Raw genomic sequence first — 288358 nt, 5'->3', positions numbered from 1 at the left:
CTTAAGGCAGTTTTTACCACGTGGTCATCTGGTTTTCGTTGAATGTGGCCATACCGTAGTGTTCACTCTGATGTATCATTTTTTATGTATTTTGTTCTAATTGATTACGATAAGCAGTTAACTTTGGACAGACCGAGGCCTTTCAGAGTTTTAATATTATCTCTATTAACCACTGTGTTGTCTTTGCTGTATTACTAATATATATTGTAGTGTTTTTCTTTTTGTATGTTTTACATCTGTACAGTATGATAGTAATACGTGCATGACATGTTTTTCCTTTACACACATATATATATATGTATATATATGTTCAGCTTGAACATAGGAAGGGTCCTTTAGTAAGAAAGTGCTACGTGCCTATTTCTGGCGTTAAACAGTAGCGAGTGCTGGTTGCCGGAGATTATTTTCTGTTGAATACTAAGACCGCCCTTTCTCGGTTCCATAGAACGGGTTATGAAAGATGTATTGACCAGGAACTGCAGCATGAGCTTTTCTATCTGAACTACGGCGCCGGTCGCAGTCGCATCAGGCGCCGCGGATAAAGTTTGTATAATATGAAAAGGAAAATTAAAAATAGTATAATATATAGATAAGAAATAAGTATATATAATTTAAAGCTAATGTTAATGTTATGCTTGGGCCTCATAGGAAGGCATAAGGTTATCCGGAAAACAATGGAGAGGGCTATGCTCGGAGTTTTGCTGCGAGAAATGAAAAAGCCTAATAAATCACTGGGTTACTTAAAATCAATTCTGCTGTACGTGGCAAGCTGTACTGCAGAACGTAACTAAGTAAAGGTTTCGAATCTTAAACAATCTTATCGGTATTAATTTTAAACTAAGAGTACTAAAAACATCTTATTCGTTTTCATTCTTTCTGGTTTCTTAATCATGGCGCATTTAAACCGGAACACAGTAACTTTTGCACTCTACTTTTTTAGTTTCACTTATTTATATCAAATTAATTCACTTTTTAATTGAGTTAAGGTTTATTTTATAAAATTAACATTTTTCTTCTCCTTTTTAATCGATGGACGCCCATTGGTTCCAAGTTGGATTCCAACTTACCCTAAAGACAGCCACGATGACTGGTCTTTCGTTGCAGGCATCCCAGCGATTTCTCTCGAACCGAACTTGCTAGAGGATCTATCCTCGCCGCGGCCACCTACTCGAGAACCTTTCTATCCTAACGACCATCGGTTGCACAAGCGATGTGCCCCGCTCACTGTCCCCCCGACGAACAATTCGTCACACTTCGTTGGTGACCTTTGTTCTTCCACGGATCTCCTTATTTATGATTCTATGTAAGAAAAGGACCAATATATAGCTACTTCCGCCATGTAGCAGTAGTCGTGCAATAAAACGCACCGCCGTCAGCCCGCTGATAAATGCGCGTGCGGCAAACAATGCGAATTACACAACTACCACCGTTAAATCACTCAACACGTGTTTCATCCCTCCACGGTGCATTATCAGGAGTAATGTTACACCGATTAGTGCCAAACACAGAGTCATTTTATTGCACGACTACTGCTGCATGGCGGAAGTAGCTATATATTGGTCCTTTTCTTACTTAGGATGGACTTCCGCAAAATAACGCCTGCCTAGTCATACCGTACCTAGTCTAGCCATAAGCTCTGTTACAAATAAAATATCCAATGACTTGTAAAAACATAATTTTGTTTCAAAAAGTTTTATAAGTGATTATGTAGAGCGAAAAAGATATGTTAACGTACTATACTAGTCATTCAAAGTGTCCACCCTTAATTTTAACGCACGCTTTTAAACGGTCGGGCCATGCGTCTATGTATTTACGAACGGTTTCTATTGAACAATTGGTCATTGCTGTCTTCAAAGATTTCTTGAGTGACTCAATATTTAGGTGACGCTTAAACAAGTCCATGTCCTCTAGCACTGAACACAATTTATAGTCCAAAGGGTTTAAGTCCGGACTAGCCGAAGGCCAATCGTCGGCCTTTATGAAGACTGGAACATTTTGCTTAAGCCTAATTTGGTTAGTGTGCGACCCGGGGCTAAATCCTGTTGAAATTTTTACTTTGAGGTTGAGATTTAATTATTGCTTCCAATACGGTATCTTGATACAGTTTGGCTGAAATTTTCACTCCATTTTCGAAAAAATGCAGTTTTGGAATCCCTTGGTAAGAGACACCCGACCAAGCCTTGAAGTATGCTGGATTATAGGCCTCGCTGAACTATGGCCACTACCTCGGAAGCTTCTTTAGAGCCTTGCATACACACGATCATTTTGTTTGTTTTAGTGCTTCTCGATTGTAAAATTTTTTTCACCGGCAAAGAGAATTTTTCTGTGTTTTTGTCCGCGTATCGAAGTAACAGTTGTTTTGATCTTTGGACTCTCTTTTGTTTTAGTGCCTGATTTAATGTATGTCCTGTGTATCTCCGGTAAGCCCTTAGACCTAAGTCTTGTTTGATAATCAGAGAAAGTGTCCTCGGTGGGATTCTCACTTCTCTGGAAAGGATATTCTGCTTCCTCATGGGATTTCGACGAATTCCTTGATTGCATTAACGGCCTCGTTTGCTTGAATAGAACGCCGTGGGCCTGATCTCTCACGGTCATCAACAGATGTGGTTTCAGTGTAACTTTCGATGGTATGATACACAAACATTCGGCTAATCCCTTGCTGTTTCAATGTATCAAAATGTCGGCTGGCTTCTTACCTACTTTGTACAGTGTAGTTACTACAATCTTAACAATTATATAAGATAATACAAACAAATAATTTCTAAGCAAAAAATATACAGTAATGGCGGGAAAGAAGTCTATTTTTTTATTGTAGAAGCTAAAATTCGAAAATCAAATTGATTTTTTTTTAAATATATGTAAACAGCCAGTAACAGAATTTATGGCTAGACTAGGTATTGTTTTGTTTAGTTTAAAGGGCTGGTTTTCGAAACTAAGCGATAGCGGGCTCATTGCGTCAGGGTTGGCTTTAGTCTAACTCAATCAAATCCGTTCCATATCGTTGATGTTGATCTCCTGATCTCATGCAGATCTCCATCTAACGTAGTACGTGAGTAGCAGTCTCCTCATCTTTCAGGCATGCCCCGAATAGAATACAGCCCATAATTCCTAAAGTGGACAGATGTTTCTTGAGAAGCAAATGACCGGAATTCCATATTTACTTAAAATAAAACTTAATTTTAAAGGATTGTGGACGCTTATAGTGCCTTGCGACGACCACAGTTACGGCCATGGCTGAAGCAGTCGACGTCCATATATAGTAGTTAATACGTGATTTCTTTAAGCTTGTTAACTATTATATAATATGATCAAATATAATATATAATATAATAAATTGTATGTATAATATAATAAATTATATGTATAATATAATAAATTATATATATAATATAAAAATATTGTATAATAAAATGCGTCATATTTATTGAATATTTTTTCAACAAATTTATTATTTACGATCATAATTTTTTTACAACTTTGCCTTTTTTCTTATTCCCTACACAGCCTCGCAATACGTTTTCATCCGTCAAATGGCTTACTCGATATCCATCCGATCAGTTTCCGTGGGTTAACCCTTAGGTCTTAAATACACTATCGACTTTGATAATCTATTTTTATTATTTAACAGCTATTTTTCGTAGCTATAAAACTCCTGCTGTCAAAATTCATAACCTATAAAAAAACTTCCTTATCCATGTTACCATGATTTTAACAGGAACGTTGAATAAAAACCAAATATACAATATTATTAAATTTACACTGAACAAGTAATAATAATTAGTTTTACTACTTGTTCTTATAAAGAAAAACAACATTTTGTCATTGTACGTAACGTTTATTACCATTATAGCTAGTTATTTTAATAAGTTAATATAAAATCATTAAAAATATATAAAGGTTATTCGAAGTGGTCACCATTGGCTGCAAAAGATTCCATTAAATGTTGAGGCAAGATATCAATATAAGCACACAATATTTCTATGGGAAAATTCTTAACTGCCAATCGTATAGATTATTTTACTGAATCCAAATTATCATGGCGTGTAGAGCAAGCCTCACTCTCTAAAACTTACCCTAAATCAGGACGTAGTGGATCAAGATCAGTACTAGATTATGGCGAGTATTCAACTCTGATGAAGTCTGGAACGTTTGTTTCTAACCAAGATCGAGTAGATTGAGCTTTCTGACACGTTACCTAATATTGTTTAAAGGGTCATTATTCTTTATTAAACCGATTATCTTCGCAAGAAATGTATTTTGATACACTTGGGCCGATGTATTGACAACGTTTTTTTTTTTACAAAAAATAGCATTCACTCCTTTATACCTAACACCCCAATTAATCATTACTAAAGTATTTTTAGATAATTTCTAAAAATATTGCTCAATGTCAAAAATTTCCTTTTCCGTAAATAAAATTTTTCTGTACCTTTGAATACCGTACAAGTAGTCGAATGTCAATTTAGAACAGCTTGGCCAGAATGGATTTAACCCGAGACACTAGGACCCTCTATTATACCACCCTATTCTTTTTAAAATTATCAGGTAACAAATAACCATTTAATATCATATAGATTTTAAATTCTATGTCATCTTTAAAAATACGCGACTTGTTTTTAGGTGCTATCATCATCTCTCGAGAGAAAATCTTTTGATTTCGTACATGATTTCCTTCTCTTACTACTTTGATCGCCTTTTTCGTAAGACTACTTGGATGGCTAGATCTTTTTCTGTCCCAAACAGAGTAGGTTCACCATACCTGTCAGTAGCCCCGTAAATAAACATTAGACTAATACTAATCGTATGGAGGATGTTAAAAATTGTATTTGGGGTGCTATACCTACTTTATTAAACACGATCATAGCGATTCGGTTCTCTTTATCACCGACTACATTTTTAGGCGCGAAAGTGAGCAATTACAATGAATAGTCATACAAAAATGACATATTCCAAATTCAAAAGTAATTTTTTTTTAAATTATAACAGTATCGATTGCCAGACCAATTATATTGTGCTCAAACTGTACTCCTATATATATTGCGATTCATTTTTATTTAAAAAGGTCTATACAACACCAAGAAAGTTTAGTCTTTCTCACAGGTCGCTACAATCATGTGTAAATCATCATATAAATATTATCTGTAAAATAAACTTACATATTTGAATTGTCCCAAGTCAGCCCTTGCCCTTACGTGTCTAAGTATGTATGCGGCTTCTCGTGCTACCAAGAGTTGGCAGAACGCTATTTCTTAGCTCCTGAAGTTCATCATCATCATTTCAAGCCGTAGGATGTCCACAGCTGGGGATTTCCTTCACAAATTTCCATAAGGATCGATTGGAAGTAGCCTGCATCCACTGTCTTCCAACGAGCTAATATGAAGGTTTATTATCATATTATTAATTCTATCTTTTTCAAATATAAGATTTTAAAATAAGCTTACTACAAACTTATATAAATTTCAATCCTTTTATATATGTATTAATATAGACATTTAATATTTATTGTTAAAAAATTCAAGGTTACATATCAATCGGTGATATTAAAAAGAAATTAATCCTTTTAGTAAACAAGGAGGGCTGAAGCAATAATTTTGCATAAAATTATATGACAAATCATATAAAAAATATTGACTAATCCCGAAATAATCTGGCGTCACTGATCGCTAGTGTGTATGGGCCCTTACTTGCCCCTTGCTATACCGAGGCTGGGCGGGCCTCAGTTGCTCGAAGACAACCGCGCGGGGCGGACGTGTCCGAGCTTCGCTCATCTTTCATTCCCGCCATTCGTAACCTGTCCACATCGGCTGCAATTATAACGAACAATGGAAAACGTTTAAAGGTAATTTCATCTAATCCATCTGACATCTGTCTAATCACTCGTTTGCGGTTCTATCGTTTGATATAAATATTTAATTGGTCGTTTTCCGCGCGTTTCGTGCGGTAAAACGCTGGTCGTTTTAGCGGTTATAAAACTTGGCGTTGTTTATACAAGAACCGCACGCGCGTTTCGCTTTCCTCTATACGTTTACGCTACAATAATAATTTATGAAACTATAGTCCTGTGTAAATATTCTATGTGTAGCATTTTTAAGATTATCTCCGGAAAATATCACTTAGTCTTTTATAAGAACGGATAAAAATGAAAAATTGAAGTCATCTAAAACCTAACGAGTTGACACGTTATATATATTATTTAGTAATCTCATAAATTCATATAACTTATACACTTTAACATATGCAAAACTGTTTACAATTAAATACGTTACTATTTCTAATTTTAAAACTATATATTGATTACAGCTTTAAAGGTATTTAAAAAAAATGTGTAACAATAAGAGGAAAAATAATATCGTAAAAGGAAAAAATATAATAGAATTCGTGAACAAATAAGTAGGTAAAATTTGCGTGGATTCAAGAGCGACTTGTCCTTGGGTCTACCAAGGTCATATTGCGTTCGGCTTTTAAGGTTTCTTGATGTCATTATCGACTCGTAAGACAATTTTCATTACATCTATTCAATTGTATACTTATACATTATTACATACAGTTATATTTGACAACAAATATATATTTTCACATTATAAATTTCTTGTTAAATATACAGGCAATGTATGTTATTTATTTGTAAATATCATATATTGTAAATATGTAAATATATAAGTATATAAAATAACGTAATGATATTACAGTAAGAAAAAAACATGTTCAATTTTTTCGTACATATAGTCAATTAGTACCTATTATAGTTAATTATTGTTTATTATCTGTCTCTTTAGACTTTGAGTTGCCATATTGACCCATCTCATTCTAATAGAAAAATTTAAATTAATATAACAGTTGTCACTTTATACAGGGTAATAGCAAAAAGACGAAAAACTTCTTTTAAAGCTTTAATATAAATAATATATGAAAAGAATACATAACTAAAATATTTTTGAAAAATGTAGATAAAGTTGAAAGATATAAAAAGATAAATATAAGTTCTTACGAATACAAAATAATTTCAAAAGAAACATTCAGTTAATGTAACTTAAAGTAAATGCTAACAATCAAACGCCGTTAACCAAATTATCATATCGTAACGTAACAAAAAACTTTACGAATTAATCCCAGCGGTGGGCTTTCACAGAAGTGAGCATCAGATTCTCCTTTATTACTTTTATTATACAACTTTCGGTTTATCAAACCCTTTTGTAAAGCTCACGTTTAGTTGGGGGAGAATTGCCCTGCGCTTGAATTACAATAGGACAGTGCAACGGAATAGGTGACAAAGGGGCTGCCACAAGGGGCTGTTTTAGGACCCTCGATATTCTATGTTGATAACATTTAGATTTATTAGCTATTATTAACGTTTACGAAATATTCCAGATTTAATTCTAATTTCAATATCTTGGACATAATTTAATATGACGGTATGCAATCCTAATGTCATTGGTGACTTCACTAGTTATAAACTATATTACAACTCTCAGTGTACTTCTCCTTTGTTATCCAGACAGTAATATTAAAAACAACCAAACAAGTTAAGATTCAGCTCTCACGGACGCCACAGAGTCAGTCAACAGGTATTTTTGACGAGTGATAGTCCTAACCTCCCGTAAGGGTCCATGACCCTGCATCAAGGCAGCAACGTATGCCAGATTAAAAAAAATCTTGCGTAAATATTGAAATTATTAAATGATATATTCACATAAACTACATACAAAGAACTAAGAACGGGATTTAGAATATATATCATTATTATATTACATCAGTGGTGGCGTAGTGACAGAGGATTGAGACATGTGATTATAGGTCGCGGTTTTGATTCCCGGGATAGACTTAATTTACACTTTGTGCGTTGATTATATGGGATTATAACTGCTCGCAAACAAGTTTCTTAGAATGGATAGTAGAGAATGGGTAACAGCGTCCTTTGTATAGTATAATACTACACTACGACACCTAATCTGCTATCTCCTCATAGATATCGTTAGAAGAGGTTTATGCCAAGCAGTGGGCAACTGTGGGCTGAAACGACGATGGTTCAAGCCTTCAGTAGGGGTTCTAGTCGTTCTATAGAACATCCGACTAAGCGATCTAAGAGTTGACGACCTTCCAATCCAGTGATACTGTAGTATTCGACAGATTCGTCCCGAGACTCCCCAAGGAGCCCTTGGGCTTCGCTATCTTAAAATAAGTTTAAAGGCTAAGCGCTCTCTGCGGGCTATCTCTTTGAACTCGCGGAAAACCTTCTCTATGTATCTAAATAATTATTTTATATATATATATATATATATATATATATATATATATATATATATATATATATATATATATATATATGTATAAATATATATATATATATATATATAAATACACGTAAATTACCTAATAATAATGGATATTTATATACTCATGTTAATATAAATTTAGTATCATTTATACATATTTACGATTGGAGAAGAATGCTAAAAGAGCTCAATTTAATCTTTTAACTTAAAATAAATGTCAGGGGTTTTTTATAATATAACGTCATGGGCCTCGATAAGGGAGCAAAATACAAAGATTTAAATGACTGAATAAACTAAATTTTTAAGAATAGATGCAACTTTTTATATATATCGCTTTTTTTATGTTAAATACCCACGACTACATTTTTAACAAGTTTTTCTTTCTAATCAACAATATGTTCACCTTCGTTATCAACAACCTTTTCGATACCCGAGCGGTACAATTCAATCAATTTTTCTATAAAATATGTCGACAGAAACGATATTACTTTCCGGTCACCCTAATACATAAAGATGCATACATATATACTTACCATTATATCTACATTAACGTATTCTAAAAAATATGTACTAATATGTATACCATCAATTAAGCTTTTTAATGTATAAGTAATCGTCATTTTTTACATGCGCATAATTGCTTCATAGCGCGCTGAATAGATGTAAGAACAGTGACTTCGTGAATTGCGCAGTGGTATGCTAGCCGTGTTCCATTCCCTTGATACATATAATTCACACTTTGTGCATTTATTATATAGGATTGGCAATGCTCATATACTTCTTGTTAGTGGACAGCGTCCTCTGCGTGGTATAATACCACACTGTGATCATCAACCAGCCTGCCAATTGTGGCGATTATGATATATCCCCCATAGATATCTTTAGGAGAGTCCTGTATCTTGCAGTGGGTGTCTATGGGCTGATACGAGGATAAAGATTATGATAATATTAGATAATATTTAATGGAATCAGGCGTTACCTCGCGGAAGTCCATCCTAAGTAAGAAAAGGACCAATATTTAGCCACTTCCGCACATGCAGTAGTAGTCGTGCAATAAAATGTAGAGTCAGTTTTGACTCTGTGTTTGGCAGTAATCGGTGTAACATAACTCCTGAAGATGCCCCGTAGAGGGGTGAAACACGTGTTGAGTAATTTGGCGGTGGCGGTTGTGTGATTCGCATTGTTTGCCGCATACGCATTTATCAGCGGGCTGGCGGGCGGTGCATTTTATTGCACGACTACCACTGCATGTGCGGAAGTGGCTAAATATTGGTCCTTTTCTTACTTAATGTCAGAAAATTAGATAGTTAAGGAAAATTAATAAAAATTTATATATCATAGAAAGGTTGTATAGTAATTATAAGATGTAGTTTACCCTGTAGTTTATATCAAAGGTTTACAAATGCTACCGTATGCGTAATTAAATTTACCCATTATAATAAGGAATAATTAAATAATGCATAGAAATGTTACATTTAGCCCTGTTTCTACCGAAGTGTTAATAAAATCTAAATTTATAGCACAATTTTAAGTTAAATTAATTGAAACCGTTTGTTAATGATATAAATAACATGTTTGTGTCAGTTGCTAAATTGTGAGTATAAACCAAAATATATTCCGTTGATTTTACTATACGAATGTATTTTTTCGTTAGCCTGGCACAAATGGTTTTGAACGAAACATTAGTAAAGTCGTTATAAGCATTCTATTTGGATAAATTATTTTATTTAGAATTTGTAAATATGTTTCAATCTAATTTAACCTTTTTTCTGGGTTTCGGGGGAGAAATCTTCCGAAGGTTCAAGATACCCTTTGGTGGGAGGACGAGGTTATGTGGGATTTCTACCCACTAAAACCCCCCGATGATCGCTCTCTAGGCGATATCTCCCGGTTAGGGATCAGCACGCGATCTTCCCTTGTTTTGCCATTTTAGATAGCTCGTCCTGGAGTATGCGTAGTCCACACTACCCCCAAAACCTTCTTGTTCGTCCTAGGTAAATGTGGGAGCATTACGGCCTTACGGCCCCCACCCTAAAATCTAACTTGCCTATTCTAATCATTCTGATCGCACATTACATTTTGCAATATTCATTCCTTTTTTTTTAAATAAGGTTTTATATATTTTTCAATTACGTAGGACACAACTTATTGTCTTATTTATTTATCGAGGCTTAAAAAATGCATATATAAAAGCTTGGCGAACAATTAAAATGGAGAATTTTATATTAAATAACAATTTTTTGCTTGAGCCCAACTAAACGAAAGTACCCAAATATAATATTAATAAAATTTTACCCGAACGATTGAATTGAAAAATTATGTTGTTTTTTTTTTTAATTATTTTCTTGTTAATGGCACGGAGCTCTAAACAGCCAATTGACAATAATATGCTGATTTATAAGTAATCCTGAAACCAATATAGCACACAACTGTGCTGTTTTGCCAGTGACTTCAACCTGTATCCTAAGAACTAGTTCAAAGGGGTTATGGTGTATATACCATCATAGACGTCCAAGAAGCACTGAACATAAGAACTGTTAAGGAGATGTTAGTAGTAGAAAATAAATATATATAGCGACTTAGTTACCGCATTAGTAAATATCAGGTACATAAAAACTTGGTGACTGATGGTGAAGAACTTGGTATCTCCTGCTGAGGAGCTTAAAAGGTGATAAGGAGTACCTTAAACGTTATAAAGAATAAAGAACTAATCTACTTATCGTCTGAAACTGGTTGCATATAAGAACTTAGAAATAAAAATGATTATTTAATACACAAATATATATACATAAAAGAGTATGCAAATGTTATGAATGTGTCATACAGTAAAAGCATCTTATTAACGCTTCCTTTATATGCGTTTTGCGATTAAAAATTCAAACCAATATAAAAAAACAAATACGACCAAAAAAAAACTTTTTCTGAAAAATCAATGAAATTTTAATTTTTAAACATTTTGATTAATATAGAAATATAGGCGGCTAAAAATTTCTTTATTCGCGGACCTAATAAATACATACATAATAATAAAAGGATTCTAATAATAATCAAAGTGCCCAAAAATTTCACATAATTTATTTTTTATATATTTGTTTTTTTTTGTCATTTAGGAACGTATCTTTTATAATTCCATATAAATTACGATAACGTATTCACGGATTTTGTATTTGCGGCATATTTATTGAACATATACCCGCGAATAAAGAGCTTTTACTATACATTACCAGTATAAACAATATATGATTTTGATGAAAAACCTTATTATTTACATTAATATAAACCATTAAATCATTACACTATTTTCTTACAATATCTATGGGAGATTTATGTAAAAATTTGAAAATGTTTTACCTCAATTTCTTAAAGGGATAAAATCGAACAAAAGACAGTGCAAGCCGTGATCTTACACATCTAGCGACTCCACGGACATTCGTTTAAACTTTTCAGTTTTCTAATAATAAGAAATAAATATTGTAAGTACGACGTACAAAAAGTAAGCCTTTGGCGGGCGGTGCACTTTATGTGAAGTGGCTAAATATTGGTCCTTTTCTTACTTAATGTGTTATTCTATATCTACAACATGGATATTATGAAGGTGACCACAAAATGAACCCGTATGAATTTATTGTGGGTTCTTTTCAAATTCCTCAAAGCTTTAAAGGATGGGGAAAGGTGAATGCCATCTCATTCAATCAAATTGAATTCTTTTTGGTATTCTTCTCTTGACTTACACAAATGAGAAGGAGACTCTTCGAGTTAAGTTTCTGTTAAAAGAGTTGGAAAAGCGGTTTTAGTGCTGTACCTCAACCAAAGTGAAACTGTATATCAATAGGCAAATAATGTTTCTTTAATGATAAAATAATTGGCAATATTTTTCTACCACATTCGTAAATGTTATACTTGGGAGTATAGTATATATATCACGTTTTATGTTATTTAAACATCCCAGATGTGAATACGAATGAATAGATACGAGGGTCAAACTGAAAGTTCTTAGAAAATCAAAAACTAAGCATTCTAGCAAGTTATTAGTTTTATTATAACTTTTCAAAATAGCGTCCATTTACATCAATACATCGCTGCATTCGATGGAACCATTGAGAAAAGCACCTTGCCCACTCGGCCTTAGGGGTCTCTTCGACGGCGTTTTGAATCGCAGCCACTGCTTCTTCGGCGTCCATAAAATGTTTTTCTCGAAGTTTTTCGTTTATTTTCGGGAATAAATAAAAATCGCAGGGTGCGAGGTCGGGGCTATACGGCGGGTGACCCAGTAATTCCACGTCTGAGGTCGCCAAATAGTCGATCGTTTGCCTGGCGGTGTGCGACGAGGCATTGTCGTGATGAAGGAGGATCCTGCTGCGAGGTCGTTTCTCTCGAACTTTTTCCAAGACAAGTGGCAAACAGTTGTTAGTGTACCACTCTGCATTAACCGTTTTCTGATCCTCTAAGACAACTGTCGCGTAATGACCTGTCTTTCCGAAGAACGAGGCCACCATCTTTTTTCCAACACTTCGACCTCTCTTAATTTTAGTTGGCAACTCTTCGGAAGGAAACACCCACTGAGCAGACTGTCTTTTGGTTTCCGAATCATAACAGTAAATCCAGCTTTCGTCACCCGTTAGTATGTCGAACACAGCATTTGAGTCACCTCCGTTAAATTTTTGGATCATTTCTCGGCACCAATCAACACGGCGGAGTTTTTGAGCCTCGGTCAAATTATGCGGTATCCAGCGGGCACAAAGCTTCCTGACCGCTAAATGTTCATGGAGGATTTTGTGCACTTGACTCATACCTATGCCTAGACTTGTCCGAATCTGCTGATAGGTCACTCTTTTGTCAGTCTCTATCATACGCCGCACAACACTGATATTGTCTTCAGTCGTCGCTGTAGAAGGCCGTCCCTCACGCAAATCATCGGTGAGATTAGTTCGACCACGTTTGAATTCATTAAACCAGTTGTAAACTGTGGCACGAGATGGGGCTCCATCGTGAAAAGCCAATCGAAGTCTATCATAACTTTCTTGTTGACTTATATGACATAGAAAGTCATAAAAAATCATTGCACGAAAATTTTCTCGGCTTAAATTCATTCTGACGTGCACAGACAATTTTCAATTTGCCGCCAAATCGTAAAACAAATGACAAATGAATGAAATGTATACTCAATATTATTGGTAAAGAGTTCTATTTTCAAAATTTAAACTTATTTTTTTAATATAATGCTTTTAAGTTGCCAGTTCTAAAAACTTTCAGTTTGGCCCTCGTATTATGACAATCGGTAAACTTAGTTGAAATAACACACGGATTGTTAGTTTTCAATATTTTTACTCATATTTAGACGATATGAATATGCGAAATAAAATATCTAGTGATAATTATTAGAATAAATATATCATTTTTAAAATATACGTTTCGAGTTTTCTGATGGATTTTATAAATGTTATGACATTTATTAATTGAACACTTTGTACGAACATAATAAACATGTTTTGACGCTTACATCGTTTTCAGAACTTTTCTTGTAAAATCACCTTTCTAGACTATAATGATGTCATAATTACTTACGAAACACTGCAATCATGGCTGCTTGGTAGTAAAATCTAATATTGTAATAAAATAGCTAAAGTTACTTTATTAAATAAAGTCTTAGTTATTAGATAGAAACATATATGATAAGAGTGTAGATAGGCATTATTTCTGTTCAATGAAAACGTATAATTTGAAAGATTGTCGAGTGGTGACGTGACGATTGACGCGGCGTGGATAGGTCCCACTAACACCTACTGGGCACTCAGAGAGCAATGGAGAGGGCAATGTTTGGAGTGTCGCTGCGAGATAGAAACAAAAACCGACGTAGCTCGAATAATTGCTGACGTGAAGTAGCAGTGGGCGTGGAACATCTCTCGTGCAACCGATGGCTTTTGGGGTCGAACGGTTCTCGACTGGCGACCATGAGTCAATAGACCCTCCCACTAGGTAAACCGACAATATAGTAAAAGTCGCAGGAAGGTGTTAGACGCGAGTAGCGTACGACTGGTCATAGTGGCATCTATAGGCGAAGCTATGTTTCGCAGTGGGTGAATATCAGTCTAAAAGAGAAATCTATAAAATTATCAATATTCTAGTCCCGTTTAAACTCGTTAGAAAATCATTTCTTTACAATGAAACTATTTATAATTATACTTTCCTCAATTGATTAGGTTTTCAATTGTTATTAATTGTTCTCCAAGTGGAAGTCATTGATTGAAGGGCTTTAACAATAAAGAAACTATTTTCTTTGAAATAAAGTAATATTTACTGTTGTGTAATAATCATTAGTTATTTTGAATTTTCGTTGATGTTCAATTTATAGTTTTATGTTCTTAAGTTATAGATCAAGACATTGTTTCGTAGACGAAACACTGACTTTAAAACCTGATGATTGGTAGCAGGTGTATATATTTGAATGTATAGTTCATTTGCTGCCAATTAATAAATTGTACTCAGTATCCAAAAAATTGTTTGAGATATAATAAACAGCCTAGTAAATAGTAAGAAAAAGCGTTTTCAAAATTAGCATCATTGAATATTATAACTAATTATTGTTTACTATCTGTATCTGAAGATTATGTACTGGCTTGTTACATTTCAACAGAAAAAATAATTTAATTTAAAACGTTCCAGAATGATCACTCTATACAGGAAGTCTGGAAATTGGTGTGAAAGCTTTAAAACTTTTTATTGAGAAAATTTACGCCTTTAAAACTTTTATATCTATAACCAATTAACCTGTTTAAAGTAAAATATGACATTGTTATCATAAATCTATATATGTACTTACTCATCACAATATCTCTAGAATCTTAAACCTTAGAGACCTAAAACTTGTCAAGAATATTGTTTTTGCTTTATTGAAAACAGCTAAGAACGGATTTTACGAAATTATATCCGCAAATAGTCACATTAAGTTCACGAAGCGAGCAGTGAACAGCCAGTTCATGTTTGCTTGATTAAGAAAAGAAAGTTGTCGTTTAAACGACCGGAGCGTTCGGATCTCACAAGACGTTGTTACACTGTTCTTGTAATAATAAATATAGAAATAAAATCAGTGATGTCACAATTGCCAACATTATTACTCTTTTAACATAAAACTCTTTTAACATTAAAAAACATATTACACTTTTAAACAATACTGCGTTTTATTTAGTCTTTTGAGAAGATTCTAGAAGTCAAATTCGAAAAAAGAATATTTTGACGTAAATAATATGTCATCCGTCACTGTTACTTGAGAAATAAATACAGGATGTAGACAGTTATTATTTATGATAATCAGAATAACATCGTCATGATATTAATGAGCTCATTAATTTTAATTTTCGCAAACATTACATCAAACAACAAAAATAACTTTATCGGGTAATATCTAGAAAAAAACATTGTTATCTCTTGTTGTACGTAAATATAAGTTACATTCAATATCTCGTTTAACTTGTCGTAACTGATTACATACATTTTTAAATAAATCAAATAATATATTTATATTTCATTTTCCAGTTCATTTTTTTTATTTTTTATGTCTGCATGCAGTTTATTGCGGAAATAACCTTACCTAACTTGCAAGGTCATGTACCTCCAGGGCTTTGATTTAATTAGAGCAAGATTTAAATTAATTACGATTTATTTTATTTTTATTTATTTCGTACGGTTTCCTTAAATGCGATATAATTAATCAAAGGTGCAGTCACTAAGAACTAGAAGCTTTTGTAAACAATTTCCGTGTATGTACCACAAGACAAGTAACTTTTTTTAGAATGTAATGCTAACTTTTTTTGACTTTTTATACCTTTTAAGTAAGACATTAAAACGAGAAATTCATTCAGGTGATTTATTACTATTTATTACATTTTCATAAATAGTATATATAGATATTTAAACACTTGTATTATAGTTATTTTTATTAGGTATTTTTAATCCTTTTTATACCTTTTGGTTTTCTTTTCTTTCTTTTTTATGATATTTACTTATTCCACCTACATTCATTAATTTATTTCTACAACCTCCAAAAAAGGTTCTACTTTTTAGCAGATAAACTCACTGTAAGGGATAAATAGTAACTTCTCACGAAAACTAAATAGTGTCTAAATCCTCTAAATTTGCGACAGAGGTTTAATCTAATTTGGTTTAAAAAATTTGTACGCAATTATATCGATGTTATTTTTATAATTAGTTAACATTTAAGCTAATGCAGTTTGTATGTAAACAAGGAGGTCGAGGCTTGAGCGGTTGCGGATTGAAATTTGCGAGTCAATGCGTCTGCACGACGGCGGCCAATTGGGAGAGCAATTGAGTTCGCTCGAATTATCCGCTAGATCGTTACGTGCGAATACATTGCTCGTTTACATACAAATGTCCTGTGCGGACCGGTGGCCAGGTAGTTATAGTTACCGTGCATATATTACTAATTGTATATTTATCGTGTGATGCGTAATGATTAGTGGTAATGAGTTAGAGGTGTACATCGAATCACGTGCTAATAGGATTTCGAAATTTAAAAATAGAAATTATGTGAACCAAAATTATTAATGAGGTCTGTTTTCTCTGTTATTCTGAGTGACTGGCAGTTTACATGTGTCAAATTTCTTTGTTTTTTACACAATGAAATTAAAAACGATATTAGTAAATAATGTCCAGATGATTCGATCGCATCTTGATTTATTTTCCATTATTATAATAAAATAGTCAAATAAAAATGGCAAATGTTAATTAAAGACATCTAAAATAATTTAAATACTTAAAATAAGAAATGTGTGTTGATAAAAACTACACATACTAAGTTACTCTACCGTGAATGTAACTTTGCTCTATCATATATTTTGCAAATTTCCAGTCCAGATTATTTTAGAATTATATTTGCTACAGTTTCAGATCACAACGGCATATAACATATCATGTATGCCGTGTTCAATTAAATCAAAAAGTTTACGGAAACTCGTCAAAATTACTCGGAATATCTTTATTTGTTTATGTATCGATTTGTATCGAAATCAACATAAAAGATTTATAAATAAAACCAGCTGTAAAAATCTAAGTAAAAGATTGTAAAAAAAATTTTTCTCATGAAATACTATCATTGAAACAACCTTATTTTAATTTTATGTTTGTGTATAATCTCTTTGTCAACTTTTCTGCAATAATTTGCCATTGGTCGACTTTTCACCCATTTCTTCAGCTCCGCTTAACACTTATATTTTTCTTTCACGAATACGGGATTTTATCAAATACAAACCTTCATATATTAACATAAATAAATACGCAATTTTTTATTGTTACTATTTTATTTTCGTTCTCTTTTTTCATCCTTCACAATATCTATAGCTATATCCTCTTTCCTCCATCACATTTTCTTTTGTTTTTCTTTCATTCACAATCAATACACGAGTCGCTTCTCTTCCTTCGTCACATTATTTGATATAATTTTCTTTGCAATTTCAAATTTTTTATTCCTGATTTTTTTTCTTATTGTGTCCAAGCTTATATTTTTAATCTAATCTTAATATTTGTGTACAACCCCTTTGGCAGCTTTACTGCAATAATTTGCTATGGTGCCGGCGCACATTCATGTCTTTGTTTTGCGAATACGGGACCGCTAAGGCCGTCGGATGATGCTAGATGCATGCTGTTTATAGCCTGTCTAATTAGGGATTTAAGGAGGAGGTCGATGTTGAGCAGTAAATGTTCTACGACTGGAATGATGATGAAGTGTCGAAGATTGTCTCTAGAGTCAAAAAGTCATATGAACATATTTCACTCTCGCATAAAGTTGTGTTTTAAATTGCATAAAACAAGGGACATTTCGTTTTAATCATGGAAACTGGGTCATGAGTGTCATTACTGCAAGTCACTCAGTACGCTATGGTCGTTAAGGACTATCGAGCTGCGCTTCTAAAAGGAAATAATTATGCAGAATAAATATAGAGGTGTAGTTTAGAAATAGTGTCTGCATTTGCATTAGATGATTGCATTGAACAAAAACACAATCATAACTTTCGCAGATTGTCGCAAAAGTTTGATTCCATATTAAGCGACAGTGAATTAATTATAAAGCGACTTTGTTTTCCATTTTTGTATTAATTATGCAAATACATTTTAGTTTCAGAATTTGCTTGTTTTTATTGGACACAGAAATTACACATTTCTCTCTCTCTCTATATATATATATGTATATACTTATATATATATGTATGTAAATTCCTGTGAATGTTTTTCCTGTATTGGTAGGACTGCCTATGCCACTTGCTAAGTGTCTGTTTATCAAAATTTTGTGTCTCAAACACGTCAAGTTTTGATTGGTGCCAAAATGGCTAAATTTTTGGACAACAAAGCATCAAAAACTCGACTCGTGTCGTTCCGCAACCACCTTATTTGCTTGATTAGGCTTTGTGCAACTTCCGACTATTGAACAAGCGGAAAAGGCTAATACGGGGACGACGTTTGGACAAGATTAAAGTGATAAAATTCAAATCGAAGAAGGTCTTAAAAGATATATCTGACTAAGACTGGAAGTGTTGGAAAAAGTGCTTTTTATCGGACGGGGACTATTTTGAAGTAGATGAAATTGATTTGGAAGAATAAATAAATAACTTACATTTTATAAACAAATTCACCATACTTTTTGATCACAGTATTGATATCCGCTTCGTTGCCGGTTCCCCGTCTCTATCTTCCTAACATCTGCTCTGCGCTCTATGTGGCCTGACTCATGTCAGTTAAACTTGCGAATTCTCTGGACTATATCGGCTACTTGTGCTCGTCTGTCAATTTCTGCAACCATGCACGGCGTTCTCTTGATGATATCTAGGGAAAGACAGATCTTCTAGAATGTTCTACTCTCTAAATTTTCATAGATGGAGGTTCTACGGACTTTCTAGAAGCCCGTAGATTTACAGAGGGAATGAGTAGTTTGACGGCAATAATTTTTGATTCAATTATCTCATGAAATCGATCGCTCATAGCGATAAGATTGCAATTTTTATTCTAGCTATGTAGCAGTTATAGTAGTAAAGGACGGTCGCTTAAGGAACTTTAGTTTTTTTTCAATTGGATATTAAAAAGTAATTGAAAGAGATAGCCGAAATTTCCTCAGGCCGACAGTGACTGAAAAGATGAACGGCAAACCTCCAAGAGTTTGTAGACCTATCAGTTGACAAGATCAGCTCGCTTCTTGATTCAATTTCTATATACTTCACGATGGCTGAGGTACAGGTTGTGCTGTTTGCTTCAGGATTAAGATATCATCAGGTCCAGAGGATTCTGACTTCCAGAATTGAAGGCAATGATGCTGAGCAAAGAAAGAGGGTTCAAATGGGATTCGATCTAAAAAGAGCAGTTGTTAGAAATTCCACGAAATATTTTTTCTCTTAAAACTTTTACCTTCATTATTAGAAAAAGTTTTTACATTTCAGTTACTTTAAAATGGATTTTATAATGTTAAAACGTTATGCGTAACAAATGAAATGAAAATAGTTTTTAAAACAATTGTTTAGGCGATAAAAGTTTGAAACGACTCGCGTAAATATGCGTTTATAGTTGACATTAATTAGTAAATAATCGTAAATAAAGCGCGATCAAAATAAAATTTACTGAACGATAATAACCATGTGTCCGTTGTTATGTGGGTAACACTAACGGTACTGAGTTTAACATCCTTTGTACATGTACCATAGCAAACTACTTTCATTACCATTTCAGAGGTAAGGACCTCAACTATCGGACATAGGCCTTCTTCATTCACTACTACGTTAAATTCAAATCAATTAGTACGGAAGATATCTAAGCGCTAACTGAAATTAATTATTTAAAAATAATTAAAAGTACTATTTTAATTAACCTTGAAATAACCTGGAAGTGAATACTTCATATCCAGGGTGTGCTATTTTCTATGAAGCTATTTACAGTGTTGTAACCATTAGCACTTGATAACTTATGATGAACCTAATAAGAAGACTCAAGGTCACCTAGACAGCATTAAAGAGTGCTAGCTCGCAAAGTACGCAAAAGAATCAAGATCACTGACGTAGTTCCAAGAATTGCTCATATAAAGTGGTAGTGGGGGGAGCACATCGCTCGTGCGACCAGTGGCCGTTGGGGTCGAAAAATTTTTGGAGTGGTGATCTCGAGCCGGTAGACGTGGTGTGGGTAGTCGTATGCGGGCAGCATAGGACAGGCCATTGTGAAGATATTTGGGGAAAGCTTATGCCTTGCAGTGTACGTCTATTTGCTGAAAAAGAATAATAAGAACAACGGACATCTATTTTGTAAACATCTAATTTATGTAAGAAAAGGACCAATATTTAGCCACTTCCGCATATGCAGTAGTAGTCATGCAACAAAGTGCACCGCCCGCCAGCCCGCTGATAAATGCGTATGCGGCAAACAATGCGAATTACACAGAGACAAGTCAAAAAGAGTCAAATAGAGACTCTGTGTTTGGTACTAATCGGTATAACATAACTCCTGCCCCGTGGAGGGATGAAACACGTGTTGAGTGATTTGACGGTGGCAGTTGTGTAATTCGCATTATTGCACGACTACCACTGTATGTGCAGAAGTGGCTAAATATTGGTCCTTTTCTTACTTAGGATTGACTTCCGCAAGGTAACCCCTGATTCCATAAAACATTAAACATCTTATTTATAATAAGTAATTATTCATGGCGAACCTGTGAGAATTTGTTTGTTAGTGGGTATAAATCTAAAAAAAATGATCTATGGAGACGTTACGCTGTTAGTCGAATATATAATCACCGAAACTGTTTTGTTATCAACAAAATAATATTAGCGTTGATCGAGTTTCTGATCGTAATTATTTTAAAAACTCAAATTACTTAGTTTATTTTTCGAACACGGTGTGGTAGGGTACAATAAAATTATGAGAAAAAAGCATAAAATAGTTATAAACATCGTTCGTAAATTCTGGAGTATACCGGTTTTAACCGGATTTGAATATCACTGACGTAGTACTTGCTTCCTTCTATCGATTAAGGGTGTCGATAAATCAGAGTTGTGTTTACCGCACAACTCTTTGATCGTGAGAACACTCGTGATTTTGCTTTTAAACAAACCGAAGATTTACCAAACAGATCACTCTTTTAAAACGAATACGCTGTTTAATATTTCGTAAGTACTCTAAATTTTATGATTTACACTAAATAATATTACCGCACCTAAAATACAGGATAAAGGAAACATAAGCTCGGAAGGAGGGCAATAACAGCTTATATTATAACATGTACATACATTTATCCATTAAAAGTATTTACTCCTTTAACTTTTTCAAATTAACCTGTTAGTGAACAATTTACAGTCTGCAGGGAAAAATAATAAATAAATAAATTGATAATTATTTGTTTATATGTCCAATTTTGAACACTATTTTTCTTAATATGTCATCATTAAGTTAGTTATTATTTCTGATTTTTGGATAGGGCAATGTATGGTATATTGATTGACAGCTATATATACCTAATAGATTCAGGCGTTACTTTGCGGAAGTGTATCCTAAGTAAGAAAGGGACTAATATATAGCTACTTCCGCTATGCAGCAGTAGTCGTGCAATGAAGCGCACCGCCCGCCAGCCAGCTGATAAATGCGCGTGTGGCAAACAATGCGAATTACACAACTACCACCATTAATTCACTTAGTAAGTGTTTCACCGCTCCACGGGGCATCCTCAGGAGTAATGTTTGCATGAGGCAAACTACTGCTGCATAGCGGAAGTAGCTATATATTAGTCTCTTTCTTACTTAGCTATATATACCTTAAGGTTCTCCAGGAGGTACCTCGGGTTGGTGGGCTCAGCGTGGGTACTTATCCCCACTAGATGGACAACCGACATGGTTAAGGTAGTCGCTGGACGCCGGCAGCGCTAGACCGGTCTTTGTGGTGATCTTAGAGGTGGGCCTACGCCATATAGGGGGCGTCCATTGGCTGAAAAGAAGAAAAAAGCTATATATTGACTCCTTAAAAGCTTTCACACCGATAATAAACCACTTGATGGAGGTTATTGCAAAACTACAATTTATTTTGATTCCAAACATATAGATAATACATTATTAGTTTATGTATCAATACATATGAATTCGGTGGCATGATATTTTTTTCGTGATATACTGTAATTTACTCCACGGATCATTTAAAAAATATGTTTATTATTTTTTTACACACTTTATGTAATACCGGATAATTTCGTATAGGCATTCTCTACCAGTCACCCAAATTGGTGCAGAGAAAACAAGTAGGCAAATGTGTAAATGTCATAGAAAATTAGTTTAACAATATAATAGTGTGTATACATGATAAATACTATATTAAGTATCTAATTAAAAATAAACGCATACTTAATTAGGAAGACTCTTTGGAAAACTAAACAACCTACGAAATAATCACAGTTGTCAAAATGCTTTCGCTTATCTGTCAATCCATCGGCCCACGCATGCGCAAAAACTAAGGACGCGCGCCGTATGATTTGTAGGCGGTTGTCAAAACCGCGTCTCACGCCGAAAAATGTTATGACAGATAATAATGGCGAACGGCGTCAAGTTACATATGTGTTATTGTTTGCGAATTTGAATTAAATCTTTAGTGCTTGATGGAATATTGAATTAAAGACCATCTTACATTAATTTTGAATCAATGTTTAATATGTACAAATGAGTGGTGAAAGTTTTATGTAAAAATTATTTCATTCGCATGATAAATATTTTATTACGGCGTTGGTGTGTCTCAAGTTGTAAGCGGGTGACTTAAAATAAACTGTCTTTCTTTCTTTAATTTTTGTGCTATAGCTTGTTAGGTGTTGCCTCTAACATTGCCTACAAAGGCTCAAGGTCACTCAGAGAGCAATAAAGATTTAAGTTCGGAGCTTCATAGCGAGATTGAATTACAAAAAGAGATCCGCAGATGAAATAGAGACTTGTTAAAGTGTTAGTGGGGGCACATAGCTCATTCTGCCCATAGCCCTGGCGACCACGAGCCGGTAGACGTGGCGTGGGTAGAATCCCCATAAGGTAGACTGATATAAACAAGGTCGTTGGATGCGGACAGGGTAAGACCAGTCATTGTGCCGATCTTTGGGGCAGAACTAAACCTTGCAGTGGTTATCTAAGGGCTAACATGGTAAAAGAATGAATATGCGTTATAAAAAATTAAACTTACAAAGAAATCGGTCTTTTATAGGATTTTATATTAACCCTTTTAATAATTGTACATAAATTTAATTAATAGTTTAGTATATAAGTGTATTATTAAAATATCACCGACTTACGCTATTCCTTAAAAAAAAGAGGCTTAGTAACCGTTGAACCGTCAAATTTATATTCGTAAATTGTTTTAAAGCCTATGTTTCTTCAAACTATTTTATAATTTTATTTGTAATTAAACTAACTATTGGGTTATGAAAATAAGTGTCATTAAACTAAAAAAAAAAAATCTAAAAAAATTATGGTTATTGTATCAAACCAATATAAATAATGAAAAGAACAGTAAAAAAATTACAATCTTTTCGTTCTATCGCCCCTGAAAACATTTAGATTATACGAAACTACGCAATACAGGAAACCAATTCATTTAACGAAACAAAAGAAATGGCTGAAACGAAATTTATTTGCGCTCGGAATTGCCTTCAACTGTCGATAACCGCGACATTAAGTTGATAAAGCAATGGCGCCTTTTGTTATTAGAAAGCTTCCTTTTACGATTGAAGCTCTGAGATTTCGTCACATTACATTAAACAAATTTTTGTATTTGATGAACAAAATCGAATTCTCTTTACTGTAGTTTATTTGGGGATAATGTATTGTTGGAATTAGCCAAATATTAAAGTAATAGAGAGCTTTTTTCGGTGCACTTGAAATTTGATCTTTATAATCTTAGCATCGCGCAATTTACTTTGTCAGAAAGTCAGAGGTTAATTGATTATTTTGCAGTATAGCTAATCTTGCCTTCACAATTACTGTTGATTTTTGGTATAATTGTGAAGATTTGTGGTGGTCACAATAGAGTTGATGCGTAAGGGCTAAAAAAGAGGCGATATACGAAAGGAGAGGTAAGAAAAGGAATAGGGAAAAAGAGAAATGATTATAAGATATTAAGAAGGATGAGAGAGGTGCATGAAAATAACAATGGGAGAGCAAGAAAAATGTAATAAAAAAGTTTTGAAAGAGTGACTTTTGCGTCAGTATTTAATATTAAACAATTCAAATTATTCACATTACAAGTGATACTGCATTTAATTTTTGTTATAAAACTGTGAAGATTCGTTAAGTTTGAATTATACAAATTATCAGGATATAATTAATGTCAGCAATGCAATCATGTGAATTAAGATCACTGACATACTTAGCAAAGTCGACACTGAGTGTAAGAGCGGCCATTTACAATTCACGACCCAATATGAAATAATTCAACTGATTATTATTTACTCAATTATTTATATCTATCAGAAAATATTAAAAATTAATTTTTAATAATGTTGAGCAAGCAAGACCTGACTGTGGAATATCACGCCTTTATTAGGATTTCTTAAACATGATCACGTCTTTGAATTTTGAGCTAAACCCAAAGGGCTTCTTATACGTTCTCGGCATACTCGGATCTCTATTAGTGAATATAGCTATATAGTAAGCAAAACATTTTAAAGCTTTTACATTTATTTACAATCACCTCGTATAAAGTGATTTTGAGTGGTCGATGGTTTTTTGGTGAGAGGAGAATGGTCTTTGTGGCGATGTTTGGGGGAGGCCTGTGCTTTGGGCGTCTATCGGCTGAGATAAATGAATGAAAATATAATCAATTACCACATGTATTTCGTTTTTACTTACCTCCTTCATTCTCTACACATTTTTAATCTGAACCCTTAAATGCATGACTTTTATTTATACTTTAAAAAATGTATATCTCACAGATAAGTTCAGTATAATGCACGGAAAAATAGAAAAAAATATGTATAATATTTTTACACTTATAAAAAAAACCTTATGTTGTAAATATACAACACTATGCATTTACTGTAAACTATTTTATTCAAAGTTATATGTCGTAGTTTTTCATCATTATGCGTTTAAGTGTTAAAAGCCGTTTTATATCTTATTTAATAATATAATATAGGTATTTACAATCGTCAGAATTTCTACAAATTTTCTAGATAAATTATTTACTTTTCTGGCTGCATGTTGTTGTGAGACTAGTAATACATGTCAGTATCTTTTAATTGGAAACGTCGAATTATTTATTTATCCGAAATATAATTTCAGACATATTGTAGTTTTAACATTATAAAATAGTTTAAAAAAAATAATAAAATAAATATATAATAAATGACAGTTGGGTTATAAAAACAAATGAAAACTGAATTGTAAATATATTCAAGCATACATGCAAAAATGTACTAATCGTCACGCTACCGTATCGTTAGGTATAAATAATTCGAAAGCTCTTGCTTACCTTCACCGACAAAGGAATAAGGTAAGCTATATAACTAGTTCTTTGCTCTTTTGACACTACATTACGCTATTTTTTTAAATCGAATTGTTATTTTCATTATTAGATTATGTCAAACATGTTAATATAACCATGTTCTGGAATTGAAAATTTGTAAATAGAATTATGAAAACATAGCTATTAAAGAGGTAGGGTAGTTGAAATTGTGCTTTTTTATCTATAATGTTGATAGTAATGATAAAATAGTATTGACTGGCCAGGAAATCAGTATAAATAACCCGAGAGAGCTCCAAAAAATAAATTGTACCCAAAAAAAAAATTGTCATTTTAAAATATTGTGTTAAGATAACAAAAAATCATTTATTCAACATTGGAATACTCTTCTCTGCCTTGCAAGGTGTTATCAGGGGCGGCTTAACCTATAGTGCAGGGTGTGCGAAGTACACTGGCGCCGCCGTCCCAGCAACAGAGATGTGCTATAGGCATTAATACAATGAGTGTTATTCTGCCGTCATAAGAAGAAAGGCCGTAACTAATACCATACTGCAAACTATACCTACTTATAAAATAGCTTGTTGGAATATGAAAAAAAAACATTCTTGTTACTACGCCAAAGTTAATAGTTGAGCCGGGAGAGGGGGGGGGGGTAGGAGTCGCCAGGGTTTCATTGCACACGGGCGCTACACGAGCTAGAGCCACCCCTGAGTATTGTAGTTGTGGAAAAGAATCAAGGAGAAACTCCTCAACAACAGATCTTTTAATAAAGTTTAACAGTACAGATTTATACATATACACTTTGTCGGATACAGCCTAAATGAAATCTAAATATAATCAGGCGACATCTCTGCCAATGATTTTTATCATTTAAATATTCGTTTATTGAATAATCACCCATTTCCCTCAATTTACTCTTAATATGCGTTTTCAATTTTGTAAATGTAGTCAAATAATATTGATTGATTAAAACATCTGATTCCGTATGAACTAGACTTATTACAGTGTAAACTTTGGTACAGCTAGTTTATCACGATGCCTTGTAAATGCATTACGAACCTGGACTTATTTTTTTTCATTTATCGTAACTATTTTAAACGTACAGAATCTTATCATAAATATATTGTTAGTATTCTTTATTGTACACGCTAAAAAATATACATAATGTATAATATAACAGTATAATAATAAAGAACAAAGCACAATGGGCGGTCTTATCACTCGAGGTAATTTCTTTTGGACTTAAATATATATATATATATATATATATATATATATATATATATATATATGTTCATATTTATACATATATTCATAACGAATAAGGTTATATCTACATAATATTCTCTCTAGTCTTCTTCTTCTTCCTTCCCTTTTCCCTTTATTTGGGGTCGGGTCTCCTTATCAATTTTCGCCAGGCCACTCTATCCTGGGTCTCTGCATCAAGTGAAAGGGTTTGCAGTTCCTTTCCGATATTAGACCACCACGTAGCTTTTGGATGCCCTCTCCCTCTTGGGAATTCTAGGAGGCTTAAGACAGTTTTTACCACGTGGTCATCTGGTTTTCGTTGAATGTGGCCATACCATCGCAATCTATTTTCCTGTAATTTGCTGGGGATCGGAGCTACCTTAAACGAACCTCTGATATATTCGTTCCGTATTCTGTCCATTCTAGTGACGCCACCCGACCATCTAAGCATCTTCATCTCATTGACATGAAGTGTTTGCTTGTGTTTCTGACTTACAGTCCAGCATTCCGAGCCGTAGAGCATAGCTGGTCTGACAACGGCTTTGTAGACTTGATTGTGTGCGATAAATATATTGTGTTATAATTTCAGCATATATATCTTTATTGTGGTTCGTAGAGAAAGACGTAATTTATTTTAAAAGGCAATACATAATAGTTACATGAGACCTAGAATGTTTTTACCAAGGTGGTGTGAACTAGAAAGTGGAGTCATGTATGTATGTACTAGGAACAAGTTTTACAGTTCTAGGCGGCAGCAAATGAGTCGATTGGGCCTTCGTGTATCACTTTTACATCGATACCCAATTATAATCAATATCGTATAAAATAAAAAAATGGCAACAAAAAAAGTTGAAAAATGAAATAAATAATAATTTCTTCGCGGCCCAATTTACTGTTCTTAGCTCTGTCAGTAATGGGCTCGGAACAATTGTGTAATATTTTTATTATTACACTTTTGTTAATAATTGCAATTAAACTAATAATAATTCTACAAAGTGTGCAGTGGTAGCGGTAGTGGACTGAGACTTATGATAGGTCGTGGGTTCGATTTCCGGGATACAATTTTATATAATTCACATCTTTTACATTAGTGCCAAACACAGTGTGTATTAATCGGTGTAACATAACTCCTGAGGATGCCCCGTGGAGGGGTGAAACACGTGTTGAGTGATTTAACGGTGGTAGTTGTGTAATTCGCATTGTTTGCCGTATGCGCATTTATCAGCGAGCTGGTGGGCGGTGCAGTTTATTGCACTGCTGCATGGCGGAAGTAGCTATATATTGGTCCTTTCCTTACTTAGGATGGACTTTCACAAAATAACGCCTGAATTCATTAGTACTTCTATATTAATTATATAGCGTTGCTACTGCTCACTAGTTTCCAGAGGATGGTCAGCAGCATCCTCTGTGTACCATTATACCACATTTTCATGCCCACCCACCCAACCAAGCGAGGTGATCAATTTGGTGCTAGGTTTAGGCCTCACAGTGGTCATTTATGAGCTAAAACGATTACGAAACGGTTAAGTCTTGCTGAAACAACAAACAGTAAAAATAAATTTCTATTTACGGAGCTAAAATTTTTTTTTGATTTTGTGGTATATTGTTTATGAGAAAAACTCCTAATACTTTTATTCCTATTTTAATACTCATATAGGCCAACTAGTATAGTTTCCACTAGACAACTTATCACTTCATTCCCTCCACTCTCAATCCTTTTATCGGAAGTTGTCAAAAAGAGTGACGGGGTCGAGTAATCTTGCCATTTAAGAAAAATAAAACTACCTTTATAAAATGATTACATGTTAATATAATAAAATCGCTTTTGTTGTCCTGTTTCTGTTGGCTGGTTTGATTACCATTACATTTACAGACTATATAAAAACTAAAGGTTAAACATTTCTCTGTGTGTTTCAATCTCAAAAAATTAACAAAACTATTGAGTAAAATAGTACATTTATTGAAAACAAATGAAAGTACTGATGTAAAATTATATTTTTATTCTGTTCTTTATTAATTCAATAATTAATCATAAAGAAAGCTCAGGGCATGGTTAAGGATTTAAATATGGTTGATTATTTTTTATACGAACTGCTTACAACATGCGGGTCTTCACACGTGACCACAAATATCACCCTATATCTAACTTAATTTTGTTTTTTTTTTTTTTTAAAGTATATTAGTTATCACATCATAAAATATTTAACTATTTTGAGTGAGTATCTTATTTAAATTTGAAATTAAATTTAAATTAAGAACGTTTTAATTTTAAAACGTCGAGTTGAAAATTTTGTAGTGTGATACGAAATTCTAACCCGCGGGGGATTGTTTGATGTGGTTTTGAATATTTCAAGACCTCTAGGCAACACTGCCGCCTCTCTGGGATTATTCGCAAACTAGCTCGCCCAGGGAAATTAAACATTTTTTTTTATTATTTTACCGAGTGTGGTATACAGGGTGGTTGGTTCTAACTTTTAGGTGATTGTTTAATCTTTAAGATATCGTATCAAAAATTAATGGTGTCAGAAATAACAAATAACATAGTATATTTATATATAATACATTTTTAAAATTAAAAATACATATTAAATTTAAATTTTGTATACTAGACGTCCCTGTAGACTTAGTACTACAAGAAGATATTGGCCTGTTCCATTCCAATAGTTTCAGAATAATCTTTTTCTTAACAAATAAGCTAGATATACACTCTTTCAAAGCATTTATACCTACCATCAATTAAATTTCCCATAATTTTTTTTACATTTTAGAGCATTACTATATAATTACGGCTTTCAGATCACATAGCGTATAAGAAAGCAGGCCCTAGCCTTAAGGTTCTGAAGTAGACGGACTAGCAAACTTAGCTTAGGACATCTTCTCACAAGGTAGATAGTTGTCCTTGTCTGCTGGTGCTGGTCCTATTGGTAATTTATAGAGGAGGCTATATCTGGCAGTGGACGTCTTACGGCGGAAAAGATGATGCACATATATTTGTGCAGACATTTCTTTAATTTAGTTACAACGACTACAAAATGAAATACAATTTTTTCATAATTTATTTATAATCGTATTCGCAAACGTGTGCTCAACATGATTTGACGATGTCAAATATTTTTCGTGTTTAATTTTAATATGGAAAATTCTTTCGTTCGTTTTAAAGCAATACGACGTTATTCACACACAATTGTCACGAAAATTCAAAAAAAAAATACTGATGGAATTTTATATGATCGTACCGCTTGAAAACCATCTAAAAAGTTACATTTATTCTTATTTTCTATATGTACATAGCTACTGTTTGTCTACCTACATCCATCAAAACACATTTTTGTTTTGATGGATTGTGATGTGATTGTGTTAGCAATCGAATTACGAACTTTTGAATGATGAATGAATGAAAAGATTATTCATCGTCTGATTTTATGAAACGTATTTGAAACTTACAATTAATTGCAATTTAATATAGTTACAAATATTTACCATGTAAATAAATATTTTCACGATCTAAATATAATGCATAAAAATAAATTCATATCTCTGTCTACCCCGACACTGTAGTAAGGTTTATAAATATATATTCTTCTTGAAACGAGTTCAGAAAGACATTAAGAAGGAAGTACCCACATACTTATAGAACTTCCTCACTCGTCGCCCTCTGTGATTTCCTATTGTTAATTTTTTTAAGGCTATCGACAGCTATTGTTGTTGATTATCTATTGTACCACCGCGTCGAATATTACGATCAAATATTAAAATGAATATGTTGTCTTAGATTATAACCTAAAAAACTTTCTTAATGTTTTCATAAAAACTATGAAGCATTACAGGCATATAATCTCTTTCGTATATTTAAATATTAAAGGTAATTTAAGTTCTTGAAAATAATTTTTTTTAATAATCATTCGTTCATAACTAGACGGCCAGTTAGAAAAAAATAAAAAGGTAAAATTAATCTAATGTATTTAATACAATGGACGATAATTACTGTATTTGTATAATATGAAAGGTATGATTTACTTTACGATAGTTGCTAAATATATCTCGCATTTACAGCGATAAATTTTAAGGAATTAAAAATAAGAAATCAAGTTTAAATGTAAAAATTCCGTATTCAAAATACGATGTATTACATTTATTATTAATGTCAACCTGACTCTGCCATCTGTTCGGATGATAATAAAGTCTCAGAAGAACATGCAAAAGAATGCAAAAGAAACTAAGTAGTATTATAAACTTTTACATATATATTAAAAAGTTGTTGCGCATGAGCCCACAAAGGTTTCTAAGTTGGTATGACCAATTTTCGACAGATGGCCTCACTGTCAATCCAAATAAGTTCATTTATCGCTGTGACAGTTCATGATGATTTGAGTTAAAACAAAACAGCGAACGAACAATGACGTTTCGATTTGTGGATGGCATAGGAATTTATATATATTATGAAATTCATATCCGGCTCAGATAAGTAAATAAACAAAAAAGAAAAAATATTGAATTATACACACACATATATATCTGTATATATATTTATATATATATATATATATATATATATATATATAATATAATTATATAATTATAATCATTTAACATTGTATTACAAAGGTTACAAAGGTTTTTAGTACGAAAAATGTTCTTTGAAATTGTTTTTAAAATCAAGCGATGGAAGCTTTCCGAACATTATCTAGGATTTTACTACAAAAGTGTTTTGTGCATTGTACATCGAAATATTCACTAACTAAGTGAAGTCGAATCTTAAGTTAAAAAAAAATATTTTTTCTTCTAGCATTTACCATTTAATATGCATTTATTAAAACCAATATAAAACTCACAGTAAATACGAGTGTCAATAGAGCTATACAACCATACATAAATATTGAAGCCATAAAAGTTAAACTTTGACCCGATTCGAGATCGGTTGTACGTGGTTGATGCATATGCAGCGCTGCGGTTAGATGATACAAGTCATAAGCGATAGCGTTTGCATGTATAATAATTAGAGTTGATAATATCGGGTTTCGTAAACGAATTAAAAAATATATTTTTGAATCTCGACTTCATTTATTTTAAATGCATTTGTTTAATTTAAATTTAGAAATATGTTACCTTGCAACTGTGTTAAAACAACATAACTGAGTACAAAAAGGTTTTCGAAAATCATAATTTTGAGTTTGGATTGATGATTTAACCTATTATTTCAATATTTTTGAACCGTAAACACAGTTATGTTAAATTATAACGTAGTTTCAGGCCATAGATACCCATTGCAGGGCATAAGCCTCTCCCTAAAATATCTAAGGGGGGATATAATAAGCGCCACGCTTGGCAGGCGAGTTGACGAGTCTATTAAAGAGTGATCTCATTGTACGGGATAAAGATATAACTCTTTAATATGTTACTGTATTTAATATATTTGATTAGAATGCGATAGGTAAATATCTCTAGCAATACAAAGTGTGCAGGGGCAAATAATAAATAATAATTTGATTTATTTTTTAAATCACACCAAATGAACTATACATTCATTCTTTTAAAGCGATAATTATTACCAATTACTCTAGCATAATAACGTAATAATGTAGGGCATAAATAAAAGAGCAAAATCGCTAGTCTCTCGTGATTTGTATCTATTCCCAGCACTGATTACTTTTACAGATTTCAATCAACGCTGAATGCGTTGTGCTGTTCGTTGCTGTATGTTTATGTCGTTTTATAATAGAAATCACTTCTTTTCATATAATGTTTGAGATCATACGATGTCATGTGTGCATTTTTGCCTATAAATTAATTAATATTATTTTTTATCGTCATTGTTAATGATGTAATTTTTAAATTCTATGAGAAATTTTAATTTATTTGCTTTAAACTTTCGGGATCAAAATGCAAGACTTATCATTTTAATCCGTTTTCATTTATTTGTAGCCATTAAATTGTATTTCTAAGTAAATCTCTAATACTATGAAGTTGCAATCGTGTGAAAATGTGGTAACAAAGATTATATTATTTGAAATTCTAACTCAGCTAATGTGTTACCGAGCATTGTCTGGCCGAAGAAGTACAATTTGTAAATTTCGAGTGAGAAATGGTTATTGAAATCGATGACTTTTATTATTATTTTATGCTATTATCTGGCTATATTTTTAAAAAAGCCGTACTGCATAAGAAATAGCACACAATCTACAGTGCTGACATATTTTATTTTTCCAATGCTTACAGTAGATATTTATTAATTTACAATTAACTTGTCCAAAAAAATTGTGTATGTAAATAAAAGAAAGTATAACGTATGCAATAACTAAAAAAGCAAACGGATTATGTACAGGTACAAGAGGCGGCCTTATAGCTCGAGGCGATCTCTGCCAGACAACCTTTGGATGGAGATGAGAGACATGAAGCAGAGGGCAGTTTAGGGTGTACATAATAAAACTAAATCAAATGTACTATGCAATTCAGAGTATAAAACTTGCACATATATATATAAAAATACATACAAATACATTACTATATATTTTATATACACAAACAACCTGTTGCCATCTAGTAGACAAATTTTCAATGCTGGAGCGGTTTTGTGTAAAATATATCGACTGTAACGATTTTACTCTCTGGTCCCTCCAATATATACAAATACACACACATATGTACATAAAATTCATTTATAATAATTTATTTTATATTTGATTTTTTTAATGATTACAATAAAATGATATCGAAAAATAATTAGTTTGATTGTATACTCTTAAATTATCACACGAATCGCTATTGTGAATTAAAGCACAGTTGTTAACTACTATATATATTAAATTACGTACTTCTGTTAATAAATTTGTCTAAATTTCATTATTTCCAGTTTTTAGATCACTAGCTTAGTTAAATCAAATTTTAATCTAAAAAACAATCATAAGTTAAAAAATAATTAAAAAGCCAGATGTCTTTTTAATGACAGTGCAACAGAAAGGTCGATGGCCTTATTAGAAAAGGGCGTCGTAGAGATTGATATAAAGAAAGAACTTCATACGTGATCCCGCTGCATGTTTTAGGATATACACGTTCTTACAACTGTATCATTATAAATGAATATTTTTAGGATGCATATGCACTATACCTATTATATTTAAAGTATTCGTATGTAAGAAAAATAGCGATGGATATAAAGTCAGATCATGAAATAAGGATAACTTTGTTAAATATTTTTGGACTGTATAATTAGTGAGGCACCGGCCTCCCCTAAAGTCCTCCTCAAAGTCCCTCAAAGTCCCCAAAGTCCCCCAAAGTCCCCCAAAGTCCACAAAGTCCCCCAAAGTCTCCCAAAGCCCCCCAAAGTCCTCAAAGTCCCCCCCAAGGATCGCCACCATGGCCGGTCTTACGCTGCCCGTGTCCACCGACTTGCCGCGACCTTAATTATGTCGTCGACCATCCTAGTGGGTAGTATTACCTGAGTAATCATGCAATACATTTAAGATTTTACTAAATTAAAACTTCTTAAACAAAACAATTATAATGTGAAAGATTTTAAGGTTACAATAAGGCTTGGCATTCTAAAAGTGATCACTGAAAAACAGTCTTAGTTTGTAAAGAGTTCTTCTGAGAAGTTCGTTTTAAGAACCTTTGTAGCTTTACCTTAAAGGACGCTATTAGAGACGAACCATCTAATTTTATTTTCTATGAAATTTTAACAAATGTCTCAAGATTTATACGTAACGTATACGAAGTAAAAAAAAAATATGTCGTTTAGTTGTGAGAAATGATAGCTCAGCGGTAGAGGACTGAGACATACAGAAAGATACAGCCTCATATAATTTACACTCGATGTATTAATAATTAAAAAAGGATTGCCACTGTTCACAAAAAAAGACAGCAGCTTCCTTTGCGTACCATAAGACCACACTGCGATCGCCAATCTCCCAGCCAAGTGTGGCGATTATGATATATCACACTATAGATATCTTTGACGGAGGCCTATACTTTGCGGGACGTCTATGGTCTTAAGTACTTGATGCCGTAATTCTCGGATTTTTATTTGTTAGATTGATATGAATAGAGCAGTTGTAAGAAATTACGATAATAAGTCGCTGTTTAGATTTTTAAAAAAGGCAACCAACCCTCAACGTATGAATTACATCGCTATTGCTTATAAAGTAAAATTATAAGCACAGTGAACAAACCGGATAATTCACCGATTAAAATAATCTAAATTTTAAAATGTAGCTACATTTCAAAAATAAAATCATTATAAAAACTGATAAACATTGTCACTGGAAATAAAGAAATTGTTTTTATTTATAAATAATAATACTTATTTAATGTATTTATAAAATATTGCTGACAGCGAAATTAAATTTGACAGAGGAGTTGATTTTTTTAATAAAAGACATTATTTTTTTTATTTTCACAGATAACGAAATGGTGTGATGACGCAAGGCCGTGAACCACTTACAATAATGGACGGTAATCCGCCAACTTGTGATTTCTCCACCAAGACCAAACGTGGCGTATATCTCTCCAAGAGCCTTGCATTCGTTATCCTTATAATATTCGCTCTAGCTTTAGTTGCCACTGCATTCTTAGTATATAACTTCGCAGCCTGTCCAAGAACAGATCAGTTAGCTAATGTAACAAAATATGAACTCACACATTGTGACCAAACAAAACTTCTAGTCATACCATTGACTACAGAAATCAATAAAAGTTTTGTACCAGTTGAAACAACAACTGTACTATTTGAGACTACGACAGAAGAGGAGAATGTAATCACAGATGTACGTTTACCACTCAATGTAAAACCGGATAGTTACTACCTCAAACTAACTCCATACATCATCGAAGGTAACTTCACATTTGATGGCGAAATAAGCATAATAGTGACAGTTAAAAATGAAACAAAACAAATCACATTTCACGGCGTTGAACTAACTTATCACGATATAAAACTATTAAAAAAAGAAAACGGTGAAGAGATTAAAGTTATACAAAGAACCGAAGATGTTGCACGACAATTTCAAATACTGAAATTGGACGAGCCTCTGATTGCGGGTAAACAGTATTACTTGAACATATCATACACGGGAATCTTGAACGACAATCTACATGGATTCTATAGAAGTTCGTACGAAGAAAAGAAGGTTAAACGGTAAGCATTTTTCATTATTTTACTATCGTGTAGATGTACACCAATACCTCACTTTGCGTCGTGGTTACTTTCCAAAACAACACGACGCAAATTGAAACGCCGAAAAGTGAATTAAGATTTTTTATAGCAAACCATGTAAAGATCGAAGAAAGGTTCCAGGGTCACGAAAATACTACTTTTTAAAAAGAAAATTGAATAAACTAAACATTTAAAAAATAAAAATAATATAACTCTGCCAATAAATAAATTAGAATAATATTTACCTTTTTTGTAACCAGAAACAACATAAAAAATTTATATAAGTTTATTATTCTCTTTTCTTAAAATTAGCAAAGCAAAGTGAAAATAAAACTGTATTCAAATTGCGTTCATTTTTAGTTAGAAAGGGAATCCCCGAGTTTTGATGGCACGGCGCAATCAGAAACAAAAGTGTTGCCAACTTTTATAAAAAAAATAAAATTAAAAAAAAAATTAAGACTCGAACCCAAAACAACGCAACCTCGAAAATCTAACGACGCACAGTGAAAATTAGTGCTAATTAGGAAGTGTCGCAACTTCAAAAAAAACGCAAAACGAAACGACGCAAAGCGAGGTATTGGTGTACATTCTTATCTTGTTTTGCAATAACAATGCGGTGATATACAAGGTTTTATATTACAAAATATGAAATAGTATGGTTTAAGAATCAGTTACTGTTCTTATCATTATTACATTAATCACTCACTGACATAACCTAAGCAGTTCTCTACATAGGCGAGCGTATAAATGGAAAGTTTATTTAATAAACCATTACCATATTCAATAATTACACATTTATTCAGAGAAAACGGTAAGTTATATTAGCTTGATTATTTTATAATCTATGGCCTTCTTTGTAAATAAAAATGTCTTTATGAAAATATACCGTTTTAATGCTCTTATGGTTGATTGTAACTAATAAAACTATACAGATGATAATTACAGTATTTCGTGTATATTGTGACATCGATTTGTAGTTAAATAGGTGCCATCCACACTGACGCGATGTCTGTTCCTTAAGCAATAGAGTCCAAAATATCATAGATTTAAAAATACTATGCGTCCATAGTGTCTTAAATTTGACAAAGGTTTTGCTTCACCTCTCAAATCCGTACTCATTGCTAAAAGTGATCCCTTAGATAGATATAGCATGAAGCTGAGATATCTATTGTTAGACATAGGGCTAATTTATAGATTTCCTATGGGACCGCTTCAAAATTGCAACCGTACAGCGTGTTTCGTCAACTTTAATAAGCTAATCTGTCCACCTTGTGGGCATTCCAATATTCTTCTTATTCGTTTCAGCCGATGGATGCCCACTGCACGGCATAAGTTTTTCCCAAAGATCGCCACCATGACTATTCTCGCGCTGTCCACGTCCAACGATTTCCTGCGATCTTAATTATGCCTTTGGTCTACCTAGTCTGTCCACGTAGCGACAAGAACCTTTCGGTGGAACCTTTACGGTTCCAACATTGTTCATACCTTAATGAAAGTATGAAATACATATAGATCTAAATAAAGTAAAGACATGATGATACATTTTAGTAGTTTAAAATTAATGTAGAAAGAGAGAATAAAGATTGTTCCCAAGAAGGTTGAATAAGAAAATCAGCAAACCCTGAGAATACGACAAATATATCGTTTAAGTAAACAATGACCAATAAATGTTTATGTATTCCATAAGTGGAATTTCTAATAGGGTCGTTTATATTCCGGACATGTGCACTCGCGGTCTCTAGTTTGATGAATTGTCACCTACGAGGCATTGTAATAGTTTAATTACGGTTTCCTGCTTTTTATATGCAATTATATGAATCTTTGCATCGCTATGATATGTTCATGGTTCTTTAGTGAGGATTATTTTCTAAGATTTATGTTTGAGGTAAAAGTGCTATATATCTTCCATTACAGTACTTCTCATGTCAAAGGCCGTTTAGGTGTTACGTCTGTTTTCTAGTATTGGTGGAAATTATTTACTTTTGAGATATATTATTTAAAGGTCGTATTTTAGTATCATAAAAAATATTACATTATGAACACATATTAGAATCTCAAATGACCCATATTCAGTTACTGGTTCATAACCTTAAACAGGGTGAATGTATCACAGTTGATTCCAACAATGTATGGTACAACGTTCCAAAAATCTAAAAGTAAGAATACATTTTTATTTATTACTTAATTATTTGTTTTCATGACACCTGAAGAATGATCTATACATTCACTCTTTTAAATTTATTACGCTCATAATCAATTATCAATTACGTTAAAAAATTAAGATATTTGGAATTTTATGAGGCAGATAAATTAAAATTTTTACCGTAATGGTGTCTAGGTAGACCAGGTGATAGTCGATTTTTTGATCACAGAGTATACCCTGAAGCAATTCTCTATACGCAATGGTTTTTGTGTAGAATGTGTAAAAATTTTATGATGAATGTATTCCAATTAATTTTACAGATCTAACTAAATCGCCTAAATATTCGCTGGTTTTGTTGATACAAATATTTACTTATAACAAGGCATGACTACTTTTTTCTTCATCGTTTAAATTTAAGCAAACCCCATTAAGTTTTTCATATTAAAGGAACTTTTTCGTAAAAAAAAATATTAGATTGTAGATGGATATGTAGTCGAAAAAAATAATTCATGGAAATGTTCTCAATGGTCGAAATTTAAAAATAGAACGAATCATTATTACTTTTAAATAATGTAAATTTGAAAATAAATTATAACCTGCCGGCATTCTATAAATTTTTTTTTCTCAGTAATTTCTGAGTAGCCTCATATACTTCGCAATTAGAAGAAAATTTATATCTATAAGAAATTGTAAATTATCAAGCTTGAATATTTAATTGAATTAGGCGTTACCTTGCGGAAGTCCATCCTAAGTAAGAAAAGGACCAATATTTAGCCACTTCCGCACATGCAGTGGTAGTCGTGCAACAAAGTGCACCGCCCGTCAGCCCGCTGATAAATGCGTATGCGGCAAACAATGCCAATTACACAACTGCCGCCGTCAAATCACTCAACACGTGTTTCACCCCTCCACGGGGCATCTTCAGGAGTTATGTTACACCCATTAGTGCCTCTGTGTTTGGCACTTACTTATCAAGCTTGAATATATATTATTGTGATTTATTAAAGCCAGCTGGTTTAGTGGTACTAACAGGAAAAGGAAGGGGGGACTTTGTCATGTTTATAGCTATTCAACAGATGGATAGCGGTGACGCAATTCCAAGCGACGGACGCGCGACGAGCTTTCCCCTGCTGGGACGAACCCGCTCTGAAAGCTCGCTTCACCATCAGCATCGCTCGACCCTCCAACATGACCTCCGTGTCTAACATGAACATCGTCGGTAGACAGAAACAGTAAGTATTTGGTAGAATTTTCCAATAACAACTTTGTTGTTGTTGTTTTTTATATCAATACAACAAACAATTTTTATGTTAATCGATCAACTTCCACCAAATTATGCGTATATATATTTACTTACATAAATATTATGTATGTATATAGACTATATTATGAAAACTTTTATTAATTTTTGGTAAAAAGGCGAATCGATTGTATAACGTCACAGACTTAACTTGTAGTAAAGGGAGCAATCGATATAATTGATTCTGTTTAGGCTCATTCGTGAAAATAGTCTTAAAATAAGTAATCCAGTCGTATTTAATTGTATGATCGTGATAATTATTTAATATCATACGATCGTTACATTTGGTAGAAAAACATTTCATAGCGGTATTGAAACCGCTGTGTCGCACCTTAGGAAAACGAATGGGACCCCTGAAAAAAGAGAACCTATCGTATTTATCAATTTTATTTCTATTATTTTCCAATTAATCAATTATCTAAGTTAAGAAATGAGTTAATAAATCCAGATAAGGATTTATTTAATAGAATCGAAATTGTACTCACATATAACTATATTGTTTAATTAAAAATAAAAATATATGGGTTCCAAACATGTCCTGGAGTTGATGATGATAGTATTATCATGGTTGTTAAATTATTTTAAGTTATTATGAATAATGACAAACGTGGAAAAACAAACCAGGATACATAAACGATAAATATAAGTAAACATAAATAAGGGTAGTTTTTCAAAATTTTTATTTTTATAGTTTTATATCGTCTAAGAATATTGTATACGTACAGAAATTACATAGATTATATAAAATTCGTAACATAAGTAAGAAAGAATTTTTGAAAGATATGTGCAGAGCTCGAATTTATACAGAATCTAAGCCAAGACCTCACGACGACACAAATTCTAACACGCTGGTTAAGTTGCGATTTTGAAATCTTTTAAGAATCGCTATCACTTAAGCAATATCAGATACTTATCTTCTAAGTCAATAGAATAACTAATATAAGAATACTAAATGTATTTAGAAAAAAATAACGGTGTAACTAAGCGCGATGACTCCCTTAGAAAATCTGCCATGAATTGATAAATTTATTATTTCTATGGATTAGTAAGTCGCCAAGATGTTAAGTCGTTTAGGATTACGGAAAATAGAGTGATTGAGGTTCAAGGCTCGAATTAACAATAATTTATCTTTATATAATTAGTTTATTGCGATGTACTAGTCAAAATAAAAATATTTGTGTCTATGATTATTTTTTTTGCGGCCCGTATAAAGTTTATGTTTATTTGGACTAATTTTTGTGCATGAGTTTGATACCCCTGCTTTATTGTTTGTCTCATTGTTATTTGAGATTGAAGATAGAGCTTTCCATAATTTTTAAACGAATTTTTATAATTTCAGTGATTACCTCAAAGATTACATTTGGGATCACTACGCCGAATCCCTTCCGATGTCAACGTATTTAGTCGCGTTCGCTGTGACGGACTTCGGGAACATGAGCTACAACAACTTCTCAGTTTGGACGAGGAAAGAGGCGCTGCCGTCTGCGGCTTATGCTCTCGACATTGGACCGAAAATTCTAAAGTTCCTTGAAGACTATTATAAAATAGAATTCCCTCTACCGAAAATTGACATGATGGCTTTACCGGATTTCAAGGCTGGCGCCATGGAAAATTGGGGCTTGCTTACATTCAGGTTTGTTTAAAATTAGTATTATATATCACATTCATTTTTTTATCATTACTTCCACTGCTAGAGATAGGCCTCCCTCACAGATTTCTAACAGGATCAATAAAAAGCGACATGCAACCAACATCATAGCAAAGTCGTTTGAAGAATCTGAAGGATCATCATCTCATAGGTGGACATTCTGTGGCCTGTGGCCGCTACGTGGTGGGTCTCGTTACTATAAACAATATAAAATATTAATGAAATCTTAGAGTTTTCATTTATAGAACAAGCTCAGTATGTTCCGTACGTGCTTCAGAAGCTCTTGTAACTTGAAGTTGAAGGAGCCCGATCTAGTTTTTGTTGTTCATCTTATGACCAAAACAAGTGATGACTGTAAATGATTCTAAGTGGATAAATATAAATAAATGAACAACGTATCAGGAAGTTTCTTATAAAAAGAAATTACAGAAAAAATATATATACGGCTTTCACCACAGATTTCCAATAAGACCGAGCGGTCTTCATTCAGAATATTTACATACATATACAAACTATGATAATGAAGGAAACTGTGATCTAGGAATGAAGATTAGGAAAGGAAGGTAATGCATGGGAAACAATTTGAATTTGTAGAAATATAGAGATTGTGAAAGGTAAATGGAGAAAGTGAAATAAAATGAAAAAACATAAATTTCCCGAGTTGTAATATTCCTACCTCACACATAGTAGTGGAGGACGAGACGTTCCCAAAACAGAGGGCCATATAAAAACGTGTACATATAGTAAAACATTGTCTATGTATGTATAAGAGGGAGTCCCTCTAAGAAAAATGTTTTCAATAGCGATGTACTCAATGTTAGCACTGGATGGAATTATTGTTGGGTTATCTGTCTATAGGTTCCATAAAATTAAGTAACTCCTAAGTAGGAAGTTGTTTATGCGTATGTTATAAATGTTTGTACAGAAAAAAAACCTTCTAAGATTCTAAAGGATGTTTATATAATAACGCAACTTGAGAAACTGAATTCGTGAAAGTGATTACTTATTTTAAAAGAATGGCTGTGTAAAGCAGTTCAATTTTATTTTTTTTATTGAGTTTTCTATCATTATTCTCTCTAAGTCACAAATCATAAATGATACAAATTTGAAAGTGTTATGACTTAAAAAAAAGATAAAAAAAAGAAGTCGCTGGAATCGGGCAGGGCATGACGGCTCATCGTGGCCATCTTTCTTTCTCCCCCAAAGGGGAGACCTATGGTTGACAATGGGCGTCCATAGCCTGATATTATGATGATTAAAAAAAAGTTAAAACTAATACAATTTTAAATAAGGCAAGAAAAAGTGTTTCACTCATTTGAATTCTTAATGTTCGCTTATAGTTGGATAATTTAGCTTTGAATATAACGTGACGAAAATGTTAAAATGTGAATTAAAATACTTGTCTCTTCGAAAAAATATACATCGCACTATTACGTCATACAAGTTCACTATATTTAAGATACGATTGAAAACATATAAACCGGACACATTGCTTTTGATTGTGGTCAATAAAAGAACTCTCTTTTCTTATATCATTAACGATATACGCAAACAGATGAAAAAAACTGAGCCCTAACTAAAACTAATTATTTTCATTTAATTAGGAGGTTTATTTCACATTGAAATAGCCGGAAAGCCAATGCACCATCTCCATGATGTGCTATTTTCCATGAAGTTATTTACAGTATTGTAATCAATAGCACTTGGTCACTTAGAACGGGCTTTATAATAAGGTTCACTTGGTTACCCAGAGAGTAATGGACAGGGCTATGCTCGGAGTTTAGTTGACTTCGAATTAGAAATGAAGAGATCCGTAAAGGAACTAAGATCACCGACGTAGCTCGTAAAATTACTCGTCTGAAGGGACAGAGAAAAGTATCCGCTGAAAGAAGAAAGAATACCACTATCACACAAACGATCTTTGGCATTTTTTTTTTAATTTAGCCATAAAAGTTTTTAAAAACGTGTACATTGTGTATTGTGTACTTATCGGATAAATCGGTGTTGTTTTTGTGGAGATAAAATACATTTTCAAACACCTGTTGTTTATTAGATACTGAACCATTAATCCGTGGATTGTTTACGTTATAATGATCGACGAGGTCAGGAGGAGGAGGAATTGCTAGTCTTAATTGGCAGTGAGCGAGGCAAATCGCTCCTGGAATCTACTGCTGTAAGGGTTGGAAGGTACTCGACTAGCGACCACGAGCCAGTAGACGCGGCTACCTTTTTTTTTGTTTCGCTGGGGGAAATCTCCCGGTGTTCAAGATGCCCCGCCTCTGGGGGGAGGACAGGGGGTATTTGGGATCTCTACCCACTAAAACCCCCCCCGGTGGTAGCCCTCTGCGCTATACGGGGGACCGCAGTATCTCCTGGTCAGGGATCGCCACGCGGTCTTCCCTCGCGCCGTGCTATTTTTTCGATAGACCGTCCCGGGGTATGCGTATATACGCTACCCCCGAAACTCTCGTGGTGCTATCACGATGGTTCGAGACCACGTCGAACCATCGTCCGCCTCAGAGTCGCCGAAGCTAGTGGAACCCTAAACTCCCGTGACTCCGAAGGCCTAGTTTATGGTAGGGGAGCACCATGAGACGCGGTTACCTATTCCGACCTTGACTATGTCGTCAGTCAGGACGATAGTGACGATATAATCACGATCGCGGGCGAAGAAGAAGATCGCTGCATTCGTGGAGATCTTTGGAGAAAGCCTGTGCTTTTCAGTGGGTATTCCATCTTAAGCAACTTCTGCCCTATTATTCAGTGGAAGCAATGGTAAACAAGTTGTTAATAATAACAATGAATCAATTTATCTAACGACGCATAGTTTGTATGTGAAATAAATTTTATATAGCTATAGATAAAATCTATGGACGTAACAAAAGGAGCAAACGAGGCGATGGTTTACAAAGGGGGTGTTAATCGATCACAAGCGGCTATGTCATAGAACGCTTCATTGAGCTCACCGCTGGGGCCATTTATGTTTGGGGTGTCGTTTAATTTAGATCTATACTTGTTATTTTCAAACATGTGTTTACAACACTTTACTCATATCGGTAAAGATTAGTAATAATTTCTATGTAACACTTGCGTTTCAGATTTTGTATAACTATTGTTGCATTACAATTATCATTTTCACCATTATATCAGCCGTAAGATGTCAACTGCTGAACATAGGCCTCCTTCAGAGATATACAATAGGTCCTCTGCAACGCTTTTCTACTCTAGAATCTTGTGGTCTTAGTGGCCATCTGTTTTACGCACTATTTGGCCCATCCGCTGCCACTTCAATCTGCTAATTCATTCTACGCGCTATTTTGCCTATTCGTTGCCACTTTACCCTGCCAATTCACGAGCCTATGTCGTTTCTTTACATTACTATAGATCAATATGCAAAAAATATTCCCTAATGATCGCTTCATTTAATGTATTACGTACTCTGAAATAATTATATTAACTACTCCGTACTGTTGAAAGTTATTGGTCTGTTGCAATTAAATATAAAAAGTTAATAAATCATCAAGAACCGTTATTACGTTGTTCATTGATTGTACAATGTATTAATTGACCGTATATGTAAATATACTTGAATGTACGTTACGTTTAATTGTGAACAGTATATCGTAACAAAAAATAAATAAAATATAACAGGGAGTATCACACGCAGATGTGGCTAGTGTATAATTATAAGAAGCATTCTCACATGAATGCTACACATCTGTCAATTGACGGGTTTGTAACAAGCTCAGATACATGCCATTAAGCAATTTTGTAGCATTTGTAGTTTTTCTCCTTTGATCTCGTAGATGATAATAATATTCTAATGTTCTATTTGAAACTAAAGTACCCTATTCCAAGTCCACACAATACTGCCTTAATATATATTTACGGTCTGTCATATGAGTCTGTATGAACATAAATAATGTATACATTTGTTAATGAGTTGGCTTGAAAAACACTATGTGTGTATCAGGCTTTGGCTAGATTAAATCACAATACCTTGTTAATCAAGTTTTCAATTTACTCGTGCTACCTTCGAATTTGACAGCTTTGGTCTAACTTTTGGACGTACAGCAATATGTCACATTTTAAATTAACCAATGTTGTACAACAAAACACAGGGAGAACCGTATTTTTTTTATAGTTTATGGTGAGGTAACGTACAGTAAAGCACAGCGTGGGATCTCTATCCACAAGGATATTAAGTGGAGAGAGACAATATTTATTTAATTATTTATTAACATAAAATTTTTGTGTGCCCACTCTTCTTATGTTCATCTTAACATGTCCTATTCTTCTCTTTTGCTTCGCGTTATCTTTCATTCTAATTCACTTTTTTACCTTTCACTTCTCGCTTCTTTTGCTTCGCCATTCCTCGTGCTACTTTACAAATTTACAAATAATTCTAGTAATTTTCTATTACTTATGTGTATATCACAATATTATATCACTTGACTTCTTTATCACATTTTGTTACCTTCTTTTTTTTCTCGACTATTTCTGCGTTCTGTTGCCTTTTATCGCGTTGCCTGTTGCCTTCTGCAAGTAATCTAGAAAGGTCTGGCGGCTTTCTTCTTTGCTCACCAAAGAGGCCACGTTCCCTTCTTCTATTCTTTCGTGCAATAGAAGCTGGTACTTAACCCGTAACGCGCCAAATGTGGGACAACTGGTAATTAGATGAACCACGGTCTTGCCCAAAAGGTGAAAGAAATGATTCTTTCTTAACTTTATTACTTAGCTCTAGCTCTTGTGACTATTTTATGTGTATCTTAATTTTAATATTATAATTTCATCTATTGATCTAATAGAAGGCATTTAACAAGATGGTATAGTTAGTTTGTTTTTTTTGTTTCACTTTCGTTTAAACCCACCAGGTTGACAAACGATCTTGTAACTGAAGGTTGTCAAATAATGCTGGATAATAGTAGCTTCAATTCGGTCCTGTTGGAAATCTCTGGGCAAGATCTATGTTCAGCAGTGGACAACCTAGCAGAAATTATAATTATAAAGATTAATTCGTGAACAGGGAAATAGCAATGCTGTACGATGAAGGCGTATCACCAACTACTGCAAAAGCGCGTGTCGCGTCTGTCGTGGCGCACGAGATTGCTCATCAATGGTTCGGGAACTTGGTAACGCCTGCCTGGTGGTCCGATATCTGGCTCAACGAAGGCTTCGCCAGCTACGTGGAGTATGTTGCTGTTGATGCAGTGAGTATAATAAGTTCACATTTTTATATTTGATTAAGAAGCAGTTGTCATATATTTCAAACGTCCTTTCCATAAGTTAATAGAAAAATATTAAAAGAACTCAACTTGAGACTACATCAATTAAATTATATTGTAAATTTAATGACTTATTTATATTATTTTCACACTACTATTACACAAACTATTACTATTTCACAAACTAATATTAGTACTTACAAACTGCTAAATAAATGAAATTGAGCACTTGTAGCCCAGCGATATAGGACTGGGACTTTTGATCGTAGATAGCTGGTTTGATTCCCGGGATACAAGTTTATACGATTCATACTTGTGCATTAATTATATAGGATTACCACTGCTCATAAATAAGCTTTTAAGTGATGCGTAGCAGCGTCCTCTGCGTACCATGATACCGTACAGCGATCGCTAACACGCCTACCAAGCGAGGCGATTATGATATATTCAACCATAGATATCATTGGTAGAGGCCTAGCTTCTGCAGCAAGCATCTAGGCTCTGAACTAACTGCGAAGATATAAATAAATTAATTTTACCACAGGTGGAGAAGACGTGGAAGCTGATTGAAGTGTTCGTCTTGAACGAAGTGCAAAGCGTCTTCAAACTAGACGCTCTTACGTCATCGCATCAGATTTCGGTCGAAGTTGGAAACCCTGAAGAAATAGGAGCTATTTTTGATAAGATTTCTTATGGAAAAGGTACCGTTTATACTTGCTTTAGTATTTATAAATATCAATTACAGGTGAGATGGGTTGCATATACGACCACAGGTTTTTATCAATAATGTAATAAACATTTTTTTCTCGCAATTTTACAGAAACTTACATTTTCATTGGAACTAAATTATTTATAATTATTGTAATCCCCTTTTTATCTATCTTTATTCATAATCGTTGAAACCTATTTGTTAGCCTTGGATAGCTTTTATAATTTCATAACTTAGGGTTCACTATCAAACTTATTTCCTAACCTTAAGTTACTACTTAAAAACTTTTTGCGCCTCCTGGCGCGTCAGTCTGCTGCGTATTTCTCGGTGTGTTGTCATTGTCCCCACCGCTGGTCACCGCTGCTTCGCGGGTGATCTTCTTCTTCTGGCTGGCTTCTTTTCGATTTACCCTCTTGCTTGGGCGTATCACTTTGTAGGCGACTTGTTTGTGTGCCCTCCCTGGTTTATTTGGGAGGCGTCTTTTCCTTCCTTTCTGTACCCGTGCGTCTTGGACTGGTAATGCGTGGCGTGGCCTACGCTTTTTTATAGTCATGTTCGAATATTGTAATTTTTATTTATATAATCATAGCATAGATATAATCATCCAGTGTTTTGTGACAACCTCGACAAAGTGGTCTAAACGTGGATAAACATCATGCACTGTGTTTATCGGTCTGTGAAGTCAACTCCAGAACTTGAAATTTCCAGTGACCATCTGTACTTTACGATAATAACACATAACTTTTAGTACACAAGATATAATTTTGCATGTCGCAAATAGTAACCTTTATAAACAAAACGGTTTTAACTACATATAACGCTGTGATAAAAAAGTACAGTGAATTTGTTTATAAACTCTTTATTTATTCTTCCAAATCAATTTAATTCCCTTCAAAGTAATTCTCGTCCGATAAAATATATTTAGATATGTGTGTAATGTACTTTTGTCAACGCTTTTTCCAATCCTTAAAACAGTCGGAATAGTCTTTTTCCAGTATAGCCTTTAAGATCCTCTTCATATCGGTTATTATCTCCACAATGAAAACGGAGTCCTCGCATTGGCCTATTGCGCTTGCTGAATAGCCTGAAGTCGCACGGAGCCAAATTAGGATAACACGGTGGTTGTGGAACGATATTCGTCGAGTTTTTTTTGCATCCTTAGACAGAATCCAATAATATTACAACTTTTGACAAATAGACAATTGGTAAATGTTACAGACAGTACTACCAACCCAGGAAAAAATACCTGTCTTCCTAGTGCTCGGGAGTTTTAAATGATAATTTCACCTTATTTTTTGATAACAGTAGTGTACATACTAAGCAGTTGAAATACTGTGTGACAAAGAAAACACTCAACAAAACCAGGATTGTTAAAATCTAGCTCTTAAATCAAATATCCTTCGGTGTGACGTAATTTTTGATTAAAGATATTACGTATCGTAAAATTAAGGTTCTTGTTTCTTTTTATTGCTTTAATGCTTTTACTTTCCGTTCGTTGATTAATTTTTATTAATGAATGAGCTACTTTCTTTGTGGCAAATTTTCTGTATAACATTTAGTGTTTATTTATTTTAGGGTTAATATTTTTTGGTTTATTTCTCGAAAATTATAGTAGGTATCCCATGGGGCCATTAAATGACTTCAAAGTGTAGTTACCAGGCGTTTGATTTGGCACACAGAGATAATAAAATCTTTGGAAATATTATTCTTTCACGAATAAAGTAATTTTTGACTGCTCCTTGTACATACCATGTTGACAAGGCAGTGTGCGATAAAGACAACACTAGAAAAACCCTATCTATCAGAATTATCTTAAGCATTATCCTGCCTTACGTGCCATATCAAATGCCGGGTGCAATACTGTGATATAATGATAAAGTTAAAAATTACCCAATCGTAGGTAAAAGCAATGGTAGCGTAGATATCAGTGGTCACGGGTTCGATACCCAGAATACAATTAAATGTGCATTAATTATGTAGGATTGCAATTGCTCACTAACAAGTTTCCAGAAGATCCACCTGCCTAGCATGGCGATTTCGGTATCACCCCATAGTAGATATATATGGGTAGCCCTGAAAGGACAATAAGAAAGACTTGTCATCAATGAAGTCTTATAAAAATAGTGAAATTACACAAATAAAGACAATCATACAATTGGATATCGTAAAGCCGTACAAGCTTACCATATCCTGTTGTGGAAATCAAATCCTAAAGGGATATATCAGATTTCCAAAGGATACAATAAACAATAATCCACCGCGACTCGAATGGGGTTTTGATTGAAATATATTTATATATTTATATATATGTACATATATATATGTATTTCGTCTGCACTTAACAAAATATTTTCGTTGTCTTATTGCGTTACGTGCCAAATCAAAAGCCGGGGTACCATACCGTATTATCATTAAGTGATCATGATATATGTACTTGAGAATTATTTGGACGTACGTAAGAGCGGTAGCCCAGCGGTAGAGAACTGAGACTTGCGATCTTATATAATTCACTCTTTACGTATTAAATATAATATATAGGATTGCCAATGCTCACAAAAGATGGGAAGCAGAGTTCTCTGCGTACCAAAATACCCCACTGAAACCGTCAACCTGCCGGTCAAGTGTGGCGAATACTGCATATTCTTCCATAGTTATCGACTCGCGTAAATTCTTCTTGGTACTTGATTTAAATTTGTCTTATTTTCGATTCACACGTACGAAAGTCAAACTTGAAAATTTAATGCGTTGTATACCTAAAATGGCCTCTCACATAAAACCAATGTCCTTGGCGAAACGTGACTAAAATTTACTGTAACCTTTTTTCGGGTGTAACCGAGGGATATTGGATTTCATTTATTTGTATATATGGGTATTGTTTTTCTAAGAGACATTAAATTTTAATTTTAATAACCACTGATCGATTATTTATTTATGTACACTTTTATGCATTCTTTACCATAACAAGCAGGCAGGTGTAAAAATGTGGCAATGACATAGTACTTATTAGTAGTACTTATTATGTAATTAGTTATAAGATATAAAAAGAGGTTATAATATTAGGAGATATTAGGAGACCGGAAATTAATGTGGTTTCTGTCGACATATTTTACAGGAAAATCGACTGAATTTTTTTCTCCGCTCCGCTATTAAAAATTTGTATACTTGTTGACAAAAGGTTGTTGATAACGAAGGTGAATATATTGTTAATTAGAAATGAAAACTTGTTAAAAATTAAGAAAGCGACATTACTTTCCGGTACGAAACCTAAAGTTACACACACACACACACATATATATATATATATATATATCATTTACCTTCAGGATTTTAATATTGACCTTCGATCCCTTTTTCAAATGTATATATTTAATTTTATTACACTGCTTTTCTTGGAAAACATTTGACGAGAACTCTCCGAGCATATTCCGATTTAAATTTCCAGGATCAGCGATTCTCCGAATGATGAATCACTTTTTAACGGGCTCCGTGTTCAACGCGGGCATCACCGCATATCTTAACGCACGTAAGTTCTGCGACGCAGAGCAGCGGGACCTGTGGGGTGCGCTTACCAACGCCGCACGGGAGGCGAAGGCCTTCGACGCGGACGTAGCCGTGGTGATGGACTCTTGGACCCTGCAGACTGGCTTCCCTGTTCTCACAATTACAAGAGACTACAAGAGTGGCGATATCGAGTTCAAACAGGTTTTCATATGTTTTATTATTTATCCATCTAATCTTAGGAAATTCTATCTATTCTTTTAAGTACTACATATATAATTTTAGCTATATATATATTATTATCACTTTAATTTTTTTTTCTATTCTCACATTTGACGAGGATTAATTATCATCATATCAACTGTAAAGCATTCACTGCAAGACATAGGACTCCCTATAGATTTTCTATAGGAGTGGTTGGAAACGGCTTGCGTGCAGCGCCCCCCAATCGTCTCATCACCTTGTGAGTTGATGTTATATGCCGCACTTGCCAGTCTGTGGTTTCCTCTGCAAACCCTTAAGATATGGGCAGATTGTCTCGAGGTGGAATAAAATAATTTATTTATTCAACTTTATTAATTTCAGGAAAGATTTATTCTTATCAACAATACGATAGACGATCAAAAATCACCTGTTTGGTGGATTCCAGTATCCTATACAACTGCGTCTGAGAAAGACTTCGAGTCGACACGACCTAAACTATGGTTGAGAGGTGAAAGATCGATTGTGGTTAAGAACATCACCATAGATCCTAGTGATTGGATGATAGCTAACATACAGCAAACAGGTTAGTGATTTAATGTCATTTACATCACATTTTTGTTTGAGTTATCAGAAATAAATGTGATTGGCTATATTTGTAACGGACCGTCTGGGCCGAAAGGTTGTACAGTGGCGACCGAGAGCCGATGGACGATGCGGTCAAAAGAATCATCGTGGCAATCTTCATGGCAAGCCTGATGAACGGACCCTGAACATGATGATGGCGATAAAGATTTATAAAGAATGTATTACATATCGACTCAAGTGCCAAGAACACAACGATTCTCCCAATCTCAGTTTGCTTTATTTATATATCGAGACAGTCGGAAATTACAATAATATATATATACTATTGTTGTTGCATCAATTTGTTTTTATCTTTTATATATTTTTATATGAGGAATGAAAAAAACAAAACACATAATTACGAATTTTGCGTTCAACAATACAATAGTATATATATATATATATATATATATATATACATATATTATTATTATTGTATTGTTCAACGCAAAATTCCGGAACGGTTCTATCAATTTGTTATTATTTTTAAATAATCTATAAAAACATAAAAAATCGTAAACAAAGCGATAAAACTTACAAATACTTGAACTGCGTTATTCTTAAAAATTGTATTATTCCGTATTAGATATAAAATATGTACGCCGGTTTCTATGAGATGTTTTCTGATCTTGTACTATTCCGTTAAATGTATAGCTTTTAACTATAAGACTATCAAAGTTCTAACGAATGCTATTCCGTATTAATTATAATGAATTAAGTTTATTGATCCATTTGACCTTGTATCGAGAATAAAGTGACCACATTTTAACCGAGATAAACCGGGATAAATAATAAAATTCCATTTAGCTATGGACGCAGACCAATAACTAAAAAACATTTTCCTGTACGTATGATATATTTGTTTATAGATATACTCTGTGTTCAAAAAGTAAGATGAAATTTTTTTTAAAATTTCCAGAGCATTTTTTTCTTATGTTGGTAGGAATGTTTATAACATATGCCAAGTCTCTGTTGCCCAAACACAGCCCAAAACAATTTAAACGATATTTTATATCTCATACGCGTGAAGTCTATATTGGTGCCAAAATCGCTCTGTTTAAAAAAATTAACATAAAAATTAACGTAGGCACAGTATTGGTACCCGATTTAGCTAGGTTTGACTTCTAGATATTCAGCAAACAAAAAAGGCCAATACGAGAATGGCGATTTGACTCGATAAGATAAGAACTGAATCGAAGAAGGTCTTGAAGGCTATTCTGTCCCGTCTAATTGAGACGTGTGGTCTATTTAATCTATTATATTAAGAAAAGAAATTATAGAAATTTTTTGTATCGGTGTTTTATAATAGTTTTGTTTTATTTTTTATGTAATACGTATCTTTGGTTCCAGGATTCTACCGAATCAATTATGACCGTCACAACTGGGAGCTTCTTATAAAGATTCTTAATGATCGGACTCGATTCCAAGAGATTCATCCAATAAACCGAGCACAGATTATTGACGATGCAATGAACTTGGCACTCTCGGGACGTTTGGACTACAAGACGGCTCTGGACATAACCAGCTACCTGACCCACGAGAGAAGCTATGTGCCTTGGAAGGCAGGTCTGGTGGCCTTGGGTTATATCGACACAATGCTCTCTAAGGGTGCATATTATCTAGAATACAAGGTTAGTTTCTAATATAGATAATATCAAATATAAAAAGTTAATCAATTTGTTGTCTATTGTTTATATGTAGTTTATTGTATACAAGATGATTGAATGTAGATTTAAAATGGTTAAAAGAGTGAATATATAGCTCATGTCAATGTATGATACACCATATACAAAAGTTAACGGTTTCAGAAATAATGAATAGCGTAATGATAATATAATATGAAAAAGCGTTAAAAATGTTTTTATTACTATCTATACATTAAAATTAATTATTGTTTACCATTTGCCCTCTGACTTTATAGTGCATGTCGCATTACTACAGAAAAAAATGAATATGATATACTTCAGAATGGTCACTTAATAAGGTTAATTAGAAATAGGTGTAAAAGGTTTTTTTAACCCTTAAATGCATAATGATGAAAATTTGCAACATACCACTTAAACGGTATAAGCATAAGGTTTTGAAAAAAAAATTAAATAAGCATAGAATTATTATACATATATAAATATATTTTTCTCTGCATTGTAGTGTAGCTATCTGCAAAATATATATTTGTTAAAAGTATAAATAAAAGTCATGCATTTAAGGGCTAAGCGTGCTGACAAGTGGGCTGTGTACTCGTTTAACGCTGTTACACCTTTATATAATCATACTGAATAGTGATATTTATTTTTCTGGATTTTTTATGACGTTAAGTTGGCAATTCAGTAAATACATGAAATCAAAAATACGGTACACATTTCTAATTAAAGCCACGGTATGGTAAATTGCAATGGATTGATTTATTTCTTTATAAAGTTGTTGTTTACTTTTTTCTAACAATTATATATTCTGGTAATAAACTAAAGATTATCAAAAAATTTAATAGAAACAAAATCTATTTTTGTTTCTATTCGCGGCTGTTTTAGTAAGTTTTATCTAAATAATACTAGATGGCAGTACTGGTCGCACAAATCTTAATTTCGTTTGTATCACTAGATGTCACTAGTACTAGTAATTCATTATTCAGGTAAAATAAATCGATTTTAATTTATCATGTATTGATGATATAGTTAAACAATAGATGATTTGCAATTAAATTTTATCACAATTATATACAATAACTTGTTAATCATTAACCTTATGTAGATAAATATATGACACAATTTGATTAAATTCCTTTATCGATTGTTATTAGATATAAATATATCTAAAAGTACGATAAACTGTACCATTTAAAATATACCAGACATTTTTTTGGCTTATTGACACAGTTTATTTTTTTTTGTCGTTTGTAAATTACCAAATATTTTCAAATAAACGAAATTTTTTTTCGCTTTTTCGTTGCCATAGATTGACTCTACTATACTTTTATTTCTTTTTTTCCGTTCTAGTCATTTATTCATTTATCCATAAATAACCCTTTTATTAATTTTGTGAAGGCGGACTCCTTTATCTCCCTTTACCTTGAGACTGACCAACTGCTATAAAAAAGTAAATTGGTTATACAAACATATGATATCTATCTATATCCTATACTAATTATAAATAAATAAATCGTTACTTATAAACATATACTTAAATGAGAGTTTTAGAAACAAATAGAACAACTAAATATAACTATGATACAAAAAATTACTAAATAGATGACATTAAGCAGAGGTAGCTCAGCGGTAGGGGAACGAAACTTTCAATTGTAGGTCGCGGGTTCGATTCCTTGTATATAGTCTTGTATAATTATAGACACTTTGTGCATTAATTATATAGGATTGTTTCTGCTCATAAGCAAGTTTGTAGCGTTCTCTGAGTATCAAAATACCACATTGCGATCGCCAACCTGTCTGCTAATTGTGTCGATTATTGTATATCCTTCCAAAGATATCTTTAGTAAAGGCCCAAGCCTTGCATTGGGCATATATGGTCTGAATCGATTAAATATATGAAAATCGATATAAATAAGTCGAAATAATACGTCTGAAATATTATCTAGAATCGATTTATAAAATTTTTTAATATTTTAAATGAGAAAATAAAATATTTCATTTAAATATTGGTTCGTTATTTGGGCAGCAATAAAATATTTCATGCCTAAGACTCGTACTCGCACTTCTGGTCTTCGTAAGTGATCCAATATTTATAATCATGTGTTTAATTGAATACATTAATGGTCTAATCAATAAAGCCTATCAATTGTATTGTAAAAAGATTATAGCATTTCCGTACGTAATTCAATATGTTCTTTAATATTTATTAGCTATTAACTAATGTAGAATACTTTAGACATGAGCGCTGTATCCGATAAACATGAAAAACCTGACAAGCGGAACACGACTTATGCGTCTGACTACATTTCTCCGCATTTAAAACTAAATTTAAATACGGAGAAATTTTGAGTTTGTTTAATTATAATTGTACTAAAATGTAAGCAATGATGTCTTGTTTTTACAAGAGTTTTGTCATCATCTCAATTATTTTTTATAATGTAAACTTTTTTAACAAAAATTTAAATTTAAACATACAGCGTGTTTGAATTTTATAAGTCATGATATTAAAATAATTCCAACGCTGAAGATTTAGATTCCATAATACAATACCAACTCTTATTTATTGCAGATACTTTTCATTTCAAAAACAAAATATTATTTTGCTTGTGTTTCTGGAATTCTTGAGTATTTGACCCAGATATACAATGTGTATTCTTTAATTAACTACAAATGCCTTTCCGAATATTTTTTATTTATCACTGTGAGTTGCTGAATTTCTTACTTGTCATCATTATCGTTTCGGCATTAGGTCCACAGCTGGACTTGACCTTCTCCATAGATTTCCAATATCAGAAACGATAGGCATCCAGTGTCTTCAGAGGATCTTAATAAAGTTGTCTGTCCACATTGTGGGTGGACGTCTTTCGTTGCGTTTGGCGGTCTGTGACCTCTGCTTCAGAATCTAAAGGCTCCAGGGGCTATCTTTACTGCGTAGCCTACTGCCGCTAAACTAGTCAACATCATATATCATACGACGCTCATCTATCGTACGAATGTTATTTTGTACTGCTTAATGGTCTACATAAGCTTGTGTTTCTGGAAAACCAGTCATAAGACTCATAGACAGTTAATATATTTGTTCTCGTCAACATATTTTATTTTAATTATAAGTTTTAGAAGCTGGTAATTGTCTTTGTATATGGACATGACGTAGATATGCAGTTGTTGATTGTTTGATAATCTGCAAAAGTTTTCATTTTTGGAAAATTCATCACAAGAGTAATTGAGGTCTAATTTACTTATTTAATCTTAACAAGAATCTTTCTTTTCATTATTAGTTTTAGAAGCTGGTAATTGTCTTTGTATATGGACATGACGTGGATTTGCAGTTCTTGATTGTTTGATAATCTGCAAAAGTTTTCATTTCTGGAAAATTCATCACAAGAGTAATTGAGGTCTAATTTACTTATTTAATCTTAACAAGAATCTTTCTTTTCATTATAAGTTTTAGAAGCTGGTAATTGTCTTTGTATATGGACATGACGTAGATATGCAGTTGTTGATTGTTTGATAATCTGGAAAGTTTTTGTTTCTGGAAAATTCACCATGAAAGTTAAATTTAGCAAGAATCTTTCTTTTCATTATTAGTTTTAGAAGCTGGTAATTGGTTTTTGTATAAGGATATAGATCGTTGGTCTACAAAGACTTGTGTGTCCAGATGAATGGTATTAATTTATTTTGGTTCCAGCGGTACGTGCTACGTCTGGTGTCCGGCGCGGTGCAGGAGTTGGGTTGGCAAGTGGCGGACGGCGAGAGCGTGGTACGAGCGCAACATCGCGTAGATTTACTCTCCACCGCCTGTCACCTGCAGCACGTCGAATGCCTCGAGCACGCCGTGCGAATGTACACCAACTGGATGCTAAGTCCAAATCCTGACGCTTATAACGAGTAGGTCAACCAGATTTGTTAACAGATATGTAGTCATCAAAAATTTTTGAAATTATACTTCTTTTGGTATGCTATAGTAAAATTATGAGTAAGAATGATACTGACATCTTGAATGATACTACTAAATTTGATAAAAATAAGTTTCTTAATTTAAAATAGACGTCTAGACGCTAAACGTACTGTTTGTTTTTAAACGACTGGCTAAGTTTATAAAGATCCAAAGGTTTGCTGCAGTACATAATTATTTAAAAATTGTTAGATTTTTTTGTATTCCATGAGTATATAATTAGTTGTGTCATAAGCAATGTCTGTCAATCAATTAAGCATTGCAAGTATTTTTTAAGAAATATTTAAAGATATTTCTTCTTCCAAACATATTATTTTTACATTTGAAATGGCGATATGTCTAATCATACGTCGTTCGAGATAAAAAAGAAATTTTGTTCACCGACCTTACTAAGCACTGTAACAAAAAATCGTTCCTAAAACCTTCTAACTAACTTTGTTTGTTTCTGCCGTAAAACTTTCACTGACGAAGTCTACGTGTCAAATTGGAAAAATAATAAAAATATTATATAAAATATTTTCAGAATTCACGCTGATATTCGAAGTACGGTGTACTGCGTGGGCGTGCAAACAGGTGGTGCGCGCGAGTGGCGTTTCGCGTGGGATCGCTTCACCGTCGCTAGCTCACCGTCCGAAAGAGAGTTGCTTCTGTCTGTTCTGGGGTGTACTAGAGCTCCGCATTTATTGTATAGGTATGCTTGAACTACGATATTGACGAAACAAAATTTTTTATTAAACAAAAATTCTTCTAGATGGAACGATTGTGATCACAGATATTTGCTTTTGTTACCTCTTTTATGTGTACGTGACGGCCTCCATCTGACCCGTCATCTGATCTTGAGCCTTTCGAAACTATTTCAAAACCAATCGGCGAGGCCGGCGAGGATTTCTCAGGGTCGCCAACACCGGATTATATAATATAGATGCGTTGTTGACATTTTCTTCGCTACTTTTGCTCCCAGCGCTAGCGTTTTCAGAGAGCGGGATACATCGCTTGTGCAACCGATTGCCGTTGGTCGCAAAGTTCTCGCGTGACAAACACAAGTAGATAGACACGGCCTGGATAGGTTTCCATTATGAATTGATTACAAAGTTAAAGTTACGAGAGGTCGTTGGATACAGGCAGCCCAAGACCGATCATTGTGAAGATCTTTCAGGGAGGCATATGGTCTGCCGTCTTTATAAGCTGTTATGAATGAATAAATAAATTTAAAGATTTTTGTTAATAAATTCGTATAACTTAGAATTACTCAATTTTCTTTTGCAGATATTTAGATTTATCTTTACGTAATGACAGCGGTATTAGAAAGCAAGACACGGTAAGAGTGTTTTCTGCGGTCGCCAGTTCCGCAATCGGAGAACCTATCGCCTTCAACTTTGTTCGAGCTAACTGGCAGAGACTTAAGGATTAGTAAGTACTTTTACACCCACTACTTCAACTTTATAGTGTCACTTAAAAAAACAATTTGATTTAGCACTTGAAGTGTTTTGTACCTGTAAAAATTGGAAATTTAATTGAAGGAAGTTTTACAATAAGTGACGATTTACGTCCTCATTCTGAAATAAGACTTTCCAATACATTTCCAAAACAACTACTTGGAAGAGGCTTGCATCTAGCGTACTCCGATGACTTCAAAAAGGTCATCTGCCCCCCTTTTAGATGGACGTTCAAATCTGCGCTTGGCGGTCCAAGATACATACTTCGGAACCGCTAGGCATCGGCATAGCATCTGCGATTAAAAATTTAAATTATCATTTTAGCCATAGTACGTCCATTGAGACATAGGCCTCACCAAATAATTTATGAATTAAACAATCCAATAAAATCGGTTGTGATACAAAATATATATTTACATACATTTTAGGAGTCGAAAAGTTTACTATCTTAACTGATATAAAACACACGTGTGAAGTAAACCGCATAGCTGTTCCATATGTATTTGTATTTATAATATTCAATCACTTTTTAACTTTTGGGTATAAAATTATAAAGAGTTCTAACAGGCGCGCGGCTTGTCAAATGACACACTGTTTTTTTTTTAAAACTTTCGTTCGTCAAAGCGGTGTTTTGCTACTGCAATGTTCCGTCAAGTGAGTGTTGCCTTGCAGCGGTTTTCTTAAAAGCGAGTCACAAGTCAAACAAGATGATTGTTCAAAGAGAGTCGATTTTAATCAAAGCATGCCGTTATTTTGTGCGGGTGAACACTGTGGCAACTACAGTAAAATATTATACAAATATTTATACAGGGTGATTGGTCATGGTATAAAAGCTTTAAAGGGGTGATTTTGCAGATCACTTAGAAAACACATTTATGGTTATTACACATTTACAATTACCCTGTACCTTTATGTTACTTTTAATGGCTTTGAAATATGTGACATTAAATAATTGTTTGTATAGGAATGTGACAGGCAATTTCTAGTAATGCAAAAACTGAAGCGACAGACAGTCAACCATAAATAATTTTAATATATATTGTAATCCACCCCGACGCAAAATGGTTACCAAAATCAGCCCGCAGAAACAATACAAGAGATATTTGATAATAAGAATTTCAAACATATTTATTATTTCTGAAACCTTTGATTTTTGAATATGTTTTAAAATACATTTATTCACAGTAAATGAAACAAAACCTTTAAAACTTTTAACCTATAAATAATCAACCTGTAAACATTTTAATATTTACGTAAATTACGTACACGTATGTATTAAATTACGTATTTACATAAATGAAATAAATAAATATGAAATGAAATAAAATGTAACTGTAAAAGGAAGTAAGAGAATTAGAAATAAAATAATTGAAATAAAATTAAGTTGTTGCCTTATAAAAGTTTACCGTAATTTGCCGTATGCCTTTTCAAAATACTTCCTTCGCATTATTTTCATTTAGATTTTAATAAACGTTATTCTACAAAATAGCGTGCGTTGGCTTAAAACATAAAAAATGTTCAAAAGGAAAATTTTAATTCTCATGTACATATTTAATTATTCTGTTTTGTTTTGGTATATTATTTAGAAATTAGATTTTTAAACGGGATATGCCTTATCGTTTTTAGAAAGAAGAAAGAAGTTTTCTGCAAATATAATATTATTAATTAGTAAATTTTAAACGTTTACGTGCATTAATGACTAATAATTAATATTTATTATGCAAGAATAATGATTCATGACAAAGAATTAGTCGATTTCGAGGAAAAAAAGTATATGGTACGTGCAATCTGATAGATAGCGTTGTAAACTTCAAAATGTTAAGGAAATTACAATAATAAAGAAATGATTCTATAAAATTTAAACTCAACGTTACGTATTATTGATTAGTTTAACTAATTATAAAGAATTTATTATTTTACTTGACCTATTATTGACTTGAGTTATATTCCAAAAAAATTACTTCTTCCATGTATGTACATAATTGAAATATAGTGTTACCGAAACAGCGGTACCGCGCCTTAGGAAATAGCGGCGAGGTGGGGAAAAATTGCATGAGCGCTGTCGATTGACGGAACGGAGCGGCCGACACGCATACCTAAAGCCTGGTACAGAGGTTTCGGTAGCATATATATTGTATTTATTAGATATTACAGTGACTCCTCTAAACTAAGGATATTTCATATTTCATAATCGTATGTCTAATGAAAATCTATTGTTGAGCGTGGACGAATACTTATGTGTACATGTATATATATATATACATATATATATATATATATATATATATATATATATATATATAATTTTATTTATACTTTTACTATTAGTAATTTGTGTAACATTTTTTTTTATTTTTAGTGTCGGTTCCATATCTACGATGAATTCCATAGTGAAAGTTGTAACGAGAAGGTTGAACCAAATGCATGAATATGAGGAGGTAAATATATACTGTTGCATTATTATCACATGTAATATCGGTTAAGGAGCCGCTGAGCTCTTTTTGTGATTTTGGGGCCTCTCCTTAAACCACTATCAAGGTCTTTGTTTACATTTCAATTTATTAAATAATTTTAATTACTTTCCATACTTATATTTCGTCCTTCTATATCTATATATCTTTTATTTCTTTCCATACACCGAATCACTTTTTTCGCTTTAGGTCCTCAGTTCTAAAATTTGTACAGTTATTATTTTATCTTTTGTTTAACAATTATTTTATTTTTAATTCCCGTTTATTTTCTTACCATCTATGTCGTAATTGATTTACATTTTTAATATCACAGTTAATCAGTATTTTTTATTATTTTCATCATTCTTATCCTTTATTTATTTACTGCTTTTTTTTCTAATATTCAGTCTGGGGACACTCTTCTTTATTTATTAGTGAGGCATCGCCGAGCCTTTAGACTGCTTAGATAGGCGCTCTTTTGAGTGACCTGGCGTAAAAGCCTTCGGGAAAGGACCTCTTGTTTTGAATACTCAATAAGCGTTTAGCAATTCGACTCAAGGACCCTTCAGAGGATCGAACTTTGACTTCCTCGGTTTTAAGTAATTTGCTAGTATATTTATGTATAATTAATTATATTTATAATAGTTATTCACTTAATTTCAATTATTCACGTCGCTCGTAATAAATATTACATTAATACAATAATTGACCTAACTAGTATGTCAGGGTAATATGACGTGATATCTCCTTTCACAGCTGCAAAGGTTTGTAAACGAGTCGTGCTCTGAATTGGGAAGGCCAGTGCTGCAAGTGCTGGAGAGAACCGCTGCGAACGTGCAATGGATGCAGCGTAATTATCAGGACATTATCGACTGGCTGTTGGAGGTTGAAAAATCAGCGCCACCTATCTCCGATGCGTGATCTGATATAGTTTATACTACATTTGCAAAATTTAAAAAAATACACAAAAAGATTTTTCATAACCCAGTGCGATTTAAAATTATTCACCTATGATTTTAGAACGTTTTATCCACAACGGATTTCCCAAAAGGAAAAAAAAAAGAATTATCAATATTTACAATAAAATACTTATCGTATATATATAGCTGATATATCGTGTGACTTGATGATATATGATATATGAAAATGCTATGACTGAGTTGGGTTTTTGTCACGTGAAAAACATTTGAACTATATCATTGCCTTTCGACCGTGAGTATTTATCAATAAATGTTAATTGCGTATTAGCATCATCCAGAACACAGTTGATGTAAGCGAATACTCGTTATTATAACAATATTACATCACTTATTTGATTATGGAGAACTTCAACAGCTAAAAAGAATTTTATGGAATAAAACAGAAAGAAAATTAAATGTCATATTTCAAAATTCAGCTTCATAGTTACGATTGTTTCAAAATATAACAGGTGGCGCAAAAGTAATGTCATGATGTAAATGTACCTTTATTTTTACAAATGGCGCCAAATGTTACTATACTTTGACATTTATGATGTAGATTTATTGAGAATAATTTGTCAAGAAGCGTTGCAGTATATCTATATATTGACAGTGACATCGGCGCCATTTGTAAAAATAAAGGGACGTTCACAATATGACATTACGTTTGCACCACTTAATTAAATGTCGGGAGATATTTATGTATCTATCACAACTTTCAACAAGAATTCTTTTCATAAATATCAATGTGTTCTTAGAAATGTATGTACTCGTAAATAAGTTAACTCTTACACATAGTTAAGTTAAGCTAAGTAAGTTATCTATTTCAATACCACTGGCATTTCTATTTTCTCTTTCTTATACGAAAATAAGTACTATAGCTTGTTGAAAACTGTAAAATGAGTAAATCTAATTAATTTGAATGATGTTTTCGAATTGGCTTAATAAAATTTTGATGTTTTAAAATAAGTAAAGTTAATATATGTATTAAAATAAATGTACGTAGTCTACTAAAATATTTTTGTATGAGGAAAGGTAATATCGTTATTGGTAAGGTAATATCTATATTAACAATAAATTGTAATTGAACATTAGTATATTTATTCCGCATACTTAATATTTAGTACATATTTAATTGAAATAAAACTCATTTTGTATGCTTGGAAGTCTTAATTTCAAAGTAATAAATATATTCAAATATACGGACCATTATATACGTTCAGTATTTTTAATAACATCAAAATCTATTATAAAATATATAACATCAATATAAATTATAATATAAGATAATTATATCCTTGATAATTTCTATTGATAAAATTTATAGATAGCTTTTATATCAAATCCTACATTGCTTGACTGAATTATTGTTGATTATTAATATTTAATTTTTTTTACATTGAAGGTAAAAATTAACAAATCGGCGTATTAATTTTTAAATTAATGTATTCTTAATGAACTCACAGTGGAATGCAGGCTTAAGCATTTATTACTACTCTTTCAAATGTTATTTTAAATTTTTTCCATGCCTATGTGTTTAATATCGAGATTTTTAAAGAAATGCTTGTATATTTAAAGATCGAAATAAACGATTTCTGTTTTATATATAACGCTTTTTATTTTAAAATATTTTTTTTATATTCCCTCGATGAAAGAGGTTAAGTTCGAAACTATATTGCGTTGAAGTAGGAATATGAGATTACAAAAATGTAAAGTCTGTATAGGGGCGGAATGGAAATCGTGAAAAAAAAATTTTAATTTACTTAAAAAGTACACAGTTGATAAAGTTAAATTACTTCTTCTTTTAAGTTGTTTCTTCCTATTTGTAGGTAGTGTCTGTTTTGAAACGCCTTCATGAAGTCGATGATAAGACTTTTTAATATCTTCTGCTTACCTCAGGTTAATAATAATATAGAGACATTTGACTTGATCAGGCAAGTACCCTTTGTGTACTTTCCTTGTGTCTATTTTGCTTGAAATCAATAGTTCATCGAAGTTTTCTGGTTGCATTCGGATAATGTTAATACAATAACTTTAAATTATTTATTGATTATGAAATTAATCGAAATGTCCATGATTACTACACCTTCGTTATTTTATATAAACTTATTAGTTACAAACTATCGTTTTTAAGTACATTCTCACAATATAGAATAGTTCGTTGACTCGAGTCACATGTTTCTCCTTGAAGGATTATGTGTGGCTTGTGATATATGTAACCTAGTGTCACTTTAAAATTCAGTAACATTGTTTTTTTTAAAAAATTCATGCTGTTCCATATGTTATAAAATTTCTTTTTAAATTACAATTTTATTTCAATACATTCATTTGAAATACGTATTTACATGCGACTTGCGCAGAATTTTAAAATTTAAACGAATAATTATGATGGTTGGCTACACTGATCTAAACTATAAGTTTGAACCTTGGTAGCTATGAATGGTAGGCGCTATCAAAAGTCTGCTATGTACCATCCTCTTACCAAGCATCACTGAACTTAAATGAAATATAACTGCTTGAATAGTATAAGAAAATATTTTTTCAGTAACTAGATAGTTCCAAGATTGACCTTGGCCCTCACGAACTATTGCTTTAATTTGTTTATGACTGGATTCAACGAATTATTTTCTTAAGTTTATTCAAGTATTGTTAAAATTTAAGGTCTTAATAAGGCTATAAAGTATTGGCAAGTGAAAGCCACGGATTTTTTATGGCCTCCGCTATTGAAGACCTGTTTTACCCATAACTTATTTTTGGGTTAGAGACTTTTATTTCTTTCAAATAACTTTTCATATATTGCTTTTATTTCGCGCTCATAAGTCGTTACTCATATGATCTTTCATTCTTTTATTATCTTTCTATCTACAGTTCTTAAATTTCCCTTTCATCCATTTTCCTTTCATTTGACCATTCATTCTTTTTCTCATATCTTAACTATTAAAATTCTTGTTTTAATTTTATTTCTTATATTTTGTCTATTCTAGGTGTACTTTTTTCACAATATTGTTTTGTTTACTACTTAATTTATTTGTCTATTTTATTTTATTTACAATTTTTATTTTAAAATCTATACTTTTGTTTCTATTTATTACCTGTGATGACCACGGATTGGCAACACAACATGGGTCGTTAACATAGGTCGACAGATGATCTTGTTTGGATAAAGCTGGATGTATGACTGATTACAACTGGTCTTTTCGGAAATAAATGGGGGCGGGGAGGGGGGGTCTATTTATAGTCTTTCGGCTATAAAGACGATGATGAATGCTCTAATAATATATAATTATTTTTTATATTAAAATAATGCGATGCAACGTCACTCTTTAGTAATAAAACTTTTAAATTTTTCGAAATATACCGCAGTTTCAGCCATTTTGAATTTAAATTAATAAAATGACACGGAGCATCGTTCTTATTTTACGCTTTTTAAAATGTCAACTTTTCAAGGATATCAGAATCGACGAGATTGAAAGTGTGCAAGCGAAGAGCTTCAATTGCTTCTTTCTGCTTACAGAGGTTAAATGCACTTATTGTTTTGTGAATGGCCTGTAGTTTAAAGTGCTTTTTAGACTCTCACTCAGCAAAATCCCTTTGTGTGAACTACTATCAATTTTCATAAAGCATTAGCATCTTTTGCGTTTCGAATTTTATCCAATAGCGATGGAATTATTTCTCACTCGTTTTAATAATACGTTATTTTTTAATGCATTGCGCAAATATAATAATATTTATTTCTTGATGTTATGTGAGTAATGAACCATCTACAACTTTTTGTCTCAATTTATAAATTTAACATAAATGTTATACAGGATGGTTCTAGAAATAAAAAATAACGTAATGATAAAATAGTAAGAAAAAGCGTTTACAAAAATTATTTTCACATATTAAAATTAATTATTATTTACTCCATGCACTTTCTGTCTTTATAATTGCTTGATGTTGTTGACTTGTCGCATTTATTTAGAAAAAATACATAAACATTGTGATTAGAAATGGGTATGAAAGCTTTAAGGTTTTTGCTGACAAATGAGTCTAAAGAATCCATTGAGAAATAGCCCGTTCGTTTAAAAAAGAGCTTTGAAGTTAAGGGTGAACACTTTTAATAAATAGTTTAGTACGATAACATATCTTTTTCATTCTACATAATCATATATAAAACTTAAAATTTAATTATTTTATTTGAAATTTTTGGGTTATTGTTTTGTCATAAAACTTATGTCTAAACTAGGTACATTCACCTCTTTAAAGTTTGTAGGTCAATATCCGATCATCCTGTATAATATATATTTTCTCGGTGTTTCGCGACCTACGAGCTTACAACAACTTATTTTATAGTTTAAGTAATAAATAAAACTTTGTTTTGAGACATTTTAAGGAGACGACATGTTTATAAAGATAGTTAATGGTCTTTCGGCTTAATGAAATGTAAGTTGACTTTAAAAATTAGTGCTATTGTCAAATCGCCTTTGAATTCGATGTACCGCGCCTTTGGTATGTTCGCGGTGAGGTGGGGGGCCGAGGAAAATAGAAACATAAGCGCCGCCGATACATGCGTTGACGGCTGACGGAACGGTGCGGCTAAAACATTCCCGTCTCACTGCGGGCGCGGTACAGCGGTTTTGGTAGCGCTATTATACTGTAGATTATCGTTTCTGAGTACATTTTATATCTATGATATTACTAAGCGTTCAACTGCAGTACTCATGAGTACTTCGTTAATAGGTTTATTTATATTTCTTTTCAGCCGATGGAAGCCTGCTGTAAGACAAAGGCTTCCTCCAAAAATTGCTACGACGACCGATCCTGCGTGGCCTGCATTCAGCGACTTCCGGCGACTTTAACTATGTCATTATTCTACCTAGTGGCGCTCGTGGTAGCCACCGATAAACTTCCGGACCCAACGGCCATCGGTGTGCCACATCATGTGCCGCCCACTGCCACTTCAGACGAGAAATTCTTCAGAGCTACGTCGGTGATCTTTTTAATTTTAATTCGATTTCGTAGCAAAACCCCGAGCTTAGCCATCTCAATTGCACTCATCGGTCTATTTACAGATAGGTAAAAACAATGATACATGTAGGAAACGAAAATAAAATATATTTGTTTGACTTGGTCACTATAGTTCGTGTATATGATAAGAGCATTACTCATTATCTACTATCGCTACCAGATAATTAGCCAAAAGATTGATTAGTCTATCGATAGCTCTGAATGTCATTGTTGATAATGATTCAAGTATATTTCAAATAATTTTATATTAATTTAATCCAGTTACGGGAAAGGCGTCCCGTTCTAAACTCGTCGCCTGGTGATCATCTAAAGTAAGTTTATTAAATTTTAAACCAATAAAAAAAAGTTTTATAATGAATGTTATAAATTATATTAATTATATATATACGACCCTATGTCCTGTTTTCTATGCACTTATTTTTTAAACTCCATTAAAAAAAAAACTCTCTTTTTTGTTCCAAAATCAAGATAAAATGATAATATACGGAATATATTCTTAGTATATTTCTTGTTACTTCTTGTGAGAGTCCTTAAAGTGACTGTATTATAAGAAAAACAACGTTGACATTTATTCAAAAATAGAAAGATTTAAAAAAATAAATTGTTTTTATATTCTAAGTAATTTTTTATATTTTCCAAAGTTTAAATTAAATATATATAACATATATATCTAAATGATGATCGATTATAAGTGTAAAAGCTTTAAAAATGTGAATGTGTAGCTAATTTCTAAGAAAAAAAGGTTTTTTTAACCTTCATACACATTTCTAATCGCTCTGTACGAATTGATCAATGTAAAATAGGATACATTATTTTTTTCTATTGTAACGCGTCGGACAGATAGCTTCTGGTAGTACAAAGTCTGTAGGTACAAATATTAAACGATAATGAAATAATATGAGGTAATTCGAAATTGGAAATACTTTTTTCTTTCTATAATATTGTCATTTTTATTATATTATTTATTACTCCTGAAACTGTTTACTATACAACAATTGTCAGCAAATTAGCTATAAAAATTGTTTAATATTTACTAAAGAATATACATTGGTCTCTAAAATCAGAAATTGGATATTAAAACTTATGAAGTTTGTTTTCTATATGTCTGTTTGAAATATCCTTTTTAACTAATTTTAGCGGCTCGAACTTTGGATTGTCTTGAATTTTTAGTCACGTTCATACCGTTGCCTGACTGCGGCACAGTCATGAGTATTTTCTTTTGATTTGAAAGATCAATGGTGCTAAGCACGACTGTTTTATACTATAAACTATATTACTATATACTACTGTTTTATACTTTATATTTACAATATATATATAAATAATTTATAATTGCGGCAAATATTTATTGAATCCACTATTGATCCACTTTGATTATTTCTAGATATCACTCCTCTTAAGTAAAGAATGAAAGAAGAGTTGTATTGAATAAAAAAAATAAGCAAATCGATTTCCCTTTAATTGCATTCTTATACTTAAAATTAAGTTACACGTTTGGGCCCCACAAGCGCCTTAATCTAATCCCAAACTAACGAAGGCAGTGGGTTTTTCCTATGCCTTTGGACTCAGTTGACTAAAGAGCCCGTAGGTTAATTAACAACGAAAAGCTCTAAAATAGCAGACTAAACACCCTTGAGCATCGGCGTCGAGTTGCCAGCTGATCGGTTTTTGATAGGATACACTTTGGAGAGTGCTCGAAGGCTCTTTTCGAACTGTTTGAGCCATCTCCATTTCCTTATCCGACTACTAGGCGCAGACAAAAGTTTCATCCATTAGTTCTGCATGCCCAAAAGTTTGGACTAAATGGTTAGACAGCTCGTTTTTGGTGAGAGTCGCCAAGATATGGAACGACGCCTTTAAGAGTAGACTGAACAGGTTTCTTCCATTACAACTACATATATAAAAAAATACATTATTTACAGAAATTCATTCCCGAGCTTATATGCTTAACTGTTATCACTGAAAAACCTTTTAATCTTTATTGGATTATATTTATTTGTTTTTGTATTACTAACGCAAGATATATATGTATATATATATATGTCCTTTGTTAGCTTCACGAGCTTAATAATCGCCCCCTCAACCCCTCCATGCATGTGCTAATGGAAATCTATGAAGGAGTCTTACGTCCAACCGTAGACGTCTTACAGCTGAAATAATGATGACGATAAAGCATATTTTACATAATCTTTATTTATATTATTATTAATATAAACGAAGATTACAACGTTTTAAGCAAAAAATTACTTTTATTCATGTTAGCAAATTTAGTTTATTAAAGGATTATTTTGTGCTTTATTTCAATACTAGACACGTTCTGTGTTCTTAATATAGCGCGGTGTACTAATTTTGATAAGAAAAAGCGGTATTGAATGTTCTTAAAGCTAAGAATATGTTGAGTTTGAATAAATTCCTATTCACATTGATATAGATGATCCACAGAACAGTTCTCAGTAATTTGTCGTTCGTGTGTAAATTTATTATATTTTTGAAGGTCACCAAATATATTTAATCGTTGCATGACAATTACATTTATTACTGATAAAGTTGATAAGAGTCCCTTTTATACTATACCAATAATATTCTTTGACTTGTTTTAAACATATCATATATATTTACTACAGAAATGGTCTTTATGAAACAGAACAAGTTCTTTTCAAACAGTTTCATACGATTTGACAAAAGATTTGTTAGATTTAATCAAAAAATATAATGATAGCGCATTTTTAGGTCTTTCCAATAATTACCAATAATTTAGACAACATAAAATGTAGATTAGATTACTGATAAACGTAATACGTTTCAAAGTTTAAACTTAGATAAGAAGCATGGTTTCAAATCGTAAAAAATTGTTCACGCATTTGTTATAGATGGCGACTGTAAAACTATTTCTATTATTGGCATTGTGCCTCGCAGCACATGCTTTACCTCAAATTCCTCCAAGACCTTTGTCAACAATATTTGGAGATGAGAAGTTACCGGGCGAAGTATTTGAAAATATAGATAAAATTTCCGATGGACTTGCCAGGAACGATTACAACCTTTACAGACTTCCCAGAACAACAAGACCTGTACATTACAATGTTTTTTGGGCCATAGATATTACTAGATTGGCACTAGAAGGAGAAGTAAACATTAATCTTGTTGCAAATCAAGCTAATGTAAATGAAATCGTTATACATACACATGAATTATATATTGATAATGTAGTGCTGCAACAAAATAACATAGTTGTACCAACAACTCATATAGAAGAGACGCAGTATCACTTTTTAAGAGTCAGATTGAACAACACAGTGCTACAGTATAATCCAACAAACCCTGTCGTCTACACATTGAGTATATCATTTGGCGCGCCACTAAGGACGGATATGTATGGAATCTATAGAAGTTGGTTCCGGAACAATAGTACAGATGATGTCAGGTAAAGTTTATCAAATATTAACTTAGTGTTAAAATTTATTAAGAAAATTTACATTTCACGAATTGTGGAACGGCGGTTAGCGTTGAATTTGCTGAAATGAACCAGCTGGAGATTTTTAACTCACTTAGGAGCACGCCAAAGTCTTTGTTGAATCCGCTCCATGAAAAACCAAGCGCACGGTTCCCTGAACAGGATATCGGCTTTATCAGTTGCTTAACAATACTTCTACATATGGGCATAAAATATGTATAGACCTCATAAATGCTTGTGGCCACTCCCGTATGTGTGGACGGTGTGGTCATGTATTTCTCACTTACGGCATCTACGATTAGTGATTTTGGATAAAGTTAATGAAATTTTTAAGGTGGATGGCGAGCACCCAATTCCAAGCGACGTCAGCACGTTCAGCATTTCCTTGCTACGACGAACCGAGTTTTAAGGCAACATTTGACATTACTATTAGACGTCCTACTATCAACTATCGGAGCTGGTCTTGCACAAGGATCAGAGAAAGTGTACAAGTCGAAAACACGTGAGTATTATTTACGATTCAAAAGGTTTCGTTGCTACAGGTTAGAATACCAGCCCCGGTAGCCCCTGTTTGTTGTAGAAAGCGACCAAACGATGGCCGAGTTCGGCGCAGCATGAAGTCTAGTATTGCTTAAATAAACGCAAATATATTCTTATCGAATGTTTATTTGTATTCACAGGACATACACTGATGATATATACTACAGGACTCCTGTGATGTCAACTTACTTATTAGCTTTGATAGTCGCTGAATATTCGTCTTTAGAAGTGTTTGAAAATGGTAATCTTACCTATGAAGTTATTGCTAGACCTAATGCAATAGATAACAACCAAGGCGTATATGCGTTTGAAGTCGGCCAACAGTTATTAGCTGAGATGAACAATCATACTGCAATGACGTTCACATCTATGCATCCGTATCTTAAGATGACACAAGCGGCTATACCAGATTTTTCGGCTGGTGCTATGGAAAACTGGGGCTTACTTACTTATCGGTACGTAAAAAGCAAATCATATTTCTAAATCTGTTTTACTTATTTAATTCCATTAACACTATATTGCTTGTATTTTAAGGCATGGCCTATCTAAGCTAATTTAGGACCTCGATTTTCACTTGCAATTTATATATATATATATATAGTGATCGTTTTTATAAGAAGAATCCCAAAAGGGATACGGGGGAGATGGTTTAAATTTCCTCTGGGGCCAACTTGAACAATGTTCCAATTAAAGTTTCCTACGTTGTTGTTTGAATTAACAAATTTGCTTCTTAACAGCGAGGCGTATTTGATGTATGACCCTGAGCACACAAATGATTACTACAAGCAATTGATTGCTTATATACTCTCACACGAAATTGCTCACATGTGGTTCGGGAATCTGGTAACTTGCGATTGGTGGGACGTTCTGTGGCTCAACGAGGGATTTGCGAGATACTATCAATACTACCTTACGGATTGGGTGTGTAAAGTATTTAATTTTCATTTTATGTTCTGCAGTTAGTAATTTTTAAGAAATTGTCTTAAAAATATTTGCTAGAACAATAATTATTTATCCCACGATTTTTTTCTTACACTGTTTCTTCAATCCTTTTGCGGCAATTGCTATCCAAGTAAGTTTAATGTTTTGATTTATTATTGTATTTATAATAAGTGTATATGCTATATAGATCTTTTGTATATATATGTATTGTACACGTTAATCACCCTCTATTTATTATTCTGACGTTTTCGTACGATGGTTGTCTGGAAGAAATTGCCTGGTGTGATAAGACTGCCCATTACATTTTTTTCTTTACTATTAAGCAACTATGCATTTTTTAATTTATACGATAAAGAATAATAAATAAAATAAGCTTTATGATGTAGAAGTAAAGGATGACATAAATATGACTTCCTGATTTTTAGGTTTAAAGCTATGTTTCCTAACGATGTTTTTCTTCTTCATCAGTGAGCGATGTTTTATGTTTCAAATAATATTAGTGTCTTCTAGTAATTGACTTCTCGACTTAGGATTGTTAATCAGAATTCTTAAATAAGCTATACACATGCAAAATATTTACATGGTCTAGAGACAGTGATATCACTCATTGTTTTAAAATGAACGTAAACAAATTTTTGACTGTAAATTTACTACAGTTTTTTACTTTTTAATATTTATATCTGACGGGGAAAAAGTTTATTTATGTAATGATACTATTATATTTATTTAGAGTAATCTGATATAGTTTACATGATCATCATAATTTTGGCCATAGTCCACTGTTGGAGATATGCCTTCATCGTCGATTTTCTTTTGGCTTTATGGAAGCGACATTTATTTCGAGTCTTTATAGAACAAAAAAGGATTTTTAAATTTGATTTTTAACTAAAAAAAATGTTTATCAAACGCGTTTGTACTATCCTAAATGTTTTATATTTGGTTGATAGGTTTTTAAACTTGACTCGGAAAAAAATATTAGCACTAGTGTGCTAGCACTAATGTTATAGGATAATTATTGTAAACGAAACAGAATGGATATACAACAATAAATAAATATTTTTATTTACTTTCGCAATAAATAATGGATAGATCTTGTATCTAATTATATAATGGTATGAGAAGCATACCGGAGAGATTTAACATAATTATTTTTTTAAGGTTGAAGACTACATGGGTCTAGGAACAAGGTTTATTACGGAACAAGTTCACGCATCGCTTCTTAGTGACTCCGTGGATAGTTCTCATCCTCTCAATAACCCTGGTATTGGTAGTCCTGCTTCGGTTCGCACCATGTTTTCAACGATTTCATATAATAAGGGAGCAGCTGTGATTAGAATGACCGAGCACCTGCTAGGTTTCGATGTTCACAGGCAGGGTCTGAGGAACTATCTGGTTGACCGGTAAGAAAATCACTGATTGCTTTAACTCTTTTCCTCTCTGCTTTTCTCTTACTGCACTTGTTTTTTGTATAGTTGTAAATTGCATTACATTATTATTAATAAAACGAAATACTATTAAAGCAACAACAACAAATACCAGAACAATATTTAGAATAATGTAAGAATCAAAAACAAATTCTGTGTACCCAAGACTCGATATAATCGAGCAAGGAAATTTTTCTATGGACAATTTATACATGTTTCAATAGACTCCTTGATAATGTTCTTATAGCTTCTATTGCTAGATTAAAAAAATGTGTGCTTAGATTTTTTACCACACTGTAACTGACTTTATATAAGGTAGCAATCCGTGGACGTGATTGTCTCGCTGACTTTCTTTTAACTTCTGAAATTATCAGAACAGATAGTAGACACGACTTGATGCCGATAAATTCATGCAATGTATGTTAAATAAAGAATTTTTTAATTCAAATTTTGAGTATATATAACTTTTGCAGAAGTTATTTGCTTGAAATGCTAGATGTTATTATTATACGAAAAATTAAGCTTTAACTAAAATTAACATCTTAAAAAGCTTTTAATTATATAAATGATATTATTAAGTTATATAGTGTAGCGTTATTGTTCCGTATTACTGGCCACTAAGCCACATTACTTTTATTTAAATTCGAACGCCGATTTGAATTTGGACGCCATAAATTCGAACACTTATTTAAATTTGGGCGCCATCAGAAATGCAGTCGCTGCCCTTGTGTTAGGGTCGTGTAAATTGTAAATATTCTTAGTATTCGTATATATTATTTGTCAATACACTGTCTCTTTTTTGTCTACTATTTTTCTAATACGTTCTCGGTTGGTTCATATTCGTCCGCTATTCGCGTTTAAGTTATATAAATTATGCAAATTCCTACAGTTCTTTTGATACCGCTCTACCAATCCACTTATTCGAAAACTTGCAAGCAGTTGGATTATCATCGGGTTCTCTATCTGCGTACGGAACAGAATTTAATTTCATCGAATACTACAGAAGTTGGACTGATCAGGCAGGTCATCCTATTTTAACCGTAAATGTTGATCATGCTACAGGCGATATGACCATCACACAGGTAAGTTGAGATATTTATAATAAATAGTATAAAGTATTTTAAAAAGTAATATATAGTATTTTTTTATATATATACTTTGGTTTTGTATATTCTGATATGAGACATAATACTAACTTATAAGACATGTAAATTTGTCTCAGATCAGGCAAGTCTGCTTAGCGGTACACCAATACCTCGCTTTGCATCGTTTCCTTTTGCGTTTTTATCGAAGTTGCGTCGCTGCTCAATTATTACTAATTTTCACTGTGCGTCGTTAGATTTTCGAAGTTGTGTTGTTTTGGGTTCGAGTCTTTAATTTTCTTCTTTTATGAAATATTCTTTTTTTCCAAAAGATGGCATCACTTTTGTTTCTAATTGCGCCATGCCATCAAAACTTGGGGATTCCCTTTCTTACTAAAAATCAATGCAATTTTAATACAGTTTTATTTTCACTTTGTTTTGCTAATTTTGGAGTTCAGTTTCAATTACGTAGTGTGTTGTGCTTTTTTAAAAAGAGAATAATAAATTTATATAAATTTTAACGTGTTGATTCTGATTACAAATAAGGTATATATTTTTCCAATTTATTTATTGGCAGAGTTATATTATTTTTGTTTTTTTTTTAAATTTTACTTTGTTCAATTTTCTTTTTAAAATGTTGTACCCATAACCTGGAACCTATCTTCGATCTTTACATTGTTTACTATAGAAAATCTTAATTCACTTTGCGGCGTTTCAATTTGCGTCGTGTTTTTTTTGAACGTAACCACGTCGCAAAGTGAGGTATTGGTGTAAGTCTTCGACAACCTCCTGCATTTCAGGCTGTAAAAAGAATCATATTATCAAGCCAGTATTGTATAAATCTAAAATCAAATTACTTCTCAAACTGTCTACAATAAATTAAATTGTAAAGATGGATTAGATTATTAAAAGATTCAAATGCGATAGATATATAGATTTTACTAATTGAAATAAAAAATGAGAAAACTAGATATTGTTGGGGCGTCGTTAAGATAGCTTAAGAGACTTTATTTTTTAATTAAACGCTATAACATGCATAAAACGTGACCAAAAAAAGAGCGGAAATAAGAAACGTGAATATAAAACTATTACACGAACGCTAATGTCTGTGAAACATAGATTCTTATAATAAAAAATAAAACAAAAGGTGTATGCGTTATTTGTTTTTTATGTGCAAGGATATTATAATAATAATTTAATAAGGTTTCTTCTTATTAAAGTTTTAACCAAAGTACTGTACGATTGAATTTTATTTCCATCACTTTTTAATAATCAATTTTCGTATTAGTTTTATGGTTTTCCCTACAAATCTGTTACAGTGTTTTCATACGCTGTTTTTTGACAATGCAGATTTTGTCATCCGTAATTTGAAGATATGATCCACATCTTAGTAGTCCGTAATTATTTATAATGACAAATTTCTGAATATATGAATGAAACTAAATCTAGAAATTTTATCAAACTCAATCAAGGATTATATTAATACTCTTTAGTAATATCGAGTGTTGCCAGTTTATAATCAGCTAAGTTAGATTGATTTGCAATTAGACACTAAATATGACTCGTAATGAAAATGTACTATATCAAATTAGTAGAATCGAATTTTAGTTGCCATACTTGAACTGTCATTTTTTATCGCCGAACTACTAACAATTACACGAGTCCTCACTGATGTGACACACACCGGAAAGTAAAGTCGTTTCTGTCGACATATTTTACAGAAAAACCTATTGATTCATTTACCGCTCCGGCATTTAAAAATTTGTATACTAAATGGCAAAAAATTGTTGATAACGAAGGTGAATATATTGTCGATTAGAAATAAAAACTTGTTAAAAATGTAGTAGTGTGAATTAAACTTAAGAAAGCGACATTACTTTCCGGTCTCACTAATAGAAACAGAAGTGTATAAATAGTCATATAACTTTGTGAATACAAGAATTTCGTAATAATTGCTTTTGGTATGTAACATTCAAGCCGTTTACTTCACAAACGTGTTTTATTATTAATTTATTTAGCACTAGTTATGCCTGCAACTTTACCCACAAGGAAATTAATTTCCTAAACAAAAAAAAAATATTTTTATAATGTTTTTTTGTTTAATTTTTCTTAAATAAAAATGAACAATACAAGTTATGTTAAAATCGGTCCAGCCATTTCAGGTAATAGACGAAACATACAGACAGATATACATAAAATTTTTAAATGTAGTTATTGTATATGTACCATAAATATTCATTTATGCCTATGTAAATATTACAAACAGACACTCAAATTATTTTTATTTGTATATATAGAGAACTTTTTTCTACTCTTAAGGTTCTTGACTTCTGAAGTATGTTACTTTGCTCCGTTTTTCTCTTAAGCTAATTTACGTTAAGTATTAATTTTAAGTGTCAATAAATTCAACAGGCAATTATTTTGAATGCCTCATAAAACACACCTTAGTTTGTTAAAAAAAAAATAACACATAACATTAAAAGGGTTCATTAAACAAATTTTGTTTTCATTTACAGAGAAGATTCGATATAAACGTTGGTTACTCAGCAATCAATACCAACTGGATCATTCCTATAACGTTTGCAACCGCTGCTAACCCAGACTTTAACAACACCAAACCCTCGCACGTGATCCGTAACACCGTCACTGTGATCAACCGCGGTTCCATCGGCGACCATTGGGTGATATTCAACAAACAACAGACCGGTATGTTCATATCTATACTTAACGACAGCTAAATATACAGATTAATTGGTTATAGGAGTAAAAGTTTTAAATAAACTGTGATAAAGTTCATTTTTCAACAAAACATTTAAAGCAGTTATTTACACCTCTTTTCAATCACATATTAATTTATTATATGTTTTGGAATATATAAACCAAATAACTTGACACTGACTGACAGCAAAAAATCTGCAGGGATATATATATATATATATATATATATGTATATATATCCTTGCAGATTTTTCCAAAAATGCCAAAACCAAAAATGAACGATTTCGAAATTCAAATTACTGTTTTTTTTTTAATAAATATTATATATATATATATACATATATATATATAAGCAATATTTATATAAATTCACCTCATTTGCACCTCTGAACAATCTTCCTGTATAGTTTATTATATAAATCAAAACAAAACGAAGAAATTTTCTTCGATAAATATTCAATTTTTTATTACATTAAAAAGTATGAAGTTTGAGAACACGAATGCCGAAGTAAAATTTGATACAAAATTTTTGGTAATAAAAATAAAAAATCAAAATACTCTTTATTCGAATAGGCATGCGCCTTAGCATCAATAAACGTAAAATGTCAACATTCTGCCGAAAAGAGACGGCTAGAAACTCAACAGTTGCTTTTTACAAATATAGTTTTATAAAGAGAACGCGACAATAATTAGCTTCCTGAGTGAGCATCAACAACATTTAATACCATTCATTATCATCAGTATAGTATTCTTGGATAGAATAATATACTTTCTTCAATAATATATTTTTAATACTGAGTTTAAATCTCACCAGTGGTATGTTTTGATTGTGAAATTCTATTGTACACATGTATATCATGTGCCATAAATAATTTATTTAATTTAATCTAATCCGCTGTTTCTACTGACATCAGAACAGAGTTTTCACTTTGTTATAATGCAATTTAATTGAAAATTAAATTTTTCAGGTTTCTACAGAATTAATTATGATGATTACACTTGGAATTTGATAATTATGGCTTTGAGAGGACCCAACAGGGTTCAAATACACGAATTTAATAGGGCTCAGGTAAATATACAATATTTTTAAATAGACTTAATCACCATTATCATTATCATCATCATCATCTGTTGATCGACGCCCTCTACAAGATATATACCTCCATTAAAGATTAGCAAGATGATCAGTCCTGCGCTGTTCGTATCTACTTACCTTCTGGTTACAGCCGTTGGTTGCAAGTAATGTGCCTTACAAATGTTAATTTTTTCAATTTACAGATCGTAAATGATGCGTTCCAATTTGCTCGTTCCGGACTTATATCTTATACAAGAGCATTTAACATCCTCTCCTTCCTTGAGAATGAGACCGAGTATACACCATGGGTTGCTGCTATAACTGGATTCTCGTGGATTAGAAACAGACTCGCCGGTACTCCTAACTTAGCCCGTTTAGAGGTATGAATGTATTTTGTCGACTTTTTTAAATGTCTAAAGGCGTGAATATATAGCTCTTTTGTGACTAAAAACATTGCATTGGATTGCGACAGGCCAGTAACATTAACCAGTCTGCTAGGACAAATGATAAACAATAATTAATTGAAATATTGACTGATTCGAATTTCAAAAATTCGCAATAGCACTTTACGTTGAACATTGCATTAGTTGACAGAAAACGATCTATTCATTCATCCCTTTAAAGATTTTACCCGTATAATTTATCATCATGTAGAGAAATCAGAAGAAAAGTGTGACTCTGTGTTTGGCACTAATCGGTGTGGCATAACTCCTAAAGATGCCCCGTGGAGGGGTGACACACGTGTTAAGTGATTTGAAGGTGGCAGTTGTGTAATTCGCATTGCTTGTCGCTTACGCATTTATCAGCGGGCTGGCGGGCGGTGCACTTTGTTGCACGACTACCACTGCATGTGCGGAAGTGGCTAAATATTGGTATTTTTCTTACAGAAGAAAAGTGAACAATTAATAATCTTTTACCTTAAAAATAAAGAAATATGAAGGTTTTATTTAGATAAATAACAAATAATTACATAAATATTATCAAAGTTACAGGCATGGTGCAGTATTAATGAATAAGTAAAGAAATAAGATGTAAAAACATGAGATCGCTATGATAGTGATCAAGTTATTTCATGACTTAATAATAAAAAATGATTACTTTTACTCATTTTCAAATTTGTACACTGTGAGACTAGTATTGACGTGATTATATTTTCATTGTAATGAATATATGATATCTTATGTATTCTATAAAATCAATGATGTAAAGCTAATCAAATTTATGATTGATATCAAATGTTTGATACGAGAAAACCGATGTGTTGTTTTTATAATTTACCTCACAATTTAACAACTTTTTAGCCAAATTTTTCGAGTCGTCCTTAGGTTTTTAAGTAATGTCACGACGTTGGTTCAAATGGTAGACTAACACTCTGTTTGAATGAAATAATTATTGTCTAAACTTTGCATTAATTCCACGAAAAGTTCTACCATAGATCCGGTTAGTGGATTACCGTTCGTATTGTAAAACTTAAAAGATAGTATTGTCACGGATGATAGTGGTACATCTCGAAACTTGCGTTGTCGACTATGCATATAGCGATGTCGGACTTTATGAAGAAAGAATTAAAGTCCATTATCAGTTGGCATTCGGAGTTGTTTATGAAATTTAAGAGCGTCCTATCCATATTCGGTTCAACCAACGATAATAGACTCCTGCTAAAGTTTATGTAAAATGAGTAAGCATTTTGAGCTAGTTGAAAGCGTCTTTTATCCGGCACGGCGTATAAACGTTTCAGTTTAAGCATTCTATTTGTGAAAACTTTGCAAAGAATTAACATGTATTAAAATTTGTTAATGTTTTTCAGTCGCAAATAGCAAGATGGGCCAACACTTCAATATCCGAGTTAGGTTACTATCCCCCTCAAAATGAATCATTTATGAGGTCATACCTGAGATACCAGCTCGCACCAGTATTGTGCTCTATCGGTGTTCCGGAATGCAGAGAAGCAGCTCTACAGCAATTCCGTAATCTGATTAATAATGGAGTGGAGTAAGTATCATTTTAATTTTTTTATACAAAATAAATAAAAACATAGCAAGAAGCTTATAGCTATTATAACATGAACAAATAAGTGCCGCACTTAAGAGGTCGTTTATAATTAAGATTAAAAATTGCGAAAAATAAGTGAGACGTGATATTTACAATACAAAAGTGAAATGTCAGAATAGTGCTTAAAAAGCTAAGACTTGAGAGATAGAACTTCTTACACATTTGAAGCTTGCACTTAGATGGGTGGGGTGAAAGGAATTGATTTACATGGGATTTTATTGGCATTCCTATATAGCTTAGCTTATAGTTATTGAGCATATATAGACAAATAAGGCGCGTTTAATATTCTGTTTGAAGAACCATCGTGTGTTCAAATTACTGCAGAGATGCTCTGATATTGCTCGATGATTGAACTTAAACTTCGCTAGTTTTTTGCAGCCCAGACTGTCAAAGCACTAACTATCAAATATAATATCTAAATATCAAATATTAACGAGATAGTAGGACACACCAAATAAGACCGGATAAGCTGGTGAGTTTAGTATCAGCGACCTCTTTCTGCTAAAGACGTAGCTCTTTATCTGACTCGGGAAATCGTGGAGAGACCTCATAATTAATAAGAGTGTGAAATGATTTAATAGTGTAAGAAAAGGACTAATATATAGCTCCTTATACTTATGTAGTCCTTTTCTTACTTAGGATGAACTTCCGCAAAATAACGCTTGAATCTATTAGATTTAATTGTGATAACGTACTGATCCGAAATATAGTCACTTGTGTCGGGCCACATAAGTTGGGTCAAAGTAACCGAGAGAGAAATGGAGAGGGATATTTATAGAGTTTTATTGTTAGATTGAACCAGAAATAATGACATTCGCAGAAGAACCCAGATCACTGACGTAACTCGAAAAATAGCTCGTGTGAAGAGGCAAGGATTGGGCCGTTGGTGGCCGTGAGTACGCCCTTCACAAGGCGAACCGGCGATATAATTAAGTTCGCAGGCTGTGCCCATCTTTGGGAAAAGACTATACATTGCAGTATGCATCCATCGGCTGATAAGAATAAGATTTTACTTAGTCCAATATCGTTTCAATATTATTTGTGTGTATGTCTTTGTTTATTTTTCAACCTAAATGGTAATCATTGAAGACCATAGCTTAAGCAGGTCATATATCAATCTAGAATAACGCTGGGTTGGTCCCCTAACTATACAAGGAATGTTTATTTTAATTCCTCTTTTTTTAATAATTTAATGTTAATGTTGTGTGTCTAGTTTTTAATTCTACATCAATTAGTTTAATTAGTATATTTGTACATATTTAGAATACTAGCTGATCCCGCAAACGTTGTTTTGCAAAAAAAATTAAAGTTTTTAATTAACAAATGTAAGATAACGGTTGATCGTAGAGGGGTGAAAATTTAGGTTTGTATGTATTTTTGTATGCTGTATCATAATAAAATAAAAACCAAAAAAATTGTCTAAAAAATTAAAAATAAAATTTAGGGGTGGACCACCCTTATCACTTAGGGGTATGGAAAATAGATAGTAGCCGATTCTCAAACATACTGAATACGCATGTAAAATTTGGTAAAAATCGGTCAAGCCGTTTCGGAGGAGTTCAAGTTCGAACACCGTGACACGAGAATTTTATATATTAGATTTAAGTTGGTTGCGAGCATGGAACACTGCGTTTTTATTTAAAGATATGCATAATATTAATTAATAAGCTTTTAGGTGCTCAACGAGCTATGAGAGGGCTATGATTGGGATTCCTCTAAGAGTTCGAATCAGGAAGAAGTTATTCGTAGACAAACAAAAGCTACGACATAGTTAGGTAACTTAGCAAGTTAAAGTGACAGTGTGCAGGCCAAAGGGCGAGCGGAACAAATGGCAGCGAAAGAGAAAGGCGATGGAGAAAGTGCAATATAGGATGTCCAACCTTGGATAGACGATCTTGTTTAGAAAGACGTTAGATGCAAGCCACTTTAAACTAGTGCTATTTGAAATCTTTATATATTGGTTAGGTTTAGTCTCACCAATCTGTAAAAGTATCCCCAGAATAGACTTGAAATGACAGCAAAAAAATCCAATTTTTTGTTTTAATGCATAAAAATTACTAATAGATTTGATAATAAAATAATTATTTTTGTTCACAGAATCCCACCCAACAGTCGTAACTGGGTATATTGTAACGCCCTCCGCGATGGATCGGAGGCCGATTTTACATTCCTGTGGAACCGTTTCCTTAATCACAACGTATATACTGAAAAGATCCTGTTGCTCAGTGTTCTTGGTTGCACTCCGCATAGGAATTCGCTTATTACGTACGTATATGTTTTATTATCAACTTAGGCAATCGCGAAAGAAAGTGGTGCTACGAAAGTTTGACATCTTAACACGTATCGTATTTGATCTAATGTGAAGTACCTGGGACTCATCCTCGCAAAGTCGCGAGATCATGCGGCCTTGTTAAAACCTTTTTATACTTACTTTAATGACTTTAAGATATATATATATATATATATATATATATATATATATATATATATATATATATATATATATATGTATATATATGTATAAATATATATAAGATAGATAAGTAAGTAAGATAAGTTGATAGATCGATGTGGTCTCCAACCTTCGCGACGGCCAACGAGGGTTTCAGGGGAGGTATCAACATACCTTGGTATAGCTTTGACTATAAATTAGCATAGAGCGAAGAAATACTGACAAAAGCGTTTTCAATGATATTACTAGATTTCTTTACACCGCGCAGTGTAATAACTTGAAGGGTTTTGGTAAGTTAAATATCCTCAGATTTCTTTCCTCTTCCCTGAGGTAGGATTTCTAGAACCTTAGTTTATTTTTAATAGCATAAAAGATAACTTAAAGGTTGATTAAAAAATGTTATAGAAACTTTAAAGAAGTGAATGTATAGCTCATGTTCTATCAATTAATGTGTGATAAACCCATTAAAGACTCAATGGTATCATTAATTATAAATAACGTAATTATGAAACATATTGAAAATAAATATATAAAGATATAATATAATTCATCTGTTAATAAAAAATAATATAATTCATCTGTTCCTGGCCTATCGTACTCTAATAGAGACATAGAGAAGGTTGTGCCGGATCATCTCTTCGAGATCGAATCAGGAATGAGGAAATTCGCAGAAGAATCAAAGTCACATAGCTAGAAGAATTGCTTGTGAATAAGTGGCAGTGCTGAGGCCACATCGCATGTGCTGCCGATATTTGGGGTCGAAGGGTTTTCGAGTGGCCACTGCGAGTCAGTAGACGCGACGTGGGTTGGATTTTCACTAGGTAGATCGACGATTTAATTAAGTTCAAGACTTTGGATGCAGGCACCGCAATACCCGCTGTTGCGGCGATCTTTGGCGGAGCTTTACGCCTTGCAGTGTTCATCCATCGGCTGTCGTGAATCAATGAATGAATTCTGATAGAAAAAAACACATTAAAGTAACACATTTCAGAGTATTCACTTATTGACGGATTAACTATAAATTCGCCCCTTTAAAGTTTAATGCCTTTTTTCAATTATGATTATGGAGTGATTTTAATGTGAGAACTCACTCTGTGTTTGGCACTGGTCGGTGTAATATCTCCTGAGGATGCCACGTGGAGGGGTGAAACATGTTTTGAGTAGATATACGGTGGTAGTTGTTTTAGTTCAGCGGACGAGCGGGCGACGCAATTCATTGCATGACTACTGCTGCATAGCGGAAGTAGCTAGGTTCCTTTCTTAATTAGAATAGATTTCGAGGGCGAAGTAACGTCTGATTCTATTAGATGATTTTAATGTATTTTTTTGTTGACAGATTCTTGAATGCTATCGTGCAAGATAATTATATAATTCGTCCACAAGATTACACGACCGCTTTCAATTCCGCTGTGACCGGAAACGAAGGCAATGTGCAAATAGTCTTCGAATACATCAGAAATAATCTTTCGAATGTCACCGCTGCGTGAGTATATAAAGATTCAATTGTTTGCTAACTGTATTCTACTCACTTCTCGTGCTGCCTTTAGTGAATATAGTTCCAAAAATGGATTTTTTGCAATTTTCACCCTTTGAGGGGACATTGAGATTACGGGGAATTACGTTATTTCTGCGAAACTTTCTGAGACGTGCATGTTCCCCTGATATTTTCTCTTGAAATAACATAAGGCATCATATCATAATATAATAAAATTATTAAGATATATAAAAGGTATCTCAGTGAGTTTTGTGTTAGAAGAAAACTTGAGAACGTGTTCACCGACAATAAAAAGGGATTGCGTTATCTGTTCTGACAGGAACACACCTAATAACAGACGTCAGACAACTTTTTATTGTCAAACCTGCGTAAATCAGCCTGCAATCCATATTAGGGAGTGTTTTAAGCTCTCTCATACTGCACAAAATTTTAAAAAATTTAATTTTGTTTTTATCTTGCAAATATACTTTTCTCAATGTATATTCATATAATTTAAATATTATTTGAATCCGTTATTTAGTTTCAAAGCTCTATTAAAAATATCATGGTCTGTAAATGCACGTTTCTGCCATAAGAGCATGGAGTAGCTGGTAGCCAGCATCTAGAATGATCCGGAGTGAAATTATAAAAAAATATTTCTTAGCTGATCTTTACCTACTAAAACAAATAATCATATTAAATTTTAAGTCTATAAACTTTAGAGTTTTAGAGATATCGTGATGAGTAGGAGCATAGAAGAAATCTCATTATACAATAAATAACTCTTATCTATTTTAAATTTTAGATTCGGTTCTGCATCTGTACCTCTGTCGTATATTTCATCGAGACTGAGAAATGAAACTGCAATCAATGAGGTAAATATATTAAAACTGTCCGTGTTAGTAAAGTTGCGAGGAAAATTAAATATAGAATTAATAATTTAAATTTTTTTAAAAGAAATAACATAATATTACATGAAACTACTAAAGTAATTTTCTAATTTAAACTATGGACCAATTCGATTTGATACACTTAACTTTTATTATTTTCAAGTTCTCAAAAAGTAAATAAATAATTATCAGTTAACTTTTAAAATACAGTACAACACAATATTATGCTCATTTCCAATGATACCACAGAGAATAAAATTTGTTATAAAATATTGAAGTGTAAGTTTTGAACCAAAATTAATAATAACCTAAAATAATTTTAACACGAATAAAATAAAAAAAATAATATATAACAATACTATTTTGGTATGTTTAGGCCTCGATATTTTTCCTAATGAATTTTAAAAATTATAATAACGAATTAAGTGTTCGATATATTTTGTTTTGTTATTTTATTTGGGTTTTGCATGTAAAAAGTCGATTTATTGTACTCATTTAATGTATTGTATCCCACGTTAGAGGTATTTTAGTAAAAAATAGTAAAAATTGCCACCAAAATCGCAGTACCGCGCCTTAGGTATGTGCGCGGCGTGAGGGGGGAGCTAACTGGTCGTTCCGGTTCTTCAGGCTGCCGTTAACGCTTGCGACGGCAGCGTTTATGCTCCTTTTTCTTGGTCCCCACTTCACTGCTCTTATCTAAGGCGCAGTACAGTACGTTTACCACATGGTACGATCAATCTATAATAATCTGGTGTTGCGAACTTTTCTTTACTTTTACTCATGATGTAAAAAGAAAATAGCGAAACGTAAAACAATCACAGTTTAATTGAGGAGTATCAAATGGAAATTATTGAATTTTTCTAAATAAAAATAATTCAGAATATGTAATGTTTGTGTAAAAAATGACTAATCCTTCCTTGGTTTTTGTGTTAACTATTCGTCAATAAATATAATATTGTTAAGTTCTTACGTGTAAATTTTATTTTAGTTCCGAGCCTGGGCGAACCAGAACCGCGTTGAATTGGGAGACGATTATCAAGCAGTGCTGAACGGTGCCGACAACTCACTTGACAACATAAGATGGGCTGCGTCAGTTGCTGATGATTTGAATAACTACTTTGTGGCCGGTGACGCTTCCCTACAGTTGACCTCAACTACCTCGTCGCCTGTGACTCAACCAACTACGGTGACTCAACCGCCAATCGTTGAGCCGTCGACTCCGGCACTACCCGACTCTGCAGTCACAACTTTCGTCTCACTTTTCGCCCTAACTCTAGCGATCGTAGTCAACATTGTACTTTAAAATGTAACTGCGTAATTTAATAGTGCCTTAATTTAAAATTTTATGGTTATATAAGTATTATTTTTAATAAACTATTTTTGGTTACATACAGTATTTTATTTATTCTGTACCTTAACATACATGAGCATATAAATAACGAGAATAATTTAAATATATATATATATATATATATATATATATATGTATATATATAATTAACTCTAACCATATATAAATATATATATATATATATATATATATATATATATATGGTAAGAGTTAATTATGACGAACCAAAGTAATTGATTAAAACGCAGAGTGTCTTCCTACTTTTTTGGCTCCCGTTTTAGGGGATCTTTCGTACACCCCTTCCGTGTGCAAGCTAGGACATTATGTACAATTTTTTTTTTACTGAAGCTTATTATTCGCTCCTCTTTCGTCCTTTCTACGATCCTGCATTATTTTTATTGTCCTTCTCATTCTCTTTTATTTTGTTCTCTACCTTGTTACCATTCGCACATCGCCTCTCTTCCTTCGTCTTCCTTCTAAATTAATGTAAGGCTTCATAATTTTTATTTATGATGTTTATTTTAAAATTTATTCATTAAAGGTTAGTTTCGTATCCATTATATGTATTACATATATTACTTATTTCTATAACGGACAGGCATCGCTTTAGGTGTTACGGATAATCTTTTGCGTACTTGAAAGAGGAAGAGACGGCTACCCGCGTACTTTTTCAGTGTACGAAGGTAGCATCTCAAAGGGCTACCAATCTTGGAACACCAAGGTGCCTCTTTGAGACCGCCATCAACATCAAGGGCCTGCTGGGATTCCCGAGGAGTTGGGTTAGCCTTAGTAAGACCAACTCATACGAGAAATGAGCACAATTCCGTTTGGTTTCGGAATCAAGCCTGCTAAGAGACAAGGCAAGATCGGACAGAGGATGTTGGATGAGATTTACGTTCGTCGAAAGAAACTGGATACAGGCAGCTTCAAATAAAACCAGTGTCATTGTACAAACATTTTATTTTCGATTACATTCTGTTTTTACATGAATTAATTTTCAAACAAACATGGCGACTAAGGTCATCACCACCAACAGGGCCGTAGACACCACAACATTGACAGCGCCGCCTCTTTGCGCTAACTTCGCTGCAGCTAAAATAGCTTCGGCATTAGCTGCTCCCCACGCCATGTTGTTTCGAGCTGTTGTTATAGCGGCCATCGCTGTATTATACTGTAGCGAATTGCTCTGTGTATTACGAAGCCAATTTTCATACTGTAACAAATGAACATGTAAACAAAATTTAATAATAATGATAGTTTCACACACGTACAGATAATTCCGATTTATTATTACATTCTGTTCTGTGTTAATAAACGTATTTGCATATGTTGTATTATCTGTTTAAGGATGAAAAACGGTAGGTAAGTATTCGTTTTAAGTATGTAGTATATATATAAGTATCAGTACGAGAAATGAACGTTTTTAATTTGAATTTCTTTAAATAAAATTTTCACTTTTATTAACATCAGTAAAAAAATTGTGAAGCCTTGACCTTTTATCTAATGTTACCTTTATTACGGAATTGAGTGTCTTGATAAACACTGTAAGAATATAGACAATATTCAAAAATAAGCACTCAACTCACTGTGGGTCGTATACTTTTAAAGTTTATTTTATTAATATAAGGGACTTTAAAGAAGCAGATATTTTATTACAGATTGTCACTGCAGTTAGAGGCAAAGCTGAAAACGTAAAGGAATCGGCGAATTATTGTACCAAAAATTCGCAAGATGTGAAACCAATCCTCAAAGAACCTGCACGGACTTACTGAGAAAGAAAGCTTGAAATGTTAAAACAAATGTACGTTTTAATTGTGGCGTGTCTATAAAATACATTTAATATCAAAACAACAATTAAAACGCACTTCTTTTTTGACAATATTTACGAGATTATATAGAGAAGAAATATGAGGTCTAAATTCAAAGTTTAAAACTTATCAACTATCATAGGTAATGCCATAGTTTTCCCAATATTGTTTACTTGGATATTTATTAAATAATACATTCGTTTCTTTGACACAAAATCGTAGCAAAACTAGATATATCACTTTAGCATAGAGACAAAAAATGTCGTTTTAAAAAGTTAAAAAAAGACTTAAGCTTGCGTTTCGCTGTGATTAACAATGTACTTAAAAGTAATATAAAATTCATAACTAACTGTCCCTTAAATAATGATATAGTTGAATTAACCAAAACTGGCCCTTTACTCGGTAAAATACAAAAAAAAACTCATTACTAACCTCAACCAATCCAGATTCACTTAAATATGACGCAAGATTTGACAGACATGTATGAACAGGTCTGGGCGGAGCATCTTCTACGTACCTGAAACATAATCAAGATAAAAGCTAATAGCACGTTTTTAATCTAGATGGCGCTCGTATCGACTTTATAAGAGAATCAACTATCATAATTTTTTTTTAGAATTCTGTACAAATCACGATGGCACGATGTAATGTTTTAGAAATCGAAGAGAATATTAAATTAAAATGTATGTAAATAGTTTTTTTTAATATATTTAGTTGTCTTTAAGTCTTATTGAAACTGTAGTTTAAATAAATGTTGATTTGATTGATTGATCATCGTATAAAGTCATTTGAATTGAAGTAACAATAACTTACTCTACTCTGATCTTGTCAATATTGTTTTTAACAAACTCCAATACAGTTCTCGCATTTTCCGGGTTACCCTGCAATACGTAGTTGAACGAAGTGGCCTTATCATGGGATCTAACAGCCTTCGTCAATGTTAACTGTAAGTATCTGAAAAGAAACGTGTTAGATAAAAAAAACGCTTAATAAAACTTTTACAAAAACACTCCCACTAGAATGACAATGATATGACAGCTGTCAAAAACCAGGCAGCCATTTTTTTGGAAACCATGAAGTTCATATTAGTTAAGTTTTTATGCAGAATAATAATACAGTGGTAGACTAGACTTTGGATCATAGGTCAAAGGTTTGATTAAGGTATTGACACTGCTTATGAGTAAGTTTTCAAAGGATGAGCTGAAGCGTCTTCTGTTTACCACAAAACCACACTGCGATCGCCAACTCGACTGTCAAGTGTGATGAGGAATACATCCCCTGTAGATATCTTTGGAAGAGGCTTTTGCCTTGCTGTGGGCGTAAAACGAAGTCGAGGCGGAATAACAATAAAATATTTGGTTTTTCAAATGTGAAAGTAATTCAAAATTTGCTATTGAGAAATGTTACTTATATTGCTGATGCAGTGGCGTACCTAGAACTTTTGCCGCCCGGGGCGATCTCCAGTTTGCCGCCCTTTCTATTATATGTCAATCAAATAGTGGTCTTTGATTTAAAAAAAATATTGATATATCACTTCAAAGTAATCATATAAACTTTTCAAAAGAAATGACATTTATAAACTGACATCAAAAATTTTAGTTAGGTAAAATTGCCGAACAAAGTCGTAAAGATCCTTTTACGAATTCAACAAATTTTTAATGAATACAATAAAATAAAATTATTATCTCGTTCTTGAATTAGAATCCAAAATTTACACTAAAATGCATTTATATACACCAAGGAATAATATTCGAAATCATAAAGTTAATAATAATTTATATAAATCAAATATTAAACTTATAATAATTATTTATTATTCAAGAAAGAAAATAAAATTGAAATGAAAAAGTTGCTTTTTACAACTATAAGTAAATATAAAAAATGCCGCCCCTAGGTAAGTGCCGCCCGGTGCGGACCGCACCCACCGCCCCCCCTTAGGTACGCCACTGTGCTGATGATAACAATGAATATCTAATGATACGTATCTTCTTATTGGTAACGACTAATAAATTGTTTATAAGAAAGCTGTAGGTCACTTTTTCTTCATTCCCTGACAACTGTTCTTTCTCGTAACAGACAAGGTGGACAGACTACCTCGTTGAAGTCTTCGGAAGATGATGCAGGCTACTTCAAACTAGTCTTAATGGAAATCTATGATAGACTCCGATGCCATATAACTATTGATGACGACTCTAAATCTGTTTATCAGTTGTTACTAATATTTTCTATTGAGCAGCTCAATGGTATTTATCGTATTCAATGACACATATCAAAGGTTACTTTAGATCATTTTATAATACATACTGCGTTATTAATTCTGGACTCTTTACTGCGCCCAGGGCTCTCAACATCTCCAGCTGGTCGTTTGCAAAGTTGGATCTCGACATGCGGTTGAGCAGGAACTGATAGTCGCTTTGATCGCCCTCCCTAATACCAGATACGTACACGTTGCGACGTATTCTGGGATCTACCCTGGTAAAATGAAATAGCTCTAGCTTTATTAAATAAGGCTTTTATTTATAGTAAAACTGCTTGGGACTTTTGGCTTTATTCAAAGTAAAAGATAAGTGAAAATATAATGGTACTTGTACACAAAATTTATAAATAGCTTAATAATAGGTACTCGTGTACTCATTACCAACGACTAGATAATTGTTTAAATGAAACGCCATCTGTCGGTCTTGTTGTCAATGATAATAAACTAATAAAATATTATTGATTTCATTATCGAGTTGGTTTTACCGTTGTGTGATAAATTCGACACTCTTCAATATTATTATTTGTTAGTGGATATAATTTAGTAAAACAAATTGTATTACTTGAAGATCTTAGATGAATAAACAACTAATTGAACACAATAATTTGGCACTTGAATACAATTTGGGGTCTAAATTGTGCAGTAACACAATTGCATAGGAAAAGAATAATAAAAAAAGAAAATGATTATAATGAAAAAAGAAAATAGAGGTAATAAAAAAAACATTTGTCTCCAACACTTTTAAAGTAGTGAATAAATGACCGAAAAAAAAATTAACATTAACTTTTCAATTGTGCCAATGGTAAAATGGCTATGCCCAGAAAAAATCCGAAAAAAAAGGCAACAAAAAACCTTATACAACTAACCCATATATTACAAAAATAAGTCGCAGTTGCGAAGCTAGCAAGTCATGTATGCTTGACGGACATGGAAAAAACGAACACTTTAGAAAAGTAAATAAAATCAAATTCACCCATAGGTGAAAGAGTAAGAAAACCAGTACATGCTTAAAAAGAACGTTCGAGACTTATTTACGGAAGACTTGTAGTAATTTTTCTCTATTTGTGCTTTTTATACTTAAACCATGTATGTATGAGTAATTTGTGTACCTTATATTCTCCTGTTAATTTATATGTTTATTTGTAATTGGGTAATAAGTTCAGAATAGATACTATTACATTTAAATATGACATATAGTATTATACAAATATTTTTTAACATTTACACGCTTACGATGCAAGGAAGATGAGTAAAATAAACGATTGCAGATGGATAGCCAAGATTGTGATAATCGATGGAATTTTATACAAAAGAGTGAAACTAAAAATAAATACAGTTGCAATGATCTTACCAGATGTCGTTATTTTTGAGAGCAAGAAACCTTTCTCGGGATTCTTGTACACAATTGTCATGTCCAAGCGTGCATGCGAAATGCAGAACCTCTTGACGCGTGAGACTGATCGTCGGACTCTCGTTGTCTGTTACATCAAACCCTAATGTCTCGATAACATGCTCCATGTTATTTAGTATGAAATTCTGTAAAAGATATATATTATACTTCTAGATACATTGTCATTGCTACAGCTTTATGTTTGTCGTCACAATGTTTCCTTTTGATAACACAAAACCACGATATAAAGACTTTTAAAAAAAATCTATCTGTAAACACTTGAAGATTTCACCCATTGGTCAAGAAAGTGCATACTATGTAAATTGATATATATATAGTGTATTTCAAGTACATATTGATAACTACTTCAGTTTTCTCTGAAAGGAAAAGGGGACGTAGGAGTAGTAATATAATTATACTCGCCTTACCCTACATCATGTATTATTATATTATTATATTATATCAAAGAGTTTCCTTTTTGAGACACCATCAATAGGTCTTGCTGAATACCATATTCGACATTGCATTCGGAAAAAATAAATAAGCAATATATGAAAGGTAATTTTGCGAATATTTCAAATTCTATTTTTATTCAATTTATTTACGATAGAATACATATCTTGTAATAAAATTGAGTCAACCAACTATCCGAATAGCGGATGCGCAGGTTAACGAGTATATATATAATTCCCCAGGTATATATATATATATATATATATATACATACCTATATATATATATATATATATATATATATATATATATATATATATATATATATATCTGTAGTCACTTTATTAGTCCTATGATTTTTTTTAAATCTTCCAAAGGAATTATTTGGTATTCCATTGTAATAATGTATACAATGCTCAAAAAATAAATATTCCTTTCTCGATTAAATAGAGTCTTAGGTACTCAAAATGTATTTTTTATTTGTGTAATTATATTTTGTTTTACTTCATGAGATATCCAGTAATATTTTATGTACATAAAATTAAGAAATTGCTTCAGGAGAACCAAAAATCGTTTTAGCACTTACATCGAGAATGGCTTGACTTGTTGGAATATGTCTCATCATGTCCCGCAGCCAGGAAAATCCTCGGATAGCGGGATTCCAAACGTGATAGTTGACTTCTTTTCGAAGGAACCTTAGCATTTTAAAACCGAAGTTGTAGGTCATTTTACCGGATCTCATAAGAGCGAATACGTCGTCAACGACCTGAAATAAATTAGGAAATATAAATACAATCAATTATACTGCTAATCATTTTTAATTTTTGTTATATAGACACTTTTCTGGGAGAACTTTTTAAGTGATATTTTGTTGAACGTTTACTTTAATAATTTTAATAGCTGCCAATACAACTCAGAACTCATTTACTTTTGCTAGTGACGGTGTAGATAAACAAAAGAAAAAACGGACATTAATCAAATATTAAACCCACCAAAAAAAGGGTCTTTACTTAGTCAATATTTTTTTCATTGTATAACAACATCTAGAGATTATAGTAACTTATGTTGCTACATAGCTTCTTTCAGATGATACATCTACGATTTGAAAATAAGATAACAGAAAACTTAAGGATATTTTAAAAAGCGCTTTAATGTATGAAAACCTTGTAAAAAACAAAATCTATACTCTCCTGCCTTAATGTATGTAGAAATTCAGATTCCGAATTTGGACTTTCGCAAGCCTAAATAATTTTCTAAAATGTTTATCCTATTTTTGGTAATACATAGGTCGAAATCAGAATTACCTGAGCTCTATTGAGATGGTGAATGGACTCTGGGTCGTTTAATAAAGCTTCGCCAATTAAATTCCACGACTTCTCATCGTATGTTACACGGTAATGTCCTAGAAATAAAGAATGATTAAGGTCGTACTTTGAAATATATTAACAGATTAACATCTCACTAGCCATCACGAAATCTTACTGCTACCAACAATTTTTCTTTACTTAAATTCTGTTCATATATTTAAATAGCTTCATTGATAAATCATTTACTGTTGATCATACTTGATTGTGAACCGAGTCGCTTGCGCAGGTAAGAAAGACTAATCTTTGTCAGATTTCAAGAAACTAGTAAAATTTCACTACTGTACACAACACTGTAGTATTTTGTGTACTACAATGTTTAATGAGTTGTTTATTTCTGCCTGTCACTGAAAGCCTGTATATAACGTATTTTAATTGCATAGTTTATGTATCATATTACTATATATTTATTTTCTATGTAAATGTACTATAAGTATATTCTGTATCATCTACTCTGTGTTATATATTCTATATCAGGGGTGGCCAAACTGTGGCTCGCAAGACACATGCTCTATGAACGATTATTTTTGGCTGCGATTGATTGTCCAATTATTTCAATATTAAAATCTATATAACCTATGTCAGCTCCTGGGAAATATAAACAAATTACTGGTGTGAATAATAATTATTATATTCCACCATAAAACTAGCGAAATCCAAACACCTGATAATAATTAACTAATCGGCATCTTAAGTATTATAAGGAGTGCTGTCATATATGTGACATGATATTTAACTTGAATACACATATAATTTCTGTAAAAAAAATGTTAAAATTTCAAATTTCGAACAATGGTTCGAACAATCGAGGACCTTGGCCACTCCTGCTCAATATTATTAATAATCTGTGACACATATGTACATCCGTTTTAGTGCTATTTCTCAATACTAGATGGAGCTAAGGATCTCATACAAAATATACCGGTGGTCAGTACTATGCCCAGGCAATTCCTGGATAAAACATCGTACCTTATGCCTTATGAGTAATCCGTTTCACTATGTTATCCTCGATGATGCATTTGCCTTTACCACAAGTATTATATAAGAAATTGTGATCTAACTCACCGTGTTGCAGATTATTAACAATGACCCATTCTTCTCCCGGCTCCTTCTGAAGAACTGCGCGCTGTGACGTCATCATGTATATAGGCTTCAGGTGGTTGAAATAACGGGTTCTATTTGTCGAGTATGATATTGGTATGGGATAGACTTGTGTAGAAGGTAAAGCGGCACTAATGAAGAATCTTTCCTGAGAAAATTAAGTATCATTAATATTTCAGATAAGAAAATTGATAAAAGGAGGTTATATAGGTATCATAATTATTTATTTTCTACATTGAAAGTTATCAGAGAAAATATTGTTATAAATTTTTAAATTTAAATGTTGTTAAAAGCTTTATAGTGGTGAATGTATATCTCATTTGTCAGCAAAAAGTTTTTTACATTATACATCTATCTCCAAGCACCTTGTATAAAGTATTTACTCTCAAATATGTTACATTTTATGTTTTTTTTTTTGACAAGCGACCGGCCTACACTTTTTATAGTATAAAGTTTGTAGGAACATATAGTAAACAATAATTAATTCTAGTATGTAGTAATTCGAATTTTGAACACCATTTATTTTAACTTTAGAATTATTATGATGTTTAATATATATTAGTAATTATATAATCAAATGAGCTACGTATTCTCCAATTTAAAGTTTTTATATCTTTAACCCATCATCCTGTATAACAAAAATTACACATAAAATTTTATTTGGATTTTTCTAACGTTTGATAGGTTAATACTATAGCATGTTAAAAACTGTTTGAAGTATATATATTACATTTTAATTTTATATTCATAGAATCAATATCAAAATGAAAAATACTTGACTCTTTGCTTTTTACTTACTTGACTGAGAGACATTTCGCCTGTAACGTGGTTAATATTAACTGTAAGCAACGGATATCCGGGTTTATTGACCCACACATCATAGTATTCGGTGAATTTGAAGTTTTGATATTCGCTCAATGTTTCGTCCTCGGCGATCGCTTGCGCCAATGCGTTGTACAGATCGAATTGATCCGTTGCTTGGTATGCACTGTTAAGAAATAGCAATAAATGCATTATTACATTATATATATATAGCCAAGCGACTTCTGGCTATTTAGCAAACTCAAAAGGCTATGTAATTAAAAAACACTATTTTCTTTTGCTTTTTGGCGGCCAGTCGCATTGAACAGACAAACCCATGAAATAAACAATCTATCGGCTTGAGCCGTGGCATTGGAAATATATAGTCTTTTATTTAAGAGTGACTGAAGCCCTGATATCTACTGGCAAAAAGGTAATCATCATTATCATTTCAGCCATGGGACGTCCACCGCTGGGCATAGTCCTCTTCCATAGATTTTCTATAGAATCAGTACGAAGCAGCTTATTTCCAGCTTATGTCCAACCTTGTTGGTAGACATATTAAGCTGCTCTTGTCTATCCGTGATCTGTCTTAAAGAAATAATAAAATGTGCTAATAAAGTATTACATTTTATTATTTCTTTAAATATACAATTTTTAGATAAATATCTTAATATAACGGTGTCGCTTTTTAACCCGTATTTTTATACGCAATTCCAGTAATATCTTTAACTAAAAGAGAATTTGTGGATACCGAAACACAAGATGTATGAAATCTGAAATAAATTTTAATTTATCTAGTAAATCTTTTTCATCCAGTGTTTATAAATCATATTTATTTATAAAAACTATGGTGTTTAAAAAGGAAAGGTATTAAAAGAAAATGTCACACTGACGTTGGAACTGCATATTTTAGTTGAGTGTTATTGAAAAAAAAAAAATATAACGGCATTTGTTTTTTCCTTGAATCAATAACGATGTTTCATATTTTGTGTAAGAAAATGTAAAACTATACATATATAAGAATAGTAAACACGACGTTATATGTAAAGTTTTATCATAATAAATAAATGATTCATAGATAAATTGTCTTATTTATATATGTGTAGGTATATATAAACTTACTTTTTACGTAAAAAGTATTGGCACGCTTTTCTGAAAGTCTCCGGTGTGATCATATCGGCGGTCATACGAAGAAATGCTGCACCCTTGGAGTAGCTGATGGTACCAAAATGACCGGTGACTTGTTGTGGGGTATTCACCTGGTGGTTCATTGGTACAGTGGATACTCCGGAATCGAATGACAGCGATGTTTGGAGATATCGTGAGTTGAAGTGTTCATGATGCTCGTATTGTGGGAACACCTAGCACATAATTATTTTTAATATTTATTATTATTATTACACGGTGATTTATTATATGAGTGAAAGCTGTAAAGGATTGAATGAATCGCTGCCTCCACTTAAAAAAATATAAATCTGAAAATGCAACTTTTCAAGTGATATAAAAAAGTGAATATGTGTCAAAAATATTCCCTTTAATTATAATGTTTGTATAGTTTGAAATCTAATTTTAAACCGAACAGCCTCTGAATAAGTATTTGAAATAAGTAATATTAATCTTTTATTCTTGTTCATCCTATACCTTGTTTATTTAGAGAATTAAAACGATAACTATATCAATCTTCGCCATTTTTAATCAGAAAATTATGAAAAAAATTGACAAGTTGTATTGGCATTCGTAGATATGAAAAATTTAAAAATCAGATAGAAATGATGACGGCGATGGTAATTTTATTCGGTGATGGCGGCGGTATAACACATCTGTCAACAAAAATCTTTGAAGCTTTTACATCAATTTACTAACTCTCTGTATAAAATAATTAGTCAGAAATGGTGATGATGATTCATTTGAATTTTGAAAACGTTTTTTTATTAAATTATTCTTATGTTACTTATTATTTTTGAAAACACTGATTTTTGAATAGGATGTTCCATACAATAGCAAATAGCAAATGTGTTATATATTCACCTATTTAAGGCTTGTATGCCTATTTTCAGTCACCCTGTGTATAACGCATCATATTTCAAAGGATAAATAAAGACTAATTACCTGGTAAGTTGGTAAATATCCAAAGTAACTCGCGAAACCCTCATTGATCCAGGTATTACTCCACCAGTAACACGTGATGAGGTTTCCAAACCACTTATGGGCCAGTTCATGGGAAACCAAGGTGGCCGCGTAGTGTTCTGCTGACATTATCGTTTCCCTTGGGTCTAGGATCATGTGAAGCTCCCTAAGAAAGTAAATGAAAGTAAAATGTTTCATTTAAATAAATTTTTCATTTAAGTAATTTTTCTTTAAAATAATTTTTTCATTTAAATTAATTTTTCCTTTAAATAAATTTTTCATTAAAATAAATTTTTCGTTTAAGTGAAATTTTAATCCAATTTAATTTTTCATATAACTAACTTATTGTCGTTAAAACAGTCTGAATCTCTACCATAAAGTTATCGGAATAACATACTTTATTAATTTTATTTATAAAGGATATATTTTTGCACGTTTTGAGAAGGATGCCAAAAGGGCCCAATGTACGATGGTATATGTTTGCCTAGACAAAACCTATTCAAGAGAAACAAATAAGGCAAAAAGGTATTCAAGACTCCAAAGTTATAATTGACTGGAAACTAGTCGGCAGATTGTTCAACTCTATGGCAGTTCGCACTATAATTTTTTTTTTATATGGCCCCCGCTATTGGGAGCCTCTCGTACCCCCTATCTGGTGTGGGACAGGGACTTTTTATTTGCATATATTTAATTTATTCACAGACATTTTTTATTTTCTTTCTCTTATTTCACGCGTCACATTATCTTTCGTTCATTTCTTTCGTTCCACAATTGTACTATCTTTCCCTTTCGCTCTGTAACTATAAAAGTATTAGCAAAAAGCAGTAGTGGAAGAAATATCAACCGTGTACATAATCCGTTCATTTTGTTGACCGATGGAAGAAAGCAGATGGGGAAATTATTTGCAAACATTTGTCAACTGAAGGACTACGGAACCACTGACCTGTAACTAACCATACCCCAATTTTCAGTGCCAGCTGAAGCCCAATCAGGTGATGCGATGTGATCGTTATTCAAAAACGGATGTAGATCGGAGTATGGTATTCCAAAGTACTCGTCGAAGTATTTAGTCATTTGGACTGCTAACTCCAGCGCATGATCTCCCAATCCCACTGTATTTGATCTACCTATGATCCTAATCGGTGGATCGTAGCTAGTATCTTCAGCGATGACGACGAAAGACTCGCTGACGAGGAACGTGACGAGGTATGAAGACATTTTGGGGGTACCGAAGAAATTATCTCGAACCCGAATACCCAATCTAGAACAATAAAATCACCGTCAAACCTACCGCATCTCTCATCTGTTTTTGATGCCCTGTATGGTCAACGATTATACAGGGTGATTGGTTGTAAATAATTGTAAGGCTTTAAAAGAGTGTATGCTTATTTGCTGTCAATGAAAGTATTGCACACCATATTAATGGTCCCTGAGAAAATAAATAACGTAATGATAACATAATAAAAGGTTTTAAAAATTCGGGCTATTGTGTGTTATAATTAATTATTATTTACTATGTGTCCCAGCAAGAGTAAGAAGTAAATGGCCTATAGCATTACAATAGACTTTCAGAGTGATAACTTAGAAACAGAAATAAATCTAGTAATTCTGCGCAAATGTAAAATAGTTTCTTGATTATTAGACCTATTTAACAATTAAAGAGTACCATAAATTGATTGATTGGTATTGCAAGCGATTTTAATAGTATTACTGAGTACACGTGCACTTAATAATGAAATCAACTTAATTTTTAAATAAATAATATCTTACTTATCTCTAGTCTCAATACGCGTATTTGAGTATGTTCCTGAATAACTTTCCGGTCTCGAAATATGAAGTCTGAATACCGATTTGAATAGAGGTTCATCCCAGCAAGGGAACGCTTGCCTTGCGTTATATGGTTGGAAATGTGTCGCTGCGTAAATCCTGGAAAAAATATCATATTTATAACATTTGTTAGAAAATAAATTAAAAACTAAGTCTTTAGTGTTACTGAAAATATTTTAATAGGTTTTTAACATACCACTCTTACGAATAATTGACTATTTAGACATTTCAATTGAAAGGTTTCATTGTTTTGTTATGAATAAAAGCATACTTTTTAGTTTGAAAGGTTTTATTGTTTTATTTCATAACAAAATAAAAGCATACTTAGTTCGAAAGATTGCTGTTCAAACAGTTATAGTAGATTTTGTTCTTTATTCAAATTTTATAAATTGTAAAGATAAAGAATAAAATTTAAGTATTTCGTATGGTTATCGCGGTTGTTAATAAATCAAAATCTTTTTTTTTTTTGGAAATTTTAATGTACGGAAGTTTTCTTTGACAAAAGATAGTGATTATGAAACATCAGTTCCTTGTGAACAGTAATTGACATTAAGATTGTTCAGACTGTTTGGTTGCTACTTTTTGGTTTTGTAGCCATTTTTATACAAAACATACAGCCTTGAAAGTAAAATAGTATTAAATATAGGTAATTACTAAACAATGATTGTAGATTTTATTCTTGTTAAAAATTCTATTGCAGGAAGAAATATAAGATAAAATAATAACACAAGAGAAAGCAGTTGTCGTACGAGTTATCGTTTCCTAACCTGAATTTAGATTTTCAAGTTTATTTACAGCCCAATAAGTTGATACGTTATTGGGTTTTGAAGTATAGATTATATAGGACATTGGTAGATGCCCGTAGACGTAGTGGAAGATTAATCCACCCGGTGGAGAGGATTCTCCACTGGGTGGATTAATCTTCTTCTTCTTCCTTCCCTTTTCCCTTTATTTGGGGTCGGGTCTTCTTATCAACTTGCGCCAGGCCAGGTCTATCCTGGGTTGTCTCTGCATCCAGTTGAAGGGTTTTCAGTTCCTTTCTGATATTAGACCACCACGTAGCTTTTGGACGCCCTCTCCCTCTTAGGAATTCTGGGAGGCTTAGAGCAGTTTTTACCATGTGGTCATCTGGTTTTCGTTGAATGTGGCTATACCATCGCAATCTATTTTCCTGCACTGGGTGGATTAATGACATAGATAATATAATGCGTCAGGCGACGCATCTGACGTAGATTTTTTTAAATTTATTAGCTAGTGGATTTTAGATCCTGGGCCGTGAATCAGTCGATTCTTGAATCCGAAGAAACAGTAAAAGCCAGAACGGCTAACAGCGTCCAGCACCAATCGAATATAGCCAGTAGACATCTATCAGCTGATTTGATGATGATAATGATACGTTCATACTAAATAATGATGGAATATGTTTCTAACCTTTCATTACCGTTCTCATCAAGATACCATCCTCTCCAAATGCCACGTTTCATAGGTCCTTCATTCATAGTGCTTGTATATTCTATTATCAGTGTATAATTAGTTCGCGCTGTCAATGTCTGTTGTAAATTGATCTTCAGGAAATGGTAGTGAGGTTCTATTGTGAATGGCTTCGTTGGATCCATTATTACCGGTGATCCCGATGATGTGAGTAAACTAACTGCGTTCACTGAATCAACGTTGGCGTGGAGGACGATTTGTGAAACGTTTTCTTCGACTGCCTAGAAAAATAAAACAGCATTCTATATAGCTATTAATAATCTATACAAATAAATAAAATTGCACTGTCTGTTTGTAACATTAAAATAACCGTTTACTACACGCTTATGAATATACATACAGTACATATTGCAAAATTCCTCTTTTTTCTCTTTCTCTATTTGTATATAAATATATATTATATATACGGCACGTAAATAGAAATCAGATTTTTTTATATTTGTCTGACTGTTTGTTCCGGCTAATTTCTGAAATGGTTGGACCGAGTTTGCGAAGACGTATTTTAGTAGGTAAATGTTGAATTAAGACTATTTTTATTTTAGCAAAATTCTGTACCGTAGTCGCGGGCGCAGCTAGTATTATTATAAAACAGAGGTTGTTGTGACAGATTATTTTTAACTTTATATCGTTTATAGTGATATTATTCACTTATTTACGTCGAAAGATGAATACCAGAAGATTCTAATTTGATAAAATTTACTATTAAATAGAGCTCCCTCGAAACAACTTTTAACTCGGAAGTACAACTACAGGGGTTCCACACTCGCCAGTGATCTGATAATCAAAAAGAAAACTAAACCTTTTAAATTTTCATCTCTTATTTTTTTTCTGTACTAACTAACGCTGCACGCTAGTCCAATATCTTTACAAATTAATTCACTGAAATAGATGGTCTGTGTCTATGGTAGAATGTTTTGTTATGAATGGTTATCTCACTAACAGAAAATAACTTCAAATGGTCACCATACAAAAAAGTCTTGGGCTGATGTGAGTACGCAGAAAATTCCCACCAATCATTATTGGATGCTGGTGGGAGATCGTAGCGAGTTCAAAGATATATGGGAACGTAATGACATACCTTTTATTTAATAAATAAAAAATCTAGTGGTATAATTTCATTTGTTTCTTTTAAATGTTAGTTTAATGTGTAGAAAGAGGTGGATGACTGTACACGATTTCGACTCAAAGTGGACCCGCGTACCGCGAATATATTCAAGTTGTTACTGCACCTCTTTGTCGTTTGTGTATAATGTTAAAAAGGCAATACAATATACACGAAAGATCTCAGTTTGCCTGTTTGTTCTTCTCCTTTTTTTCAGCTGATCGACGCCTACTTATAGGCATAAGTCCGCCTCAAAGATCGCCACGAAGATTGGTTCTGAATTCCCGCGATCTTAAGTCGTCAGCCGTGGTCGTCACTCAAGAACCTTTTCGCCCCAACGACAGTAGGTTGCAAGAGCAAATATTTGTTTACGTCATTATAATTAAGACGTGAATAAGCATTATTGTTTTAATTAAATCGATTTGACGTATTTCTTCCGTAATCTCCTTGTATATTACGATCTCAGTGTTTGATATACATTATGCATAACCTTATCAGATAAACAACAAAAAATAGTGTGTTTATGTTATCAAATTTGAAGAACAAAGTTTGCTTGTAGCCCTTTGTAATTAAAATATTTAAAAGACAATGATAACATAATACTCTAATCTAACACATGTAAGACTCCTGCCTTTAGTATATAAGCTCACTTAAATTCCTATGTATTCACGTTTTTAATAAAACAAATTATAACCAGATATAACGCATTATACTATCTTATCATTTATAACCCCAATTGTCGTTAGTATAATTCAATAATTATGTTAAAGATATATAGTTTCGATTTCGATCTTTTATCTAATATCGGCTAAGGAGCATTTAAAATATGAGCTTTGAAGTAGCAGAAAGTCATTAAGATGTGTTAAAATGTGCTATAAAACAAGCTATTACTTTCTCAAATTAAAAAAAATATCACAGTGTAGAATATTAAAAAAAAAACTTATGAAAAGTAAGTTTTTTATTGGGTCTTTCGCGTTGCAGGGAGAGGGGCCGATTACGGTTATCGGGGCTGACGGCTCGCGAAGCAGATTTCAGGACGCCTCATTGTAAGCCATTGGCAACCATTTTCACCGTTTAGTTTTTCTCCCTAACTAATAAAATTGCAAATGATGAGTGGCATTGGACCGCTTCATAAGCTCGTTCCAGAAATGAACCGACCTTCGCTCTTGACAGTCTTAAATCCTTCATTAAATTATAAAGAAACTATTACTCTCTATACTCTATACTCTAACTGCATAAATATTCGATACCAATTGATAGGCAGTTATTTTTATTGTACCGGTTTTAACATTTGTTTACATTAGCTTTGTGGTCGAAAATAGGATCAATATACAACATATTTTGTTTTAGTTCTTCATTTAGTAATTAGAGAGAAGGCAGTGTGGATGGCAATCTGCCAAGCGATAAATAAATTGACGGATGTCGTTCTTTAAGCGTTTTGGTCTTTAGGTTTTTATCAAGTTGAAAAAGCAGCAGACGAGCCACATAAAGCTAACAAGGTCGATGGGGCCGTAAGGTCCAGAACTTTATCAGTGGTGACCACGGATCCACAAGCACACCGTGTCCTCCCAGAAGTTGAAAACATTGAAAGATGCTATATGTAAATGCCACATCTAACCGGCCCTTTTATAAATCTACGGGGACACCAATGTCTAGTAGATGTTCTAGTTGAAATGAAGTAAAGACTTGAAATAAAATATTCTCATATCTTACTTGTATTATTATATACTCTTTTCCATCATAACTGAACGGTCTGTCGTTTCGTTCGGCGAAAAATAGATCTATATAGATATCATATTCAAGTGGTTCTACGCTAATTGGTAGCCTGTATCTTTCGTTATTTCTTGATGGTACTTCATCGTCGATTATTGCAACCTCTTCATATTCACTGTACCTTGTAACTGGGTAATCACCTTTAACCAACACCAACAGCATTAATCCCAGGGGTATTGCCCGGGACATTTCTGTAATATAAAAACTATTATTATTGAAAAAGAAGTATATATAAAAAATAATAAATAGAAATTATAAAACTTTCGCTAGAATATACGAAGTTAAACTGTCTAACTCTAAGTCCATTTATTATAAAAAAAAACACTTTTTAAAACCTCTCATGTATACAATATGTATGAACACGTATAAACATAAAATATGTATACTATGTATAAACCATAGTCTTGTGGTCTGCACCTAAACTATTCTGTGTTAAGATACTTTGAAATAGCCTTTTCTATAAAATGTTCAATGTCAGCTTAGTATACTTAATTATTGAATTCCCTTATTAGAAGCATGAGAATATTTTTGAAACAATTATTATTATCTACATTTGTATGAAATCAAAAATGAGGAGATCCGAAGATCCACGAGTGATGTAGCTAGAAGAGTTGATCATCTGAAGTGGCAATGGTACATCGCTTGGGCAACCAGTGGTCATTAAGACAGAAAAGCAGGCGACCACGATCGGTCGATATACTCGGTTTGGTCTTCAATAACTGGATGGATGACATAGTCAAGGTTGCCAGAAGTATCTGAATATAGGCAGTACAAAAAAGGTCTTTGTGGCGATCTACGAAGAGTCGTATGTCTTGCAGTGGGCGCTTATCAGCTGATATGATGATGGGGGTGATGAGATATGATATAAATTTTTACTTAATGTATCATCAGTTAAGCTAGGATATTTATGTAATTACTAACGCAAGGGTCGTGTTAAAAACAGATTAACTATGTATCGTTTATATCCTACATAGAACAAAAATCACATTGAACGTATCTCTTAAACTTTTAATGACTTTGGATCTTATATCCGTACTCAGGATACTTAATCTCATACTCTTATTTTAGATTTAGCTTTATTAAAAGAATATGCTTCATACCAAATTTATTTTGACATGACATGACATCTATGCTGTCAGTAATGAATGCAGATATTGGCCTAGAAATCCAGCAAATGGTTATTTCATTAATAATTAAACAATTTACGTAGTTATCTTCATATCTATTGGATTCACATCATTCATCCTCGGGGACGTCTGATTGCTATAGTTGTCACTTTGTCAAGATGATTATCACAGATTAAATATTGTATATATTTAAAACACTTTTCAATTTTGTCGGATAAATATTAAAGATTTTTTTGTCAGTTTTTTGTGAATAAAATTATAAATACATAATAAAATAATATTTAAACTCACCTGATAAACAAAATGTCCTCTGTACAATGCACCGAACAATAAAATGAATTAATTGCGATTTAGATATTTTTTCTTAGATAATCATTGCGGGCTTTCTGTCGTATCTGATAAATATATGTATCAATAAATTAGTTATTGACCGTGTTTATGATAAAGGAAACAATACCGAAAGATTGACATAAATAAAGTGAATACATTAAATTTTTTTTAAACTAAAATTGTATGGTATTGTGTGGTTATAACGGCCGATCTTAATTGTCGACCACGAGTGGGAGAACACGCCGTGGGTACGCCCACACTTAGTACACCGACGACATTGTCTTTATAGATCTTCGGTGGAGGCCCATGTCTCGAAGAGTCTATCAGAAACACACTCTAAAAATACAGAAATTTTAGAAACAACCTCCCATATAATGGACAACCTTTACAAAAAGTTTGCAAATACTAATATTTAGGATGTTGGGTAGATAACACAGGAGATCATAGTCTAGAAATTAGATAATGTTATATACGTGTTTTTTTTTTTTTTTTTTTTATAGAGGTTTAAAAATACGTTTACGTATCATAGGGCCTGATGTTGGTGCCCCGTATGTCGGACTCGATCTAGATCAATACCGACTAAAAACAATCCTCTCTCTTCGGTATCCCTGGTCCCCACGGAATGGCCGTTAGGCATTACTTCGCGGGGGGGATTTAGCCGCAGCTTTCTCTGATAGAGTGGCTGTTCAGGCCAACTTCCTCCGCTCTTGCTCTATTTTACGCAACTCCTTTAGCACCGTCGTACAGTACGCGCTCGTAAGTTCCCAGGCCGAAGGCGAGGATAGCATTGTAGCTATCAGAGTTTCAGGATAGATTTTGCATCCTACACCTTCTTCCCAAGACCTCCTGGCTTCGTTAAATCGGGGGCAGACGAAAAAGACATGCTCTGCATCTTCAATCATTCCGACACAATTAGGACAGTCAGGGGAATCTTCGTATTTGATCCTATGGAGATACGCTCGATAACAGCCGTGGCCGGATATCATCTGAGTCAGGTAGTAGTTCAACTCTCCATGATCTCGGTTCACCCATGACTCTAGGTTTGGTATAAGCTTACGCGTCCATTTTCCTTTCGTCGACTTATCCCAGGACGATTGCCACTGTTGCAAGCTTTTCAGTCTTCCCCGAATTCTAAGTTCAGCTGAAGTTGGGTCTGATTTGCTTTTTTTGCTACGGTACAGATCAGTTCTTTCGTCTGCAAGAAGCGCAACAGGAACCATACCTGCTATCACGCATGCTGCATCCTCCGATACTGTACGAAAGGCGCTAGCTACCCGTAGAGTGCTGACTCTATAAACAGAGGCGATTTTCCGTCGGGACTCCTGTTTGCTCAGTGCGTCGGACCATATGGGTACTCCGTACATAAGCACTGACGTAGTCACCGACGCTAATAACTTCCTTCTGTTTTGCTTGGGACCTCCGACATTAGGCATGAGTCGGCAGAGTTTAGCTGTCACCAGAGACGCTTTCGCTGCTGCTCTCTCAGCCTGATCTTTAAAGTTTAGCCTATGGTCGATCATTACTCCTAGGTACCGTATAGCTGGTTGAGTTGCGATTTCACAGCTGCCGACATTGAGTGTGATGGTCTCCGCAACTCTCCTGCCAGTAATGAGCACTGCTTCCGTCTTCTGCTCAGCCAGTTCTAGTCCGACTGACCTCATCCACAGGGTGATTACTTGGAAGGATCTTTCAAATGCCCACTTCACTTCCTCCACGTGTTTCGCTACTATAACGACTGCTAGATCATCAGCGAATGCGACGAGTTTAGTTTCGCTGGGTAGATGTTTCTTTAGGAGTCCATCGTACATAGCGTTCCACAAAAGTGGCCCTAGTACTGACCCCTGTGGGACGCCTCCGGTGACTTTGTACTCCTCCGTCCCGATTTCCGTAGTGTATATGAGGACCCTATCAGAGAAGTAACTAGCGACTATTTTACGTAGGTATAGAGGTACATTCAGTGAGCTAAGTGCCCCCATGATGACCTCCCATTTTGCTGAGTTAAAGGCGTTTTTAATGTCCAAGGTGGCAACCAGGCAGTATTTTATCGAGCCTCTCTTCCATCTTTTCCCAGACACTGCTAGTTTTGCTATATTGACTACTTGCTCTATAGCGTCCAGCGTAGACCGGCCTTTTCTGAACCCATACTGTGAGTTAGCTAGGTGGGGTTCAACTGCTGCTTCGATCCTGCTGTGGATAATACGTTCTAGTATTTTCCCCGCAGTATCCAGCATACAGAGGGGCCGGTATGACGATGGCTCGTCTGGTGGCTTCTTACCTTTAGGGAGAAGTACCAGTCTCTGTCGTTTCCACGCGGTAGGAAAAGTGCCTTCCAGTAAGCAGCTATTGTAGGCCTCCAAGAAGACTCCTGGTGTTGCTACAACAGCTTGCTTAAGAGCTACGTTGGGGATCCCATCCGGTCCCGGAGCTTTGTTGTTTCCAACCCTACCGCATGCTACCATTAGCTCCTTCTCGGTAATAGGGGGGATTTCATTCGGATCCACAATCCCTAGTTGAAAGGAGGATTTTGGTTGCGTGGGGAACAGAGCTCTGACAATTCTTCCTAGTAGAATAGGACAAGTGGGCGTTGTATTCTCATGTCTCAGTTGTTTAACTACAACCTGGTACGGCTTGCCCCATGGATTCTTTTCAACCTCTTCCAACAATATTTTCCACGCGTTTCTCTTGCTCACTTTAATGGATTTATTTAATTTTAATCGCGCTTCCTTATATTTGTCGTAGAGCTGCTCGAATTGTGGTGTTTTCCAAGCCCGTTGGGAGGTTCTACGCGCCTTAACACATATTTTCCTAAGCTCAGCAATGTTATCATTCCACCAGTACACCGGTGGGGTTCGGTTGTTGTTGCGTCGCCTTGGCATTGTTGCATCGCAGGCCTCGGTCAGCCTCCTTATGATTTCAGCCGCCTTTTCACTGGCACTTTTGGAAAGCAGTGGTCGATCCTCGAGTGCTATCTTGAACAGGCCGGGATCATACATGCTAGTCCTCCAACCCACTGAGCCAGTTCTTGTGTGTGGTACTCTATTTGTATTTGGCTTACATGATACCTCCCAGTATATGGCACAGTGGTCGCTAGCGGTGTAAGTATCCGAGATCTCCCAACTGTTATTTCCTCTTGCCAGTGTACTGCTGACGAAAGTGAGATCCACAATTGAGCTCGCCTCGCCTCTTGTGAACGTGGGTTTATCGCCTGTATTAAGTAAGGCGACGTCCAACAGTGACATCGCTTCCAGAAGCTGGCAACCTCTAGTGTTAGTAGCTTTACTACCCCAGTCCACTGCCCAAGCGTTAAAATCTCCAGCTATAGCTACCGGGGAGTACATTCGGGCATCCTCCACTAATTTGGCCAGGAACCGGACGAACTCATCGTGTGTTAGGCTAGGTGGTGCATAGCAACTGTAGAAATGTACTCCATTAAATTTGGCTCTTACAAATCCAGAACAATTATTTTGATTACCCTGGAGAGGTTTAGTGCCACATGCCCAGATGACAGCTTTTCCTTCCTTATCGGTGATCCAGTTTAGGCCACTGATGTGCTTATAGGGTTCCGAAATTAGTACTATGTCTAATTTTAGCTCCCGTACAGTCTGCATGAGTAGGTCTTGGGCAACCTCACAATGATTAAGATTAATTTGTAGTACCTTGATCATTTTTGAGGCTGTCTTAACATCTGAAGTGCTTTTTTAAATACAGGGCAATGACCACATCCTGCAATGTGAGCACAGTCTTCGGAATTCCCAATGTCAACACAGAGGACACATCGGGCTTCCTTACCGCACTCTTTGGCTTTGTGGCCTATTTCCCCACATTTGATGCAGCTCTTCGATCTGTCATGTTTGTTGCTGCATTTGTTTGCAACGTGACCATAGTGCCAGCACCTGAAGCATTTTATAGGCCTTTGAGTAGCTCTTATTCTACAATTGACCCAACCTATCTTGATGTTTTGCCGCTCTGTTAAGGTTCTTGCCAGTTCTGCTGCTACTCTAACAGAAGCCGTAAGTGTTCCTCCGTATGCTTTGCGAAGGAACTTGACACAGTGTTCAGAAATTTGGCTTCCTCCGCCAGTTATTTTCTGTAGGGCTTCTACGATTTCAGGCACCGTCGTGGTTTCGTCTAGGTCCTTAATCTCTAATTCCTGTTCAGGTACTTTGCATACTACCGTAGCATCTTTTCCAAGAACTGTGGAAATGGTGTTTCTTATCTCCTGCGTTTTATCTTTTTGATTTTTCGCTAGGATAAGAAGCATATCGCCCGTAGCCGTCCTTCTAATTTTATCAACACATTTGCCTATATGATCCGCGGAAGCATCTTTTTTGACCCGCTTAAGGATCTCGGCGTACTGATCCTTCTGGCTTGGGCGAATGATAAGAGCACTCGGACGCGTTGCTACTTTCTTCTTGGGTTGCTTTTTCTTTTTTACCTCTTTCCACTCCGAGTGATCGTGTGGAAGTGGCGGCTTTGGCTTCAGCTCTGGCCTTACCGTAACTGCTAAGTCCGTTGTATTAGCTTTTCGCAGTTTCGGTGCCTGGCTGATCTCCAAGGGTGAAGAGCGTTCCGTCCTTTTGACTTTTCGCGTTTTTCGGCTCTTCGGTGTTGCCGATTTGCTTTCTTCTTCGGTTTCTTTTACAGTCGTGTCCGAATACAATCTGTAAAGAGACGGTGACGTTTGCACTTCTCCTACAGATGTGGTGGCGTTTGATTTTCCGACGCTTCCGATTTCCCTGGTGATCTTTGCAAACGATGTACCTAGCGCGGCCACATGTTTGCGGATCTCTCCATGAACGTTTAATTTGCCCTTTATGTACTCCGCCAGGGCAGTGATTGTATTTTCGTGGAGCTGTAATGCCTTCTTCAGCTCCATATTACTTTCATTTTCGTTTGTTTTTTTTATTAATTTATCCATGCTGTTCCCACGAGAACCTAGGGAAATATACAGTCCGCTTCGGCAGAGCCCCGGTTACCGAAGTAAGGCCACTTAAGTACGCCTGAGGTGGGACCTGGTACCCTCAGGGGAGCGCTTGCGACGACCATTCCCTGTCGCCTTCCAGTCCTGGGCACGCTAGACCACTGACATCGGGTTGTGTTTTGTCCGCGAGGGCTATTTTATTTCACCCCTACCCTGTTTCGCAAATTGCGACTCTCGGGCTTTCCCCTATCCGCAACCTTGGGGACGCGCCACGTAGCAGTACACCTCAGCCCGTGGATGTTATGTTATATACGTGTGTATGTATGTTTAAGTATGTATGTCTATGTATGTTTATGTATGTTTATGTTCGTTTGTTTGTAAATATGTATTTTTTGTACACGTAAACTACCCATTATTAGTACTTTTACCTTTTCCATACTATGGTTGTCTGTAAGAGATTGCCTTGTGTGATAAGACCGCCCATTGTATTTTTTTTGTATATTATTGTAAAACTTATTAAATGTATCTTAACGTGTACAATAAAGAATATTAAATAAAATAAATAATCAGAACAAGCCCAGAACTCTTTCTTTAGGCCTAGGTCACTTCTGTGCAATAAAAAGCTGAACATCGAGCTAGGAATGCGACTAGCACGATGTTACCTTTTTGCTGTTCTATTGTGGGGCGGTAATGCTTTGACAATTACAGAATCGACGAGCAACAACATTCAAGTCTTCAAAACGTGGATATATAGGAGAATGCTGATAAAATCTTGGAAAGATAAAGTTAATAATAAAACTGTGTTAAGGAGTGTGAGGAAAAAATGAGCAGTGCTATTTATATAAAAATAACTATAATGTTGATATATCTGAACTACATGATTTGAAATTCAAAATAGGGGAAAATGCAACCTATTGTACAGTGTAAGATTTACGTACAGCTAAGTGTTGGTAAAAGATGAATACTCTGGTTGAAAAACTTACTACAGTGGTTTGCAAAGAGCATCCGTTCGATTTTCAGAGAAGCGATGGCAAAAATTAAGATTGTTCTAAATGTCACCGACCTTCATAAGATAGCAGTTTAAGAAAATGTTTTTTTCAGGATTTGATGTACACTGATATCGTATTGTCTTTTTTAATTTTTTTACGTAGCTCAAGGGTTACTAGGAAACCTTCATCACATGCATCAGTTTCGGCCTATATCTATTTCAGTATCCCATACATATATATATTGTAAAGCATTGTTATAAGGACCTATAAGTTTTGATGCTTCACAATAATAAATAATGTAACAACCTAAGTATAGGTTCTGAGAGAGTATCATTGAGTTCCTTTACTGTAAGGTAACCAAGGGTAAGAGTCAGAGTAATCTTCAGTAAAAATAAATATATTTAAAAAACTTTTAAGTTAAACGGTTTTTTGATACCCATATTGTGGTGGTTGTGGGAAAATATGTACCTAGTCCGCCATATTGGAACGGCGTCCATCTTGAATTTTATATTTTGACATAATCATCGTGTTTTACTAGTGTAGCCCTTTCATTTGATACTCATATTTAGGGGGTTAAGGAAAAATACGAAATCCGCCATTTAGTATCGCGGCCATCTTAGATTAATAATGTTATTGATTTTATGATATTGTATTGTCATCTAAATTAAATGTCTGTACCAAATTTCAGATCAATCTGACAACGCGAAGTTGCTTAAATTTCAATTTCTAATTTTGATCCAAATAAATTCCGTACGTGTCGAACTAAATAAAACCATTTAAATACAGAATAAGAAGATATTTAGTCGCTAATATTGTTTTAATATATAATATAGAACATCTAAAGACGCAACTTTTTTATCAATATAATCCTTCCTCTTGGTTTCACCATGTGTGTCGGATGCGTGTTTGGAAGATTCCTGGGTAAAAATTTAAAGGAGGTCTTCTAGCAATGCATTGTCGTTCGCCTTCAACGACCAGACTCCTAGTTGTAACTAATCATATTAAAATCAACATACCAATGTTTCTTTAGCTGATTCCATATATAAACTGGTTATAATTAAAGAAGATTTTACAAACTAGTTCTAAGGCTAAAAACATTTTTTTACAAGCGCGACTAGCCAAACTAGACTAGACTAGACAGACTACACAAACATAACTAAAAGACGTCCACTGCAAAGTATAGGCATTCCCTACATATATATATATATATACATGTATATGTATATATATATATATATATACACACATTTATATGGCACCTGTTTTAGTAGCTTTTTGTTCCCTCTATCATGTTTTCGGGAGAGGCGTTACATATTCGGGTAAAGAATTTTTTTTAAATCACAGGTAAATTTTGGTATTACATTGATTCATTTTTATTTTAATTTTAAAATTCTTTCTTACTATACATACTATATCACTCAATTTACCTACCTTATTAAAAACTGCGTTATACTAACATTTAAAATGAATTTTTAATATAATGTAACTTACGGATGGATTTCTCTAACTACTTTGTTAAGAATGAAAGATAAGTATGGATAAAAGTAAGAATGCGAATAACATTTCAAAAAAAGATATAGGAGAGTTAATTCAATTTGAATTTCTATAAGAATAGACATCCTTCTCGCATACCTTTAAGATGACAGTATAAAAAAGTATTTTCGTAAATAGATCCAAACACTACCATTAAAAACTATCGTTCAATCTAACTTATTCAACTGTTATGTTGTGAGACGATAGACTATCACTGCAATTCCTAAGCTTTCCCTAATTATCGCCACGAAGATCGGTTTTGATCTGCCAGCATTCAGCCACTTCTTACTTTAGTACATACTTCTTATGACATTACTAAGAAAAATATTTACGTAAATTTAAAATGTCTAAAAATTAAAACATTGCTATTGATATAAATAAAATAGTGTTAATAATAAAAATAATAATTTTATTTTAATTCTAATAACATTTAAACTTACAATGCAATCTTAATACTAAATTAAATAATATAATATCAACATACACGTCTAAAGACATGTAAGGATTATATTACATTTTTATTATCGATGGACTTTAATATCTATAAATTTGTTATACTCAAGGACACCGCATTGAATTAACAAGGTTGTAGTTATTTATAATGTTTAAACTGTTTTTGATAGAATAATAATTTAGAAAACTTAAACAATTGCAATTGTTTCTCTCATGTATCTGATGATCAAATTATTTAAAGAAAGTGACAGCGAGAGCTGCAATCATAAGTGCGAAAGAGACGGTGATGGAGCCCGCGGAGTTGTTATGTCTTCTGATAACAGTTAAGAGTTCCACAGCTTGGTTGTTACCCCATTCAAGGTTTGAGATACTTGATGAGACGACGCTAACTCCCGGTGAGAAGGAATCACCCAGGGCTATCTGGTTTCGATACAGCCAGGTTTGGAACTGCAAGATAATACACAATACCGTTTAATAATAATAATAAAGCCCTTTATTCCGAAATTAGTATTTACAAAATAATCTATTGCTACACATTTTAAAACTAAATTTATTTTTAAAGTATGTCTCTGTGTGCTTGTTGGCATAGGCCTCCTCCAAAAACTTCCATTGCCTTCTGTCGTTTGCAACCCTTCTCCATTTTACACCCGCAGTCAGTTTTAAATCATCTTCCAATCTTATTTTTTATCTTCCTCGATTTTTTTTCCGTCTCTCGGGTACCATTCTGTTATGGCCTTGCTCCATTTCCCATTCTTGTCACGAATCATGTGACCGGTCCATCGCCACTTTTGCTGGTCTATTCTTTTTAATATATCCGTCAGTTTAGTTTTCGATCTTACAATGGTATTTCTGATTCGATCTTGTTTTCGTATGCCTGTCGTACTTTGCTCCACTGGTCTTTGACATATGGCTAGTTTCTTTGACATAATACCGTTATCGAAATGTAAATAATTTGATAAAACGCTCTTTTGTCGACTGTTTTTGTAGTCCTCGAGTCTAGGAACAGTCTTTTTCCAATAAGGCTATCAGAATCAGGTTTTTTTTCTCCTCAATCGTTTCAAAACGACGCCCTAGCTTTGGCCTTTTGAGTTTGCTGATTAGCCAGAAGTTGCACTGAGTCAAATCAGTCGAGTTTTTGGCGCATTTTCTTAAAAAAGTAAGAGATTTGACGTCAATCGAGACTTGACGGGTTTAATTAAAATGAAACATTTGACAAAGACTTGTGTAACTAGAAGATAATAAAACATTTTGACAAATAGAAGCCAGGCAAATATTATAAACAGTCATACTACTAGGAAAAAAAATTACCTATCTTCTTAATGTCATAGTATATTAAAAAAAAATCCATGCAAAAACTAAAAGATAATGATAATACAGGCATGAGGTTTACATGATAATGCTTTTTCACAAAGTCAAAAAAAACTCTATAATCTTTGATAATTTAAAGCAAGATTTCATTTGCAGAAGCAAGTTGATTTTAAAATCATCGCTTTGAACGCGTTGTTCTATTAATTACATGGCGTAATTAAAACGTATTTTTAAATACCGATGTAATTCTTACTTACTTTTTTAAGACGGATATCTATGTACTTGTAAAAATTATCCTATCCAATACAATATACAATAAGATGACGATATAACACAAAAATCATAGAATATTCGTCACGTCGAAGGCGCATGGTAAAACTTTGAAGTCCACTTATGTCCTCAAATTTCCAAACTATATGGTTACAGAATGAGGATAGTATACCTACGCGAGAACTGGGATCTATTTAGAAGCATAACAATGTAAATACAAACTTCTTACCTCGGAGATATGTAGAAATTCTCTCATGAATGTGGACAGAGCGTTAATGACAATTGTTAGTCTCGCCGAACCGCCATAACTGAAACAAAAACAATTATATTCTGGTGTTTTCTAATGTTTAGAACCTACTATTCTCCTAATATATAATATATAGGAAATAGCAAAGGGTAAACACTATATTGTTTTAAAAATAAAACTCTTCTTAATTTATTTTTAGTTCGGTAACATCAACTTGTACCTGTTTTCACGAGGAGATCAAATTAGCATTGCATTCTAATTGGTTTCTGACGAGAGCATTGTACAATGGTCTCAAATTCGCAATTTTCTTAAATTGGTTTGTCATACAGGGATATTTTTTAAATTTAAGTTTGCAAAATTTTCATCACTAGTTTTTGACGAACATTTAGATTTATGACTTACACAATAGCATTATACCTTTTACTACATTTACTTTAATTAGAAAACAATTACTTACTTGTCGCGTATACTATTGAAGTTGTTATAAAGGAAGTTCATGACAGTTTGGAAGTTCTCCCTGTTGCCTTGCAAAGCGAACTGGAAGGCACTGGTGCGGTCGTGAATGCGTATTCTGTCGTTGTACAACGATTGCTGCAAGTAGCTGTGAAACAGAATCGCATATTATATACGAATAGTCGTTATATACTATAAAATTAAATTTATTACAGTAGTTTTGTAGTGAATAGAAGCCCTCATTTGAAGATTTTACTTTCTTTATATTAATCTAAACATAAAAACAACATTACATAACATTATAGACATAGATCGCGGGAGCCTTTAGATGCGAGTAGCGCAAGATAGGTCGCGAAGCGAATTTCAGGAGAGTCCTTGCAGTGAATGTCTATCGGCTGAATTGATTGAATTTACTAACGGCTGATATAAATATATATATATATATATATATATATATATATATATATATATATATATATATATATATATATATATATATTTTTAATCCTCTACGGTTTAAGAATACAATCTCATGTAATGTCTCTCTTATATCTCTAATGTTTGAATTATCATGTATTAAATTAAGAAAGGTTGTTGGAGGATACTAGATACAGGCTACTTCCAACCGGTTCTATTTGAAATCTACGCGGGAGTCCAGCGGTTGACGTCTTATGGCTGAAATATTGATGATGACATTTGAGAAGTTTAAAATACTAAAACTAAAAAAAAAAACCTAATTAACTGATATTAAATTGATAAGAAATAAAGCTGGATACAGGGTGCTTCCAACCGCTGTTATTGTAAATATATGAGTAAGTCAGTGCATGTTTTACGACTGAAATGACAACGATGATGGTAAAATGTTGAAATATCCGTATGTGAAATACGTAAAAAAAACATAGCATAAATTGTAACCCAAATAGATAAACATGTTATAGACGGTATTAATACAATTGGATATTCTCAAAGATAATTACTGCTCAATAGAAGCGCGATCTCTGGTACAGGCCAGTGTGCGAAGCATTACCACCATATCGGCAGCGTTCTCCGACGTATTGTATTTATTGAATAAGAAATTGTAGTCCGATGCATCTCCTGATCGAAGACCAGAACAGTACACGTAGCGGCGAGCATTCACTGGCACTCTTAAAGAAAAAAAAAAACAAAATATAAAAGCAGAAACAACGCAAATCGATAACGAAATTAAAAAGAAAAAATTAAAACTTTTACAGACATTATTTAAACTGTCAAGGACAAAAAACTTGCATGCAAGTCATCTAATTATAATCCCTTCAAATCTTATTAAAAATTAGCACTTTCTACACAAAAATTGTAGCCGTAAATAAACAAAAATGTACCATAAATATAGATAATAAATTATGTTATAAACAATATAAGAACTAACGTAATTTTTTGTTTTAGATAAATTCGTACATTTATATAATTGCGATGACGAAATTCCTACCATAGTTTTGGTATACAGTTATATCTATGTTGGTCGTTAGCAATTCATTAAACACTGTAAAGAAAACTGATATAATATTTTAGATGTAGTTAAATACGAATATAAGCTACTCACAGATTGCTCTCGTTCGTTCGGAAAGCGCGCCAGCGGGCCACGCTGTGTTCTATGCATCCTACATGACCCAAGTTGCATGCGTAATTCAGAATTTGCATCCTGTTCAAGATGGTGGACACAGAGTCCGTAGAGCGCTCCTCGTATCCCAAATGTTGGATGGCAGACTCCATCAGGCTCAGCAAATATGTCTACATTTATAAGTACACAGTTCAGAAGGTTGGCGATCAAGTAAATATAATAGATAATAAAACATCAAAATAGATAATGAATGCATGTAAATATATATATATATATATATATATATATATATATATATATATATATATATATATATATACTAGCTGATCCCGCAAACGTTATTTTGCAAAAAAAATTAAAGTTTTTAATTAACAAATGTAAGATAAGAGTTGATCGTAGAGGGGTGAAAATTTAGGTTTGTATGTATTTTTGTATGCTGTATCATAATAAAATAAAAACCAAAAAAATTGTCTAAAAAATTAAAAATAAAATTTAGGGGTGGACCACCCTTATCACTTAGGGGTGTGGGAAATAGATAGTAGCCGATTCTCAGACATCAGCCGTTTCGGAGGAGTTCAAGTTCGAACACCGTGACACGAGAATTTTACATATATATATATACATATATATATATATATATATATATATCTATTTCAATTTAATATTCTTTATTGTACATGCTAGGATAAATAAATAACGGGTATTTAACGTGTACAAAACATACATACATATGTACTTACAATAAATAAGGTATAGTACATAAAAACTTGGAGCATACAGCTTATTTATTTTATTATTATTATAATAAAAGTTTAATGATATAAATTTTAAATTGATTCCATGTGGAAATAGATGATACCAGACAATTTAATCATTGTAAATGAAATTTTCGAAAGGGCTATGTTTGGGATTTCTTTACGAGATAAAACCGAAATGATGTGTTTTGTAGACAAAAGAAAGAAAGAAATATCTTTGCACACTGATATGTTGAAGTGCCAGTGATCACATAGGGCACTGGATCGATGACCACACGATCTTTATGGTCCTGGAGTAGAGACCACGAATTTCAAAGAACACCTTGTTAAGTGGTTGCGAGAAAATTAAAATAGCTTTGTATAAAAAAACAATTAGTCCAATTGTTGACTAATAAAACCGAATTAAAATGTTAGTTATCACAGTTAATTTATATTAATTAACTTTAAAACTGTAATAGTTAATTCATTAAAATTGAACAGTGGTTCCTAATTTTAATAGCAATAAAATTTTCTTATATCGATAGGACAGATCGACCTTTTGCAAAAAAAAAAAAAATTAAATCTTTTATACATACATCAAATTCCTTTTGAGCCGCGGGCAAATGTTCCAATCGTGCCCTGATCCAGTCCAGCTGTCCAATAGCGCCGGCCCATACGTAATAATCAGTTTCATCCCTCAAGAATGAGAGAACATCGAAAGCGCGGTTGATACTGATCACACCAGCTCGGATAAAGAACAGGACGTCATTCACGATCTGACAGAAGTAGATAAAGAAAAGACATCAGTCATTTATTAGACCATGGGAAATAAAATTATACTAGATGATCTAAATTTAATAATACATAGGATATAGTTCACTGCAACAAAGCAATCACACGTTCGTCTAAACTATCAATAGATTGCATAAGTTTTATAGTTCGTTGTGGAAATTTCTGCTTTTGAATGAATCACTGGGACATTTTTTAGTACCCCATAAAAGAATGTTAAAAAAAATCATGTTTGTTGAATGATATAGCAAATTTATGACAGATAATTATTATTTGTGTTCATTAGAAGTTATGACAGATTTCGTATAAATTTATGACAGATAATTATTATTTGTGTTCATTAGAAGTCAAAATAGAAATATATTTAAATCAGTTTAGCTCTTTATTCCAATTTTCTTTTTTTTAAATAACAAGAAACAATCTATTATATTATTCAAAATGTTTTACAGTCAATACGAATTGAATATTTAATGACATACCTGAGCTCTGTTCATTTTGTGAACATTGGTTCGGCTTCTTTGCAAGTAGGAGGCGATCATTTCCCAGTTATGGTCATCATAATTCACCCGGTATAGACCTTTAATAGTCAAAAATAGCGTCAGTATATGTAAATAATAAAATTTTAAATTTATGATTATATGTCTGATTTTTATTTATCAAGTTATAATATTAATAATTACACTAGTAATATCAAAATTAAGAATAATAATTCTTCCTTTAAAACACTCTTTTGAAAATGTGACGATTTCCTGACTCACTAAATACGATGAAGCGTTCATTCGAATGAAGGAAGTTTCGGAAAGTAATAAAATAAATGAAGTTGGATTTGTGAGAAAAACGGTAGAAGAAAAAGATATTATATTGGACGATATTATGGTTTGAGTCAAGGAATTGCATGAAGTCAAGAAGGAAGGCGAAGTGTTAGATATAAGTAAGGAATCGTGAGTAATTAGAGTCAGCAAATTTCTATGCACGCGCTTGGCCATCGTTAAAGTTCTGAACAGAGATTTGATCATATTTAAGAAGCTTACAGTTGCCGAGAAGACGGTCTAAAATACGTCACAATTTATAATATATCACACACTGTTATACCTATTCGTGTCAATAAAACCTCTTTCGATTTATCAAAATACTCACCAGATTGTGCAATATTCAAAATGACCCAATGATGGCCTGCTGGCTTTTGAATGCTTCCAGTTCGCTCGGAAAGAATATAAGTGGGTCTTGTGTTATTAAAGTTTATGTTACCGCTATGAGTCCACGAGATAGGTATTTGCCATATGGAAGGCTGCGGTGTGCCGGTTAGTTGGAATCTTTCCTGTAATCAAAAAGACGATATATACGATGTAATGTCGCTAATGGACAATACATTAGCGGTGTAAATATGTTTGAAATAATTTGTCGTTTCATCACCATCATCATCATCATCGTCATCAACAACATCATCAACAACATCATCATCACTGACATCCACTGCGGTATGTAGGTCTTCAACAACGACTTCTAATAGGACCAGTAGGAAGCGGTTTGCATCTAGAGTCTTGCGTAGACTTGACACTGTCATTTCCATTTTGTACCTTGCCGTTCCGTTGACTTTATTCCAGAACTTTAAAGCTCCCCCAGTCATCGCCTCTGCCTGCCATATAGCCTCCCTTTGTCACTTAAACTTGTCAATTTACTAAGCTGAACTAGATTAGTTTATACATTATTTATAGCAAAAGGCAGTCACGGTATATTTATCATGGCGCCTCTGCTTGCAACCAAACAGTGATTATTATTATGCTACAACTTGAAGGCTCAGTTTCTATAATCTAAGAGCTGAACAGCTAAATCATACTAAATAATTTTTGAGTGATAATAAGTTCGGAAACATAATGTTCTTCCAGCATCAGAGCAATGAATTTCATTTTGAGGTTTATCATAAAAGGTGAGGTCACTTTTAAAATGAGCTCTTTTGCAATTCTTTATATGTTATTTATAAGTATTGGTGATTAAAAGTGAACAACGATATTTATAAGTAAAATTATAATTCCAGAAATATTACCTGTGTTAATGAAATAAGACCGCTGGTCATATTAACATAAACATTAACAACAGGGGCGCCGGGGTTTTGCACCCAACTGTCAAACACTTGAGCGATGTCCACGTTAGGGAAATCTCTGGCGAACGTCGGATCTTGGGATACAGCTGATCTAAAGGCAGCGTACATATCTTCCGGATATCCAATGCCATAAGCACTGAAAGTAAATAACACAGTTATGTTAAAGATGAAAAATTAATTTTCTATTATGTTGTACTTTTTATTTTCATGACTAATGTGGTTTAAGTAAGAGCTAATTACAAGTCCTCAGTCATATGATATCACTAATACGCACAAACTAGTTTATGTGCGGTATTTTTTGTGTGATTTTTTTGTGCGTTATATGAAAGTTTGAATTACATTGCAACATAATTGACGAAGTTATTAAAAAAAGTATCGATAGATATCATTTTATGTATCTTGCTACCAAAAAATTCCGTGACTAGTGAAACAAAAGTTGTCGCAAAAGCAGTTACCGTCTACATGGTAAGTGAAAGAAAGCAAGTCTAAATGAGTGAGAGGTAGTATCTTCAACAGATGAAAACGATTTTGAACCGATATTCTAAAAAAATGTTCGCGTATTGCTTGACTTTCAGGATAGTGATTAATACGTCGTAGCTATTTCTATTTACATATCTTAAAAAATTTCTTTGAAAAAAAAATTTAAAAAATATGATTTAAGATTTTTATCATTTATTCATGGTGATACTGATGTTTTATCTAATTATTAATTATTTGACCACATTTGTAATTTTTAACTAAATGATTTTACGATTATCCAAACATGAAAAAGTACGTACTTATCTTTCAAGTAAATTCTCATGGCATTCCTGAAAGTATTGAATCCAACAAAATGTTCTAACATCCTCAATACGGATGCTCCTTTAGCGTAGCTTGTTGTACTGAAGTGAGAGCTGATAGAGGGGTTGTTTACAACCGTAGTCAAGTTCATAGGAGTGGCGGATTCTCCGGCATCCCATGTTAGAGCACTGTGAACGTAGTCAACGACGAATTGGTCATCTAACTCTAAGCTTGGGTCGGCCTAAAAAAGTAAAAAGAAAGATTAGTAAATCTGGTCTCGATTGTTGTTTTACAATATTTCCATCTTCAGCCGGGGGGCTTAATTGAATTTGATGCGTTTGCAGCTGATAGCCGATTTAGGCTTTGTACAGCTTTATCGAAATTGAGTCCGTGAAAACAGGAGATCAGCTGACTAAAAATTTACGCGGAGTGATCGTACCCCAGTTACAACGAAGACGCACGCACGACGTGGAACTATACCTGTGTAGGTGTATAGTGTAGTGAATGAGGTGTAGCGTAAGTTATTCAAAGCGAGGACTACTCGACGTTCGGAAGCTACATGAGCCTCTCCCGACCACCCTTGCTAGAACGCAGGATAGGCAGGAGCGACTTCTTCGTCATTTTCGGTGCATCATGCCCGACGGCCCCGATTGGAGGCGCATGTCCTGACGTCGAAACGGGGGGTTTAATGTGATCAAGGACTGGCATGCGTACCGTAGGATGAACAAGATGAACAGGTGACTTAGATAAAGTAATCAGATGATGTTTGATATAGTTTTCTTCCAACCGGTCCTATTGAAAATTAATGGCCAAGGCCTATGTCATATATCAGTGGATCTCCTGCGGCTAAGAATAATAATACCATCAGACTAAAAACAGTCTAATGAATTTTGTAATACCGGATCAAAAATTTATTTTACTAATAAGAAATTTATATAAAATAACAAAGTTCTAGAAAAGTTAAAAAAGTCACTAGTTTTTAGGGAGCGGCAACTCGCTCCCTAACCGCGAACACCCTGGTCGTACTGACGTTGTATTCGGATCCCTCCCATGCTCGTCCGTGCTCCATGCTGCCGTCTCAATCCACATACAACACAAACACTATTCAGCTCTACTCGGGTAGAGCGCTTTACTATGTGCGAAAGTATTCATGCAACTGGTATGCACTCATCTAACTTTGTTTATTTTCAAGTTTTTAAGTTCACAGACCCTTCCACTCCGTTGAAGCTGTAGAAGCCGCCGTGCTTACGGCAACAACATCAACCGAGAATAAGTAAGTCAAAAAAATCATAATTTTACAATACTCGAGAAAATAATAATATGACAAAATATTTGAACATCTCTTACGTAGTGTGCGGCGAAATATTCGAAGAAACTGGCAAAAGATTCATTAAGCCACAAGTTGCTCCACCAAAAACAAGTTACCAAGTTACCGAACCACTTGTGAGCAAGTTCATGAGCCATGATCGTCGCGATGGTGTTTTGGTTCATCAAATTTGTGTGCGCGGAATCGTAGAGTAGATACGCTTCCCTGTAACATTGAAATTGTTAGTGTCAGGCAAATTTAAATTAAACAAATCTATTTTGATTCTAAAACTTTTACCTGTAGTTAACCATTCCCCAATTTTCCATCGCGCCAGATGGGAAATCAGGTAGAGCAATGTGGTCGTTTTTCATCGGTTGACCTTGACCCATATCATAGTATGCAATATCAAAATATGCGTCCATTTCGTTTGTTATTTTCATACCAATATCAGCGGCGTAGTCATGTTGATTGATTGGTCCTTGTCTAGAGATAATTTGGAACGGCTTGTTTGGGGTCGCCGAAGAGTTTGTAGCGACGAAGTCACTGACGTGGAAAGCTATTAAATATGCTGATACGATTGGAGTTGGCAAAAACGTCTCTCGTATCCGATTTGCGGAAACTCTGTGGAGCAATATTTTTTTAAGTGAATTTCACTTTAGAAAAACTCTCAGACAGTATAAAAGTTAAACTGCTTGTATACGATTTTTTATATCAGTAATGTCTGTAGTTCTTTTTGTAACTTTTTTGTTTATAACCTAGACAGCTAGTTTTTTAGATTAGATTTACACTAAGGTGTAATGCATCCGTCTCATGATAAGATTTCTTATATATCTCATATTTTAAAATAGTGATAGTAATGAGAACTTAATACAGTCCAATATCTTCATCACAATTTACATCGATGTACTTGTATATCTCTGGCTTCTATTTTTTGTATCAATGGTCTTTATTAAAAGAAATAGTTAAATTTTCTACTAACACTTGTGTGTTGGCGATAGCCATGTTAGAGAAAGAGGGACTGAGATTGCTGTCCCGTGTGATGGAAATAGTAAATCGTGACTTGAACTGCGGCTCGTCAAAACACGGGAAAGCTTTCCGGGCGTGGAATGGCTGGAACTGCGTGGTTGCGTATTGTCTGTAAAAAAATATATATTTATATTGATTTACAGCTATAAAGTTGATCTTTGCCCTAATTTTAAAAAAAGAAATTTTTAAGATTAAATTAACAATCAAAATTAAAAACTTATGAAACCTGTGTTCAGTACGGTACCTTAAAGTTCCGAAGAACCGAAAAGCGAGTAATAATAAAATAAAATAATATTTCATAGTGTTTACCTTTTCTCATTACCGAAATAATAATAGCCTTTGTAAAAACCACGATCCAATGGGTTTTCATTAATACGTCCCAAATAACTGACGATTATTGTATATCGTCCGGGTAGGATCACATTGTTTAGATTGATTGTTAAGATTTCAAAGTAGGAGTTGATTTCGAAAGGATTTGAGACAAGTAGCGGCACTGGATTGTTGTTAGCGTCGAGCACATTCACTCCTTGGATCGCTACCACATTTTGGTGTAACACAATTTGAGTTAGATTTTCTCGAACCTAGAATACAAAATATATAATGTAATTACTAATTTCAGTGAAATTAAATGTATTTGGTGAATTGTTTTATCGATAATTGCATCGTTGTGTCATTACATGAAGTCTTTTCATTTGATAATTTAAAGTCACTTTGTTCATAACGAAATCTCTTTACTATTATCTATACAATTTTTTTTTATATTTGATTTATATTCCGAGACAATTGATATGTAAACTCAAAAACAGCGTACACCTATTACCTTCAAAACTGTGCGTATCCTAGATTATAATTCAAAATTTTGGAATCCATTACGTTTGTTCATAGTAACATGAATGCACAGACAGCGGCCCGCGGGCCGTATGCGGCCGGTCGAATACTGGTGGCCCGCCGACAGCAAAAATAATACTTTCGTACATTCGAAAAATATTAAATTCTATTCCAGAATAAAACCAAAAAAAAATGTTCGAGAAGTAATTTGAATCTCGCGCGCAATTTCAATTTAAATAAATTATTATCTATCCTATATTGTTTTTAATTACCTATACTTCTGGCGGCTGATGGCGGGCCGGCCATGATTTGCCCGAGTGGCCCCTAGTCTTAATAAGTCTGTGCAACTATGATGTATTATATCTATATATATCTATTGTCATTTAAAGCTCCCATGCATTAGAAAAGCAGTTAATTTTTTTTCATAAGTTGGTAGGACTTATTGCAAAAATTTGCCAAGAGTCTGTTTGTCAAAAGTTGAAATATGATTTGGCACACCCCAAATTATTTTGAAAGGATGTTTTGTGTCTTAAATACATCAAATCCCGATTGGTGCGAAAATCGCCCAATTTCTCGAAAAAAGCGTAAAAAAACTAGAAACATATCGCTACGCAACCACCATATATGCCTGATTTGGCTCCGTGTGACTTCTGGCTATTTTTCAAACAGTCAATGTGCCTACCGTGTCACGTCTGAGGAAGTAAAAACCGAATCGAAGAAGGTCTTGAAGGCTATACTGACACCGACAGTTTCGAGGAAAACGTTGGCAAAATTGAGTTTTCGTTGAAGGGGATGAAATTTATTTAGAAGAGCAAATAAAGAATTTACATCTCATTAACAAAGTTACATTACTTTTTGATCGCAGTAGATAGACACAGTATTAGTAACAATCAACATACGTAATTAAATTTTTTGGCAATATCATTAAAGAATTCGTTATTAGTAATAAATCTTGATGAGCTTTATTTTATCTGAACGATAACTTTAGTTTGACATTTATGACTAATAAAAAATGAGTAAATAACAATTATTACGCACTTGAAAAGAACTCAGTCATGATATTATCTGTACATTTTAGGAAAGTCAAATTGTTTTAAGAAACGATAAAGAAGGTTTAATTTATCAGTGACTTTATCGTATATGATATCGTTTTATAATCAATGCCCTACTCAGAATAGTAACGAACATTCATTGGTGTGAAATTTTATATTTCACAATAACTATGATTGTGTTATTTTGTACTAAGTGTACTTAATTAGAACTTGTGAATTTTTGTTCTTTCAGTTAATCCAAATCGCCCGCTTATGAGGTTACATTAATACATTTTTATAGTTGATTGTAATCAGTATCTTATTTCTAATATTATTAGGTGCAGTAAAATATAAAAATTACAATATTTACTGCTCTAATTATGTTTTAATTTCTTATTTAGAAATTGAATTATTTAAATACTTACATCAACCACAAGTTGAACAAGGCCATTAAATCTGGACTCAAAGAGATATACATCAAGATCGACAATTATATCTCTAGGCTGTACTGTATCTAACAGTCTATATTTAGGCTCATCTACATTCGTACTATATTCTAAATATTCAAAATTCGATCTAAATTCTAAGGGACCTGCATTTACAAATCCCAATAGAAATAAAAATAATGGCACCATCATTTTTAAACCTGTAATAAAAATAAATCAAACATTGGTCGATTAATTAAATGTCGTAAGTTATATAGACTTTATCATATGGAAAATTGGATTGCTTTGTCCAAATAAAGAAAACATTTTCATTCTTATAAACTTAACTCAATAAGTACGTGAAAATATTTCGTTGCAACTATATCAAAATAAAGTTATATAAGATATTTCGACTTAACAGTTTTTTTTTAAACTGACACAGTCTTTCCGTCTCACTAATCTATGCTTTATCAAGAAGCGTATATAAATCTATAATAGTCTGCATTATTTAAAGAATTTTGCATTAAAATTTATTGATTATTACATAATTTTCAATTTAATTAAATAAAAAAATATTCAGAAATGTACTTACCCATGGTGGCACCAAACATCGACTATTGTGATATATTTTTTATTACATATAAGAACTCCTAATTATCAGACATTATCTACATACCTACAACGATGTCACGACTGCGAAATTATCAACATGTCTATATCAAATTAGTACTTGATTATGTTAATGATTACTTAAATAGAAGAGTTATTGGAGTATGCCTATAGCACGATAATTGAAGCTCTGGCTTTAAGAGAATCAAGATAGGCAAACGTTTCAGATTTAGATTTCGCAAAACGAATAAGATACTTTTGTGTAATGACATTTCTGCTGCACTACCTACTTAAAAATAATAACACAGGGTCCTTTGATAAAACAACCAAAACTCACATAGTCAAGTAAAAAAAATTTGACTTTCTTTCTTCTTCGTTGTCTTCATCATTAGGAAAGATTGAACTCTCCCGGAAAAGCCCAAGAAGAGCTACTACCCTGTCATTCTGTGTTTTATTTCTCGTAAGGAGTAAAAAGAATTCTCATAAGCTATAATTGTCCTGACTATCTGGTGATTGGTCTGTATTTTCTATTCCTCCTATTTCTGTTATAAAAGTTTGTCGAGGTTCTTTGGTTGTTTTTATTAATATTAAAGATTGAGCTCGTTCGGGACAATCTTTTAGATGACAAGTTTCTACCATGACTCTCGTTTTTCTGCTTGTCGTAAACCATGTGAAATAAGGATTCTCGTATTCTATGACGATGTTTCGACCATCGGGTGATTGGATTTTTATCCCTTTCCTCTACTTATTTTAGTTTGCCCAGTTTGTCCGATTCTCATTATTCAATTAAAGATTGAGCTCGCTCTGGAAAGCCTTTGAAATGACCAGCTTTTGACCGTTACTATCTTGTGTTCTACTTGTCGTAGTACACGGGTAATAAGTATTTTTATAATATATAACGGTATCTAGACCACCGAGTGATTGGACTGTAGTTTCTCTTTGTAAATAAAGGCTTTTGTACATCAATATGCTATGCCCATTACAGCCTGTCACGGACTGAGCTGTGCTAGATAAACTATCTAGATGGAATAAGAAGTGGCGAGATCCGTAGACGAATAAAACTAAACGATGTGGCCCAGTAGATTGACAAGGTTAAGTGACAGTGCGCTGGCCACTTAGTACGTAGAACAGATAGCCGCTGAGGTCTATAGGTTATAGAGTAGAAATCAAGGTAGACAGATCAACTTGCATGAGTATTTTTGGTGGCCTCCATTTTTGGAAGCCCTTCGTACATTTGTGAGCTTAAAAAATTTCTATGTTCTTTTTTATTTGCTCACTCTTCTTTTATCTTTCACTCATTCTTCTGTTTTCCCTCACATTAACTCTAGTTTCTCTTCATTCCTTTACCTTTCATACATCGCCTCTTGTCCTTCACCAATCCTTCCAGACTGCTACTTTTCAAAATTTATTCTTGACTAATGTTAAGTTATGATAAACGTTTTGTCGGTAGAACCCACTATCGAAAAGTTTACTAAAAAGAAGACACGTCATCCTGCGATGAAAATACTGACTCACACTATCACTTAATTCGGTCATTATATTTATAACGCAAATTGTTGAATCACTTTAAGCATTTTACCAAATGTGTGTCTGTATTTGAACTATTAATAAAAAAATTAACAGGCTAGTAGAGTTCATGTGTAAATATATCTCAATTATATGAATTTATTTCATTTAAAGTAGTGTTGGTAAGTTCACAAGTGATCGATTCACATTTTTAGCTAAAAACCTCAAGCTAAAATTTCACAATAACTTCAATCATTTGTCCTTGAACAAAAACCTACTGTTCATTTAAATACTTCAGTAAGCAGAATCTTTGTAAAGTAGTAAGCTACATAATTCTTTTTTCTTTTTCTATGGCACACCGCTGGGGCGCCTCTTTCATGTTGTTGGGACCGCGACTAACATTTTCTATAGTCTGGAAACTTTAAGGTCATTACTTCTTTATTTTCAGTTTTTCTCTTCTTTCGCAGTAAATTTCTTTATTTTTATTTCATTTCATCCGCTATATAATCTTTCACTCCTTTGGCATTCTTGTTATAGCTTTTTATCCCTCTACGCCATTCCCAAAATATTACAGTTTTTATTCTAGTATTATTATATTGTCTTATTTGACTAGTTTATATTTTACCATAAATTCAGTTCTATTATACTATGGTCTTACATCCCTTTACTAATTTTTGTTCCTTTCAACCAGCTACACGTTGTTAAGACCATAATGAACAATTGAGAATCCTTATATTCGTATCTATATCTGAATACTAAGAAACGTTTTCGCAAATGAAGATCGTTGGCAAAGTGTATGGATGGCGGGTCAGAACCACGGTCGATGCCATAGTAGTCGAAGCAATAAACACTGCCGAAGACTGGCACGAATAGCGTAACAGTGCGCGATAAACATTCGAAAAAGAATCATAATTCTTAGTAAAAGGGATACAAAGTAAAGATAAGGAATGTTCCTATATTAAAATAATGATTCTACTGATATTCAAGTTTAGAAAAAGAGGTTGTTCCTATGTAAAAAACCTCTTTTTAAATTGTAATTGTATGAATGTATTATGCATACACTAGTGTAATTTCAGGTCATTGTAGTTCAATATACTTTAATTTCCACTTCGAATTTCTGATGATGTTTTTAATTCATACGCCGGAAAAAACCGGAGATAAGGTTTAAATATATCTGATGGAAAAATTAGTCACTAATAGCATTTAATTAGAAGTGATATACAAAATAAAACCAATTTACGTTTAAACAATATATTTAGTTATTATTCTTTAAAGAGTTAAGTGAATAGCTGCCATCGTGATAAGTGTTACAATGCTTAATGTTGTTATGTTAGCGGAATCTGTGTCACCGTCTTCTTTGTCTTCCTCGCCTTCTCCACCGCCTCCCCCACCGCCTCCTCCACCGCCACCAACTTCTGGTCCTTCTTCTTCACCACCATCCACTATATCTTCAATTACATCCTCTACATAACCTGATTCAAAGTAGCGTACCATTTCTGGAATGCGCTGGGATGACCATTGAAGGTTAACTCTCGTGGCTGCGATGCCATTGATGCCAGTGTCGTAAGCCGATCCAAGTGTATTACGGTTTGCATCAAGCCATGCTTGGAACTAAAAAAGATACAAATTAAAAAAAATGTTCACATTTAATTTTAGTTACAAAGAAAAATAAATGAATAAGTACATGTTATTTATTATTTTTTACTTATTTTCTTTCTTATGTTCCTAGTGTTGGGAAGTCTATTTCGTATTATAATTTTAATATAAAACTGACATGTATATCAACCTACATGTATACATCAAATTTTAATAGTGATTAACAACATTAAAATTACCTCTGCGATTTCTTGCTCATTTAAAAGACGCGCTGCAATGTTGCTCACGGGTGTTGCTGCACTGCCCATTCTGTTCAAAATATAAATAATGTGTTCTTATAAGTTTACATACGCTTATAAGATTACGTAATAAAATTTATTTTAAAAAATTTATATTTTTTACTGCAATAAACTTAAATCAGTAGTGGCCATTGGATAAAAGCCTAAAAATTATAACTTCGATTCTACGAAGAAACTCACTTTATATGAATTATGTTATTAAACATAAACAAAACGTCCCCTTAAGAAAAAAATTGTGAGAAAATTCAGGTATCACAAGATCAAAAATCCAAAAGATGTTTCATCTACTAGTATAACTATCAGCCGTACTTTATTACGGTTAAATCAGTGTTTCTCAACCTTTTTTATGCCATGCCCCACCTTAGCTTTTTTAAAATTCTTATGCCCAGCATTCCTCAAATTCATTTTGTATACATTTTAATTTAATTAAGAATTTGACTTTAAACTTGACATCTGGCATTGCATTTAAATAGCCCGGTGCGAAAGGCTTATACTCATATTGGTTCCATTTTCGAATTGCTCTCCTATAAAATCAAATTACCCGTTTGTGGGGCGTGGGCGGCACTTTGGGAAACACTGGTCTATATTCTCTCCTTGGGACGAAATTTTAAATTTTAAACTTACGCTGCGGTGACTGCAGGAACATTATTCTTTAACCATTCAAACATTCTTCTCGTGTTCGCTTCATTGCCCGACACAGCCGCACTAAGCGATGTACTATAATCTTGAGGCCTCACTGCATCATCGAGAGCTACAATAGCATCTAGGTACTTCCATAAGCTTGCCTGGCTGTTAGTGCAACCGGCTGCTTCCAACATCACTACCTTTTCATTGGCAAGATCCTCAGCTAAATAACGGTTCCAGAAATAGTTAAAGTCATCATCGTTACCTTCACGTAGACCCACACAGTATACCCAGGGACGCATGTTTGCTGGAATACTGAAATAAGAATTTATATTAGGCATATTATAACAGAATTCCGCATTAGAGATAGAGTAGATCGCGTGTGTTACTAAAGCAATAAATTCTGATTTAACGGTATCATTGTTAGCTAAATTACTGTAATTACTCATATACTCACAATTGGCCTGCTCTCCAATTTTGGAAATTTCTTCGTCCCTCAGAAACACACTGTTCATGACCAATATTACAAAGGAAGGTTAGCACGTACATACGTAACAGACCATCCATATAAGATTCTCCGGCTATCTCGGCAAAACCGAGCCTTCTTGTAATTGCTACACTAAGTCCTTTAATATTGTCCTAAAAGAGAAAGATCGGAAATAAATTTCACTTATCATTATTTTTTATTTCATTGAAAAATATATACTTGCCTTCAATCTTTGAAGGTTTGTGTTGTCGTGTGCAAGTCTTCTGATTACGAAATTATAGCCGTTAATAGCCGCGATCCAAGGTGCATACTCATCTTCAAATTCAAGGAACGACAAAATGTTATACACTCTTGTGTAATTTTTAACACCAGCTCTAGCCAATGCAAATAAATCGTCCACTATCTGCAAAGTTTTCAGTAAATATATTATTTGTCATGTTACACAGCGGTTGGTTATTTACCTTATTACAAAAAGTTTGAACTATACCAAAAAAAAAAAAAAAATTATCTTACCTGAGCACGGTTTATTTCATGAATTTTTGTCCTATTACTGTCCCTCAAATATCTGGTAAGGAGAGACCAATTCGTGTCGTCATAGTTAACCCTGTAAAAGCCTGAAAATTTTTAAAATAGTTCAATTATTTTCCAACATTTATGCAGAAATTTATTGTTTAATATAACATTATTGTGCCATGCAGTGCTTAAAAATCGAGGTGTATATTCAGTATCTCAAAAAAAAATCCGATACAATTTATATTTTTTATGATATATATATATATATATATATATATATATATATATATATATATATATATATATATATATATTTACGTGGAACGGTCAGGAAACCATTATGCTGTGTAGGCATTTATTAGCTAACATAAATTTATGAAATAATGAATATATTTAAATAAATATTTAAATGTTTATGTATATTTATATACATATATGAATAGTTTCATTTTGTGAATCAATTAAAAAAAAAGCCTGTCAACAAAATTGAATCTTTTGAATTGTTATGCCATAATGAAATGAATGTATAAAAAAACTCTTTACAATGTATATTTTGTTAGTTCTAGCTAGGTCTTATCATTGACATTCTATCTTATATGTGATATAATCATGATCTTTCAAAAGCGCCGCCTTTTTTAAAATATTTATTTATATTTTCATTGTAATTGTTGAAAGCTTGTAATTAGCTAACTAAATTCATTTTATTTATTGTCGTATAATTGCCAAATTGTAATTTACCTCTAAGCTTTTTTAGTTAATAGATAATATAATAAATATTATTAAATTTGTTCACCTATATACGTTAAACTGGATCACAAATAATTTTCGATCATAGCTCCTGATAACATATCATATATGATTTGTTATAAAAACGTGTTTCAGTGTATTGTGAGTTTATCACCTGAATTATTTATTGATACCATTTAAATTCTTTATGATTATGAAGATCGCAATAAAAACGTTTATTCTACTATCTAATATATATGCGTTTAACTGTTATTATCAGATAGTCATTTAGATATACATCTTGTGAGCATTGTCGAAAATATTCGTTGAAACAATCTATATTTAAGCGTCCGTCCGGTTCCAGTTGGAACTTTAATGCAATAAAAAATACAGATTCAGCAGTAGATGAACTACTCCTAAAATGACGATGATATTGTTTAAAATTATTTTTGTTAAATATCTATTATAATAAAGATTTACTTACCTCGAACTTAACCAGAACTTAGACAGACATCTTTAATGAACAATTCGAAATATACAAAATAATGTTTTATAAGTAAAATTTGTATAAAATAATGTTTAAATTTTATAATTTTCTATTGAACCTAAATAAATTCGAAAAATGTTCGAATTTTGAATCAGTAGCTAGGCTTTTGTTTTTTTATAAAATACTTTTTGGAAGCGGACTATGCATTGCATATACTTAAAATATTATATATTGTTGATCCAGTAACCGAAGAACGTAGTGGGCACCTAGCTTTAGATCTCTTTTAACATCTTAGCTGCCGGCACCGGCGTGAGATACCTATCGACCAACTTTAACATAAAATGTCGAACCATTCTTTTAGTTATTTTTTTTTTTAAATTATTGCGCGTGAAATATGCGTATGAGAAAAGGTCCGCCACGTGCCAAAAAACGCGAGACCCGGCATTGAAAGAGAATACCTTTCGCAGTGCCGGTCTCGCGCCGGTGCGTGATATTATTTTTTAAATTATTTACCTTATATATGTAAATAGTATTAAATTAATAGCGTTTGAATTATTTTTAATTAAATAAACAACAAAAAAGAGATTTGGCTCGACTGACTTCCATGTTCAAGTCACTAGTAGTAAAGCTCCAGAGCTTCCCGGGGAGGTTTGACACGGGCTACATAGTACTATTTCACAGGATTCGCAGGCCGCTAATATCCCAGATAGTTTCGGCAAATGAAAGAAAGCAAGCGCGAAGGAAGGAGTCAGTATATAAATTATACGCAAGCTGACATTGTCGACTAATAACACGAGTTTCATTCACCAAGGAAAATGACTCCTACATCTTTGAAATAGGTTTTAATTTGAATTTAAAATTATTAACATACCGGATTCTTGTTTGTTGAAAATAACCCATTCCAGTCCAGTGGTGCCGCGGTTGATTGTCGTTGCTTGCGCGGATATTACCTGCGAAGGCTTCAAGTTTTCGAATTCAGGTGCTCCCTCCCTTGTCCATGTGATGGGGATATACCAAAGGCTTGGGTGCGCTGATACTCCTGTATTACGTTCCCAGCGTGCCTGAAATACACGAGATGTTTATTACCTAGCTCATAAATAACTTTTTATTCATAGAATAGGATCAATGATCGTCTATGATTATAAATATCATTCTTTTAATTACTAGATTACCATAATTCTTAAAAACAACTTTTTAAATTATACCGGAAACTGCTTCTATAGCAACATTATCACCATAGGTATGTCGACATCCGGTGGATACGAGATTCCTCCATATATTTATAATAGGACCGGTTGAAAGCGACCTGAAGGAAGGTAATCTGTCCACCTGGACGTCCTGCGTTGCGTTTGATGCTCCCGAAGTCTTCATTTCAGAGCATATAGCTCTAGTTGCTATATATGACCTATGTTACATTGTTGTACATTGTACAATTAATAGTAGTACATTGTATAATTAATATTAGTACATTGTACAATTAATAGTAGTTCATTGTACAATTAATAGTAGTATATTGTACAACTAATAGTAGTTCATTGTACAATTAATAGTAGTACATTGTGCAATTAATAGTAGTACATTGTACAATTAATAGTAGTAACACCAGTTAATACGAACGTGTTGCGACTGATGCTACTAACACTCTCGGTTAAACGTATTTTCCTGGATAATATTTTCAATTTTAACGTGGCGATAGAAAAACTTTTTATAATCTGTAACTTCAATGGTTGATTCTGAAATAATGACATACGTACAACACTAAAAGTCATATTTATATAACATTGGAGTGCATGGCCCCCAAAAAATAATCGACCATCGATATCGACGTCCAGAAACAATTTGTAAATCGATTTCTGAACGGCATATCTTTTTAAAACCACCCTTTTTTTTTCAAATTCTGTATATAGTACTGATATAAAAATATATATTATAGTGGTAACTAAACTGCAATTAAGAACAGTTAAAATCATTCACCTGCGTTACAATCATTTGTCCTGTTCTCTGGTCAACGGTGACGGTGAGTAAGGGATGTCCAGCCTTCTCAGACCACGACCGGAAATATGTGTCAATTGTGACACCATTGTAAGCTGAAAGAGCGTTGTCTTCCGTCGCAGCGGCATCAAGGGCATCGAACAAATGGTGAGGCTCGGCCACGTCGAATTTCCTAATAAAAAATAATACAAAATGCTAAATATTATTATAATAATTTATTAAATATTTCTAAAAGTTTAATAATAAAACACAAGTTTGTTATAAGTCATTACAAATATAAATGTGAAATTAATTATAAATATTTATGTTTCCATTCTGACATGACTGCACAGTTTACTTTGGCAAATGAAGTAATATGCGATACGGATGCGATACTTCTGCCTATTTAAATGTCCAATGATTAAAAAAAGTTTTTCATAGTAAAACAGATTGTTAGAAAACTTTATATTTTGACTATTATTGTTGTATCATTGTGTAATATACACACATTATATATATATATATATATATATATATATATATATAGATATATATTTATTTATATATATATTTTAAACATTATTATATTCTTTTTAAAAATATGCACGAAAGCACATGTGTTGAAATATGTATACATTTGAATATATTGAAAATTTAAAAAAAAACCCGCTGTAGTGTTAAGAAATGTATTTTTTTTATTTCATCCGTAAGATGAACACAGCTGAATATAGACATCGTTTACAGATTTTTGATTAGACCTGTTGGAAGCGGCTTTTTATCTTGCGTCTTTCGACGTCCTCCTTTAAGGTCGTTTGTCTACCTCGTGCGACGTCCAATACCGCATTTGCCAGTACATATACATCAGCTTGAAAGCATAAGACCGCAGTGGATATCGATTCTGCGCACCAAGACATACTTTAGTATTTACTAATGCATTCAGTATTACGGAAATTTTCATTGTCGTCATTTACGATCTGATTAAAAAAATACGATAAAAAATAATTCAATAGTTATATATAATTGCAGTAATTCGTATTATAATTTATCTGTGATCTTTTTATTATTGTTAAGGCATATAAATTTATATATGATAAGGTATATGAAGTACGAAAGATAAATTGATATTACCTTTCATTCAAATAGCGACGAAGTCCTTTAACAAATGTACTGTTTCCGAGGAAGTGTTGAGTCATCCTTATGATTGAAGCTCCTCTGGCATAGGTGATGGATGAAAAGTGTGCGCTGACGGCTGTAGGGTTGTTGACCGTGGGATCTGTTAGGGCGTGGGCAGAATCGATCGAGTCTGCTATCATTACTGTTTGCAACTGCTCGACTATGAAACGGATATCATAGCCCAACTCCGGAGCAACCTATAACCCACATATAAAGATAAATACATCTAAAAAACTTTTAAGTTTAGTAGTATTGTGGTGGTTGTGGAAAAATATGTATCTAGTCCGCCATATTGGAACGGCGTCCATCTTGAATTTTAAATTTTGATATAATCATGGTGTTTTACTAGTGTAACCCGTTCATTTGATACCCATATTGAGGGGGTTAAGGAAAAATATGTAATCCGCCATTTTGTATCGGCGGCCATCTTAGATTTATAATGTAATTGATTTTATTATATTGTATTGTCATCTAAATTAAATGTGTGTACCAAATTTCAGATCAATCTGACAACGGGAAGGTGCTTATATTTCCATTTCAATTTTGACCCAAATAAATAAACAAATAAATTCCGTACGGGTTGAACTAAATAAAACCGTTTAATAATAAAAACCGTTTAACAACCTTATACTTTAAATTTCTGATTGCTTAATGATTGCACAGTTTTTATTAATTTTGAAAAACACATCAGAGGCACAATTATAACATTTTTTAAATAAATTTTACAAGAAAGATAGGTATACTGTGTATTTCATACTAAAAATGCTATCAAAGTGTAACACTAAAATCAAAGGTCAACGAATGATATTTCTGATTTTTAGAATTTACACAAAATTATCAATTTAATTTCCTTTACCGCTAATGTCAATATATTTCTATGAGAAATATTAAATTTAAATACTTCTTATCAAGTTTCGGAAAAAAACTTAAAAAAAAACACAAAAATCTAAAAATAAACAGCCGAGATTGCTTTATAAATGGTGTGACTAACGACTTTCTTTATACTACTATGTCAAGAAGTAAAGTGAAATTGACATTTAAAAATCCTGGGTATTAGAAAGGCAGATCATTTTTTTCCCAGGTTGGTAAGACTGTCTACAACATTTGCAGACGCTTGGTCTGTTGACCTAAAGTTGTAATATGTGGCTCAACCCAAACCATTTTGGAGAATGTTTGGTGTCCCAAATCCGTAAAATCTCAATTGGTCTATTACCACCGTATTCGCCTAATTTGGCTCCGTGCGGCTTTTGGCCTGTGTTTTTCAGTAAACTGAAAAAGCGAATGCGTGAACGCCGTTTTGACATGGTTAAGGAGGTAAAATCCGAATTAAATGGGGGTAAAATCCGTGAATAGAAGGTCTTTCAGGTTATACAGGAAAAAGATTATTTTGACTGTTCAGAGGACTGGAAAAAGCTTTTGTAATATTGCGTTTTATGGGAAGGATATATATACATACATACACACATATTTATATATATATATATATATATATATATATTTACGTAATGTATGTTTTATTGTATGTATATAACTTTGTTTTGTTTATTATTTGATTATTGTTTTAATACAATACTTGAGTTAATTAATACGATCATTTTATCAATTCTCAAATGGTGTTTAAACAAAGAGGCGTTACTACAAAAATAGAATAGTCCAAGCATCACCACCATTAGCCGTTTGCCTTCCACTGCTAGGCATAGGCCTCTGTCAAAGATTTGTAATAAGACCTGCATTCAGTGCCTTTGAAGGACATTAACAAAGCCTGCTATCCACCCCTGTGCTCCTCAGTAATACACACTATATGACAATACAAGAATGCTTCACAAACCGTTTGCGTAAGGTAGTACTGGTAGAATCTCGCGAAGCCTTCGTTGAGCCATAGGTTATCCCACCAAGCGCAAGTGACGAGGTTACCAAACCACATATGTACCACTTCGTGGGATACAATATTCGCTACACGCTGTTTGTAATTGTGGTTCGTGTTAACAGGGTCATATAAAATAAGAGCCTCCCTGAAAAAGACAATCGATTATTTGTACAGAGAATAATCTAAAAAAAATTATAAAAATAGTTTTTTTATCTGAAATCAATAAATTTTTAAATTGGTCTGTAACAGATTAATGCGACCGCCTACTTATGCTATATACTCTACCGATAATTGTAAACAGTTGTCGAAACAAAACTACAAAGAGCTTTCATCATTATCACCATCAATTCAGCTGTATGACGTCCAGTTCTACACATAGGCGTCACACAAAAATTTCTACACCAGCTAGAATTAGCTTACTTCAAGCAGCTTCCGACAACCGTAACAAGGTTGTCTGAAATCTAAAATCTATAAAAATCCTTATCATACTTTGATCACAATTTCCAACAACTGCTTTTTACATTTTATACATTAAATAATATCAATTCAACATTCAAATAAATAATTTCTCTTTAATTGTATTTCTTTTCACTTAATATCACCTCTGTCTTGAAACGCGTCAAAGGAATCGACAAGGAGTTGTTTACATGCGATCCTTTTTTGTGTTTGCTTTAGGACTGTGGTAATTGGGAGTCCTGTTACAGCCTTTGCTTAGTTAGACCTTGTTAAGTAACTTCGGAAGTAACCGGCCCTATTTTATGTTATACATATGTATATTGGCAGTATGATGTCCACGGCTGGGGACATCATACTGCTAAAATTATGATGAGTAGACCAGATGCTAGGTAATAAATAATTAATGTAAATATTAAACTTACCTGTAAGTCAAAAGACCCCAGTTTTCCATAGCACCCGCTGAAAAGTCCGGAATGGCCGCTTGTTTCATGTTTATATTCTCTGCCATCGTGTAGTAAGGAATCAGAGTGTACCTTTCCATGGCATCTAAAAGCAGTTCTCCGATTTCTAGAGACCAATCCCCTGTGTTACCGACATTGTCACGAGCGTAGATATCGAACGGTCTCTGAACATTATTGTTTGTAGCGACAACTTCGTAATGTGATACTATGAAAGCCAGTAAATACGTGGAAGTAACAGGCGTGGTCCAAAAGGTTTCTGCGGTCCGATTGCCAGGACGTCTGAAATTATTAACGAATATTATCTCTAGCACTCCTAGCAACAAATGAATTAATAAAATAACTGTATCATGCTGACACAGTAAGTCTAGATAATGGTCTGAAGATCAACTAACTGAAAACAAAGACGATAGGCTCTAAAAGCAAGACGCCATAGACGACTGAAAATTCGGTCTTGTCAATATACGTAGAAGGTAATTAGTTACAGGTGAAAACCTTCAAAATGTTCAGATTGATTATTTCTCAGCAAAATATTTTAAAGCTTTTACAACTATTTCTAATCTAATTTTCTAAAATTTCATTAAACAAATGCATTTCATAGGCATTAACACGCGTCTTTGATTCGTTAATATTTTTTTTAGGATTATAAATAAAATTAAAAAAAGTGTTGCCATCGGTTCGGAATTATTATCTGGTGAGAAGTACCACTCAGAAATTCAACCGTTTCTTTTTTTATATAAATTAACTATATTTTATGTATACATTACAATATCAACTTTATAAATGAGTCAATAATCCAATTTAAATACATTCAGATCATCTTAAAACTCTTGAATGCAATAATAAGGTACATTTAAATTATTTAACTTTTAATTTTAGTGTTAAAAATAAGAAAATGATGATACATAATAGGTGGTGGAACTTTATATGCGCGTATGCATTCATGAAGGACTTGGTAATTTATCTTTTATAAGAATTATTTATTTATCTTGCTCACTGATTCGAGTAGAGAAATTGATGTGTTTGAATAAATATACTTACTCTTCTCTTAACCTAATAGGCATGTTGGATATGGTAGGACTGAAGCTATCCTCTCTAACAATGGTAATGTCGAAGGTAGCTTTGAAGCTTGGTTCGTCATAACAAGGGAACGCCTGTCGAGCGTGGCCCGGCTGGAACTGAGTTGTTCCCATCCATCTAAAAAGATTATTCTTTCATGATATTTGTAGCAAAAACGAAAATTTTTAAAAGTTACACAAACACATATAGATAATACACCAGTTAGTGATTTTATCATTTTCTTCCATATTATCTATCCTAACGTGTATACTAATGATATTTTTTCCGCTTTGTCATCTAAAATTTCCTAATACTTTGTAAAAGGTTAATATGAAAAATTTTTAAAGAAATTTGACAGTTTTTTAGAAAACATAATAAAACTGCGCATTTGACAGCGCACAGTGAAGTTTGCGCATTTGACAGTTCAATTTGAACTTCGCGTAAATTTATATTGTAATTTAACATACGGATTGTTTAGTACTTATGGATTCATTTGTAAAGCATTCACTTAAAAAAATTGACTGCTATCCATAGTATAACGAAACTTTGTAAAGTTCCCACTGTTGGGATATACGCTTCCTTTTAGATAGAGTCTATGATGCACCAATAAAGCTTAGTACGAATCTGTTCATGCCTCGTATATATCAGATTCGGCTTCCTTTCGGCTTTTTGCCAGAAACCGTGATGAGATCTAATTCATACGGGTTCGTTCGAACCAAAATTCGCAATTTACACGTGCGGTACACGGTACGAGATTGAACATTCGAGTGCAAGACACAGATGGTACAAACCTCAGATGGAATATTCAAGTAACCACCAGTGGTATGACCCACCATTGGTATATGCTACGTGAAGGAACACTTATTATATGTGAGCTGCTATTGGTAGGTGCTCCTCTTTGAAATACTCAAAATCACTCACCTGCGACAACCGTCACCCGATATTATACATTCATAAAGTACATGCCCACCCATGTTTTATATATAAAATACCGGAGGTACACGACAGGGTAAGGGTGCTTTTTAAATATATTACCTTCTTCCAGTTGAATCGTGGTAAAAACTCCTATAAAATCCTCTCATGTTCGTTTGCAGGTTACCATTAAAAGTCATCTTTATAACGTATTCCTGACCAATTATTAACGAAGTATTAGTGCGGATCCTTAAAAAGCTATATGGCATCTCGCAAATTGGTTCCTGGTCCGGTGTGGAAATTTCCACACCGTTATGTTGCACGCTTAGTGAATTGATTATTAGATCATTGCAATGCAGAACAATTTCATTTACATTGGCCACCGTTGGACTTATGAATATTTTTACGTCTCCATCAAAACTGAACGGATTTATGTTTGAATTAACAGGTACTTGGTCGAAATATGGTGTTAGAGATACTTCATAGTGGCGGGGACGTGTTGTGGTTGGTAGACGGTATGCGGGATCTCTCAACATTCGATAGAACTCTTCCCATTCTTCGTCCGGCACGGGCACCGGACTACCCTGGACGAGAACTGTCCCAATCAGTAGCAAGAACCAGCCGGATACCTGCATAAGTCATAATGAACCACATACATCATCCATTTAGTATCTAACTATATATATTTAATACTTAAATAATGTATTTTAAAGAACGGTGACTTACCAACATCGTGCCGGTTCACAATGACAAAAAAAAACAATTTTACCTAGCATTGATTAATCTTAATCTTTTATTTCCTAATCTTCTTATCTTATCCGAACGACTAAGTTGGTTATTAATTATTACAATGGTCAAAAGGACTATTTATTACGCATTAAAACGATATATATTTTTTAATATTCATTAATTACACAAAAATGGAAACAATGGAATGATCACAAAGGAAAAAAATGTTTTTGTGTGCTCTTCTCAGATAAAGTTGCGTTTGAAACTAAGAAAAATTTAAAGGTGAAAGATGATAGCATAGTGCAGCTCGATTTGATTTTAGATTCTATCTAAGGGCTATTCTAGCGTTCTTTTCACTATAAGCGACCCATAGTGGAATAAAATATAATTAAATTATTTTACGAACTTCTGATGGAATCGAACATAAAGATGTTGTAAAACAGTAATTAAAAGAAATATAGTTTACCTGGTTTAGTCATCCTCAACTTCGCTCCGAGATATGTTATGCAGCACCATTGTGTTCAAATATATCTGGTGACGAGATTTTCGGAAGCATTGACAGCACTTCGAACTCTTCAACTATGTAGCCCTTTTAGGAAACGTTTAAGAAATAAACTTAAAGAAGAAATTTATACAAGTTATGAACATTATTAACTTTGGAAAGAAATTGAGAAATCAAAATTTATTTTTTACGTGTCATTGTCTTATATGTAACTTTTATTGAAAGTGTCATTAGTGATGATCAAATAAATTTACCAAAGACAATCTTGACAATGTACTTAATATGTCAAACAAGAGAAAACATGATTACTTTTGGGTAAAAATAGAATGAAATAGATGACTTTAATCAATATCAACTTGGCTTTTTTTTGACTCTTTCGAAATACACATTTGCCAACTCTTATCACAGTAACATCACACTTTTAGTGTGAAGTCTCTTGTTTAGTAACTGAAAGGCAATGTTTTAGAGTCTGTCGATTTAACCCAGACAAAGACCGTGTTTATTTGCAGCATTAAAAAAGAGTTTTTACTAAAGAGAATGAATCTATATACACTAGAGTGTTTTATTCTAGGCAGTGTGGTGAATGATTAGAAAATTCTTAGTCTGTCTGACCATAAATACTTTTGCGCAAAAAAAAGCAACATTTCATTTGAATTTCGAATTCGTCTTCACTGAAGGTTTCGTATTTCCATAAAAAACTAACGAAACATCAGTACAAATACATGAAGATACTATTCTTGGGAAGGTGATTATACTTTTTTTACAACACGATGTTTCATCAGAAACAATAGTCCTTTTAGCAAGATTCAAACGCTTGATCCAATTAAGCGTATTTGTAAATGAACAAGCTGAAAATTAGCAGTAACTTAATCCAGATCTTAACTCTAAATTATGATTTCTGGTAACTTTTAGACCATGGCATGCTATAAACGCCTTCGTAATAAAAGATACTGAAATGATCTGTAATATTTGCAGCGAAGAATTTCCACATAAAGAGAGAGCACGACTCTGTTGATAACTTGCCTAAACAATTCAAGGTCTATTTCAAATCTAGTGGAGATCTAAGAATTCGCTTTATAAATTTTAATATTATTATAATAATTTATAAACTAACGTCCATAACGGTAATAAATGGTTTACAGGAAAACGAAATTACTTCAAAACGCAGATTCAAAGTTTATGACCTATTTGACATCATTTAGGTTTATAGCAAATTTTATCTTATCCTTACAGTTGGTTATATATAGTTAATTAAAAAAATAATTCGCAATAATTACTGACTAATGCTGTTTTAATATACTGATAATAAATTCGACCTATGGAAATAAAAAAGAAAACAAAGCAAACGTTTTAAATGACCATTTACTTCAATCAATATTGCTGGAGTTATTTATATGTACAATATACCTGTGAAATAGAGGATGGGTAGCAGCGTCCTCTGCGTACCAAAATACCATAATGGGATCGCCAACTCTCCTGCCAAGCGTGGCAATTATGATATAGCCTCCCATAGATAGCTTTTGGGTGAGGCATGTGCCTTGCAGAGGCCACCTATTGCTTGAAACGACAATACCTTTGAAATTGATTTTAATTTCAATATATCATTTTTTTCTATCTTCTCTTTGTATAAATTATTTATTACAGATATATTTATTTATTTATTTAGTGGAATCAGGCGTTATTTTGCGAAAGTCCATCCTAAGTAAGAACAGGACCAATATGTAGCTACTTCCGCACATGCAGTCGTAGTTGTGCTAATAATAATGACTCGGTGTTTGGCACTTATCGGTATAACGTTACTCCTGAAGATGTCCCGTGGAGGGGTGAAAAACGTGTTGAGTGATTTAGCGGTGGTAGTTGTGTAATTAGCATTGTTTGCCGCATGCGCATTTATCAGCGGTCTGGCAGACGGTGCACCTTATTAGCACGACTACGTCTGCATGTGCAGAAGTAGCTATATATTGGTCCTGTTCTTACATATTCAGATATGTTCCGGTTGACCGTTGTATCTTATATATAGGGTAAAATATTTGGGGGAAGCTTATGTTCAGCAATGAACGTTCTATGACTGAAATTTTAATATTGACCACACTTCTATCTGATTGAAGTCGACGCTTTTAGCCTTGTGAGGTTGTTACAGTTTCGTCAATCACAGGGTTAGCAAATCGAAGGTGCGCGACCTAAAAAGACGATGATAACCTTATTTTTAAAAGTCTGCAATGACATGTAGAAAAATAAATGTATTCGATGAATATAATTATCGATATCTCATTAATAAATCAATCGATTATGTAGATATATATTTGATAATAACCACGTCACGTTTCAACGAACATGTGATTTGTTGGATCAAAGAAAAATTCGAAATCAACATACTTGTACAAACGTAACATTGAAGAATTATTATTAAAACAATAAATATGTTATCCTATTACAATAAATATTCGCTCGCGCAATGCCGATACAGATTATGAGGCTGATTAAGATATAATGATATCTTTCGTTTGATAACGTATAAAATTTCTGTTATTACAATTTGTTATTTAAAATAGTGGCAGTAGAAGGGCGGGTATGTAAAATTAGATTTTATAATTCGAACTAAAATATTTTTTACAATTTAATTCCAAGCATACTTTTAAAGATACTCTAATATAATCTCATGAAGGAAATAATACATCTTAGATAAGCTAGAAACTATTTAACGAACACTCAAAAAGACCACTCCGCAATTTTTTTTTCTTTCTTTGGCCCTGCATATATGGCCAGTGACAAAATATTTTTAAAAACAGGACGATTTATGATACTCCGTTGTTTAAGAGTTATAAATATTTATTTTAAAAATAATTGTATAAAATAATAATAATAGTCAAAGGTGGTGGTTGGCGGTGATGGTTCAATTGCATGAATGTCCGATATTAATCTTCGGTTATTACTTGTACATTTTAACAGGAGTATACCAGGATAGCACAAGTAAAAATGGTAGAATTATTTGGGGTTCCTCAATTATCTTTACTTCCGACATGTATCGTCGACTATTGGACATAAACCTTTCTCTTTGATTCTCAATAAGTCCAGTTGGAAGCGGTCTACATCCAGATTCTCCTCTATAACGATATCTTAAAACTTCTAGTAAATCCATGGAGGTTATAATGTGTCCAGGTTTAAGAAGTGTCTGCAGCAAACTAAGCCGGGTTTTTCCATTGTTTTCAATATAATAGTTCTTGCAATTCATTCTCAAGCTATATTATAGCCGGTTGCAGTGTTACATTTCCAATTGTGTAAAAATATAACGTTGTAAGAAAATCGTTATCTTTTTTAACAGAAATGAGTATTAATCAATCCACACTATCTCGCGTGGTTTATATTGTTTAAATCTTTGATGTTTCCAGCCACAACAGTGGTAAAAAGACTTGACTTTTGTAGACACTCTGGGACTCACTCACTCAGGTAAAAAGAAAGTGTTGTTTTTCATTTATGCTATTGCACTACCTCTCCGAATCCTTTCTTTTAATTTTGTTAGGATTTATTTTCAACAGCCCAATATGTCTTGGTCCACGGACGTCCCACCGTACTAACAATATTCATGTTCAACTGATTTATATAAACACATACATGTAAATATAGTAAATTTAAAAATTTATTAGACAAAATAAAAAAAATCTTGTAAAATGCAGAGAATTTTAGTGATAACAAAGCTTATGAATTATCAGTCCTAACAATTTTATAAATAATAATAAGAATTGCAAAAAAAAATCTTTTACAATTATGGGCTCTTCTGAGATCAGAAAGCGTTTGGTACCTTTATAGCTTTAACTTGAAGTATGTACGTACGTGTAAGTTTGAGGTGACTTCATATTGATTTTAATTTCTTTCAAATGTGGCTCTTCAGGCATTATTTTATGACATATACAATTCATCACTTAAAATAGTAACAATATGTATAATATAGGTAACTAATTACATCGACTATATTACACAAGAAAGTGGTATACAGTAACTATCATAAAGTATATATAATACTAATGAACTAACTTGAAATAAAATTAACTTTGTTGCTTTTTAGAATTATGTCGATAATAAAACTGGCATTTCTGCCTGTTCTGCTGGCTATCGTTCAGGCAAACTACCCTCTGGATATACAAGAATCGTTCTTACAAATTGAAAGAGATGAATCCGAAACAATATACCGTTTACCAGAAGATCTTGATCCGATACATTACAACGTTGAAGTAGTGCCGTATTTCGAAGCCACTGCCAACAAAGAAGCTTTTTCTTTTGATGGCCAAGTTACGCTTTATGTTAGAGTAAGTAAATTTCTACTTTTTGTTAGTTTCTTGCATATTATGTAAAAATATATCTGATTTATTTTAAAATAAGTTGATATACGTGAGACGGTTCTGAGTGATATATATAATTCGCCAATTATTTTTTTTTCGGATTGGATTTATAACTTTTTCTTTTTTCGCTACCTTGATCACCATTTCTGTACAAATACTACGTAATAGACCGGGTCTTTTCTGTGATAAATAAATGAGGTTTCATTGTATTTATTAATATAGCCACGTATTCAAATATTTCAAGCGGACAAAGAGTTTAAAAATGCTTTTGGCTCCATACATACCTTGTACGACCCTTTTATTCCATTTTAGTGAAAAAAAATATTTAATACCGATTTGCGAGAAAATAAAAAATTTGAATTTGGAATATAATTTGGTATCTATAGTCACATTAAGTACTATTGAATAGGAGCCAGTAAACAATGCCTAAAGAATTACTAAAATAAAAATTAAATAAAAAAGCGAAGTTAAGCAAAGCTGTCGAACTCTACACAAGTTGATTTGAACTTCTATGATTTCAGGCCGTAAAAGAAGGTATCAATTCGCTGATAATTCACGAGAATGTGCGCGAAATTCTGTCAGTCACACTTACTGATGAAGATAATGTACCACTTATGGTAAACCCATTAGTTCCCTTCGAACGTCTACGACAATTCCATTTCTTAAGAATCAACTTACGCGAGGGAGTCACGTTAGAGATAAATAGAGTTTATAAATTAACGATAGCCTATATAGGAAATATAAATGAGACTCCGCTATCTAGAGGAGTTTTTAGAGGAAGTTATAGAGGAAGTGATGGCAGACTTCAGTAAGTACCTTTGACATTTTTTAACTTTTATTTAGTTTACAATTTGACGAAGCTCAACAAAGTCAATAAAACATTTCGGCATCGCCATTTCAGCTGTAAGACGTCCACTGATGGATATAAAATTCCAAAAGGACTTGGAAAAGGTTTGCATACGTCATCAACCGATACTATCTACCTCAATATCTATTTTGACTCAAGATGCGATCGCAAGTTACATTGGTTTGCTGAATATGGCAACCGCCGCACAAATACAGGCGTACAACACGAGAATGTAAATATGGAGTAAAGATGAGGAAGTGGTTGCATGAAATCTAATCTTAAAAACTATACTGACACACTTTTAGGGCGGCGTTAAAATAGATACAAGAGATTTACTCTTTACTTAAATACTGTAATATGCAAATATGTAAGCATAAAAAAAATTCAAACATTTTAATGTAAAACAAAGGCATGGACAATAATGTCTGTAGAACATAGAAATGCAAATAATAATAAATGTGTATTTTATCATGAACAATATTTTTTTTTCAGCTGGTACGCCGGAACACATTTACAACCTACAAACTCTAGGCAGGCGTTTCCAAGTTTCGATGAGCCTGGATTCAAATCGACTTTTAACATAACTATTTACCGACCTGCCCATTTCACTGAAAGCTTCTCTAATATGAGAATCGCCGAAGCTGTACGGTAAGTAAACTAAAATTGCTTAAAATTTAAAGAAGTCAACACTATTTTTTCGAATCATTCGTATTTTGCGTATTTTTGTATCATAGTTTCTGTTAAGTATAGTATGATGAAAAGAGAATTTAAATGATCAAACATATGTTATTAATAAATCAGTAATATTATTAATAAATTTATATATAAGTCCTCTGAAATAGACGTCAATGTTGTAAAAAAATTATGAGTTTTAATCAAATTATTACAGTAAAATTAATTTGTCCGAGTAAAACAATATAAACATGTAAACCACAAAAGTTTTTCTTCCTATATCTTTTTATAACAAAATGTATAGTTCTGTGGTTTGACCCAGGCATAAAAGGAATTCGGATTCACTACAATCGAAAAAATTATAAAAAAACCTAATGTTCTCTTTTTAAAAAGTGTTCGATTATATCTTTTTTTTTTTACTTTATGTATATAATAAATATAAAATAAAATCAGATTTTTTTTAACCAGTACTACAAATAAAAGTGATTAAAGTTTATTTTCGTAAATTCATTTTGTTGCTGTTTCTTGGATTTTGTGTCTAGTTAAAAAATAAAATCAATTTCCTCCAACTAGCATCCTATGTTTTTCCTTTGAAAACTATTACACTAGTTTCTAAATAAATCTGTTTTATTACAGAGTTGGCGACAGAGTTAAGGAATCATTTCACACAACCCCTAGAATGTCTGCTTACCTGGTAACATTCCACATAAGTGAAGAGTTTACTGTCATTGCTGATAATAACGACACCGTAAGACCATACCGTATCCTGGCTAGACCCAACGCTCAGGGTCAAGGGGCTTACGCTTTGGAAGTGGGACCACCTCTGACACGTTGGTTCGAGGAGTACTTAGGTATCGACTACTACACCATGGCTCCAGATATGAAGAACGATCAGATTACCACCCCCGACTGGGCTTCAGGGGCGACTGAAAACTGGGGCTTAGTTTCATACAGGTAAAAGGTTTTTTTCTTCTTTTCAAATAGTCTCTCACAGGTAAGGATTTTACTTTCACTCTTCAATCATGTCTTTTTAATGATTCTCATAAAGTCTCTAAGAGCGCAGGTTTTTGCGATGAACAGACAAAGCTCTAGCATAGCATATACGAAGTTTTTCGTGTGACGAGTATAAAATATAATTACCGTAAAGTACTATTACAAATACGATTTTTTTAAAGTACGTAACTGTTGTAATTGTAAGACTGCAACCTCTTAACGAAGGTGATACGTTACTAAAACTATCTGAGAATTAATCAAACTTTTTAAATATTTTAACAGATGTTTCTGACTTAATGTTTACGGAATTTTAATTTTGTAATTTTTGATTTTAAACTATCATTATCATTTCAGCCATAGGGCGTCCACAGCTGGACATAGGCCTGCCCGTGGATTTCCAATAGTACTGTTTGAAAGCAAAGCCTTCTTCCACTTTGTCCACGTTCAACGCTGTACTTGTCAATTCGTAACTTCCGCATGATAACAAAGCAGTGCTCATTACAAATGCTTATTATATAATACTAGCTGATCCCGCAAACGTTGTTTTGCAAAAAAAATTAAAGTTTTTAATTAACAAATGTAAGATAAGGGTTGATCGTAGAGGGGTGAAAATTTAGGTTTGTATGTATTTTTGTATGCTGTATCATAATAAAATAAAAACCAAAAAAATTGTCTAAAAAATTAAAAATAAAATTTAGGGGTGGACCACCCTTATCACTTAGGGGTATGGAAAATAGATAGTAGCCGATTTTTAGACATACTGAATACGCATGTAAAATTTGGTAAAAATAGGGCAAGCCGTTTCGGAGGAGTTCAAGTTCGAACACCGTGACACGAGAATTTTATATATTAGATAAATATCGGCCCATATTATCTACAGATATGAGAAACCGGAACACAGTAGTAGAATATTATTTAATATATACCAGTCAAGTAAAAATACATGAGAAGAAGAAAATTTGCTAGAATATTCTTTATTACAAAAGTAACATAAATTGTGTTGCCAGGGAACTCCGCTTGTTGTATGAAGAAGGTGAAACAAGTGCCTTCGACAAGAAATACATTGCAACGATAACGGCCCACGAATTAGCCCACAAGTGGTTCGGTAATCTCATCACATGCAGATGGTGGGACAACGTGTGGATCAACGAAGGCTTTGCTAGCTATTTCGAGTATTTCGCAATGGACGCGGTAAGTCTATTTGCGTTATAATAAATTAAAATTAAAAATATATAAGTAAATACATTTTAACTATTTATTTAACTTCGTGGATATAAAACGAGGGTTTCTTATGGCTAAATCAATATTTTTTTTATCTTTTTGTTTTTAGTTTGTTCTATCGTAATGCATACTTTTTTCAAAGTTTTGTATCACCTCTACAGGCATGTAGTTAATAAGTTTATCAAAAATGTCAATAAGAAGTTTATAAAAAAATTAACAAAAATTTTAAAACTTCGGCATTTATATAATTATTTAGGTACACTAGCAGAACACATCAAGTAAAATAACATTCAAAGTTACAGTACAAATAAAGGTTCTATTATGTGTTTCTTTATACGTGGCACAATATTAAAAAAAAATGCTTTATGTTTTTTTATTCACTCTTTATGGACACAAAAAAATGTACAATGGCGGACTTAACACCACAGGCGTTCCCTACCTTAGGGCAGAGGGGAAATAATCGAGGCAGGTGCTTAAACTATAATAAAATAGAACATACCTACTAATGGTACAATAACAATACTTCCATATATACCTTGTATAAATATTTATATACAATACATAAATAATATACACACATAATTTAATACTTATAATTCGTGTAGATAAACATAAATAACAATATCTGTTGTGTAGATTCTGCTAATTTCTGAATTTGAACACATGTGCCCGAAGTTTCCGTTTGAAAATGTAACGGATTTTTGCCATCCTGACTTCCATAGGCAGCTTATTCCATAGAAGAATAGATTATACAACGTCATACAACAGACCACATTAAATCAAAATGAATTGATTGAATAAAGATTGAAGAGAAAAGTGAACGCACGTAAAAATCCTTACTACTGCAGACACCTAAAGAGCTCTTAATTTAAAAATATTTCCTCCGGCGCAATCTTCTTTAAGGCTGTTTGCTTAAAAATACTCAATTTAAGTTAAGAAACTGTTATGGACACGGATAATTATTAAAGTGGTTTCAAAAGATTCTTTAAGAACCGGGAAAGGTATTAGGCATTGTCATCGTTATTATTCTCAAGGTGTTTAGTTATATATGTGTGTAAATATAACTAAACATCTACATACTTATATATACATACACATAAATATATCTAGCTCAAAATATCGTCTTCGGGCAATAGTATCCATCACAGGGAGTAGAATCTTCCCTCTTTTCCTGAGAAAAAGCATGCTAGTGCTTAGCACATCTTACTTCTCAGCCTCTCTACTAAATGCGAATAGCTGATTCCCCTGAGACCATAACCCAAAGACTAAAAAGACTAAAGAAGAGAGTACTCATACCTTTATAAAATCCCAGCGTTGGTTTTGGTTCCAGCGCCAATCATAATTTGGTTCTGGATGAAACCATCCTTTACAGTTCAACTACCGTCACATTTTTCTATCAGAAACTAGTTTAACATAAAATTTACGACACTGTCTGCTCGTAGGTAATCAATATGTGAATATTATTTCATGTTTTTCTTTCAGGTCGACCCGTCAATGGAATTAGAAGCTCAATTTAACGTGTTCTATTTACAAAGTGCCTTATCAGCTGACGCGTCCGCATCGACCAGAGCACTGCAACATCCCGTTAACACTCCAGCGCAAGTGACGGGACACTTCTCTGGTATAAGCTACAGTAAAGGCGCCTCTCTGCTACTCATGCTGAAACACTATGTGACAGAGAATACGTTTAGGAAGGCGTTAAATTATTTTCTGGTTGACAGGTAAAATATTCTTTTAAATATTTTGAAAGTACCTTTATTTATTCGCTATAAATTTAATAAGAAACAATTATGATATTAGACCGGTAAGAGAAGCGTACGACAAAGTGAACAAATGATCTTGTAAAATTCGTTAGAGAACTTAGAATGCACGCCGTTTTTAACTGGTAGTCGTCCTTTCAGGAGAGACATACGATAATTGCCGTGCTTTGCAGGCGGGTTGGCGAACGTAATGTGGTACATATGGTATACAGAAGACTCTGTTGTTTATCCTCTGGAAACTTCTTTGTGAGCAGTTGCAATCATTTATAATTTAATTATCTGGTGTAAATTATAAAAGATTAATTTCTTGGAATCGAACCCGCGACCTACGACCTCCTTAGCAGAAAAAACTAAGAAGATATGTATTAATAAGTTAAGTAAGGTGGTAAGGGATAGAGTGAAAAGATTTCCTAGTCTACTAGGAAAGTCAACTAGGAAGTTAATATATTCTGTATACTCAGGTTTTATATTCAGGTAGACAGTTTTTTTTTCTTTTTCATGGTAATTACAACTACCCCATCTCAGCACGGCCTAAATGTTGAACTAGTAGAGATTGCTTTTGGCATTAAGTTCATTTTTGTACTTTACATAAGTTTATAAATAAAAAAATAACTAAACAATAGTCACTAGTTTAATAACTTAGAATTCACAGAATCCTATTTTATAATTCCAAAATCCAGGAGGATGGTCCACATTATAATAACCGACACACATAAACACTCAAACACACACTTAAAAGCCAAGGTAGACACACACAGGCTTCAAAACAAACCTGCCATTAAAACCGGGGTACCAAAGAATAATACTATTAAAATAAACATTGTACAATCCTTTAAATACAAAACACATTTCGTAATACGTGTATGTTAGTATGTACAATGTATCAAGGATTACTTTTTATCGCCAATTTAAATAATTATCACTATTGATGATCGGTTTTAAGCTCGCATTAAGCGACTTCCCGCGTCTTTATGTCGTCGGTCAACCTAGCGAGGGCCTATCCACGTCATGTCAACCAGCACGTGGTCGAGAATATTTAGGCTCCAACGCCCGTCGCTTATACGGGCGATATTCCACTCTTACTAGCACTTCAGAGGAGTAATTATTCGAGCTACATCTGTGGCATTTAAATATTGAAATTAAATTATCGTTCCCAGGGCATACGAACATGCTTTTCCATCGGATCTCTACAACAGCTTCGCTAAAGCTGTAGCCGAAGATTCAACGTTAGACAGCAGCGTTAATATATCTGAGTTCATGAGGTATTGGGTCGAAGAACAAGGGTATCCAGTACTGAATGTAAACGTCAATATGAATACTGGAATGATAGATCTTATGCAGGTATGTGAATATGAAAAATATCCAACAAAATATCAATCATCACCATTAATATCTTCGATTTAGTCGGAAAACATCCGTTGTTGGGCAAAGATCTTATTTTAACTAGTGGGGAAATCCCGCATAGGATACCGCTGTGGGGGCAACGAAAGGGTTAAGCCAATCTCCTACCGGCTAAAACCTCACGGTCTTCTTGAAAGCCTTTTGTTGAAACTAAGGGACCGCTTTCGCATACTATACCGTAGTTTCAACGGCGGTGGTCTAGTGCCTGAACTCCTTATTTTCGGTGGATCACCCTGAATCTGTCATCAAGGACATGTTGAGAGGGTTGTAGAAAGGCGTGGTATAACAACCTCCAACATCGGAGTGCGGATAGGGAGCTGAGATGTTGTTTCTCTCTCTCTCTCTCTCTGCAGTCTCTTTCTTCTATCACTTTTTCGCAGAAGGTTATACCAGCGGGACAAGGATCTACCCTAAACTACATTTCCATCTGTTCCCTATTGACTATTATGTACGATGTCTTGTACCTTAAATCTTACATATTACTTGAACCGTTTTATACGTATCGTTCTCAAATTTCTAGGAACGATTCTTCATTAGCGCATCTGCTGCGGCCACTAACCAATCATGGCCTCTTCCACTGACTTACACGAGCGGCAGTAGCCCCAACTGGAACAACCTTAAAGCCACTCACCTGATGACCGGGAGAAATTACCAGATTCAGAAAGAGGCTGGTCACGAGTGGGTCATTTTCAATGTACAACAGAAAGGTATTTAACTCAATTTATATCTTGTAGTATTTCCATTATTAAAATCACAGTCGCTTAACACGCCATGGATATCCTATGCTCGGGATTTCTATACGAGATTGAATCAGGAATGAGGATATATGAACGAAAATAACCATCATATTCCAGCAGATTAGCAAGTTAAACAGCTAATGGGGACGACACAAAGCGCATAAAACTAATGGCCGCGAGGACCTTGGTAGATGACGGAGTCACAAGTGCAGGGTTTACCCACAAAGCGGATTGATCAAGGTCGACAGAAGATGCTGTATTTATACCGCTTCCTTTTGAAAAAACTTGCCTTTTGATGATGTTGATAGTGATAATGAAGATGATGATGATAAATATTTTCATGACATATTATATTAATACCAAAGATATTAGAATAAGTAAAAATTGTAACAGCGACAATGAGGAAATAGTGAAAAAGAGAGAGAAAGGTGAAGTACTGAAAGAGGAAAGAATGATAAAACTATGAAAGAAATTAATAAAAGATAGATGAAAAGAACGGAAGGTAATATGATGTTTAGAAGAAGAAATATATAAAGTAACAAACTTTAAAAAAAAAATACTAAACTGTAAGAAAGACGTGAACGAGTGCTCCCCAATAATGGGAGACCTTAAAATTATTTTAAGAGTTTATATCTAACAATTCTACGAAAGATACGATCATAATTTATTTTACAAAAATTAATTGTTGCCTGGAAGAAATTCTCAATTCGCAATGAAATTACCGTTTCTATTTGTCTTCTGCCTATTTCTCGTTATTAATGTACAGAATTCAAAAGATTTATTATCACTTGCATTAGTCATACTTTATCATAACATAGATTAAACTAAAAATAATGCATATGTAAATAAATAATAATATTGTTTTCTAAAGAATGTCAATAACCCATTTATTTATATACAATTTTATTCATTTATCCAGGAATTTACAGAGTGAATTATGATACACATAACTGGGAGATGTTGGCCAGTGCTCTGAAAGAAAATCGGGAAACTATACACCAGCTAAATAGAGCGCAGGTAAGGTTTTAATTACCTAGGTCAATATTAATACAAACTGGGAGAAATAAAAACATTAATTTAGAACGTAACAGGTTGAAACAAACGTAAATATTTATATTAATGGTATACAATATATTCCGGAGCCATGATTTATTTTCCAAAATAAAATTAAAGTGGTTGTAACACACAAAAACCTATCACGGAGGGCCGGCAAGTCCACCCAGCGTCGATACGTTGTCGTTAACACATTTAACGCCATTTCTTTGCTTTTGCTTTGCTAAAGTGTAAAAATGGAATCTATTCTTTTGTACAAATTTGAAAAATTTCACACAACTGTATAGAATAACTGTATAATACTACCTGTCCCCCGCACGCATCGCGTGGCACGCACAACATTTGAAGTTTTTATTTTATTATAAGAACTTTTCTAAAACAAAAGTAGTCTAAGTTACTCCTTGTTACTTAAGCTACCTGCCAGTATAAGTCACATCAAAATTGGTCCAGCCAGAGATTAGCCGAAACAAACAAACTGACAATTTTTTTTTATATATATACTTAGTCAAATGTGTAGTAAAAAGGGTTATTTTAATGTTACAAACAGGCATTACAATAAAAAAAAAACAAATAAATATATTGTTTAGATTAGTTTGCGGCTCTTAAAATGTTTATGCAGCCCGCCGAGCATTTGGAAAATTGAATTTATTACGAGTATATTGACTTTCTCCCATTAACATATTGTTATAAAATTAATTAGTATGACATTGTGTATCTAACCAAAAAATAAATATTTTTGACATGTTACTTACGCAGCGACGTATTCAAACATGCAATAAGAACGCGATTGCGTAACTTTTTTTTTCAATTTACATAAGAAAGCTTTAGTTTTTTAAAATAACACATTTTTATACTACTGTTCTAATGTTACTTATAAATATTGAGTTATAGGTTATTAGTAAGTGTTTATTTATGTGCGACTATGTAAGTGTTTATTTATGCCCGCTAAAAAATAAACTGAACCCTGGTTTGAAAAGGCTGCAGCCCTGGTTTAGACTAAAAAAAAACTGTTCAATTTCTTGGTTCTTATGTATCTTTGTATGTTATCAATATAAAATTCCCAATTAAATTTCAGATAGTTGACGACGTATTCGCGCTAATGAGATCTGGAAGATTGAATTACAATCTCGGTTTCCAAATTCTGGAATTCTTAAAGGACGAGACGAACTTCTTCGTGTGGTACCCTGCGATAACTGGCTTCAACTGGTTCAGAAACAGATTCACGCATTTACCTGATGTCTTAGCTGATTATGACGTAAGTAAATGACAAAATCAAGTGTAGATACGTATCTATTTAGGTACTAAAATTGTTTTAAATTTCGTCGCAGAACAACTACGACTATGTCAAAAATATATTTGAAGTAAGCCACTAGGTAATGCTATTTGAGACGGTATTTCACGGGTTAGATTCTCAAGTCACAGTTTACTATATAGGGTGAATGTTTGAGGATTTTACATCGGCTTCAAAAGGGAGATTATAAATGTTATTTGTCAGTAGAAACCCTTATTTCAGTAAAAAGCCTGTCCTGTTTCCAATCTTTCTCTGTAGAGTGATAACTCTAAAAAATTTTACATAAATTATTTTTTTTATTCAAAAATGGCCAATATCTTATAACTTCTGGCAGCATAAAGTTTGCAGTAACAGGTATGAACTAAAAAAAAATAGTTTTTTTTCTTACTGTATTATCATGATGTAATTGACTATTTCTGAAACCGTTGATTTTTGTGAAGGAGTACCATATATTAATTGACAGCAAATGAGCTATACAATCATCTCCTTCAAGCTTTTATACCTATAGGCAAATACTCTATACAAATATGTAATCGTTGACATAGTACATCACAAGTTATAAGAAAAGGAAAAAGAAATGAAAAATTTTATTATTGGAGAGAGCTGAAAATTACACAGGCCTGATTTTTAGAATTTTCACTGTAAGGAAAAGGCTGGATTTAAGCTGCTTCGAACTCGTCCTATGATGATGATGATTATTAGGGTGATGGTGATGGAGGTGCTGATGATGAATATATGGATAGGCGACGACTACGATGCCATAGACTAAAGCTGGTCCAGTTATGTACGAACAATGCCCAATCTCACAGTAGTCATAGAACGTCATAAATGGCTTCGCTAAAGTTTGTGCAACTTTACAAAAAGTTTCACGATTTCCAGCGAAAAGCTTGTTGATTATGTTTTGTTAGCTCTGTGGACACTTATCAAGTCTTTACCTGTATTTACTTACAGGCTATCCTTCTTCAATACTTGGAAAAGGTTGTCAATGAACTTGGATACGATGTTAGAACTGGTGAATCTTTGACAACGACATTGAACAGGTTTTTCATTTTAACTTTCGCTTGCAACGTCGGTCACGAGGGATGCCTTAAGGATGCTGTTGAGAAGTTCACAGCTTTAAGAGTAAATGGAGTCAGGTATTGAAACTATTTCAATTTAATGTTACTTTATTTTTAAAATGAAAATGGTAGTTCCGGTTCTTGTTTAACATATTCAACCTCATGAATTTCACTATAAGTTTCACTACACTGTAGTAACAGATATATGTCTACATAAAGGATGCAGAAGACATTTAGATTAAGCATTGCATTATCAAACTCGCAGAATCTGTTTATGCCATAACGCAACAGTGAGCTTTCTTTAAAAAATCGTTATTTCCTTATATTATACATCAAATATGCTTGTAAAATAAATAAATAAATAAATAAATAAATAGGAAATTACTAAAAATATTATAAAACTTTTATTTATTTATTTAAAAGTTTATTGTATACAATAAAAACACTAAAGTAACAATACAAATATAACTGATACAACAGGCACTACTTATTTCTAACCAGAAATTTCTTCCAGTAGAGCTACATTTTTCCTACTTTCTTGCATTGTATCGCGTAATACTGTTGTTCTCTTTTTGAAAAAAAAAATATCGCACACTATATAGCGCCATTTGTGTCGGTATTTTACATTGTATGTTCCTTCAGCTACTGTGATATCCAGCGAGGTTCGGATTAGCATATGGTGCTGTCGCCTCGTAGTCGCCGTTCATCTACCTTTCTAATAATCAAAACATTTTCCGAGTTGTCACCGCGTACATCATCCTACCAAAGTAAAAAAAAACATCGTAATATTTGAAGAAGAAGTTATTAGACTAATGTGTGTTACTGGTGATGACTTGTGGATCCGTGATCTGACATTTTAAGGAGGTCACTCAGAGAGCAATGGAGAAGGCTTTGCAGAAGTAGAGGGATCCGCAAAAGAACCAAAGTCACTAATGTAGTTTGAACAATTGCTTGTCTTAATAGGAGAGCACAACGATCGTGCGGTTAGGGTCCAAAGTTTTCTGAATGTCAACCACGAGTATCTACCGGATATACAACATGGGTTCATAGTCAGGACCACACAAAGTCGCTGGATATGTGCAGCGTAAGACAATGCCTTGCGGTCTATCGACTGATATAATGTTGAGGATTATTAAACAAGTCATAATATCTATAGTATAGTTGACGTAACCAATTTCAAAATTTCTGGAATCAGTGGGAAATTTCTTATAAAGCCATTAGAAGGTGGGTCGGTATACTTTTATGCTCATGTATTAGATCGTTACTTTGTTAGATTAGCCCAGTGATTCCCAAAGTGGTCTATTTCGACCCCTAGGGGTCTATGACAACCTGCAAGGCGTCTACGTCAGCGAAAAAAAATTGGGGGTACAGGAAATGAAAATGGGGATCAACGATAGTGGATCTCAACACATACACTGATAGTACCTATTTACTTACATCATACTATCTTATAATATCAAAACATTTACATTATTTATTAGAGTACCTATGAAGTTAATAAATTTGTTTATTTAATGTTACGTGTATTTTACATAACAGATACAAAATTGTATTTTGAGTAGTTTTAATTTAAATTCAATTAATAAATTTAAATTAACATGTGTTTTTACTTTAAGTTTTTAATAGTAAACTTCACTACAGTTAGAAATTTAAAGGAAATCTATATCAGGTAAGTAGGGGTCTATCCAACACGGAAAAACATGGCAAGGGGTCTACGACACAAAAAAGTTTGGGGAACTCTGGATTAATCTTTCAAATTACGTCATGTGTAAATTGTCTACAGTCACGCGACCTTGTTTCCGTTGATTTTGTACGAGCGGCGGAAAATACTTTGTAGATTCCCAAACCTTAAGCTTTTAGGCACCTTTTTTAACATAAATTCTTCTTTGTTTTTTTTTTATCATTTATGTAAGCCAACAAATAGAATACCACAAAAGATTAATTTGATAAGTTACTGGGATCAAATTCATAATTAGAACAATGCTATTATATAATCACGTTTATAATTATTTACAAAGCATCTGTCTGATTCTAGATTAATTTTAATAAATACTTAAAAATTAAAATTCAATTACGATAAGTTTCTAAATTCTCGATCTAGATTTATTTAGATTTCTCATCATAGAGTACTAAAGTAATAAAAATATTATCAAGCGTGTTCTGATGTCAAAAGCGCCCACATCAAACTCAGTCAAGTTTTCTGTGATAACCTTCACAAATATTTCTAAAATACATGTATATACACAACGGTTTTTCACAATATAGATTATAGAGAAACATTAATTTTAAGCATTTGACCATGAACCATAAATTTTAAATATCACCGCCTGGAAGCGACTTGCATCCGACATCTTCTATTCTTCTCTACTCCACAACCTTCAGGCTACAGCCGCCGTCTGTTCTGTGCCCTATGTAGCCTATCCTTAAAAGTAACATAAGAACAGAAAATAATCATTCATTTACTTATTTTTAAATTTTACACATTATTGTACACTAAAAACTAATAAAAAACGTCTAAAAAGAAATGTAACAAAGAAAAAATAGATAATAAAGAAGAATTAAACAATTTCTCTACCAGAAAGCCTTTGGATGGATATGAGAGACATGAAAGAAAGAACACAAACACAACAAAAAAAAATAAATGTCATTAAATTAATTTGCGAATAAAATTTCAGTGTCAACCCTAACTTGAGAAGACACGTGTTCTGCGAAGGCCTCCGTGATGGTGGTTACGAGGACTGGCGCTTCCTGTATCAACGTCGATTGAATTCCAACAACCAGGCTGACCAGGTCGCAATGCTCAGGGCATTGGGTTGCACTACCAATGATCGGGCCATAGAAGAGTAGGTATCCACTAAATCATTCTGACCGGTTAAAATAACCATATATGTTTGTTTAACATGAGTAATTTATCTGATCTATTGTATCCTAGTGGTTGAGGACAATGATTTTCATCACAGATGATCAAAGAACGTCATTTTGGCCAGTGTTTACAAAATGTGAATAAAACCGTCATCTGTTTGGCGCTTTCACGTAAAAGGGTAAACACGTTTTCCGAAATTGGAAATAATAATTCATTTTAATAAAGAACGAATATACACGCGTGTTGTTATATATCAGTTTTCTCATTTAAAATTAAACAAGAAAACCCAAAATAAGGAAAAATACTCAAATTGAAAAAAAAAAAAACTAATTATTCTGGGATAAACCTATATTTTCTTACCCCGTATAAATTGAAGACGAAGATTTGTAATTTTTGTTGGTAAGTTCAAATAACTACATATCGACGGTATAAAAAAGAGAGTTGTTGCTTAAACCGATGGAGTGTTCAGAACTCTCTTATTAGTCGAATATAGGAAGGTTATAATAAATTATACGCAAAATATATTTTGATCAGCACAATTGTTTAAGTGATGTGGATGTCGATACCATCGTACAATTTTTTAACTACACTATTGAAAATATATCCTTCAACATTAAGAATTCTAATTGATAATATTATGAAATGTCTTACACAGATTCTTACAAATGGTTCTGAGCAGCGACGTGCGAGCACAGGACAGAGTGAACGCACTTAGCTTCTTGTACACGGGAGGCCAGAACAATGTCAAACTTGCTTTACAGTTTGTTAAGCAAAGAGTAGATGACATTAGAAAGGCGTAAGTATAACTTGTTACAAGTTTTTTACTATCACTTACACGCAATGAGAATATTTCTTAACGTCATCTTAACGCTCTGCAATGTGCACACTTCGCTGCACACATACCCGGTGCAGTAGCGTCACTTCGGCAGAACAGACTGCATCTTTCACTTGATTAAGTTATTCCAAGACAAGTCTCGTTCCCTGCGTTGCTCGCGTATTTATGACGGGTGGGGAATACAGCTCTAGTCTAAGAAGTTAATGCACTAGGCAACCGCCGTTGAAACTTCGGTAGTATATGAAAGCGTCCTAGTAGTTTTAATAAAAGGCGATGAAGACGACCGTAAGGCTTTAGCGGGTAGGAGTCCGGCATAATCCTTTCGCTGCCCCTGCAGTGGATGGGTATTCCATACAGGATACTCCACGAAAAAAGGACAGGCCTTGTTGTTTTGCATAATGTAGCTCAAGTATGTAAATATTTAAAAGTGAATAAACGCCCAAATGTGTTCGTAGAGTTCATTATATTTCATATATATTTTGTTTCGTAAAATATAAATTTACGAACCGAAAACACTTAGTTTTTAAAAACATCTCTAAGAGTAGAATTCTTATAATTCTGTAAACATTAATAGGTAATTTAAACCATAAATACATTGTGATTTATTTACGTTTTTAACTTTTTATTTCGCAGCGTTGTTTTACCAGCGTGGTTCGGAAATGTTCTCAGCAACTTAGCTAGCAATCTCGATGAAGAAGGTCTTCAAGATGTGAGTATAAACATTAGAGTTTTGATAATATAATCTATCAATGTTATATGTTAATAGGCAACACGTATGTTATTTACGAAACGGAATTAAAATAATCCAAAATCATGTTTGATAAGTTTTAATTTCGTTTCTAGTATTCATGATTGTATTTAGGACAGTATTTATTTTTTATTAAAATTAATTACGGGAGTAAATATCTATAACATTATGTCGTTCCAGTGAACTCTCTATACATAGATATTTCTGTCAATTCTTGGGTCAATTTTTAATAACGACGATATAAATGCATGCGAACATTTTCAACTAGTTAACCATTTGTTTGCATTAGAGGAAAATAATTAAGGTAGATGAAGTAAGGAAATATCACAAAGCAGATAATAAACATGTTAGATAAGCAAAAAAACCCTAATACTGTTATATACAAGTGTAGTCCAGTGGTAGAAGACTAAGATTTGCGATAGTAAATCGTGGGTTCGATTCCCGAGTTACAATCTTATATAATTCACACATTGTGCATTAATTATATAGGATTGTTTCTGCTCACAAATAAGTTCCCAGGAGCATGGACGGTAGCGTCCATAGCGTACTATAATACCACAATGTGATCTCAAACCAACCTGCCGAGCGTGGTCATTATGGTATATTCTCCTATAAGCGTCCATCGGCTGAAAAGAAGAAGGAAAGTGGATTATATTACGCTGGATGCCGGTAGCATAACACTGGTTATAGTTACGATCTTTGGGGGGGGGGGGGGGGACTATGCCTTACTTTATGAGGTTGTAAAAATATGTGTCAGAAAAAATCAAGTAAAACAATCTCATTTACAGATGGAAGCATGGCTTAGAGCGAACCAGTCATCGATTCCCGAGTTCCAGATAGGCCTCAACGCTATCGTATCAGCTCGAGCGAATATGAAGTGGGGCACAGATATGGCCGACGTGATACTGAGAGCGGCGAGAGGGTCAGCCTCTGTAGCAATGCCCGCCGCCATGTTGCTACTCGTTACGTCAATCGCAATGATGATAAGATAGGTTTTAGATAAACGAAGAATTCAGAAGATAATATTTTAGAAGTTACGAAATATAAAAACATTTATTTATTTCTAAACGGTCTTTTCATTTAAACTTTACATGCCTGTCTGAATATTCACTCTATCTATTCATTTAAAATGACGAGGCACGCATATATATTTGAAAGTTTCATGTACAATTGCACAAATTTAAATATGTTTGTCTGTTAGCCCTGGCAAGAATTATACTAGCCTTTAACTAAACCTTAAGATGTTTTAAATAATAACAAGAAAATTTCTGTCTTAATAATGTACAGAAATGTTAGGCTTGTGGTACAGGAGTGAGACTTGCAATTGTATGTCGCTGTTTCGAATCCCAGTATGCAATCTTATATAATTGACACTGTGCAATAATTATATAGGATTGCCGCAGCCTTCTGCCATAATACCATACTGAGATTGCCAACCCGCCTGCCAAGCGGGGTATTAATGGTACATCCCCATAGATATATTTGGTGAAGGTATATGTTTTGTGGTGAAAATTTATAGGCTGAAATCACGAAATAATATTATAAAATACCCAAACAATTAATGTTAAGTTATCGATTTAATGTATTATTATTAATATATTTCATACAGTGCATAAGTTTAGTAATAATTCATCATAATCGATTTAAGAGATTTTTTGTTTAGTTAAATCACTCCCACACCATTTTCGGTTTTGATTCATGTTAAATATTTGTCACATACTGTCAATGGTTTTATTTACTCTGCGGTGTGTAAGGGACAAGTAATCTTTTTTCTACTATTTTCCTTGAAATTTTTGTTTTCTTCCCATATATACCTCAAAGAATCTACGTAATAAAGAATTAACTGAATAAAGCTTTTGGTTTTATTTTTATTTATATATTTTTTGATATTATCGCTTCTCATGCTTTAAGTAAGTTAATGACATAAACAACTAGTTGTAGTTTTTAGAATAAACATACTGTTTGTTATTTTAATAAACAGTTGTAATTGAAATAACTATATGGTTTACAAAAAGAATATTAATCTTATACATATTGTGATTTTTCTCTCAAAGAAAAGAGCAAAAGAGAGATTATTATTACAAATAATAAGCAATAGGAAAATTAAGGCGAAGTGATCTGAAATGTGAAGTATATATACATACATACATATATATATATATATATATATATATATATATATATATACCAGCTAATCCCGCAATCGTTGCTTTGCAAAAACAATAAAGTTTTTAAATAACAAATAAAAAATAAGGGTTGATCGTAGAAGGGTGAAAATTTAGGGCTATATGTATTTTTGTATGCTGTATCATAAAAAAATAAAAACGAAAAATTTTGTATTATTTTTATTATTCTCAGACCTGCTAAATACGCATATAAAATTTGGTACAAATCGGTCAAGCCGTTTCGGAGGAGTACGGTAACTAACATGGTGACATGGAAATTTTATATATTAGGTATAGTCTTCGTTTCAGACCATAGAAGCCTGCTGCAAGGCATAGGCCTCAAAGATATATGGGGAGATATACCATAATCGCGGTAGGCGGGTTGGCGATAGCAGTGTAATATTATGATATGCAAAGGACATTGCCGCCTATCCTCTTGAAGCTTGTTTTGTGATCAGCGGCAATCCTATATAATAAAGGCATGAAGTGTGAATCAAATCCGCGACTTACGATTTAATTCTCAATATTTACCGCTAGGTAACCATTGCTTATATATGGACCATTTATACCTTGAGACATACAAAATATCTTATCGTTTCATATTGAATCTTAAATCAATTGTTTCTGTTAGAATTATTTGCGTTTTTGAAATATAGATCCAGAACTCATTGGAGTCAGTTCGAGAATGTTTTGATACCGTTACATGTTTTTATTGCACTCTTAAATGATTATGAATCTTTTGACAAGATTCACTTGACACAATACGTTGGTTTTATCAACGAATCGTTGATAAGACATAATACTTGAGATGTCTGTTATCAATATCTAACGCAGATGACACAGATGTAGTTTACACAATAAGTTGTCGAAGCCAGCACGTCAGGTATGTAAGATAATCATTTCTTAGTATATACATGTCATATTAATAAGGATAATGGTTGAAGTTATTTCGACCAATTGTTATCCTTCTCTTATTTAAATACGCTATTATTTTAATTAACATTAAATAGGTACGCAAACACCTAAACGTGATATATATAATTTATTAATAGCACAGTACAAATTATATGTTTACTACGTGTAGGTGAATATAGGTCTGGACAAATAAATAAAAAACTGTTAAAAGACCATATTTAAAAAATTAATAACTAAAAATATCTGGAAAATAATTATAAACAAGATTGTATAGATTCATTACAGTTATTTTATTAGAAAAGAAAATAATTTAATTTCGAAAATTTTTAAATATATAGAAAAATTTTAAAACTGTCATGGTTTGCATAATAAACCAGATTTATGGTAGAATGCTTTATTCATGAATAAAGTCGATGAGTACGGCTAAAAAATGAATGAAGCGGAATAACTTTTTTTTAAATCTTTATTACAAATTTACATAAATTGTTATTAGTGTTCATATATATTACACATTGATTAATCGCGTGGATCTCTTGCAGGGAGAGTCTATCGGCTCAAAAAAAAGAGAAAAAGGATTGTATTTTAAGATCTTTAGGTTTAATAAAGAAGATCTATGTCTGGTAAAAGTGGACCTTTGTTTATAGTAATTTCTATTATTCATATCACATAACAATTATGGCCTATATTTATTTATTTATTCATCTTTGTAATGGCGGTCTCTTAGGTATTCTCTACCAGTAAACCCATGGCTGTGCAGAGATGAGTCATAGGAACAGATTCTATTGACATAAATAAATATAAAAACAAGCTATTCGTTTAAAATTATACATATAATTTACCTTTATACAAATACTTCACAAGGAGATATAACATATACATAAAATATATTGACTTACATACATGTGGTTTATTTTGACAAAATATGTGACGGTGTATTTAAATTCCATATTTATACACTTTTATTTATTTAATAATTATTTTTAACAAATTTGAACTTGAATATATCAATAAATAATTTGAGATTATGAATATTTATAGTTTATAAAAATCTAATACTAAGCAGGCTAAAATAAGAAATGTCAGTTAGTTTTAATTAAAAACTTAACGTTTTAATTAAAATAACGTTGTTATTAGTCCACGTTTCAAAGTATTTGCTCCCACAGCCAGGGACAGGCCTCAAGAAAGATATCTGTGGGAAGATATACCATAATCGTTTCTTTTATAGGCCCCGCTATGGGGAGCCTCTCGTACCCCCTATCTGGTATGGGACAGGGACTTCTGTTACATATATTTAATTTTTCACAACCTTTTTTTTTTCTCTCTCTTCATTTATGCATCTTATGATCTTCGATTCCGTGTTCATTCCACATTTCTTTTTTCGTTCTCTTTCGCTCTACCTTCCATTCCTCTCTCATTACACATTAACATTTTAATAATTTTATTTCTGTTTATTTTACATTAGTTTTATAATTTTATTTATTTTCAATTTACTTAACCACCATAATCGTTACGTTTGACGTGTTGGCGATCGCTTCGTGGTATTATGGTACGCAGAGGATACAGCTGCTCAACCTCTGGAAACTTTGTTTCTGAGTAGTGGCAATGCTACATTATTATTATGCACAAATTGTGAATTATGTATGATTGTATTTCGCAAATCGAACCTGTGGCATATGATCGCAAGTTTCAATCCTCTACCACTGAGCTGATATTGCTTAATTGCATCATTACTACATAATGACTGCTCTCATTAATTTACATGTTATCTTCTTTAAGAAGATTTGACATAGATTACTTTTCTTTATGATATACTTTGCTGTTGAGTGGAGAATATAATTGTTTATAATCTATAATTACTGGCAGAAAATTATCTGTATGAAACATTAAAGTAATTGTTTCTTAAAACTATTTTGGGGTGTTATAAAAGTATAAAATATGGAAACGTTGAAAAACTATTATCAATTACCTTTATAAAGTACAATAAATTGTTTCAGAAATGCTTCGACACGCTATAAACTTGATCGTTTTGACTTTAACATTTCAAAATGTTTTTTGTGATACAAACTATCGTCTGAATACTCCTATCAATCCATCTGAATATTCTATTTCGATCACGCCATACTTTGATACCGGAGATGATAAAGCATTCAAATTTGATGGAGAAGTAAACATCAAATTTACAACTACATCTACCACTAATCAAATTAAAATACATTCAGAAGATTTAATATTTACCGCTGAAAATATAACCGTAACTGGCGGATCGTTACCAAACCTTCCAAGACTAGAAAATGGTCTAGAATTCGATAATAAATACACATTCGCCCTGATAAATCTACAAAACGACTTGCTTGAAGGAATCGAATATAATTTGAGAATAGTGTACTTTGGTCCTATTAGAAAAGATCTTAAAGGATTCTACAGCAATAGTTATTACGAAAATGGCGTCAAAAAGTGAGTATAAAATTTTAATTACAATAAGTACTTATTAACATTTGCAATAAAACAGAATTCGAAGTGCGTTGATATAAACATAGTACTCGAAGTAATCCGCAAGTTTTCTTATCTGTCTGACAATGTAAAGAAGCATTCGCAAATACACGGTTAATCTCTTCTTCTTATATCAACAACTAGTATTATGTTGTAGATTTCATGTGATACAGCAATGATATGAAAGCAGTTTTAATTTGAATAATATGAAACAGTCGTTGCATTAAATTTATTTTTGTCCCATTTCAATCTATTCTTTATTTTTATCCAATACCTTACTAACTTTATAAACAGGCCATCCATCAAATCCGCCACGTCTTGTTTTTTTAAGAAATAATTCGTGCTTTCTAAAGTAATTAGAAAATTGTGAAAAGTATTCCATTTTTAAAAAACGAAAAAAATTATGATTTACTTTTTACAGCGTAGACTTGATCTGATATAATATTTGATAATTACAGATGGTTGGGAGCAACTCAAATGGAACCGACGCACGCGAGAAAAGTTTTTCCTTGTTTCGATGAGCCTGCGTTGAAGGCTGTTTTCACTCTGACCATTGATAGACCGGCAAACTATAAACCATCTCTATCGAATACAAAAATCCAAAGCACGACTAGCTTGTAAGTAAATTATTTTCCAATAATTTTTACAGTTGATAAAACACTGATAAAACACCAGTGTGGATTCTTATTTGCATTAGAATATTATAAGTTGTTCAACATCTAGGCCTGTTGAACTATTCCTCAATTTTTGGCAGCGTGTATGGTATCACTATACCCTATACCTATTTTGGTCTTTAACATGGTCAAGCTTTTTGAATCGCCGGGGTCTTCTTCAACCTTACTACAGTTACAGCTAACAAGATTTCGTTTCGTCGAACGCTCTGTCCTTCTGGCATCTCTCATCAATATGGTTAATATCTATGATAACCTTCCAAATACTTCGAGTTCCTTTTGAATCAGAGGTTTTGTTTTCTTAACTATCCGAGGTATTCGTAATATTATTTTTCAGCATCACATCATAAAAGCTTCCATATTTCTACAATCATTAAGACTCATGGAAAATCTGCTAATTTTTAAATTATCTTTAACATTACTATACTAGGATTGGAAGCAATAACAAATTTAATGGGCTAATGAGATCAAAATGATGATCGCTTTTATGCAAAATTTTGTATTTCAAAACATCGTGTATCGTCGTAAGCGGATCTTAACATTTAACCTCTAGGGTAGGTTCAAAATTTTCATATCAATAAGTAAAAATGCTCAAGTGTATTGTGTTATCAGACTTACCCAACAAGGCTCACGAAGATGACAAGAAAATACTTAACGGAATAAATTGCTTTAAATGATTTAAAATATGGAATATAAGAGACCATGTATCAAATCGAATGATAATAACTATTGATGGTGTTAGAGCATAAAACAATATAACAGTACACCTCACGTTATATACTTATTTAAGAATGAGCATTATTTAATATCACAATAAACATCATATTTATCTATTACACACACATCGCCAATTTAATAAATTTATATATCAGCATTGTCACATTCCACAACGCAATGGTTTTGAGTTATGACATCGTCATTCAGATATGAAAGTTTTTAAAATCTTTTAGCATTATGAACCAGTGACGTCATACAATCCGCACATGCAGTGGTAGTCGTGCAATAAAGTGCACCGCCCGCCAGCGCGCTGATAAATGCGTATGCGGCAAACAATGCGAATCACACAACCGTCACCGCCAAATTACTCAACACGTGTTTCACCCCTCCACGGGGCATCTTCATCTTCAAAATTCAAAATTTATCCTAATGAAATTAATTACCACAATATTAACTAATAGAATCGCAGGAGAGTGCTGAAAGCTATTTCAAGAATGTTCTTATGTGAATAAAAATCATTTAATCTTGGTTGCATTTTGGTTAAGACGATTAATAAACTAATAATTAATATACATGAGTCAGATGCATTTATAAGTTAGACCTAACTTCTCAGCATTTCCGGTTAGAGTTCTCGGGGCTGACGGTCTGGGCAGCAGGTTAATGGCGAAATTCTCGCAATACATTTCCGGTAAACTTTTTCCTTCTATGCTGTTTTGGAAGACCATTTTCTAAATGAGCTGATGTTAGCTTTTGACAATCTTAAATCCTTCAGCAAATTGTAAACAGATTTCGGTGTTATACCTGTCTTCTATCACTTTCGCCTCTTAATTCACTTTGAATTTATTCTTAGATATTTCCATTAGTGAAGTCCGATCTAGAAGATGTAACCGCAATATCTTCAGGCATCCAACATTTAATCATGTTCATCGTAACTGAGTAACTAAGATGTGCTTCCAAGACAGAATCTCACTTATTTTGTATTTTAATAATGAGCTATCGTCGTTGTAGTTTTAACCTATAAACACTCACCGCCAGGCACAGGCTTACCCCTAAAATATCTATGGGGAATATACCATAATCGCTAGCTCTGGTAATCGCAGGGTGGTTTTATGTTAAGGAGAGAATATTGCTGGATGCTGCTTTGAGTCGTGACAATAAAAAATTAAAGTCTTTTATTCGTTGGGATTGTCTTCTGTACTTTTGCTACTGACATATTAACTGATACCCATATAATTTATTGCTCTCACAACGACGCAAGTACCAAATTGACTAACACTATCTTAACCTCTATTATTAATTTTTTATCTATGTCAATAGCAAGCTTCTTTAATATTAATGTTACGTATTAATTAGAAAAGATATTTGGAATGTTTATTTCATATCAAGTTAACTTTCAGGTCCAATGGATATGTTCGAGAAGTATTCTTCCCAACACCTAAAATGTCAACTTACCTAGTTGCTTTCCTAGTCTCCGAGTTTGAAGCTGGAGCCAATATCACAAATGGTGTCAACGAATTTGGCGTCTACGCCAGACCAGAGGCAAGGAACCAGACAGCTTATGCCTTTGATTTTGGTCTTCGAGTTGTTAATGCTTTGGGAGATTATTTTGGAATAGATTATTATTCAACAAATAGTAACCTGAGGCTGGATCATATTGCATTGCCGGACTTTAGTTCAGGCGCTATGGAGAATTGGGGTTTAATTAAATACAGGTATTATTAAATTATTATTCAATTGCGTTCTCTCTTCTCCTTTCCTCCTCCCTTCTCTCCTTTCCTTCTTCTTAATTTTCTTCTCTCTTTTCCCTTATTAGGTAAACTAAACATATAGTTACGGTCATTGGAAGTCTCTGGATGCGAGCAGCGTAAGGCTGGTCATCTTGGCGATTTTTGGGACAAACATACCTTGCAGTGAGCGTCTATCGGGTAACATGGTGATGATGATGGTGATGTAGTTTACTATAAATCTGAGATTAGATATGAAACTAATTTCACTGACAAATCATTTTCTGTTCAGATGTATAAATCTCTATCTATTTTCAAAAGGTTTGTAAAACGATAAGCTTGAAAATAGCATAGCAATTGAAAAAGTTAAATAACTATTGATGCTTTGCATTGTCAGGTAGATATTAATTTCGAGTGTGGCACTTCACGCGCTGCAAGTTCATTTTTTTTGTTTTACAGCTGTATAAATCAATCCGAAGTGATCACAAAGTTAATTAATAATAAAGTAAATACTTTGAGATACATTATATTAATTTATTTTTGCCATTGGAATGCGACAGCAGACATCAGGAAGTAAAAACTGTCAGAATAGCTAGAATATTAGTAAATTAATGCATAAATCATTGTCTTAAGTTAAAATTAAAAAATTAACAAGACTTATGTCTTTATTTCAGAGAAGCCTTATTACTATACGTGCCTGAAGATTCGACACCTTATTACAAATACAGAGTGGCTCAAATAATCGCCCACGAGACAACACACATGTGGTTCGGAAACCTCGTCACTTGCCACTGGTGGAGCAACACTTGGCTCAATGAAGGATTCGCCAACTATTTCCAGGATTACATTACTGCTCTTGTATGTTATCAAGTATAAACCTTTAACTTTCATGTGTCGATCTTATTAGATTTTCTCGCTGATATTCTTCACATAGCATCTAAAAACTTAGGCATAATTATTTATATTGCCAATCGAAGTTGTCTTGTCATTTTGCATCGAGGTGGGCCTTACTCAAGCTAAACCAAATCCTTGAAAAATCCTGGCAAACCCTTGATCTCACTGGCGATCTTAGGAAGGTACTTGGATAATCCGGGAGTACCCATCCCGGCTCATCTAGGGGTGCTACATCGGATGTGAGCAGCATCATCGTTCTTTGTCAGACAAGTCTTGCACAGAGGACTGTCTTTTAAACCTAAAAGTAAACAATTGTTTGTTAAAAAGACTATGAGCAGTTAGAGTCCCTGACACCAGACTTATTCGCGGTACCTGTGCTAACTCAGGTTATTAAAGAGTCGGCCATTTAATAAAAAATATGTTTCACAGATCGAATCGGAAGTCGGCTCAAATGATATGCTAGTAATTGGTTCTGTATACTCCGCATACGATGCCGATAATTCACCCGATTCAGCTCCGATCACGAACGAGAATGTAAATTCGCCGGCTGAAATCAGCGGACACTTCGGTACCATAACATATCAGAAGGCTGGATCGGTTATTAGAATGATTCATCATCTGATGGGAGACGATGCGTTCAAATATGGTTTGAATGCCTATCTCAAAGCCAAGTAAGTTGATTTATATTAAAGTAAATCACTGTTCGGCTTTTTTAATTTTCTTAAAGTGCTACCACGCTACAGCGCTTTCGGCAGCACTGCAAACCCTGTTCTTCTAGAAATTGTACAGAAACTAGAAAATTTATAAAAATATAATGTTGATTGATTAGTCACAATACACATCTCCCATGGAGTGTCCAATAAGTGTTTCAATACTTGCTACGTTCGGTATGCGGGTTAGCGAGCGTTTTTTTTTTTTATTTCTAATGTGTTCAATGATGTTTTTCTTCCATGTGTTTCCCATCGTCTGTAAATATTGTTTTCTGTAGCTTGATCTTACTATAACCATGGTATCTTTGACAGTAACACTATAGTTAAATTGTTAACAAGTCAGATAATATTAAACGTTTACATTCGAAATCGTCATCTCTCACTCTGGGCTTTACTGGAAAGCTCTCGGTCGCTACAGGAGCATGAAATTTCTCTACGAGATCTAATTTCATGGACAAATGAAAATAATCCATATAGTCCAATGATATGGCAAGTTGAAGTGACAATGGACAGTCACATAGGTCGCCGAACATATGGCCACAGGGTCTTTAAGAAGAAGTAACGTGAAGATGACGAATCGGCAAACACAGCGTTGAATATTCACAAGGTGGACATACGATCTTTTTAAGGTCGTAATTAAACTCTGGATGTAGACTGTTTATGTCCAGTCGTGGACATCTTACGGCTTAAATGATGATGATAATATTTGAGATTACTACACAATATTGGTTTTGATATCTTAAGTTAATGATTTAATCTCCAATTAAATTAAAATGAAAAATTTCTTTCAGTGAATTCGACGTTGGCTATCCTGAGAAACTGTACGCTAGTCTTTTCGAAGGAGCGGCTACATATAATTCACTGTTCGCATACAAAGAAACTAACATTTCAAGTATAATGAACTCCTGGATCTCTCAAGCGGGACATCCAGTATTACAAGTGGATATCAATTACGAAGAAAATAAAATCACATTAACACAAGTAAGTTTCGTTTATTTGTTTTGATATTTATTTATCACTATAAACTTTTTTACAATCTCCTTTATTACACCTCTCATTCGTGTTAGCAGATAGATATCCACTACAAGATATAGGCCTTCTTCAAATTTCTGCCCATATCTTGGGACTTTTCCAACTTGACTATGTCGTCAAACCACCCAATCGCCACTGTGCCCCCAGGGCATCCAACACTAGTTCTACCAGCTTGTGGCCGCCACTCAAAAACATTTCAGCACCAAAGACCAAAGGGATTATTAGCGACGTGCTTTGCTCGTTGTCACTTCAGAGGAACAATATTTCGAACTACATCTTTTACCTCAGGGGTGAGCAATCAAGTTTCAAAATCAGTGGGCCATGAAAAAAGTATATATTCAAGGTTCAAACCATGTTCTAAACGTAATTTATGTTCGTAATCAACCGATTTACAACTAATTAGACAATTTTATTATCTTTAAAGCCTTCATACTAGCATTTTTTAAAAAAATACAAAAATAAATTATAATTTACTTGCCTCAAGGACCGCATGCGGCCCGCGGGCCGCGGGTTGTTCATCCCTGCTTTACCATATTATTAGTAACTTTATACTAAAATTCTACCTTATATATATTAATAAATAAATACATTTTACATTTAATAATCATAATTATATTTTAAAGACAGATATTGAATACTTTTATCTATTTGAAATAAGTAATAAAAGTTATTGAACAAATATTAGTGGAACTGCTCATAGGATTCCTTTCTGACAATCAGTGCTTTGGTTAGGCTGTACTGCAGTACGAGACTGAGCTTTTTTATATTCGTTTTAAGCTAAGTCAATAAACAAAATCATATTTCTTCTATAACAATGTATGAAAATAAATATTCATTATTAATAATACAAACTGAAGCTAACAACTATGATCTTTTACAGAAACGTTTCTACATAAACTCAACAAACGAATCAAATGAATTGTACAAGATTCCAATCACCTTAACAACTGGATTGGCTCCGAACTTCGAAAACACAAAGCCTTTGTTCATCATGCATAATAAAGTTGAAACAATTGACGTGCAAGTGAAGAGTACAGAAAAGCATTGGGTCATTGTTAATTTACAAGAAACAGGTATGAATCGTGTATTACCATATTCTGATATAATATGGAGAGATATTTATTTTATTTTATTGATAACGGAAAACTTTACTTACTTTTTTACTTAAAGAAAGCAGTACACTCTAGACTTAGATTTTACAATTTGTTTATTTATATAAAAAAACGCGTAAGATTTATAATAAAAGAGAAAAAATATTTATAGCGAATCATATGTGATTTCGTTAAATATATATAACCATATATATGAATATATATATATATATATATATATATATATATATATATATATATATAGCTGTATCGAGCATTTTTATTCTTCTCTATTTAAATTTAAGCGAAAGGTTTTATTGCTAACCTGTTTAACTGTGTGGCTGCAATATTAATAATTAAAGTAATTTTATTATTTTGTATTGAATAAACTAATGTACAGATCAAATATTAAATGCAAACTTAATAAAATATATATTCACTGAAAGAAAGAATGCGTAATTCTTAATTTTTTAAGTTTCGGAACACTTGTGCATGAAAGGTCTAAAACCTTTAGCTAATGTCCATTATCATCATTTATGTCTCAATTTGAATACTGGCCGAAAATATTTACATCATTATTAATTTTTATTCGTAATAAACTCCTCCTTTTATTTTGGTCCGTACTGTAACATCTGCATCGTGTCGTATACATTGATGTAAAGTGTGGTGTCATTCTGATCGGATTATCGTAAAGTTATAACAATAAATTCTAAAGTTAGGGAAAGAATGAACGATATTGTGAAGGAAATTAGAGAAAAGAATGAAAGACATTAAGAAGGAAGAACGATGAGCGGGCAAATAAAAAAAAATGAAAACAACGGAAAAAAAAAAACATTATGCAAATAAATACCCTGTCCACCCATAATTGGGGTTGAACGAGAAGCCCCAAAAACGGAACGATTAAAAGAGAAAATTCCTTATATACGAAGGTGAATCAAAAAATTCTTGGAATCAATTTAAAAAAATGCAAAGATTTAAATAATAATATTTTATTTTTCTACATAATCTCCCTCCAATGCAATACATTTAGAATAACGCGTTTCTAACTTCCTTATTCCTTGTGAAAAATAATTATTTTCTTGACTCTCGAAAAACGGCAGCTATAACCGCGTCATTATCGTGAAATTTTGTTCCACGAATTTCCTCTTTTAATTTTGGAAATAAGTGAAAATCACTTGGGGCTAAGTCCGGAGAATATGGTGGAGAAGGAACAACACGCCCAACGACAGTTTTCCACGACGTTTTTCTTTAATCGCTTCACGCACTTTCGGGATTAAATTTGCATAATAGGGTCCAGTAATCGTCTGGCCTTTTGGCATGTAATCAATAAAAAGGATTCCTTCACTATCCCAGAACACAGAGGCCATAACTTTGCCAGCGGTAGGAGCAACTCGAAATTTCTTAATGGATGGAGAGGATGGTCGTTTCCAAGACATGCTTTGTCTTTTAGTTTCAGGCTCAAAATGGTGGACCCACGTTTCATCCATGGTGACAAGACGACGGCAAAAATTATCCGAATCACGCTGGAACATTTTGAGATTCCGCTTGGAAATTTCCAAACGTCGCTTTTTGTTTTCGTCGGTTAACATTCATGGCACCCATCTTGCAGACACTTTTTTGAACCCCAGTGAATCAATTAAAATGGATTGAACGCTACCAAAAGATATCTTTAGGATCTCAGCTATATGTTTTATAGTCATTCTTCTGTCTTCCAAAACCAGATTCTCAACCTTTTTGACATTTTCTTCTGTAACGGAGGTTGAAGGCCGCCCAGAACGCGGGTCATCTTTACAGCTTGATGTACCTCTTTCCAATTCAGCCACCCAGTACGCAACCGTAGAATAGAGTACAGCATCACCCCCTAATGTCTGCTGAATGTCCAAAAAAATTTCCTTCTTAGACATTTTTTTCTAACTGAGATATTTTATCACCGCACGTAACTCACTTTTATCCATAATTTTGACTTTTTAGCAACTCGTTGCACAAAAAAAATTATTACATGCGAACGAACTGACAAAAACAAGTGACAGTCTGCATAAATATAGTGTGATAGACACTCTTTAATTTGAATATCGAACTTGATCCAAAAAGGTTTCATATATATGCACTTCTAAGAACTTTTTGATTCACCCTCGTATATAAAAACAAATCATACTCGTTAAGAACTTTAGAGCGAGGCGTTTCCACACCATCCTAGATAGATTCATTGTTGGAGCTTCTTAAGCCTCTAAGTAGCAAAAATGTAAGTCAGAAAATAACCTTGGGTCGGAATACTCAACACGTATCGAGTGACTACTTAAGTCAAGGCTTCGAGGGTTTTTATGCCGGATCCCTCCAAGGAGCATGCTTAAGCGACCTGAGATCTCATTGGTCTCCCAAAGTGGTAATATCCCATGTTAAATGTCGATCCGAGCCAAAGTTGCCGAGGTAGCCCTCAAGCTAAGGCTTCTTGACGAGGTAATCGCCTTCCGCGATCAATCATCTCCCGTCGACAAAGTAACACTTGCATTTATTTTATAAAAAGAAAATCATTATTCGACCTCTTGCCTCTCAGATAAATTTCTGCATTCGACATTGCTTTAATTTACCCTGTGCAAGTAATAATCAAATGATTTTTTTTTTCAGGCTTATACAGGGTGAACTACGATATCGAATCGTGGAGACTTATCGCTGCCGCTCTTAAAGGATCTGATCGTGAAAAAATAAATCATCTTAACAGGGCTAAAGTGAGTATTTAATTCAATTTACGTCTTTAAAAAATGATTGCATGTGAAATATTCATATGTTTACATTAACAATACAATACAAAACAACGCGTTACTTAAACCCGAGGAGATACCATGTTATACCTAAATGAAATATTTATTTGTCGTGTCTTTGTCGATTCTTTTTTGTTAATAAATAGATTCTACCACGCGTTGCCTCTTTGTTTATGGCAGGAAACTAGCGCCATCTGTTGACACCGGCCGAAACTATAGCGTTTCATATATAGATATACATAAATGTAATGAAGAAATAGGTGTAGGTAAACAGTAAAGAAATAGGTAAATAGGAAGGCTTCCGTCTAGGTGGTATATATATATATATATATATATATATATATATATATATATATATATATATGAAGAATATATATATATATATATATATATATATATATATATATGATGCTATATCAAACTAACAGAGCCTTTCGTGATTATGACAAATCTCTTAAAAACGAATCCGGTCGATCTTTGACGTAAGTCCCGCTTCGCCTTTATGTGCCAAATAAAATGCTGAGTACTAAATAAAAATACTACGTAAAATTCTACGTAAAGTTGGTATAAACAATATTTAATAACATTTTTTTTCAGATTGTAAACGATTTGTTTGCGTTCGTTTACGCCGATGAAGTAAAATTCGAACTTCTGTTTGAAGTCCTCGAGTTCTTATCAGAAGAAACAGACTATTCCGTCTGGTACGCTGCGATTCGCGGATTAAATAAACTTAGAACTTCTTACTTAGGTTCGGACGCCTTGGACATCATAGAGGTAGGTTTACTTTTAAATAAGATGTTAAAAAAATACAATAAGGACTGTTTGAATATCTTTCGATATCCTTGAAGGAAACATACAAACCTAATTGTAACTGGCCATAAATGTTCGAAAAAACTTTTAAATTTGGAATGACGTTAGCAAAAAAAAAAAACATTTACATGTCAAGTCCTTACTTTATAAAAAATAATGTCACTGTTTATATGGCAAAACAAGGTTTTATTTCATTATTGATGGAAGAATGCGTCTTAATTTTAAACGTAACAACTAGTAAAGTTCTATAAAAAATATTGATCTGAGATCTAAGTGAAGCGGGGTGTATTGCCTGAAATGGTGATATCTGAGCGAAAGAATATTAATTAAATCGATTTTTGTGATTCTAGTCATTCTCTCAAATTAATACGAAAATTTAATGGAATCAGGCGTTACCTTGCGGAAGTTAATCCTAAGTAAGAAAATCGGTGTAAATTAACTCCTGAGGATGCCCCGTGGAAGGGTTAAACACGTGTTGAGTGGTTTAACGGTGGCAGTTGTGTAATTCGCATTGTTTGCCGCACACGCATTTGTTAGATGGCTGGCAGGCGGTGCACTTTGTTGCACGACTACTACTGCATGTGCGGAAGTGGCTAAATATTGGTCCTTTTTTTACTTAATACGAAATTTTAAATATTTTTGTTTCCAGGACTACGGTCTACAGCTAGTGGATCATGTCATTAACAAGCTCGGTTATGAGGTGAGGTCGACGGATGACTTCGTGACACTGAGGAATCGAATGCAAGTGCTGGAGTTCGCTTGCAAACTGGGTCATCAGGGATGCCTTGACTACACTGTCGGACTTTATAGGAAGCTTAGACAAAATGGAACAGAGTATGAACAACTTTATTATTTACTTTTATCTAAAAATCTAATATATAACATTTCCATGTCACAATGTTAGTTACCGTACTCCTCCGAAACGGCTTGACCGATTTTTACAAATTTTCCATACCCCTAATTGATAAGGGTTGTTCACCCTTAATGTTTTTTTAATTTTTGTCGATTTTTTTTATTTTTTTTATGATACAGCATACAAATTACATACAACCCTAAATTTTTACCCTTATTTTTATTTGTAAATTAAAAACATAATTTTTTTGCAAAACAATGTTTGCGGGATCAGCTAGTTTTTTTAAAATAAATAGCTCCAAAAAGGTGACTTTAAATTAAATTTTAAAAACACTATTTCAAACTTGAATTTATAAACCGTTGAAAAATAGATATTTTAATCGATAACAATTTACTTTGAGTTTGCGCATAATGTTTTATAAATGATTTCAGAATAACCCCGAGCCTTAGGCCTGTAGCTTACTGCAGTGGTCTGCGTTACGGTGATGCTGAAGACTATGAATTCTTATGGCGTCGCATGTCCACCACCAACATAGCTAACGAGGCCAGAATAATAGGAGATATTCTTGGTTGCACTACCGACAAGACCCAATTGAATAAGTATGACTAATTTCGTTATTATGTACTCGGGTATTGCCCTCCGGAGTACAATAGTGTCCCTTTAAGTAGCCTTAAGAGCTCTTTTTAGGGGCCCATTCTGAGGTCTCCTAGAAAGGGTCATTAAGCCTAGTATTTCAATGGAGCACCTACCTAAGCAACCTAAACTTAGTGGTCTCTCAACCAGGTAAGACTGTAGTATTTAGCGGCCTTAACCGAGGTCCCCTTGGACCCCCCGGGCATCATTCCCTTAACACCTTACGACTACTAAAATATCTAATCCATTCACAATAAATGGAATTAGATTTTTAATGAAATTCCTCAAAACGTTACCATTAACAAAATTTAAAACGAATATTAACCTCAGCAAACGAATGCTGTCATACTCGCAACATTGCAAACATTCTAAAAAAATTACAAGAATTCCTAGCAATGGTATTGCTTGATTATTTTGATTTCATTTAGGCTATACCTGATAAAGTGTATATGTTATAAATCTGTGTTAAATTTTATTTAAAATGTGTTGTTTTGGAGCCCTTTCTTGCTTTTTCTACACAATTACAACAACCTGCGAAGCATAGTCTAAAACAAAATATATAAAAAATAGTTGAAGTTCAAAAAGAGTTTTGTCAAAAGATCTCATGTCGAAAAAATGAAAAAACCAGTGGTTTATGCTAAATCACTTTTGCGCCCTACCCATCAAATTGGAAATGGAATCTACAAATATCCCTCGAGGAGCAGTGTGAGCCAGTTCAAAAAAAATCAACATGGTGTCAGTAGCATGATTTGTCACTCTCCTTCATCTAAAATATTAAACAACTTAATTCTCAAAGACTACAAAAAAGTTTAGAATTTCAGATTATTTTTGGTTCATGTGTAAGAAATTTTAGTCAATATTAAAGCCAAGAATGTTATAAAATCAAAATGTTCTGATCGTGACAACGATATATATATATGTACATCTATCGTTTGTAGATACCTGGTGTCGATGCTCGTGGAAGATAGTCCAATTAGAACTCAAGACTTGACGGTGCCTTTGTCCAGTGTTTTATCGAACTACAGCAACGTACCGATTGTTCTAGAAGCTTTACAACAGAACTACACAACCTGGAAAGGAATGTGAGTATTATCCTTGTATAGTTCTTTTGTGGCTTAAAAAGTTGAAACAGACTTTTCTATTTCATTAAATTATTGAATGAAAGTCCATCTGATTTCGTATCACTTAGAGGAGATCACAAGAGAAAGTGCCGTGGTCGGACCTGTGTGACCAAATCGAAGACTGTGCTATATAGTAGGAGCAACGTAATCGAGTCATGGCGTTTCGGGCAGTTTTAAGTTCACTGCGTCCCAATTCTGTAACATATAACTCTTTTTATTTTAAATAAGATAACAGTTGTGATTATTATATTCATTGCAATTTCTTGATTTCTTAGTCTCACCTTCTACGTGAGTATGAATAAAGATTAACCAAATTGGTTTAGCCATTCGTTCGTTCATTCGTTGGTTCGTATTTTGCTTCACAGCACATTCTACGCTCACATTCACGGTCTTTTTTTAACTATATCGATATGGAATTTAACTATTTTAATTATTCCAGATTCACTACTATGGATTCAGTGTTTTCAACTGTGGCTTCGTCTTTGCATACATCAGACGAGTTTAAGAAGGTAAGAAATAATTTACTTTATCAAAAAGTATCCTTTCTAAATATACGACAAAAGTAACAAATTGTGTTAACTACTAAACAGTTAGAGCTGGAGTTAAAAAATGTATTGCAAAGTAAAGAGATGTGTTTGAAAAATTGGTATTCTAACGAATGCTTCTTAATATTTAATAACAAATAATTTTTGAGCTAAAATCTAAATACTTATATAAAAATAATAATTATATAATTATATAAAAATAATAATAAATTTTATTTATCACGTGTCTATACGTGATAAATAAAAGACATAAATATAAATACATAACGCCGTACACTCACTACACTCTACACTTACACGTCCAGTCTTCTACCTTTATGCGTTCGTCATCGTTCAACTAGAATTCGATTGGGCCTGTTCATTTTGATCAGTTCTCAATACTGCAAAATCTTTCCAAGCTAGCAGTATTTACTTTAACAGCAAAAAAATGCTTTACATAATGCCTAAATTCTGTCTTCAAAAAGATAATTAACCCTTTCTGGATTCGAATAACAAGGTTCTTCAAGATATCTCAAAAATTCCTTTTTTAAATTTTTAAGTTTTAATCAGGTGTTATTTTGCGGAAGTCCATCCTAAGTAAGAAAAGGACCAATATATAGTCACATCCGCACATGCAGTCGTAGTCGTGCAATAAAGTACACCGCCCACGAGCCCGCTGATAAATGCGTATGCGGCAAACAATGGGAATTACACAACTACCACCGCTAAATTACTCAACACCGATTCACTGATTAGTGCCAATCACTGACTCCGTGTTTGGTACTCATCGGCGTTACATAACTCCTGAAGATGCCCCGTGGAGGGGTGAAACACGTGTTGAGTGATTTAGCGGTGGTAGTTGTGTAATTCGCATTGTTTGACGCATGCGCATTTATCAGCGGGCTGGCGGGCGGTGCAATTTATTACACGACTACGACTGTATGTGCGGATGTGACTATATATTGGTCTTTTTCTTACTTAGGATGGACTTCCGCAAAATAACGCCTGATTAAAAACTTAAAAATTTAAAACTTTAAAAAGGAACTTTTGAGATATCTTGAGGAACTTTGTTGTTCGAATCCAGAAAGGATTTATTATCTTTTTGAAGAATAAATTTAGGCATTACGTAATGCATTTTATTTTCTGTTAAAGTAAATACTGCTAGCTATATTGTTTGTTTTGCTTTGCTGTATTGTTATACTGCTATATTGGTCCTTTTCAAACTAAGCGTATATTATTAAATAAGACTTATGATAGAATTCAAAGGTTTTTGGTGATCGAAATGTGTGGATCTCGATTTTGTGAGTTTCGGGCCTGCTTTTCATAGCTGGTTAAAAATCTGAGCCGGCGGTAGCTTATTCACGGAAAATTTGAAGGCACATTTAAACGCCTACTTGAATAAAGTTTTTTTTTTTTAATTTGAATATAAAACGACGAAGAAAATATTCACATAGAAAGATCATCGTTAGGGATTTTAATAGATGGTGTTATAACAATGTCTGGTCGTTAGCGAATTTCGTTTTGTATCTTTTCGTCAAACAAAAGCGAGGTGTCGCTCATAATGAATGTGTACGTAGCGATGGCTGATGTTTGAGGGTCGGTCATTTGGGTCAAAGCGGCCAAGCAATTAGTTCAAAGGTCAATAAAGGCACCTTAATTTACGTTAAAATTAACCGACGCAGTTCCTTTTAATTTTTTGAATTATTAACGCGATATTTTCACTTGAATAGCTACAATTTTCACTTTGGTAATCTTTGCATTGAAAATTATTTATTCATTCATATTAATATAGTCTGTGATCACTTGAGTATGTCGGTAGAACAATGCCAGGACATTCTATTTTAAAAGAAAGTAGAATAAAATTAAGCTTGCCAACAATGGCATCCTTAAAATTAAAACACATGGCTATAAAGATTTATACACCATGATCTGAGAAGAGTTTATAGCAGTGATTCCCAAAGTGGTCTATATCGACCCCTGGGGACTATGACAACCTGCAAGGGGTTTACATCAGCGGAAAAAAAATTGGGGGTCCATGAAATGAAAATGGGGGTCTACGATAGTGGATCTCAACACATACACTGATAGTACCTATTTACTTACATCATACTATCTTATAATATCAAAACATTTACATTATTTATAAAAGTACCTATAAAGTAAAAAAAATATTATATATGTTTATAAAATTGTGTAAGTTGTAGGATGTTGGTATTCGCTTTGTGGTCGCAATACATTTTGAACTTGTAAAAACCTGAGTCGCTGTCTCAGAGCTTCGCTACCTTGCACTGACTTGTTCAATTCGTCACTCTATAAATACGTATTTGGGACAAACAAATTAATTTACAGGAAATCAATATCAGGTAAGTAGGGGTCTACCCAACACGGAAAAACATGGCAAGGGGTCTACGACACAAAAAAGTTTGGGGAACTCTGGTTTATAGTGTTGACTTTCTCATATATCCTTAATTGCAGAAGTAATCCAGTACTTATAGAAACACATACCCTTTGAGCTGACGACTATAAATTATTGTAATGATTTGATATAACAAAGCTATTTTGTTTTAGACATTGCTTTTGACTTTGACTAGCAATATGTACTCTCATATAATCATGTAACAGATTTAAAATGGTTAATAAAATCCAAACTAGTTAAAAATTCTTTTACATTATGATTTTTATAAATATAAAGCTTGGAGTGAATTGATCTACCATTGTATTGAGGTTCGATTCCAAGAACACAGTCTTATATATTTCACAATTTGTACAATCATTATATAGGATTACCACTGCTCACAAAGAAATTTCTAGAGAATGGGCATTAGCGTTCTCTGTGTACCATAATACCACATTGCAATCGCTGACCCTCCGATATCTGTGAGGAGCTTCGCAGTGGGTATGTATGGGTTGAAAAGAAAAAGAAAGAAGAGTTTATTTTGCGCTTTTGGAACCCTAGTAGCTTATATAGGGAAGCACAAATAGTTTCTGGTTTTTGGCAAATTGTGATCTCCATTCTTCTCCTTACGTTTACAAATGATTACTTTGCATGATCATAGTAAGTATATTGTTTAAAAAATAAAAAATCGTGTACAATGCGATTAAAATAAGAATAGGACGGGCTCTTGGCTAACTTCACTCATATAAGTACGGTCAGCATTAAATATATAACATAAAAAAATAATAATAATTGTTTTTGTTGATTGTTTAATTTGTTCTACAATGAGCAAAAGAGGTAGTGTTTTACATCGGCGAGCTCGAGAGATTATCAGCAATATTGATAAGTACTTCGAGGAAGAGAAAAAACGTGCCATTATGTTGTTGGACCAGTTAAAACAAGCAAGAATTGTACCAGGGCCAAATGGCAATATTCATATATCGCGTGATGTATTTGGAAGTTTCATTAAGCATTTGGAAACTGCTTCGAAGGTAACCGAGCGAGTGACTTTAACCACTGGTATTATTTTTTAACATTGCTTTTTTTGCACATTATACCAAGTTCCCGTTGTGACGTCACAACATGGCGCTAGGCCGGTCCTATTCTTATTTTAATCGCATTGTACCATGAATTACTATTGTCTCTTATATAAGCATGACAGAACTTTAAATAATGATTTTTTATAGTTTCCGTAATTGTCTTATGAGATATGGCAACGCAATCTGGCATAACGCCATTGCCATATTGTATATTTGCTCCTGACCTTGGTGAGGCGTGAATGCTTTTGCGAGCGCTACGACTCTTTTGACCTATTTACGGAATTTTCGGACATTACAACCGGAGTCGTTTGCAAAAATCATTTCGTTGTTTTCTTTGGATTTATTTATGCACTTCTGTTTTTGATAAAATATAAGCACGTGTTTGCTACGGGCACATTCCATCAAATAGATTTATTTATCTTATTCAAAACTCATGTGTATCATGTGTTAAGGGAATGTACTAAGAATCGAAGTAAGAGATAATTATTGTTACGGCTTTTAAAATTTACCGCGCAATTCATTTTGTCGGAAAGTATGTCGGAAGCGGCTAAACGATTTTGTAGATTGGCGTCTTAATTCAATGATGATTTTTGAATGTTGTAATGGTGAATATTTATGATGATGATTAAAGCCCAAACCTAAATTAAAATATTAAAAAAAGTATTTGGATTCTCATGACGTTGGTATACCCACGTATGTTTTCTGTTTTGCGTAACATTATCCAAACAATATTCAATTTCGAATTTGAAGTGTTGGGAAAATTCGTATCAATTTTTTTAAACAGCACCACAATACTTCAGAGTTTACAAATATGTTATCACCTATATAATCATCATTATTTCAACCGTTGGACGTGGGCCTACCCCTTATATTTTAAATAGGATCGGTTTGAAGTGACCTCCATCAAGTGTCTTTCTACGATAAACACATACTCATACATAACTAATTGTAGACCAATAAGTAGAATAAAATATTAATCTGTGATAAATATATATAAATAATAGAACGTAAAGCTATATAAAACTGAGATTTAAATAAAATTGCAAATAAAGATACCTAGATTGTAGTAGTTGAAGATGAATGTATGGCGAATAGAACGAAAGAGAAAGACAGAGAAGATTGTGAAATGAAAAAAGTAGAAAGATATATTATGTGATGAATGAAAAAAGAGAAAGATAATAAATAAGAGCGTTAAAACGACCCTGTCCTTCTCAAATATAGGAGAGGCTCCCAATAGCGTGGACTGTTAAAAAAAAACTAACTGCAGACAACAATTGATAATTGAGAAAAATATATTTAATACTTTAAATATTAACTTACTTCTCCTTTCTGTTAAAACTGTAACCACAATAAAATCCTATATGGAAGTTCAACAAGAGGAGAAATGATTGAATTTATCGAATTATTTGTGAAAGAATTACTAATACTTGCAATAACTACAGAAGTTTCCTTCGCGATATTCTGTACTATTATTTGTTTTGTATATAAATTTGTTAAATTTATTTGTAATCAATAACTTTTCAAAATTTTATCAAATCATATTAATGGGACCGGAGAGTAATATCGTTTCTGCGCATGTCAATATTTGATTGTCATTTAGTAGCCCATTACGCACTTTGAAGACTTTGTATACTAGATGGCAAAAGGTTGTTGATAACGAAGGTGAATTGATTAGAAATAAAAACTTGTTAAAAATGTAGTCGTGTGAATTTAACTTAAGAAAGCGACATTACTTTCCGGTGCTCCTAATGTACAATATATTTAAAAATCATGGTATAAAATAAATGTAAATTATTTTAAAATATTTATACTCTTATAATATTTTGAACATTAGGTACAGAAATGAGCAACATGCCGCCCGTAGGACGCTTGCGGCCCATTAGCCTAAATATGAACTTACTTCATCTACTATGTCTCATCAATATATAGTTATAAAATTAATTATAATTAAATAGTAGTATACTAAACCGAAACAATTGATCAAAAAGACGGAGTGATGTAAGATCAGAAAACTTCGCACGTTTAGTTCTGTTCCTTTTTCGAATTAGTTTTTCAAATATCTGGTAAAAAAATTTCAAGTAAATTGTTTTTTCTGCTCCTTTCTGGTATGTTTTTATTTTATTTATTTTTATATTTATTTTATATAACTATACACATAATTTTGTTAGTTACTAATGAGTTCATTTATGTGCGGTCCGCCAAAATTTTTTAAAAAGATTACTCGACACTGATGATACTATTTTCATAGTTCTCTCAATAATATTCATAAATATGTGTACATGTTAAAGCAGATTAAAAAAAACAAAAGATCTACAGAAAAAAGTTTGACAGTAGTCTGATTAATTGCACATTTTGTTTTTTTTTTAAAAACTAACATCACCGGACATTTATTGAGCTTAAATTAATTTAAATTGCAATTTCTATTTCAGTTTGAGGATTGGCTGACGTCATGCACTGAATGCACTGAAGAGTCATTGAACTCTGCAAGAGGTGCGTTGGCGCACGCACGGGCATCAGTGACCTGGGCTGAAGCACATAAAGCGGACATATTGAAAAGTCTCAGAAGTTTCAGTTCTACCTTATCAGCCTCTGTCATTCTAATTTCAGCAAGTTTATTCTTTTCTCTTCTTGCTAAATACTAATTGATTTCCTTTTGCTCAATTACTTTTAAGTCTTTTATTATTTTTGAATTAACAATTTTTCTTCAGTTGATTTATTTTTTTCGTCCGTCGTGTTTTGTTGCATATAAGTATTTTTTACGATGTATAATATAAAATAATTCCTTTATTTCTAATTCTTGTAATATGAAAATTATATCAATATTGGTGTTTATATATAAGTGAATGAAAGAGATTCCTCTCCACTAATAAAAGTAGAATGTTAATAAATGTTTTTGAAAGTTGAATAATATTTATTTTTACCTAATCTCAATATTTACTCTTATTGGTTCATTAGACTTGCGACTATCTGTCGTCACGTACGTCCAGAAAATATGATGTAGATTGACCTGCTTTCATCTCTTTTCTTCTCCTACATGAAACATCAACCTACCAGTCTACTACCACCTAACACTCTTAGGCCTTTTTTGATGCCCCTCGTCTCATCAGAACTGTAATTAAACCAATTCCGTAAAATGTTGGGAACTTGAAACTAACATCTATGTTCAAAAAATTGACAATAAACACTACGCATTTACTTGTTGGCTATCAACTTCGATCGTTTGAAAGTTCACTTTGGGGTTCAAATGGATTATTCTTTTTGAAAACATAACATCCGCCCGTTCAGCTAGCACATAATATATATAAATACTTAAATAAGAGGATGTCATATATACTCATACATTAAATACACATACACATGTGCTATATCAACTGTGCCAGTCTGCTTTGCGAATGAATACCCTTTTAACTGCCTTTTAATTTCCTTTCTCAATCGACCTTTGTTTCCCGAAAAAGAAATACAAAGACATCGTGATTTTACTCTACATAGAATTTTTTGTTATTATAATTTATACTGTCTTAATAGGAACTATAAATATAATATAGATACACTTAAATAATGTGATTTTTAGTAACCATTGCGTATATTTTATATTGCAATGTCAAAAACACTTAAATATCACATTTTAAACTCAAATTTACTTACGCCACTTTAAAAATGAAAAGCCCGCATATCTATACATATAAATAAATTTGGTGTGTCTCTTTGTAATATTAAAATAACTGTTTTTACTACATGCTTATAAATATATACGATACATATACTAAAATTACATTTTTTTAAAATTAATATCTGTCTGTCTGTTTCGACTAATCTTGGTCATATACATACATACATACATATATATATATATATATATATATATACATGTAGGAGTCTAGAAAAATTTAAAACGAAAGAGAAAACAAAATAAACTAACTACATTTTTGTTAATTTCCACGCGGACAAAGTCGAGGGTATAGCTAGTAGCTATTTATGCAAATTCTTCCGGCAATAGGTACCGAATCTTCTTTTTGAACATGACTGACTCTATTATTTAGAAAAGTCCCTCATCATACATCCTCACTTAACAGTTTAGATTATAGCACTGTTGACAAAACCTTTCTTCTTTCGAAGTTTAATCGCTTATAAATAATTAATAAAACAGCTTATTCCTCAATATCTTTTGATATTAAATAACAAACACAATGCATTACCAATTTAGTGCTATATCGAATCTATATGTACAGGTTGATTGGTTTAGCTGGAAAAGGTTTAAACGGATCAATGTACAGTTCATTTGCGAGCTTTTCAAAGCTTTGACATCTGTTTCTAATCAACCTGTATTCAGTGAACAATCTACAAAAATATTTTTGTATTTTTAATGCGATGCTCCAATTACTTCTAGCTGTACAAAATCTAGGATAGATAGTAGGTAATATTTAATTTTAATATGTATTGACACGAATTTTGAAAATGCATTTTCGTACATACATTCACCCCTTAACTTTTACAAATATAACCTATCATCCTGTACATAAATCCTTGCAACTGTCTAGTCGTCTATTCCGCCCTTTTCCGCTATCGGCCAATCCTTTTAATGTCAAGCCTTAATTTATGGACGTGAACATAAAAGGCCTTAAGTTTATGTAGTACTTAATGTTAATAAAATGACAGCGAGGTATATATAATAATTTTGACTACCAAAAATGTTTCTTATCTATGTATTGATATATAGAAATAAATCAAATCTGGGTGTCTGTTTGTAATATTAAAATAATCAATTTTTACTACATGCATATAAACATACATACGATATATATATCAAAATTACATTTCTGTAAATTTTTGTCTGTCTGTGTGTTTGTTCCGGCTTATCTCTGAAATAGCTGAATTGATTTTGACGAGACATATACTAGGAGATAGCTAATATAACGAGCAGTAACTTGGGTTACTTTTATTTTAGAAAAATAGTTAAATGAAAAAACAACTAAATTAACAATTTTTTTACGTAACATTCGTTTGTTGTTAAATAAAACTAGACTGGACTCTGTATGAAACTATTATTATTCATTAAGCATTTAAAAGTTGAAAATATAATATTTATTTAATACACTTTAACATAAACGAATAATAACAATAGGCATTATTATCATTCGAGGCAATTTCTTGCAGACAACAATACATACCATTCTATATAGAAGAAGGATAAGTACCTGGTACTCGACGTGTACATTGTTCGAAATAGTTTATAATATTATGTGCTCAAAAAGTCCAATATAAAATTACATTCACTAATATACAGGTTGATTGGTTATAAGTGTAAAAGTTTTAAAGGCATGAATGTATAGCCCAAAGGAACAGTGGTAGCTTAGTGGTAAAGGAATTAGACTTGCAATCGAAGGTGGCGGGTTCGATACTCGCTAAATCTTAAACAAGTCATTTGTTTTCCACATCTCATAAACATGTTTCCAGGTGATGGGCAGCAGCATCCTTTGAGTACCACAATATCGCAATGCGTTCGCCAACTCGTCTGCCAAGGATTGCGATTATGGTATATCTCCTATAGATATCTTTAGTGAAAGCATTGTAGTGGGCGTGTATAAGCTGAAACGATGACAAATATATAGTTCTTTTGGTGTTATTTGTTTGGTAAACCCTATCTAAAAATCAATAGTATCAGAAATAATAAATATCGTAATGATAGTATTGTAAGAATAAGCGTTCCGAAATTTTAATTATAATATATTAAAATGAATTATTGTTTACTATCTGTTATTGGTCTGGCGTATTCATGTTACATTTAATTAGACTGATAATAAATACTTTAACATATAATAATTGAAATGCATTATTTGTTACGAATTATTTCTTTCGAATTAGCTTCGAAGATATTTATGATTAACTGTAAATTTTGATAACCAAGGTAAAAAAAAATGTTTTTATAGTGCAACCAAAATATTGTTTTTATAAGCGTTCATAAAAACCATAATGAGAAAGTCTATGTTAGTGTATGACGTTGCCCGGATGTTTCATACTGATCACACGCGACGCGGGAGGCGGGGCAGGTCAAGATATATCAGACGGCTTTGGCGCCAAGGCGATAGTCGGTGCAAAATACAAAACGCAGTATTACGCGCGTCGTGCGAGGACGTGTCTGTTAAATTAAAAAAAAAAATAACAAAATGTTTCGCGCACTTTATTTTTTATTATTCTGTACAACGATCAAAGCAAGTTTCGTAGATGAGGAATGTCTTAATTACACAGTGTATCCAGTGCAATACGACCTGACTGTAATACCGTACATTTATAAATCGGGTGATGCTTATTACGATTGCAATATGGTGATAACTATAATAGCGAACGCGCCAAATGTGAAGATAATAGAAATGGATGCCAGAGATTTGGACGTGCGACGGGATTCTATCGAAGTTTTGGAAGGCGACCGGGATCTTGTAAATAAACATCGACCATACGAGTTCGACAAAGTCAAAGGAAAATTATTTATATATTTGACGGACTCATTAAAACAATACAACGTATATAAAACACAATATTTATTGAAGATATCTTTCACTAAACGGCTGAAGAAAGACGGCGAAGGTATATTCATAACTGATTATAAAGAAGATGGTACAACGAAGTAAGTAATTTTTTTATTTTAAACTGACAGCAGATATTATTTAACAACAATCCAAATTAACAACAAAATTATTAAGGTTCAATTTTTAATACGGCTAGTCTAATGTTTATTTTTAATTTAAAAAATTAACTTATATATGGCTTTATTTTAATATTTATTATTCTATTCCGGACGAAACAAAATCCAAAAATCATAAAAAAATTTCCAACTGTTTATGAATCGTAAATGGAATAATTAAAACAATCTTATATGTTTATATAGATGTACGTTTTTTCTGTTTCTTCTTAAATTCTGACTGTAATAATATACGAAGTTTTTTAGGCAATAAAGTATACTTTTTCTTGTAATGTGTCATAATATTTTAACTAAAAATCAAGAAATCTGAAAGTTTATTATATTTTTAAATATAATGATTTTTTCGATTTTAAATATAAACGTTTCGATTAAGATATATAACATAATATTATTATCAATTATAAAATGATATTATTCGATCGGAAATAAAATACTATCAATTTTTATTTAATTGTTGAGTTAAAATTCTTTTAACTCTCAGAAATTGAGCTCTAGTTATATCTAGGTACCCCTCTCTTCGTTCTATCTCTTATGGACAATTTTTATTTGTTAAAAATACGCCAACCACTTAATCAAATGCGAAAACAAATCTGCGAATACTTACCATGCTCTATTCAAATTGACTGTTTTGCAGATAATTTCAGATAGTTGTCAATTAAATGTATATGACTGAACTGATAGTAGAAGTCAAAAATAATTTATATTTATGTATGTTCATAAATTATAAAATTACGTGTAAAAAGTTAATATTCCATAACCGTTTTTTACGACGTTATATAAATCAAACTTAGGCGATCTAATTGAACTTAAAAATAAACCACATTTATTTAACATGGAAACTTTTAACAGAACATTATTGATTGTAAGCTTTGTTTTTAAAACTTTTTTATTGTGACTGTACTCTGCTGGGCAAGATGTTATAGTTACGGGGAAGAAGCTTGGACGAACTTTACAGTGTACTTATGTGTGAGTAAGTCTTATGGGACTTACGCATATATAGTCTAAATGAAAACAAAATAATCAAGCGACATCATTACCAAGGATTCTCCCATTCAAATATTCGATTTTTGAGTAATACGCTTTTTACGTGAATGTACATTTAATATTCGTTTTGATTTTGTAATTGTTAATGCAATAATTATTTGAGAAATTTAATTGAAAAATCTTATTCCGTTTATTACAAATGAGGTAGAGATTTTTAGCAGTTGAAATTTTGGTATAGACAGTTTTTCATGGTGGCTTTTAAATACGCTATAGTAAACACTTATTTTTTAAAAATAATTATTATTATTGAAAATTAAAAAAAATCAAGTACTCTTTAAGTCAAATTGAATAAAATCAATGAGAAAACATAGTTATATATTTAATTACACTTCAGACACTGGATGCAGGCAACTTCCAGACGGTCTTATGGGAAATCTACTTGGGAGTCTCATGTCCAGCTGTGGATGTACTGCGATTGAAATGATAATGATAATCATGTAGCCTGTTTTTGATAACGACGGATATTAAATTAATTTTGACAGACACGTTATTTCGTATGTTGAGAAAAATATTTTTTTTTACTATTTTCCTTCTAATATTTTCATCTTGGTCTCTACACCAGAATCTGTCCCAGCAACTATTTGTTCTGCATGCCATGTAGCCTGTCCACTGCCGTGATTACTGCTAATCCGCTGACCTGTTTCGTTTACTAAATATTAAAGTGTGCGAAACAGAAATCGTATTTTCGTATGTAATCCTTTTTTAAATTAGGACATTAAGTCATTAAATAAAATGTAACTGAAATACGCCATATTGTTTTTAATAGAATGCATTAGACTTGTGGCCTTTGACAGTACAAGGCCACACAGAGCAGCTATTAAACATAAAAAAAATAGTTACAAATTATAAATGAGTCACTGTAATAAGCGATGTGAATACAAATAAATTGGATGCACTTCATTGTTTTATGACAGATGTTCTAAATTTAAATATACTCTGTTACCGTTCCATTGCAATGATACGGTACAGAATTCTCAATTAGTTCTGTTTAATCTATCATCTACTATAATTTATTCAAAATAGTATATGTAATCAAATAAAATTGAAGAAATGTATCCCCCATAGCAATCTTCAGTAGAATTGAAAGCCTTGCAGTGCGCATATTTTTGCTGAAAAGAGGAGATAAGAGAGAGTTTAAATTCACAAATATAAATGTGTAAATGTAAACTCTATGGGGTGTATACTGAATTTAATATAAAAAAATATTATGGAAGGAATTTCGTATGTCTGCCCAGGATGTGTCGGATTATTTTTCTGTTATTGTAATGCAAGTAATACTTATATATTTAATAAAGTATATTTTTTCGATAGATATAATTAACAAAAAAATTAAATCATATAAAAATTTATTAATAAACAATTTTCTTAATTATTTAATGTATATATATTACTATTTAAATTGATGAAGAAGGTCTCATTTTTCATTAACATATAATTAAGAAACTAACGAACTTTTCGTTAGTTTTTTAATTATAATATTAACCAATAGCAACATTAGTACTAAATATTATATATATATATATTATATTATATAAGTTTTTTATTGCGTCAATGTTAACATACTTATTTGTTGATTATTTCAAGCTTTATGAAGCTAACATAATAACTACTTGAGGTTAAAAACAGGGAAGTGCAGTAAACGCCTCCTCCGTAATGTCCTATGACCACAAAAGTAAACATAGTGGGCGGACAGACAAGGCTTACTCGGGACGTATGCTTGAACTTGTTTGATATGGTCACTATAGAAACCGACATTAAAAAGTCATAAATTGTATGTAGCAATTAGCAAAACCATCACACAGATAATTGTTTTTTAAAGACTTTCAAAATTTGATGTTAAAGAAAAAAATGACTTGAAATAAAATTATTAATGGAACTGAGTTTAAAAGAAATAATTTGTAGAGCAAAGTTATAGTAGGTTTCTGATAATAAAATATCAGAGCTCACGCGCAGCCACAGATTTCATCGCCCTCTTCCAGTATCCGTTATATGTTCTTTATGGTGGATTCTCAGGAGAAAGAAGTCTAATTCCTCAGTGCGTTTTACCATAAAAGGTTTTGCACTCCTGTCTAACTCATCACTATTTAAATCGAAGCACAAGGCCAGTGCCTTTCACACTAGCGTATTACGTATAAGCCATAATTTCGACTACTGGCGTGAATAAAAAACCGAGGGTTGCAATCATTCGAATTCAGGCATAGGTCCGAAATAGATTTCATCACCAGAGAAAAAATGGATATTGGTAGAAAATAACTGTGCAGTCTACCTCCCAAAGTGATGACAGCTCTGACTCGTCGCTCATTTCATGTGCTGCACATATGCATATGCACTTTTATTGTAAAATAGCAATATAATATATAAACGTTAGTAAATTTTTTACAGCAATGTGTTTGAACAAAAACACACTAATTCTGAGTTTGTTCATGAGTGATCACTGACGCGCCAAGCAAGCCAAATTAAATGGAATTCGAATGCGTAGATTTATATTTTAATTGTATGTAAGGCTTCAGCGGTTCTCTATTCTGCGCGTTATACGGCCTGCTCAATACCATTTCGACTTTTTCCTCTGCTAGGCTACCTCGCATACTTTCATTCGTCTTCCGATCTTCCGTTCTTCAAATTGCACGTAAAACATTTTAATTCTTGCATCTTTGATACTTTATTTCATAAACAGATAGAAAAAGACAATTAGATCCATCACGTAATAGAAACAGAACCCAATTTGAAATGTATTCACATATATTAAGTAGATAAAAAATGCATATTCACAGTTACGCGGCACGATTGAGCGGAAATGAAAAGGTCGAGTCAATTAGAAATTCGCGAAAACTAGATTAGCATTAACAGGCTAATTTAAAAAAATGTATGTACGAAAGTCTTGTTCGGAAAACATCTAAAAGTTGAGATCCGAGTATCACGTGGTATTATAGGCTGGCTTCCGACAATGAATGCGGTAATAAAAGATCTTCAAGATAAAAGAAATAAAAGTAAAGCAAAACAGTATAAAATGTAAACATGTAGTATTCTGAAGGGAAGGCGAGGAAAGTGAGACGGTGAATGAAAGGATTAAGAAAAAATGTAAAGAATAAATAATTTGTGATAAATAAAAGATAAATAAATAAATGACATTGAGAAGAAAAAATCGTACGCAAAATATGATCAAAAATAAATATTTTGTAAAAATACTTCCTTTCGTTCCAACACAGAAAAAGTACGAAAAGTTTTCAAAAACGGGAGCCATATGAAATAAAAAGTAAAATAAGCCATGTAGTTTTTGACATCGATTATGACATATTGCCTGTTGGCATCTTTAATTTCTGGAGCTCGAGCGATAGCGAAATAAGTGTTATTAGTTGCTATTAAATTAGTTGATCTATTAACAATGACTAAACTCAGGGTCCTAGCCTTGGTACGGTCAGCTATATTTGAAATCACTTTGAAATGTGAACTATTTTTTAACGTTTGCTCTGGTGACATTTTATCAACATCCTTGTTAAGAGTACACTTGTACTTGAATATTCTTATTAAAAAAACAACACACCGTAAAACTCAACCAGCGTAGTTCATCACTTCTTTCAATATTATTGGACTAAAAATATTCCGTATGGAACAGCCATCTGGTTTACTTCACACGTTACTATTTCGTTTCATATAGTAACACTGTGTGCATCAACTATAAGTCAAATTGTAATATTTACTTTGATTTATTAAATAATTTTACACACTTTATATAGTTAAGTTATAAATCAAAATTTCAGTTAGTTCTGTTTAATTAATTATTTTATTTTAATAATTTTTATGCGTCAAAAAAGAAAGAATTAAATTCGATAAAGAGTTTCGACTGCAAAAAGTCTATAATTCATTTGAAAAAAACGGAATCAGATTTTTAAATAAAACGCCATAAAACATTATTAGACTACCATTAACAAAATTCTAAACGCATATTAAAATAAATTAACAAAAAACGCTTATTAATAAATTAACGAAAATTTAAATGATAAGAATCCTTGGCAGTTATGTCGCCTGATTATTTTGATTATTAAAGCTATGTCTGATAAAGTGTACATGTATAAATATAACTTTAACTTTATTAAAGGATGTGTTGTTGTGGAGTTTCTTCCTGCTTTTTCTCCACAATTATAACACTTTTTTTATGAGGCCTCCGCTATTGGGACCTCTCCTTTCGCCCCTATTTTGTTGGAAACAGGGTTTTTCATTCCTTAACAAATTTTCACATGATTTTTTTTATTTTCGTCCTCTTCTTTCAAAGTTCACAATATTTTTTTTCTTCCTTCTATCATTCCATAATTCCATCTTCCTTTCTCAATCATTTCATTCCTTTCATCCATTCTCAAACACTTCAGTTGTATTTTCTATTGCAGTATCACAGCTTAATTTAGTTCATTTATTTTTCTCATGTACATCAATTTTCCATTTTTTTTTTAATTTCAATAAATCTACCTTAATAAAATTAAATATATAATAAGACTTACAATATTTACTATACTTATACTATATATACTAATATATATACTATACTTATACTATAACACCATGCGAAGAAGAGTTAAAAAATAAATTGATAATAAGGTGATAATAAGAGTTCTGTTAAAAGTTCCAATAGCAAACGGCTACTTAGTTTGAAGTATTCAGCATCAAGCTGCAGACTTGCTCTCCATGACTGCTTACAAGATAAAAATATACTAGCATATAGTATGTACATAAATAAACAAAAAAAGAAGAGAAAAGCACGTGGAGTAGACACGGCGTATGCGACAGCGTTGTGAAGCTTCGACGCCATTTATGTCAACAAACTCCCACGGTGACCCATTAAAAACTGATAACTGTGGCTGTGTATGTCGTATTAATCGTCGATTTCCACGACGAAAAAAGCGTGTGTACAACAGGTTTTATAAGTCTACATAATATGCGTAAAACTTTATGTATGGAATACAATAGTTCATGTTTAGGAAGCTACTATAAATGTGTACATGTTTATAAATGTGTTCATAAAATTAATAAGATAATTTCATTGAATTATCACGTAATATCACAAACTTTATTAAACTAAAAACTTTTAAAAACATATTGTTAAAATGTCAAGTAATTTTAAATTATAATTAAGCTTCAGAATGTACTTCTATAGCGAGAATATCGTGAAGGTGACCATAAAAAAGAGACACATTTAAGTATGTTGTGGGTTCCTCTGAGATATGTTTTTAAGCTTTTTGGTTTAAGTTAAGAAATGATTTTATAGAAAAGCTCAATTTGATTCCTCTTATGACTTACATAAGTCGACACAAGTGAATGATGCGGATAAAAATATGAATAAAAATAAATTAATAAAATGATGACTTGAAACAGCGAACCAAGGTCTCAGAGGATTACTCGCAGGAATATATTTTGTATTTTTGACTTGACTAGTAATATCACAATAAAAATTTTATGCAAGTAATTAAATTAAGTAAGAAAAGCACCAATATTTAGCCAATTCCGCACATGCAGTGGTAGTCGTGCAATAAAATGCACCGCCCGCCACCCCGCTGATAAAAGCGTATGCGGCAAACAATGCGAATCACACAACCGCCACCGCCAAATTACACAACACGTGTTTTACTCCTCCACGGGGCATCTTCAGAAGTTATGTTACACCGATTAGTGCGAAACACAGAGTCTCTACTACTCTCTCTGACTGGTCCTTTTCTTACTTAGGATGGACATCCGCGAGGTAACGCCTGATTCCATTAAATAGTAATTAAATTAATTAAATAAATAAAAATAAAAATAATTTTCACCAAAGGTGTAGTTATAAGAATTGTTCGTTTTTAAATGGCGATCGGCTTGGCACATCGTTCGTGCGGTTGACGGCCATTGGCGTCGTAAGTTTCACGAGGGGTGATCAAAAACTTGTAGACAAGGCGTAGGTACCACTACTAGGTGAAACAATAATATTGTCACGGCTATGGGAAGTTGAAGGACATAGCCACAGGCTCGAGAGTAGTCATCGAGGCGATCTTATCAGGCATGATTATGGTCTACCAGTGTTTCCCAAAGTGTCACCCACGTACCACAGGTAGCAATTTGATTTTTTATGGGGGGCAATTCTAAAATGGACTCGACACGTACTTATCCCTTTCACTTTAATATAAAAATTATATATGATACAAAATGGCGCGTAATAATTTTAGGTGGGGCGTGGTAAAAAAAAGGTTGGGAAACACTGGTTTATACCCAAATAAACTGTATCGTACTACTTAAAGCTGTATTACGTAAGCGTTAAAGACAATTGTAGTTATTTCCAGTAATTGCAGTTGACATCATAGTTCAACTAACGAGGTGGTGATCGTATCTATAGTGACCGCCAATGATACTATAACAATACAATTATATCTAATGTGAGAATAATACATTTTTTTAATAAAAAAAAAACAAATAAAAATGCATTGGCTATAGTCTAATATGTCCTCGTCTTCTTGCGAAACCTGGAAGCTTAAGTCATGTACAAACTAAAGGATAGATTCATTCAAGATTCTGCGTTGGCACTGATCATTAAGAATCTCGTAGAAAGCGCACATATATTCGTCTAGTGTTGAAGATCTCAGAACGAGGACCCAATTATCAATAGTGTTCTTGCGCAGGGGACTTCAGCCATATTGCAAGGAGGAGCCCGAACAATCTGAGAAGCTAATATTGTCGGCAATGATGAATTGGATAGAAAATCGCTACAATGATGCAATTTCAAAAGCGTGCAAAGATCCTAAAATTGTTACAAAATAGAGCAACCTGTAAAAATTCGGGTAGAAACTGACGTGTTTAAAGATTATTCTCATTCACGAGGAAGCGACTGACAATAACAAAGCTGTAAACAAAATAGTTTTACCAATAGACACTGAATAACTACTTAATAGTAAAGTCAAAGTCAAGTTCCAATATCTTGAGTTAAAAAATTAAAAATTCAACATAGATAACTGTTACAGAAAAGGTTGTTACAAACATCTTCAAATAGTTAATCAACATAAAATGTCGACATTTTTTTCTCTATAGGAAGCTACCGCCAGCTCAGAAGTTGTTGCTGACAAGATCCGGCTAGAAACTTAACGATTGCTCTTTACAAATATGGATTGATAGATAGTGCTTAACAATAATTAGTATCAACGACATTAAATCTACGCATTAAAATCAATATAGAAATATATGATAACGATGTTATTATATGTTCTTTACAAACTAAATCTAAACACCATAATTTTAAATGACCTTTCAAATGACTTAAACATTAAACCTCTATAGTAATTTACTTTATAGCCCTTGCGTTACGAGTCATTAGCATAATACTAAAGGGTCCTTTCCCATCGTTATTTAATATCAAAGGTTAGATTGACCTAAGGATGCGCCTTTTGAATTTAGGTTCTGCTAATATTATTTGTGGCCGAAATTAAAGTGACATTTCCTCTGTTACAAATTTACGTAATTTTAACGAATTTAAGTGTCTCTGTTACCGTTGCGGATATATCTATCATTTAACACAAAAACATTTCCAGCATTACATATGTGAGTATTTTTTGTTGTTGCATTTAGTCAAACTTCTAAATTTAGTGTTAATTTATTAATTATTTTGATGCTTACTATAATAATATTATATTTATTGCACATAATAAACACAAAATAAAGGCAAAAACAAAAAAAAACAAGACGATATAGTAAGTATAATCAACTAAGACACAAAACTAGACTAATAATAAATACAAAACTAATAAAAATAAAAGTAATTTAGGTAAAACATTCCTTAATTGATCCGAACGGAAGTATTCATACATGTGTTTGTGTGCATGAGCATGTGTGGAAGAGTATGTGTATGTATACATAATAGTGACACGTGTGTGCATCCATCTGTATTTTTAGCAATTTTTGTCCTATTAAATCCTCGTCTGTTTACATCTCAGCTAAATCATTCTAAGCAGATGATCAGTAACTGTGGTATATACTTACTGAAAGATCCTTGAGACCAATTTAGATGACTTGCCGTGTAATTTTTTAATTAAGACTCGATCGTACCGTCAATGGAATTAGCGAATTGTCTATGAATAATGGCCCTCAATTTAATTCGTGTATTTTGTTAATTATCATCACAGCTGACATTCTCAATTTAAAATCTAAATGTATAACAGGCATCTTTTTCAAAATACTTTTGCATAAGTATATGAGTATTTTTAATGACGACTTTTTTTCATACTTTTATGGGGTTGCTAGATTTGTTGATGATTCAACCCAAAGTGAACAGGTGACGTAATTAAGGGCATGTGCAGACTATGGATATAGTCCTATTTAGCATTGAAGGTCCAGCGGCTGCAATGATGCTGATGTTAGAATTATTTTGCTATTCATTTGACCAATGCATTCTTACCCTCGATATAGAGCTGAAACGCAAACAAAGATAGGTACAGATATCGGTCTTAGTGGTACAAAACTCAAATATAGCTGCTGGAATAAACTAAATACTATACCAGAAAACACTACGCAAAAACCAGAAATGCGATCGGGGAATGACATCCTGAAGGTGGCGCATAGCGACTAGACTGACTGCACAAGACATGAAAAAGAGAAGGAGTGAAAAGAGATCTACATCAAATTTATTGAAGACGAAGAAAGAAGGAAAATGCATATTATTCACAGCAACCTAAACTAATTTAATGCAAAATAAATTACCTTATCGCATATTCTAACGCAATAAAATCTGTAGAATTACCTGAAGTAGTTCAAATAATAGAATCAAACGAATTGACAAGTAGATCTAAAACTTAAAAACTGTGACTTATTTTAGCAAAATTTTGACAAATTTATCATCTGTATAGTGGTTGTCAAACCTTACTCTTGCTTATACGTTTCAAAATTGTTTTTAATTTATTTATGTTTTTTCAAGATCACAATATGAATGAAAATAACCATCACAAATCTGAGTTAGATGACTTCACATTGCAAAAAACTCTTATTTCTTGTTCAATGTTAACAATGAATGATGTAAGAATGGATGGTAAGCTAAATTTAAAACAACGTATTGGTGCTAATAAATTACTAGATTGTTCCTAACAGATTTTGTAGATAGGCAGCAAATTTTATCAAGGTCTTGCAAAAATTTTATATGTACTGTAAAGAGGAATGCACACTGATGTACATTGTTTATTAATGTATGAATATACGAAATAAATAACCTGAAAAACATAAATTGTGTTCTTTATGGGTTTGTTGAGAACGACATACTTTGAATTTGAAATTGAAATGGGCTTGAATTGAAAAATTTCTACGCGTTTATTAACATAATTATTAGTAATTTTATGTAATAGTAATAAGGGTGATTTTTTATTTAATTTCTGTATGATCTATCACCCATTGTAAACTAGAAAAACGAACATCGTGTTACTGTAGAACTATGCATGTATGTCTGTATGTAAGCCTCAATTGTCAATCCAAAACTTTGAATGTTTTACACCTATTCCCGATCATCCTGTATAAAGCAAATACTCTGAAATATGTCACATTATTTTTTTTTAATCCGATAGGCCAATAATTTTAGGCAGTACAAGGCCTGTAGGGAAAAATAGTAAATAATAATGAGTTTTAGAATCGTGTGAACCTTAATTCATTATTTATTATTTCTGAAACCATTGACATCAAATTAGCTTACTCTCTTACATATATTTTTAACCTATAACTAATCATCCTGTATAAGTATGTAGTGTGAAAAAGAATGAGAAAAAAGAATAACACATTTAATTTATAACAAATAAGCTTTGTCTCGCGACGCGCACTCGAAAAGTAATCATTCGTTCGCATTTTCCGTTTCATTTAAAATCCGCATGAATTGTTACGGCAATATATGAAGTCGAAAATTGATCATACCTATTTAGAAACCTTCGTAGGCTCATGCACAACAACTTTGCTAAAGATCATCAAATGATCAAATGCTTAGTTTACGATTATATAAAAGACATATAGACAAACATTATTTTTTATATATATAAATTTAATAAGAATAATATTATTTGTTTTATTTCAAATCTGTTTATTATATTTATCAACTATATATAATAAAAATTAACATTTTAAATAAAATTGCTGTATCGATTTGGTATTTATAGAATGCTTACTTTCATTTATATGGCACCGTTACAAAAGATTAAAATATATTATAATAATTATTCGTTTAAGTTAATCTTTAAAAAAATTTATTACCTAATATTTAGAGTTTAAAATCTAATTTTTTTTAATTTATATAATTCGCATGGATCAGAATTTCCTTCCATGTATGACGTCGTTATAATTGAAAAATTAAAAAGCCGATAATAACCCAATGTGTTATAACCAATGAAGCTTAAATTTAACATTGAATGGCATGGTAGTTAAATTTTACGCTCAAATATTTTTGGCATTGTCCTGCGTTGGATCTCTGCTACGTAACTACGTTCAATTGATGTACAGATTAGTTACGCTTCGCCTGTTCTGTCGTACAAGACGACCTCGACGCATCCGTGTGGGCTGTGAACCAGTTTGTTCTTTGCTCCATATTGGACACTCTCATTGTATAGCAGATAACGAATACACGAATATGGTAACTTCGGGACTTTTTTTCTATGTATGTACATGTATGACTATGTATGACTGAATTTACACATGTATTTATTAATTTTATCTATTTATTTAATTACCACACTATATGCTAAACAATTGCTATGTTCATATTTATTAAAAATCTTTTTTGGTATATTTCAGAAAGTATTAGTGCCATAACATAAAAATATTATAAATAGAAAGCATTTCAGATAGTTAAAATGTATTTATGTTATGTATGTAATTACGTGTAAGTATGTGATTGCATATGTTTGTATGTATGTAAATATTTATGTATGTATGGAACTCCTTTTTTTTGAGAGACGGTGTAGGATCGTAAAGTATTAAGTAAATTGGAAAGTAATGCTCGCTTACTTAAGTTAAATTCACACGACTTTATATATATATTCATTTAAGTTATCAACAACCTTTTGCCATCTAGTATACAAATTTTCAATGCAAAATTTTCAATGTTTTTCTGTAATAAGTCGATAGAAACGACATTACTTTCCGATCACATGACTGAGCCATGCTTGATAACCTTTTGATGTTTTGATAGCAATTTACGAGCAATGGTGATAGGAATAAATATTTTGCTATGCTAAATTACATGATTCACATACATATTAGAAGACACCATATTAATGTACAAGACCAAAATGGATAAAGCAAATTTGGTATGACCAATATTTTCCAATCTTTTTCTTATTTTTTTTTCAGTCGATGGACACCCGCTGCAGATAGGTTTCCACTAAAGATCGATACGTTGACCAGTCTTGCGCTGGCCGTATCTAGACTCCGACTTCCCGCGATCTTAATTATGTCCTCCTCCTAGTGGGGGTAGTACTACACACTGCCACCTCGCACGAGAAAATTAATTTATAATTAATCAACATTTCTTCCTTTACAGGTACTTATACACTACGCGTTTATCACCAAATAAGGCGAAATACTTCTTCCCGTGTTTCGATGATCCACGCTTCGAAGCAGTATTCAAATTCAAAGTTTTCGAGCCACCTCCACGAGTTGATATTCAAACTACTAACAATAGTTTGGTTATCTCGGAAGAACAACGGCGTTACAAGTAAGTATAGTTCCATCGACAAAGTTAATACTTAAAGTATTGAAGCCTGAAATCTAGGGCTACTCAGTTTTTCTACTATTTACGATAGAATCGGTGCTGTAGTTTCTTCTGTTATTTCTCGATTGAGCAGCAACGATTACTGAAGTAGTAGAAATCTTAGTTGTAAAAGTTACTGCAATAGAAGTAGTTGATTGATTCGATTTTTGGATGTTCGATGAAATAAATCATGTAACATTCCGACCTAGACTCCTTTTAACTGTAGATGGAATCTACTAGTTGTTACTATATAGAGGTCTAAACTAAACGCCTTCAGGAATTTGCTGCCTTGAACCCAGTGAAGACGTAAAAGTAAATCGAAGAGCGTCAGTCTTTGACCAAAAAGTAAATTTAGACATTCGCCACAATTTAGATTTTACAAAAAATCTCTTTTGCAAATGAGTCGAAACTTCTTCAAAACAATTTTTTTTCTTAGTTTAAAAGACGTTTTAACTGAAATTAGTATTCTCTGGAGACAACTTTGGTGCCTTTGTTTTCTAGTACGCGTAGAGTAGCACTAATCATACAAAAATGTTACGCATATCTTCGATAGCAAGATGTACTAACTAGTTCATCTTCGCACAAATTAATATCAAAAAAGCCTTACCATGATTTGCTATCTAGGAGTCTTAAGTTTTTTTGGGCACATAGCCTACAGGCTATCTGATAGCCTCAACAAAGTATTGGTTATTGGAAAATTTGACTGTTAAAGAGTATCTGGCTGCTGACTTATATCTTATATCTGATCAAATCTATGATGACACTCCCCGTTACTACTGATCCGAGGAAAGAAGAAAACATGGATTGCATAACAACAGCCCATCATCGAATTGAGACGGAAACGATCTTCAGTGATGAAGAAAACGATTGAGAAGATGATCGATTATCATCAGTTCTTGTTATTCATCTGCCTTTTTTGTGATATACAGAAATATAGCTAATGTGATCTGCTGATTAAATGAGCAATACATTTTTTATTATTTATTCTTACAAAGTGTAATTTGGACCTTAATGTAAGCATAGCGTTTAACTTTAATGTAACTTAATAAGTAATAACTTTATTATACAATTTATTAATCTATCAATTTCTGAGGTGTGCGGTTGAAATGTAATACGTTTAAATATTGTAAACATATTGATATTTTATGAAATAAAACATTTTACGCATCTGATCATCTATGTTGAGAGACATAATTTAGTTAAAACAAATGTAGAATGCGTATTTTTTATTGTAGCGATTTGGAAATAAATAGATTTAATGTAGAAATTATAATATATGTGATATATTTCATAACCGTTTTCCCACAAATGAACAATAATTTGTTTCATACATAAGCCAATCCATTTTGAGAAAATCGATTAAGGCAATCGATTTTATTCCCGAATAGTCTCCATATACGTAACATTGGTTGGTCTACAAAATGATTTCTGTATTTTGTATCATCTATATACGGACCAGTAAGTCTCAAGGACCGGTTTGCAAAGAAACCACAATAATTGACACCATTCCCAGTGTCCCCACTTGAACACTTACCTAATACGGTCTAATCGTCTGTATAGGGTACGGCGTAGTGAGAGCGGAGCGCATAGCGTATTTGGTATCGTTAAAATTTTAAAGTTTTTATTACATTTAACAGTATTATTACTTTTCATACTTCAGGCGTTGTTGGAATTTATATATTATGTGAGTCTCCTTGTTAAACTCATAGTAACTCAACGAGCTGTATTCTGCTCGAGATTTTGCTACGAGATCCAATCTAAAACAATGATATCTGAAGATTAGTAAATTGAAACGGCAGTGGACAAGCCACATAGTTTCTATCATTTGTACTCCATAGCGTACGACGTACGTTGACAATTAAGCAAAAGGCCTTGTTAAGGTTGTTGAAAGATACTAGATGCAGACCGCTACCAATCGGCCCTATAGAAAATCTATGGGGTAAGCCGATGTCAAATAGTGGATGTGATATGATATTTATTTTCATCACTATAACACAAGCTTCATTCTAGAAAGCTGAAATCGTGAAATTCCTTTCTTATACTTTACTTCTATATTTCAGGTTGCATGCTGGAGGCAACTCAGTATAGTCCGATACTTGATCCGATTATTACAAAGTTAGGCGAAGCGACCTCTCAATCTACAGCCATTTATTTTAACTTCAACTTGCTAATCAAAGCTATGTTAGTGACTTTCACTCATCTACGAATCTCCCCAGTCATGATTCGGTTTCATAGAGGAATCCGGTGTATGGCCCTTTACTTGGCTCTTTGACCAACTTTGTTCTTGCATATGAAGCTTTATATATTTACAACATAAAGAATTTCAATTCCTTTCCACTATTGCAAACTTTTTGTAAACGACAAGTTTGTCTTTAGTTTTGATCTCTTGTAATAATAATTACTTGTGTTTTTATGAAAAATGTGCAGTTTTTTGAGGTAACACAGCACATATCAATAAAAGAAGATATAAGGATGTAAAAGTATAATAAATATTACTAATAAACAAGGTTTAGTTTTCGACAAATGTTTTAAAATAAAATAAAGAGCCGTACCTTTATAAAAGAGTCCAATTATAATTGGGGAAAGCCGACGAGTTTTTCTAGTTCTCGGATCGCGAGACTAGAGTGTCTCTCAGAGAAATTGTTCACAGTGCGATATTAAGTAATATGTTAATAATTCAATACAATAATTTTAAAAGTAATGCAGTTATTTTTTAAGTGTTTATTTTCGTGCGTGTAGTATATATTGATATTTTATATATTTATATTTTTAAATACAAAATTGATTACTATTGGTACTGTAAGTTTTCGGATACCTAATTTTGTGTCTATATATATATATATATTTATTTATATCAATAATTCCAATTTCCTCTGGTCACTTCGTAACTTGAGAACATTAATAAATGTAATTAATCTTTTTTTGAGTAAGTTTTGATTTTTTTTAGCTTTCGAATATAAAAAAGATTGACCATAAATAAATTGGAAGGGCAATCTTGAGTATTTGTGGCATGAATCTGAAAAATATATTTTTTCACGTCAACAATGAAGAGGGCTATGCTCAGAGCTTTTTTTGCGAGAACGAGTCAGAAAGGACGAAATCTGTAGAATTATAAGTCACTGACGTAGCTCGAAATATTGTTTGTCTGAAGTGGCAGTGACCAAGGAATATCAGCCGTGCATAGACTCGCTGAGGTCGGAAGTTTCTCGAGTGGCAACCACGGGTAGCTGGAAGAGTGTTCATCGCGGCGATCTACGGAAGAAGCCTAGGTCTTGAAGTAGAAATCTTTCAGATGACATTGTAATAAAATATTTTTCCCAATATACAATATCTCCGCTTTTAAATAGATCAATTTTCTGCTTTATATTTTTATGATTTTATTTTATTAATTTATTCGCATGTTTTCGAGATGCCGATTCTTTTATAGTTTTAGAAAAAAGGTGGTATATTAATGCAAAGGTGTATTAAATAGATATCGTATGACTACTAAATGTAAACAGCTCGACTTACAAAGTCTTTTTGATTCTAGTATGTAATTTTAAAACCACTATCATATTATATGTCATTGTTTTTCTAATTACATATGTTTTATGTCTATATTTACAAGTTTGTTAGAAGACACTGCGTTGAAGTTGGCACTTTGTGGATCTTCGGCAATTTGCCGCTAAAACGTATGAAATAAGACTCGATAAATTTAATTATTTTTTTTCTCAGAGCAAGCAATGAATATTCGATAATCGAATACGTTCCATCACCACAAGTGGCGTTGTACCAGGTCGGCTTTCATCATTCGGACTTCGGGAACCGCAAAGTCGTGGCCAAAAATACTAACACTACAGTATACGTGTGGGCTCCGAAGACAAAGTTGCAGAATTATAATTTCATACTGCAGTTCGGAGAAGCAATTATAAATCTGATTCAAGAATACTCTACAATAAATCGACCTCTTGTAAGTGGACCGATACATTTAGTTGCCGTGCCATCAATGCTTAATGGATATGAGATAGGCAGTTGGAACCTCTTAACCAACGGGTAAGTGGATATAGAATTAATACCACTAATGTTTCAGATAACTCGCTGGTTGTGGCTCAATGAGTAATTGTAAGCATATTTTTAAAACAGCATGTTAACAAGAAACTGCGATATACAGTCATAAGTCACGGGTTTGGTTCCCGGAAGGTTTATTCATATACCAGCTATGCCCGCGACTACCAACGTGGTATTTATCAAAAAAAAATTTTTTAATAAAAGTAGCTCTAGTAATTCCTTATAATATCAGCTACCTATCAATATAAGTTCCGTCAAAATCGATCAAGCCATTTGAGAGAATAGCCGTAACAAACAGACAAAGAAATAAAATCATTTAAAAAATTATGATTTTAGTACAAGTATTGTATATATTATGGGGACCGGAAAGTAATGTCGCTTTCTTATGCTTAATTCACTCGGATACATTTCAAAAAGTTTTTATTTTTAATCAAAAATATATTCACCTTTGTTATCAACAATTTTTTGCCATCAAGTATATAAATGTTCAATACCGGAGCGGTAAAAATCAATCGGATTTTTTGTAAAATATGTCGGCAGAAACGACATTACTTTCCGATCTCGCTAATATATTTATATGTAGGTAGTAAAAAGCGGTTATATTAATATTACAAACAGTCAATCTAATTTTATTTATTTGTATTGAAGTTTATTTACAAGAATACGATATAAAGAGCCACGGGGAGCGCTATGCTAAGAATTTTACTTCTGTGACATATCTAAGCGGATTTGTAAATTGAAGGAGTGAATGGGTCATATAGTGTGCAGAACAGAAGGCATAAGGATGATGATAATGGAGACAAAAAACCAGGAACATAACAACGTCTTAAGAGATCTGAAAGCTCTAAGTAAGAAAAGGACCAATATATAGCTACTTCCGCCAATGCAGCAGTGTAACATTACTCCTGTGTTTGGCACTAATCGGTGTAACATAACCCCTGAAGATGCCCCATGGAGGGGTGAAACACGTATTGAGTGATTTAACGGTGGTAGTTGTGTAATTCGAATTGTTTGTCGTATGCGCATTTATCAGCGGGCTGGCGGACGGTGCACTTTATTACACGACCACTGCTGCATTGGCGGAAGTAGCTATATATTAGTCCTTTTCTTACTTAGGATGGACTTTCGCAAAATAACGCCTGAATCCATTAGATATCTGAAAACTCATCATTTGTATCCACCAACGAGACACAAATATTTATCTATTCTAAAAAACTTCCATGAAGATTTTATAATATTAGGGTGTGGTATTATGGTATGCAGAAGAAGTTGCTGCCGATCCTCTGGAAATTATTTAATGGAATAAGGCGTAACTTTGCGGTAGTCCATCCTAAGTAAGAAAAGGACCAATATTTAGCCACTTCCGCACATGCAGTGGTAGTCGTGCAATAAAGTGCACCGCCCGCCAGCACGGCTACCACTGCCTGTGTGGAAGTGGCTAAATATGGGTCCTTTTTTTACTCTGGAAATTAGTTTGTCGATAATAGCAATCCTATATAATTCATTTACAAAGTGTGAATTATATAAAATTGTATCCTTGGAATGAACCCGCGATCTGTGACTGCAAGTATCAGTCGTCCACCGCTGGGCTACCACCGCTCAACAATTACATTTTTACAATCACATGTAAAATATGTGATTCATCAACATAATCATCATTTCAACGTTTGACGTCCACTGCTATGGTGATGCCATAGATTTAAAACAAGACCAGTGTTTACTCCATATAAATAAATGTATAATAATCTAGAAATTTTCCAAGGTGGACGAAATATACGATCATCTTCTTATAGGAAAATCAACTGCTAAAAATATAAAGTATTTAAGTATATTATTTAATATTACTCATTTGAATTGTAGGATGAATTCGCTTTCGCTGTGCATCTTTAGAAATAGTCGAGGCCGAGTGAAACAAGGCCGGCTGAAACGTAAACTTTGCGATTTTGTTTAATATTGCCTCTCCGAGTGTTTTTCGCGAAGTTTCTAAATATACTTAATTATAGAATAAGAGTAAACGAAATGATTGTTCAATGTTTTTTTCCTAGATTCCTTCATCATGATGGTAGGATATTTTTGCAATTAATTAGTTGGTCTTGAGAGTGATACTTGTTGTTCAAAAAGAGAATCTAGGAAAAGTAGCAATTAAAAAGTGGTTCGAAATACAAAAAAATTTGATACAGCAGAGGTGTAGGAGAAAATTGAGTTTTTCCCAAGTCACAACATAAATCTATATTGAAAAATTTCGTGGAAGACCTGTGGGAGAAAGTTCTCTAAATACTGAGTATGATACATAACTCCGTTTACGTTCCAAAAGGCAAGCAAGATCCATCTTCAGATTTTTTCCAAAATCAAAATTATTACTCCTTTATTGGACTTCTCTTTCCTTTTTCTTTTTTATAATTTCTCTAGGTGAATTTATATGTTTCAAGTTGTATTGCCATTATAAAAGAGTTTAAATTAATTCTTATTTTTAAAATTGGACTCTTTTGGCATAGTTGCTTTTGCAAAACTTTTTTTCTTTAAAATATTTTTTATACAGGTACAAAAAAGACCAAGTATTTACGCGCATTATTGATAATCCATCGTCATTGGCAATGATAAATTATTGACTAAAATCGCATTATATTCTACAATACAGAATAGTAAAATTTTGTATTTCAAAATTCTAGGTACTATAGTTAGAAAAATCTATGAAATAACACTTAGGAGTAGCAAAGGTATTTATAGCAATAAAGTTGAGTATGTATGTGTTTGTTTCAGTGATTACAGACTCGAATACATGCCAAAAGTCACCAGCATTAAGCAAATGAATGAGATGAAGTTTCAGCTTGCCCAACAGCTATGCAGAATATGGTTGGGAAATCCCGGGGAACCGGAAAGAACGAGATGGAAAGAAGAATGGTTTAAAGAAGGAGTTGCTACGTACTTAGCTTATTATTTCTTAGCTCAGGTAATGGAATCTTCTTATTTAATTCTTAAATGTTATGGTTGGCTACTAAACTTAGCGTCAATTCTTAATGATAGACTTGACTTGAGGATATTTTGAATATTATTTGATTTATTTAAAAATAACATATCAAAGTAACATAAAAGTACACACTGATATAATTCAAAATATCTTTATTATCAGTTCAACTGTATGACGTATTAAATAAAGTAATAAAATGTAATAAAACACAGTAGTAATTGAAAACAAAAAAGGTTACTAAATGTAATAAAGAAATTAAATGATGATACTGCGATATGAACAATAAATACAATAAAATGTATATATAGTAAATAAATGAATCTAAATTGTAAAGTAACAGTCCAGAAGGAACAGTAAAGGATAGGAGGTAAGATATGAAAGGCAAAGAAATGATAGATATGAAATTAATGTGTCAGATAAAAAAGAATGAATGATAGATATTAAGGAGGACGTAAGAAGAGTAGGAAAATTAAAAATAATGTGAGTAAATCATCAAACAAAACTGTCCCTATGAACCAAAGGTAGGGGATGAACGAGTGGTCCCCATTAGCAGTGGCTATTAAAAAACTGTATGAGAAAAAAGCATAAAGATCAGTTGGTAGCGATCTGCATTCATAATCCTCAAGTGATTTTGCTTCTTTGCATGATGCAGATGTCGATTCGCTGTACTCTGCGTTTATTGGTCTATTATCTCCACTCCAGAACCATAAGGCTTTACCCGTTTTCTATTATGGGCGCTATGGGCTGCCTACTGCCAATTTAACTTACAACCTTACTAAGAAAAGGACCAATATTTAGCCACTTCCGCACATGCAGTGTTAGTTTACACCGATTGGTGCCTAACACAGAGTGTAACATAACTCCTGAAGATGCCCCGTAGAGGGGTGAAACACGTGTTGAGTAATTTGGCGGTGGCGGTTGTGTGATTCGCATTGTTTGCCGCATACGCATTTATCAGCGGGCGGGCGGGCGGTGCACTTTATTGCACGACTACCGCTGCATGAGCGGAAGTGGCTAAATATTGGTCATTTTCTTACTTAGAATGGACTTCTGCGAGGTAATGCCTGATTCCATTAAATACAACCTTACTAGACTGTACCAGTCACTTTCGTTCGTCTGTGAATCTCATGATTATGATTAGATCACATAAAATAATTATTAATAAATAATTTTAGTACAATCACGGGGAACAAACTCTAGGACACGTTGTTCCTATCGGTAAATACGGTTTGGAAATGAAACATAAAGCGATGTTAGTCGACTGGCTCCATAGCACGCCGGCGTTGGCAACATTCAACAGGACCTTGGGTATTGAGATACCGGCACGATACAAGAACTTAGTAACTATGAAGACTGCTTCTATACTGTGGATGGTTGAGAATTGGCTCGGTTCAGAGAAGTTTCAGAAGGCTTTAGTTAGGTATATCAATTCAAGGTGAGCTAACCTGAAATTATATAATATTATAAGGTTAATTTATTAATAAATTTTATTAATGATTAATTAATTATATCGCGGTTTAATTTAATTTAATTTTTTATATTTATATTTCGATTGCTTTGTACCAAACTTTAGTCATAGACATGGGTTGGACTGAGTTATTGGACGTCCATATATTATAGTTATTCCCTTGGCCTTGTTAATTATAACTTTTAATAACTTATTAATAATTTAAAATATCATATCATATGAAAAATAGTGATAGACAGACGCCTAAATTTCGTATTCATAAAGTTAACAAAACCTTCATGGATGGTGTACGCATAGATAGCAAAGTTCCACAACATATCTTAGATCAGAGTTCCCCAAACTTTTTTGTGTCGTAGACCCCTTGCCACGCTTTTCTGTGTGGGTTAGACCCCCTACTTACCTGATATTGATTTCCTGTAAATTTCTAACTGTAGTGAAGTTTAGTGTTAAAAACTTAAAGTAAAAACACATGTTATGTTATGAAAGTGTATTGCGACCACAAAGCGAATACCAACATCCTACAACTTACACAATTTTATAAACACATATAATAATTTTTTTACTTCATAGGTACTTTTATAAATAATGTAAATGTTTTGATATTATAAGATAGTATGATGTAAGTAAATAAATACTATCAGTGTATGTGTTGAGATCCATTATCGTGGACCCCCATTTTCATTTCATGGACCCCCAATTTTTTTTTCGCTGACGTAGACCCCTTGCAGGTTGTCATAGACCCCTAGGGGTCGATATAGACCACTTTGAGAATCACTGTCTTAGATCTTTTCTTAGTTTTGAATTTAAGATTAAAAGTATATTATTAAATAGATCTTATTATAGCATTCAAGTGTTTTTAGTTGATTCAAACACGTGAAGCTTGATTTGTTGATTCATTTACATGATTGATATTATAATGTAAATAGAAAAAATTGTCAAATTTCATTTCAATTAGCGTCTGTTGAGTTTTTGGTCGGCTATTCTCAACAGATTAGCATTCAAGCCGGTGGTAACTTACCACTTATAATCTTAAATTGATCGACGATTCAAAAGCGCATGTAAATGTCTACTTGAGTCATGGTTATAGATTAAATTTTGAAGGTTGTAGGTCAATATGATTCTGAAGTATATAACATAAGTATTTTTTCTAAAGTAATGCGAAAGGCAAATACGATCTTTCATTATAGACATGTCATGTCATGTCATGAATAAACTGGACTCAGTTTATCACGCTAAGTTAACAGACATTATTTTTATTTCTTTAGAAAAAACACACCAGACGCACTTTTTATTAAATGTGATTACAATTATGTATTATAAACAATTGAACTTTTTTATTTTTTTAAATTATTCATTAAGTAGATATCTATATTTAGATAAAAAAAGATTAAATTATAAAAAAAAGAGTTTAAATTAGATGATTAGATGATGTACGGTATGATTTTATGATTATATAAAGGTTAATTGAAGCTGAAAAGATTTTACCTTACTTAATCATTGTATATAAAATGATTACAATGAATTAGAAAAATAAATTAATATAACATAGCATTAATTTATTTTTTCTATAATGCGAAAGGCAATTACCTTCTGGCAGTACAGTCCGCAGGGACAGTAAACAATAAAGATGTAAATAATTTTAATACACGCTAAACCGAAATATTATATTAGATTTTTTTTTACTATTTCATCTTTACGATATTTATAATTACTTAACCTTTTGATTTTTGAACATGGTGTACTACATTTATTGAAACAAATTAGTTATACATAAATCTCTAATACACTTATAACTGATCATCCTGTATACATGCATTAACGTATTACAAAACAAAACTTATATCACTCTATAAGTTATTTAAAAAATGTGATAACACTTATTTTCGGAACTTGCATGTAACAAAGATGTCAAAACCAGGCGACAGCGTTGCAAGGTTCAAAGTAAAATCCACGCAAACAAAACGACATAAGTTATTTACGTACATCGTAATACAGTTTTGTTCAGTGACGAATTTAGTGCAGTGTGTTTGAAGGTTATCTATTGCTCTTGACCTATTATATACTGACGTTCACTCGGAATCTCTATCGCGAAATTAGTATGACATCACTTTGAGAATACAATTAACACGAGTGCTTATTTATTGAAACTGTGTTATGTGTGATTTGGTGATCATTTAATATAATATACTTGAACCTGTGAGTAATGGTAGCCCAGTGGTAGACGACTGAGACTTGCGATCTTAAGTCGCGGGTTTGATTCCCGTGATACGATGTTAATTCACACTTTATGCATAAGGGCAAGTTTTTAACAAGTTTTCAGAGGATGGGCAGTAGCTTCCTCTGCGTGCCATCATACCAAACTGCGATCGTCATCCCGCCTGCCCACCGTGGCAATTATGGTATATCAATATACAATCATAGATATGTTAGAGGGAGGCCTATAGTCTGCAGTGGATGTCTACAGACTGGAACGAAGACTTTAACCTGTTAATTATCAAGTGTTCTTCAGTGATATATATATATATATATATCACTGAAGGTGAAGGTAATATATATATATATATATATATGTATATATATATATATATATATATATATATATATATATATTATAACACCTTGCAAGGCATAAGCATCTCACAAATATTACTAGTCTTATGCTTTCCGCATCCAGCTACTTTCTGCGACTTTAACCCTTTCCACTACAATGTCGAGTGTCGCTCGACACTGATTTTGTTCCACAAGCTCCACTGTCGAGTGATACTCGACATGGTGTAATACTTCTTTTTGCGGAAAAAATTTAAAACAGGAAAGAATTTTGTTACTAAAATGTTTGAATCACGAATGAATGAAACATATTCTAGAATCGCAAGATACTATAATTCAATTACATTTTATCGATGCTACATAACAGCCTTGGAGTGGAAAGGGTTAAATATGTGGACCGTCCACCAAACGGCGGGCCTACCAATGCAGCGTCTATCGACTCATGCTTGCCACTCAAGAACCTTCCAACCTACTGCCACTGTAGACGGGCAATTATTCAAGTTTACTAGATACATCCTTGATATATATATGAATACAATCTCAAATCACTTTCTTTTTAACACCATCTCTTATCATGTTTAGGAGAGGAAAATACATATCTTTGGAAGACTTCATGATAAGCTTAGATCATGATACCGTTGAATGTCTCCATCAATTCTTCAACGGTTCAACCGCATCGAGGGTTTTGAACTCTTGGTTCCGTCAACCAGGATACCCGGTTGTGAACGTACAAGTATTGAGGGATCGTAATCCTAATGCAATTCTTCTGAAACAGGTAATTTAAATTGTACGATGATTTTGTAAATTTATTATCCATTGCTTGCTCCATCAAGGTTAATGTTTATAACAGCAGTTGTAAATACGCAAACTATTAAATCATTATTAAATAACAAAATAAATCTAGTAGCCAAGTCATAAGTTTTACGAAAACGTTCAAATACTTCAACCTTGTGTATAACTCTTTGTCTCAAAACATATTATTTTTTTAATTAGTACTTAAAGCATCATATTTAAAATTGTATAGACTTTTATAATATTAGGGGGACCGGAAAGTAATGTCGTTTCTTTCGACATATTTTATAGAAAACCCGATTATTTTTATTTACCGCTTCGGCATTGATTTGTATAATAGATGGCAAAAGGTTGTTGATATCGAAGGTGAATATGTTGTTGTTTAGAAATAAAAACTTGTTAAAATTGTAGTCGTGTGAATTAAACTTATGAAAGAAATATTACATACCGGTCTGCCTAATATAATGTTATCTACATAAGTAAAAAATCTCTGGAATGCATATATATTTGGAATTTGGTAGAAATTTTTGCTTCCTAACGAAGCAAAGGTCAGGTAAAAATTGATTTTGCAAAATTTAATCGTAAAGAGTGTTGAGGAGGCGATCATTAAGTTCACGAAGCGGGCTGGGGAAAATAATATATATATTTTTTTATTTTGGATAAACTTTTATAATAATGACATATACCGTATTTTAATATTTTTCAACTAGCTTTTATAACGATAATAAATACGGCATTAACAACGAAGACTAATGTTCCATTTATAATATTGGACATTTTATAACAATAACTAATGTCTGAGTTATAATATTGAAAAACTATTATTACAGTTGCAAATGTGACATTTACAGAATTGAAAAAAACTTTTGTTACATCGAACAATGTTCACAATTGCAAAATTCTTTATATATTTATAACAATCACATTTCCTTAAAACCTTTTAGTGTAAAAAGTAAATTTGTTTGATTGTCTTGTATTGACTTTGATTGAATTTATTGATTATTTCCAGAGGCAGTTCAGTTTTACTGATCAAAATCGCAAAGATTCAAACTACTTGATCCCGGTGTCGTATATTATGCAGAACAATCAGAATTGTTTCAACTGCTATCAGCCACGATTCACCATCGGTATACAGACATACTCCTTTGGCGAAAACCTTGACGGTGGTTGGATTATTCTCAACAGGAATGCTTCTGGTAATATTAGTTCCATATTAGTTACACAATCTATAAATAATGCTTTAAAAATTGGAAATCACGGACTGGAAAACGTAGCATATGATCTCCACCCAAGGTTCAGAGACGATCCTGTTAATATCTTCGGCAGTCGCCAAATATAGTCTTCTTTCAATCTGGAAAAATATGGAGGTAGGAAGGTGGGGAGGCATGTTCAGCTGGGAACAGATTACGACGATGATAGTCAAAAATTTAATTATATAGTAATTTCTTGTTCATACTCAATAATCTCTCTATTGTTCAAACTGAGGATTTTTAAGGAATAGGACGAAAGATTTCATGCCTTTCTACCAGTACAGAAGACCACCACAGATCAAGTGTATATAGATACAATCGCTCCAAATCTGGTCTTCTTTCCTATAATTCTTTAAACATGAATTGATTTATTTATTTTCATTGTCTATTATTATTATTGAGCTGTATATATGAGTATGGGTCATGAGTGTGCATTATTTCAGCAAAAATACATACACGACTGGACATAACAACCATTATAGATTTTCAATAGAATCAGTTGAAAGTAGTCTGCATCAAGTGTCTTTAGATGAACTTAAAACTGCTCCTACACCTTGTAGGCAGACGATCTATGCTGAACTTGCTGGTTTCTGGTTTTGCCTACTAAACCATAAGGCTTTAGCGGCTATCTGTTCTGCGCCTTGTTCCTTGCCTACTGTCACTTCAACTTAATAACTTGCTGGACTATGTCGGTCACTTTCGTTCATCCAAACCTAACTTAACCGTTCAACCTAACCTAACCTTTGTAGAGTGTAATAAAAATGAATTTATAAGTAATTAATTGAAATCGTATAAATATTAGTTTTTCATCGGAAAATATATCGTAGCCGTGAAATAAGAAAATAACTCATTGCAAATATTTGCTTTGTTTACACAAGCAATAATATTCCAAGAAAAGAACGATTGATCTTGAATCTGACCTAGAACACCGACGCAAAGTGTGTCATACATCCTTGGCCGAGGCGGTTAGTACTCCGTCTATTTGTGGAACCGTCTATATGTATGTTTGCTCTGTATCCCGTCATGAATCCAAAGCTATGACAACTAAATAAATCAGTTTTTTTATTCATCATGAAGATTAACTACATGTATATATTTACACATTATTAAACGCAGAATGCCTATTCAAAGTTTTCACCTAAAGAAAGCAGTATAGTACACTAAAGCTAAGACATTATTAATTGGTTATATACATAATATTACACATATGTTCTATGGTAACAGAATAATTATGTTAATAAATACGTACAATTTTTTAACACAGTATATACGTTCGTTAAAAAATCGTGTAAAAATACATGTAACTTATAATAACTTTCAGGACATATTCAACTAAAAAGTTTTCACAAAAAAAAACGCTTATAAAAGTATTAAATATTATGCATTTATTTATTAAATATGTATTCACTTTTATTTTAAAAAATTATATCAGTGTACCGTGAAAATTTAATCCACAAGTATTAAACATACTCGTATAAAATACAAATTGTAATTAGGAATTAAAATCAATTATGCGAATTTCATCGCTACTTGATACGAAAGTGTACACTTTTACTACGGACTAGACTTTGATGTTTTTTTTGTTGTTAGTAATTTCATCACTAGAGGTATTTCTTTAGTTTCACAAGTTACTTATATAAGTAACGCTCTATGTAGAATTAAAAATATATTTTGGGATTCGTGCTAAAACAACAATTTCTCTAAAAAAAGTTAATTTATTGTTATAAGTGTATCTGTTTATTTTAAAATCGTGTAAAAATGAGTTCGATGTACATAATTAAAAAATATAAACAATGTTTAACTCCAAAGAAAATTCGCATTCGCCATCGTTTCAGCCCGTAGACACCCACTGCAAGGAATACGCCTCGCCTTCCTCAAAAATATATATGAAGATATACCATAATAGTCACACTTGATAGGCGAGATGGAGTTATGGTATACAGAGGACGCTGCTGCACATCCTCTGGTAACTTGTTTATGAATGGAAGGAATCTAACTCTGCGATCGCAAGATTCAATCCTCTAGCGCTAGGCTACCACTTCTCAAAAGAAGAATACAGTCTCAGAATATTTGTGCAATAAAGGGCTGACAGATATTTTATATATTTTTTTAATCAAATAATAACGAATTTTAACCAAATAAAGTAACTAAATAGTTATTTGCGCGTTTTTATAAAAAGTAGGCGTGTGGACAAATCTTTATAATAGTTTAAATTTCTCACGTCCTTTGAAAGACTTGCCGAGAAGAGTGCTATTTAAAGAATAGTGGTAATAGTAACTCTGTACGGTTAATATTGTTTTACATGATTATAAAACTAGAAATAAAGAGGTTTTCTATTATTATTGCAATTAAAGGCTGTTTTGTTCAGTAAATCGTAAGATTGTTCAATACGGGACGTTAATGCAGAATGATTGTATTGACAGAAATAAAGGCTGTTCACACATCTTCGGGAATAATATCATGACATGAGTCGTGCGGATTATGTGGCGATGTTTTTCCTGTTGCCCTTCAGGTGTTACTTAAAGGTTATCATCGTCAACAAATCAATTATACTTTCTTTCTTTTTCGCCGGAAGTCGAGTGTTTGCGATAACATATATTGCTTTAAATGTGGCAGTTACGGTATAATTTATTTAATGTTGATATAAATGTAACAGCATTGAATAATCATGTTCGAAACCGCAACCGCAGCTCACAGACACGCTTCACAAAGACAAGTAGTCATTTAGAGAATCGTTATAAAATAATATTCATGTATAACATTAACCAAATCATGTAAATTTTTTATAAGGAGACTATATGTATTATTGTTATATTAAGGATGTAACATAGTTTTATCAGATGAATGCTAGATTGTTACGAGAAATTGAATTTTTTTTAATATTGATATTATATACCTACATATCTTTATCGTACATAGCCTGTCGATAAAGATATTAAAGGAGTTTGACCGGAATATAAATACAAAATATTTCATGTGGTCTACATAAGATCTGACAGACTGCCCACTGCAAGACTTTTTCCAAATGAAATTAACTTTTAACTGATCATGTCTAGGTAGTTTTGACTCTCTGCTGCAATCAATTCTGAACAATAAGAACCAAAATAGAATAAGAAGATGAATTTTTTAAAAAATACTTTTATTTCACGACTAATTTTTGTATATTAATTATAATGTACATTTTTAAACGTAGGCGCCTGCCAAAACATTATCCGCAATTACTTAAGAAAGTACATTTTTGCTACAATTTTAAATCTGTTTTTTTGTTATTTAATTATAAATGTTATCATGTTATGTAAACAAGCCTTAATTTTTTTATTATAAATGTTAGATATTAAATAATGTCCTAAATTATCTTATTTCGTATTTATGTTAACCACAAAAAAACGTGTTAAAAACGGCCTTTATTTTTGTGTTTTCAAAAATAACCCATATTGCCCATAACATTATTCGTTAACCTAATATATTAAACAATTCGGCCAGATTATGTGTCTAGACAATTTTTTTTAATATAGCGGTTTTTTAATCACGTACAATAGTTGGTATGTCTCAATATCTAATGTCGTAATATCTAATAAATATCTATGTTTGGATTCGTATAGAATAAATATAATGCTCTATATCAAATATAACCACATCTTTGAAAGTAATCTAGGTAGGAAATTGATTATATTTGGTATAATTGTAAATAAGTTATAAATATATGTATTTTTTTTAACTGTTACTTATGTGTTATTGTTATTGGCATTAATTATTCGTCTTAGTGACCTGTTTATTACAACGTTTGACCTAAATAAATCAAATTATATAGGAATAAGTGTTAACGTCCGCACCATACTAACAACAAATGTAGACTGAAATTTTATACTCGTGTAAACGCATCCTTTACTCTTTCACTGGGCGACGAGATAAGATGTGTATCTTTTGAGTCTAGAAAGAATAACTTAAAGATACTCAAACAGTATTTTTCATCGCAATTCTCATTTGTATTGATGGTATCAATAAAATTTCTTCAAATTGACATTATTTATATTTTCAGGCTTCTATCGTGTTAACTATGATGCATATACTTGGAGACTTATTGCGAAAACTTTAAAGGAAGATCGTTATGCAATCGATGAACTAAATAGAGCACAAGTAAGTTTGTTTTATTTTAGTATAGAATAGAAAACAAAATATACACAGATAAAATATTAAAAACAAGTATTCGATAAATAAAAATTCAAAATTGGCGATATTATCGCTAACAGCGACCTATTTAACTCAAAATCTATAAGGATATAATTTTTAGTATAAGGTATACTGTACTTATGTCATATATTACTTTATATAGTTATTCATATTTAATTAACATATAAATATATGTACAAAAACTCTTAACCTGATCAATAGTAATAATTATAACAGATATAGTAACAAATAACTTGAATAATAACCATCAACTATAGATTTGTGATTTATACTTCAAAATTTTTGATTAGCGATGTATCGATATGATTCGGAGATGTTGCCTTTTAAGTAAAAAATAAAGTTAATATTTACAAAACAAGTAAATTTAATGTTTAATTAAAATATTTATCTTTTTTATTAGATTGTGAACGACGTATTTGCTCTTGTTGCGGCCGGGGATATAGACAGCGACATCGCCATGACGGTTCTGGATTATTTGAACGAGGAACTAAGTGAAGCCGTGTGGGATGCCGCCATTTCGGGCTTTGACCTGCTGAAGATAGATGGCGCTAGTTGTCACATGACGAAAACTTTGTACAATGAATGGCAGGTGATTATATTGCGTATTTTTTCAACTTTTTATTACTTTGTTGAGTCTGTATCTATCTAATGTACTAAAATAAATAGTTGTCATAGGGGTAAAAGATTGGGTCATTTATCAGAAAAAAGATTTAAAGATTTTACGTCAATTTTCAATCAATCTGTATAAGTGATGACTCTGAAATATGTAACAATATTTTTTTTATTGAAATGCGACTAGATAAAGTCTGCAGCGACAGATAGTCAAAAATAATAAATTTTAGTGTATAGTTACGTGAATTTTTGTACATCCTGTATGTTACTTGATAAACCATTTATTACATTTTCATGCTAGAAATTATTTTTTATGTTACATTTTTTTCATACAAGTGTTATACACGCGGTAAAAAAATAATATTTTGCTAAAAATTACAATTTATATTTTGCGAACTTTTAAATTTGGCTCCACGATCTGTTGACTACTCCTGAATACCTTTCAGAAACAGGTTTATTTAAAAGTAAGATAAATATAACGGATAAATTTTAGTTATTTTTAATATTAAACCTTTTTCAGGAATTCATGCGTTCTAAAGTATCGGCGTTATATAAACGACTGATGGATAGCCGAGAGCAGCGACCTGATGTTCGTCTCTTTAGAAGTAACCTTGTTCACTTTGCGTGCCGTGTTAAACATAAACCTTGTCTGGACTTCATGAGAACATTGATTGCTCAGCCGGCTGACAGGCAAAAGTATTGTATTGTATTCTATTGTATTGTAAGATATTGTATATTATCTGTGTGCGTTGTGATGAAACAATTTTTCTCAGTTGCGAAATATGTAGTCTTTGCGTTTTTATTACTGATTTTGGCAGGAAGTTTGACAAGTAAAATAAATATTACATTTAAAAACAAATTTGTTTACTTATGTTAAATCTTTTTTTGACAATGTAAATGGTATTATAATATCCTTGATAAAGCGGTTTGAATAGGTTATTTTCTTACAACGGCTGACAATATTTTTTACGATAGTATTTTTTACGTTTACAATTGTATTTAATATAAGGCACTGTGAAAAACTGGCTTTACCAAACATTCGACTGCAAAAAGTCTCTAATAGTTTGTAATAAACTGCATTTTTAAATAAAATTCTGCAAAATGTTATTTGACTAACGTTGGAAAAATAAATAAACGTATAAGGGCCATTGTAAACGAATACGTCTATGATCCATATGTCATCATCGACACTGGTCGATGAACGGAACATCTTTAGACATTGCGATACAAAAGATATAAAGACATCAATATTATACAAGATTTTTTTTAAAAGTAAGGTCGGTAGCAAAAATTTGTAATTATTATTAAAACTGTATGTACTTGGTACATGTATTTTGCGTGATTATGATAAATATTTGTTGTATTTGCAATTCCAGAATGAATCCAGATTTTCGAGAAACATTCTACTATGTATTACTAAGTGAATCAAACGTTAATTTTGGTAATGAAGGGCTGACTCGTTGTGAACTGGAGGAGAAAAACATCGCAGAACATAAATTGTGAGTATTTAATGAGACAAACATATGACTGCGAAGATCAAAGATCAAATAATTGTTTAAATGAATACCCCCAACGATATTTTTTTAAACGGTTTTATTTAGTTCGACCCGTACGGAATTTATTTGGGTCAAAATTATAAATTGGAATTTAAGCACCTTCCCGTTGTTAGATTGATCAGGAATTTGGTACACACATTTAATTTAGATGACAATACAATATAATAACATCAATTACATTATAAATTTAAGATGGCGGCCGATACAAAATGGCGGATTACATATTTTTCCTTAACCCCCTCAATATGGGTATCAAATGAAAGGGCTACACTAGTAAAACACGATGATTATGTCAAAATTTAAAATTCAAGATGGACGCCGTTCCAATATGGCGGACTAGGTACAAATTTTTCTACAACCACCACAATATGGGTATCAAAAAACCGTTCAACTTTAAATAATTTTAAATTTATTTATTATTAACGATATTCTTATTACAAATTTTTGTACCGGCTAATGTTAATGGTATTATGGAGTCATATAAAAAATTAATATTATATATCGGATAAGAAATAGCCTGAATTGTATTTTTAAAAGAGTGTTAACAGATTCCCCGAAATCAAAATAATAATTTCGGTTACAAAAATAAACTACCAATGCAACACAGTTCCGGTGAATTGACAAAATTTTGAATGAAAGCATTTTTAACACATTTTCATGCTAGTTTTAATTTTTTTTTACCTCTATATTAACATTACTCGTGTATTAAAGCAAATATAAAACAAAATGTTTAAAAATAGAACATTTGTTTATGAAATTTGCTAGTAGCGTGTAGGTAATATATTTATATAAACACAAGGTAGATAACTTTCATATTTTTTACAAATAAATCTTTATCATTATGTAAACAAACCTTTTTTTAAAGAGCTAACTAGAGCATTACATTCTTAAAATTCCGGACATTTGCCGTGTGGGTGCTTAGTCCTTGCCGTTATATGAGAGAGGGGTCGGATACGATATCCGTGCTGACCTCCTTTGTGGCTGGTGCAAGGAAGCCTTGAACGTTTACCTCCACGGACCTGTTCCATCTTCTTACCTAACCAAATTTTAAATGACCAATAATGCTCTAGAAGCACGTTCTAGAAATTAATTAATTTTCACTCTTGAAGGACCTAAATCTTTTAGCATGTTATACATAGCTTTTGCTGCAATATCTCTCTATACTACTTCCGGCACGTACAAATTCATTATGGATTTGTTTCTTGTTATTTCGTTGACTACGCCTTGGTAGTATACTTTAGTTTTGTGATATTTAGGAGTATTCGTTTTGCAAGTAACAGCTAGTTACATCATGCGTTCCAATGTTATTGAAAACAGACATTAGTCCGGTATAGAAGACGCAAGAGCGATGCATGAACCTTCACCTACCAGACACCTCTCTCTACCTATTCGAAATTTAAATAATTAAATTGTGTTTAAATTACGAATTACAAAAAACTTTGTAAATGTATGTGCTGATTACAAGAAAATATTTAAATGTTTGTTTACAGGCGAGAAGAGAGCAGATTTTTGTACCGTATTCCGGTTGGAACTCCACGGCCTCTGGAATTAGTCAAACCGATAACATTTGATGTAAGCAATATTTCTTTATCTGTTACCACTGCAATGACTAGACAAAATTATATTGACATATGCTTATCTATTATTACTTTTATGTATCTACGGTATATTTTACTGCATATATTAAAACATTACATTAAAAATACGTTTTGATCTTTATTCTTTTTAATATAAATATTTTTTTAAATAAAGAAGTTTTAAAACAAAACTCCAATCTTACGTAAAATAGTTAACGAAAAAATCTTATTGTCGCATGTTCTTTATTCAAATTAAACATAGTTGTCGGATATAACATTCGTGATCCTCTTACATATAGACTAATGATATGCTTCCAATAAACAAGAAACTGTTTAATCAATAAATAAGAGTCAAAGTTTTATTAATTTTGCAAAATTTCTGTATATCAACTCACTGTTGGAGATGAATTCGATAATTTATTAGCAAATACAATTAAAAAAAAACTTTTAAGTACCTGTAATCTACATAAGCCGGTAGACCGGAATGAATAGGTCCCAGTAAGTGAAACAGAGACGACAAAGTTGAGGTCGCAGGAAGTTGTTGAATACAGACAGCGAAAGACTGGCCGTCGTGACCATCGAAGAAGACCGATGGCGTGGGCATCCGTCGACTGAAAAGAAGAAGATACACGATCTTGATTTTAAAAATATTTTTCTTTACTAGAATGTACCAGTAACAGCTTATCGTCACTAGGTATATTAAAGTGTAAGTCAAGGATAAATTCTCTTCCACAGTTTTCTACATCTACGGAGTCGTACAGTACAACTGCAATGACTCTTACAGCAGGTCCTGGAGGAGCTATGTCTACAAAATCTACAACATTTACTACCACTTTGTTAATAATATTAATTGCTATAATCAGATAATCATATTTTATATGAAATTTGGTACTAAGCTGAAATTTCTTTCATTAACAAACTTTGCCTCTATAATTCTGACTATGTGATCTCTTCTAGCGATTGTGTTATTAAGAATTTGTTAAATATCTGTTGTGTTATGATGTATACATTTTGCCACATTTAAATTCACTAGATCTATGATTCTTATTGTTTCCGATTTATTAATTACAACTATTTATTACCAAAGAATGCGTTAAATATCGTGAATTCGAAAAGCTAAAATCCGCATGGATTCAATGTATATCATTCAGAAAATTACTTAAAATGCTCAGAGAACACAACTAGAGCAATATGCATAACTAGAATAATACGAGGCTCTTAATGATGTATTAAAGAATTTTATTTATAAAGAAATTTTATTGATTATAACAAAAACATTTAGTTTTTTATACCCAATTGTGTATTATAATTTATTTATATATTATGCACTGTTTAACACAAGAACTGCCATTAATTATGTAAAATATGTATTTATATCATAGTAGTGTGAGTTAGTAGAATTATAAATCTAGCATTTAAAATCGACTAGCTTCTATTGCTCTTTTTCTTGGTTTAGATAGTCGGGATAAGGATATATGAGATTCCTACACAATAAAACCTCTTCTCTGGTTTTTCTTTGTACTTTGGGAGGTGACACTGGATCTCCTAATGAACTAGCAAGAAGAAACTTAACCTTCCTTGGTATCCTCTCTCGTAGCATCATAAGCACAGTTCACGTTTCTGCTCTCCCAGATCTAACCTGCACTTTCTAGGACGTTATTACTATTTTATGGGTGACTTAATACTTTTTCGGAAAAACATTGTAACCTAAATTTTCGCCTTTCTTCTTTTCTTTTCTTTTATATTGAAGACCTTAATTTTGTGGACTCATTGTCATCGTCATCATATCAGCTGATAGACTAAAGATAGCCACTTTGGACGACTTTGCGACTTCTGCAACCTAAATCATTTCATCGTTCCCCTTTGAAATCTTTGTGAATCAATAAATCTAATTTCTAAACTGGGCCAAGTTGAAATCCAGCCGCATTGCGCAGGAGTCTTTTTGTTAAATTTTAGCCATCCGTTTGAAATCACGTATGAATTGTTCTAGTAGCTTACAAATTTACAAAATTAAATCACATTCCTTTTTTAAATCACCATGTATAGCTACCTCCATCTACGAAGATGCTCCCAATGATTGTTTATCTAGGGATATTAGGTAGCCTCTGTCAAAAGCTATCATTGACTTTATTACAATACATTATAGTTCCTTCGCGTTAAGAATATAGCGAATCAGTATTGTCCACTTATCTAGTTATGCCTATGAACCAATGAAAAATGTTTCTTTACTAACGATTTGTAATTGGAATGATTTGATTGGTTACTGAGTGTTAACGCGAAAGAAATTTTTAACGCTAATGAACTATAGTCTATTTTAATGGTATATAGATAGAAATGTAGAAGTAACATCACGGATAAAATTTTAAACTTGCACATGTGTGGGACATCTTTGTAAATAAATCGTGTTTAGCTTTCAATATATATATTTGTACTATTCGACATATAAGCATTTCTACGTTGCTTCCTAAAATAACGATATTAATGTATTCATTTATACTTCTAGTCACATTTAATTTATTGTAGTATTTGATTAAATAATAAGTGACCTATGACAATGTCCATTCTTGTTATTACAATCAGGAAATAATTTTAATGTAATAATATTATTAAAACAATTGTTTCTTTTTTTAAATAAAAGCACTATGAAAATAATATCTATTTTATGTTTTATTTATAATACTTACGTATTTTAATATATACATAAATTAAAACTTATGATGTAAATTTTAAATAGCTAAGCATCATTTTAAATTAAATATTAACTTAAAATTAATTAAGATAATAGTAATAAAAAAATTTTAATTATATTCTAAATTTGAAGCAAGAGGACGCGTTTGCTACAAATTTAGTTATAATATATTATTTACTTAATTTGGTCTTAGAAATAGCCGTGAGTGATAATTCTATATTTAACTTAAACATAATTAAAAAGTTAATTAGTTAATAACATTATAACAATAATAATAATAATAATAAAATAATTAAAAAATAATGTGAGGATTAAATACAAAAATTAAAGTAACACTTTGTGCAATTTCGACGCATATAATTAATAACCTATTTGACTTCAACATATCTAGTTACATTTTCGATGTAAATAGAAGTGACGTTTTAACCTACACCCGCTAAAACATTTATTGACCCGCTTCACATCTTTATTATTAACATTACAAGTGCATATTATAAGAATAATTATAGAATTATTAATGTATTCCTTATAATATAATACACTGGCTAAATTATTTCAGCCTAAAAATATTTAACTTGAAACGGGCAACAAATAAAACTACAAATATTATCCAAACTGATAATACAGAGTTTCGTGAAATTGCTTAGCATACATTATAATTTGTCTATAATATACGTAAAGCTATATAAAATAAAAATTATTAACGAAATTAATATATCTTTCTTATGCTACAAATGAACAAAACTTAAAACAACACCTAATTTAAGTAAGTCAAGTATTATAAAATTAATTAATAATCGAGTTATACCTTTTCTTAGTGTTAAATAATTTAAATACTAGTGAAAATATAAAATATAAAATTAATTATTAATTAATGTTATAATTACGGAGAGAGTAATTAGAAATGCTGAAACGAATAAAGAAGTAGCATCGTTCTCTTCTATCCATTCGTAAACGGATTCTAGATGCATCGTTTCCCAATCGCCGATTTCAGATGCTAATTTAGCTGTCGCTTCTGCGTAGTCTTCTGAATCTTCTAGATTATTGTTTCTTGAACCAACCCAATTGATGAACTGGAAACAAAAAGCTGTCTATTATGTTTCGATATTTATAAGTTTATTTTTTGGTTTTGGGGCATTAATATCGCGTTTTAGACTTCCTATATTGTTTTTATTTATTACCTGATATTGACTATTTACCAATCTATGTAAGACAGACAAAGATCTATTAGAAAGGATGTTGATTATACTAATGTAAGTTCTAGAGAGATTCGAACTTGCGACCTTTTATTAACTAGACGGATGCTTTAATCAACAAAGCAACGGCGCGCTAATCCATCTATGCCAATCGATGCCAGAAGTACTACTCGTAAACCGTTCTTCTTATAACACGTCTTACATTTATGTAATGGTTGATAAATTATAAATTCATATTAACTTCATCTAATGAATTAAGTATATTATGTTATTATCTACACGACTTTGAAACTGAAACATGTTCTAAAACTATTTTTGGTAAAAAAAAAACCATCTGGGTCAGATGCCCGAATGCCCTTAGGTAAGTTAGTCCAGGCAAGTAGATGTAAGATGGCCAACGGTGAGAACAACATAAAAATCTAAGCATACTAGTAAGTAACATCGTAACTAATTAAAGTATCAGTAAGTTAAGTTGTATTTAAATAAGTTAGCTTAAGTGAGTCCATGTCTTAACAACAAGCAATAAAGGATCCGGAAGTCTGCGTCAATAAAGATAGTGACAGTTGAGTGATGGAAAAGTTGATTCGATAGTGTCACCTTTTGGATGAATTTGTATAACAGAGACCATGTATTTATTTCCTATTGAAATTACATTTATTAATTATATGTTTGTTATTACAATTAATTTTCATTTGAAACCGACGAAGGCCATGTCCATATTAGGGACCTCCCCGATAGTGTTGAGATGTTATTTTGGCTCAGCTTAAACTATTTTGAAGAAGGTTTTGCTTCTCAAGCGTGTCAAGTCTCGATTTATCGACGTCATACGGCATTGATTCTCTGCGAATTTTTTTTGCAAAAACTCAAGTCATATCTCGCAACTACTGTATTCACCTGATTTGGCTTCGTGCGATTTCTGGTTGTTCAGCACACTCAAAAATCTTGTACGGGGACGCCGTTTTGTTACGATTGAAGAGATAAAAACAGAATTAAAGATGGTCTTGAAGGCTATATCGGAAAATACTGTTCTGACTGTTTCGAAGATTGGAAACAGCGATGGCAAAACTGAGTTTTAAAGAACGGGAATTACTTTGAAGGAGATGAAATTGATTTGGAAGAATAAATAAAGAATTTACATTTTTTAAACAAATTCGTCTAAACTTTTGGTCACAGTATTATTTGGCGGTGGCGGTTGTGTGATTCGAATTGTTTGCCGCATACGCATTTATCAGCGGGCTGGCGAGCGATGCACTTTGTTGCACTACTACCACTGCATGTGCAGAAGTGGCTAAATATTGGTCCTTTTCTTACTTAGGATGGACTTCCGCGAGGAAACGCCTGATTCCATTAAGTATTATTCTCAATGACTATTTCTGTGAGCAATAAATAGTTTTTCATGCTATTGTGTCTTAGCAGGTAGATCAAATTTACAGGACTAAGACCATCTTACATTCTTCTCCCTATATGCATAAATGTTAGCTTGTTGACATATACAGTTATATGGGACTAACAAAGTGCTAAAGTCTTTTAGTATTTTAAATTACTAATGGTACGGTTGTGTGGATGAACATTTTCCAGAGATGGTAAGGTTTATCAGTCGAAGAATATAAAAAAGAATAGCGATATATGGAGTGAGATTGCAGAAAAAGCCAAAATCGATAAAGGTGAGTCCTTTTGTTGATCTTAGCTCGAGGAAAAAGGTGCAGAAAAAGTTTTGCGATTATAAAAAATGTCTTCGTTTTAATGTATAATTACATTTCAGATTGCATCAATAACAGCGGCATAAAATAATTGCTATCTTTGGTTTAATTTCCTTTTTTATATTTGCGTATATCTTGTGTTAAATCATTTTTATAATCTATTTCTTTTTGTGTAATACTGTTATTTACACAAATATCACTATCAGCTTACCAAGAATTTTACATTATCTTACAAGCACTTGCGTCAGACGGTGGAAAGATATATTGGTTCAAAAAGATGATCTATATAGGTTCTAATCTGATAAATGTGTATAATATTGACATATTCATGTTCTTATCTTTATCAACGGCATGACAAATGGTCGAATTTTTATAGATAGGTAGTTTTAGATACAATTTTAAACTAGAGAATCACTTGAATTAATATAACTTTTAAGTTATAGTAAATAAATTAAGCTAGCTTGAATAACTCAAGATCTTTGATTGTCTTCTCTATTATATGTAACGTGAGATTTTAAATGTTATAGATTTACATTAAAGAAAATTAAGATATTTCATGGCTATAGAGTTGGAATAAATTTATAAGTAGAAAATTAATTTACAAACACTGTACGTAACTCAATACTAGTTATTTTAACTAACACTGCGTTATACACAGTCAATAACATTAAAAACCTTAGCATGGTGATTCACTAGTAACATGTTTGTTATCAGATATTAGCTTAGTTGTCGGTACTAAATACTACTTCTAATACGGTTTTAAATTGTCGAATACATTCTAAAGTATACATTCAAAGTATATAGATAATATTCAGCGGGAATTCATACGATATTTAGCAATAATTCGTCATGGGTTCATCGTTCAACATCATTGTACCTACTATAATGTTTAGATTTTGTTTCTACTATAGTAGAAATACTAGGTGTAAGGTTTAAAAATAGTGTTTTAATGTTTCTCCATAAATTGGTAAATAGCATTATCTATTTTCTTTCTTTATTTTTCAGACAATGGATGTCCACTACAGGGGGTAGGCCTCCGGCAACTTCCAACTTAACTATGTCATGATATTCTACCGCTAAAATGATTATGATAAATAAAAGTGTTAAGGCTTTTTGCTTAAAGGAAAATCGATACATGATGCAATTCAATTCTTACTTTTCAGGGTTGTACATGTAAATAAATTTGAACGAAATATATTATTACTTACATCTGTAACTAAATCAGGAGTAACCATGTTTTCGGCCAGTGTCAATATAACCTCTTCCAATTTATCTGGTCCGCCGTACCTGTTGAACATAAATAGGACTTTTAATAAAAAAATAACAATTAATTATAAATATAAGTTCTTTTTGACACTCATAATAGATGAAGATAAAATTCGTATATTCAAAATTGGAACATTTAACAGGACCGTCAACTTTTTTTTAATTACATTTTATTTCGCTGCGAATTTGTGTAAATTCTCGAATATTGACTGTTACCAAACAAACTGAATCTTCTTAAAAATATTTTGATTATATGATATATGAATTTAAAATACGAAAATATTTGATTCCGAATAAAGAAAATTGTCACTTTTTATAGCATAGGTATATATGTTTGTGTTATTTACGTACATATATTATATCCTCCTATTTATATGTTTATAAGTAATTAAATAGCGTATAATTAATTAAATTTTGTAAGACTTACACCCACCTAATAAATATTTCTACACCGCAATGTATTAATTAATGGTGAAGGTATATAAGGTATGTACGCTATTATACAGATTGTACAAATAGTAAATAAATATAATATATCGCTGTATAAATTAGGTGCTGTTGAGGTAACCTTTTTCTTTTCAGCCGATAGACGCCTAAAGCATTGGCCTTCGCCATCCCCACGCTAACTGACCCTGGGCTGCTCGCATCCAGCGATTCTCCGCGACCCTAAGTCGTCGTTTCATCTAATGGGTGGTTTACTAACGCCGCGTCTACTGTCTCGTAGTTGCCACTTGAGACCCTTTCTGCCACAACGGCCACAGCTGCAAGAGCGATGTGCTGCGCTCTCTGCCATTTCAAACGTATTGAGTTGAACCTATCAGTGTTTATACTTACTGATTTCTTATTTCATTAGTTCGTAAAGCGATGAAGTTCAGTGCAAGTCTGGCGTTTTCGTGGCCGCTACCAGCGACCGCTTTGAAAATTTTCACGTTTTCTTCTGTACTGTGAGGGCCATTAGCTGCGATTGTTTCCGCCAAAAAGCTACCGAAACAAAAAATTTCTTTATCTATTTTTATGTTATTTACAAATATTTTAATCTATATAAATATTAGGTTTCATAAAAATATTAATTTAAGGTTAATAGATATGAGACTCTCTTGTTTAAGGGACAGATGCGACTGTCGTTTCTTACACTCTGAAGTGTAAAGAAAGTCTATATCAGCACTCGTAACATAATTTTTGGGTTGAGAAATATCATTGAATTTCATTACTATTTCTATTAAATGTGGTTCTTCTTGAAAGTTTCTCTTGATGAACAATAATGATCACTACATGTGATATAAATTTAAAAATAGAGTAGATAGCAGAATAGATGGGTAATATAAAAATGTGTATAATAATTTTAGATGTTGCATTTTTTACAAACATGTACAAGTGAGTATATGATTTTATTTAAATAATATATTTTGAAAGATATATTTACAAGGAGTGTCAGCCCATAGGTATAAGACTGAGACTAGCGATTTTAGGTCGCAGGTTTGATTTCTTGGAGACAATCTTATATTATTCATATTTAATTAATTGCCAACCTAATCGCGATTGCCAACCATTCTGCCAAGTGTGTCGATCATGGTATACACCCTCATATATATTTTAGGGTGAGATCTATGACATGCAATGAGTCTATCGTCTAAAATGTCGAACACTACCTTATACTATATTGTTTTTTTTACTTGACATATTTTGAAATATACATTATTAAAGTGTTAAGCAAATCATGAAATTTATACCGGTGTGCATTCCTTATCAGTATTGACCACAATTTCAGATGAATTATTATAACAATCAATACTTATACTTTATATCTAATATCTTTTACGATGTAGATGCAAGTAAAGGCTTACCTGTTGATAAAGTCAGCATCTTGTGAACACGCCAGTGACTCCAATATCACCAGACGTTCGTAAAGTGACGTCTCGACCTCCAGTCGGTCATACAAAGCTGTTATAACATCTTCGTCGCCTTCTCTCACCATTGTACAATACACTGCAGGTCTGATGTCACGAGGTATATCTGGATTCCTATAAAAATATTCATAGTCTTTATAAGACGAGGCTGCTGCTGCCTATACCCTGGAATTTTGTTTGTGACCACTGGAAATTCTAATTAATTAATGCAAAAATGTGTGAAATCTATAATAATGCATGCCGGAAAAAGAAGTCACGTCCTCAGATAGCAAGTCACAAACATCTACTATTGGGCTACTATTGTTCAACGACCACAAAAATAGATGATTTATTAAAAGCTACTTCATCCTGGATTTCTAAAAATAAATATGTTTATGAATCAATTTCTTTATATATATAATTAGCTAAAAGATATAATTATTTACTCACACCAACTCATTATCATCGGGGTCATAGAATAAATCCACTGCAGCGGCGACACATGGTTCGTAATTAGCACGGCACGCGTGATCCATTACTAAACCTCTCATAAGTGAATTCATTGCAGGTTCAGATCCGTCATCAGGTATGAAACCGATTTCTTCCTCGAAGGCAACTATAGTTCTTCCTATCATTCTCTATTCAAACAAAAGCATTGATTATGGTTTAATAATAGTAAACATAATTTATTTTGTATTAAAGTATTCTATATTGTGTTGACCGACCCACTGTGCGGTTAGTTTATTTCAGCTATTTTTATAGCATCATGACATATGGACTATTGCTTAGGGGTAGTGTTGCTGATATAGATTCCATGTTTGTGGTCCAGAAACAACAGTGCCGATGGGTTCACGGGAATAATTAAGAAGTAAATTAAAAAGACACTAACATACTACGCAATGTATTTACTAACACCTAATTTATGAATAAAAATCCCAGTATATTTAAAACAAATATTGATTTCCGTCACAATAACCTAAAGAATAAAAACAAACTTGGTATACTTGTTAAGAGTCTTGATAAAGTGTCTTAGAGATTGAAGAAATTATATTGTAGTAAATTCAAAAGATTTATTGAGCACAGGCTCTAATAGTAGAAGGCATAATATTCTAGTTAATAGTACCTTCACGGTAAAGATGTTTGGAAATAAATATTTCTAATTAAAAAGAAAGAATTGTTAAAGCAGGTTGTTTGGAGGTAATTTTGTTTTTAAACGCCGTTGAAACCACTGATAGCATGAATTTATTTTTCAAAATGATGTAGTGTTTCAGCGAGGTTCAAAAAGATTCTATCGTTCAATCATTTTATTAAATCTACTAAACATAGGATATTAAATAATGTATTTTTGTTCAAGTATGCATTTCAATCTGCCATCAGACTCCCTTTATCATTATCAAAAAAATTACAAACCCTACTGAGTTTCTTGTTAGTTCTTCTCAGTGGGTCAGTGGGTCGTGCGTTGTAAACTATCGTAAATTTGATTTTAAGCTGACTAACATGATTATATTGATCTTTTTTTATAAAGCTGTTTTGACTTTGACTATAAGTTTGAAATACTAAGAATACACATTTTGACTTACTTCGTAAATATCTTCTTCGTAATCATCATTATCATCGACTAATGCCATGAGATGTTTCCTCAAGAAGTCCATATTTCTTACAAAAGCCTTCCAAACCGCGTATTCAGTTTCATGTTCCATAGTTAAAACAAGTCTCAATGCTACATCATAACCGAGTTTGCTTGCTCTCGCTAAGTTTAATGCGTCGTCGATCAGCTGAAATATATAACAAACTTCAACAACAGTTAATGCTTTGTTAGAATCAAAATCGTCATATAGACATACAGATGGTTCGATGTAATCAATTTAAGAGTAACTCTATGTAGCTAGAGACTTACTTAATTCACTTTATCTAATTTTTATAGTCTACAACAGTCCATACTGACTTTAACACAATCACAGTATAAAATGATTCTTGTAAGGAAACAGTAATAGCTTTGATTTGATATTCAACAGTAACTGAAGCTTTGTTAGAATCAAAATCGTCAAATAGACGTACAGGTGGTTCGACGTAATCAATTTAAGCATAAATCTAAGTAGGTAGAGACTGACTTAATTCACTTTATCTAATTTTTATGGTCTACAACAGTCCATACTGACTTTAACACAGTCACAGTATGATAAAATGATTCTTGTAGAGACACAGTAATAGCTTTGATTTGATATTCAACAGTAACTGAAGCTTTGTTAGAATTAAAATCGTCAAATAGACGTACAGGTGGTTCGACGTAATCAATTTAAGCATAAATCTAAGTAGGTAGAGACTGACTTAATTCACTTTATCTAATTTTTATGGTTTACAACAGTCCATACTGACTTTAACACAGTCACAGTATGATAAAATGATTCTTGTAGAGACACAGTAATAGCTTTGATTTGATATTCAACAGTAACTGAAGCTTTGTTAGAATCAAAATCGTCAAATAGACGTACAGGTGGTTCGACGTAATCAATTTAAGCATAAATCTAAGTAGGTAGAGACTGACTTAATTCACTTTATCTAATTTTTATGGTCTACAACAGTCCATACTGACTTTAACACAGTCACAGTATGATAAAATGATTCTTGTAGAGACACAGTAATAGCTTTGATTTGATATTCAACAGTAACTGAAGCTTTGTTAGAATCAAAATCGTCAAATAGACGTACAGGTGGTTCGACGTAATCAATTTAAGCATAAATCTAAGTAGGTAGAGACTGACTTAATTCACTTTATCTAATTTTTATGGTCTACAACAGTCCATACTGACTTTAACACAGTCACAGTATGATAAAATGATTCTTGTAGAGACACAGTAATAGCTTTGATTTGATATTCAACAGTAACTGAAGCTTTGTTAGAATTAAAATCGTCAAATAGACGTACAGGTGGTTCGACGTAATCAATTTAAGCATAAATCTAAGTAGGTAGAGACTGACTTAATTCACTTTATCTAATTTTTATGGTTTACAACAGTCCACACTGACTTTAACACCGTCACAGTATGATAAAATGATTCTTCTAGGGACAAAGTAATAGATTTGATTTGATATTCAACAGTAACTGAAGCTTTGTTGGAAGCAAAATCGTTAAATAGACGTACAGGTGGTTCAACGTATTCGATTTAAGAGTAACTCTATGTAGCTAGAGACTGACTTAATTCACTTTATCTAATTTTTTTAGTCTAGGACAGTCCACACTGATTCTACGAGTCACATTGTGATAAAATGATTGGTGAAGAGACACAGTAATAGATTTGATTTGATATTCAACAGTAACTGAAGTTTTGTTAGAATCTAAATGTTAAAATGGACATTGAACATGATGACCTTTCATCGTACACAATAATTTTAACATACCGTAATAAAATTTTGAAATGACTCTGAGTTTTCGAATTGATATCTTTGTTTAAATTTAACTTTTTATGAAGTTCATATTATAACACCGTTTTAAATATCGATTCGAATCGAATTTATCTCATGATATGACTGGCATGTCTATAACGACACATTAAATCACATTAATAGTCATCAGAAATCTGATTGTAACAACTAAAAGTAGTCTTTTAAAAGCTATTATTTCAATATGAGAAATTCACAAACGTGATTCTATTTCTAGTTTAGATAAATAATGATATTTGCTCACCGCTGCACGGTTCAACGGATGTATTTCCTCCCTCCGTTCAGGATCTTCAAGAGCTTCTATTATTCTGTCCCACAAATCCAAATCGTAGCTCACGCGGTAATAACCTTTATGAAAAAATGTGTAAACATAAGTATCAAATAATGCTCCATTTATTTCATTTTCAGTTAGTTCATTGTCATTGTAGTTCAACTTAATTCCGAAGGCATTTTCTAACAGTTAACAGTTTTAGGCAATGCAGAGATAAATAGATAAAGGTAGGTGAAAAAAGATTATATCATAAAAGACAAAAAAAGTAAAATTAAATTGAGAAGAAAATAAACAATTGATCAAAACACCTTATATAAATATTTAAATGGATACTACTTACTGTAATTATATTAAGGGGACCGGAAAGTAATGTCGCTTTCTTAAGTTAAATTCACACGACTAAATTTTTAACAAGTTTATATTTCTAATCAATAATATATTCAACTTCGTTATCAACAACCTTTATCTATCTAGTATACAAATTTTCAATGCCGGAACGGTAAAAATCAATCGATTTTTCTGTTAAATATGTCAACAAAAACGACATTACTTTCCGGTCCTCCTAAAATATAAATTGCAGGCAGAGTCTATGGGCTGAAACCACGTAACAAGCGTACCTATTAATACAAGTATCGTTTTACTTAAAGGAGAAACTGAAAGCTGTTGACGTTAATGATAAACTTAGCGAAATAAAGATTTTTGTATGATTGAAATAACTAAAGAGTCGTTGGCAAGGTGTAGTGACAGCTAGTTGGCCACATAGTACGCAGAACATTTGACCCTTGAGGCTTTAAGTTTGTAGTGAAGGCTTTTTGTCTAAAAGTGGACGCCCTAGGACTAAAATGATAGCGTTAATTATAGTGAGTGAGAGAAGAAGAATGAAAATGAGTGTAGAATAAAGATAAAACCCTGAAAAAAAATTATTTGTAAATAAAGTCCCTGTCCCAAACAAAATAGGCTCCCAATAGGGGGGCCATAAAAAATTATATTGAGTACGATTGTCTATCATACCTTGACCCTGAATGTTGAATATAATCCAGTCATCATCACCAATTTCCATGTCCAGAGTTTCCGTACCATCAATTACCATTGTCGGATATACATTGTCGTCATCAAAGTTTGGTTCAACACTTGTGGTGTATGTTAATGGTATGATATAGTTCCTTTGTTGTTGAACAGCTGAGAAAGCGAAGCGCTCCTACAATTATAGATATATTTTATAATTAATTCAAAATGTAATAATAGGCGTGGCGCATCGCTAGTTAGTAGGGAAATAAAATAAAAACTATATTTATTTTAGTAACTGTTAATACATAGAAACTTTTTATTTATTCATCGAAGAGATTTTTTTTTCAAATATTGTTTACTTATTTATATATGCGCATCAGAAAAAGAATACAATAGAATAATATAAATAAAGAATAATTTTCTGTCTTAATACTCAAAGCATATTCATACATAGTAAAATTACATACAGGATGATTATTCATAGATATTATAGATTATATACCAGCATAAAGCTTTAAAGTTTTATCTCTTGTTTCCAATCGCCTTGTAAATATAAACTATTTTTTATTGAGATTAAGTTAATAAATCGTTGTTACTTAAGTACATCATATTTTGGCCAAATGTATTTTAATCGAAAAAGATAAATTAATGTAACGTATAAAAAATGTAAAAACTTTGTAGGTTTTTATTAGCAAGTGATCTATCCATTCACTCTTTAAAACTTTTTATCCTATAACCAATCGTCTTATATCGTTCTGTCCAGCGAGTAAAGTATGGTTTATTTCTGTTTTAGTAATTGCTAAAAATACCTGTGTTATTAATACACCGCCTCGCCTCAACCCAACGTGAACCAGAGGATAACCTGTGGTTTGTAACCACGGGTTAAAGAAATCTGGTATGTTATCTATGACGTCATTTCCGTCGAACAGCCAAGCACTGTTGATTGCATCGTAGAAGTTAAATGTGTTTACAGTTTCTAAAAATCTGAAAAGTAAATTTTATGAAATAATTTTTTTACACCTTCCTAAATACACCCAACTCTTGTTTTTACACGTGTATTATATTCTATCACGAAACAATAATACTTTTTTAATTATAATTTTGACAGTACTTATGAAATCTTATTTATGCAGTTGGAGGAATAGGATAACCTTCGTTTTCGGTCTATTCTGTGATAAGCATTCCCGCTTATAATCAGGTAGCGATTGTAATGAACGTATCTATGTTATTATTACGAGTATCTATTTTCCACAGACGTTAGGCTTCGTGCGTGTTTTTACAATTAGGTTTAATATTTATGAATTTTTTTCGCTCACGTTTTTGCATGTTTAATTGTTTTAATGTCTTAAACGCGTTAAGTTAATAACTTAAATTGTAAACTATTTAAAACTAAGTACAAGTCAACTCATAATAATGATTCATTTTTTTAAATCATTAATGTCTTGTTTATTTTTAACGACGGCCTAACAATGGCTAGTTTTTAAAATACGGTTTGTGCGATCACTTCCTTCCTAAGTAACGTATCTACCGTGTAAAAAAATAATTGGATGTACTAGGAATTTGTACTGCTTTAGAATTCAAATTCGACATATGAACATACGTGACAGATGTACATGAGTACACTGTTTTTCTCTTCTTTTCACTTTCAGGCTATAGACGCCTATTGTAGATATAGGCCTCCCCCAAACATTGTCACGATGACAGGTCTAGCGCTGCCGGCATCCAGAAATTTTCCGCGACCATAACTATGTGGTCGTTCCAGCTAGTGATCGCTACGTAAACCTTTTGGCTCTAGCGGCTATCGGTTTTACGAGCGATGTTTTGCGCCCACTGCCAACTTCAGACAAGCAATTCTTCAAGCTACGTCAGTTCTTATGCGGAACTCCTCGTTTCTAATTCAATCTCGCAGCGATACTACGATATATCTATATCATAGTTGTCAAAAACACAGTGACATTTGGCGCCATTTGTAAATGTTAAGGCACGTTCAGACTATGCCATTACTTTTGCACTACCTGTTGTATTTAAATGATAAAAGCAAGCGCAGGGAAGGAAGTTTTCCCACGAGATAGACATATGGCTTTGTTAGGATTGTCGATAGAAGCCCCAACTAAACAGTCCTGTAGAGAAGGCCTATGACTAACAGTGGAAAATCTACATTTGAAATGATGACGACTGTAAAATTACCTGTTGTTGAGAAGAGTTCTAGCTCCATGTTGTATAAAATCATTATCATTGTCTCCTAAAGCCAACCGGAGCATTCTTAGTAAAGCCGGTGCTTTATATTTCATTACACTATTCATATGATATCTTATGTCAACAGCGTCAAATATGTTTTGAGCTGGTTCTATTGGTTGACTATTAACATAAGCGTCTCGGAGAAGGCTCTCTTGAATGACTTCCGTTAAGAATAACGTATTTCCGTCTAACAAAGCGTAGTTTGTATCTTGAGGGCCATCTTGAAACTAAAAATTTTGTTAAATTATTAGTTTATGTAAAATCTTTTTGGATTAATAGTATTCATTTAACAATATCCTATCCAATTACTTGTTCGATTCGTCATAAGCGATTTTCATTTATATATTGACTCATCACGATGTTTATAAAACCATGAGTCTTAGAAATTTTAAATTTGAAAAAAAAAAAATATTTTACTAAGTATAAGTTTGCTAAGATAAATAAATTTTGCGTAAGGGGTGTTGAGAAAATATTTACAAAAAATACACCCATTTATTCGTATCGGCTCTTCTTTTAAATCAGAACGCGTTTAGAAATCCATTACATTATTTTTAGTTGAAAGATATCAATCATGTGGACGATAAATTTGATTTTAGTTTTATTGTAAATTGGGTTATGCTAAATCATTTTAAATTGGTTTATATATCTCATGGTAATCACTATAATCTAAGTGAAAAAATATGTATCTTATTATTAAAATGTCATTTTCTTGCAAAGGTTACGAAGGTTTTCGCAGCTCTTAATAACGGGTGCTCTTTCCAAACTACAGGAATAAATTTTCAGCTAAGATATTTAAATATGTATAAATGAATACATTGAGTTTATATACAATTAACTATAGTTTTAATAATGTTCTAGAATGTAATTATATAATAGATTTTTAAAACTTACATCTTTTAGGATTTCGTATGCGACGTATGTTGAAAGACCGCTGATGATCCACTGATGGCGCCAATTTTCAGGATGTATTACGTAACCAAACCACTGTCTCGAAATAGCCTCTGCCATTTTAGTTAGCCCGACTTGCCTTTGTTTCACAGAGTGTACTAAGTCCATGAAGACATACGGTTCCCTAGAATAAGCACATGTTAAAGAAAATTCCAAAGACAAAATTACATAGAGCTTCGTTTTAACGAAAAAAGTCACATGTTATACATTCATCAACACATTTAATTTACTAAATATCAGTGCTGTAGTACTGAACATATATTTTATAATACGTTCTAATATTAATTAGATGTAAGGAAGGCTTTTGTAACGTCACCACAGGACGGCAACCGTAGCAGACAACGAACCACAAGGTGGACATACCACCTAGTTATGATTTTCAGACAAAACTAGATGCTTTCCATTTCTACGAGTAGTCTTCACTTTGCAATGCTTACACTGCACTACAGTCACAACATTATATGTACACTACAAGGGTATATAGTCCTTCTGCATTCTTTATCGTTGTAGCTGGAATACGTATAATTTTTAGTTCGCGGACTTCCTGTTTCAGCGAGCTTAATTTCAATGAAGCCACACAAAGCCAAGCTGGCTAGCAAAATAACGTTGTTGATTGCCAATCTCGAAAATGCGAAGAAATAGAGAAAAGAAACATCGAAAGAGGAAAGCCGCTAGATTTTTCTGGATTACTGCCGAAAGGTTATAGGGATAGTAATCGAAAATAATAAAACAATAATAGTAGGAAAGGAAAAATATATAAATCGTAAATTATGAATTAGAAATTATGTAATAAAAATTTGATATAGATATTAGATATAAACAGTAAAATAAAAAATAAAATTTGTAAATTTTTTATTAAATATAGAAAACAAAATAAATATTGTTAAGTAGCAGTCCAGGGAGAATGGTGAAGAAAAAGAGAAGATGTATGAAAGGTAATGGAATGAATGAAAAGAATGAATGAATGATATAAATATGGACATAAGAAGAGAGAGCAAATAAAAAAACAATGTGAATACACGATTAAAATTAAATTGAAAAATAATTTTGAATCGTCTTATCGTTCAAACTGAATGATTCCAATCTCAAATATGTTATGAAACATTGAGAAAAAACACCTTTATCAAACTATCTTTCCAGAATATTCTATTCAATTAAAATTGATCCTTTGAAAAAAGTTCTAGTAATTAAAAATTGGTATACTTACCATATGCTTACAGTTGATAAGGCGTACCAATCTCTGTCTATATCTGGCACAGCAATGATATTCAATCTACCGTTTTGATTGACCACAATTTCCACATAGGGTTTGCTTGTCCATTCGTTGAGAGCGTTGAAGTAATGATTTATAGCGATGGAAGCTTGAGCATCTTGATTCATGACACCGCTACGTCCGTTTAAAACCACGTTCGGTGTCGGGAAATACGCGTTGTTTAGATTGTGCGCAACCATTCCCCATAGATGAGGCGGACCTTGTAAGGGTCTAAATTGGGTACTGGTATAAAATAAAAAGAACTCATTAGATATTCAAAACATATTGTATAGGTTGATGAATAATAAATGCAAAAGGTGAAAGAATCGTTCTTTTGTCACCATTTAATGTAGTACAGTATATTCAAAATTCAAAATAACGTAATAATAATAAATATATTATCGTTGAAAATACGTACTATCTGTCTATGCAGGCTTTATACTGCCATAAGCTATAATCCTGTCATTTTCTAACAGAAGAAAAGTCTCAAAAACTTATTTTAGAGTAACCATTTTATACGGGTGATTGAAAATAGGTGTAAAACCTTTAAAAAGATGAATCTATAGTCCATTTTCCATCAGTTAATGTATAGTATGACGTATTAATAATAAATATATCATCATTGAAAACGTCTACTATCTCTCCCTGTAAACGTACTGCCATAAGTTATATGTAGCCATAAAAAATGTCACTAATTTCAGAGGAACCATCTTATATAGGGTGATTGAAAACATATGTAAAAGCTTTCAACCTATTTTCAATCGTTCTGTACGTTTAATTTGTTTTGACATAGAACAGTATGTATACGAAAGTAAGTAATAATTCCACAGTTGGTGACAACAACGGCGTATATAAAACATTTATATATTGAGAAATTTCAAGTAAGATGAATTACTCTAATTAGGTAATATATAGTCTCTTTACATATACATATAGTACATATATAGTATAAAAACTAGTAGAATTCAGTACACAATCTACTTAAAAAGTTCATGAAAATGAAAATGATGATGTGTATTTTTAAGTAGACTATACATTCATCCCTTTAAAACATATAAAAATTAACACTCTGTATAAGCCGAATGAAGAGATAGATTCTAACATATATTCGTTTTATAGTATCGTTCAAGTTTACTCACGCACTGTTTTCCTCCAACATTGAATTCATTACAATGTTATCGTATTGAACATTGTTTATTGTGAACCTAATATTGGATGATTCGGTAGGTTCGTCTACACACGGAAAGACTCGTCTTGCGAATGTTGGATGCAGGTTCATCGCCAGATATGTACTGTAACAAACAATTACTCTTTTTTATTTAAATCATTTTAAACATATCGAATCCATTATGAGTTTTTCTTTGGTGATTTATCATCGTTCTGATTTCTTTAAACGAACAACATACATCAAAGGGTTATCCAAAAATTATGATTTTCTTTCCAAAATCCCATTCCTCCATTTAGAAGGATAAGGCTTTGTGAAGACGCTCTATTAAATACTAGCGGTATTCTGTTAATGACAAAAGTTTCTCCAAGCGTTTAAAACAATGACTTTATAAAATGCAATGTGACCGAAAGAAATTCTACTTATATTCTAATATTAGCCTTTCTTGACTTTCAACCAGAATTATAAGTCGGTTTTGTGTGAAAACTGCCTAGATGCCTTGCATTCAAACACTTCGTGCAACTAAGACATTGACATCACGAAGTATTTGGATGCAACTCTACTGGAAGTAACGGATATCAAAAAGAGACTAGCCACTCCTCGGACTATCGACGAGCTTGGCGTTTTCTTAAACTGGCAAATGAATAAAGACCCGAGGAGAGGCTACCAAGCATATTTAGTAAAGTATAAATATGTAAAGAAGTCGAAAATAAATATCTTCAGCTCTCTGTAACGCTTGATAAAAGGCACCAATAACAAAAATATAATTGAGGACTATGTTTAAAAATTCGTATGGGGTCACCAAATAATCTTTAGCCTACTTTCTTCAAATTTCCATTTACGAAGCAGATAAGAAGGTTGTAGTAAGTAAGATCTATTTTAAGAAGAGTTATAATTAAAAAGGTTATGTAGGATAATATTACATAAGCCACGGGTTTAACTAAAGCATAGATCTCTCGGATCTTCTTATTGTTTTCGCGATAACACAAGCTGAAGAACGAACCAAGTGGTGAATTATAACAAACAAGGCTTAATGGGACGGCAATAAGTTATTTTAGTATTCCTGATAATACTTTTTTTACACTTTAAAATTTATTTGTTAAGGATTTTTTTAATTTGCATTCAGGCCACTTGAGACCGATCCTAAAGGACGTGATAGAGGCCTAAAAGTTCAGACTTATCATTGAAATGATGAAGATGAAGGAATTGTTACTTGTCATCGTAGGTGCCCTTGTGGAGTCCCAGTCCATTGTCAGTTAATTGACCAGTGAATTCTATGACAACTATAAAAGTTGATGAAGATCTCGAAGGTGATATTTCTAACGTCGTACCACGGACATTAAAATTAGTTTCTTGAAGATTAGCGTCTGTGAATATTCCAGTCAAAACTCGGTGTATTTCTAAATTTTGGACATGAAGTTTAATAGCATCGCCACGATCTTGTAACAAGCGTATATCTATTACAGATCTTCCAGTGAATGTCTGCTCTTCCAGCGTTAACTCTATAGCATATTGTGTTATTTCTTGCCCAGGCCTTAACGTTCGTAGTTCAGATTGGAGAAAATTTTCGACATCTTCAGGATTTATTTTGTTTATACTCTCTGTTGCATTTTCATCTAATGGAATTTTATTTTCTTCTAAAGATAATTCCTCGGTTTTATTTGACAAGTTTGGGGCTAAAGACTCCGTCTCATCAATGCTAACTATATTTACACTTATAGGTAAAGATATCACAGACACTTTCAACAGAACTAAATAGAGAAATGGTACAAATTTCCAATGTCCTGGGTGCCAGAACATTTTCGTCGAATTTAAAATCACAAATCACTTTTTACAATATATCACGCAGTCTTTGCACAACGGAGTACGCAAGTAAAGAGGTCGTGTATGTATTGTAAAAGATCTCCAGTTTAAAAGATCTACGTGACATAGATAGTGTCAACGGATTTAACAAGATAAAATTATTGTATTTAATAAAAAAGTTTATTATGTGTCAAGAATTAAAAAAATTCTTTCAAATAATAGTGATATTATTAAATAATGTAATGAAATGACTACTTAATTTTGATTTGATATGATTGAACATTGGTAAACTAAACAAAAAAAAAATACATTTATTTTATGCAGGATCTAACCTTTATAATAAATTTTCTAGTTATTTAGGAACTAATGGTTTACAAATCCTATCTTTTGTCTTTGCTGCGCAAAAGATAAATTATTGTTTGTTTGTTCGATTCTAAGAAACGTTTCTAAGAAACAAAAAATCCAGTTCTGGTTTAATTAGTTTTCTAAGCAGTTTAAATCAAAGCTTTGACTGCTCCTCATAAACATTATATGCACTATCTATTCCATTTATTTGAGAAAGACTATTCTCTCTTTTTCCAACATTCTAGGTCATTTGTACTCCTGCGTTTTTTTTTCGAAAAATCGAATATGTCAATATTACAGTCAATATTACAACGACGAAAATTTAGTCAAAAAAGGATAAGTAAGGGATGTATATATAAACACACTTTATACACGTATTCGCATTTCCCGTGGGCACGCCATAACGTGAGACAACTTTACCGGTTGCACAATATGTTTATAAGTTTAAAAGTCTATTGCTTTATTTCTTCTTCTTCTTCTAGGTTCTCATGTAAAAATGTGAAAAGTTAAAAGTTCTAGAAATTGTAATAACTTTTGAAAGTAGTAACATTTGACAGTTCACTGTGAAGTTCGCGCATTTGACAGTTCGCTGTGAAATTCTCGCGGATCACAAAATTTATTTATTGATTTGACATTCGATCAATAAATAAAGTGATCACTATGAAAATGCAACATTAATTAATTATATCTATTGGAATACGATAAACCAATTAATTTAGATAGTGCACAGTCTTTGGGGACAGCTAGTATATGATAAAATGGCTGAATATTATAGTAAAAGCAAATGTAACCTAACCTAGCTTATATAAATATTTTTGATAAGAAAACTATTGGCTTGTCGTTCATTCTCAAAATGTCACTTTGGTGATGTGTTTATCATCTATTGTGCATTATCTTCCCATTTCTCTCCCAGCTGTTTATGTCAGATCATCTACATAACGCAAATTTTAAATAAAATTAAAAAATATATATAAAAAATGCCCTTTTTATTTTAGAATTTGTAGCAAGATAATGCGATAGTTCGCTTAGGCGCTTGATGATCTTATCACGAAGTAACATATTTTCATCTCATGTTCATTGACATTATCTTGAAATACTTGTAAATGTTTATCGATAGATTTGATAGTGGCAATTCGTCACACGGTCTCTCATAAATTCTTTTAAAGGTTCTATCTATGTTTATCTAAAAAATATCTAAAAATTGTGCAAGAATACGCAAGTGTAGTCGCTCAATTAGCCATGGAGGGGATACTCCTCGGGATTTATCCTATGATTGAAAAGACGATGATGATGTGGAAACAATATGTAATATAAAACCTTGAGTTTCAGCGCAGTAAAGATGCGCTAGTGATGTATAATCCTAGAAAATATTATCACTACAGATTTGAACATGCAAAGGTCTTATAATAAGAAAGGGGACTTAGGAACTAAGATAGGACTAGAGACTAGAGTTAGGACTTAGGAAAGGACTAGAAAACTTAAATTATTAAGATAAATGTGACCGATAACCTTATTCTTATCAATTTAGAAACAAAAACAACTTTTATGTACCTAAAATTCAACATCATCGTATTGATCTTTCTATAGATTTTTAAGAATATGATTCTAAACAGATTCACTCTATTTCAAGATCGTATTAAAAATTATCCAAGTATCTTTTTATGCTAAGGATCACTTACAGAGTGTAAGTGATCCTTAATGTAATTAATTCATAGAAATAAACAAACTTAAAGAATGCCACGTTCGCTATTTAAATACGTGTGTAATTTTTTCTTCCTTAAAAATATATAATTTTGTTTTTTTTTTTTTTACTTATTCCAACAAACGACAGAATACTAAGCCCAAAGTCTTAACGAGAGGTTAAAATTAAAATGTAGTTATTAAATAACTAACAAATTAAATGGTTACTAGTGAAGTAAATTGCTATGATTAATTATGTTCCGCCATTTAATTATTATTTACGCAGGAAACCCTATTAATAAATTTAATAAAAATGTTGTGAATTCACATATTTAAATTAACATATCATGACTGTCTATCACTATATAGTTAAAATGAATGATCATAAAAAATGGAAAGGTGTTTTATATATTTTATAATGCCAGTATCAAAACGCACATAATTATGGCAATCCATGATATGACACATATATGATACTCTGTTCATAAGAAATAGAAATAAAAACATATTGTTATATTTTTCAATAGAATCTTTATAATTACTAACTCCCTTAAGTTAACTGTGTACGCTTTAACAACAAATTTTATATAATAATGTTATTAAGTTTTTAAAGTTTAAAGTGCAAAAAAAGTATAAAACTATTATTAAACGCATTTGATACAGTAATCACATAAACAAAAACCAACTGGGTTTTAGTTGGAAATTTCTTAGATCAGGAAGTGGTTCTCGTCTTTTCGTATTTTAAATTGAAGCATATCAATAATGACTCGTATAAACGAGAGCTTAATTTGACTTAAGTTTTTCTCAAATTGGGCCCAAAGTATCCTCAAACGTATAATTTTTTCAACATCCTATTTTCACTAAATCATTTAAAACTGTGTTCGGTCGTAAAAGACATCTATCTTTTTATTTCTTTCTCCGGATTGTCAAAACATATCCCTTCCGATAAACTGTCTTATAATTTTTAAAGCAAATCTTTTAATGAATAACCACCTTAAAACAATAGATAAAAAATAAAGTAATTTAAAACTGTGTTTATTAATATAACTTAAATATTATTTTACATGCACATGTGTAAGTATTTCATGTAGCAAATAGACCAGCGTTTGTATGTTCTTATTATATTTTCAGCGGTAAGAAGTTCTCCGCTGCACATAGGCTTTTCTAAACATATTTACAAAAAGAACGTTTAAAAACTTAAAAAATTCGTTCATTCGATCCTATATTACATATATAATCTATCTTTATATCTTTTTCACCTTAACTACGTCGTTGGTCAATCAAGTGGGAACGAAACGATGACGTTAAAATAAAAAAGATATATTATAATGCAATAATGTTGAAAAGAATTATAATAATTAAAAAAGATGCTTTGGTCAACAGGTGAAAAATACTAAGTGTTGTACTCTATCTTTAAAATACTTAAATTCCTATTGACGATGACTTAAAATAAATTTAGAAGCATAACTTAAATTCAGTCTATACTGTCTATATTGTATATTTATTTATCATTTTTTGGTTTAGGAGGTTTAAATGGTATGCAATAGTTTAAAATAATATCATAGACAAATGAGCTAAACATAGAAACTAAAAAAATTAGTAAATGGAAAAATATACTCACTTATCATTATCATAGTTTCCAAGGTAAAGACCTCTGCCAAGTTCGTCTAAAGAACCTTCGTATGTTATTACGAAGCTGTAGAGAGTAGCTTGAAATGCAGGACTAATGGTCAGTATTCCATCACCATTGTTTTCATTAAAGTCCGCTGTTTGAAAATTACTACTTCCAGCAAGAGAATATTCAACAGATGTGATTGTTAGATCATCAATTTGGAAAATAATATCGTCTTCTACTGTATCGTGATCTTCTATTACAACACGAGCTAACAACCTTCCATTGAATCCATTTCCGTTAATTTCAAGTTCCACTTCATAACTCGTAACAGACATTCCTGGTCTAACTTGATTTCTTGCGTTCCTTTCGGCATTTCTCAACAAATCTAAATCAGGATCTGTTATAATTTCTTTACTATTTAATTGAGAAATATTTACATTTCCTTCGTTTATTGCATCCGGCGCTTGTACAGTTTTGATATTTATAGGTAAACAAGTAATTGTCGCTATAAACGAGATGTACAAAAATATGTGTAAAACGCCCATTTTCACAATCAAAAAAAGTTTGTTTACATCAGTAAATGATTCGTGGTAACGTCCTCTACATGTTGTTTTAAATTAAACTATGAGATGATGCGCTCGTGGGGATATATTCAAAAGATGCGGGTTTTTCTTTAGATAATATCACTTAAGTACGTCCACTTGTGGCCAAAAAAATTGACTGATATATTTAATCTGATAAAAAATTTTCATTTTTAACGCTCATACACTAACAAATTACTACTAAGATTAACTAATTCCATTTAAAACACTTACTATTGTTGGTCGTTGACCTTTTATTTGGAATTCTTTGGGAAAAGAATGTATAAAAATTAAAAAATAAATTAATATAAGAGGAATAAAAACCCTGTCCCAAACAAGATACGGGTATAAAAGCTCGGGAGCTTTTATACCCGTATCGTATATATAGCGGGGACCAATAAAAAAAACTGTAACACCTCTACGTCGAATGTCATTCAGTGTCTTAAGAATAAGTTCCACAGCCAATATAAGTCACCAGTTATGAATTACGATAGTTAACTATGGTAACTTACTTCGTGTTATTTGCAAGCATACTGTCGCTCAGCAAGCCATGAATAGGGCTCCTTCATAGATTTCCAAAAGGACAGGTAGGAATCGGCCTGAATCCAGTGACTTCCAACGACTTCAATATCTTTTCTAGTCTTTTTGAGAATGGAGGGTCTTATACTGCGCCGGTCCATGTTCTTCAGTCTAAGATCTTATACAGCTCCAGTTGAACGACTCTGCGCTTGCCTTATCTTGGAAAGTTGGTGGATAATATATAGTTCTGTAAGAAAACCGTTTGAAAAATTTCCATTTTCAAATCTATAGGTGCGAATGCGCCAATGAGGCCTGATGTGAGAGACTAAGTTTCTATACTAGTGTTTTGGAAACTTTATTCATAATATAACATATTGTAATGTCTAAGTTTTTGTAGTAGCTGCGACAAAAACGTCTAGGAATCGCTTACATTCAAGATGAAAAAATATTTCATATAGATAGTAGCGGAATAGTGAAAACACTTTGTAAAATAAAAAATTTCACTTGGCTCCGTATAAATAAGGCGTTAATTAAGTATCGAAAAGTAGTGATAAAGGCAAGAAATAAAAATTAAACAACAAAAATTTCGTAACTTTTTAAAAAAAAATACAATACTTATTTACTTTACTTACGAATGATAAACCATATGGAATTGTACGACTAGCTCGTTACAAAAGTAAGACATGATATTCTATCTCTATCTATTATTAGCACTTACCATAATTTGACAGGCCAAGTCATGGCCCGGCTTACCAGCCTCTTCATCCTCAGCACTTCATCAGAGCTTTAGCCTGGCTATCATCTAGTTCTGATCAAATCCATTTCATTGTTTATGATCAGTTTTGGAAGTAAGACTTGCTATAAGAGCCATGATATTTTGGAGTCCAAATAATAATTGACAGTGAAGAATTTCCCCAAAGAAATAGTGCCTAAGAGTGCGCGACTGTATTGCAGCCAAAGGAGATCACTTAGAATAAACTTTATACGAGTATATATTTAATGGTTTTATATTAACGTATTTAATTACCAATCTGTAATAGTAATAAACGTTACAGCAATATAAAAATGTTTTTGGCGAAATTATGTATCTTAAATAAAACTTTTAGATTGGACATTTTTATTGCCACAGTGTATTATATTGCGTATAGATTTTCAGTGCCCCATGTTACAATGACGATGCGATAATCTCTTATCAAGTCGGTCAGCTTCGGATTTGTGGTCAGAGCGCAGATAGTATTTGGTGTGTATCTTCTACAACATCTACATGTCATCCAATAACATATTAATATTGTATTAATATTGTAATAAATTAAATACACTTTTAGGTTACTACATTTATATTTACATTTATCATTGTAAATTCTTCATTTTATTTTTTTCTCTATTGATTGAAAAGTCAGCGTTAAAGATTTTTTTTTTATTTTCTCTATTGATTGTATAATCAACGTTAAAGGTTTTTTTTTATTAAATAGGAATTTAATAGAATTGTATGTTTACGATATTGACATCATAACTTTGTTATTTATTTAAAAAAAATATTATACAATATGTCGGCGAACTTAATGCCGAAGGCATTCTCTACCAATTAACTTAGGCAAAACAATTTAATATCATAAAAGACAAAAATAAAATCAAACTTAAAAGGAAAATAAGTAATCAGTCAGAGTACAGTGTCATGTTTTTGTTCTCTTTACATTATCTTATCTAAAAGTAAGTTTTCCGGAAATAATAAAAGAATAAAATAATGATAAATACAAACATAATTGAAACTCGAAGTAAACAACAGTTTTTATAAATTTTATTTATTTAAATATCGAACTAAAATTACATTTACAAAATATATTAACCGGTGTTCTCATATAAATTTTTGTAAACATTTTGCAGTCTTCACGTTTATATAAATTATTTATTATTTAATATTAAAAGTATATTGAAATGTTTATGACATGGTATTCCATATCATATCGGTATCTAAGGTTTGTATGAATTTGTGTTTAACTATAACTTTATAGGAGATCGAGTGTTTGATCCATTTACAGATGACAAAATGTCTTAATATATAAGTATTATATAAATAACAGTAAATAAATTAACTGTAATGGGTGATAGATGTCAAAGCTTTATTTTACCTTTCTATTTATAAAAATATACCCTATATAACATTCACTTTATTTTATAAAAAAAACCCCCTTTTATATTGAAATAAGTGCTGAGTGAAATTTTTTTTGTACCGTTATTTTTTAAGTTGTAAACAAATAAGTTAAACACTTTTATGTCACTCTACGCCTTTTAAACCATTTAATGTTAGTTTCTTTACTTATTGTGATTTTTTATAATTTGTTTACATTTAAGATTTGAAAATTATATAACCATGTAAAGTTTATTAAACTTTTTAAATTCGCCTCTCCTTTATTTTTTTATTATGTGCGAATTTTTTTATAAACAAAAAACAAATCTTATATCACTGAAATGTATCACATTTTTTTTTAAATTTAAATGCGATAGTCGAACAACTTCTGACAGTAAAATTCCGGGAACAGATATTTAACAATAATTAACGTTAATTTGTTAGAATCCGAATTTAAAAAACGCTTATTACGGCTTACTTTATGTTTTTTAGAATAATTGACGACAAATGGTGTGTTTACTACGTTTTCACTATCACCCTGTATATTTATTTAATGTCTTAATAAATAATTTACAAAATATTTAAAGCTACTATTAGAGATATAAGAACGACGAAGCTAGAAGTCAAACCGGCGGCGCTGCTTCGGAAGTTCGTGGTCAACCACGAACTAACTGTCGCGTAGTTTTGGTTGCTCCAAGCGATAGAGGCTTCAATGTTCTCTCTAATGGCGCCAATGGCGGCTAATTCAGCCGCTGAGAAGATGTTTTGGTACCTCGTTACGAAGGCTTCGATCTAGAAACATTAAAAAAGGGTAAAGTTAAGTTGAAGTCGATTTAACACGTTCACTGCGGCTTGAGGCCGATTCAGCCTCATGGTAGACTGTGCACTGGTGCGGCGCGTAAAACTCGTGTTTTCTCTCTAGTGCGGCGGCTGTTTACACTCAACCGTATGAGATATGACAAACACAAATATAGCTTTCTTTATGTCTGCGAAGCATTGACTCAATATTGTAAAAAAATGATTGAAACATGAGGCGGAAAAGGCCTCAACAGCACTACTAGGAAGTTCAGCTAGAGGCTGATTCGACCTCAGCCGCACCAGCTGAAAGTTCTTCAAAATTGGGCCCGCAGTGAACGTGTTAATATCTAAATATGTAAAGTTATAACAAGAATATTAAATAAAAAAGCAGTTTTGAGTTAGCCCATGTTGACAGCTTTAAAAAAATCTTTAAAATAATGTACTATTGAGAATAAAATATCAAAAGTTATTACACAGATACATAGCAAATAGTTTTGCAGTTTTAAGCTTTTTATTTCCGACCTGTATAAAGCGATCATTCTGAAACAATATGTCACATTCATTTATTTTTTCTACTCTAATGATGCGACACTAATAATTTCTGGCAGTACAATGTTTGCAGAAATAGGTAGAAAACAAAACTTTATTTTAACATGTAGTTATTTTCTCACGATATCCTTACTGTTATGTTAATATACTCATATTAACTTTGATTACCAGTATTTAACCGCCTACCTACGAGTATCTACATCATTAGTTAATAAAAATGAAATTTTAATAAAAATTTCGTAGTAAATAAACATCTTTTACCTTAGTTGCATGTTGACGTGAATTGAGTCTCCTGGCGAAGGCATTCAGGATATTAGATGTACCAGTCAAACCTTGCACTCTGATAACAAACAAAAATCGAGTTTTTGTATATTTATTAAATCGCCTGATTTGTATTAGGAAAAAAAAAACTTAATATTCAAAAGGTGAAAGTTCTAATTGGGTAGAGAAACGTTGGCCGACCATAAAAAAGGTAAATAGACGATAGTTAAGAAATTGAACAAAGGCACCGAATGAACCAGGCAAAAGACAGTGATATATGTAATGAATGTAGAGTGACAAATATTATAAAAAACGAAAGATGAAGAAGAAAAACAATATTGAAGCATGAAAGAAGAGAATAAAATAGAAATCAAAACTGAAATATTATATTTCCCTTTTAAACAAAGTCCCTATCTTACGTGTAAAGGTAAACGAGAAGTTCCCAAAAACGAAGGCTATAAAATAATACGCTGAAAGAGCCTTACACCCAAAGAGAAGTCAAAATTAAAGATAAGATACTAACAATACTAAAAGCTAGCATTATTGGAACATTAATCAATGCTTACATTATGTAACTTAATTTATTAAGATTTGAAAAAATATAGCTTTAGCTTTTCATTCATATTTTTTATGAAGTCAAAAATATAATTAATGAGAAGTTATAAGCAGTAATTTATATGAAAATGGAATTATATTTTGAAATTATTTGATAACTATCATTGTTAAACTCATTATAACTGATACACCTCTTTCAGGTTATACATTTATGTATAAGTTCAAGTGACAGTGTGGAGTCTACATAGATCGCCGAACAAATATCCTCAGATGCTCTGGAGTAGAGACAACAAACCGGCAAGAGTAAACATCACCCACAAAATTGACAGACAAGGCTGTCTGTTAAGATCATCAGTAAATGTTTGGTGAAGGCTGTTTTCAACAAGACTAGTTGGAAAATGTATGAGAGATATAAGTCCACCCGTTGACGTTGTATAGCTGAAGTAAGAGTTTATTAATTGTTTGAGGACGCTGAATGAAGGCTTCCTTAAGGATCTTTTGAAAATCTATAAAGCTGACTTATATAAAAAAAACTCCAAAAAAATGAACTAGATTATCTATTGAAAAAGTACGAATTTTTAAAGAAAATTTTACCTGTTTTATATTTTTGATGCAGTTAGAGCTGAAAGAGGAGAATGTAGGATGAATCTTATTGATTTCACTATTTACCTGGGTTGGATTGCGGCGAAATTCTCAATCACAAAGTCCAAAGCAGCTTCCATATTGCCGGGGCTCGAGTTGGTGACAGAGACGATGACAGTGTGTCTATCTTGTTCTCGAACAGCTGATGTGTCGTTGATTACTTGATTCAAATAGCTAGGAGACAAAAAGAGAACATTTAAGTGCATAATTATTGATTTTGAATGCTAAAATAAATGTAAATATTAACAAGATGATTATAAAACAAATTTTATCATATGACTCTGTACTTTAACTGCTATATTAATAATTATTAATAAAGCATTTACAGCTATTTCTTTGAAATGATTACACCAATGTACAATCATTCTGTAAAAAGTGATCACTCGAAAGATTCTCGAACATTGACCACGACCCGGTAGCGACGTGGTTAGGCCCCCTATTAAGTAGACCACGACATAACCAATTCCGCGTTAAGTTATTGAATATGAACAACGCAATACTACGCAATCTTTAGTGTGCTTCACTGAACCGGGCGTGGACCAGACCGTGATCCACCTTGTGGCATTCGGAGGACTCCGGTTCGACTTCGATTGCCGGTCTGGTGTAAAAATCAGGGAGGATTCAATAGCCTCCCTGATTAGAGAAGAAAAAAACCAAAGAAGAGTTCCTCATACTCTGTAGAAAAATAATAAGTAAAGTAATAGATAAAAATAAAAGCTAATAAAAATGTACATAACTAAAATCAATAAAAATAATATAAAATATATATATACATCCCACACTAGTTAGGGGTACGATAAAAATATATATATTTAGCGGAGGCCTAGATCTTGAAGTTTTCGTCCATCGGTTGACAGGAAGGAATTAGAATACGACAAGCTAATAATTTCTAACTGTACAAGGTCTGCAAGGACAGTCAGTTGTTTTAGAAGATATTAATTATTTTGTTATAAATATTCATCTACATGTGTACGTTAGGTCTGTGTCAATATTTATTAAAGAAATCAATGCCGTGACTGCATTGTATGTGATTGTATTTGACTACTCGACAACACAATAGGTAAGGGCAATCGACTTCTAATGCCATTTTTCAGCGCTTTACAAAGTATCAGCGTTCAGATATATATTTTTTTCCAGGAAATTCATAAACCATATATATATATTGACATAGCATAACATTGCAATAAAATATTTAAGTAATAAAGACACATTTCCTAACAGTATGAGATCTTAGACAAGCACTTATAATTACAACTGTAACATGGCATCGACGCAACGATGATTTGTAATTTTGTTTTCCTCCGTTGGTTACTGAATTTATTTCTAACTTAAAAGAAATTAAGAGACACTATTCGCCAGTGTGAAAATTGTGAAATGGTTATAGGCATTTACTGCATATTATTACTAGTAAATAATGTGGAAACATGATTTTATTAACTTTTATACATTTTACACTTTGATAAAAAATACTGGGGATTGGTCATTTTTTATTCTTGATTACGTGAGCTTTCACTTGATTTACCTTCACGCAAACTTCGCCTAGCTGGAATCAAACCTACTGCACATGTACCTACGGTAATATTTAACTACTATACTCCATATAACAATTCTATAACAATAAACAGCGTTTACAACTCTCTTTTATCGCTTATCCCCGGAGACCGCTTAGAAAACATTCGCTTAAATTAGAGCTCGGCTATTCAATCTCGCTAAACTTTACGCGATAATAAAACGACACGAATGGAATTTATAGCTCGCTATTACTCACAAGGCGCGTCGTTCCGCATTCGATGTGCATCCCAGGGCGTTCAACAGAATAGATTGTTCGCTTGAGTCGGTGCTCGCTAAGTATTGATTCCAGAGGAAGTTGAAGTTATCGACGTCACCACCTCGTAAGCCGGAGCAGTATACAGTCGTTTGAATGTCCGGGTTCAAACGCTGAGCTGAAAGAAGCACAATGCCTTTTGTTAAACATCCATCCATTCGTTCCGGTGCATTTTATATTAAGAGCACTTGTATATAAATATTTACATTTATTTGTATATTTCTAGATAAGAGATTTGAATTGGTGAATGTGGTGAACGCCTATTTTTAAACACTCCGTATAATCACACTAAAGTATAGTACATTAATTATTATTTTTTCTAGTGAAATGCGATAGGCCAAAAACAATATATCTTCTTATAGTGATTTTATTATACGTAATCTGAATTTTGAAAATGCTTATAAATAATATATTAACTATGCGTTATCTACTTTTTTCGAAATCATTTATTTTTGGGTTGGGTGTACAAAACATTAATTGAGAAAATGAACTATAGATTTACTCGTTTAAAGATTTAACATATATATAACCAGTTACCCTGCATAGTTTTTTCCTCAAAATTGTAATAATATACGAATATTTAGTTTCAAATACTAGATGATCGAAGTATTAGTAAAGTAATATATTTTCATACTCACAGGGATTGTTTTTGAATTGTTCCAGGAGTTCTTGTGATCTGTTAACACAGAGAGCATTGCCCATGCGGCAGTTGATGTCCAAAATTATGTTCCGATGGTACGCTGTCACGTGTTCGTCAGTTGGAAGTGGTAAGAATCCTAGACGCTCGTACAGAGGCGCCGATAATTGCAGCATATAAGTCTAACAAAAACATATTATTCTAAGACAGAATAACGATGACTGACATGTATTATTTTGTAAATATATAAGGATTTATGAAAGAAGTAGTGGGCAGCCCACTCAGGGCGTGACTAAGGCACTTTGGAGGCTCTGGAGGTCATTGGAAGACGTATGACGCCGATCGCTTCCAACCAGTCTTATTATCTAACGATCCTTTTAGAAACCTATGGGATGATCTGTCTAGTAATGATGTCTTATGGCTGCAACCATGATGATAAAATACATAAATAAGAATGGAGTAAATATTTAGGTATAAATAAAAAAAGGAACGAATTATATATTTAAAACAAAATGTTGACGTTATAAATATACAATATGATTTATTAGAAAAATCTAAATGCCTCTATTATTATAGGAATAACAATTCACACAACTACATACATAATATTTACTTAAGGTTTATGTTACAGAAGAGACTTGAGACCGTAGGTCACTGGTTCGATTCCCAGGCTACAGAGGTATATATAATTCACACTTTGTGTGGTAATTATATTAGACTGTCACTGGTCAAAAAAGGTTCTAAGTATATCCTGTATACCCCCCAATATCTTTGAGGTGGGCCTGTGCTTTGCAGTGGCCTAAAACGACGACGATGATATGTTATATAATGACAGATGACAAATATTAATAAAAATATTTGAAAACTTCGAATACGTTGGTAAGGAGAATTATATATTGCTAAGGTATGTAAATATAATTTAATATTTCTAAATATAAATATTTTATGTTGCTTCTTTGTTCACATAACGACATTTTTATGTTGTTTCATTTAGGTTTCTTAACCGTAATTAAGTTTCTGGATTTGGGAATACGGAGCGGCAAGCACAGCAAACGACTTCGATTATAAGATTGATACCTCAATAAAGTCGTCGGAAGATACTCATGCGCATGCGTCGCTTCTCACTGGTCATATAGGAAATCTAAGGAGGAGACCTATGTCAAGCAGTGAACTTCATACATACATCTTATATTACATCCAACTGCAGCAATAAATATCGATGTTATACTTATATTGAAGACATGAATTTTTATTGCATATGTCTCAAACTCAACGACCTTGTGGGTTTAATTGGAAAGGATGCAGAATAAATTTATGCCTACCCTTTATATATTTGTTTATTTATTTATACTTTATTGTATACAAGAGATAATTACTTTAAAAAAACTATATATAGATACAAGAAGCGGTCTTTCGACTCCAAATGCCGGTTAGGCATGAAGATCTGCGAGGAATTAATGGCCTCGGTAATAAAGGAAGACGAAAAGAGATCAATATTCTTCGAACTTCGCAGAAAAATTCCAGAAAAAGCAATCAGTAGAAATAAAAAATAAAATTATGAATAAGTGTAAACAATAAAATAGCAAATAAAGCAAAATGAAAATGTAATGTATATAGAACAAAATGTTTAACATAAAATAAAGAAATATAAAACTGAGGAATGTATGATATCGAATGAAAGAGAAAGGTGGTAGAAAGTAAGAAATGTGGAAAGATAAATGAAGTACGAAAGATAGCTAGTCAATAGCGAAGGCCATAAAAAAGAGTCGGTGTTCTCGCTCGATGTGATCTCCACCGGTCAACCTTTGATGAGAGACATAAAGGACAACATTGAGATAATCAAACAAATTTATAAAAAACTTTGAGGAAACTTTATAATATATTAACAAATTGTACTGACCTGGAATAAATCGTAGACCTCTGTACTGCTGAGAACGATGTCGAGGTAGTTCAGAGCTGTGTTCGCGGAGGCCCAGGGGATGTAATCAGTTTCCACGTTCAAGTAACGAGATATCTCGAAAGCAATCACGTAGTCCTGTCAACGGCAGTGTTTTATAAATACACAATACATTTTAAATAACAATTTCAAATGAAGGCTAGAACTATATAATTATTAAAAATGAACACATCGCTAATGGTGATCACGTGTCTACATTAAAATATACCAGAATAACCTAATTTGATTGAAATTAGAATCAAATTGAACTATCACGTAAAGGCATCTCTGTATATGTAGCTATAATGAAACTAGTCTTGATTTGTAAAGATCCTACGAAATGTTCAATCTAATAAAGAATGAAATTAACTGAGATATCCCAGCGGTTAGGTAAGTTAAGGTTGCAGTGGGCCATAAAGCACGAAGAATAAATGACCCCAGACCGCAAAAGCTTCTGGAGTATAGACCACGAACCGGAGCAGCGTATACCCACCCACAAGGTGCACATAAGGTTGTTAAAAACAAGGCCAATGTCCAACAGTGGATGTCCAATTATTATATTTCGATTATTTAGCTAGTTCTAGCTTGAATCATGAGTCACAGACTCGACTACTGTAAAGAAAATATATATATGACTTATACCCCGCATTCATTTGGAAGGAATGCATCTGTTCGAATATGATAAATATATCAAATATTCTTTTTGAAAAATAAAATAGATTTGTAAAATAATTTCAGAGAATATGATTTTTAGATCCAGACGAATATTACTAATTGAAATAAAACATTATCCGCAATATCGTCAGCAACAAGCACCGTACCAGGCGTCTCTATCTACACCGCAATGGAACCGGCACCTGCACAATGAATCTTTTATGCTCTCAACACTTCGATTTCTAGAATCTTCGCGAACTTTTTCAAAAAAAATTAAAAAATTTTATGTTTTATTGTTAAGTGCAAATAGTCGAAATATAATACAAGTCATATGTCAGAAGGCCCAGTGCAGTTTTTTAGACGTTTTATTTCTTTTATTTATATGATATAAGATATACTGTATATTCAGCTCCACTCTTCATTTAATTTATTACACTTAAAAACGATTTATATTCCAAAATATGATAAAGCGTTGTTTTTATATAAAAATCTAAAACACATTTCGGTAAGCTCTAAGGCGGCGATCTTCTTTCCGAAACTTGAATGCAACGTCACGTATTGGGTGTAGCGCGTAGTTTGTTCAGAGGGTAGATTAACACCGTTGTTCAGTTATATTAACCAAATTTACTTACAGAATTACAAACACAGCATAACAATAAATTGTTATAAGAGTAATATAAGAGTTGTCTATATTATTTCTCAGCTTTTTTACATTAAATACTCTTTCGAAAAAGTTACATAAGAAAAAACATAGAAACCATCATTTGACGCAATTTTTTACAGACAAACCATAGCACGAAAATAGAAGATGGGGTACATTTTTTTTTACTTTATTTTACTCACTGAGGATACTTTAAAAAAAACTGGTTATATTATAACAGGCAGCATATAAAACAGGGGGTCATAACTAGTTCCAAAGAATTAAAATCATAGATATAATGAGATATGTAACATTCTTAAAAATTAAAAAAAAATCTTAAATTTGAAATTCGAATAAATCGTACATGTTTGCGCTTTACCGCACAAGGAATTAACTGATATTTCCTTGTATAAATTTTATATTATATTAATTTAATTACAAAAAATAAAGTTATTATTTAATTTTAGTAATCATAATATATATTTATAATAATATTTATATAAGTAGAAAGCCTTTATACCTTTGAATATGAAAAATATATCCGAATATATGAATCAGTTTAACTTAAAACTACTGCAACGATAACAAGGAAATTTGGACGATACGTATAGTTTAAATGTTTATTGCCTTTGATATGACACTCCAGTAGATGACAATGTCCAACTTGAAAAAATCTAAAATGATGCTGCTAAAAGATTGACATCAAAGGCGGACATCTAATTTCTGAACCGGCATCCAAAATAGCATTAGTAAAAATTAATTCCAAATTTGGTTGGGTAGGGAAAATGAATATCAATGCATTGCAAGGCCTATTCAACCTGCTATGCGAGTAGTCAGCCACATGCACTGTACGCTCTCTTCCTACAATGCAATGTATTCAGCATCCGGATGGTTAGTTCATTCTATTAACCCTTCCCTTACTGCAGTCCGTTCCGCCTAAGTGACGCTACCGAACCAGGCAGCGCGCTGCGAAGTGTGTACATGGCGGTAAGCTGATGTTCGAATTTTCTCATTTGTCTTACATATTTAAAGATTTTACTGGTATAATAATTAAAAATGCTAAATGGCTGTGATATATCTTAAAAGAGGTATCTACATAAGCCCACATTACAAGGTGGATGACGGCTAACTCCGGCGCTGGTAACGAAAGGGTTAAAAGAAAAACTATTTTATATGGTACTAGCTGATCCCGCAAACGTTATTTTGCGAAAAAAATATTTTAATTAACAAATAAAAAATAAGGGTTGATCGTAGAGTGGTGAAAATTTAGGGTTGTATGTATTTTTGTATGCTGTGTCATAAAAAAATGAAAAGAAAAAATTTCGTCAAATTCTTAAAAAAAATTTTTAAGGGTAAACAACCCTAATCACTTGGGGGTATGGAAAATAGATAGTAACCGATTCTCAGACCTACTGAATACGCAAATAAAATTTGGTAAAAATCGGTCGAGCCGTTTCAGAGAAGTTCAAGTTCGAACACCGTGACACGAGAATTTTATATATTAGATTTGGCTACATCTACTATATGAATCATATATATGAATAAATAAGTTATCATATATCTCAACCGAATCGTTTTGTACTACAATAAAATTATTACTCATTTGTAGTAAATTGTTAAATTGTTTTTCCCAAAAACAAAACAAACCTTCGTACCGTACAATGACTCACTATTTCGCGTGATTTGTATCATATGATAAAACGATAAGACAGACCATCTTCACTTTGATGATTTCGAAATTGTCGAGTGTGTCTCTGATAGTCTCGTTTTATAAAATTTGCAAGTCGAAGCCGATGACGAGGAAAACTATGAGGAAATATTGATCTTTGAACATTACGTCAGTATCTTCACGAGAAAGGAATAGAAAATTTAGAATTAAAGGTATCAATTGCTTCAATAATACAGTATGATTGGAAATAGATTTAATAGCTTAAAACGATATTTATCTAGCTCCTCCTTCTTTCAGCCTGTACACGCCCAAGAGATAAGTCTTCCGATATATCTATAGGGTGACATACCATAATTACCACGCTCGGCAGGTGGTTTGGCGACCGTAGTGAGGTACTATTGGACGAATAGATGCTGCTGCCCATTCTATAGACTTATTAGCGAGCAATGATAATATATATAAATAATGCACATAGTATGAACTATTTAAAATGGTATCTCGGAAAGTAAACCCGTGACTTCGCAAGTCTCAATCCTTTATCGCAGGACGACCATTATTCAATGATTATGTCTAACTAATTTAATGCCAATTAATGAATGGTACATTCTCTTCAAAAATGTATGGTTTCAGGTCTAATAAATAACGTAATAATATAAGAAGGCTCTTTTCGAACTAACTAAGCCGTCATTCCTTTATCGGATTACTAGGCACAAGCGAAAGTTTCATCCATATGTTAGTGGCATATCCAAAAGTTGAACTAAACTGTTTGACAGTTCGTTTTTCGTGATAGTCGCGAGGATTTGGAACGATCTGCCTGAGTCTGTTTTTCTTGATGAGTTGAACTTTGGAGCCTTTAAGAGTAGAGTGAACAGATTTCTTTTGAATAGGCGTGTACCACCTTTGTGTTCATTTACACTTTTCATCAGATGAGATGAAAGACAAACGCCTATTCCATTACAACTATATAAAAAAGAAGTAATCACGTTTGTAGAATTAGGTTTACTATATATTAAAATTAATATATGTTAACTACATGGCCCTAAAGACTTTGCACTACTTGAAGAAGTCGCATAGCAAAAATAAATAAATAAAAAATCTTTCAGATAAATCAGCTTCGCATTGACCTCTTTGAAGCTTTCACACCTATTTCTAATCATCTTATATTTCCTATGATTTTATATTTACTATAAAGCCACGTGTAAAGCGTGAAACGTCAATAATATTATGTTAAAAATTTAAATTTAACTTAACAAAATTTTTTAATTCCGAACGTGTTTCGTATAACTTAAATATTTCTGAAAATTGCAAAGTGTTGATAAATTTAATATCCCGCCGCCCCGATAGTATTGGCGGGACGTTCATCTCGCAACGTATACCGATGGTACAGAGTAAGAAAATATTACAGAGACTGCGTTATATAATTTATGTAACAATAAAACGCTAAAAATGTAGCCAAGTGCCAAAATCCAGAAAAAAAAGTTTTTTTTTGATATTTGAATATGAATATTTAATGGGATCAGGCGTTACCTCGCGGAAGTCCATCCTAAGTAAGAAAAGGACCAATATTTAGCCACTTCCGCACATGCAGTGGTAGTCGTGCAATAAAGTGCACTGCCTGCCAGCCCGCTGATAAATGTCTAATTCAGAGACTACCGACGACTACCACTGCATGTGTGGAAGTGGCTAAATATTGGTCTTTTTCTTAATTTTAATACGAAAGTTTTTTCACTGCGCATCATGGAGTAAGTTGAAACATCTACTAACTGTCAAATATTTTTCATAAATAAAAAGCATTGCAGGTAAGAATGGAATCTATTGTGACGCCATGGACCTTTGACGGAGGCCTACGTCTAAAAAAAATAATAAGCAAAAAAATAATTCGTATTTTATTCTACAAGTTATAAACATAAAACTACAACAAAGAAGTACAATTTGTAGTCTTATCGCATTCCTCTATATATTATAGACCAATTTCATCGGTCAGCATGTACGGTATATATGTATACATATATATCGTACGGTACATGCTGACCGATATAGCATATACATACATATAGCATAGCGATTGGTAACTTAGTATTTAATATTTTAACAATTTTACCCAAAGAATTTAAAATGCATACAGAAGTTTTTAAAGCAGCCTGTGGAATGTGGAACTATTGTCATGCTGTTATATAACAGAGAGTGAAACAATTATTTTAAAGAGATTGTTACAACAGAGGTTTATGTATTGAGAGAGGTTTGGCTCTTTTTTTCGTTTATTTATTATTTCGGCCTGTTTTGTTGCGGAGTATTTTTTATATTTTTAATTTTAAATATTATTGTTGTGTCTGTAATTGCAGTGCTCTGTGAATTTGAATCGACTGTCACTTCGGAAGGAAAACATGGTGGAGATAGATAAGAGTCTAGAATTTTTAAAATTTTTGTCATAAAACATTTTTAAAATTTTCATCGATAATTTCCTTTAAAATATAGCATTTTTAACGATAATATGATTAATCACTCTCTTGTTTTCAGCCGATAGACGCCCACTGTAAGGCTTTTGCCTCCCGTAAAGTTCGCCAAATTCAGCGACTTCCCGTAACTTTAACTATGTCATCGGTCTGCCTGGGGGGGGGGGGGAGCCGCGTCTACCTGCTCGTGGTCAGCACTTGGGAACATTTCAGCCCCGTGGGTGGTTAGCTGCACCAGCGATGTTCCCCGTGCACTGCCAGTTCAGACAAACAATTCTTCGAGCTACTCGTCTTTCATTTCTTAACGAGGAATTTATATTACTTTAAATTACATCGTGGTGTTGTTGATATATGTTCATAATATATTATGTACTGATTTATACAAAATATAAACTCATATAATTCGAAATAAATTCGAAGACACTTTTAGGCATGCATACAAAGTTTAAAGTGATTCTGTTTTGTTATTCTTTTTCATTTTATTAAAATGAAGAAAAAAGGAATTTTATAAAAATCATCTGAGAGAGAGCTTATATCGGGCCTTATATCAAACCTATGGCTGGGCTTATATGTCCAGTAGTGGAAGTCATATGGCTGAAGCGATGAGTATATAATCCTAATATAGTGTAAAATAATTTTATATTTATAATTTTCATACTTTGTTCTTTTCTTTTTGATAATAAGCCAAATTGATATTCGACAAAATTTCTTACGAGATGTTACCAGTCAACTAGGTGTTAGAACTCTTAATAACTTGATAAAGAGGTTATTTTTTAAAGTTTCGATGTAAATAAAATAAAACTTCCACATGTAAGTGTAATATATATATGTATCTTCGTTCCAGAAATAATGCTATATAAGAGCGCCTATTTTAGGCCAACAAACTGCGTGTGCAGTTTGACGAATTTGTATGTCCTTTTCCGTTAGATAAATACGTGGAAAATAAATAATAAAATACTAATTGGATACATTTAACCTTTTATATTTTTTATTATTACGATCTATATTTCACAGACATAAGTGTTCGTGTCTTTGTTTTTATATAAAAGTTTAAATTTTCCGAAAAAAATGTTTTGCTTATGTTTTCATATTGTCATCCTCAGATTGTACGCAAGTATTTGTGCGGCTGTTGGCGGCAAACCACAAAAGTTTTACATCGATTTGAAATATAAAGTGTTTGATGAAAGTGCTTTTATTAATAAAGATTATATATCTAATATATAAAATTCTCGTGTCTCGGTGTTCGACCTTGAACTCCTCCGAAACGGCTTGACCGATTTTTACCAAATTTTACATGCGTATACAATATAAAAGTGATAAGGGTGGTCCACCCCTAAATTTTATTTTTAATTTTTTAGACAATTTTTTTGGTTTTTATTTTATTATGATACAGCATACAAAAATACATACAAATCTAAATTTTCACCCCTCTACGATCAACCCTTATCTTACATTTGTTAACTTTAATTTTTTTGCAAAACAACGTTTGCGGGATCAGCTAGTATATATATATATATATATATATATATATATATATATATATATATATATAAATATATATATATATATAGTAAATGTATATGCATGTTACTCACAAGTCTGCCGTTCCTTGCCAGATTGAAGGCGTCGTCCACAATCTGAGCGCGGTTAAGAAGATGGATGGTCTGGTGGCTCGTGTTCAAAACTTTTGCCAAGGCTTGCCAATTCTCGATGTTATAGTTGACGCGATAGTAACCTGTATTACAACAGTATTAAAATACACATTCCTATGGCGTGTCCTCGAGTAAATGAATTTTATAAGAAAGTGAATAAATTAATCACTATACAAGTCTGTCTGTGTTCCATCGCTGGGGCATGCTCAAATTGGTGGATTTTACACGTCGTTTAGATTTGGACGTGTTTATGCAAACAAAATGGAAGAAATAAAAATATTAATATATATGTATGCACACAAAATCCGGTCCGGTCATATTGGAGCTATACGTGAGAAGCCCATGTCCACTAGTGGACATCGTATTGCTGAAATGATGACTGATGACACAAAAAGAACCCTTACTAAATATATCTTCTATCAACGACGCAAACTGCGAAAATATTCATTTGGAAAATTGCTTTCTCGTCACACACCGATTATACAGTTCACATATTAACATCATTTCACATCATAAACCTATTTTCATCTTATTAGCCAAAGGTTGTCCACCACTGGACACAGGCCTTCCCATATATTTTCAATAGATTTGGTTGAAAAGGGCTCGCAGAAAGCGTCTCCCAACGTTTGAACATGACGCCTCATAATATATAACTTAGCCTATAATAATAAATGACAACATGACTCCTAACCGTGGGCCGAAAAAAAGTGACTAATCACTCACATAAAGAATTGACTAAACTTAATTAAAACCTTTTTCTTCAACCTTCCGGAATAGTTTGGAAGCATTTCTTTACCAATCGGAATAATTTAAGAGTTCTTTATTATATCTAAACTATGTTGTTTCGATCGGGGTCAACAGATGACGCTAGCAGTTTTAAAAACGGCGATACAATCCACATTAACAAAGAAGACTCGATAACGACGCGACATATATATCATTTAAATAAACTTATTTCAAACGACATTTATTTTATTTGCACAGGCTACGTTTAAAAAACTATCGTCACATTTAGATGTTGACTTGTTTTGTATGGTTAAAAATAATATACTAAATTCTTTACCGTGAATAATTTGATAAAACTGTCAGGATATAAGAATCAAACGGCAACCTATCTTAACATACCAGTATTCCAATTTCTTCTTTTTAATTTAGAGTGATTTTTTTATTAATATTATCATATTTAGCTTGTTATTGGCGATATATTTTAATTAAATTTTTCTTGTTGTATCTAAATTTGCCATATTGAAATTAGACTCTAACTTTTCCTTTAACATTTAATAAATAAATAAAACGATCTTTGACAATGTGCATTGAATTCTGTTTGCACATCGACGTCTATTATTTTGCCTTGATGTACTACTGTGGAGGTAGCAAAATAATAATATAGAAAATACGAAGTGTGTCCCGGAAGATAAAAAATATCTAACTCGGTGTTTAGCACTAATCGGTGTAACATAACTCCTGAAGATGCCCCGTGGAGGTGTGAAACAGGTATTGAGTGAGTTAAGGGTGGCGGTTGTGTAGTTCGCATTGCTGACGCATTTATCAGCGGGCAGGCGGGCGGTGCACTTTGTTGCACGACCACCACTGCATGTGCGGAAGTAGCCAAATATTGGTTCTTTTCTTACTTAAGATGGACTTCCGCAAGGTAACGCCTGATTAGATTAAATATATAAAAAATATAATACGAACCAGTTTGTTGCTTGTTGACGATGAACCATTCGGCATCAGCCAGTCCGGGAATATCGATGGCGACCGCGGGGAAGGTTGGCGGAATCCAGGCCTGGGGTTTGGTATCCGAGAAATCTACATTGGTGGATAATACCCAGTTGATTGGTACGTGCCAACGATGGGTTGAGTTCAGCTGGCGGTTAGTCAGGAAACGTTCCTAAAAATTAAAATTATTTAGTTGCTAAATAAAATTTTTGACGTAATATAACAGTATCAAAATTAGTAATTATTGTCTCATTTTAATGTAAACATTATAAAAAACAATATATCTTTAGTAAGAAGAGAAGATTCGTCACTCTGTGTTTGGCACTAATCGGTGTAACATAACACCTGAAGATGCCCCGTGGAGGGGCGAAACACGTGTTTGACAGTTGTGTAATTCGCATTGTTTGCCGCATACGCATTTATCAGCGGGCTGGCGGGCGGTGCACTTTGTTGCACGACTACCACTGCATGTGCAGAAGTGGCTAAATATTGGTCCTTTTCTTACTTAGGATGGACTTCTGCAAGGTAACGCCTGATTCCATTAAATATTTCAGATATCTTTATATTACTTACTATTAAAATGATTACCAATAGATGATATAGCTTTAAAAGGGTGTACATCATATCTAGAAATCGAGGATAGAAATATGGAATAGGGATGAGGAAATGTTCTCACGAACCGTAATTTCGAAAACTGGACATTATTTTGGTTAAAAACGAATAAGACACCATTGATTTAAAAATATATAACCGTAATAATCAATTGATTTTAACGTAGTTTTAAAATAGTTTAAGATTAAAGTTGGTAAATAAATTAAGAGACATAGTAAACATTGTAATTGTAAAAATACTTGTAAGATAGAAAAAAAATAGCAAAAAAACATACGGATATAATAAATATAGACTTAAAAACAAAAGAAGCTAATGTCTATGGAATAGAGATCCTAAGAATAATAAAAAATATCTAAAAATCAATGATATCAGAAATAATAAATAACATAGTAAGAAAACGTATTCCAAATTTAAACAGCGATATATTGAAGTTAACTAATGTTTACTATTTGTCCCTACAGACTTTGTACTACCAGAATATATTGGTCTATCGTATTCAAATAGAAAACTTATTGTTACATAGTTCAGATTGATGACTCATATATAGAATAATTGGAAATAGGTGTAAAATCTATGTATCACCAATTCATCACAAAGAAGTCTCCGATCATCACAGTGAATTCATGAAATGCTAAGGAAAGTATGTATATAAGTATAAATCGATTGAATTTAACACAACGCCATCTCTTGTCAAATACAGAAATCACTATTAACAGCGTAAACATTTTTTCACCGTACCTGCGAAACAGAGACGGACTGTGCACCAGGCGCAGATCTCCTGACAGTCAGGACAGGGAAACCCCCTTGGTTGGTCCAACGATCCAGCACCGTTGACAATGGGAAGGGTATACTGTGAGACGATTCGTCCAGTGCAAGTTGGAGGCTAGCATATAGCTCTTGAGGGCCGACGGCGCGACGGTAGCTTTATTGTAAAAAAAATAAATAAAAAATAATATAAAATAAGTAGTTCTTTTACTTATTTCTTATGATATTTTCTATTTGTGTATCCTTATGTACGATACAGTCAATGATAGGACAGAATAAATTAATGAATAAAGACACACATGGAACGTTTCTTTATAATGATCAATAATTATCGTATTAAAGGCTATACAGGAGATAAAAATGCCTGGAATAATTATCATGCTGATTTGAGGTAAAAAATAAATTATTTATAATAGGAAATATACAAAAATTTACCAATTAAAAGTGACTATAAAGTTTCATTTCAGGTTGTTCTCAATAGAATAAACACTCCGATCCGAGTAGAAATCTATGTATAAAATACATATATAAATTGTTTCATTTGTTTTACTACTAAAATGTGAAAATGATTTACTTAATACGTTTTTATTTTAATATATTCAAACTGTTTTTACAAATCCTTGCTAAGTTCGATTTTAAAGGAAGTCATAAAAAAAATGAAATACAAAAGTATATACATCAAATTTATGACAAAGATTTTTGTAAAATAACTAAAGTAGTAGTAGTTATGAGTAATCTTTTGTAACCTTCGTAATAAATAGTAAAAACTTTCACAAGATATTTTTAATGTGACGTAAAGGTGTGCATATTATTTACCCGTTAACTAAAAAGCTTTTTAAGCTTTTCTGGGACTGGAAACAGTGTTGTAGGCTCATAATCGTGACTATACGTTATGTTTTAATGTACTATATCCCCCTTTACATATACATATAATTATATAACCCCTTATTTATTCATTATAATTTCATATATATATATGTTTCTAGAGAGATTTAGGTCTCTCAAAATTTTAATTCAATTGAATCTATTGCGTGTCCTGCCGTATTCCATAGAGGCGCTTGCACTTTGCAATTATTTAGTGGACTTCGAGTCACACGTGAGGTTAGCGCTCGAAAGAAAAATGTAACTAAATAAAAACAAATTAACTACTCTATGTACGACAGTACTGTATAATAGAGAGCGCGTAAATATGGTAACCCGCTCTCTACTTTTATCTCCTCGGGCCTGCTAGCTGGTCGCCATCTGGTCATTTCGGAAAATTTTGGAGTTACGAGGTGTGAGGGTTTTGGTTCGAGTATACCCGTTCAGCACAACGCTATCCATCCGTCAGAGGATTGGGTAAAAGCTTACAGCGTCTCGTCACCTACAAGGTAGACGACCTCGCTGCCGGTCTGTGGTTTCCAGAACGTTAAGGCCCCAGTGAACATCCCTTCTATCTGCCATGAGGCTAACCCATTGCCACTTTAAATTGCTAATACACTAAGCTATATTAGTTACATTCGTTCGGTAACGAATATCCTCAGAAAACTGTGATAAAAAAAATAGAATATGTAGATAATAAAATCAAGAACAATAATAAAGAAAATGTACCTAGCCACCTAAGAGTAATAAGATGATGGAAGGAAGGCGATGAAAGCAAGAAGGAATGAAAGAACAAAATTAAAGATATTGTGATGGAAATAAAGTAAGAATAAAAGAAATTGAGATGATGACAGTGGGTAAAGAATAAAGATGAAAAATCTGAAAAACTTATTTGTAAACAAAGACCCTGATCACAACTAATTAAGGGTAAGAGAGGCCTCCAATAGCGGGGGCCATAAAAAAAAACGAATATCCTCATTACTGACTCATTCTCGTAGATAGAATAGCACTCTTCTTGGCTCCTAGAGTAATAGTCAGCTTGACAAGGAGGCAAAAAGTTAGAGACCACGTTTCTATACTATGTCCAGCAGTTGAAGTAGTACTATTGAAATGATGATGAATCATTATTATCATTATCTCAGTACGTTCGACAAGTGTGTTCGATTCTTTGTGGTCTCATCTCTATAACATTAAAACCACAACACCCATCAGTTATATAAGAAATAAATCCCGAAAATAAAAAGCCACTTACTTGTTACGAAGGTAAATGATTAGTCCTCTTCGGAACACCTCGGGAGTTAAGAAATGTTGCATCATGCGAATAACGGAGCCGGCTAGAATTTAAACATACTATATTTAAATACAAGCCCCTTTTTGTACATCATCATACTTGTACATTTTACCTACAAAGTAAAATGTACTTCGCATTTTTAACATTAGATATATTATAAACTAAAATTTGTTTTTCTGTCTTCGTTGATTAGCATTGAACATGTTTTTTCTTATATAACAAGTTTATCATTAGCACAAAAGATGTTGAAAAATTCGATGCTTAAACTTTTTATCTTTTAGCAAGTTCGTTAAGTATGTCCAGAGAGCATATTTAACCATTTACTTTATATTTACGCTGGTAAAGATTTATATCTTTTTCTTGTATAGGAAAAAATAGAAGATTATTTAATGTTTTTGAAATTAAAAATATAGTTTTAAGTTTTATACCTCAAACTTGCTAGAAAGACGATAACAGGTTATTATTATATATATTATTTTACTCATGTTTTAATTTTAATATATAAAATATGGTATTCTACACTAAAGTAGGAGATACACCCACTAGATGGACAGACAATCCTGTTAAGGTTGTTGGAAGGTATGTATAGCAGCATCCAAACGGTTCTATTGGAAAACTCTAAAGGTATTTCATACCCTACATCATCCTATTGCATATCTGTTAAATATTTCAAGACGGTGATGAAATTTTCTTTTAACTTTGCTTTAACTTTGCGATACAAATTATCAGTTGTAACTTTAAACTGGCTGCAAAGCTCTATGTTTATCGCAAAATGTAAACTCGAATGAAAATTAATTAGTTATTGAAATTAATGTTTATAATGAACTTACATTTTTGATAAGCTACCGCGTTGAAAGTGCCAATGATTTGTGAAGGTGTAAAGACAGCGTGGGTCATCGGGTTCACATTTAGTACGGCATCGTTTTGGAACACACCTTGCAGAAGAAGTACAAACTGATCCATCATACGCCACTCTGGTAATACCTATTAACATAAATAATATCCTTATAAAAGCATTCTTTTAAAGTTTTTTTTTATGGCCCCCGCTATTGGGGGCCTCTCGTACCCCTATCTTTGGTGGGACAGGGACTTTATGGGCAATTTTATTTATTCACCTAATTAATTTTTATTTTTATTCTCTACTTTCATACTTCACATAATCTTTCATGCTATTTTTTATGCCACAATTCTGCTTTCTTTCCCTTTTGCTCTGTTTACCTTTCTTCCATCCTCTTTTCATTTTACATTTTCTTAATTTCTATTTTTATTGTATCACATTTTATCTATATATATTTTATCTATTCTATATCACAGTTTTATATTATTTTATTTTTTTTATCTTGTCTTGTTACTTTTTATTTGTTGTCTATGCCTAACTTTTATTTCTTTCTATTGCATATTGTGTGATTCTTTTGCAATAAGAGAGGAATTCTTCCCTGGTATCCTTTCCGCTTATCAGGGAGGCTATTGACTCCTCTCTGATTTCAACGCCAGACCGGCACTCGAAGCCGATAATGTTTTATTTATACAGCGTGATTTGTTTTATATACGCATTTTTGAGTATATATATGTTATATCAAATTTATTGTGGCGATGTGTGTAAGCTCCCAATAGGAGGAACAAAGACATATTTTAAGTCGCTGAAAGTTACTGAGTTGGGGGAGGGTTATGTGTTGCAGTCTGTCAGCTGATATGAATGTATCAAACTTGTTAATAGTAGCACATATGTACTTTTCAAAGCCTTATATATAAGCCGATAGGTATTTTTATAATATAATTTTTATACTCTTATTATATACATGATCTAAACTGTCACCTTTTTATCTTAGTAACAACTGAAGGCGTATATATTGCAATATTAATTTTATAAGGAAAAAATTATGTACATTTATTAGGTATAAGGGGTATATATAAAGGAGTGTTGCATAGTATATGTAGCAAGCCTTCTATTCTATTATTTAAGCAAATGTTGTGCAGAGGTATCAAGTAGGCTAGTGTGTAAATATATATCTGTATACGTATAAATATATATATATATATATATATATTTTTACGTATACAGTTATAGATATATATATATATATATATATATATATATGTATATATATATATATATATATACATATTATAAACATCTATATATATAAATATAATTTTTTTTGGTTGACTACTTTTTGTTATTGTTTATAGGCGAAGCATTTGACCTCTGTTTCCCTGATGTTAAGCGATGACGTGGTCTATGATGCTACATGCTTGCCAAGAAGAAATCTATACCTATAACCTAAACCTTGTCTTGAATTCTTCTAAACTATAGTTGGATTAAAACAATGAAGCCGGTAGGTTAAAGATTGTTCCACTATTTGGCTGTTCGTATTGTACAAGTAGAGGCAAGTTAAATTCTGAATAGAGTTTTGAACTAAGATCTTTAACGTACCAGGTCCGTTCCGAAGTTCTCAAAGAAGTTAGCAAATCCCTCGTTCAGCCATGTATAGGTCCAGCTGACTGGACTGACTTCGTTACCGAACCACATGTGGACGTTTTCGTGACAAATGATTCTGCCGATGTTCTGTCTAGTGTTGGTGGTTGTGATTCCATCGCGAACCAAGAGAGCTACTTCCCTGCGAATCACAAATAATTACAATATTATATTTTTGGTGAACAATTACCAAATATTATGAGCAATGGTAGCACAGTGGCAGAGGACTGTCTCACGATCGTAATTCCTAAGTTCGATTCCCGGGATATAATATTATATAATTACCACTTTGTGCATTAATTACATAGGATTTCCACTACTCACAAACAAATTTCAAGTAGATGAGCAGCAGTGTTCTCTGCGTAACATAGTACACTGCGATCGCTGATTCATCTGCCAAGTACAGCGATTATAATATTTAATAGATATCTTAAGAGGACTTCCCTTACGCCCTTATACCTTTCCTTTGCCTTGCTGTGGGCGTCTACGGGTTGGAATGATAATGTTTATTGAAAGCATTTAAAAAAGGTTTTTGGTAAAAATTGAGCTATACATTCACACCTTTAAAAACTTTTACACATATTCCCAATCATTATATATCTTCTTTTCAACCAATGGACGCTCATTGCTAGGTTTAGGCCTCCCTCAAAAATCGCTATGATGACTGGAAAATGATGATGATGAAATGATGACCGGTACGATGCTGCCTACATCCAGCGACTTCAAGTGACCTTAGCTATGTCATGGGTCCACATAGTGGGAGCTTGCCCAATGCTTGTAGTTGCCATTCGCTCACGATATACCACACGAGCGATGTGCTCCGCCCATTGTCACTTAACTCCAATCATAGCCAACTCCATCTCCTCCCCTCCCTCTCTTTTCTGGGTGACCTTCTGATATATCCTATATAATACCCATGAGCTTTAAATACAAAATATTTCACAGCATCGATTACATTAAATTTCATTAGTCATAAAAAAGAAAAATAAGGTATAAAATCAACCTTTATAAAGCCTACCATGTAAACAGTTTACAAAAGCATAAGTTACGTAAAAGTAATTAGTTCAGAATAAATTTAAATTAAAAGTTTTAATTTTAAATCGTTATTAGCTATTCTAAGAGAGAGAAATGACACTCTAGAAGAAAGTTTTTCATTACGACGATGTTTCTGGAGAGAATTGTGAGTTAGATACAATTGCCTCACCTTAATGAGCTCGTCTGAGTAACTAACGTAAGCGATCCAGAGTATATGGGAGGCTATTCTGACGTCATCGGTATAATTACGGTTTTTTTTTATTTATTTTATGGCTGCATCGGCAAACTTCTTATTGTTATGGCCAATAACAATACGCAGTATTAAGACATGAAACGTCTTTCAAGGTGAACACGAAACTAAATAGTTTAATTTTAACGCCATAATGTTCATGTAATATTTAAAAATCGAATACATGAAAATAAATTCAAGTTTATTTTTAAATAATATTTTTTAGTACGTGTGTTAGTATTTAGAGACAGACTGTATTTATATATGTACACAAAAGTTTAATTGGACTGATTCATCACGATCTTACTAGAAACATAACATTTAGAGATTTGAAATTTGGTTTTATTATTTCTAAATGCTATAATTAATGCTAAATAAAGATCAGCTAAGAACGGACCTAACGAAATTCTGTATTTATTAAATTCGCTGGCAGAATGGCGACAGCTAGAATTTATATTCGTTTAGGTTTATATAAAAATAGATATTTTTGAAGTAAATTATCTTTAAAAACCAGCTTAAAATTTGAAAAGAAACTTTTTAGCGTATTAAAAATTACAAATAACGAATTATGAATATACACACGAAAGGCTGAGTTGGCCTCGCGAAGAGGACAGCTAGTATTAATACATACCTGTAGACAACAAGACCCCAGTTTTCCATAGCTCCAGCTGCAAAATCTGGTACGGCAACTTTGTCCATCTTCGGAAAGGCATACGGGAACTCAGTATAGTTCTCAAGGGCAATCATGTTCCTCTGCCCAAAGTCCAAGGCGAAAGCAGCGGTGTTCTGAGTACCAGGTCGGGAGAACACTTTGAATGGAACATTGTAAATTGGGCTTTGTTCGTTTGAGATGTGTTCGAATTTCGAAACCAAGAAAGCGAGTAAATAAGTTGACATGATAAGCGTGTTTTGAAACTCGTACTTCCGGAATCCTGGCACTTCCGGCCTGGAAAGTTTTGAAAATGATTAGAACACATGTTAGGTTACATTTAAAACACATTTTAAATTTTAGATGTAGTTGGATATGTGCAAAGAATATGCTTATGACTGATACATTATTTGGATTTGAATCTATCATTTTTACATTTATTTATTTATCTTAACCTATTTTACTTGAAGAAACATTTATTTAGTATAATACTTAAATATACTTAATAAATGCCCTTTGGGAAGGGGAGTAAATTACAAAAATACCAAACATACTTGCTTTTCCCGCCATGTATCTTTAAGGTGATGACAGGTTGAGGATTGGTCTAGGATTAGAAAGATGAGTATAGGATAAACAGGTGGTGGGATTCCTTCAGATATATCGAGGACTAAGTAAAAGCAAGCGGAAGTCTATAAGATGCGGACTACATAAAGTGACAGCTGTTAGGGAAGGTGTAAATCCAGCGGTTAAATGAAGAATGTTTACAACTTACTTGGAAAGATCAGTTCTCAAGGGCATATTGGTTCTGACGACCGTATACTCAGGAGGCGCGTAGATGGTAGTTGTGAATATGGCTTTATGAGAAGGTTCGTCATAGCACGGGAAAGCTCGACGCGCGAATGTAGGTTGCAACTGTGACGTAATAAGTCGCCTGGAAAAAATTTATTTGATGTTCAAAATTACCACTGGAAAATTCACATTTTTATTTACCTCAATAAAACTTTGTGGCATATTTCGGAGTATTTTTGGATAACTTAGTTTGATCAAACTTATATAATTTGGCATCGAGAACAAGGCAATAAGATGACAAGAAATTTAATATAATCTTTTTGTATCACTACCAGCCACTTTACTTATTTCAATCACCATCATCATCATATTCTCCGTAGGACGTTAATTGATATGCGGCAGACCCACCCTGGAGTTTTAAAGTGGACCTTCAGGGCAGTGGCCTGTATACAGTGCCTTTCGACTATCCTAACAGAGTTAGAAACATAAGGTACAAGCGCTGATTTGTTCAGCGTGTTACTGCTGCTTTCGTTCAACTATGGATCAATGTCGTAGAGAAATATCGAACAAAGTCTTCTTCGTGTCCATTTCAGCGGCTGTGAGATATATTAATAAATATTAATAATTCTTTTTTCCTTTGCGAACTCACTACCTTCGGGTCGGTTGTAAAACAGATTAATAATTTTCTTTACTTGTTACAATATTATGAGATAATGGCGCACATACAAAATGCGCCATTTTTCAAAGGATTTGAACCTATAACTTAACACTGCATACATGTAAATGGAAAGAGTAATTGAAAATAAATATATACTCACTCCACCCCAACACCTGGCTCTTCATATGTCGATAGATATATTCCGAACATATTGTCAGCGAATCTACCCACGAAGCTAATTTGAAGAGTATAATTTTGTCCTGCTATCATAGCTCTGGTAGTTCCAATTCTAAGGAAGTGTGTATCATCTGTAGCTATTGTGTGATTTGAAAAGATGTTCACTTGCGGGGCAGCAACTGATGCGATACTTATACTGTTGATTTGCATTTCCATAGCGTGAAGAACTATTTGATCTGTATTTCTTACGGGGGACAGAGTAATGGAGACATCACCGCTGAATGTTTCCAACACATTAGGGTTCAAGAACAGCCGCACGTCGTAGGATGAAGGAAACGATTCACCGGGTAATACATAATTTTCATCTCTGACATTTCTTATATCATCATACTCGTAGTTCAATGGATTGCAAATAGCTGATCCAATTATAGATATAATTATCAGTAAATACATTTCTGAAAAAAAAAATGTTTTATGTTAAAAAAAATTGTCGTCTAAACACTATAATTTTATTATTAATAGTTATTAATACACAGGGTGATTGTATATAAGTGTTTTAAAGGGGTGAATGTATTGTTCATTTATCAGCTTTTTGGGACTACTACTTTACAGCTTTAGCTTTATATAGTAATTACTCTGCAATATGTTATATTTATTTATATTTTCTACTTGAATGGAACAGGCCAATAGCTTCAAACAGGCAGTACAAAATTTACAAAGAAATATAAAAACAGTAATCAATTTAAATAAATAACAATTAAATTATTGTATACCTTTTTTGTCGTACTATCATTACAGTTTTTATTTCTGAAACTAATGATTTTTCGATATGGTGTACCATATATTAATTGGCAGCAAATTAGCTATAAAATTACCTCAATAAATATTTTACATCAAAAACTAATCACTATATATAGAACACAGAACAAAATACAACTTAAGTAAATTATATAATATTTTTGTTTCCAATAACTAACGATAAATCTAAAATTAATTCATAATTATATACAAATGTGTATATAACATTAAAATCTAAGCAAAGGATAAAAATTTAGGTTTATTTGATTTTTTAATGCAGAAAGTTAAAGGTAAAGTAAAAGCTAAAGTAAAGTAAACTACAAGGTAAAACTTGCATTAGGATCGTAATGTATATATTGATATATATATTTAATATATCGTATTGAACACCTTGCCGTCCGCAAGTTTCGTAAAAATGTATTTTATTAGTTTGGGTCCGGCAGCGCTAATTCGTATTTCTGGAATTGTCGCCGCACGGTATTGACATTATCGGGAGATTGTAAATTGTAAAATTTTAATAATCCCAGATGTTCTTAACCCTATTCTCCTACTGTCATGAAATTTCGAAAATATACATATGTAAATATATATAATTTTTTTTTATTTTATATATTAGATTATAAGCATTTTGTTTGGTACTTATTATTTCTCTTTGGTATGGTACGCAGTAAAACAGTCTCAACTCCACAAGACTTGCGAATTAAGTTTGTAATTTTTATTTTATTTTTTTATTTTTGAAACATACAGTTTGTTTGTTTCGGAAATAAGGTCTAGTTGGTGTTGCCTTAAGTGACAGGAAAGTATAATATGTCAATCGGATCATGACAAGACGCACGCGATGTAGTGGCAGCTTCCAAGTTTTGGTTAGAAGCAGGCATATGGTCTTTTATTCATGAATCGCATGCTTTCAATAAAACATTGTAAATGCATGCATACATTGTGCATGCATGCAAGGCATGGTGCTCTCAATGTTTATTTTTAATTAAATGATTATATACGAGTATTATAGAAAACGTGATCAATTATGATCGTAAGAGACGATAACATTAAGTTTTCTAATCGTATTGAAGGAATGTTTAAAAACAATAATAATTTACATCTAGATAACAGATAAAACGTCATAAATTGCAAAGCACGAGGTAGATTACAGGAAATTTTGAAGGTCCGCAAAATGTAGATCTAAACGGATAACATTAATAATAAATGATTAAAAATAAATGTATATTTAATGATATATATAAAGATATAGTTCGTGAAATTTCACTAAACTGTTATACTTTATATAAAAATGTTAAATGTTATACTTTGTACATGAAACATTAAAGTTTTGTCTATGTGTATAAAAATATAATTAACGTAAATAATATATTTAAAAATACAGGAATGTACATAAAAATATGAAAATAAATGGAGACTAATTTGTTATACATTTCTCTTATATCTGTTAAGTTACTTCTATTTAAAGTTACATCAATGTGGATCGATGGCCTGCACAAGGTGAAAATGATGCTTAATACAGATCGCTTCCAAGCGGCCCTATTGAGAATTTATGGCGAAGGCCTATAGTGAGAGCAGTAGGGACATTAGAATCGAACAGGACATGACAACGGTCACACTGACAAGAGTATACGAATGAAAAGATATCTATCTGCTTTAGGACTTTCCGTGGAACTTGTGAAGACATTAGTTTATAGGTGATAATTATAAATATTTGTGATATAAAGATCAAATTCACACTGTGTCTAACTCACAATACCTCTATTTAATGGAAACGGTTGTTACCTTGCGGAAGTCCATACTAAATAAGAAAAGGACCAATATTTAGCCACTACCGCACATGCAGTGGTAGTCGTGCAACAAAATGCACCGCCCGCCAGCCCGCTGATAAATGCGAATGCGGCAAACAATGCGAATCACATAACCGCCACCACCAAATTACTCAACACGTGTTTCACCTCTCTACGGGGCATCTTCAGGAATTATGTTACACCGATTAGTGCCAAACACAGTGATCTCTGCACTGACTACCACTGCATGTGCGGAAGTGGCTAAATATTGGACCTTTTCTTACTCACAATACCTCACCGTACCCTGAAGATATATTGAGGATTTATCTGCGTTCGAATCTCTATTACAGGGACTCGTAGACGAGTAGAAATAAACGATTTTGTCCAAGGTTGACAAGATAAAGTGGTAGAAAGAAGACCACATAGCACGAAATATGACCACTGAGACCTTATGGTTCTGGTGAGCTATGGAACGGCCAACGAAATATATGATGTGCACCCGGAAGGGATAAACGACTTTGTCTTTAACCTTTTTTTTCTGGTCTTTATAAGACGCTGACGCGAGACGCTTCAGGTCGCTTTTAACCAGCCGTTTTAGACATATAGCGAAGTTCCATGTCCAGCCGTGGACATTCTATGATTGATATTATGATGATGGTGTATCTAAAACAGGAATCGACCTGATGAACTGTCAGACAAAGTACTCAAACTACGCTACAATGGATTAGTAATAAAGAATTATAAGTTTAGGTTTAATTTTGTAATTACGCTTAATAATGTACAGATATGATATAACAAGATATCATGATAAAACATGATATAGCTAATAGTTCATGATTTTTTTATCTTTTGAAAGAAAATTTCAAACATAAGGGCTTAAGTGCGTGTATCGTACTCGGCATGTGATTTGGCACATCAAGATTTTAAAAAAAATCACAATGCCCCGAATCCATGGTATATCAACCGGCAATTGATTTGTCACATTGATAAAAGATCACTTACAGTTAAGAAAGACGAGTTTAGTTTTGTATTAGGTCTTTTTGTGACTTAGTGCAATGCGACTGCGTGGTATAGCTAATGCGATAGCACCGGGCATTTGATTTGGCACATTGGACAAAATAAAAAGAAATATGTAGCTTATTTTCTGGTCGTTAATGTATAATTATGAGCAAAATTAATTATAGTAATCTTATACAAAAATTAATGGTTAAAGAATTAATAAATAAAGTAATTAAGAAATGCGTTGTCAAAATTTTATTTACTATAATACATACTGTTATTCATTTTTGTTTACAATGTCTCTGCAGACTTTGTACTGCCAGAAGTTATTGGCCTAACGCATTTCAATATTAATAATAAATTCAACATATTTAAGAGTGATCACTTAAAACAGTGCATTTTGAAGACTCGTAATTGTCAAGGTGTAGGTTGTAATAAAAAAAAATTGGAAAGTTTACTCGTTTACTATGCACTGTTACTATTTGATTGAGTTTTGAGAAAGATATAACTATGCCAGTTAATTTATGATACTAATAATGTTCTGAAACGTCGCTGTTCTTATATATATATATATATATATATATATATATATATATATATATATATAAAAGTGTGTATGTATAAAAATATAATACTTAGATGTACGTATGAAATATCGTCCACTTCTTAATAAAATCCATGTTGAACACGTTATAAAGAAGAAAAGGTAGATTATATTCCGTTTATGTTTAAAGCTTAGTAAAATTAATATTTATCTATATATACGTACAATATGTACCTGTATATATATATATATATATATATATATATATATATATATATATATATATATATATATATATATATATAACCTATGACTTTATAATATTTTTTGTTGGTATAGTACAATAATATAACGAAATAAGAATATAAGATTTTAAAAAAATTAATTAAAATTGAAAAAAAAACATGACGAATTAATAGAAAAAACAATTAAAACGCCATTGTGAAATATAAAATATACTTACTGTAGCGTATTTACTGATACACTGACATTGACGGAATGAATTATTTAGATAATGGTTTAAATAGGTAAATTTGGTCCTTATCAGAGTTACTTACAATGAGTAATAGGTAAAAAATATTTTGCAAAACAAATTTTCTTTTCTACTATTGTAGATATCGTTGTTAATCTATTTTATGAGTAATCGTTACTGTAGGTCGTGGGTTCGAATCCCAGGATACAATCTTCTGTAATTCACTGCTCATAAAACAGGTTTCCAGAGGATGAACAGCAGGGTCCTCTATATATACCATAATTCCAAACAGCAATCGCCATCCCGCCTGTCAAGCGTGGCGAATAAGGTATATCCCCAAAAATATTTTTGGGGGAGGCCTGTGCCTTGCAGTAGACATCTATGGGCTAAAATGTCAATCTGTTTTATAACTTGATCAGCTGTATCAAGTAAGCCTTTTTCAGCCGTAAGACATCCACTTCTGGACAAAAGTCTCCGCCATAGATGTCCAGTAAGACCAAATGGAAGCGGCCTGCATCCAACGTCTTTCGATGCTCTGTAACATGGCAAAGTTACCCTGCAGTGAATAATCCATCGTTAGTTTCAAGAACAGATAAAAAATGAGGAGGTTTCTTGGAGACGAACGATGCTGCTGTAAAATCGTTAAGAGTTAAGAGTTTCCAAACTTGTTAACTTGTAACGGCTTGATTATCCAGAACAAATCCCTCTTTAAACTTGACAAATAATTATTTGTTGAAGAAGCCATAACGAGTACAACCAAGTTCTGACTCCTCAAAATTCTCCCCTCGAAGAAAGTTATTTTACCAAACTTCGTGCCGCGCTTCACGACGCTAAACATAGAAATAGGGGGAGTTTATTCCTTGTCCAGAGGATAACGATCCTCAGCAAGGAGACAATAATGCGAGGAGGACTTCTTTTCTTGCTTGCATTTGTCCCTGTTTGGATAAAGTCAGTCAACCGATTGAAGCTCCCTGAAAAGCAAGGGTTCCCCCAAAGATCTCCACGATGACTGGTATTTAGCTCCCTGCATCCAGAGATTTCCCGTGATCTTACACTATGTCCTCATTTCAACTGGTGCGAGGTCTACACATACTACGTCTGCTAGTGTTCGCAACTAGAGAACCTTTCGGCTCCAATAGACATTGCTTGCACTAGCAGTGTACTGCCCCTAGTTTCACTTCAAACGAGAGCAAATTTTTCTAGTTACGTTAGTAACTTTGATTAATCTGTGGATCTCCTTATTTTCTATGGCCCTCTTTATTGTCTCTTGGTGAACTTAATCCTTCTGATGAGGCTCAATGTAAATGACCACGTCGCAGATCTGTACGTCATCACTGGCAACACCTACTGGTCAAACACATTTGTCTTCACCCCTAACGCTTCCATTAGACCGTGGTCACCACTCAAGACCTCGAGTCAATAATATTCCAATTTAAATTCATAATTTATGCGGAACCCCGAGACATAATATTTAGACATAATTATCTAGTCGAATCAGCGATAAATAAAAATTATTGTACTAATTCGTCTTTATCGACGCGATAACAGAGATGACCTTGAAGAATGTATTACATGAATTTTTATGATTAATACGTACTGGTAATCCTTAGTACAAAGCAAATATATCTCAGAATGACCGGTCACAACTGGATAATTTAAAAAGCATAGTTTCACTTATCATAACTTCGATGATCTTATCGTTTAGTCCGTATACATTATTTATTTTGTAATTAGAGCTCTAACGACAAACTAAATATATCATACCAAAATGATATTAAATAAAAATGCACAGTGAATATAAAATAATAGTTCCTTCTATTATTTTTTACATAATAATTAAGAAAAGGACCAATGTTTAGCCACTTCCGCACATGCAGCAATAGTAGTGCACCGCCCGCCAGCCCGCTGATAAATGCACATGCGGCAAACAATGCGAATTACACAACTACCACCGTTAAATCACTCAACACGTGTTTCACCCCTCCACGGGACATCTTCAGGAGTTTTTACACCGATTAGTGCCAAACACAGGGTCACATTACATTATAATTATTTAATTCCAACTCAATTTATGTATAGAAATATATATATATATATATATATATATATATATATATATATATTTATATATAAATTGACTATTATTGACTTAATCCATATATATATACATATATATATATATATATATATATATTTTTTTTTTTTTATTTATGAATTGTGTAATAAACAACTGTTTTATAAGTGTACTCGATTTATATGAACAGATTATTAAAGTTTATTGAAAGGTATATATTATACTTTTGCGAAGTTCCTTCCTGTCTCTTTTTTCATAACCATAACACCTTGTGAACCAGAGTCAAAAATAAAATATATTTAAAGAAAAAAATTGACGATCAAAAAGAGTATTGTTAAAAGTTCCAACGTTGAATATATGAATTTCATCTAAATTTTATCCTTAATTCAGTCTTTACTACTGAACACTACGTCAAGATAACATTATATAAATCGTTGTATTCAAAAATAATAATAGAAGAACCAATCGTTTTAAAACGCTAAATGAAATTATCATTTAGCGTTTTAAAACGATTTTCAGTAGACATGTCCACTTCGTGGAACGAGTTCTCACATTGCTCTTGCCTATTCGAGAACTCCGTCCTGCGTGCTATGTAGCATACCTTCTACCGCTTCAACTTGCTAATTCGCTGAGCTATTACGGTTTCATTCGCTTGTGATCTCGTAAAGAAATCCCGAGTAAAGCCTCCGCCATAACTCTTGAGTTTGCCAATGAGGTCCGAAGTCAGAGACCATATTCTTGAGCTGAAAGTTATCACTGGTAACACGAATTGGTTGTTGATCTTCATCTTTTGATACCGAGGCATTTTATTCAGACGTTTTTAATACAAAATCTATTACCTCATTACTTTGTTGTTTTTTTTTCTTTGAAACGTAATATAAAAATTAAAATCTCTTGTTAAATTCCATCCAGCCAAAGCCAATACTTTAAAATTACGATTGTTAACTCTGTATAATCACTGTGCAAATAAAATGCAATTTTTTATTACAAAATCCTTTGCAGTGTTCGTTGTTGCTATGGATAGACATATGTGTACAGACACATAAGTCTTATGACACTTGAGTATTTCAAAGTAACTTCGGTGCTCTCAGCTTGGAACACAATATCCTTGCACTTGGAGTGGCTGTAATGGACACCGCTTAAATTTATACTTAGACGTGTACTTACTAAGTTATTTTTTTCGCTGCAGCACAGATGTAAAATATAACGTGATAAAACTTAAAAAATAAATAGAAAGTAAAGTTAACCATACCTAAATCAAAACTGTGAAATACTATCGGTATTAAACAAATTTAAAACACATATCAAGAACGAAATAATGTTACTTTTAAGTATTTTCTCGAAATATACTTCTCATATAAATTAAGCGCCAATTTTGTTTAGTCTATATTTAATTTCGTAACATTTTTTATTATAATTCTGTGTACTTTGACATTCATGTTATAGTACATTAAGATGTACGTATTGTTTTATTTAAATAAACAACATTTTTGTTTAAGATGAAACAGTCAAGTTTTTTGTGATTTAATAGACGTCGGTTTTGCCCATAGATGCCAAGCATTTGCCTTTCACAGAGATGCCTTTGTGGTGATATGACATAATCAAAATAAACGTCACTTGGTATTAAGATACGCGGAGGTCGCTGCTGCCCATCCTCTGGAAACTTGTTTGTGGGCAGTGGCAATTATATATAAATAAGGCACAAAGCGTTAATTATATAGGATTGTATTCCGAGACCTACGGTCTAAGTCTCAGTATTCTACCACTGGGCTACAACTGTTTTATCATCACTTAAAAAGATGCAATTTTATTTCAAATTTTATGGAAAACATTTAACAAAATATTATGATATTTAATGGAATCAGCCGTTACCTTGCGGAAGTCCATCCTAAGTAAAAAAAGAACCAATATTTAGCCACTTCCGCACATGCAGTGGTAGTCGTGCAACAAAGTGCACCGCCCGCCAGCCCGCTGATAAATGCGTATGCGGCAAACAATGCGAATTACACAACTGCCACCGTCGAATCACTCAAAAAAAAATAGGAAAAAAAGATTAGGAGACAGTAGATTTCCCTGTTTCGTATACGATAATGTAGAAAAATTTCTACAAAAATAAGTCAACAATTGAATACATTCCAGAGTTGATTATCTAACAAAAGTGATATTCATGAATTTATAACTCGTAAAATTAAAAATTTACATTAAAAGCTTCTTGTATCTTGTCAATGATACTTATTCGGGGTCATTGAAATGTTAAACTACAGCTGATCAAATTCCATACAATCCGCGTCTTAACACCTTTGAAATCTGTGCTCAGCGGTGCATATTACAAACAGCACAGCTTGCGTTAAAGTATTGTCTATTAACAATCCTTCTATATAGGAATTACGATCAATGAGCCTAAATCACAATTCAATTGATAAATTAAAATATTATTATATTTTTTATACGAAACAATAACAGTATATAGTTTTGACATTGTCGTATTATTACAGAGTGATATAAAGATAAAATTTATTTATTTAACATCGGACCTTATAACAGGACTCTTATTGATTGTCAACTATTTTTGAAATCTCTTATTTTTTACTCCATTTCGTAAGTTGTTATAATTGTGGAGAAGAAACAAAAAGAAACTTCAAGACAACACATCTTCTCGAACAATTTTATTAATACAGATTTATACATATACACTTTATCAGATGTAGACTAAATGAAATCAAAATAACCAAGCCATTATATTGCTCTGAATTTTTGTCATTTAAATATTCGTTTATTGAATAATCCCATTTTAATTAAATTTACTTTTAATATAAATGTGAATTATAAATTGTTAAAAGCCTTAAATAAGTGTATGTATTGCCCATTTATTTATTAAACTGTCATTAATACATAGTACATTTTATCAAAAAATCTATTCTGATTTTTGTAATAATTATGTTAATGATAATACAGTATGAAAAAGCTTATCGTGTGTAATAATATAATAAGATAAAGCATCTTTATACTATCAGAAGTTATCGATTGTCGAATTCTAATACAAAAAAAAATCATAGCAATCATGTTATATACTGTGTTGTAATTAAAGTTTTAAATAAAAAAATATTACATAATGTTCATAACTGTTATACACTGTAACCTAAATACAATTAAGTTTAATAACTATCCAGAGGTTGTGTTTGGAGACAAAGGTCTTTGACCAGCGTATGCTTCCGACAATAACTTAAAGCTCTGGATGAAATGGTTAATGATTGATCTTATAAGAAAGCTCAAGGTCACCAGGAGAGCATAAGGCTGTGCTTGGAGCTTCTATGCAAATCGAATCAGAAATGGGGAGATATCCAGAAGAACTAAGGTTGTCGATGTCGCTCAATGAATCTGTTTATTTAGAATAACAGTATAATTAAATGTAACAAAATAAAAGTAATAATAA

At 32.7% G+C, this 288358-nt stretch overlaps 10 protein-coding genes across 10 annotated transcripts; 5 read left to right on the top strand and 5 right to left on the bottom strand.

Moving 5' to 3' along the window:
• The first annotated feature begins 5737 nt into the window (after positions 1 to 5737).
• On the top strand, positions 5738 to 62978 carry superdeath (Suppressor of ER stress-induced death). The gene is made up of 14 exons (XM_068775032.1): positions 5738 to 5839; positions 35386 to 36120; positions 39358 to 39513; positions 40921 to 41214; positions 46256 to 46439; positions 46999 to 47155; positions 50606 to 50865; positions 51247 to 51448; positions 52840 to 53120; positions 56821 to 57020; positions 57611 to 57778; positions 58354 to 58497; positions 60883 to 60961; positions 61730 to 62978. The coding sequence occupies exons 2-14, from the start codon at positions 35402 to 35404 to the stop codon at positions 61892 to 61894; spliced, it is 3009 nt and encodes a 1002-aa protein (XP_068631133.1). The 5' UTR covers positions 5738 to 5839; positions 35386 to 35401; the 3' UTR covers positions 61895 to 62978.
• Positions 62979 to 67156: 4178 nt separating this feature from the next.
• Positions 67157 to 86375, top strand: LOC137931588 (membrane alanyl aminopeptidase-like). The gene is made up of 15 exons (XM_068775031.1): positions 67157 to 67253; positions 69813 to 70366; positions 70731 to 70898; positions 71077 to 71391; positions 71674 to 71857; positions 73037 to 73278; positions 74192 to 74384; positions 76901 to 77090; positions 78071 to 78171; positions 78381 to 78557; positions 79985 to 80169; positions 82327 to 82494; positions 84018 to 84164; positions 84961 to 85030; positions 86034 to 86375. The coding sequence occupies exons 2-15, from the start codon at positions 69813 to 69815 to the stop codon at positions 86346 to 86348; spliced, it is 3009 nt and encodes a 1002-aa protein (XP_068631132.1). The 5' UTR covers positions 67157 to 67253; the 3' UTR covers positions 86349 to 86375.
• Positions 86376 to 87362: 987 nt separating this feature from the next.
• LOC137931590 (membrane alanyl aminopeptidase-like) lies at positions 87363 to 105349 on the bottom strand. The gene is made up of 16 exons (XM_068775033.1): positions 105312 to 105349; positions 103834 to 104084; positions 100959 to 101239; positions 99471 to 99626; positions 98644 to 98961; positions 97683 to 97866; positions 96696 to 96934; positions 95568 to 95757; positions 94734 to 94917; positions 93609 to 93706; positions 92891 to 93070; positions 91813 to 91997; positions 90509 to 90676; positions 89018 to 89158; positions 88637 to 88721; positions 87363 to 87609 (listed from the first exon to the last, which is right to left on the bottom strand). Exons 2-16 carry the CDS (start codon positions 104080 to 104082, stop codon positions 87394 to 87396), a joined length of 2874 nt encoding a protein of 957 aa, XP_068631134.1. The 5' UTR covers positions 104083 to 104084; positions 105312 to 105349; the 3' UTR covers positions 87363 to 87393.
• A 7943-nt stretch (positions 105350 to 113292) lies between these two features.
• LOC137931586 (membrane alanyl aminopeptidase-like) lies at positions 113293 to 126807 on the bottom strand. The gene is made up of 16 exons (XM_068775028.1): positions 126734 to 126807; positions 126142 to 126362; positions 124167 to 124438; positions 123811 to 123966; positions 123129 to 123452; positions 122873 to 123056; positions 121525 to 121766; positions 120689 to 120881; positions 119782 to 119962; positions 119124 to 119221; positions 118452 to 118631; positions 117104 to 117291; positions 116502 to 116669; positions 115529 to 115672; positions 115054 to 115132; positions 113293 to 113693 (listed from the first exon to the last, which is right to left on the bottom strand). Exons 1-16 carry the CDS (start codon positions 126750 to 126752, stop codon positions 113478 to 113480), a joined length of 2865 nt encoding a protein of 954 aa, XP_068631129.1. The 5' UTR covers positions 126753 to 126807; the 3' UTR covers positions 113293 to 113477.
• Positions 126808 to 129503: 2696 nt separating this feature from the next.
• LOC137931585 (membrane alanyl aminopeptidase-like) lies at positions 129504 to 141624 on the bottom strand. Its single transcript, XM_068775027.1, has 14 exons — positions 141611 to 141624; positions 141008 to 141513; positions 139955 to 140110; positions 138878 to 139195; positions 137961 to 138144; positions 136088 to 136329; positions 134963 to 135152; positions 133860 to 134049; positions 131776 to 131876; positions 131486 to 131665; positions 131233 to 131414; positions 130776 to 131090; positions 130092 to 130161; positions 129504 to 129867 (listed from the first exon to the last, which is right to left on the bottom strand). Exons 1-14 carry the CDS (start codon positions 141614 to 141616, stop codon positions 129526 to 129528), a joined length of 2982 nt encoding a protein of 993 aa, XP_068631128.1. The 5' UTR covers positions 141617 to 141624; the 3' UTR covers positions 129504 to 129525.
• Positions 141625 to 144536: 2912 nt separating this feature from the next.
• LOC137931591 (membrane alanyl aminopeptidase-like) lies at positions 144537 to 163212 on the top strand. Its single transcript, XM_068775034.1, has 16 exons — positions 144537 to 144684; positions 146179 to 146419; positions 146974 to 147260; positions 147792 to 147947; positions 148608 to 148925; positions 149972 to 150155; positions 151668 to 151906; positions 153103 to 153286; positions 153867 to 154053; positions 155003 to 155100; positions 156212 to 156391; positions 157379 to 157563; positions 160161 to 160328; positions 161004 to 161144; positions 161817 to 161892; positions 162720 to 163212. The coding sequence occupies exons 2-16, from the start codon at positions 146183 to 146185 to the stop codon at positions 162921 to 162923; spliced, it is 2844 nt and encodes a 947-aa protein (XP_068631135.1). The 5' UTR covers positions 144537 to 144684; positions 146179 to 146182; the 3' UTR covers positions 162924 to 163212.
• Positions 163213 to 164897: 1685 nt separating this feature from the next.
• Positions 164898 to 187370, top strand: LOC137931592 (membrane alanyl aminopeptidase-like). The gene is made up of 15 exons (XM_068775035.1): positions 164898 to 164979; positions 167006 to 167465; positions 167960 to 168118; positions 170287 to 170601; positions 171288 to 171471; positions 171937 to 172178; positions 173009 to 173198; positions 174130 to 174322; positions 176966 to 177066; positions 177697 to 177873; positions 178559 to 178743; positions 179194 to 179361; positions 180334 to 180477; positions 180956 to 181025; positions 186944 to 187370. Exons 2-15 carry the CDS (start codon positions 167008 to 167010, stop codon positions 187154 to 187156), a joined length of 2799 nt encoding a protein of 932 aa, XP_068631136.1. The 5' UTR covers positions 164898 to 164979; positions 167006 to 167007; the 3' UTR covers positions 187157 to 187370.
• A 3278-nt stretch (positions 187371 to 190648) lies between these two features.
• On the top strand, positions 190649 to 225855 carry LOC137931802 (aminopeptidase N-like). The gene is made up of 13 exons (XM_068775312.1): positions 190649 to 191136; positions 203771 to 203944; positions 207695 to 208012; positions 210788 to 210977; positions 212171 to 212430; positions 215593 to 215785; positions 216812 to 216998; positions 221092 to 221189; positions 221644 to 221832; positions 222376 to 222551; positions 223232 to 223354; positions 224902 to 224983; positions 225724 to 225855. The coding sequence occupies exons 1-13, from the start codon at positions 190679 to 190681 to the stop codon at positions 225853 to 225855; spliced, it is 2580 nt and encodes an 859-aa protein (XP_068631413.1). The 5' UTR covers positions 190649 to 190678.
• A 2569-nt stretch (positions 225856 to 228424) lies between these two features.
• Positions 228425 to 250086, bottom strand: LOC137931593 (membrane alanyl aminopeptidase-like). The gene is made up of 14 exons (XM_068775036.1): positions 249498 to 250086; positions 244023 to 244175; positions 242839 to 243126; positions 241575 to 241755; positions 240633 to 240910; positions 239255 to 239429; positions 238449 to 238635; positions 237411 to 237514; positions 235306 to 235500; positions 234176 to 234363; positions 233684 to 233860; positions 232674 to 232820; positions 231782 to 231860; positions 228425 to 228750 (listed from the first exon to the last, which is right to left on the bottom strand). The coding sequence occupies exons 1-14, from the start codon at positions 250034 to 250036 to the stop codon at positions 228538 to 228540; spliced, it is 2904 nt and encodes a 967-aa protein (XP_068631137.1). The 5' UTR covers positions 250037 to 250086; the 3' UTR covers positions 228425 to 228537.
• A 2915-nt stretch (positions 250087 to 253001) lies between these two features.
• Positions 253002 to 278704, bottom strand: LOC137931587 (aminopeptidase N-like). Its single transcript, XM_068775030.1, has 15 exons — positions 278235 to 278704; positions 277400 to 277558; positions 276610 to 276924; positions 274673 to 274856; positions 273069 to 273222; positions 272200 to 272281; positions 270060 to 270243; positions 268686 to 268881; positions 266934 to 267073; positions 259887 to 260021; positions 257988 to 258168; positions 257293 to 257467; positions 255552 to 255698; positions 254328 to 254406; positions 253002 to 253511 (listed from the first exon to the last, which is right to left on the bottom strand). The coding sequence occupies exons 1-15, from the start codon at positions 278702 to 278704 to the stop codon at positions 253290 to 253292; spliced, it is 2823 nt and encodes a 940-aa protein (XP_068631131.1). The 3' UTR covers positions 253002 to 253289.
• Between the last annotated feature and the right edge of the window lie 9654 nt (positions 278705 to 288358).

The sequence above is a fragment of the Battus philenor genome, unplaced genomic scaffold (genome assembly GCF_028537555.1).
Source record: "Battus philenor isolate CCGP_79_NKW_IND1 unplaced genomic scaffold, ilBatPhil1.0.hap1 SCAF_8, whole genome shotgun sequence".
Classification (NCBI taxonomy): Eukaryota; Metazoa; Arthropoda; class Insecta; order Lepidoptera; family Papilionidae; genus Battus; species Battus philenor.
This window is presented reverse-complemented; position numbering and strand designations above follow the sequence as displayed.

Bases quoted from the DNA above. Each gene is read 5' to 3' on its own strand.
- superdeath (XM_068775032.1), top strand. From the start codon at position 35,402: ATGACGCAAGGCCGTGAACCACTTACAATAATGGACGGTAATCCGCCA. The intron at 41,215-46,255 runs GTTTGTTTAAAA...ATTCGTGAACAG, and splicing joins TGGGGCTTGCTTACATTCAG to GGAAATAGCAATGCTGTACG. The intron at 53,121-56,820 runs GTTAGTTTCTAA...TTTTGGTTCCAG, and splicing joins CATATTATCTAGAATACAAG to CGGTACGTGCTACGTCTGGT.
- LOC137931588 (XM_068775031.1), top strand. From the start codon at position 69,813: ATGGCGACTGTAAAACTATTTCTATTATTGGCATTGTGCCTCGCAGCA. The intron at 78,558-79,984 runs GTATGAATGTAT...AATGTTTTTCAG, and splicing joins CTAACTTAGCCCGTTTAGAG to TCGCAAATAGCAAGATGGGC. The intron at 82,495-84,017 runs GTACGTATATGT...TTTTGTTGACAG, and splicing joins CATAGGAATTCGCTTATTAC to ATTCTTGAATGCTATCGTGC.
- LOC137931590 (XM_068775033.1), bottom strand. From the start codon at position 104,082: ATGTCCCGGGCAATACCCCTGGGATTAATGCTGTTGGTGTTGGTTAAA. The intron at 97,867-98,643 runs GTCAGTGGTTCC...TTACTTTCTTAG, and splicing joins TGGGGTATGGTTAGTTACAG to GGAGCTTCACATGATCCTAG. The intron at 88,722-89,017 runs GTAAGTTATTGT...ATTATGTTTCAG, and splicing joins ATTGACAAGATCAGAGTAGA to GTACGTAGAAGATGCTCCGC.
- LOC137931586 (XM_068775028.1), bottom strand. The intron at 121,767-122,872 runs GTAAGAGATGTT...TTACTTTTTTAG, and splicing joins AATATTTCGCCGCACACTAC to GCCGACCCAAGCTTAGAGTT. The intron at 120,882-121,524 runs GTACGTACTTTT...ATTTACTTTCAG, and splicing joins AGAATTTACTTGAAAGATAA to TGCTTATGGCATTGGATATC.
- LOC137931585 (XM_068775027.1), bottom strand. The intron at 139,196-139,954 runs GTAAGTATATTT...TAATAATTTCAG, and splicing joins CCTATTAGGTTAAGAGAAGA to ACGTCCTGGCAATCGGACCG. The intron at 131,415-131,485 runs GCAAGTATATAT...TTTCTCTTTTAG, and splicing joins CAAACCTTCAAAGATTGAAG to GACAATATTAAAGGACTTAG.
- LOC137931591 (XM_068775034.1), top strand. From the start codon at position 146,183: ATGTCGATAATAAAACTGGCATTTCTGCCTGTTCTGCTGGCTATCGTT. The intron at 148,926-149,971 runs GTAAAAGGTTTT...TTGTGTTGCCAG, and splicing joins TGGGGCTTAGTTTCATACAG to GGAACTCCGCTTGTTGTATG. The intron at 150,156-151,667 runs GTAAGTCTATTT...TTTTTCTTTCAG, and splicing joins AGTATTTCGCAATGGACGCG to GTCGACCCGTCAATGGAATT.
- LOC137931592 (XM_068775035.1), top strand. From the start codon at position 167,008: ATGCTTCGACACGCTATAAACTTGATCGTTTTGACTTTAACATTTCAA. The intron at 172,179-173,008 runs GTAAGTTGATTT...AATTTCTTTCAG, and splicing joins AATGCCTATCTCAAAGCCAA to TGAATTCGACGTTGGCTATC. The intron at 173,199-174,129 runs GTAAGTTTCGTT...GATCTTTTACAG, and splicing joins ATAAAATCACATTAACACAA to AAACGTTTCTACATAAACTC.
- LOC137931802 (XM_068775312.1), top strand. From the start codon at position 190,679: ATGTTTCGCGCACTTTATTTTTTATTATTCTGTACAACGATCAAAGCA. The intron at 212,431-215,592 runs GTGAGCTAACCT...TATCATGTTTAG, and splicing joins GTTAGGTATATCAATTCAAG to GAGAGGAAAATACATATCTT. The intron at 215,786-216,811 runs GTAATTTAAATT...GATTATTTCCAG, and splicing joins ATGCAATTCTTCTGAAACAG to AGGCAGTTCAGTTTTACTGA.
- LOC137931593 (XM_068775036.1), bottom strand. From the start codon at position 250,036: ATGGGCGTTTTACACATATTTTTGTACATCTCGTTTATAGCGACAATT. The intron at 232,821-233,683 runs GTAAGCCTTTAC...TTGTTTCGGTAG, and splicing joins GATGCTGACTTTATCAACAG to CTTTTTGGCGGAAACAATCG. The intron at 228,751-231,781 runs GTAAGTAATAAT...TTTTGTTTCCAG, and splicing joins CTCCTGATTTAGTTACAGAT to TTCATCAATTGGGTTGGTTC.
- LOC137931587 (XM_068775030.1), bottom strand. From the start codon at position 278,704: ATGTATTTACTGATAATTATATCTATAATTGGATCAGCTATTTGCAAT. The intron at 274,857-276,609 runs GTATGTATTAAT...TGTGATTCGCAG, and splicing joins TGGGGTCTTGTTGTCTACAG to GGAAGTAGCTCTCTTGGTTC. The intron at 273,223-274,672 runs GTACGTTAAAGA...TTATGTTAATAG, and splicing joins AGAACTTCGGAACGGACCTG to GTATTACCAGAGTGGCGTAT.